This window comes from Sarcophilus harrisii, chromosome 4, assembly GCF_902635505.1.
Source record: "Sarcophilus harrisii chromosome 4, mSarHar1.11, whole genome shotgun sequence".
Lineage (NCBI taxonomy): Eukaryota > Metazoa > Chordata > Mammalia > Dasyuromorphia > Dasyuridae > Sarcophilus > Sarcophilus harrisii.
Window position 1 is genome coordinate 441,647,212 of NC_045429.1, and position 253,824 is coordinate 441,901,035.

The 253,824-nt window shown below is 43.3% G+C and overlaps 3 protein-coding genes across 7 annotated transcripts; 1 reads left to right on the plus strand and 2 right to left on the minus strand.

Moving 5' to 3' along the window:
- Window positions 1-22,926: 22,926 nt before the first annotated feature.
- TPST1 (tyrosylprotein sulfotransferase 1) lies at window positions 22,927-143,264 on the minus strand. Of its 4 annotated transcripts, XM_031967887.1 has the most exons (7): window positions 143,132-143,264; window positions 138,869-138,911; window positions 85,409-86,348; window positions 62,011-62,209; window positions 34,295-34,345; window positions 25,703-25,752; window positions 22,927-23,514 (listed from the first exon to the last, which is right to left on the minus strand). In XM_031967887.1, exons 3-6 carry the CDS (start codon window positions 86,245-86,247, stop codon window positions 25,735-25,737), a joined length of 1,107 nt encoding a protein of 368 aa, XP_031823747.1. In that variant the 5' UTR covers window positions 86,248-86,348; window positions 138,869-138,911; window positions 143,132-143,264; the 3' UTR covers window positions 22,927-23,514; window positions 25,703-25,734. The 4 variants fall into 4 exon arrangements, with proteins under 4 accessions (XP_031823747.1, XP_031823744.1, XP_031823745.1 ...); XM_031967884.1 differs by lacking the exon at window positions 25,703-25,752; XM_031967885.1 differs by lacking the exons at window positions 25,703-25,752; window positions 138,869-138,911.
- A 37,128-nt stretch (window positions 143,265-180,392) lies between these two features.
- Window positions 180,393-218,387, minus strand: CRCP (CGRP receptor component). Of its 2 annotated transcripts, none has more exons than XM_031967888.1 (6): window positions 218,244-218,387; window positions 206,792-206,828; window positions 205,822-205,920; window positions 201,934-202,028; window positions 187,817-187,874; window positions 180,393-182,076 (listed from the first exon to the last, which is right to left on the minus strand). In XM_031967888.1, the coding sequence occupies exons 1-6, from the start codon at window positions 218,249-218,251 to the stop codon at window positions 181,936-181,938; spliced, it is 438 nt and encodes a 145-aa protein (XP_031823748.1). In that variant the 5' UTR covers window positions 218,252-218,387; the 3' UTR covers window positions 180,393-181,935. The 2 variants fall into 2 exon arrangements, with proteins under 2 accessions (XP_031823748.1, XP_023359441.1); XM_023503673.2 differs by lacking the exon at window positions 218,244-218,387 and adding an exon at window positions 214,246-214,264.
- A 6,097-nt stretch (window positions 218,388-224,484) lies between these two features.
- On the plus strand, window positions 224,485-241,953 carry ASL (argininosuccinate lyase). Its single transcript, XM_031967890.1, has 17 exons — window positions 224,485-224,570; window positions 225,142-225,198; window positions 231,660-231,854; window positions 232,727-232,810; window positions 233,233-233,289; window positions 233,446-233,543; window positions 235,343-235,420; window positions 235,576-235,653; window positions 236,642-236,694; window positions 237,568-237,630; window positions 237,855-237,969; window positions 238,347-238,431; window positions 238,626-238,685; window positions 239,486-239,569; window positions 240,211-240,291; window positions 240,503-240,609; window positions 241,390-241,953. The coding sequence occupies exons 2-17, from the start codon at window positions 225,187-225,189 to the stop codon at window positions 241,532-241,534; spliced, it is 1,395 nt and encodes a 464-aa protein (XP_031823750.1). The 5' UTR covers window positions 224,485-224,570; window positions 225,142-225,186; the 3' UTR covers window positions 241,535-241,953.
- Window positions 241,954-253,824: the final 11,871 nt, after the last annotated feature.

Here is a 253,824-nt window from a genome sequence, read left to right on the forward strand (position 1 = left end):
GTCTTTTGATTCACAAATAAATTGGATTTAAAGGAGGCAGAATTGTACACACTCTCTCTTTTTCTCTGTCTGTCTGTCTGTCTCTTTCTCTCTTTCTGTCTCTGTCTCTCTGTGACTGTCTGTCTGTGTCTGTCTGTCTGCCTGTCAGTCTGTCTGTCTGTCTGTCTGTCTCTCTGTCTCTCTGTGACTGTCTGTCTGTCTGCCTGTCAGTCTGTCAGTCTGTCTGTCTGTCTCTCTGTCTCTTTCTCTGTCTCTGTCTCTGTCTCTCTCTTCCCCCCCCCCCCACCCCGGGATTTCATTAGTCACTGAAGCCCAACAGCAAGCTGAAAAAATCAGCATGACTGGCATTGGGGGATGCAGTGTTTGACCTTAGGATTCTTGCCCGCTTCAGCCGCCTTTGTGACTGTTGGGGAAACACTTCTCACCCATCCATTCTGCTAAGGGAAGTCTCCACACGCTTGGGATGGACGATTCACTGACCGGTTTGAGACCCCCGGTCACCCCCAGCCCGGGTTAGCCCATCTGCCGGAGTGTGGCCGCTGCTCGTGCTCCAACTCCCTGAAGCCACAGGCCAGAGTTGGGTGAATCAGGTGGACACCAATGGTGTAGGAGCAGCCCTGAAAGAGGCTCGGTGAACTTTCACACCGGAGATGCTGGACTTCCTCGAATCCCCTACATGCCTCTGTCTGACCTGGTACCTGTTGGTTGGCTGATGGCTGCCTTTATTTCTCAGGGTTGTCACTCCCCGAATTCAGCTGTCACTGCACTGCCCAGGCGGCCATCCAGTAGCGGAATTTGCCTTGGAGCTGCCTCCTTCTCCCTTCCCCCAGTTCTGATAGGAGGTACCACAGCTAAGGAAGTTTCCCAGAGGTCCCTTCCCCATCCTATCTGAAATGCTTTCCCTGATCAGGGATCCCCAGGAGACGCCCGGGGAAAGCAGTTATCCCTGACCCACTTGGCTGCTACTAGGCTTCCAGGCTGAGAAGGAGGAGGAGGGGGAGGAAAAGGAGGAGGAAAAGGAGGAGGAAAAGGAGGAGGGAGGAGGATGAGGAAGAGGAGGAAGATGGGGAGTAAGAAGAGGAGGGGAAGGAAGAGGAAGAGGAGAAGGAGAGAAGGAGGAGAAGGAAGAGTAAGAGGAGGAGGAGGAGGAGGAGGAGGAGGAAGAAAAGAAGGGTATGTGTCTCCCTGCAAAAGGTATAGTATAGTGTATGGAGAAGTTGATTTTCCAGAGGAGGAATTTTCCAACCTGGGCCTCTGAGCTCTGTGATTCAGGGCTGAAGAGTAAGGAGGGGAACTGCCCTTGGCCGAGCTGTAACTGGGAAAAGGCAACTGGAACGTTGCCCCAGAACACCCCATTTAGAGAATTACGGTCAGCTGCAACAGTCCAACACCCTCATTTGACAAATGAGAGAACCAAGGGCCAGGAGCCAAGTGACTTTCCTGAATCCAACATATAGTAAGGGGTGGATTGGGGGATCTGGACCGATTCTAAAGCCAGCACAACCCCCCTGCACCCTTTTGCCACTTTTCTTTCAACAACACGGAGACCGCGGAGCTTAGGATCTATCTAGTTATCACGTCCACTTTACCAGAACGGGCCGCTCCCAACTCCTAATAGAGTGGTGATAGATTGAAGCTCCAGGAGACAGAGATTTTCATAAATGGCCACTGAAAGGATCATTTCATTTGTATTACATCAGGGCAGGGCTGGGGTTTTTGGGGGAGGAGAGAGTTGAAGGGACAGCAAGGCTAGAAATAGTGCTGTCAGAAAGGAAAGGAGAGAAAAGAACATCAATGAATGCTTTTTATGTTAAGGAGAAAGCAGAAAGCTGAGGGGACCAGGACAGCGTGGAGCTGATGTATTGAACTTATATTAAATATTATTAAGTATATATTATATACTTAAAGAAAAAAAAAAAAACAAGCTGGGGCATCTAGATGGCCCAGTGGATACAGCACCAGCCCTGAAATCAGGAGGACCTGAGTTCAAATCTGGCCTCAGACGCTTCCTAGCTGTGTGAGCTTAGGCAAGTCCCTTAACCCCAATTGCATCAGCAAAACAAACCAAAAAACCCCTCTTAGAAACAGAGATTTGTGATTTCAAAAAACTCTTTTTTGCTCTTTGTATATGGAAATAATCATGTTTGTTGATACTTATCAAATTCAGATGAACTAAAACAAAATGTGAATTAAAATCTTGGGGGGAGGGCAGGGGAAGGATGTCGGATATTAGGCTGAACTCCCTGGCAGTGACTGTGGGCATGTCCCTTTCTCCAGGCTCAGTTTCCTTCTCTGTAAAACGAGACTTGAAGTCTCTCCCAGCTCTAAATGTCTGACGTTTTGTCCTTGAGCCATTTTGCCTCCCTAGGTCTCAGTTTCCTCATTTATAAAATGAAAGAGTTGGGCCTGGTGGCTCCTATCAAGTCTAGGTGAAGAATTGTGGGATCATCCTCCTCCTCGCTCAGGGAGAAGGGGCTTCATGTCGTTGCCCTGAGGAAAACCTGATACTTGCCCCCAGCCCCACAATTCCTAGTGCCAGCCCTGCCTCCTGGGCCAGTCTGAATTAACCGGTGGTAAGCTGGGGGGCTACCTGGGCCAGTGGATGAATGGGGGGGAGGAGAAGACTTGGCTCTGGCTGTAGGAAAGGTGGAGAATAAAATGAGGTGCAGGAAGAGGAGAAGCAAGGTCAGACCCAACAGTCTGGACTTTCCAGGCCAGAATCTGGCAGAACAGAGTCCCCCGCCCCCACCTCTCCACCTCCTGAGCCAGAGTCCTTGAGCAGGATCCCGGCCCTGCCACGGCCGGGTGCTGATTTGCCTTTTTAGGAGATGGCAACAAATTCGTACAAGGTCAAGGGAAGCAGCGAGAGCCGGGAAACAATGAAGCCACAGGAGAGTGAGGAGCGAGAGCCGCCCCTCCTGCAGGAAAGCCGGGGCCGCCTCGCTGTCCCTGCCCAGAATCCTGCCCGATATTTTTGGGGATGGGGATGGCAGCTCCTCCTGGTGCTGATGGAGACCCCAGATTGGGGTAGAGGCTCTCTGCCTGAGCCTGGGCCCTCGGAGGCTGTGCCAGCTGGGCATGGGTTCTGGCGGGTCCAGCGTTCTTTCCGCTATACCAGACTGCCTCCCTTAGGTCCTGAGCTTGAACCCTGGATCGGCTCCATGTTGTGTGGGAGTCATTCTTCTCAGAAGCTGAGCTTCCTCCCTTGAGAAGGTGTCGAGATTGGGGGATGGCTGAGGTTTCTTATGAGTCTGACATTTTGTGAGAGGAGGGAACATAATCATTACCTCCATCATCCCAATAGAAGCTCACAAGTGATGGAGGGACAGCAAGACGGTTATTTTTACAGATGAGGAAACTGAGGATTAGAGCAGTTAAATGACCTGCCCATGGCCACATAGAGTCAATGTGGGAGGAAGGGTGTGAGTTCAGAGTTTCCCAAGTTCAGTGTTTCTACTAGGTCAAAAATGAATTCACAAAGGAGGGTCTGGAGGATCAGGGCTGCAAAGGCCAAAAGGAGCGACAATATATTTGCACCACATGTCCCGGTACGTGACGCCCTGATATCTAGAGCCAAATTCTGGGCCCTGCTCACTTGAGCTCTCTCTAGCCACACTCCCCACATCATGTTCTTTTGAAGTTGATTTTTCAAACACAAGCATAAGCCGTGACTGTCCCTATTACATTTCTTTCTGTTCACTTTGGTCCGATGTTTGAGCCTGTTGAGTTCTTTTTGGGAGCCTGACTCTGACCTTCAGTGTATTTCCTTTCCCTCTCAGCTTAGAGTTATCTTTTTATATGATAATTATGCCATCTGTCTTCTTCCCAGCTTCTGATTCAAAATGCAACTCTACCTTGGGGTGAAGTAGGTGGTATTAATATTGATTACCCTGTTTTACAGATGGGGAAATGGAGGCTGAAAGCAATTAGTCTAAAGTCACACTGATGTGGTCCCGAATGGTGAGTGGGATGGAGAGAAACTAAAGAAGTGATTCCTGAAGCCACGGGTTCCCTCTGGGGGGATTATTATTTAGTCTGAAATCCAAGTCATATCAAACTCTGGAGACCTGCCCTCTGTAGGGGTCTCAAGTAGTCTGACTTTGCCATGTCCTGTCACAAATCCCTGTCCCTGAGGTTAGATTTTCCCTGCAAAATCTTATTGGCCACCCCGTGGCTGCTGCCTTTCTTTGGTTGGGCCCCCCACAGCCCTCCTGTCTCGTAGTGTCTTTCTCCTCACCCCCTCCCACACCACATGGCACAAACTGATGCAAAATGATGAAGATGAGCAGGGCCAACAGAGCATTGTGGGCAGTGACAGCAACATTGCAGCATGATTTGGTCATTCTCAGCAGCACAGTGATCCAAGACAGTATCAGAGAGCTAAGGATGAAGCATAATCTCAGCCTCCAGAGGAAAAATACTATTTAAATACAGACTGAAGCATGCGGTTTTCATTTTTTCTTCCTTCCTTCCTTCCCTCCTTCCCTCCCTTCTTCTTTCCTTCCCTTCCTTCCTTCCTTCCTTCTTTCCTCCCTCCCTTCTTCCTTCCCTTCCTCCCTCCCTCCTTCCTTCCTTCTTTCCTCCCTCCCTCCCTCCCTCCTTCCTTCCTTCCTTCCTTCCCTCCTTCCTTCCCTTCTTTTCCTCTCCTTCCTTCCTTCCTTCCTTCCTTCCTTCCTTCCTTCCTTCCTTCCTTCCTTCCTTCTTCCTCTCCTCCCTCCTTCCTTCCTTCCTCCTTCCTCCCTTCCCTTCCCTTCTTCTTTCCTATCCTTCCTTCCTTCCTTCCTTCCTTCCTTCCTTCCTTCCTTCCTTCCTTCTTCTTTCCTCCCTCCCTCCTTCCTTCCTTCTTCCTTCCTTCCTTCCTTCTTTCCTCCTCCTCCTTCTTCTTTCCTTCCTTCCTCCCTCCTTCTCTTCCTTCTTCTCTTCCTCTCCCTCTTCTTCCTTCCTTCCTTCTTCCTCCTTTCATTCCATTCCCTTCTTCTTTCTATCCTTTCACTCCATCATCTTCCATTCTTCCTTCATTCCTCCTCCCTCACTTCTTCATCTTCCTCTCATTCCACTCTTCCTTCCTTTTTCTCCAATTCTTCCCTCATCCTTCCTTCCTTGCTTCTCATTCCTTCCTTCTTCTTTCCTCCCTTCTTCCTTCCTCCTTCCTCCCTTCCTTCCCTTCCTTCTTCCTTCCTTCCTTCTCTTCCTCCCTCCTCTTCCTTCCTTCCTCTCCTTCCTTCCCTCCTTCCTTCCTTCTTCTTCTTCCTTCCCTTCCTTCCTTCCTTCCTTCCTTCCTTCCTTCCTTCTCCTTCCTTCCTTCCTTCTTGTTCTTTCCCTATCTCCTCTTTAGTGCCATTTTCACAGGACTGTAAAGCCCTTCTTTATTTCTCTGCACTCCAAGGTCCTAGGCATTTTGTTGGGATTGCCGTTGCAGCTCAGCTCTTCATCCTAACCTCTCTGACCCCTACCAGGCTGTTTCCTTCCATTGGCCTTCTTTCATCTTAGACTGAAGTTCCTCATGTGGGCCATCTGTACCCATGAAGATAATACGTAGAATCCTGTGCGACAAGTCTGTGAAACTCAAGTCCCTCTTCCATGGATTTGCAGGGACTGACACTGTAGCTCAGCCCATCTGCTTCTTGGGACCTTTCCAGTCTTGCTCTTTGCCTTCTCATGATGTCATCTGTTCATTGTGAAAGATGAGAAAGTTTCCTCATGAAGGAGCACTCCTGCTGGATATACTAGTAATTCTGCGACTTGGAGATCGAATTCCAGCGTCTTAAGCGTTTTCCATTAAGACAGCATCCTATCTTGCCGGCTGTAGGCTCCTCTGGATCTGGATCTGGGATTACAGGATCTAGAAGGGATCCCAGGTGCCATCTTGTCCAGTGCCCCTTGTCACTTTTAGAGTTCAGTGAACACTAATGATGATCAGTCCCCTTTGGATTGCAGGAGGGAGGAAATATCAGAGGATGGCCTTGGATTGTTTGGAGAGCTCTAAGTTCTCACTTCAGGCCTGTGGCAGGGGCATCAGCCCAAACCCCTAACCCAACCAAATTAGGCTAAGGTTTTTTCCCTTAAGAGACATTTAAACCATTCCCAAAACTAAACTGACTAAAGCGGGGCCTAGGCTTGAGCTGTGGACACCCCTTCTTGGCTGCCCAAGTACAAAACAGCCCTGAGGACCCGCTTCCCCTGTGATTCGATACTTAGCTGGTGAACCTCTACATGTCCTTCACATTTGGGGAGTTTTGCTTAGCCACGTCAACTTCTAATGTACTTTTTTAAAAATCCCAATTCTCATTTCTTAATTTAATTTTCCACAGTCTCTCCTTAAATTTTGCACTCCTCCAGCCCCTCTCCCACCCATTGGGAAAATGATACCCATTGATGTAAATCCTCATTAAATATCCTTCCCTTGACATGGTGAAGTGAATTTCCGATTTTTAACTGTAGAATCACCTCCAAGCATCTCGCTTCATTCTAATACTGGATTTCAATTACCAGAGAACATAACCTGAGTCAGGTCCGGCCCCCAAAGAACTGCCCTAGGAGGACCAAGGTAATGGTTGTACCTGATGGAAGGACCAGCATCAGTTCTCGCTCCCCTGGTGAAATTGGCTCATATGCTGGTTCAGTGAACACATAATGTTGTTCCAGCCCCTTTGGACCACTCGTGGGCTGGGCAGGACCTTTATTTCAAAGGATCCTGTCACAAATTGTGTTCAATCCTATGGAAAGAACAATAGCTCCTAGTCAGCTGAATGGAAGTCGTGGCAGCAGCGCAGTCAGGAACTCAAAGCCTTTCCGGTGTGGGGAAGGACCTTCCAGAGCTCATGCTCTGAAGGGTCAGCTCTTGAGAACCCAGAGTTACCCCTGCCCATCAAAAGGCATCGCAGAACTTCAACTGAAGAACATGAGATTCTGGATCTGGCCTAAACTCATGCTTGAAGTTCAGTCATGAAAACCAATGAAATGCACAGCCTCAGTGTTAACGTTTCTGAGTTTTGTTTTGTTTTGTTTTAATCAATAGGAATTAAACAATGGGACCTTATAAAATAGGCAGTGTGGCCTAGTGCATAAACCTGTGCAGCCTTGAGGTCTCAGTTTCCTCATCTGCAATATGAGGTGTTTGGACTAGATCAGGGGTTTGTAGCTTGTTTTTAAAAGATAAGTGGGTGGGTAGGGAGAGAGAGAGAGAGAGAGAGATAGGTGGGTAGATAGAGGGATAGATAGAAAGATAGACAGACAGGTGGATAGATAGATAGATGGATGGATAGATAGGTAGGTAGGTAGAGGGACAAAGACAGACAGACAAATAGACTGCCAGACAGATGGCTAGATAGATAGATATGATGGATGAGTGGATAAATACATATGATGGATGGATGGATGGATAGATAGATAGATAGGCAGATAGAGGGACAGACAGATAGACAGACAGACAGATAGACAGATACGGTGAATGGATGGATAGATAGGTAGAGGAATAAATAGAGATAGATGGAAAGACAGATGATAAATGGATAGATAGATGTAATGGATGGATAGATGGTTAGATACAGTAGATGACAGAGAGATAGAGAAATAGACAGACAGACAAATAGTAAGTGAGTAGGTAGGCAGGTAGGTTGGTAAGTAGATAGAACTATTTCCGTGTATCACAATCCTAAGTATTTTATTTAATGCCTTTAAAAATGTTCTTCTCCAAACAGGCCCAGAGATTCCCCCCGTGTGCAAAAAGGGGTCCAGGAAGGTGTCCACGATGTGTAAAAAAGTTCAAGAAGCCCTGAAGTAGAGGGATTCGAAGGCCCTTTCTAGTATGGAAGCTCCATGATCTCAATGCAATTCAAAAATGGTTCTTGCGTTTCTGTTGCTTGCCCGTAGAGGGAGCCCCAGGATCTCTTTTTAGGTCAAAACCCACAAAGCTTTTTCCACAGGAGCCCTGCAGGGAGACAGGGTCAGGCCCACTGGGAATATAGTTGGGAGGAGGGGGCAAAAAGGCCTGACTGGGGCAAACAGAATGGCGCCCATATTGGGGCTTCTTAGAAATACAGAGAGCTGCGGTTTTCAGATTCTATTTTGTCAGGAGATCCTAGTTTAGACCTTGAAAAGGCCACAGAGGCTACTTTCCATTTCACAGATAAGGAAAATGAGACCCTGAGAAAGGGAGTAAGTGACTCATAGTTAATGACAAGGCAGGACTCAAAGCCAAGACTCTTTCCTCCAAAGATTTGCTTTCCACTGCACTGTGCTTCCTCTCAGATGTCACCTGAACCACTTTAAGCTTATTAATATGAAAATTTTTGTTCATTCATTTCAGTCTTTTCTGACTCTTCATGACCCCATTTGGGGTTTTCTTGGCAAGGATACTGGAGAGGTTTGCCATTTCCTTTTCCAGCTCATTTTACACATGAGGAAACTGAGGCAAGCAGGATGAAGTGCCATGCCCAGGATCACACAGCTAGATCTGAGTCAAGAAAATGAGTCTCCCTGACTCGGGGCCCTGTATTCTATTCACTTCAGCACCTCGCTGCCCCAAATTGACAATACCTAACTCTCATTCATTCATTCAACAAACACTGATCCGGTATTTCATCATAGTACGTTACACATTGAGGAAAAGAAAAAAAAGAAACCTCAATACAAGAATACATTTCATTAAATGGGATTTGAAATGTCGTTTGTTGGAGTGTGACAATCTTTAGATCAGAACTTACTGAAATTTTGGGCCTTTATTATCATCAAACTTAGTTTTCCAATTACAAAACCAAAAGGATTGGAACCTGTTCCTTAAAATAGTCTGATTTCATTTATTTCTGATAAGTAATATGCTGAGTTTGTTCTTTGTTGCCCTCCCAACATGGCTGACCATTCACTGTACATTAATAGCAGAAGAAATCTGTGTCTTTTCAGCTGATGGTGCTTTTTACTTATAAAATTTTGTGGTTCCTGGAACTCCTATTACTTTTTAAAAAGATAATTTTTTAAATGTTTAAAGCATTTTTATTAATTGTATTTTTTTAGTTCCCTACAAAGTCATTTATTAAGGTATAGTAAAAAAAATTTGCTAGAAAACTTTCACCCTGTGAACCTGGGGCCCACTTTCCTGTAACTAGATAGTGGCCACGAGGACAGTGTGCTCAGTCTTAAAGGATGGTGGTAACCAGGCTTAAGTGTAGCAGAGCAGTGTCAAACGTGGGAACACCATCTGGCCTGAACCAAGTTAAAATGAAATTTGGAGGAGGGGGTACAGCTAGATGGCCCAGTGAACAGAGCACCCGTGGCTCCTGGAGTCAGAAGTCTGCCTTAGACACTTAACACTTTCTAATTGTGTGATCCTGGGCAAGTCATTTAATCCTGATTGCCTCAAACATATAAACCCCCAAAATGTAATTGGGAAATACTTTTTTTTAGTTCAATATTTTATTTTTTTTTATGATAGCTTTTTATTTACAAGACATCTGCATGAGTAATTTTTCATCATTGACCCTTGCAAAACCTTCTGTTCCAACTTTTCCCCTCCTTCTCCCCACCCCCTCCCCTAGATGGCTGGCAGTCCCATACATGGTAAATATGTTAAAGTATATGTTAAATACAATATATGTATACATGTCCATACAGTTATTTTGCTGTACAAGAAAAATCGGACTTAGACATAAGGTAAAAATAACCTGAGAAGGAAATCAAAAATGCAAGCACCAAAAGCAGAAGGAGTGGAAATGCTATGTTGTGGTCCATACTCATTGGGAAATACTTTTTTACAAAAAATAAAAATATTATAACATATAGATAACATAACATTTGAAATCTAAGTCAATATATGGTCTGCAGGGATCTTTCTATCCAGATCAGCAACCTTCATTTTCTTTGAGGTATTGGATATATCTCACAGCTCCTGGTACTGTAATACCTGGAAGACCTTTCTCTTTTTGCTGAGTCCTCACACAATTTCCCTGGGGTGCAACAGCCTCTCTGCTGGGAGGGTTGTTCATCCGTGTTCCCAAAGTCTGTTCCTTTTTTCATCACTCAATAGCCCTACTTTCCTCTTTTTTTAAATTTAAATTTATTTTGATAGAGCTTTTTATTTTCAAAATACATGCAAAAATAGTTCTCCTTATTCACCTTTGCGAAACCTTATGTTATAAATGTTTTCTTCCTCCCTTCTCCCCACTCCCTCCTATAGACGGCAAGCAATCCAATATACGTTAAACATGTGCGATTCTTCTAAACATATTTCCACAATCATCACTCTGCCCAAGAAAAATCAGATCAAAAAGGGGGAAAATTGAGAAAGAAAACAAAATATAATTTTTATTAATAATATTTTATTGTCCCAGATACATGCAAAGATAGTTTTCAACTTTTTTTTTTTTTTTTTTTTTTTTTTTGCAAAAACCCTGTGTTCCAAATTTTTCTCCTTCTCTCCCTCTTTCCCCCTCCCCAAGGGGAATGTGTGCAATTCTTCTAAAAAATTTATTTCCATATTCATCATGCTGCAAGAAAAATCATATCAAAAGGGGAAAAAAACACAAGAAAGAAAAAAACAAGCAAATAAATAATAATTAAAAGGTGAAAATATTATGCTTCAATCCACATTCAGTCTCCATGATTCTCTCTCTTTCCAACACAAGTCTACTGGATTTGTCTCGAATCACCCCATTGTTGAAAAGAGCTCAATGCTCAACAGCCCGACTCTCTTCTCATTGCTCAATAACCCAACTCTCTTCTCAGATGCCAAAGTTCTTGGAGAAAAGGAACTGTCTCTTGCCTTTCTTTGTACTTAACACAGTGGCTGGCACATAGTAGGAGCTTAATAAATGCTTATTACCTGGCTATCTTTTCAAATGACCTGTTTCTGCCCATGGTTTTAGTTCTATACATGCTTTTGTCCTCAAGTCTGCATGACTAAAGGAATACACTAGCTCTACTTCTATGGTCCATACACAAAGAAGTATCTTATGAAGTTGGACTTTCCTGAGTGTGATATTCTTTGCATGCACAGGCCTTCTCTTAAACAGTTTTCCTCTTTTGTAGGGCCCTGCTCATAACTTCACTGTTTATTTTCTTCTTTGCTAGACCCCTAGACAGGTCCTTATACATTTGATGGTCTTTGTCTACTTTTCTCAGGCTGATTCCGTCCCCTACTTCAAGCCACTCTCTGTCATAGTTTGCCCCTTTGTATCACAGTCAGGAGGCTTTTCCCTTTTGCACTGACTTGGCATTCCTTGTCATTAATATTCTGATCTCGCCACTCCAATTTTAAGAATTTGCTGATCTAAAAACTATTGCGAATATGAAAGCCTGGCCCCTTTGTGCTTTCCATCAGATACCGATTTGTTTTTAGCTCAGGTGCTTGTCAATATTGTCATAATTCATGTACATGATTGATTCAAACTTTACTGGATGCTCCCCAAGGGAAAGTGGGTTCTTTCCAGAGAAGAGTCTTAACTTGGGTTCAGGATTTTATGATAAAGTTGAAAATCTGGGACCCAGCACTTTCTCAGCCTCTTTCCCAGGCTAAGCAAGTATTTCAGCTTGCTCATTGGCAAGCCTTCTCTGCTCATTGAGGTTTCCAATCTTTGAATGGGTTTCTCTTCTTCAGAAGGAAGGCATTGTGATAAATCTCCAAATACTATGTCCCACTGATGAGGGGAGCCCCAAAACTCTCTCTCATGGACTTTGGGGGAAAGCTTGGGAAACTCCCTCAGAGAAGTTCTCCCCTAAGAGACCGGCCCCAGGGAATCAAGATAAAGTGCTTTCATTCTGTTATCTGGGTGGGATTAGTTGAGTCCAGGACCACTCTTACTTAGCCCAAGCTGGAGATGGAGATTTCTATCCAACTCTATTGAGTTGGAGATTAGTCCAGAGACACTCATTCAATTCCAAGATTCTCTATTCTGATTCCAGCTCAAACTGCTCCCAGCCCCCACCAAGAGCTGCCCATATAATGAGCTTCTTTCAACCCAACTCCTTGCAGAGGATCTAATCATGCCAAGGAACCTCTCTTTCCCCTTGGCATAGATGCAACCCTCTGCCTGCTGAAATGACATTCTCTTTCAGCATTACTCCCTCTTTATCTTTCTCACTTAGTTCCCTAACAAGATCTTATTCACCTCTCTGTTGGGATTTCTCTACTAGAAATCTTCCCTGCTAGAGGATTTCTCTGCTAGATCTTTAATAATAAACTTCTTTTGCCAGTTTAACTTTTCAGGTTTGTAAATTCATTTAGAAAGGAACTGCGTTGCCGGAAGGGGGTTTCCATAACTCCCTGCCCTGCGTCAAACCTCATCACTGCTGTCCCGCCATTAGGGACTTTTGATTGCTCAATTGTGCCTGGTAATTTCCAGATAAAAATTGGCTGGGTGGTACTTTCTGGCTTGAACTCTTGTGAGTACTACATATCTCTGGAAATCCTTTACTGCTCTTTTCAAAGATTTCAAGCATCCTTCACTTTTACCTTCTCAGGAGCTACCCTTAGGATTAACGAATTAAAGACTTCTGTGTTTCTCTAACCATTCCTTCAGATCCCTTTTCTAGAGTTTTGGCCTAATATAGCTCAAATTCTAGTTAATATTGTATTCCGCAAAGCCACAATGCAAATAGCAAGTACATAAGCAGGCAGTGTCATTCAACCATTTTATAAAACAAATATGCAAATGCAAACACACCAGCTGAATAGCCATCAATTAGCATATGAAAAAAACAAGCAATATCAAATTGGTGGATTTAAAGACAAGCAAATTGGCAACTCTATTATCAGCAACACATGGATTCCAGCTGGGTTGATTACCAGGAGAGTGATACTTCTATAGGGAAGAAGCACAAGGTATTAATTATGTATAACAGTCACCAGCACAATGCATTGGCAATCCTCTGAACTATAACTGTTCTGACTAATGAGTCAATCACGAAAGAGGAAAATCCCACTGGTTGGATTTAAATTTTTCAAATGTAAAAATCTAGACTTCTTCCTAATTTTCTTCCAATTTCAGTTCAAGTATCACCTTATATAAAGCTTTTCTTGACACAGCTGAAATGACTATATATTTACATCTTTTATTTATCCTGCCACACACTTGCTAACCGACTCCCAGACACTTGAAAATCAGATGCCCTAAAGGATTTAAATTTGTATTTTTAGAGATGTTTCCTGAATTTTTTTTTCTTTCTGATTCTAATTCTAAAGCATCTTCTTGTTCTTTTTTCACTAGGATTCTTTCTTTCCAGTTCAGTTCATTGGTTAGCTAGTGCTTATGATGCACTTCCCTGTGCATTTGGCACTGTCCCAGGTCCTGAACCTACAGACAAAAATTAAATAGTTCCTGCCTTCAGGAAGCTTACGTTCTATCGGGAGAAAACAAAGCCCTACACAATAAGTGTAGTGAGGGAGGCAGGATAGTCTGGAGGTGGGGTGAATAGGCTTATCAACTTAAAACAAGGCAATGATGAAATTATAACATGTTGGAAACGGTAACAGAGATTTAGAGGTAAGAATGTTTCTCTTTGGGATCTTGACCTATTTGCAAATTTTGTAAAAGATGTAGTGTTTCCTACAGGTTTAGCGGAGTAGTTCCCCTTCGAAGCTACATGGCTGATGGGAAATTCCCTCCTTCCTCACCAGACCCATTGTAGGAATTCGTTCATAGGCAGCAACAAACTTGCAATTTCTTCCATTCCCCCAGACTACTATTTAAAGGCCCCCAAGTTATGGTCAGTTCAATCAATCATGCTGTTCCCTTCTTAAACCAATTGGAGAGGTATTTACTGCTCGTAAAAAGGCCAGGACAGAGATGCATTTTTAAAAGTCAGTCTGACACCTTATTAATACCTTGTGATTACAATCTGGGTCTCCTGTGTCTGCATCAACTGAAGTGGAGAGAGCAACCCCCTCCCTTCTGCCTCCTTCTATAAAAACTTCTTGGGGCTCAAGGTCCCCTTAGAGATGAAAAGACAACATAGAAACACCAAGTACATAGGGAGGATTCTTTGAACTTCATGAAGCAGCTGGCTCCTAAGAAAGGGGCAGAGTGAGGGCAAGGAGGAAAATGGACCTATTTTGTTTCTTCTTGGCTGAAGTCTCTTAGGCAACATCTACAGACTTCCATTGTGTCCTTGAGGCAAAGATGTATTTTTCGATCAAAGGCAGAATTACAGAACCATAGAATGTCAGAGCTGGTCTGATCTCGTTTTACAAAGAGAGAAAAAAAAAACAAATGAAGAGAGAGACAGAGTGAACGTCCCCCTCAGGTCACACTCAATAAGATGAGGTTTGAAACAGGCTCCTCCTCAAGGACTCTACAATGAGAAACTGCTTTCTCTAAATATCTGTAAATGATGAGTCTCAGATTAAGCTATTTTTACCGATCACCATGCTGAGATGCTAGGAATGTGGCACAGAACATAACCCCATAGATCTTGCTTTAGGGAGAGTATTGGACGTTGTATAATTGAATTTTTGCTAATTGGCACAATATGAACATTCAGGCAGAGCTGGTCACGTGGAGCAAATTCCCAGGAAAACTTTGTATTAGAGAATCTTTCATGTAGAGGATGTGATCACAAGAACCCGGTTAAATGATGAAGGTGAAGGAGTGAGCACTTGAGGACTTGGATTGTCTTCTTTGATTGGGTATGACAGCTGTCTTGCAATTAAGTGGAGGTGCAGTTAAATTTGGTTCTTGAGGGTAAGAACAATATGGGTGAGCTAAGAACAATAGGTGGAAATTTCAAGGAGGCAGATTTAGCTTTGCTGTTTGTCAGGAAAACTTTCCAACAACCGAAGCCATGAGAAATCAAAATGGGTTACCTTGAGAAACAGTAGATTCCCTCCCCCCCCCCCCCACCGGGCTGGAGGTCTCTGAGAGGCCAGAGGTTATTGCAGAGATTCCTTATTCGGGGGGAAAGAAGGGGATTGGATTTTTATAATAGCACTTAAATTCCTTTTCAGGAAAGGCTGGTCAACTCCATGAGAAGGGGATAGTTTCTCTAGAAACCCCAAGTATCAAATTCCTTTTGGGGAAGCTCTTAGGACAGTGCCATATGCTTAAGAGACTGTGTAACATCCTAAGGGATGTGAGATGTTGAAGTTGAAACACGGATGTTTTTAACAACCAAAACGTGTCTCAACCATAGGGTATTTTTTGAGTCTAGGGGACTGTACAAGGCCGGAATGGGATGGGAGAAATTATGACATAAGAGAGGGGAAGGTAATTTGTCTTCCATTCAATGAGTCCTTTGTCTTTGCCATTGTCTGGGTCGATAAAATGAAAGCTGTCCTATATGCAATTTATATCATTAGCTTGAGTGCTTGCACAGGGCATGCAAGTTCTATTACATCAGAGTGATGATAGCTCTTATTCACATGGAGCTCTACAAGCTTGAGTCAATCAGTAAGTAAGAATTTATTAAGTACTTACCCCGACTAATTTATTGGGTTTCTAAGTTAAGACCTTTCCACGTGTGCTATTGACTGTTGCTCCATTGTTTCCAATTCCCCAGACAGATTGTAATTTCCTGGAGAGTGTGTCTACCACTTGTTTATAACATGCAAAGCCTAAACACATAGGAGGCCTGACAAACTTTATTGATTGACGTGATTGATTGATGTGAGGGGGAAAGTGATATTAATCAACAAGGTTTTGGGTGATTAATCAACACATGCTTGCTAATGCACATATATCCAACATGGTAAATCCCATATGGGTCAGACATGTAAGACTATCTTTTGTAGCACATGAGTGGGAAGTAATGCTAAGAAATGACAAATAGGATGAATTCGAAGACATGAACTGATGAAAGAGTGAAGTCAGAATCAGGAAAACAGCTGACAGAGTAATTACGATAATGTAAGTGGAAACAACAACAAAACAGAAACTATATCATTGTAATGATCAAACTTGGCTTTGGAAAAGAGTTGAAAAAGTCCATCCCTCCGGGGCGTTGGGAAGATATCTTGGGTACACTGATAAAGTTGTGAACTGATCCACCTGTTCTGGAAAACAATTTGGAGACACTGACCTCCTGAAGACCCTGACCACGATGCACTATCCTAGAACTACACTGTAAATGGATCAAAGGCATGGAAAAGGTCCCATAGGCACAAAAATATTCATAAAAGCAACTTTTTGATGCCGCAAAGAACTGGGAGGAAGGAATGGAAATCATCTATTAGAGAACAGCTGAACAGAAACAGACCGATGATAGGGCCTGGACTCAGAAAACCTTATTTTAAATGCAGTCTCGGAGGGATGGCTAGATGGTGCAATGGACAGAGCACTGATCCCGAAGTCAGGAGGGCCTGAATTCAAATCCCACCTCAGACACTTAACACTTCCTAGCTGTGTGAGCCAGGGCAACTGCCTTGTCGAAAAGATAAATAAATAAATTCATCCACATACACTTGTTATATGTATGACTCTGGACATGTCATTTAATCTGTTTTTGCCTCAGTTTCCTCATCTGTAATATGGGGATAATAACAGCACCCACTTCCCAGGGTGGTAAATGATATAGCTAGAAAGTATCTAGTTCCTGATAGTAGGTAGAAATGTTAGCTATTATTATGACTAAAATGGGATATTTCTGCTCAGCAAGAAATGACAAAACGAACAGATTCAGAGAAGCCTGGGAAAATCTATATTGATGCAAAGTAAATTGAGTGGCACCAGGAGAACAATCTACACGATGATTACAATAAAAAATAAGGAATCATGAGTCTTTAATCTTTCTCCACTTCTTAGCAGAGGGCTCATGGATTTAACTTTGTCTCAGAGACTGCCCAAGGAAACCTATGGACCCCTTCTCAGAATCATGTGTTTAAATATAATATGGAGGATTACAAAGGAAACCAATTAGATTAAAATGTCATTTTCAAAATTAAACCCCCCCCCCAGATCTCAGGTTAAGAATCTCTGGACGAGAGGCCCAGAAAATTGATTTACTAAAAATCATTCATTAATTGCTCACTATGTGCAAAACTCTCGGTATTCAAAAATGTAACCAAAGTGCTTTTTTGTTTTCCTTAACTATGCTATTGATTTCAAGGGGTGGTTTCTATTTGGGGATAGAGAGTTGGTAAGACGTGATGGTCATACAAAAAATAAAGAAGAAAGGACAGAAAAGAATATCAACTAAAAATACCCAGAAGAGACCAGAGGGAAGGTCAGAAGGGGACACAGACAAGGAGGACAATTTTCGTTACTCTTGTGTTAAACAATACACACTTTGTAAAAAAAAAAAAAAATCCCCCAAACTCTATGAAACAGATGTTCACAGTTTCATATCCAGCTCTTTTTTTCCTACTTTTTGGTTTGGTTTTTAAATATCGTTTCATTTAAACCATTCTTTCCTGCTTAAAATAAATAGTCGTGAATTTCACTAGCTGTTGGGGTTGGTTCTGGGCCCATTCAAAACTTCCCACTCCTGGGGAAGAAAACATCCAGGAGACATGGGCTGGGCCACTCCTGGGGCTTCTCATGATTCTGAATAGTGAATCACATTTTCCTTTGAATTTTGGGGGAAGTTCTTTCTCTACCTACATTCATTTTGAAGTCGCTGAAGGTAGGATATACATTGGCGTGGTACCAAGTTGTTGGTAAAATTTAATGACCTCTTCCTTCTCTTTTTTCTCCTTGTAATTAATGAACACAGTCAAGCAAAACAAGACCATAGATTTATATTTATTTTGTAGATTGAAATAGCTGCTATATTCTCAAATATATTAGGTCGTGATAATAATTGACATTTCGCTAGCGCTTATTTTGTGCCAGGTACTGTACTAAGCAATTTACAATCATCTCATTTGAGAATATATTCAGTTCATATTAAAAGGGAAATTTAAATTAAATACACCTCCCTCTGTATCAGAAAGAACAAGGGAGTGAAATCACTATTGGTCAGAAAAATGCAAATTAAGACTCTGAGATACCACTACACACCTGTCAGATTGATTAAGAGGACAGGAAACGATAACGACCAATGTTGGAGGGAATGTGGGAAAACTGGGACACTGATACATTATTGGTGGAATTGTGAACAGATCCTGCCATTCTGGAGAGCGATTTGGAACTATGCTCAAAAAGTTATGAAACTGTGCACACCCTTTGATCCAGCAGTGTTTCTACTGGGCTCATACCCCAAAGAGATCCTAAAGGAGGGAAAGGGACCTGTATTTGCAAGAATGTTTGTGGCAGCCCTCTTTGTAGTGGCCAGAAACTGGAAACTGAGAGGATGCCCATCAGTTGGAGAATGGCTGAATAAATTGTGGTATATGAATACTATGGAATATTATTGTTCAGTAAGAAATGACCAGCAGGAGGATTTCAGAGAGGTTTGGAGAGACTTATATGAACTGATGCTACGGAAAGTGAACAGAACCAGGAGATCATTATACACGGCAACAAGAAGACTTGACAATGATCAATTCTGATGGACTCTCTTCAACAATGAGATGATTCAAACCAGTTTCACTTGTTCAGTGATGAAGAGAGCTATCTATACCCAAAGAGAGGCCTGTGGGAACTGAGTATGGACCACAACATAGCATTCTCACTCTCTTTGTTGTTATTTGCTTGCGTTTTGTTTGCTTTCTCAGTTTTTTCTTCCTTCTTGATCTGATTTTTCTTGTGCAGCAAGATAATTGTATAAATATGTATACATATATTGGATTTAACATATACTTTAACATATTGAACGTGTATGGGACTACCTGACATCTAGGGGAGAGAGTGGGGGGAAGGAGGGGAAAATTTGGAACAGAAGGCTTTGCAAGGGCCAATGTTGGAAAAATTATCCATGCATATGTTTTATAAATAAAAAGCTTTAATTAAAAAAAGAGAGAGAGTAAAGGAATGGGATATTGTATGTGCTATTAGAAACAGCCATGGGTTGGTTTGCCAGTGCTGCTTTTATTTTTTCTTCTCTTTTTTCTTCTTTGTTACAAGGGTTGGTTTGTTGAGCAGAGAATGGAAGAAGGGGTACACTTGGAAATTAATGTGATGTGAAAAAACAAATGGCATCAATAAAAAGTGAAGATAGCTTAAAAAAAGATTCTTTAATCTCTTTCCTAGTGTGTGTGGATATATTTATATTTTAATTGCCATTAAACTATATGAGCCTTATATATAACTATGCCCATTCTTTCTGCATCATTTCTTATGAGGAAATCACGCTGACTTTAATTCTCTAAACGTTTTCTGCAGGCATCCTATCCCACCCACTAGGAAAGGAGAGGATAGATTGTTCGGCTCTGCAAGTCATTGCCCGGGTATTGCTTCCTGACAATTGCCATTTCCTCTGCCATCATGTAATGACTTCAAGAGGGTCTACAGTCTGGAGGGCAGAGATCCCACCCTGCTTTTCACACAGGGCTCTCTCGATGGGAAGACATGGACGAGAAGGTTATTCCGACCTCACGGGGCAGGGTTTCTCTCTTCTAGAAGCCCCTGAGTCTGGTCCCTTCTGGCCCATGAGTTCGGTTGTTTATCAGGGAAGAGTGGAGGAAGGAGATTGGACAGGAAGCCGGGAGATCTTGCCCTGGCTGTCACTAACCAGCTGTGTGACTGAGTCAAGCGTTTCCACAGTCACATTCTACCTCTGAAAAAGGAGACGATTGGACTACATCGGGAGTTCTCAATGTAGCTTAAATGAACTTTAAAAAATTTAATTCACTTTTTAAAAATACAACAAATGTGATTTTCCGTATGATGTCTTCCTCTGGAAATCTATGTATTTGTTTTGTGCACTTTTTTGGTGAGGCATTTGGGATTAGGCGGCGTGCCAGATTTGAATTCAGGGCCTCCTGACTCCAGGGGCTGGAGCTCTGCCCACGGTGTCACCTTGCTGCCCCGTTTTATGCATTTTAAAATATTAGGAGATGGGATCTGGAGGTTTCACCAGGGTCTGCCCAAAGGGTCCGGGACCCAGAAGTGGCAAGAGGCCTGGATAAGACAGGCTCTGCCATCACACCACTCTGGGGCCGGTTTTCTCCACTCTCCGCTCTCCCGGAGGAGGGACTGCCTAGCTGTAATATTCTGATTTTCTTAGTGAGCCACTGGAACAAGGAATGTTGGAGCTAAAGAGACAACCTGAGCTCTTTGGGGAGCTGGTATAACGCAGTGGGGATGAGTAGCTGGGTAATAGAATGGTTAGAACACTGGATCAGGAGCCAAGGAAGACCTGAATTCAGAAGCTGCTCAGATCTTCACTAGCTGTGTGACCCTACGCAACTCACTTTACTTTCAGTATCTAATCTGTAAAATGGGGATAATAGAGGCACTTACCTACTTCCTGGGGTAGTTATAAAGATCAAATGAGAAAACATCTGTAAAGTGCTTTACAAACCTCAATCTGCTCTAGAAAAGCCAGTTATTATTATTACTCTTAGAATTGTGTGCAGAAAGTGGTCTATATATTTGTAAGCTCAATATAAATGTGTTACTCTTATTGGATGCTCTTGCTCACAATAATCCTAGGAGGTATTAAAACTCTGTGTAGGGTGATTATTCTTACCTTTAGAGCTGTGGAAACTGAGGCTCATGGAGGTTCGGACTTGTCCAAGGTGGTCACATGGCTAGTCAGTGGCTCTCTATTCCTCTAACCAGTCCAGCTCCCTGAACCATTTTGTGGCTGTTCTACCACGACAGGCCACCTTTTAATCAGCAAGCATTTATGGGGGAAATTGTGGTCAGGAAGATTTGGCTCAACAGATGAGAAAACTTCTGAAAATGACAGTGGGCCTTGGGAACTGAGACTGAACCGAGATCCTTTGTCTGGGGAGTTTTAGAAAACAGCCTGGTCAGGGGCAGGTTGGCCTGGAAGGCTTGAGGAATCCCCTCCAGGTTCTCTGTATAGCAGAGAGCCCATGGGGGGGGCATGGAAGCACAAAGCCTGAGTTTGCCACTTTCTCGAGGTAAGCCCTCCATTCATTCACACCATCACGCATCAGTTAAATAAGGATCATATCTGTACTACTCACTCCACAGAGGCTGGCGTGAAAGGCAGTCCAAGTTCTGAACACTCAGGAGAGTACAGGCTCTGGCAGGTTCTCCAAGAGAGGAAGACCTTCAGGAAAGTGCTGAAATGGGCCCTCTGTGACTGGTCTAGCCAGTAGGAAGTTGGCCACCAATCCTGAATTGTTTTGGTCACACGAAGTTATTGGCCAACCAAGGTGTGAGTAGCTGAGATCTGCTTCCATGGAGGAAATAGTGACACTGATGAAATCCTAGATGCTTACAAGTTCTAAATACTGCCTAAAAGTCACTGGGAGGATCACAGGACCATTGATTGGGAGCCAGAAAGGATCCTAGGGACCATCTGGTCCAAACCAATCGTTTTACAAAAGGGAAACTGAGGCCCAGGGTGGCAGATGTGACATGGGGTCACAGATTTAGAGTGGGAAGGGGCCTGTGGGCCATTTAATCCAACCTCCTAATTTTATATAGCTGAGTAAATTCAGTGAGAACATTCATATGAAAATACTCTTCATCAGTAAAACTTTGTAAATGGAAGCTTCTCATCATTAGGTGGTTCAAGGCTATATGAGCTCTAGGACTTCAGAAAAGTAGGAAGTAAGAAATAGATCAATGAAACAAATGTTTAATAAAAGAAGTAGAACTGGAGCAGGGAGTGCAAGGATGGACTAAATTTGGATGCATGGATGGATGAATGGATGGATGGATGGAAGGATGGATGGAAGGATGGATGGATGGATGGAAGGATGGAGGACAGGTCATTTCAAGTGAGGGAGAAGATGAGCATGCACAATGAAGCAGGAATGTGCAAGATGATGGGTAAGGAAGTATGATTTGGGGAGTGGTGAAATAAGGTTGGGGTTTCCAACCATTCTGGAGAGCAATTTGAAACTATGCCCAAAGTGTATCCCAAGGAAATCATAAAGGAGGGCAAAGGACCCCCATGTGTAAAAGTGTTTGTAGCGGCTCTTTTTGTGGTAGCAAAGAATTGGAAAATGAGTAAGTGTCCATCAATTGGGGAATGGCTGAACAAGTTGTGGTATATGAAGATAATGGAATATTATTATCCTATAAAAATGATGAACAAGTTGATTTTAGAAAGGCCTGGAAAGATTTACATGAACTGATACTGAGTGAAACAAGTAGAACCAGGAATACACTGTATTCAGCAAGAGTGTGCGATGATCAACTATGAAAGGCTTGCTTCTTCTCAGTGGCTCAATGATCCAAAGCGATCCCAATAGACTTTGGACAGAAAATGTCAATTGCATCCAGAGTAAAAACTAGGGAGACCAAATGTAAATCAACACATGCTATGTTCACCTTTTTTTCTTTTTCTTCTCTTTTTTTCTCTCATGGTTTTTCTCTTTTGTTCTAATTTTTCTCTCCCAACATCATTCATAAAGAAACGTATTTTGATAAATGAATGTACGTATATGACCAGAAAAAAATAAAACAATTAAAAAAAGAAATGTGGGATCCTATTGGTAAGGGCTATGAATGCCAGAGATCAGACGTGAATTACGATCCCTTTAAGCAGATACCAGCATGATGGAGATTATGCTTCTAGAAATAGTAGCTGGATGGAGTGAAGGGAACAGTCTTGAGTCCGAGTGATCAAAAGAAAAAAATAACGCTGGTCACAATTAGTCTTTCAATTTATTTGTCAGACCATGTTCTGGCTGAGGAAGACTGTTCCTTGACAGCAGCTGGTAAAGAGAAACTTCTTTGGCTCAGAATCGTCTGCAGAAATTGGAGAACGGGAAAACAGTACATGTTGAACCAAGATATTTGTTTAACAGATTAATACTTGTTAAGGTCAGGACAACATGCTTCCTGTGGAAACATCCCAAAGAAACAGACCTGGGGGACGGAGAGCGAGCTCGTGGCCCTGCTCGGCTCGGCTCAAAGCATCTTGGGCATTAGTAAATGCACAGTCCTGGGAGGAAAGGAGAGGTGGACACCACTAGAAAGTCTCACATTTAAAGCTTTTATTTTGAAAAATAAAATACAAAAGTCATTAGATTGTAAATGTACATGATTCCCCACCCTCTCAGAAATAACACATAATTCTTTAAATAATTAAGCTATTTAACACCATCCACATTAATAAGATTTCAACAGGAACAACTGTTCTACGAAACATTTGGGACGAGCACAGACTACCCATTCCAAAAGCTCCCCCCACCCAGATCCTTCCTCCATTTTACAAATCAAAGTCTTGGAATCAGATTAAGGAAAGTCGTGGATCCGAGCAGCTGCAGCAGAGATCTGGCCTGGGGAGGGGCGCATCTTTCCCCTTCCTGACCTTTCACCCCTACTAGGTCCATGCAATACCTTACTCTGTTACCACTGAGGTACGTGAGCGTCCCGGCAGGGAAATAATTCACTTGTGACAGCTGACGTGTGCTGGATGGAACCACACAGAGGAAGGGGACGGACGAGAAAGAGAGGCTGAAGACGCAGGTGCCAACGTCCCAGCCCCTGGACGGATGGACGGACGGACGGACGGCCATTCCTAGAGATCGCCCATCCCTTGAAAAGGCAGAATTCCTTCCTAGGGGGAGGAGACAGAACACGATTACAGGTCTGTCCTCGACTCCCAATGAACTACCCAGCCTCCACCCTCACACCGAGACAGGGAAGTGGAGGGAGGTGACCAGCTGACAGCTACTCAGCACCTGTGATCCGCAAAGCACGGTGTGTATAAACATACGTATGTAGGTGTGCAAACGCACCCCTGCACGTTCATCAAGAACTCAGTCTAACGCCCGGCACACAGTAGGTGCTCAAGAAATCTTTACTGGATTGGACTCAGACCCAGACATGAAACATCCCAGCCCGGAGCAGCCCCGAGCCACAGCCACGGCGGGTTATTACAGAAGCTGAGAGCCAGCAGGGACTCCAGGGCCAGGCTGCCCACTGTCCACACTGTTTCCATGGGTTACTGTTGCCACACGTTCTGGATGAGCTCCCAGGGGACCCCAGCTGGGGTCACCTAACAGGTCCGGATGGTGCCCGGAAATACTAGCACCCCAAGGGGAAGCCCTGCGGCCCCTCTGCTCTGTCCTCCCGCAGGATTGGTTAGTTAAGGCCCAAACTTTGGGAAGGAGCAATAACCCAAGGTTATAACCATGAAAGGCCAGAGTTGGGGGGGGGGGGGTTGGCAGTACCTCCTAGGGCTATTTCCCAGTGCAGGCCCCTAAGATTATCTCAGTGCCAAATCTCTCCCACTGCTAAAAATGGGCAGGTCCAACAGCCTTCAGGAGGTCTAGGAATGGAGAGCTCCTCATCTTGCCCACCCGCCTGCACCCCCTCCAGCTGCTTCATCCAAGGGACCATTTTCTCTGCCATGGATTTGTTTCCATGAGAATGAGCCCCACAGAGGGCTGGGCCTGGCTTCAGAAGTCCTGCTTCCAGTCCCATCTCGGCTACATCCTGGCTGGGCTGAGCCCCCTCTCAGGGGCCCGGGCAGAGCAGGGGCTGAGGGCTCCTCATGGGAAGGTCCCAGTGGTAGCCGCATCCCAGGTCCCCTCCCCTACAGTCCATCCAAAAGCCTGGGGGATGTCCAAGGAGCCAAGAAGGAAGCCTTTGGAGGAGCCCACGCTGGACCCTCTGACTCCTGCTCTGTCCACTTGCCCCTCAGAGGGCCTGGCTGGGCACCCACCCCAGGGCATTCAGGAGGCGGAGGCCAGACAGCCACAGCTTGGGGATCGTCTTGTCTGGGCCCCTCCTCCTACATAAGGGGAAGCTCGGAGGAAGTCACTCCTTCTAGGTCACCCAGGATTTGGATGCATGTCCTCTGAGTCCTTCCTCAGCGTGGGCCCCAGAGCTGCTGGGCAGTGAGTGGCTGTCCTGGCGAGGGCTACTTTTCACCTTTGGCTTCTGAGTGTTGGCCCCCCCCCCACTATAAAAAGCCATCTGAAACCCCGCTCCCCTCCAGGGCTAGGTCTGGTGCGGCTCCCGGCATCATGGCAGGACTCAGCCGGTGCCTTAGAACACCTGCACTAGCCAGGGCTCTGCATGAACAGAGCCGCCCTGCCCGGAATAACTGGGGCACTGGCTCCTCCCAGCACAGGCCGTCAGCCGGGTGTGATTCACAAGCCAGGGGAGAAAGGATGATTTTTCAAAGTTAATCCAAAAAGCTTCAGCTTCGGGACAGAGGCCTCGGGAGCCCCTCGGAGCTTCCCTCCTGCCCTGAAAGGGCTGCTCCGAGATGCTCTCTGCACTTCTCTCAGGCCAGCCTTTTCCAAACATCGCCTCACTGACCTCACCAGCAGGACAGTAACGGAGGAAAGGATGCCGCCCAGAGCCAAAGGCCTTGGTTTTGATCCCCAGCCCTGGGGACTGATACCTGTGCAATCTTAGAGGCCTCAGTTTCCTGACTGGGTGACTGTATCCGATGATCACCCGATCACCTGAGGAAGCAGGTCTTAAAGGGGGTATCACGATATTCCTTATACAGAGGGGGAAACTGAGGTTCTCCAGACTTGCCCAGGGTCACACAGCTACCGAGTGCCAGAGGTGGGATCTGAACCCAGGACTTGCCCTGCTGTCCCTCGGGCTGGATGTTGTCTAGGGCCCTTCCAGATCTAAGTGGCTAATCTGGGCCTGGGGGAGCCACCCGCACAAAGCGGAAGTGGGGGAGACGGACGCCCCGAGTCTGCTCCCTCCTGACAATCATCATGTTACAGAGAAGCCGAATTGGAGGAACACAGAGCACGCCCAGTGCTTCTGACCATCACCTTGGGTGTGACGGAGACGTTTCCACTCTTCTCTACTCGCCCGGTTCATTCTGTTAAGGGAAGCAAAGAATAATTTAAACACCTTTCAGTCCATTGGAGTAAGACCCAAATAAGCAGCAGCCATGGAAGCCGGGCAGCCAGGGTCGTCTGATCTGCAGGAAATGCGGCCCTCGGGCCCTTAGATTTAGAGCTGGAAGGGCCCAGAGTCCATCTATTTCAGCCCACTGATCGGAACAGGGGAGGGAAGTACGGCCTGCAGGACTCCACCAAGCCCCCAGGTAAGAAGGGCCAAGCCAGAGCTCAGACCCAGGGAAGGCTCCAAGGAGCACACAAGGCCTGTCGGGCTGGGCCTGGATCGGCAGGCACCCTGACCCATGGAGCACTTCCAAGCCCTGTCACGTGAGGACACAAAATCTGGAGCAACCCTTGTCCTCAGAGCTGCTGTCCTACTGGGAGACAGAAAGGAGTCGACAGATAAGGTGGAGGGGAGGAGGAAGAAGAGAGCCAGAACAAGGGGAAGGGAGAAGGCTTCCCTGGGGAGGTGGAACAGTGGGTGACCCTGGAAGGAAGCCAGGGCTTGTGAGAGGCCCAGGAGAGAGGAACCATCCGGAAGCAGAGCTTACCACCGAAAACCTCGGCGGTCAGCCAGACCTTACCCCAAATCTCAACCAGTATGTGAGAAGCTAAAGATCCTAAGCAAGAAAACTCAAATTCAGCCAATATTCAATAATGAAAGTCAACATCCGGCCAATATCAATGTTCAGCTAACTTAGCCCTCAGGGGGCAGAGTTTAGGGGAGGGCAGAGACACCACTGAGACGGGACAGTGCCAGCCCCCCTAGAGCCTGCTGACTAATGGGGACATGACACACGCAAAGCCCCGAGTGCGGGGGGATTATCACGGCTGAGATCACAAAGATATGAGGACGTAGCGTCAGGAGTTCAAGAGGCAGAGAGAGGGCGTGAGCAGGGAGGTGGGCAAGCTCGGGCCTGGACGGTGACAGCCGTTGTTCAATGGGACTGGTCTGCAACACGCAGGGGAGGAGCATGAGGCTGGTCTGCAGACAGGAGGCCAGGTCGTGGGGAGCAGCTAAAGGAGGCTCTGAGCCAGGAGGGGAGAGGAGCCATTCATGAGTCCTGGGAGGAGATGCGGTACGACCAGGAACCCCCATAAAATGGCGAGAGGGGAGAACCCAGGAAGAAAGGCCCATGAGAAATTGCACAGATGGGTGATGAGGAGAATAAGAGCAATCAAAATGGAGAGAAACTGTGTGGATATGATCAACAGTCCTGGCTTTGATTGTTAGGAAATCCAAGAGAGAGGGAAAAGCCAAGTTCCAAACATGGGAGAGCGGGGGAATGGTGGAGCCATTGTCAGATAAAATGAAGGCAGAAGAAGAACAGGTTCAGGCTCATATAATAACCATTTTGGACATGGTGAGTTTGTGGTGTTGGCAAGGCCCCAGGTATACTGTACATGTATATATATATAATATATATATATATATATATATATGTATACATACACACACATATACAGTTTATATATGTTCACAGTGTATATGTATATATATACACACAAATTATATAAATAGTAGACACATGTGCACAGTATATATGTATATATATATACACACACATATATACAATATATATCTACAGCATACATGTATATATAGAGAGAGATAGTTGAAAATGTCAATGTGATGCTTACGAAAATAGTTTTGAGAGTTACACAAAGGCAGTAGCTGAAGATGTAGGAATGGCTGAGATTGTCAAAGAAATCTAGAAAGAGAAGGGGGCCATGACCTTGGGGGATGTCCTCAGTAAAGGGCCAGGAAGAACAGATGATAAAGGTGGGCAAGCTAAGGTTAGAGAGGTGGGAGGAAAACCCAGAACCAAGGAGGAGAGAGCAGCCCTCGGGAGGAGGCGATGGAGATTCTGCAAAGGCACCTGGACGTGACAATCAGAATAGTCCCGGTGCCCTCCGGGAGGGCACTTTTAGCGGAGTGGTGGAAGTGGAATCAGGACTGCCAAAAAAGCGTGGATGGTGAGCCAGTGAGAGCATTGGGGGCAGACAAATTATTCTAGAAATACGGCCCCTTAGGGGATGAGAAAGGCAGCAGTAGAACTAACTCGCATCCCAGACCCCCACTACAAGGTCAGCGGCTGTGTCTTACCTGTCCAGTCAGCGTCCTTCCGGCTTTTCTAGACTAGAAAGTCCACAGGAAGGCAGACCCTGCTCCTAAGGAGCAAGCAGGCGGCTCCTTCATTTCCGGGCCTCTGCTTTCTTAATAAATGCTGCTAAAAATGTGTTGGAGTATCAGGACCTCTCTTTTCAACCGCAAAGAGCATTTTCCAACTATCTCTTGGGATATGGGCCAAGCACTAGGATCTCTGGGTTACTGGGTCGAGGGCATTTAATCATTTTCTTAGCACAGATCCAAACTGCTTTACATGAAGATCGGGCCAATTCTATAATCCTGCCCCTTGTCCCCCCCCCCCCACCCCAAACCCTGCCTATTATTATCTTTCGTCTCCTTTGCCAATCTGTGTCTGAGAGATGGCACCTCTCCCATTATTAGTGACCTGAAGCCATGTTTATTTAATGATGATTCATATTAATGAGTGGTTTTACTCTTTCCTGGGCCTGCTGACATTTTGTTGCTGGCTTTTGTCTTAATGTTTTATAGATTTTTTAAAAAGCCAATTACTTCATTTTCCCATTGTACTTGCCTTGTAACAAGGAAGTACAAGTGAGTGACCTATTAAATTGGAAGGGGCGCAGAAAACCTTCTGCCAATGCAGGCCTCCTTCACCCTTTTACCCCTTTTGCCCTGAAAAGTCACATAGAGACCACCCAACATCTCCAGAGCTGGGTCCTTGCTAACAGTGAAATGGGTTTTAATGGGAACACAGGGCAAGAGGCAGGATGGCAGCAGGCCCGTGGGGAGAGGCTGCATCATGACTCCCTCCCCCTGTGAATTTCAATGTTACATCAAATATTCAGATATTTCAGGGCCCAGTCCCAGGAACAGGGAGGATCAGGGGACAGGGCCTTCTGGGACACAGGCTCTAGCTGGTTCTGAAGTCAACTCTGGTGTGAAAGAGGTGACAGCAACAAACTCTTTTGTAGAATAGCATAAAAGCAACATGGTCTAACAGCAATGGATGTGGAATCAAGGGCCGGTCTCAAACCCTGAATCTGTTGCTGGGAGCTCCCTAGGTGACCCTGGGTCGGCCTCCCTGGGCTGAGTGACCTGGTTAAGTCACTTTTCCTCACTGGGCCACAGTCTCCTTATCTGTAAGATGCAAAGATCAGACTAAATGACCTTTAAGATCCTTTCCAACTCTATAAACCTATGAATTAGGTAAATGACAGTCATCCAAATAGCAGGGAGCATTTTCCTGGGAGAATGGAAGTTTTTCAACACAAGGTCAGAAACCATCCAGCCTTCCCTATTGCAAAAGAGAAGTTCTGCTCTGAGGGAGCCCAACCTTCCACTGGGGTCAGCACAAGTACCTGCATTTACACATCCTGCTATCTAGGTCAACAAGGACTTTTAAGTGCCTTTGGTGGGCAAGACCCCGTGGTCAGTGCTGGAAATAGAAAGATGCCCTCAAGAAGCTTACATTCTAAGGGAGGTGGGGCATCTGCCACAGTCATGCCAAGTCTAAGGTGGGGGGGAAGGAGGGGAGAGTCAGACAAAGTCCTTCAGGAAAAGCTCAGGAGGAAGATTAATTTTTTTGTTGGGAGGATAAGGGCTCATTCCACAGAACGAGCAGCACCTGAGCTGAGCTTTGAAGAAAAATTATAATTTTGACAGATGATTTGGAAGACACACTAAGAAATCCAATCCTAGTCCAGATGGAAGCTAGGAAACAGTTCATGACTTGACTGGCCTGGAAAAAAGGTGAAATAAGACTGGAATCCATTTGTGGAGGGTCGTCCTTCTATTCTAAAGGCACTGGAGAACACTGAAGATTCCTGAGCAATGGAACGACAAGATCGAGCCCAAGCGTCAGGAAGGTTACTTTGGCTGCCGCTGTGAAGGATGGAGAGAGAAGCATGTAAATAGCTGTCTCTCCCAACACCCGATGATTTCTGAGGTGTTTGGGATCTTGGGTATCAGAAGGCAATGGAAAATGAAAGTGCTATATGAACTTTCAACAGGCAGGTACTTCTTTAGAAATATGAGAGTAGCTGTTGTGAGGGGAAATTAAAATCACCTTGTGTTGGGAGAATTTAGAATTCATATACTTTCTCCTTTGAAGTCCACCATTTTGGTCAGAAGCACCCTTCCTTCTCCACAGTCATGGAAAAGAGGAAGAATGAACCTGAGAACTAGGATCAAACACTGGGCATGTTATTCAGCCAAACACTGCTCCTTTTCAAATAAAAGTTCCATGAGAGTTCCATACATACAGCCCAAAACAAGTCATGGCACCCAATAACTCCAATATTGGGACTAGACCTTAAGAGTTTCATCAAAGGTTTTTTTTTTTTTTTTTTTTTCCCCTCAATTGGGGTGGGAAACCTATGTTTTCTTTCACAATATGACTTGGAAATATTTTTGCATAACTTCACATGTGGTTTCTTAATTGGGGGCTGGAGGTGGGAATAAGAGAGAATCCAAAACTCAAAAGTTTTTAAAAAACGTAAAAAATTGTTTTTAATATAACTGGGAAAAGTATTAAATAAATAAATAACAAAAAAGTTTTTAAAAATTACATAAGATTACAAAGGAAAAAAAAAGTTTCATCAACGAAAAAAATAAATGATTCCTAAATGCAAACTGATAGCACGCCCAGCTGTGTGTACAAGGGAGTAGGGTAAGTTTTCTCTCCACCTTCTGTCTCAGGTGTGAATCTCCCCATTTTAGGCTCTCACTGCCCTACACAAGGTCTTTGTTCATAGCTCCGGGTTTATGGCACACTGATGACAAAACTGATACCCTTGAGCTGAGCCTTTAGTTTGGCTGCTTAGAGGAGGGGCATCTTCTTCAAGAAGAGGCCCAAGAGTAAAGTCAGACCAGACCATGGGGAAGAAAAGAGCCTCTGTGGAAGAGGGTAAGTTCCAGAGAGATGAGAGTTATGAGCCAAAGCTACAAAATGACCAGCCCCAATGCCTCTGTATTCATGTAGCCTCAAGGAAACAAGCTCACCATCCCTAGTAACTAGAGTCAGATGTGAAAGGGGAGAGAAAAGAGACTCTAGACAAAAGAGGAAAAGGGAATTTATGGTCTCTGTGAGAAAATGTGGGAGAAGAGAAAGAGATGTCCAATCTCACTTGTATTTGGAGAGAGACCACTATACTGCTGAAGAAGCTGTCCTATGGCCAATGCTTTATTTATTAGCCCAAATGCTCTCAGGAAAACTTAGGGTCCTTGGAAAGAAAGGAAATAAATTCCACTATTCCCAAGAGAATAGTAAGTGGGAATCGTTGTCGTAGAGATTAATGTGAGAAGCCCCCCAAAAAAGAAGCTGGTCTACAATACTGTGCCCAAGTAGCAGATGGATAACAGAAAGAGAGGCAAAGAATCCAAATATTCAGCAGTGGAACAAGTGCTGGTATAATGATGTAATGGGAGACTATGAGGCTATTAAATGTAGTAACATATGAGAACCATAAAGAAATTATGAAGTTATTATGCAAAGCAACAAAAACAGAACCAGAATAGTACATACCCAGGCTACCAAGATATGAAAGGGAGTACATCACTGCTACACACAAATACAGAGCTAAGTGAACAGAAAATAGCAGAAACAAAAGGAATAATGAGAGAGCTGTTATAGACATGTTAGACAGATTTCTTTTAAGTATAAAATAGTATTAAATAGATGCATATTTGACTAAATTGTTTACAGTTATTACATAATAAAAGAAATTAAAACAAGTCACGGCCAAATTGAGCCTTTGTCTCCCAAACAACAGATTCTGGGTCAGAACTTCAATAGAGGGCAATCCCCGGCCCTCTGACATTCATTAGTCAATCATGTAGTTGGTGAAGATTTATGTCAAATTTCTTTTTGAAAATTCTACCAGCGATCTGGCGCAGTGGATAGAGCACCGGCCCTGGAGTCAGAAGGACCCGAGTTCAAATGCTGCCTCAGACACTTAACACTTCCTAGCCGTGTGAGCCTGGGCAAGTCACTTAACACCAATTGTCTCGGAAAAAAACAAAACCAAACAATAGAAATTCTACCAGGAGCTGAAGGCTGAAGTGAAGTGTGAGACCTAGCACCGCAACATGGACTTTGTCACATGGCAACATCACTTTACAGGCTGCCTCGCTCAAAGTCCCCAAACCTTTCATTGGGGAAGTCCAGGAGTCATCCAGGTCTTGCCTGTCACTCATCTCCGAGATAATGTGGACAAAGACTCCACTTCTCCCTTCTTTAATCAGACTCTAAGAGGCATTATTATTAGGAGGAGGAAGAAGAGAAAATGGAGGAGGAGGAAAAGGAGGAAGAGAAGAAAGAGGAGGAAAAGGAGGAGGAATAATAATAGTGCCTTGCAATCTCATGGCTGATAAAATTCTAAACTGACCTGAAAGTGTTTTTTAGGTGTGTCCCCGACCAGCTCCAGGCTACTTTTTAAATCTGTCTTTAGAATGCTTGGAATTTCTCTGATAGTGAACAGACTTCCACATACCTTTCTTAGCTACTGCAAAGAGTGTAAATATTGCTAAGGTGAGGCAGTTCTCAATTTATTTCATACTGAAGTGTAAATGGCTGATATCAGAGCCTTTCCTGAGAAAAGGTTTCTATGGGGGAGGTAAGAAGAAAATAGAAAGGTTCTTGGCGATTGAAGGAATTAGAGTCAGGGAAGGTATGGGAAAGGGATAGGAAGGAATTGTAGGATTTTGGAAAATACGAGTAATGCACAAAATAAAGGAAGTCGCAGAAATAGTAGCTTACATTGATAGAATGCTTTGAGGTTTATAAAGTGCCTTATATCCAACATCTTGTTTTGTCCTTACAACCACCCTTGGAGGTGGACGCTAGATTATCTCCATTTTACACATGAGGAAACTGAGGCAAACAGAACTTCAGCCCAGAGTGAGCTAGTAAGTGTTTGAGGCTGACTCTGAATTCGGGTCTTCTGGACTCTAGGCCTGCTACTCTATCTATCCCGGCCTCTATCCAAGTCTAGGGTTGTACCCTGTTGTTATTATTAGTGGTACCTGAAGGAAGTAGGACAGAAGCACAGCTTTTTTCTGCTCCGTGACTAAATCTCAGAAGTTTTTCCTCTTCTAAGAGTTTAACATTTCAAATGATCCCGCAATACACTATCCCCATTCAGACATAAAGATTTAAGTTAAATATACTTCAGATTGCTTTGAAATTTTCTATGGAGGAGGATGAAAGGGGTAGGGAAAGACAGTGTGGCCTTGGAGGCCACTGGAGCCCCCAGCCTGGGCCTTCTGGGCACCTCTTTGCCATTCTTCCTGGCTTAGAGAGGGCAAACCCCCTCCTGGGTAACTGTCCCTGGTGAGGCAGCGTCTCTGGTACAAAGGGTGGAGTCTGCCAGCAAAGAGAGCTGGGTGCAAACTTCTGCTCTGTCGCTTCTCTCCTCTGACTTCAGTTTCCTCAGTGTTAAAATGGTGGGGGTGGGTGGCTTTTCCACTGGCCTGAGTTTCTGTCCAGCTCTAGATCCATGACCTGTGATTCCTCACTCTAGGCAGGCTGTTTTCCCGTGGGGTCCCTGAGGCTTTGCCCCCAGTTCTACTGATTCCAGCAGTCTCATGGCTCTCATGGCCCCCGAGGCCCATGCACAGCAGCTCAGCCCAGTGCAGTGCCTCTACCTTCCATATGGAGCAGCAGTCCCCCCCTTGTGGTCCCCATGCATGCGGCTGGCCCACCCCAGAGAGGGGAGCTTGGAAGCACAACCCAGGTTCTGGATGCGGGGCCAGCATGTGAGTTAGAACCATGGGAAGTCTGCAGTGACCCATGCCAGGAGACAAGCCCCAGACCCTCTGCATCTTCTCTACCAGTTTGGGGAGTGGAGATGGACAATCGTGGCAGTGGCTGGGGAAGCATCCCAGGAGCAGCCGTTCACCCCACTAGGGAGCTGAGATTTAGAAAGTAGTTGTCCCATAGCCACCCCAGCAGGTAGGCAGGAGAAGTACTGTTCCCATTTTACAGACTGGAAAACTGAGTCTTGGAGAAGTGAAGAGCCTTGTCCAGCCTTACTAAGGTAAGAAGTGTCAGAAAGGAAATTTGAACCCAGGACTCCAAATCCTCAGCTCTTCCCCCTTTCCCCCTCCACCAGGGGTGTGGCATAAATGAGATCATGGCTCCCCTTAGGCAGGGAGAGGGGAGGCCAAGAGGTCTTACATAATAACAAGCTCGCCAGCTTCCATCTCTCTCCCCACCACAGGGAGGATGGACATGGGCTTGCCCACGGCAGTGTCATATTTCCATAAATTAAGTCAAAATAAGATCAATCTTCCGTTGAATTGAGCTCTCAGAAATAATCCCAATGACGCTGTTGGCTAGGTCATTCCACCATTATCATCTAGCATCACCTCCGGCAGGCAAACCCAGAGTCCATCTGTCCCACACCAAAGAGGGACAATAGATACTGTACCTGTGGTTTGTCTTTGAGGAAATCGGGGAGCTGAAATTCTCCTTTGTAGACCTGAAAAAACAAAGCGGGCAACACTTTAAACCACGTCATCTCTGCAGGCTGTTCGTGGGACTTTGGCCATAGAAGGACCGTGGGCTGGTACTGGATGGGAGCAGACCCTCTTACTTCCCAAGGCCTGCCAAGTTCATGCTTGGTGCTTAGGGGCCCGTAGGGAATTGGTCAGTCCTAGAGCAGCAGACAGAAAAGGCTGCGCTCGCTTCCCATTGGCTCTGACTCCCTCCCACGCCATTTTTGGCTCCATTTCTGGCTGGGACAGTTCCCAGTATGTCCGAAAACCCCACACTCCCAAACCCAAGTTCCGATCGAGACAGCCAAGGAAGAGAGTCAGCCTTGAATAATCTTTGCCAAGAGTAAATCTTCTACAGCTCAAGGACACATTTCTAGCAGCTTTTTTGATGCTCAATTTAAATTTAACTTTACCTTTCTGACAAGGAGGTTTTTTCTTTCAATGTTTATGTACCCAACGCTTCTATGTCTACTAAAATGATGGGGGACACATGTCAGTACTTTAATGATCTATGACTTTATTGTTGTGGACATTCTGTACCCCAACACAGTTCATGACTCTTGGACATCTCAGTACAATGGTTTCCAAATTTTATGTAATAATGCCCCACCTTTCTATAAAAAAGTTATGCTTTGCTTCTTTTCATAAAACAACTGATACAAATAGTTTATATCTTGCATTTTCTTCAAGTAAAATTAGAAAGTTCTTACAATTTTTTAACAAAGTCTAACCATTTGATAAAAAAGACAAACAGATATTTATGGGGGAAAATCTTTTACAATAAAACAACCATTTAATATTAATTACTGTACATTTCTAATAACTATCTATAGTCATTCTCAGGCAGGCTGTTATCTCCTGGGGTCCCTGAGGCAAAGTCCCCCCACCCCGTTCTACTGATTCCAGCAGTCTCATGGCCCCCGAGGTCCATATACAGCAGCTCAGCTCAATGTGGTATCCTTACAATTTTTTGAACAAAGTCTAATCATATGATAAAAAAGACAAACAGATATTTATGGGTAAAAATCTTTTACAATAAAACTACCATTTAATTTTAAAACCAATTATTTTTGGTTATTATTTTCGAAAAACAATTTTGGGGAAACAATGTAATCATACTGTATTTATCAAAATAAATGATGTAAAAAAGTGTAATCAATTGTAAAAGATGGCACTTAACTTCCACATAAAAAACTGAGCCTGAATATACCAACTTCATGTTTAAATGCAGCTGACACAGCTGACAAATCATGTGTCTTGAGTCTTCTCAGCACTGGTCAAATGTAACCTTTCACCCGTAGTATATTAAATAATCACTGACCTCTTACACTGTTCAGGATCAAACATTTAGAATCAAAAAGGATCTTAGAGGTCATCTAGTTCAAGATCCTTTTTTTTGACAGATGAGATAAAATTATATTATAAAGCAACAGTTCCCAAAACCATTTGGTATTGGCTAAGAAATAGACTACTTGATCAATGGAACAGGTTAGGTTCAAAGGACAAAACAGCCAATAACTTTAATAATCTAGTGTTTGACAGTTGAGAAAGAGTTTCTTGCCCAAAGTCACACAGAAAATTAATGAGATAGAAAGGATTTAAACTCAGGATCTCTGATTCAATGCTTTTTCTTTTGTATCACATTACTCAGTTGGACTCCATTTGCTTTGTTAGTCTCATTTTTATTGACTCCATTTTTTTTCCATTGATAAAAGTGGATTTATTGATGGGGAAAGTTAGCTGCATTTGAAAAGATCTAATAATTTGGGCCGTGGTATCATAGACTTATTAGAGGGCCTTGTGTTCCCCACAGAGGGGGTCTACTTCACCAGGTGGAAAATTAGGGGCCAACCTTTAGGACTTACTGGGGCTGATCAAATTTACCAAATGCTGGAGCCTTAGCAAGATAGGCTCCCGACACCTGCCTAAAGCTGAGATCCTTCCTGCCATGGCTTGTGCTTCAAGACGCAGGGACACCTCTGTATCACGTGTGGTGGCCAAGGGAGACAGTGGATGATGAAGGAAAACAATAAATATGTAACTTACATGATGGTTATTTCCTCAAATTAAAAAGTTTTCCCTCATCTGGCAATTAAACCCCTCTTCTTCAACATTTACTGGAATATATAATAAATAATTCACAAGACAATGTTCCAAATCTCTGAGGGATTAATTACAGTTTAAATCAAATACAGCTTTCCAGCCCAATAAAACTCGGAGGCCCTGCTATTTTCATTGGAGCTTAGAAAGCTAGACATGGGCCAGACTAATGGAGGGAAAAGCGCACAGAGAAGTGGAAGAAGCTAGCTCAAAGCTGCTGCAGTTTCATACTCTGAGGCACCTCAAGTCCTTTCTCTTGCATGAAGCTGGTTCTGACTGCCCCTGCTCAAGGAGACCCCATTCATTTTCCTGAACTTTCTCATCTTCACTCATGACTGTCATTCAGTCACTGACTGCCTGGGGACACTAGTGAGCAAATAGTGTCTGCTGAGTGCAGTGAATGGATGGAGAAGAGGGGATCCATGAAATGGATGAGCCGGGATCCCTGCTACTAAGGAGCTTTTATATCACTATAACTTGTACAATGTTAGTTAATTTTTCACTTGTGCATGTCTGTGAGCTTTCTCTGTCTCTCTCTGCCTCTCTCTCCCTATCTCTCTCTCTGTCTCTGTCTCTGTCTCTGCCTCTTTCCCCAAATGGACTACTATATGAGGTTTCAGGCCTTTGCTGGGGGCAGAAGCATGCTGGCAGAAATGACTGACTCTGCTCCCCTCCCAGGAGTTGTTTTCTGGGATGATGAAGGCAAAGTTAAAAATACATCTTTATTTCAATATAATTAGCCTCTTTTGTAATCTTATGCATTTAATTTTATATATTTAAAAGCAGGGGAAGGATCTTTGGGCTTCATCAGACTATCAAAAGTATCTCTGACACTAAGACAATGAAGAACTTCTCTCTTGGTGCCTTCTGGAGACATGCTGGAGCCTCAAGGCAACGTCCAGAGACTGAGTTTGCTCACAGTGCCAGGTGGGAAGAGAGGATGTGGTCTTCACCCAAAATCAGGAAACAGAACAGAATTAAGTCCCGGTGCCTCGCCCAGATGTCAGGATGAGCACGGCTTCCTGAGCACAGCAAGCTCGCAGGTCCTGAGGCCGCTCCATTTGGGCCTACCTGTGCTCTGACAGGCCAACCTGGGATGTTAACCGAGCGAGCAGTGTTGAAGCCCTAGCTGCCCAGCCAGTTCTGGTCTAGGAGGAGGAGGATGGTGGCAATCACAAGGCATGCAGCAGCAGCGGCCTCCACTCAAAAGGAGGGAGTTTGGTCCGAGCAGCAGGTCAGGGAACTCCCGGACCATGATGCAGAGTTGTGAGAGGTGGAGATTGCCCAACGTGGCGAGGGATCAAGCCAGACTGCTCCTTTTACTGGTATTATGAGCACTGCGACTGGTAGGCTCTAGAGGGAGCAGAGCTATGCAAGAGCAGAACCCTCTACCAGCCCCGAGTTCTTCTTCCTTGGGGAAAGGGCCTCAACCCCTGGAAGACACTGGTAACCCTGGAATCATGGGAGAGGTCTCTGAGAAAAGTGAGGCTCATAAGCTGATCAGGCTTTTCTTCACTTTTCTTCAGGACTCCAACATGAACTCTTTTTGGATTCTTTTATGTAGATAACTTCAATAGCGTGGTACTAGTAGATAAATGGAGGCACTTAAATGAGAGCTAGAAATGAGCAAAAATTCCCAGGTGAAACCCAAACTGGGCCACAAGTTAGAGCGTATGATGCCATGATTGATGTCTCCCTAGCTGAAATTCAGCCCACCTGTCCTCCATTGCCCTACACTTCGAGGAGACCTTGTTCTTTGGGGACAGGGATTGCTTGTTACAGCACCTCCCAAGGTCAAGGCAATAAGCTCTGGGTAAATGCTTGCTGACTTGCTGGCCTTCCAAGAATGGCCCAGCTTTCCAGCAAATTTTGTTGGAAAGGAACCCTGGCAGTCACATGACCTGATTCATTTTATGGATTTGGGAATAGAAGCAGAGGAAGTGAAATGAATTGTCCCAAATCCCACTGGTAGGAAATAGCAGACCCTAAAGTCAAACAAGGTCCTGGCCTTCAAAGCCCTCACTCTTGTCTCTACACCAAACTGCCTCCATATGCAATAAGAAAACAATAGCAGCCTTGTCCAAAACCCCAGGAATGAATTCCTGTTCTCCAGAATAAAAATCAAAATACTTCTTCCACATAATGGATTGTAGCTCTCGGGCTGGAAAGGACCTCGGAGGCTATTGAGGTCAACCCAAACATTTGACAAATGAATCCACTAAGGCAGAGGGAGCTTGCAAGGATCTGACTCTGAGGCAGTCCAATGTACAAGTGCTGCCTTCTTTCTGTCTTTTGAAACCTTTCCATCAGCTGTCCATTCTAATTAGAAAATCTTTCTCTGCTTATCTCTTGATTTTATTTTTTAGTTCAAGGAACAAAAGTACTATTCTTAAATGTCATTAAAAGCTGTTTAAATTACATTTCATTATTTCTGTTGTTATTGAATTTAAAAAGAAAAAGACCTTCACAAATGAAAGACCTAAGAGAATGAAAACGGGCAAATTTGTGATAAAACATCCTGGGGCTAAAGTCTACTTCTAATCCCTATGTAATCAGGAGCCTTTGAAAGGAAACAGTCTTGATTTAAGAAAACAGTTAATATGTATAATTCTATTCAAAAGAATAGTATGGGTAGAGAGGAAGGAAAATGCCTAAGTAATTATATCTGGAGACATGGCACTCTGGTTAAACCCTAAGATTTCAACATCTGTCTTACTTAAATGCTGGTCTGAGAAGGGAGAGAGGAAGGCCATATAGTATACAAAGAAGTATACATCTTGGGAGCCAAAAAAGCTTCTCCCATAACTCTAAGGCTAGGTTCATTTTAAATGACTTATTATATACCACCAAATTTTAGTGGTCACTTTACGCTACGATTTGGGGGCCATTCTGTCGAGCCTCCTAAAGGAGAGAAGGCTTGAATGGGGCCAGGACTGTTGGATCTCTGAAGCATTTACAGGGCAATGGAGAAGGGAGATTACATTTCTTCTGCTTGGCCCCGGGGTCTGCAGAGCTGGGTGATGAATGAGAAGCTGAGAAATCTTGCCGAGAAGCCAGTTTCTCTGGAAGAGAAGACTTCCTAGAGATTGTAGCTGTTGAATGGGCTGCCCCGGGAGGCCCTGGACTTCCAACACGTGGAGATGAGAGGGGCACAGGGAGGATACCCTTGGGACATCAAACAGCCTGAACCCCTTTGGATCTCAGCAGGTTGCTTCATGTCAGGTCCAGCAGGGCACAGTTCAAAGAGACAAGACAAATGTTTGGTGTCCAGCGGGTAACCAAAAAGCCTGGAAGCCTTAACTGAAGACGGGCACACCAGTCTTGAAAGCCAGGGATGGCTCCTCCTGCTGAATGGGGGTGCATTCCAGTGACAAAGTTGGTGGTTACCACAAGAAATCAAACCCGGGCCTTCAACAAACAGGAAAGCCATGAATGGTATTTCCTCTGGTTAAGAGAACAGCTCAGCTGGACACAGTTGTTTGTGGAAGTGGGTTCTACATCATCTGCGGGTCAGCACCCTCGACTAGGTGTGCCGCAGCTAAAACCCCGCTACCTCCGGGGAGGGGGAAGATGTGGGGCTCAAATAACTAACACTCAACAGGCTTTCATGTGTGGGAGTAAAGACAGATTTGGAGTTAGAAGATGAAAGTTTGAATTCTGGCTTTACCATTTATAACCTTGTGTGAGCACAGACAGGCTATTTCCCTGCTTTGGACCTATTTATACCTCACCTCTCCAATGGGCGTTGGACTGATGGTCTCTAAAGCCCTTCTCAGTTCTAAATCCTAAAGAACTGAGCAAAGTCCGGGCTTTCCTGATCCTCCTTTTCCTCATTCCTGAAAGGGGAGAAGTCAAAACTGCTTTCTCTAGATGGTGGAAAGCAGGGAGGAAACAAAACAAAACAAAAAGCATATTCTGGGCAGGATAGAAAGTGCCTGGTACCAATCCTGGGGCTGACAAAGCCGGCAGCATCACACTGCACGTTCCCTCTGCTGCAAGGGTAAACTCGCCCAGTGAGCCGTGGTACCCGGGGTCCAAGATGCTGCTAAAATCTCCGTCTCCACTGCTCCTTGCCCCACAGCCAGGGGAGAGGCAGAGAAGAAAGGGACCGTCATCCTCATCTGAATGAGTCACATAACCAAGCATGGCTCCACAGAGAGTAAGTGCTGGGGGTGGGATTCCATTCCAGCCTTCCTAAGCCCACTCTATCCATCTACACACTGGCTCTAAGAAGGGAGAGCTGAGGGGATGATGCTGAGGGTTTAGGAAGCATGTTACAAGAACGCTGCAAGTTCTCCTTGTGGGCTGGCTCCTGAGACCCCTGGAGCAGACTACGTGACTGGGCCACAAAGGCATTGCTGATGAGAGACAGACACTGCATTCAGAAGGGTTAGTCCCGCTTTATATGAAACACAATAAAACCTATAAAGGCCGGCCTTCCATCAATCGGCTTTGCTGAAAGCAATGGTGGGAGGCAGGGAAGAGGAGAAACCTCAGGGCCTGAGCATCAGGAGGGGCACTTTCTTCAGGCTGCCCCCCTCCTCTAACAGGCTTTCTGGGCTTTTGTCTAATGAAGTCAAAGAGAGATTACAGGGCTGCTTTGGATTCTCCCAAGGAGCAGGAGTCCACAGTGAATAGTGCCATGAAAGAAAAGGCCACAGGAAAAAGGCCCCCTCTGGAAGCTTTTGTTATGTGGCACAGACCACACGTTTCCATCTGAGAAGCTACAGCTGGCAACAGATGATATTTGGAAAGAAAAGGATGATAGACAAATCAGGTTATTCTACGCCCTTAAGCTTGGCAGCAGAAATCAGTCTGGAGTTCCTGGACTCCAGGGTCATTAATGCCAGCCAATGCCTGAAAGCCTGGGACTGCCCAGGCAACTAGATCAAGAGCCATTCTAATTTTGTGTAAGGAGCCTCAGTAGTTGAGGAAAGGTTTCTAAAAGCAAGCCTGCCAGTAATGTGGTCAAGATCACAAAGCTAATAAAGGATGGAGCCAGGTTTGAAATCCAAGTCCTCTTGGTCAAGGACCAAATACAAAACAAAACCCCAAAACAGAACAAACAAAACCCCAAATGCCAAATAACTCAATTCACAACATGCACATATGTACGTTTATCATCTTCTCCATCGACTCAATCTGTAGTTGTTTGTATAATTCTAACAAACTAGTTTCTGGAAGACAAGAGGAAAGAAATGCTGCTAGGGCTGACATGATGACAGCAGAGAGAGGTGTCGGTCGACTGCAAAGAAAGAAGCAGACAATCTATAAAGCTGACTCCAAAAGCACATCAAGATGGAGCCACTGAGTGCCGAGACAAAGGCCTTCGTTACATGCTCCAATTAAAGCCCTGAGAGCATTAATACGCTTCATGGTAGTATACTGAGAGGCTAATGATGACCCTAAATCATTTTAACAAGTTTATATTCTAGGTTGATAGGATCATAGAGCTGGAGATAGAAGAGAGCTCAGTCCCATCATTTTATTGTAACTTTCCCTCAGACCCCACTCTAACTTATACTACTAGCACTAATAATGCTCAAAAGGAAGAACTCTCAGAGTTCTAAGAGGTAATCCTAAGGTATTCATATAATCAAATAACTCATCCATTTCCTGTAGTTTATGAGCCCCCACAAGTGTGCACCTTCTTAACAAAGAGCCGGTACATAGTACCAACAATAGTTACAAATGCATTTCCTTCCTCCTAAACCTGTGGCGGACTCTCCCACAAAAGCACAGAAAGGACAATTCACAACTCCTAGATGATGATGCCCTTTCTTTTCTCAGAGGGGAATATGGCGTCTGTGGTGGTGAATTCACAAATGCTCTACTGCTCAGCTGTGTTGGTGCCCTATGCTTCTGGGCTGGACCAGGGAGTTTACTCTGCCGGTGGCTTCTTCCCCAGGGGAGGTGTTTCTGCTGAACAGGCCAATCTAGTGAACTGGGGAGGGTTTACTTGAAAAGCGAAGCCTTCACCGTTTCCCCTACAATGGGAAACAACCCTTGGTCCACGATTGGCTAAAACTCTGAGGTTCACCACATCCAGGTAGGATGTCAGAGAGGTCCAGCTTTTTCCAGTTCTGTTATTCTTCCCAGCTTAGAGGAAGCATCCTTTGGAGACAGACTTCACCTTTATTTACACTTCCCAGGCTTCCCTCGAGTTTTGCGCAGGTGAGTGGCTGAGGTCATAGGTCTGGAGCAAGTTCATGGTCCCTGACACGTTCTTCATATTCAATTGATCCTTTCTTAGGTGTGTCATATTTCCCTTTTAAGCTTTTTTCCATTTCAATGTTTCTGCTCCTTCTGATGGGCAGTAGTCTAAACAATAACAGGAGCAGCTGTTCAGAAAGGCTTGAGTTCAAATCCAGCCTCAGACACTTAATAGCTGTTTGATCCTGGACAAGTCACTTATTCCCTGTTTGCCTCTGTTTCCTCAGCTGTTAAATGGGGACAGCACCACTTAGCTCCCAAGGTTATTGTGAGAACCAAATGAGATAATAACTATAAACCACTTAGCCCAGTGCCAGGCACCATAATCACTATATAAATGTCAGCTGTCATTGTTATTAAATAGGACACACCTTTACATCACTAATATGGCCCAAATAGGGTTGTGATGGGACCTAGATGATGCCAGAGGTGGTATTCAATCCCAGGTCTTCCCACTTTTTTCATTCCACCACAGTATGCATGCCCTGGTTAAATCGGCAAGGAATTGTACAATGGGCTTTATAAAGGTTTAGACCTTTATAAATGGGTTTAGACAGGACAATTAATTTTTTTTTAAGTCTCAAAGTATAAAGCTATTTGGAAAACGAATCCATTGATTCATTCCCGGAGATTAGAAATAGCTGAGCTTTTACTATAGTTATAGGTTACAGAATCAACTGACAGAAACATTACTGATTCAACCACAGGATCCCAAGATTTCAGAACCATGGAGCTCATCTGGTCTAATCTCTTTATTTTAGAGATGAGGAAAGTACATTTGGTCTACAAGAGAAAATCATTGTCATGATTCTGATGTTTAAGGAGCAATGTCACCAACCTCTGAGGACTGGCTGAGTTTCCTTGAATACACAACATGAACCACAAAATCTCTGAGCTCTAAAAACGAAACAGGGATTAAAGGCAGTCATACAGCTCACATTTCAAAAAAAAATAAAACACCCCAGACAACTCTCCAATTCCCACATGATAAGTGTGCCAACCTTTCCCAAAGCTAAATGCGGGAGACTGGCCACATAAAAAGCAATCATGTCATCTGTGAATAGATTGAAACTAGAGCCTTAATGACAAATCATCCTTCCAAATAATATAAAATATAAAAGGTTCTGAGATGGCTCAACACCCCCAACATCCCCAAAATTATATTTAACATATAAAGTTACAGGGGGTAAAAATGCTGGGATTTGAACCTAATGGTCTTGAGTCTGACATTGGAACCTCATGGCATCTGCAACTGGAATGGAAGCAAGGCAGGGCCTCAGATGTCTCCACTGTGTACTGTATGTGCTCAATAACAGCAGGTTCACATTTACATTATATTCTATGGTTACACAATGTTTTTTTTATTATTATTTTACTTGACTCTCACAATATCCCTGTGATAGGACTATTTCAAATATGACTGAGGAAAAGTGGGACTGACAGGATCCAGTGACTTGCCCAAGACTCACCTGGCCAGTAGCTGGAAAACCTGGGATTTGAACACAAGTCTTGGGAGCTAAAGGATTACACATGTCAAGTTAGAAGGGACCGTAGAAGTCTTCTGATCAAACTCTTTTACACTGAGGAAACGAGGTAACCACCTGGTGGCTGAGCTGGAATTTGAACCCAGGACTTTCAGTATTCTTTCCACCCCCTGCTGCCTTTTATAGGACCTGGATGGCTCTGCTGAGAAAGTGAGGCTGGTGACTTTGTCCAGCCCTCCCTCACTGAAATCCAACTCCCTCGCATGTCATGGTATCATCTCCCCGGGACCAGCATAAAAACTAGCCTTTCACTAAGTATTTTAAGCAAAATAAAGAGAAAACCTCCTAATTTTAAAGCCCGGCCGTGCTAGCATCCTTCCTAGGATTTCTTGTCAAAGTTTGGATGAGTTGGTCGTTTCACATGCTGAGAAAACACGTCCAATCAGGCTTCAGGATGCAGGAAGCAATCCAGATTTTGAAACTTTCAGTCCGTTATGGGTCCCGAGAGGCCTGCAGTGACTCACCATCTCCAAGATACAAACATGACCATATCCACTGATAATATGTTCTCTTACATAACCTCTCTGGCCCTGCCATTGTTTTGCTTGCTTTGCCAGCTTCACTCAAGAGTTTGGGACTGACTATGCTGCTTGAGGAGAGACACAGAATGGTACAATTCCACATTTACTTGGTGTTATAAAGTCTCCTGATCAAGCTAATGAGTTTACAGGAGGCCTAGCTCCCTAAGGGAAGGTGTGGACATAATCAGGGACACTTCTCTAAGAGTATTTAAAAGTGCTCTTGGGCCTGTGGAGCTAGTACACTCATTCACACCTCATTGAGGAAACGCAATTGAGGATTAGCAGTCGAGGATGGATTTTTGCTCCAGCTGTTAGGGATGGGGGCCACCCCTTTGTGCTGGAGCTAAACTTAGGGGCTCAGTCTCTGAGCCTGTTCTTTCAGGAGGGATCCAGGATCTGCAGAACAGAACTCAGGATGCCTGCACTGGAATGAGGAGGGGGAGTGAGAAGGGGGAAAGGAGAGGGAGGGCCTGTGGAACTGCTCAGCCTCTTCTGGGGGCTAACACTGCTCGGGGCCCAGGGTCCCTGCAGCACATGCTCTCACAGCCCCAGAGCCCCAGGAAAGGGAAACGTGGCAGCCTGAATCACAGCCTTCTGGAGGAATTCCTAGAATTTCTGGACTGAGGATCTAGCATTTAGCCCCTCTCCCAACTGGAGAAGGAAGGGACCACATTAACATGTGGAAGAAATGAATGCTGGATTTTGCCCACTGCTACTCCTGGGCAGCTTTAATGGGCAAGGGGATGTCAGGTGACCCATTCAGGGAACCCTTGGATAGTATCCTAAGGTTGGAGGCCCGAAGGGGCTCTAGGGTGAAGAAGTGGCTCTTCAGAATGCCAGGCTTGTTTTTCTTCCAAAAAGAGTTCAAGCCTTTAGGACAGTGCTCTAAGTCTAGAGACCTATGGGCTGCTATGAATCCTGTGTGATGTCTGGTCTTTTCTGTAGAGTGAAATACAGGCTGGGGAGTCCCTGATATGCACTGTTGAGGGAAGTACCAGTAAGAGAACTACAGTTTTACTTTTACTGCCATTAGTGCTGAGCCCAGAGCTTGGGTGCTGGCTCATGAATTAATAATAATATTAGTAATAATAATTACAATTAGAAAAGTATTATTCTAATTATTCTAACAGTATTACTATTAGAATAGTAATAATATCCTATATTTCTATTATTGCATTAAATGGTTAAAGGATATGAATGGGCAATTTCCAAAGGAATCAGTCAGAACTATCAACAATCATATGAAAATGCTAAAATCAGTATTTTAGTACTGATCAGTAATAATTAGAGAAATGTAAATCAAAACAGTCTTGAAGTTTTGTCTCACACCCATCAGAGTGTGACAGAGCCAACAGCCCCTCCTATCACAAACAAGGGAGGGGTTGTAGGAAAACAAGGCACCATGCTGTATGTTCTAATCTGTTCTAATTATTCTAATATTATTTCTATTAGAATAGTAATAACATCCTACATTTCTACGGCACGGTAAGATTTACTGCTTCCCATCAACAACCTTGTGAAGTAGATAGAACAAAGATTATTCCCATTTTAGGAAACTAAGTAAATTGCCTTGGGAGACACGGTAAGTGTCAGAGCTGGGATTCAAACTCTTCATCTTCTCAAATTCCAAATGCAGACTCTCTTCCAACTACAGCCCTGCCTCTATTATTAATATTCCCCAAAGGAAGGGTAGTGATAACATCTAATACCAGAACAAACAGCTCAGCAACAGAATGTCCTATTTCAGCAGTGCTCTCTAAGAAAAAAAATTAGAAATCTTTCATGTCCTGGCCCTTGGTTGAGGTTTAGACTATGGTATGTTGGAATGTAATTCCCAATCCAAATTTAGGAATTTAGTCTTTAACTCCTGAATGGAACCCCCCACCCCCAACTTGTGGATCACAGAATAGTTATTGGAAAGCAAACATGAAAAACAGAGGTCAGGGAGATTTTTCTTTAAAAAACACCTTGTGAGGGGTATGACAAAGAAATCTCTTCCTGTGACCACAGAGCATCTAAAAAGAGTGCTAAGTCATCCATTCCTATAAGCATACAAAGAAAAATCATTTTGTTTTATTTATCTTACATGGATTTATAATATGCCCCTCCCCCTGCTAAATGAACCTCTAACTTCCTCTACCTAAAACTTCCATCATGGGCATGAATATATAGTCCAGTAAAACAAAGTCCCACATTGGCCATACCTGGAAATGCACGGCTCTCTCGGCATTTTAAATTCATCATTTTGACCTGTCACTCACCGCTAATCACTATACTAACAGAATCTAATGTCTTGCAAACTTGTCTTTACAATGTTGTTGTCATTGTATAAACTGTTCCCCTACTTCTTCCACTTTACTCTGCATCAGTTCATAAAGGTCTTCTCGGATTCCTATGAAGCTGCCCATTTCATTATTTCTTCTAGAACAATAATATTTCCTTATATTCATATGCTATAATAGACTTGGCTATTCTCTCATCAGAACTCCTAATTAGCCATTAGAAGTTCAGCTTCTTTACAGTTTTTGGCTACTATCAAAACAGATGCTATATTGTTGTTTATATACGGATTCCTTCTTTCTCTCTTTTTAAAAATTTCTTGGGGTGTGAATACAAGCTTAGTAATGGTATAGATAGATAAAAGAATATAATACCCAGCTGAGTAACTTTTGGGGTAGAGTTTCAAATTGTTTTCCAAAAGGGTGGCACCAATTCATGGCTCCATCAAGAGTACATACACTAAGGTGCCTTGTTTTCCTACAACCTCTCCCATGTTTGTGGTTGTGGTTGAGGGGATGGATGTTGGCTCTGCGGTCTGATGGTGGGAGGCAAAACTTCAAGGCTGCTTTGATTTGCATTTCTCTAATTATTACTGATTTAGCGCATTTTCATATGACTATTAATAGCTTTGACTTCTTTCTTTGGAAACTACCTATTCATAGCTTTTGACCATTTAACCCAATTTTTAATACACAGTAGAACTGTGAATTGGTTCAACCCTAATAGAAAGCATATTGCTAAGAAAGTAACTAAAATGTCTACACCTTTTCACCCTGGGATCCCTTTGAGAGACATATACCTCATGGTAGTTAAAGATGGAAAGGTCTTATATATACCAAAATTTTTATAGCAGCACTTCTTTATGGTCTTAAAGAACTGGAAACTAAATTCATGCAAATCAATTGCAGAATGGCCAAATTGTGGTTTGTGACTAATGTTCCTGTTCTTTAAACTATGAAAATGAAGAATATAGAGAAGTATGAAGAGACTTATATGAATTGATACAATTTCGTGAAGTGAGCAGAACTAGGAAAAGAGCATACCCGTCACTAACAACATAAACTGAAAGAAGAACAAAATTAAGACTGAATGCTGGGAAATTATAATTACTAAGCATGTCGTCAAAGAAGACATGGTAAGGTACCCTCTTGGCTCAGGTTCTGACTCTTTGGGCTTTGCCATCAAATCTAAGCCAGAGTTTCACAATGGAACTTCTGGGCCCTTCAGGCCCTATGCATGCTAATCCCCTTATCTCGCTGGTGAATTGGGAAGGGGGAAGCCTGCATTTTGGGGAGGGTTCAGGCTGACCAACCTGCATTGGCCTCTGGCTCTAGTTCTGATTCTGTTCTCCAGACCTTAACACCACGTCCCCTGGGAACCACCTGGCCTCTCTTTTATTTATATATTGTAACATGTAAGGTCCTTAAGGGCAGGGACCATCACGTTTGCTTTTGTTATATGATATTAATGTAGCTGCATGTTTCTCTGTCTATAATCCTATACTCTGACAACTGAAATCCAAGATTTCTTTATTATTCCTATAAGGAAACCATTATATTACCCTAAAAATGGATAGTCTTTCTTGTTCAGTTGTGTTTTTAAATTGCAGAAATAAAAAAGAACGTGACCTATTTAAGAAAGAACAAATATTTCACCAATTATCTAGAGCAGCTTATAAGAACTGATCGAAAGCCTGCTTTATAATGGGAACATGGCATAAATCAGGATGAGGGGGTGTTAGTTAGGAGTGATAATAGCTCTGAGTATTGTGGAGAAAGGAGACCATGATACAATGTTATAGTATCACAGATGAAAAAGATTTGGGAAGTCTCCTAGTGCAAATAAAGGAATGAGTTTTCCACAAGAAAAAGTGGGTTCAACAAAAGCAGCTGGAATATGTGAATGTGTGATTATCATGAACACCAGTGGGAGTATGTGAATGAATCTGGAACTGGCAGATAAGCAACATACCAAAGCATATTGACTGAATTAACTAAATACTGCCATTTTTCTGATGAAGGCTTTCCCAGAGCCCCCAGCTACTCCTGCCTTTCTCTCTAGGGTTACTTTCTATCTACTCTGTGACTTGTATTTATGTACATGTTGTCTACTAGAATGTAAACCCCCTGACAACAGGCCCTATTTTCACCCCGTTTTTGTGTGTTTATATATCATCAACAATCAGCAGAGTGTCTAGCACAAAGCAAGCACTTAATAAATGCTTGTTGATTGACTGATTTATAGATAAGTCATTCTAAAGACACACGCCTCCATTTTCTTTCTGTTCTTCCTTAAAGAGAAAATAAGATTGAGAGCTGGAATTAAGCAAAATGATCTCTGCAGAGAGCCACTTCATGCCATCACTCTGGTAAGTGGTCCAAGTGTCCACAAAACCTTTTATTGTTAAATGTCCTTCCTTTTATAAGCCCATAAATCAAATAGGGAGAATGATTCTGGAAATAAATTTAGATATCTACTGGCCCAGAGGATAGGCTGGGTTGCCAAACCCTGGAATAAAACAAGTATTAAGTGACCTAGAGAAGTAAATAAGTCTTAAGATAGTAACACTTTTTTTGGTTTGTGATTTCATAAGTATGAAGAGCTCCCACAGAGGAAATTTCCTGTACCACTGCAGACTGGCAACTATTCTGCGTTTTGTGGCCTCGGAGAATTGGGGTAGCGATGGCTAAGTAACTGGTTCAGGCTTACTCAGCTAGCTGGCTTACAATTGGCTCTTCTTGACTTCAAGCCTAGTCCTCTATCTCTTAGGACATGTTGCCTCTAATTATATAAGAGAAAACTAGACATTTCTTTAAAATAGAAAAAGAATTAAATAGTGACCAATAGAGTTATAACAAGAAAGTTACCAATCTATGTCTAAGTAGATGCATGTCTTTACATTTTGTTCTAATCTCTATATCCCTTCTTTCTCTTTATCTCTTAGAGGTAAATGTTATCCATGTTTTCTCTCAAGCATGAGTCACTGAAAACTATACTCAGGATAAAGGGTCAGCATCTATGCAAAGTCACAGCTTACAAGCTTTCACCAGCATTTTCCTTTTACCAGACAGAATCTGAAGGCAAATCAATTCAAAGCTAGACATTCGATTAAAATAGAATAGCAGGGTAAATAGCAAAGAAAATGCTTCTCACACATACAGAGCAATGGGAAAGCCTAAGCCTGTTGCCTTTCACCTCTTTAATCCGCTAAACTGATTGCCCCAACATCAAATATAAAATGCTCTACTTGGTTTTCAATGCCCTCCACAAAATGGCCCTTTCCTATCCTTCCAGGCTTCTTGGATCTCACGCCCTGTTCCTCCCCCAAGGACTCTGATCCAGCAACATTGGTCTTATTGCTGTTCTCGCATCAGAGTCTCCACTTCCTGACTCCAGACATTGACTGGCTGTCTCCCATGCCTGTGATCTCCTCCTCATCTCAGCCTCCTGGCTTCTCTGGCCTCCTTCCTTTCTCAGCTAAGACTCTGCCTTCTGCATGAAGTATTCCCCAGTCCTCTCCATGTGGGACCTTCCCTCTGTTGATTACCTCTAAGTAATCCTCTATCTAATTTGTATGTAGTTGTTTACTGTTTTCTTCCCCATTGGAGTGGGAGCTCTTTGAGAACCTTTGGATCATTGTTACATTCCCACTGTTTGGCACAGTGCCTGACATACAGTAGGTACTTTCTGACTGACAGACTCCAACAGATTCCTTGGAGGGAAAGAGACCATATGTAGTCTGGCCAACTCACAGTCCCAGATCCCCTTTGGGGTTGACCATTTCTTTACTGCTTCCCTGAGAGGCTCTGGATGTTGAAGGAAGGCTGGTCTGGTGCTATCTGACCCAAGGGGAAGGCTGGGCTGTTTTCCCTGCCCTATGGTTACCTGCCAGATCTTTGCTGAGCTGACCAAAACTCCTATGGAGTTCCTTCCTTTTGGGGAGAGTGGTCCAAGCTCTTTCACCAGACAGTCCATGGCCTGAGGCTATTTTTAGCCCTTTTGTAAATCAGATTCATGTCATACTCAGCCAGCTAGTCAGTCCTAGCAGCTAGCACCAGCCATGCACATCACTACAGAGTTACATTTTAGTAAGACTGAAAGAAAGAGTGTAGTCAGTGACCACTGTCTGGTATGTCTGCATTGCACCTAAACGTAGATAAAGTGTGCCATTGTGTTACTTAAGAACTATTTTTACAGAAGAAAGAACTGGTTTGGTTATTTGCTAATTTGTAAACTCTAAGTTGTCTGTACCTAAGGAAAGGTTAACTTATACAATCAAATTCAAGGTATTTTGGTTCTCACAAAAGCAACTAATTGAATTGAAAGTATAATGTCTGGGAAAAAATAATCAGCCAGCAGCACAACAATAACAATGGGATATAACAGTGACAAGAGAATAACCACAGGAGATTATCAGAGCTGGAAAGCTCTTAAGAGATCATTCTAATGTAACTCATCTCAAGGATGAGAAAAACAAGGCTGAGAGAACAGAAGTGACTGATGCTACAGAAACAGGCAGTGGCAGAGTCTGCACTAGAACTCAAATTTCCTGACTCAATATCTGGCATTTTTTTTCTATCATACTCATCACCTATGTTCCAGTTATAAGGTACTTAAAGTTGGAAAACACTTTACACATATCATCTCATCTCTGACGCACAACAATCCTGTGGCAAAGGTAGGAAAAATATCCCCATGTTAGTGGAGAAGGCAATGGAAGCTCGGTAAAGTTAAGAAATTCGCCCACAGTCACATGGCCATCAACAGCAGAGCCAAGACTTCCATCTTCTGATCATTCCTTGATAAGTAAGGCAGGACAGCACAGTGGGAAGCCACTCTCTCTGGGCCCCAGTTTCCTCCTCTATAAAATGAAGAGTTTGGATTTCTAATGGAGCAGTAATGAACTGAACTAGCTATACCCAGAAAAAGAACTCTGGGAGATGACTAAAAACCCTTACATTGAATTCCCAATCCCTATATTTATGCACACCTGCATCTTTGATTTCCTTCACAAGCTAATTGTACAATAATTCAGAGTCTGATTCTTTTTGTACAGCAAAATAATGTTTTGGTCATGTATACTTATTGTATATCTAAGTTATATTTTAATATATTTAACATCTACTGGTCATCCTGCCATTTAGGGGAGGGGGTGGGGGGGTAAGAGGTGAAAAATTGGAACAAGAGGTTTGGCAATTGTTAATGCTGTAAAGTTACCCATGTATATATCCTGTAAATAAAAGGCTATTAAATAAAAAAAATAAAAAAAAAATGAAGAATTTGGACTAGATAAGGGTTCTTAACCTTAACATAGGGGCACATGAACATGTTTTTAAGAAATATATATTTTGAGAACTTTATTCTGGCATAATTAATTTCCTTTGTAATCCTATGTATTTTATTTTATGCATTTAACACATTATTTGGAGAAGAATCTACAGGTTTTTCCAGTCTGCCACAAAAAAGGTGAAGATCACTTGGGATTCAGTTATCTCTGGGATTCTCTCCAACTCTAAAGCTGTGATGGCCAATGTCACAAGTACCTGATCTCCTTTCTGACTACCTATTAGGAAACTGGTTCTCTTGTGCATACAGAATGTTCAGTTCCAGAATGTTCTCCAAAGGGCTGGCTTTTATCAAAGGATAAGCAAAGTAGGCCCCAGATGGAAGAAAAAGACAAACTTACTCACTGGAGACATAAATTATCTATTGTATACACCCCATGATTGCTCAGTAATTATTGACTTTTCTCCTAGGAAAACTGCACTTATCTTTGCCTGGAAACATCTCTAGAGATGTAGTGACTAACTTAGAAACTGGCATCTGCTGCTGCTGTAGCCTAGATTTCCTCCATAATCTATAGGATGAAAAAGTCATCAGTGCTTGGAATTACTGCCTAGACCCTTGCTTACAATGGCGGCAGATTATCACATTTCTTTCCTTATCATTCCCTCTTCTTCCTGTCAACTAGAGAACTGTTTTGCAGACACAAAAGTTACTTTTGGGAGGATAAGGGACAGCACAGAGCTACAGCTACTATGTCTGTCCTTTTTTTTTATTCACTCAGAAGTGTTTTAAAATTAAATGGATAGTTAAAATAAACAAACATATGGAATCTCTTGGGGAGGCAAAATCTGGAAAGAGAGCCAGAGGTCAAAAAATGTCCCAAACTGTCTACAACAAGCATGGGTGATCACATGACAGTGCAAATGGGAAATTCTAATTAGATGTAATTGGCAGATTATAAGACGACTTAGCCACCAGTTCAAGTTAATGAGGTAATTATGGTGGGAATGACATTGTACGTAATGTGTATATTATTTTACATTGTAAAAGGGGGTAGTTTCATTGACGTTGTCAGCACTTGTGGAATAGTAGTTACTAATGTAAGAGAAACATGAATTATAAGAATTTTTCTTCTTTCATTCATCCAGCTTTTCCACAAAAATATGCATAGCTTAGCTCAAAAGGGACCAACATGAAACCAGCAGGCTACATGTGGCCCAAGATATGGTCCCAAAGGAGATGAAAATGTAGTTCCTGTCAGATTTTAATGTGTTAATGGATTAATAAAAAACACAAATATAGAAATGTGATTTTTTTTTTTTTTTACAATGTGGCCCCAGGGATCTTTACATGCAGTTTTGTTTTGAGTTGAATTTGACATGTGAGTCCAGGCTGTAGGGGAAGAAAGAGACTAGAAGAGAGATCATTAAATCCAATCTCTCCATTTTGCAGATTAGGAAACCGAGGCCCAAAGAAGTTCACTGACTTGGCAGAGCCAGCTGAACGAATGCACCATCCTAAGGACAGTTGTAAAGTGGGGAGGCTGGACATGATGCTCTCAAAGGTCCACCCTGTTAGCTCTACAGAGAATCCAGAAGTGCTGCCTGAGTCAGTCAGAGTGGAGCAACACTGACCTGAGAGCTGCGTTGGGGGAATGGTCCCAACTGCTGGGGGCTCTGTCACAATGGTGAGCAGATCATTTGTCTTCCCACAATTGAAACCTACAGAAATGAAGCTGTCACAACACAATATTTTCTTCAGGCTGTGACCTTTCAGTTGGACCCTTTTTAACCTCTTCTAAAACCTTTATGAATTCACAAGCTCAGTGATTGTTCATTTTTGCAAAACTCAAACAAGCACCAATTCCAGGTGCTGGATAACCAAGTTTAAGGCAATGGTTTTCCATTCTGTCATACAGTTTCCTGAAAAATGCTCTGAAATTCTGACTTCCAAAACTGTGGATTCTAAGGTAGTCTGTGTTTGCTTTGTGTGTTTTTCTTCTGGAGATGAAGATGAGAAGATAATTAAAATTACACAAATAACAAACCTTCCTGTGGTAACTCAGTGTCTTGAAAGCAAAGCATTTTCGGGATTGTAGTGGAAGCGCCCTTGCAAAAGCAGCTGGTATCATGGCTAATTGAGGCTGGCTTAATTCAAAGGCATATATTGTGGTTTGTTATTTTTTTTTATTTAATAGCCTTTTATTTACAGGTTATATGTATGGGTAACTTTACAGCATTAACAATTGCCAAACCTCTTGTTCCAATTTTTCATCTCTTACCCCTCACCCCCTCTCCCAGATGGCAGAATGACCAGTAGATGTTAAATATATTAAAATATAAATTAGATACACAATAAGTATACATGACCAAACCGTTATTTTGCTGTACAAAAAGAATCAGACTCTGAAATATTGTTCAATTAGCTTGTGAAGGAAATCAAAAATGCAGGTGGGCATAAATATAGGGATTGGGAATTCAATGTAATGGTTTTTAGTCATCACCCAGAGTTCTTTTTCTGAGCATAGCTGGTTCAGTTCATTACTGCTCCATTGGAAATGATTTGGTTGATCTCATTGCTGAGGATGGCCAGGTCCATCAGAACTGGTCATCATATAGTATTGTTGTTGATCTCCTGGTCCTGCTCGTTTCACTCAGCATCAGTTTGTGTAAGTCTCTCCAGGCCTTTCTGAAATCATCCTGTTGGTCATTTCTTACAGAACAATAATATTCCATAATATTCATATATGTGGTTTGTTATTAGAGAAAGAGAACTGAACTAAGAAACAGCTCCTCTGAGTTTAAGTCTTTTTTCTGTCACAAACTGAATGAGTAACCTTGAAGAACAATCATTTTCAGTTCTGTACCTCTTTTTCCCATCTGAAAAATGGCAGTGCTGGGATTAGGTGATCTCTATGGACTAGCATTCTAAATCATTCCAATATTCTTAAAAAAAAAAGTTTTGATAGAAGATCAAAGCCATTTTCTGTAATGAGAGATCAGATCTAAGATGCAAATTCCACTGAAAGAAAGCACACCATGATACTGTCTCATTAAGTTATAAATGACTCATATGAAATACTTTGCTGAGAGCAGATGGAGCCAGGAGAGCCAGGGCACCGTCTATATCCTGGAGGATGATGTGGGTAAATATGGAGGTAACAAGAGAGAGGACTTGAGATGTACCAGCGATAAGCCACCTTCTTCCTGTGCCCAGGATTGGGACCAATTTATGTGTAGGGAAGTAGACTCAAGAAGTCAAAATGCTACATTCAAAGTGATTCAAGTTGAAGAGTGCTGAGGGGCTGACTGTCTTCATTCTAGGTCCAGAAATCGCTTATAGTATACCGCAAAAGAATTAAATGAATAAGAAAGCAAGCACATTTACCTATTGATTTTTAAAGAAGAAAAACAGTTCTCAGCTGAGGTTGCTCTTATTTAAAGGGCAGATAAGAGGATCTCATCTGCTGAATCCAAAACAGAAGACGTCCATGTCCTTGATGAGGGAGAATGACCCTTGCCTGGGATCTGCCACAAAGAAGCCAAACTAGAATGTAGTTGCCAACACAGGACTTCTGGCTTTTGGAAAACTATTTTTAAAGCTCTACTAGAAAAAAAGCAATCTCTATCAAAACTTAGTTCTGAAAAGCAAAGTAAGCAAATGTGCTTCCCCTTGAAAGTAACACTGTTTGATCCATGGAGAACAGGGAAGATGCTCCCAACTGCCTGACGAGGGTGATGAAAGGGAATGTAGCCAGTCAGGGCCCAGACACAGAAGGAAGCAAGTTGGCCTGAACAGCACACACATGACCTGTGTCCCGTGCCAGCCTCAGCATCACACCCTAAGCCTAGTGAAGGGGACACTTGAGAGGCCTAACGTGCAAAAACCTTTCAGTCTTTGGTGCTCCCAATCACTCAAGGGAGCATGGGGCTTGTACCCCACCCCTGACTTCTGGAGGAGGGTCAGCTGGGTCCAGCTGGGGCCACTGGGCCCTTTAGACCTGAAGTCACACATCTTCCTGTTTGTCAAAGGTAAATATTGACAATTAGGGTGTTTAAAAATCACTTGACTGAAGTCACTACACTGAGATAATCCACTAGGTCCAAGTATTCCCACCATCCCCCACAACTGTACTAATGATCCCAAAGACTGAAAGAGTAAAATCTTTTCATAACGTGCTATATATAAAAAATACTTAGATCCCATGAGGAAGATAAGGAAGATTTTTCTCTGATCACCTGGTGGTAAATTTAGGCCTGGAAGCATTAACACAGGACATGCTCATCATTTTCTCCCTTGTTTCTGACAATAAACTTTAGACCCTCAAAGGAGGGAGTTGTTGGCCAAGTTCACCATGCAAGATCCACCAGTAAAAAAGTTGGGGGGGGCACTTCCAATTTCAGTATTTTTCCACATCCCTTCTGTTCCAAAATCTCCAGTCAGAATCTCCACAGAGAATGTTCTTCCTTCAATAAAAGGAAGCCAAAAGAAGCAAAATGAGAAAATAAGACCTTGTTCTTTAATTCATTCCATTCTGAGCAGGTACCAAAGAAAATCCTAGGGATACTTTTATAGATGGGGCACCATGCAGTCGGGCTTGCTCCAGCACATACACACACTGCTGATGCAAGGTAAACAGTAGAGACCCACGCTACCAAGGAAACTTCCTTTCTTGCCTTAAAGATGAAGGGGAACTGGGGCATTTGGATAAATTCATCCTCTCCATCTGCTAACATCTCATAATCATTAAATAATTGTTCAGAAAACCTTATACACAGCTCTACCTGCTGTTCCAGCCCATATTTCTGCAAAAATAAAATAAAATAAAATAAAAAAGCCCAGTCATATGAATTCCTACTGATTTTGTAAACCAAGAGCCGGCCCTGCTCATACTGCCCCTTAAAGTGGCGCTGGCCCGCTGTGAAGACATGGCCCATGCACACTCATAGACTTCACCACAGTGGTGGGTTTTATTCTATAATCATTTAGCAATTTTCAGTTTTCATCCACCAGAGCCCAAATGACCTACACTAATAGAGAAGCCAAGAACTGACTAATGGTGTTTGCTGAGGTTAAATGAAAGCAAAGACTGTCTAGGATTAAATCACAGCTTCCGGGCAAGGATCTAAACTAAATAAACCCATGAATGTTTTCTCCATTTTGCACCTAGCAGGACTACACTGATGCTTCCATGGTATCCTGAATCTTAGAATAAATAAACTTGTCCCAGGACTTACCAGTCACTTTATTTACACAATAAAGGTGTTTTTTGCAAAAATTGGCTTTTAAATATATTAAATATAAATAAATGTATAAATATATAAAATATATTAAATATATTTGTAAAGGAACCTGAGATCAGTTGGTTCCTTTAAAGCAGCCTCTTTGAGTAAAATGAAGAACCACATTGGGCTGAATCCACTTGGGGTGTGTCATGATGCTCACTTATCAGGGCCTCTGGGATCCTGTTGGAATGAATAGAAAGAGTGACTCACAAATTCGACTAAAGAGATTCTCTTTCTTTGAACTGCCAAACCGGAACTCAGCCATATCCACCACTTGCTTGCCCTCAAAAAGTATCCCATATAGAATTAGCATCCTGTAGGATAACGAGGATGGAGCTGAACACCTGCTGCAACTGGCCTTTCTGCTGCTAGGATTGCCTGAATCAGAAGGGTGAGAGATCCCCTGGGCCTACACAAGGGACAATAGCAGTTACGTTTCCTGAATCTAATGGGGTAGAAGAAGGAAATGATGGAAATCTATTAAAAAGCAGCATCCATTTGTCTACCAAAGCCTGAAACATGAGGACAGAGGGCCCAGTTGATAAGCCCTCTAGGGCGCACTGAGCTTCAGGGGTCCTCGAGTCACAGAAGCTGCTGCAGTTTCCTGGGGGCTCTGGGTCTCCATTTCCTTCTCTGTAAAATGAAGAGACTGGATGGAAGGATTTCTAAGGCCCCTCACAAGCTCTACAATCCTATGAACTAAGCATTAATGGTAGGAAATAAACTACATTTAAGCATCTGGCCAAATTTAAGAAAGAGGAAGCCTCAATAGCAGCTCCAGATAGAAGCTGAGATGTACCAAGTGCCCCCAAAATCCTTGATGCAGTTTTAAGCTACTAAAGCTAGTAAAGCTTGAAACTGTTCTAAGACTTGAGATACCCTGTGAGTGGTCTGGAAGAGCCAGCCAACTGCCATCGTGGACAGAGGGCTGGCTGGTCTGAATTCAAGTTCCATCTTTTTCACATCCTTAATTGTAAAACTTGTCTTTAAGACTTACAGCCCCACACTGGTATGGGGGGCTTACACTATGGCAGTTCCCCAGACCCATCCATTCCTGGACGCAGGCCGAAATCAAAGAAAGATGAATGCTCAAAAAGTTAATGTTAATCCGACAGCAAACACTTCCTCCAGAGCCTCTGTTGGCAAGAGGGTCTTGGCTTGAACATAGATCATGGGTCTGCCCTGATAATACTATTTCTGTTCTTGAAACCTCCTTGACTTACAAAAGAAGAATCAATACAATAATTCAATCACATGCTTTCCTTGTATGATTTGTTAAGTTCTCGTGTGTGTTTCATGGTCCTCAACCAAGTTGAATTCCCTGGAGTAACAGGGAAGCTGTTCCTTCCACCTCTCTGAAACATCACCAGTGCCAGAATGGCGCTGTCCCCTCAGCACGCATCTGCCAAGTGAGTGGAAGCCAACCGTTGTGAGTCACCAAAGATTCGACGGGCTGATGTCAAAGAGAGGAGGTAAGATTTACCAAGAAATGGGCAGCTTCTCCACTCTAGCATTTCCCACCAATTCCATCTCTGTAAAAAACAAACACAACCTATTGTTTGGGACTCTTCTGATGGGTCCGTGATTTCAGCCAGAACATCCTGGACAGAGTTAAACCCTGAGACTCCCACAGCTAGTGGGGCCCATGCTCCTGAAACAACCACTGTTTGTTCCTTGTAAACTGCTCTTTGCCCTTGCTTGGTGCACCTGGGAAAGAGTTCACAATTCAGGGAATGGTTCGTATCCTCTTCTCCTCTAACTGGGTGAATCTGAAAGCTCTTGAAAACCAACAAACCTTGAGAAAATGAGGGGTTAACCCAAGACTCACCACATTTTCAGTACATCCAACAAAGAGATGAGTCATGTTTAATGGAAGTAACTACTGCTGTCACGATCTGGTAGAAGGGTATAATGATTAAGCAATAAGCAGAATGTGGGGATATTTTCCAATTGCTGGATGTGAGGGCTGTTTATTTCTAATGTGCCACAACTGTAAGATTCTAAAATCCTCGGGAGAAAACATGGATTTCATTTCCAACATGCCATGGGAAGACAGGGCAGCCACGAAGTACATGGTGGTGTATTCCAATTAGTGAGCTCTGGTCCAAGGCAGCCGAGGTTTTCAAAAACAATGCGCTGACTCAGACGGCTGCACTTCCAGGCTCACCATGCAAAGAGCTGGTCTTAAAGGCTGCTGCCCCCGAGTCTTGGGGCACGGCACATCCCCCCCCCCCACACACACACACAAAGGACCAGAACAGCTCCTTCGGCCCCGTCCGAGGGCTGCATCCTCGGCTACCTCGCCTTTGCATGTGGCCGCGTGAATCCTTACAGCAACTGCTGGGGGTGTCTCTCAGGTTCCTTAATAAGGGGAGCTCGGACTCAGGAGAGCCAAGGAAGACCCACCCAGGGACAAGAAAGAGCTCGCCAGCACATAAGCCTCCGAGACTGGAAGGATGGTTCACACGCTGCTTCTTGTTTCTTTCCCTGGAATATTTTATGACATATCTGTCATGTCCGGCCATGTTTGCACTACTCTGCTGCATTCTGAAGTCCTTTCCAAAGCCACAAGGCACGACTGGAACAAATGCCACCATCACATGGAGTCAGACCACAGGCTTGTTCCCAAGGAAGCCAAGAACACTGGGGCTTGCTCTACTTTGTTCAGGGGAATGTAGGAGAAATAAAATGTTGACTGCGTGGGGAACCTCAAAATACCATTTGCATATGAATCTAGGTTTACAAAATGCTAACTTGGTTATTGTGCAAAGGAGAGAATACAAATTACCAATTTTCCTGACATTCACAAGGCTTAGGGACTAGACGGTGGCAATAAATTAGCATACTGGGTCTTTCACCGCCATCCATTCACCCTCTCCCACTGGCAGACGAGGACTGGCTCAGGTACATGGAAGAGGCTGAATGGGAGGTCTTCCTCTGTTACAAAAGAGATGATATGAAAGAGAAAAAAGGACTGGGAATGTCTCCGTCAGCCCTACAGATAGCGTGAGAAAACAAAATCAGCACAAGTCTGGAAAAGGCAACTCTGTCAAGCCCTAGTATTAACCTCAGAATATAAATGTATTTTCTGGTTAAGGAGGGGGAACAAAGAGAAATGAGAATGGGGAGAAAGGTAACTCACTAATATGCAGAAGGGAGAAAACATAATGTCAACACCAAGAGTCTTTTTCAGGAGAAAACGTGGATTTCATTTCCAATATGCCATGAGAAGATAGAGCATGTCTTAATCAAGCAGAATATCCTAATCAAGCAGAACTTCAGTACTCCTAGACTGATATGTTTAGTTTAGTTTTTTTTTTTTTTTCATTTGAAATTCTATCACCAAAAAAAATGGATCTGAGCTAAAATCAACCTCTGGGGTGAACAGCTAAATCACACTCACCGCTCATTCCCGGGAACCACTGTCTCTTTCCTAAATGAGAACATGGCAGCTAATCACTGGTAGCTGACATTTGTAATGGGAGCTAATGGTAGCCAATATAATGCCTACTATGTGCCAGGCACTGTGCTAAGCACTTTATAAATATCATCTCTTTTGATTCTCACAACCACCCTGGGGAGGTAGGTGCTATTGTTACCTATATATGAGGATATATATATATATATATATATATATAGTTATTATATTTATATATATATATAGTTATTACATAGGAGGAAACTGAGGCAAACAGGTTCAGTGCCTTCCCCAGGTCACATACAACGAGCTAGAGTCTGAGCCTGTATTTGAATTCAAGTCTGCTCAACTCCAGGCCCAGCACTCTAACTACTGTACCACCTGGCTACCGAGAAAAAAAAGATGAGCGTACTTTTTTGGAAAGACTTAGAGAAAGGGGACTGGGATTTCAGTTTATTAGCCTCCCTTTCTCTCCAGGTGTTGATATGAGTATTGCTTTTTTTAATATTCCCTCAACCACCAATTCTTTGCCTACTAGGAAATCTTGTTTCAGCTAAGGAGATGAACAATAAGCTAAGTAGCTTGTTGAAATTAAGGCAGCATGCTGTCACTCACATACTGGGTGTTTATACAAAGCGAGGATCATCAGACATGACACTAACCGCATTGCCTTCAGCGAGAGCCCCCCTGCTGAAAGCTGGGCAAAGGTCACGCCAGGTTCTTTCTTTAGTAAACTTCTGAGGGCACACGGCCCCTTCAGATTTCTGACAAGAGGCAGCCATGGAGTGATGGAAGGCAGACATTTGGGAAAGTTCTTAAGGGTTCAGCAAGCCAGCAGGATTATCCTCCAAGTGAAATGGGAGCTCTCCTGTAATACATCATTCTACAAATGTAATTTTCTAGTCAAGATGAGCTTAAGTTTTATAGAACAAAACAGAAGAAGAAATTCCAAGGCTCACATCAAGACAGAACATCTCAGAAAACTCTTCAGGTCTCACTTACCCTTCTTGTGTTTTCAAGAATTTTGGGGTCAGGTTTTCCATAACTAGGTGGATTGGCGTGTGGGTCATAGCCGAGCTTGGCAAGCATGGGAGCAATCACCGCCATGTCCTGTAAGACATCAGGGGGTATCTTTCCAACCCATTTTGATAATGCTGCCACATTGACTGGTTTGATGACTTGGTCTGTCGATCTCTCTACCCTGAAAACAACAGAACACGGATGAATGTTTGAAACATTAAAAACCCAAGGTAAAATAGCTAGTTACCAAGTTATGGAGAAAGAAGGTCCCGAACCAGTCGCCTGTGGGTTGTTTTTGAAAACGTCTTAAGACCTACTGATAGGCAACACTGTGTTCAGACTGGAAGGGCTCTGAAAACATGATGGTCCCCAAGCCCTTCTCAAAAGCTTCTCTTGGTCAAAGCTGTTTTCATACTAAGCTGTTATTTACCTGCTAAAATCCCTTCTCTTTTCCAACCACATATCTGTGTGAGGCCAGATTTTCTTCAAATACTTCAATCAAAACAGCATATCTCAACAGACTGAATGCAGAACAGATGTGAGAATCTAACTGCCTTCTGTGAAGCCATAAGCTAAAGAGATTTGCAATGACACTAAATTTTTTTGTTTTGGAAAATAGATTTTATTACTTTGTGTTACTATAGAATGGGTTTAGTATTATTCTTTTTAAAATGAATAAATAATGATGAAAAATGAATGAAAATGAAAAATTCATGAAAAATAAAATGAATTAAAATGCATCCATTTTAATTTCTAATATGGTCATTGTTGACAGACACAACCCACATAAACAAAAGCTCTTTGGGGTTCTGAGACCAACAAATTGGAACTTCTGGGTTGAACACATACTGACTGGTGATTCTAGACAAGTCACTTAACCTCTCAATGTTCCGGGAACCTCCATTAAGACTCCCAGTTGTAGAGAAAGGGTCCATCTGTATTGATAGAAACCTTTTTCCCAGAAGCTCCATACACTGATGAAATCATATGGCCTGTCAAAAAAATGAAATGAGTGACTGAAGCTGTTGGCAATCTCATACTTCTAGAAACAGGGAAAACATAACAAATGAAAACATCTGCACAAAATGTGTTGACATTTACATTTTATCCAGCGAATCAAAGCTGGATAGATAAATAAGGTTGCTAATGATAACTCCAGGTTATTCTGCTGCAAATGTCAAACAGCAGATTCCCTTCCTTCGGCTAGATTTCTGAAGATATATTTCTTCGAGTAATCATTATCTAAGGTAAAAAAAGTCAGAATCAATTAGAAGTTCAATGAGGGCTTAGCAGAATTAACAGAAGCTAATTCAAGGCTTCCGGCCTGCCACTGGCTAATACAATGACTCCCCTTCCCATCGACAGAGGAGTTGGAACTGTATCAAGTCTCTTAGTAATCTAGTAGAAAACTGCTGAGTTGGGGGATCACCTGTGTGAAGGAAGAGCTGAAGAGGCAGAGAAGAGTTCTGAGAGAGAGAGCCTCCAGCACAGGGAACATACAGAGGCTGCTAACAAGAGGTTCATCCCATCTTCCTACAAAGAAACTCATGCCAAAGTCATGTTCTGTTAAGAGGCAATGACATTTTGATTTGGCTTATGTCCTTCTAATCATTAACCTCCAAGGCCTTTTTAAAGATAGAATTTCATAAAAATTGAGTGATAAAAAAAGAAGATGCTTAAGAACTGGTAGAGGGAAAAAACTCAACTCTATAAAATTAGCAGGTGCACCCCTACCCATAAAGGACACATACACACACAATGATTTAATGGAAAAAATGGGGCAGGAAGTATCCCACAAAGGGCAATGAACACTCTGTAAAACCACCAAGTCTTCAGGGGATCATTTCAGTGCCCGTGGAAATAAGCTTCCATGTCAGGCCATGAATATTTCCTGGTCCCCACAGTATCACTGGACTGTCGACCCACTGTGGGATTTCTTCTCCTAGACTTGTGATTTCATTGGTATGGGCAACTCCCAGCAGGGAAACTCCCTTTACCAATTGTTCAGCAACTTCCAGGCTTTAAGACTTAGAGTTGTCTGGGGGATTGAGAGGCTAAATGATGAGTCTGGCTCATACAGCCCAAGTGGGTCAGAAGCAGGATTTGAATCCAGAATTTCCTAATTCCAAGGCTGACTCTAGTATAATGCAAGGGTTCTTAACCTCTTCTGCATCCTGGGCCTCCTACCTACATCCTCTTGCTTTGGCAGATTGTTTGATCTATGAGCCCACTAGTCCTTTTTCAGAATAATGTTTTAAAAAACAATATATGATGCATAGGATTATAAAAGGAATGCAATCATTTTGAAATAGAGTAATGAAATATATTTAATAATAATGAAACAAATACTTAATTGGTTTTAACTAATAACAATTTAGCAATAATAAAATGATTATATATATATATATATATATATATTTACATATATATTTTTTAAGTTCATGGACCCCAGGCTAAGAATCCTTGATATAAAAGATATGGCCTATGCCTTCAAAGGAGCTCACAGTCTAAATGGGGAGATTAACACACATGATTATACCGTAGAACAAACTGTACTGAACCAGTTGCTTCTGCTGACTGACTCTCTGACTGTACATATCTTTATGTGTTTACAAAATTACATAATCCCATGTCTATGGATTATCTATAGTCCATATAGATATGGACTGCCATTACAAGGAGCCTTCTAGAGTCCAGTGTAGTTGGATTTTTGTGTGTCTGGAAGAGTAAATGACTAGACCAGGGAAGACTAAAAAGATTGGAAGAGGGATTCATAATTTATTCTTAAAGGAATAGGGAGGTACTAGAGTGTACTGACATGGTCAGTACCACAGAATGACATGGTCACATCAAATCAATTTGGCAGCTCCTTTGAGTGAGGAATAGACTGAAGGGGAGAGATCTTGAGAGGCAGGGAGACCAATTTTAGAAGGCGGAGGGCCTAAATATGGATAGTAACTATATGAATGAAGCGAAGGGGACATATACACAAGAGATGTTGTGAATCAAGAATAAATAAGATTTGCCAACAGATTGGATATGTGGGCTAAGAATGAGGAGTTGAATCAACTAAAAAATTTCTTGAAATAATTAACAACTTCAGCAAAGTTGCAGTATGTAAAATAAACCCACATAAATCATTAGCATATCTATGTTATCAACAAAGTCCATCAGCCTGAATGTCATCCTTGACTCTTCACTTTTAAATGGGAAAATCCCATTTAAGAGGAAAGAGTCAAGGATGACATTGGGGCTGCAAATCTCTATCACTAAGAGAATGGTCATGTCCTCTATAGGAGTAGGAAAGTTCAGAGGAAAAAACCATTTGGGGACAAAGATGATGAGTGTGACTTTGGACAATCACGATGACTATGATGAATACAGAAGGGCATAGGAAAGGAAGACAAATGAATCGATACAGAGCTGAGTAATCAAAAACAGGAAAACAATCTACACAATGACAACAATTCTAACGGAAAGACAATTACAATAAAATAACAAAACTAAATGCTGCAAAATTAGAATGACCTCGACTGGTCCCAAGGAAGAAATATATGTTCTTCCCTCCCTTCTTGGCAAAGGAAGGGAATTCTGGGCATGGAACCCATACATAACATCAGACTTTTATGATATGTTGATTATTCTTTCTGAACTTTTAAAAAATGAATATTCTTATAAGAGATGATTCTCTGGGAAAGGGTAAGAAAGAGGTCTAGTAGGAAATGTAGGTGATATAAAAACAAAATATATCAATAAAATTTATTTTAAAATAGCATGTAATGAATGGATGGTGAGGGCAATAAGAGCAACAGCAGGTCTGAGACAAGAGAATCCGATATATGGGATGTCATGTCATGTGCTATAATCCCATCAAAGGGACTGACACCATAAGAAAAAGATCCTGCAGCAAAAAATGAGGAATTATCCCCATCACACTTCCTTGGAAGCCCGAGTCTTTGGATTGACAGAGGTATCCTAGGCAGCTCTTTCTCAGAATCAGAGCAGGGAAGGACCTCAGAGACCAGACAGTCTAACCTTTCATGACTGAACCATTTTATAACATCCCCAGATGTCATGCATCCAATCCTCTAGTATCTCTAGTGAGGGGCCACCTAACATCTCCCGAGGCAATTCAATCTAATTTGGGACAGTTCTGATTGTTAAGTGTTTCCTTGAAAGAAAAAAAAATGCACCTAGTTCTACTACACACCAACTCAATTAAATAAGCATTTATTAGATTCCTGCTATGTACAGCAGCTGGGGACTGAGATCAAATGAGAAGAGTCCTTCCCTTGAAAGGCATATTTATTCTTGATACCATTTTAAGGATGGCAGCATGCTTTACATGGTTACTAAGTGTCTGCAGTAAACATTCAGGCAACAAGGGATGAAGACTTTATTGGTGGGAGCAAAAGAGTAGAAAGAAGTGTGGTGGTAGAAATGTCAAATTTGGCAACTATATGGCTCAGTGAATTGCACTGAGGCTATAAACTAGGCAAACTAGGGAAATGTTGCTACCTTCGAAGAAGGCAGCAGCTCAGGGTGAGTGGAAGGTTTGGGAGATGTTACAGGATAAAAATGAGCTATTTTGGACATAGTTAATTGGAAATGTCTCCAGAACGTCCTGAATGAACATCTAATAGGTAGTTGGTTGGTGATGAAGCTACATATATAGCTGGATGAATCATCTGCATAGAAATGATAATTAAATCCATGTCAACTGATTAAATTACAGAGAGGAAGAGAGAGAGGAAAGGGGAAGAAAAAGAAAAAGAGAGAGACAGAGACAGAGAGACAAGAGAGAAACAAAGAGACATAGAAAAGCAGAGAAGAAGAGAGGGAGAAAGAGAGACAGAGAGAGAGACAGAGACAGGAAAAGACAGAGAGACGAGAGAAACAAAAAGACAGAGAAACAGGGAGACACAGAGACACAGAGAGAGACAAGAAAGAAACAGAGAGACAGGGACAGACAGAAACAGAGAGACAAAAACAGAGAGAGAGAAGGCGACAGAAGGAAATAGACAGAGGAAGAGAGAGAGAGAAAGAGAGAGAGAGAGAGACAGAGAGACAGAGACAGACAGAGACAGAGGGAGAAGGAGGAAGAGAAAATGGCCCAGAAAGAATTTTGGAAGTGCATACCCACAGTTAGAGGGTGATAGAGATGGTGATCCAGGATAGAGACTGAAGAGTGATCCCACAGAAAGATGAAGAACCAGGCAAAGTGCCATGAAAACTCAGGGAGGAGAGAGCCTCTAGAAAAAGCAGGTGATGAGCAGCGCCAAATGCTGTGGAGAAGGATGAGGACTGAGGAAAATCAGCAGGATGTGGCAGTTCGGAGACCACTGTTTGGTAACCTGTTGAATGAGTGATATCTCACTGAGCACTCACTCTGGAACGGTGATCGGGACTACTCTGTCATTAACCAAGTAAACACTTGTGGCCTGAGAAGCAGATCTATAATTACGATGAAGACTGAATTCTCCAAGTCTCCAAGTGTACATCTTTCTGCCCGTGATAACTCCTTCTTTTACCCACCCTCAATGTTTTGATCTTGGCTTTTCCTTTCTAGCCTTTTTCCCTTAGGGATCTCAATTACTCTCTTGGGTAAAATTATCATCTTTATGCAGAAGACTGTCAAATTTTATTTCCAAACCTTCTATCCTCTATCTCTGCAGAGAGTTGCCCTTTTCTTCAAGGCTTTGTGCCATCATCTCTTCCTCCACAATATTTTCCCTGAACCTTTGAAAATGAGGACTGTTCTCAGATTTTCTCCCAGCACTGGGAGCATCCTCTGCTCACTCTTGATTGATAGACATGCCTTTTCCTCTTTAGAATGGGGCCACTTTGACAATAGGGTCTGTGTCATATCTCTCTTTGTAACTTCAGTGATAATAAGGGATGTGCTTAATAGCAGTTTAATTTGTTTGAAAAGAAAGATTAAAGGGGAGCTGATCATCTCTAAAGGCATCTATTGTTGAGGTTAATTGAGATGAAACTTCACACTTATTCGTCAAGAAGTAAATAGTGAAATTCTTCTGCTCCTATTTTCTCACAGTCTTACTGTGAGACATCTCACAGTCTTACTGCTACCGCCTTGTACAGGCCCACTTTATTTTCTCCTGGACTACTGCAATAGCTTCTTAACTGCTCTTCCCCCCTCAGTCCATTCCATACTAATATTGCTTATGCAGAGCCGTAATCATGTTACTCCTTCAGTGGCTTCTCACTGACTAATAAACAAAATTTAATTTGCTTACCCTGGCTACGGCTTGGCAGACTTCTTGGCAACTCTAATTCTAGTCATCCTTAACATTAATCTCATGGACATCTTCCACAATCCAACCACACCAGACCTGTGGTTGTTCCCTTTATGTATCATTATTCTTCCATCTCTGTGTCTTTGTGTACATCATTCAATGTGCCTCCCTTATCTCTGCCTGAGATATGCAGCTCAAATGAAGCTTTCCCTAGCCCCCCAATTCCACAGCTTCTTACACCCTTATGATGATTTGTATTTTAGTCATTTGTGTGTGTGTGTGTGTGTGTGTGTGTGTGTTTGTGTGTGTGTGTGACTCTCCCCTTCCAAATTATGAATTGCCAGGATCATGTCCACAGCACTGGATCCTGTGGTCCAGTGGTTATGGTAGTTGTGAAAGAAATCTGACTACAGTTCCTCACCTCAAGGAGCTCACAATCTAGTTGGCGAGCGGATCTCTAATTGAGAAAGATATAGAAGCAGCATCCACATGACATCATGCCTTACTACGAAGTGAGCCAATCCCTCTGCAGAACTTTCAGTCAACAAAATTTCTCTCTCCTTTCTTCTCAACCTTCAAAGTGGCAGGTCAATCTCTTAAGGACTCACCAGGGAAACAAACTGTTTTAGTGAATGGCCCAGAGGGGTAGTTTGGACCAATCTATTCCTTTAAATAATTCATTACTCTTTCAGACCTTCCATACATCTTCACTAAATGCTAAAGTCAGTCATATTGCCAGACCACAGGACTGAGTTATGATAGGGAGAAACTGCCAGAAGAAACCAAATCCCAAAGAGCTAAAACCAAAGAGCGAGAGCCTGTATTCAAAAAGGAGCGACTTAAAATTCACCCAATAGATCAGACTGGCTACTGGAAGAATTATCTGCATATGGAGTAGACATTAAACTGTGCAAACATACCAAAGGTTTTGTTGGAACCATTTTAAAAAGTGTTTGAGAACATTTTCTTTAATATCATGCAAAACACTCAGGAAGATGACAGAAGATTATGAGGTATAATTATTTTTCAAAACCATGAAACACAGTTGGAGGGGGAAAAAACCCTGTGAAGGGCTTAATGTGACAGCCAGCTAATGATGAAGCTGAAAGGACAACAGATGAAAATGAAAAGGATCTATTTACATTTCCATACTCATTCTATTCTGATTATTGATGAGAATGGAGCTGCCATATTTGGATGCTGTCACACCATGGGAGGTAGGGGCAATTAGAACTCACAACATGAAGCCGGGAAAAGCAGGTGTTTGGACCTTGAGATAGATAGATCCAGAAGGAATGTGTGCTGCAAGTGATGCATTTTTAAAGCATTGGGTATTAATTGTCAAGATTCACTCTGAAAGAGTAGACATTTTCAGAAGAACAAAAAAGAAAATGAATAACACTTTTACCAAAAACAGTTGAAAGTTCCATTAAAGTTGAAACTAATATTGGCCCATTTGCCTAGTTTCTCATCTCCATCAAATCTTTATAAGTATGGCTGATGGACGCATGGAAGTATCCTATGTCCGAGGCCAGGTTTGCTCAGTCTTCCTGACTCCAGATCTACTCTGGACCACCTTGCTGCCCAACTAGCCCAGGCATTATGCTAAGTGCAGAGATATACCGATGCCTGCCCCTGCTCTCAAAGAGCCGCAGACTGGATCACGCCGGCTCTGCTGAAGGAGCTCAGACTCAGAATGAGTTGGGCCACAATAAGGCAAGAGGAGGAGGAGACGGGGCTGGATCTCGTCTGGAAATCCCCCAGTGCTGTTGGTGACTTCAGACTGCTCCCTGCCCATCTAAAATTCCGCTGGGGAGAGTGTCTGGCTTTGGATCAAGGCTCATCAGTCTCAGAGTGCCAGCTACCCACAAGACAAAGGAAAAATAGAATCTCTGCCTCAACGGAGATGGCATCGACACGTGGAGATGGGCGTTTGAGAATCTATATGTATATCATCAAGACCCCTGAGTGGCGAGCAAAGGCCCCATCTGGAGCAGGTGCAGAGCAAAGGCCCCATCTGGAGCAGGCGCAGAGCAAAGGGAAGGGTGACAGGAAGATGGCCTTCTAAGGCAAAAAGAATTGGAGGAAGGTGCCAGGGAGGTCGGGCGGAGACTCCCGGAGGGCTGATGGCCGGGCAGGGAGGGGGCGCTGCAGAAGACCTTGGTGCTCACCGAGGGGAAATGTCAACACGCCATGACCACCATCAAGGAGACGACTACTTCCCAGATGAAACGTGAACCAAAGTCTGTGCCTGATGCAGCTCCTTCTTCTTCAATGGAGCCACTTTATTCCGCTGCCCTTTTAAGCTGCAACAAGACGGCCGCATGATATAGTTAACACATCTGCCCGTCTCAGGGGCCTTGTACATAGCAGAGAACTTGAAAACAAATGCAGCAGATCCTGGAGCACTAAAGACACAGCAAGGAATCCATATACCAAAGCTCATCCCCCCATTAGGTTACAGGCTCCCTGAGAGCAGGATCTGGCTTCTGGCTGTTTGAACGGCTGGAGCTTACCACCTGGCACGTAGTAGGTACTTGACAAAAGCTTGCTGACTCGACTCCACTCCACTTCAGCGGGAGCCCCTCAAATCCTTCGAGATGTCTTCTCGTGCAAGTCTAACAAACTTGGGATCTGGTGTCGAAACCCCACAAGATGCTTAAAGCAATAAATCAGAGGGTGGGGACAGGCTCCTGGGGGAGAGCGGTGGCAGCCTACTGTGGGAATCACAGATGCCATTTCTGGAAAACTTCCCGGGTCCAAGACCTCATTGGTTGTTCCATCTTCCTTGGCAGGGATCGCAGCCCACGAAGGGACACCTTCACAGGCTCTTGTTTGGAATGATCCAAAATAGCTCATCTTGTAGTGACAAAGCTTCTCTCCAAAGTTAGCAAAGGTCCCAGCGTATCCTAGAGCCTGGGCTCTGCTGACATGGTTCTGAGGAGTCCAGGCTCACCTTCACATCACAAGAAGGCATCAGAGCACTCAGCAGGGGATTTCTTTCTCCCTCCCTCCCTCTCTCTCACACACACATACACACACACACACACACAGAGAGAGAGAGAGAGAGAGAGAGAGAGAGAGAGAGAGAGAGAGAGAGAACTTCAATATAAACTCCAAACCACGATTTGTGAAGTTGTCCCCTCAGGTGGGCTATGATCTGCACTGGGGGAGAGGGTATCATCAAATGAGATCTTGGATCCTGGGAAGCTTGATCAAAGTCACCCAATCCCTTCATTTCCCTGGGATTCAGTTTTCTTACCTATAAGATGAAGCCTTTGGTACTCCATTCAGCTCCAGAGCTATGATTCTATGAATAATAATGATCCTATAAAATACTCTGCAGAGATCAAAAGCAGAGGGAAAGGGCTCATTTGTACACAAAGATTTGGAGCAACAGTTTTTATTGCAACAAAGAACAGGCAAAAAATAGGTGCTCATTTCTTAAGTGGTAGCTGAACAAATTTTGCAATAGGAATGTAATAAATTTTACTGAAATGATGAATGGGATGGGCTTTAGAAAACCTTGGAAGACTTGTTTAAACTGTTTCAGAGTAAAATTATCAGAACAGAGGAAGAATTTATACAGTGACAATGATGAAAATATAAAGGAAAACAACAAAAAGACGTAATAACTCTGACCAATCAGATGACAAATCACAGTAATATAAAAACTGATGTTACAGAGAGGTGACTAACTAAAGGTTCGGGTCAGGCAATCAGTCTCAGACATAGTTAATGTGTGAATTTGCTCTGTTTATCTATATTTGTTACAATGGAAGACTTTTATTTATGGGGGGAGTTGGAGGAGTAGCTGAGTGATACAAAACTAAGAAAGATAAAAGTATCATTGAAACATTAAAAAAATTATATTAGAGAGCAGAAAAAGTTCAGAAGATGACACAGATAAATAGGACAGGCCGGATATAGCATGCCAAATGTAATATGCACTTTTTTAAAATTGCATATAATAGAAGTTCACAGTTTCATATAATATTTTCATTTTCCTGTCTTTGTAGATTGAAATGTTCATGTGTGTAGATACTTGAGTTCATAATAAAAAAAGTTAATAACAATAATGGTATTGAGTAAATGTTTTAAATTAGAAACAGAATGTGCTTCTTAGGGAGGGAAGTATGCAATCAATCTATGTTTTAAAGTTTTCTACCAAAAAAGAAATAAATAAAAGTTTTGGTATTTAAAGGGAAATACTTCAGCTATCCAGAAAATTCCCTGAAAAATTTGGTATTTAAAGGGGAATGCTTCAGTAATTCAGTGTTACCAAAAAAATATTTCCCTAGTGTGAGAAAAAGGAGGTGTTATGGCATATCAAATTTAATCCAGCTTTCCTCTAAAACAGAAGTAACCATGTGTGAAATTATTCACATGAATACTTAATGGTCCTGATTTTCTTTCTGATTTGACAGCAGAACCAGAACCATTAGGTTTTTGTTCCTTCATAAATGTGAAGTTAAGAAAATAGATTCTTATTTATTTTTAATTTTCCTTTTCTTCCAGGAGTAATATGAACTCTAAAACTTTTTATTAAAAAAAAGTCAAAGAGAAGGCTTAAAGAGATTTTTTAAAAATAACTAGGTAAAAAGAAAAAATCTAGCAAACTACTGGTCAAACTGGATAGCTGATGGCAAAAAGCAGGGTGATAGTTAATAGCGCACATTCTTTATCTTAAAAAAAACTCTTACTGTATTTTAGATAATTGATCTAAATACTTAAAATGACAATAAAAAACTAGAAGAAAATGAAGAGGCATTTCTCTCAAGTGGAGAAGAAAAAAATTTTTAACAAATAGAAAATAAAAGAAAGTATTGGAAACTAAAAGCTATAGATTTTATTTAACAAAGATAGATCTGGCATGATAAAAATACTATCTCTAAAAGAAAAGATATGTCATAAATATATCAGATAAAATTCTGACATTGAGAATTTATAAGAAATTATTATTGCTAAAAGGATCTACTCCATGAGAAAAGGTCAGACATAGAGCACAATATATACACATACATATGTGTGTGTGTGTGTGTGTGTGTGTGTATGAAAAATATAGAAAATGTAGGGGAAATAGGAAATGACTTATTTATAAAGTGATACAAAAAAGTAAACAAAAACTAATAACATATACTTTGGCTACAACATACTAAACAAAAAACCCAGAAGGCTAGGGAGCTCAATAAACACACAAAGAGCTTCAGATGGAGACAAATAATATGTTGTTATGAATTTTTAAATTCAGAATTAAAATGTTAAGTGTTAAAATATATGTGACATTTGATCTATTCTATATGATTAGGAGATAGATTGTTGGTATTGGTTATGAATGTAATTTGTAGTAAAAAGCAATCAGTTTTTAACACATGTCAATTCTGTCTCCAAAAGACCAGCCACCTCTGTCTCCGGTTTCCTTTGCAGCCCCCTCCCATCTATCACCCGAACCATCCACCTCTGGGTTCTTTTCTCCTGCATCCACCCTGCATACTAACTGCCAAAATATCGTTGCTACGACGCAAATCAGCACATGTCACTCCCCTTCTGTTCCCTCTCACTGGCTGGTCCCCCCAGATCTTCCACATCTTTACTCCTTTCAGCGCTTTCTCTGCTTTCCTGTGCCATCTGCCCCATTAGAATGGAAGCTCCTGGCTCCTCTGCTGCCTTGTATTTGCATTCCCGTTGCTCTGTACAGTCCCTGGCAATTGTAAGGACTTAATAAATGCTCATTGACTAGACTTTGTGAAAATCTTCAGGAGCTTGGGGGGCAGTGGGGGATGGAAACATGGGAACATAGAACTAGTGGGGGAGGGTTTTAGAAGTCATATAGTCCATCCTCCTTGTTTTATTGAAAAGGATACTGAGATACAGCGAAGTCAAATGATAGGCCCGAGGTAACATAAATATAAATAAAGAAGGCAGGCTTGAACCCAGGTTTTCTTTCTCCAGAATCTGTAGTTTTTTTCCCAGTGTCCCACACTGCCATTCTCTCCCACTTCAAATAGAAACTTCTCAATGTTTAGGCTTAATGATCTGGCTCCACTTTCTTTCTGGCCTTCTCTGACATATTTCTCTTCTCTACCCAGTGGATATGGCTACACATGCATCTCAGATAACTACAATCCATTGAGTAAGATGGGGAGCCACTGGAGCTGCCCCTGTGCCCCAAGGTCCCTTAGGCCTTGCCATCTGCCTTGCTGCTTTGCCCCTTAGGCTCCCAGGCACTGTCATCTAACCTGAGGCTGTCCCCTAAGGGCCCACAGATTATGCAATTCATGCCATGATATACTCTTGGGACACCTGGACAGCCCCAGGACCTCGGGTTTGGAGTGTGAGCTCCTTGAAGTTAAAGGATGTCTTTCTTTATCTTTGTAACTAGCTAGCTAAGTGCTTGATTAATGCTTTTTTTTTAATCATTCACTCCTACTTTGTAAATTCCAGAGAAGTTAGACTTCTTATTGCCCCTCAGAGGCTGCCCACAGCCTCCAGGCTCAGTGCATTTGCACCAGACACTCTCATCACTGCCTTTCATAATCTTCTTTCTTCAAGACTTGGCTCAGATGGGTGTCATTTCCTCTGTGAAGTCTTCCTTAATCTCTCCTCAGAAATGTCCATCTTTGCCTTCTCTGCTTTCTGAATTACATTTATGTATACCCCTGCCCACTCCCCATTAGAATAATGGTATTATCAGCCCTAGCACATTACCCTTCACACATTATACAATTAATAAATTTTTGACTGACATCACAGAGAAAGACAGACAGAAATAAAGAGAAGAAAAGAGGAGGGAGAAGAGAGAGAGAAAGAAGGCGAGAGAGAGAGAGAGAACACTTTGTTCCTGAGTCAGTTATAGGCCAGTTGCTGGTCAGAACCAAGAGTACCTCACTGGAAGGACAGCGTGCCGTTATGACAAGGAGAAGGGTGATGGTAAGGATCAGACGTGGACCCATTAGTATAGAGTCTATCTTTGCCTTATCTCAGCGAAACATTGTTGTTCAGTCATTTTTCAGTCATGTCTAACTTTTCATGGTTCCATTTGGGGTTTTCTTGGTAAAGATACTGGAATGGTTTGACATTTCCTTTTTCAGCTAGTGTCTGAAGCTTCAGGTCTTCCTGACCTCAGGCCTAGAGCTCTCCACAGTTCCACTTAATTGCCCTCAAATAAAACATTAAAACCTCCAAATTACATTTATATTTATATATATAAAAATATATTACAGCTTATAAAGCATATTTTTCACAACAACCCAGAGGTAGATAGGAATATTATTATCCCCAAAGAAAAAGGCTCAGCAAGTCAAATGGCATGTATATGTCATATAAACTTCTCTAACTGTAATGATCATTACAGCTATTAAGTGGTAGAATACTAGCAGTTCTCTTTTTCCTCATTATATTGATACTTACAGACTTTTATTGCTCAATTAATCTGAAAAGTGAAGCATTATTTGATCTCTTTACCCCCAAGCCCTGTCCATACTCCTCTAGTTCCAATTCTGAGGCAGACTCTAGCATGCACAGAACATTGGATCATAGAAGAAACTCAATGATTACCCAGGTCATTTCCCTTATTTTAGAGAGAAGGAAACATATTTCATAAATATTGTGTACTTAATAAATATATATATATATATATACATATAATAAATATTTACAAGATATTGTAACATATTTCCAAGAAAAACTGAAGAAAAAGACAGAGAGACAGAGACTGTGAGAAAAAAGAGAGAGAAAAAAGAGTCAGAAAGACACAGAAAGAAAAAAAAAAGAGAGAGAGAGACATACAGAGACAAAGACACACACACACACACACACACACACACACACAGTGAAGGGACTGGCTAAGGTCAGAGAAGGAGCCAGGAGCAGCATTTGAGCTTCCTTGCTCCCAATCCAGTCCTCCTTCTGGCACAGCTCCTATGAAGTGAACTTTTCCTATTGGCTCAACTATATTTTTTCTTTTTCTCAGCCAATAAGCTCTTGTTAAGCCTTTCCCACAGACACTGTGCTAAGTACAGGGGAGACAAGAAAAGGCAAACCAAACCCCAAACCAAACCAGTGCCTGGCCTCAAGGAGGCTGCACTCTGATTAAGGATGCTCAAACTGTGTACCTCAGAGAAGGCGAGGAGACGGAGGGGAATCTGTAAGTGGAAGGTCCAAGGTCAGGGTTCTCTCTCTCTCTCAGCTCCTGTGACCAGTTAAGAAACAAGACTCTTTTCTGACCAGTCTCCAGTTTATAATTTGGCCTGTATCCAAATTCAAAAATGCTTTCCCTAAAGGCCCCCAGACTCCTGCTCTGAACTCTGCTCATAGAAATTCCTTAAATTTGCTTCTGGGCTGGGTACCCGCATTCTGCTCAGCCATCATCTCTTACCAACTTCCTCTTTTCCTTTTCTTGACTTGCCACCCAGAAAGCTGATAGTAAGCAGTCTCTGTTCTCCCACTTTCTAAACCCAAGAGTGCCACTTCCTTCATACCTCGCCTGGTCTCCCTCAACCCAACCCTATCCTAGGCATCTACTTCTCCCTCTACCACTCAGGAACCTCAGATGTCATACATATCCCTCGCCGAATCTATCTTGCTCTTGGACATCTCAATACCGTTTCCTTCTTTATAATACTAACATTTTAAATCCCCACATATACTATAACTATATATCGCTTTTGTGGCAGCCAGACAGGATTCCACAATCTACATGTTGGGGGGAGACAATGTTTTTGCCATAAATAGTTATGACTTTTTTCTCCACAGTAGATGAAGAAAGCATCAAAATCTGCAGTATTTAGAATAGGAGGATGGAAATGCCAGATATAAAATCTGACTATAAACTAGGAGATAGTAATGAATGAAATACTAGCAGAGGAAAGGACTAATGAGTCATTAAGTTGGGCTATGAAAAGCTTCCCACAAAAGGTAGACATTGGATAGTCTATTTCTAGGTATACAGACTGAAGTACCCAAATAGTGGGTACAAAATAGTCAAGTACAGAATTAAAATGGAGATTAATTACCTAAAATAGTCAATCCTGAACACCAGCAGAGAAAAATCTAAGTGCAGTCCCTGAAGGAATGCAATAGGGAAGTTTATAGATTTAGTTTATAATAGATCCAGGCACAGACTCACTCAAGCAGATCTCATTACAATGGGGAATGCCCACTCAATCTGCCCCACTAAGGCCCTCGGGATCAGGTAATTACAATCTTTTGCTCAGTGCCCACCTACAAATCCAGACTAAGAAGTGGGGACATTTTGGGTGAGTCATATAAGCTCTCTGGGTCTCAGCTTCTTCATCTGTAAAAATGAGAGGACTGAATTAGAGGAATCCTAAGCCCTTGTATCGGACCTCTAAATCTATGAACTGCTCTCTATTTTAGTTTGTTGGATTGGGGAGAGGGGTTCCATCCTGCTTATTTGCTATGTGGTGCTCTGAATCTACTTCTATTATTTGAGGGGCTGAAGGAACTGGGAACTTTAATTTTTTTTTAATTTAAAATCCAGACCTGTAATCATTTCACCAGTATGGAAACTCCCAGAAGGGAAACTGCACCAATGCAGCCAGTCAACTCTTCTCTAACTTAGAGGTTGAAGGGCTGCCTGGAAGCCCTAAAAATGAAGTGACTTGTCCATGTTGGTATAACAAGGATGTGTCAGGGGCAGGATTTGAATTTGGGCTCTCCAGACTCCCAAGCCCACTCTCTATCAAATGAAGCAATGTATGTAAAGGGCTTTCAAAGCCAGAAAGTGCTATGTAAATGCCAGCTATCATTGTTGTTGCTGTTGTATCCTCCAAACTAGGCTTTGTTGTTCAATCGTTCCATCATGTCCGACCCTGTGGACCACAATATCCATGGGGTTTTCTTGGCAAAGATACTGGAATGGTTTGCTATTTTCTTCTCCAGTGGATTAAGACAAACTGAGAAAAGTGACTTGTCCAAGACCACACAGCTAGTGTCTGAGGCTATATTTGAACTCAGGTCTTCCAGACTGCAAGCCTGGTGCTCTGTGAACTGCGGGTCACTTAGATGCCCAAACCAAACCATACAGCCTTCACTTTAATTCCATGCACAAGGACATACATGTGTCTGATATTCTATATGAACAAGAGCATCGCTGCCAAACTTGTAAAACTGACTTCTTTAGTACCATTACATGACCCCAGGTTGGAGCACTGTTTGGCTCCGGTGTATGGTGCCTTTTAGGGAAATTTTCATGACAATTCCTGTCATAAGAAGAAATTCTAGCTGGGATTCAGAAGTGAGGGAAAAGGAGAACTAAAACCAAGTGCTTTGCTAGGTTGGTACCTTCCCCTGGCTTTTTATTCTTCATCAAAAGATCATTAGGATTAATAGTCCAATAGAGATACCATCTTTTATAAAAGGCTAGCCACGTTTGACAAATGCCAGGTCAAATTTATTTTCTAGGGCCTGACCATGAACCTCACTGGAATAGTAATGAATTATACCTCTTAGAAACTCTTCTTTCTAAAACAGTATCATTTTACAACCTTCCTAGTTGATATTATATTTTCAGGTCAATCTGACATGTCAGACATGAAATAGGATTTATAACCAAAGGAAAATTGATATAAAAATCATAAGTACTAGACAGAAATTTGACTATGTTTTTAAAAGGAATATTCAGCCATGGCAAATGACAGACTCCACAAGGGCAATGTTACGCTCATAACAGATGTACAATAAACACTTTGAATCAATGAATAAGCAGATGTTAGCAAATTTGCATACTAAGTTTGATCAGTCAATTCCCCACCCTGTATTCTCTCAGCAGAATCTCAGTAAGGGTGAGATTTTGCAGTCGCCCAGGCTGCCCTCTTCCCCAGTGCAAGAATATCCTATTCTAGACACTGATTCTAATTCTGTCCTCCAAGACAAGAAAGGGAAGTCTAACATCCTGTCCTGTAAAAGTCCTTCAAACATCAGGCCCATTTTAGTTCAAAGACCAGTTTTGTATGGTATCTAATCTGCATCCAAACCAACCTCGGAGATTCTCTAGTTTGTATAAGTCACTTACTTAACTTTCGTTTTGTCTCCATCACCTCTACTGTAAAGTGGAGATGATAAGAATAGCACTGACCTCTCTGGATTGTTGTGAGGACCAAATGAGATATTTGTGAAGTGCTTAGCATACAGCTCCTGGCACCTAGCAGGTACCACATAAATGGGATTATTATTCTTGTGCTTATTATCAGACATCCAAGGCTTTCCTCAAACATGTGGATAAAGGAAAAAACAATAGGCTACATCTACTCCCAGACATTTACTGGGTGAAATTCAAGGGATTATCCTCATATTTAGAGAACAAAACCAAATGAGGGAACACTTTGGAGCAAACCTCTGAAAACTCCATTTCATCCACCAGGTTTTGGAGTAGCAGAGGCCTTTAGCAATGATCTAGTCGCAGATTTTAGAGCCAAAGAAGCTTCAGATATCATACAGACTAGGGGTTCTCACCCATTCTGTGTCCTGGATTTCTTGGGCAGAGTGGGGAAACCTCTGTATCCCTACTTAGAGGCACATTTTTAAATAACTAAAGGAAATGTGGAACTTTTGAACTGGTACAATTCTTTCACTTTACAGGAGAAAGAAGTAAGGTCAACTGTGTGTCGCAAAGTCAAACAAACAAATTAAAAATAAAAGCCCCAAGAACAAGGCCTAAGGGCCAAGGGCTCAAGACCTCCTCCCCGGAGTCTCATGTTGTTGGCCTTGGCCATGCTTCCCTTCCAAATGGACTGAAATATAAGATGTTGGAATCATCTTAAAATGCTATTCCAAACATCCAGAAATGCTTCATTGGAAAAGTAACTGATATGAAGCATTAGGAACAAAAATCAATAGAAATTTCATGCAGATTTCAAAACCTGCCCCGATTTGCTGAAATGAAAGGGTTTTAGCATTGTGATACAGACTGAAATAACAAGTAGGAAGCATGAGAATGAGCATCTCCGGTAACCAGTAACTCAAAGAAACCACATCATCCTGATTTGCTTATTTTTATGCCCCTTGATAACTATTGTGATTGGATTGGGAGAATATCATCTACTGCCGATGGCCATTGTATTGTTCAGTCATTTCAGACCCTTCATGATCCCATTTGTAGTTATCTTGGCAAAAATACTGGAGTGGTCGATCATTTCTCTCTTTAGCTCATGGATGAGGAAACTGAGGCAAAGAGGGCTAAGTGACATGTCCAGAGTCACACAGCTAGTTAAGTGTCAGAAGGTAGGTCCTCCTTCCCCCAGGCCAGGGATCTACCCACTACACCACCAGGTTGCCCTGTTAGGCACTGCAGCAAAGTTCAAATTAAAAGGCTCCAGTCATTCCACAAAATGGTGGTAAAGGGACAGAGCAAGGGATGCGTTCTCTGACCCACAGGATTTAGTTCCATCTTCATTCTTGGGAATATGGGTTTGGATCTGATTTATTCCAGCTGCAGGTTCACTGCTGATTTGAGAGGTCCCTGGGAAATCTGAGTGGTTTCAAGGTCATCCTATAAGTTCAGATCCCTTTCGGCCCACCTGGGAGTTTGTGACTCAGCTGGATCCCAGCCTCTCCCTACTGCTAGTGAGTTGCCTCAGAATATGCCCTCTGACTTAGAGATGACCTCAACCAAGGAGGTATCGGGTCTTTGGGGGCAAATTAAATAGAGTCTGATTGTCAGTGATTTAAACCTATATCTCCAGGGCTAGGCTGACAGGATTAAGGGCTGAGATGCTATTCACTGCAGCACTAGCCTCCCTACATTCATTACAAAGTCAGCTCAGGAGGAAAAATCAATTCTTGGAGCACAAATTCAGCCTTGGTGCAAAGGGACACTCTGAAAACCAATTACCCAGATAAGAAAGGAAGTGCCTACATGTGCTTGACTCATTTCTTATCAAGTCATGGAGATACTGGTTATGATTCATGATGGCTTCAGTTGCTAAAATGGAAACAGTTTAGGAAAGGCTCAAAAATGTTAACAGGATAAAAAAAAAAGTCCCAATATAACAATCAAAATAGAATCTGCATAGCTCTTCAGAGACCTGGGCTCCTAAAAACCATCAAATCACCTAGGTCTGCTGAATCATCTGAGTCCTGAGAGGCATGGGAATACTTCCAAAGCCAAGACTGATGGTTTTTTCATCAGGTACGACTGTTTACTTTAGCAAGCAGAAAGGCAGGCTGGGGTGGTCAGCCCTGGAAACGTTGGCTCTGGGGTAGGGAGACACTGATCACAGGATGAGACAAGGAGGGAGCTCAATAAATCTGCTCGACAGAAGATATACACTAACAGTAAGCATCAGCTGAACACGCATATGATGATACCGTTGGTACATAGCGATAAAAGGGAAAAGAGGTACAGACCGAGGAAGGCAGAGGGACAAAGAGATAAAGAGACGGATTCAGCAAAGGAGAGATCTCCCTGCTGCCCTACAAAAAGGACCACTCTGAGAACATACATTAAGCTCTCAAAGGAGAGAGATCAAAAGTATTTGTCATCAGCACTCCCTGTGTGTGGTCTTGTGAAAGCTTTGACCTGATCTAGAAAAAGAGGGGGTTAGCCCAGATGATCTCAATTCACCTTCCCACCATAAATCTTAGGATGCTGTCACACCAGTGAAAGCCCTAAGTCTCCAAAATCACTTCTCTCTCCTTTCAATGTAATAGAACAGTTATGATATTTCCCCCCTTCAATCCATACTTTTTGTTGATTTCTCCAGCTGTGAATCCATACAGGCTTTTGGACGGTGTGGATTTGGCACCAGATGACCTGGATTCCAAACCTGCCTCTATTACTTCCTCCCTGTGAGATGCTAGGCAAGTCCCGGTACTTCTGGGATAAGTAACTCAGTGAGTTAAGGAGACTGCATGAGTTTATTTCCTTAACTTCTAAATTATCTTATCCTGTGATCTATTAAATGAGCAAGCTGAATTAAATGAAAGCTCCAGTTCCTTCCTGTTCTATGACTGCTCTACTCTCTCTATTCAGATCACAGCTGGGGGACCATTTATGGATAAAAAAGTCCATAGATACATATTCCACACTGTACATAACTCAGCTTTGACAATTCCTGAACATGGACTTTGCAGGATTCAGGGGCTTCTAATTATTCCATGTATGTTGAATTTTTTTTAATTCTCAAAGTAAACCATTTTTAATGTATTGAAAATAGCGCACAGTATCTTGGTGAGAGTGGGGTGGTAAAGGAAAACAGAATCAAACAATGAATCCAGTAAACAGTCAGAATTACTGCTCTAGGCAAGCAAGCCTTAAATCAATTTTATTACCTTCCTCTGGAGGCCTTCCAGATAATAATAGATATGTACTCACTAAGCAATGCTCTTGGGTTGGGTTAGTGCTCTGTAAACTCCATATTCTTGGTGACTCAATAGCCTTTTCAATAACTTTTACATCCCTTCAATATTTTAATCAATTGAGTGTTGGCTGATCAAGCTCATGTCTAGGCCAAGAACAAATGGCTAGAAAATATGCTCTCCCTAATGGAATCGGAAGCAGAACCCTTTGGGGAAGAAAGGGAAAAGATGAGATCAGGAGAAAAGAAGAATCGGAAAGCTAATAGCTTTTATTTGCACCAACCTTCGGATTTTAATATCATACCATTCAAAAAGTCAAATGATGGAATACTGTGATCTTCAAGGAATCAAAACTGAGAGTCAGCCAAAGGACAAGGGAGACGTGTGGTGGACATATCGATGATGGCGAGTTATATTCAGAAAAAAGGTAACAGCATCGAGCTATGGATTGGTCATGGAACAAGAACAAGAAATAAGGCTGAGTAGCCCACTTGTGACACTGGTAACCAAGGGAGGCCCCCAGAAGGTGAGGGTCCCCATATAGAGAACTATGGGGGGACAGGGAAACAAGTCACACATAAAGAATGAAAAGGTATGGATAGGCTGCAACCTGTGCTCCTGGAGAGAAAGCTCCCATCAAGGAGAACCTAGATCCACTGACATCTTGGATTCACATATTATATTAGCCCTATCCCACTATCCTTAGATAAATAGTTGCTATTTTCTTTTCTATCTGGTGGCTGGTGGGAACCCAAAGTCACAGAAATCTAATCATTATTGGCTGGAAGTAGAATGTGGTATGGTCTTTAAGAGGGAGCTAAGTGGGCACTTATTCACTGATGTAAAGAGGACTCTCTGTTCAGGTTCGAAAGAAATAGAAAACTTCCATCTTTCCTGAGATTCTGTGATGCTGTTTTTCCCTTAGTAGAGTTCCTGTTCTCCCCATCTCACAAAGGAGCATTGTAGATGCTCACTAAATACAATGACTCAAACTGAAGGCCAAGGCATTTTCTTTCTGCTTTCTGAATTTCAACTGGAGCATGTTTCTTACTTCTGCAACAGAAGCACAGTTTCTACATCTAGATTTTACATAAAGATGATTTTATATCTCCTCCATGGAGAAAACTTATCCGCTGAACTGGGCACCCTGGGCTGAAAACCAGACATAGCAAATCAGACTTCTACTACTTTGTTAGAAAAATACCAAATGCTTAGATTTGCCCTAAAGGCAAGGACTCTGGAGAGGGAAATCTCCTTGGCCTGACAATTAAGATCTAGATTTACTCAACTGATGATTTCTAGCCATTTCTAATAATCAATAACTCAAAGCTAGCAGTAAACAGTCTTCGAGATGTTCCTCTGAGATGAGCAACCTTAGCAATGTTTTCCAGACATTTAAAAACTGAAATTTAGCAACTGCCAATCATTTCCCTGAAAGATATTGAAAATGGCTAGAGACACAATTTCCATTTTTAAAATTGCTTCTATTCTTGTGGACTTGACCTAGGGAAGCTTAAGTCACTATAAGTGATTATGTGAGCCAGCCAAGAACCCTTTGATGGTGACCACTTAATTGAGAAAAGAAGCAAAATGTCAAGGATTCTAAGAGGATTTAAAATCTAAGCAGCTTTTTCCAATGGAGAAAAGACTTCTGAAATCTGGGGCTGTCTTCTTTAAAAAGGAATCTCAAGCTTTTCAAAGAATCAGCACCAGAGGATACTAGATCTTTGCAGTGATCCTTCCAAAGAGACCTCATGGTATGGAGGAAAGAACAGGACTGAAAGGCAAGAGACCAAGGTTCTAGTGACAACTTGGCCAAAGTGTGTGACTGGACTTCTGCTTTCTCCCCAAGGAGAGAAATGACTGCTAATAACCAATGATTTAGGGAGATTCAGAATTGCCCCCATTCTCTAAAGTCACAATTTTAAAAAATTCATTCTCCTGATGATAATGAGATTGAACTAACTTTCTTGTCCAGACTTTACTGAGGTGGAGCAGCCATTGAGTTTTACCCAGCCTTGAGTAGGGCATAAATTCTTTAAAAAGACTGCCCAAGACTGGGGAAACTTAGAAATGGATGACACAATCAAAATTCAGGCCCGGCTCCCTCCTCATCGTAATATTCATTCTCTTATTAACTGGCTGATTTCCACTCCAGGGGACACCTACTCTTTGAAGGTATATAAACTATGAGGTCATAGGTCATGACTGTCTTTGGTCTAAGAGAGATGGCTAAATGACCATTCTTTATTAATAAGTGCTGGTCTCATTAGTAAAATAATTAAATTACCCTATTTCACTCTGCTATCATGAGGACCAAATAAAATAATGTACGTAAGGCACTTTGTGAACCTTAAGGTGCTGAATAGATGTCAGTTTTAATTATTATTGTTGATGTTGTTGGTACTATTATTAGGAAAATAACAGCTGGACCGTTTAATAACAGTCCCTGCCACAAACATAAGGGAATAATTAACAGTGTCCACCATGAGCAGTGAGAATAACAATAAGCAGCCCCAGAACTGTGCTATCATTTCACACAAAGCCCTTTACCTACATAATCTCGCTGGATCCTCACCCCAACCCGGTGAGGGAGACGTGGGCTATAGGTATTATTTGCCTAATTACTACAGATGAGGTAACTGAGCCCCAAAGAGACCAGCTGGAGATAGCAGACTGTAAAGTATGTTTGGGCTGGGGGAGGGGAGTTCATAACTAGGCTCCAGGGGATGCTGCCCTTTGTTTTCCGGTGGGGGCTCTCAGGTGCCCTCCCGCCCTGGGGCCCAGCACCCCATCCCACTCACTTAGACAGGGACACGCCCCCCGCCTTCCCGATCATCTCCTCATGGTGCAGGACTGAGTAGTTCCACGGGATGTGGAGGAACTTTAAGAGCGTTCTCATCCAGCGCTCCGGATGCAGGACCAGCTGTTCATAGTGGACTAACATGCATCGTTTGTAGCCGACTTCCATACACTGGTTATACATGGTCTCTATGGCCCGGTTCCACTTGGTTAAACAGTCCCGGTAGCTATTAAGGTCAAAGCCGGCGATGGTGACTTTTCGGGAAATCATGGAATGTACTGAGGCACGCCCATCTCGAACCATGAGAAGAAATTTGGCGTTGGGGAATAGCCTGGCCAGGTAAGTTAATGACTTGAGGGCAAAGGGGTCTTTGTTGCACAGATAAGGGGCCGGCTCCCCGTGCTTCACAATGATCTCTAGTAAGAAGGCCTGCATGGCCGAGTCCAACACCTCATCCGTGACGCCGGCCTCATCCAGCCGGATCTTCTCTTTGCTGGACCGGGACCACATCTGCTTGAGGGCCAGGATTCGGGGGATGACCCTGGTCTCCTCTCCACAGCGGATATCAGGGTGGGCATCCAGCATGGCCCGCATGAGGGTGGTTCCGCTCCGAGGCACACCCCCGATAAAGATTAAGGGCATGTCCTTGTGGTAGGTGACGGTCTTGTTGGCCTGAAGGCCACTTCTGGAGGTAGCCCTGACGCTCTCCACTCTGACGGGCTGGCTGCGCTCCTCTATTCGGTGATGGCACTCCATGGCGTGCTGCCCCAGGTAAAACACAGTCACCGAGCTGATCACCAGACACGCCAATAACAAATTCTGCTTTAGTTTTCCCACCATCTTGAAGCTAAGATTGTGTTACACAATGGATCTTTCACTCAAAATGATTTTTAGATAACGTCCGGGCCATGGAGACTCTAATTTGTGAAGATGATCAACATCTGTTAGGAAAGAAACAGAGAAAAAAATCAGTTTTTCCCACCCAGTTAAGAATGAACATGCATCAGTGAATCACCACTGAGCACTTATTAAGCACCAACTGTGTGCCAAATATTATGCCAAGTACTGGGACATTTGTCCCAAGTGTGACTTCAGGTAGAGAAGGACTGAGACAGTGGTGAATGTTGTGATATTCTTGGCTCTGCATACAAATGCACCAAGACAAACTTTTGTAAAAATGGAGTGACTTGCCATAATCAGAAGCTGTTTCAGTATGATAGATTAGATACATGCAAACATATATGTGTATGTATGTTGTGTATCTATGTGTATACGGAGCCATTACATGTATGTAAATATACACATAGAGACCCACAGACACATCAATAGCCTTGTAAAAGTTCAGCTAATCACCTAAAGTGCCCAACAAGATGAATTAAATACAAATGAGAGAACACAGATTCTTCATCAAATGCTGTGAACGCTATGACATAAGTAGCTGTCTAATGTCCTGAAGAAACAGAACTGAGTATTCAAGTTGGAAAGGTCTTGAAGGGCTACCAAGTCTGGTACCATTATTTCAGAGATGAGAAAACTGAGTTTAAGAGGTAGATTTAATTTGCCCAGGGTCATACAGCACTAAATAACACATCTGGAATTCTAACAAAGGTCTGCTGACTCCAAATATGTCTTTTTTTTCCAATGACACCAAGGAAAAATCACTTTTATTACTTCTGAAAAATACAAAGAAAACTATCTAAGCTTCTATATCCCTAAACTAGGGGTGGGAGAAAGTATTTTCTATCTAGTTACTGGCCCTTGTGGTTTACAACACAAAGAGGAACAACAATAATGTTTAAAAAGCTCCCACTATGGGAAAACAGGGACACTAATACATTGTTGGTGGAATTGTGAATACATCCAGCCATTCTGGAGGGTGATTTGGAACTATGCTCAAAAAGTTATCAAACTGTGCATATCCTTTGATCTAGCAGTGTTTCTACTGGACTTATGTCCCAAAGAAATCTTAAAGAAGGGAAAGGGACCCACATGTGCAAGAATGTTTGTGGCAGCCCTGTTTGTAGTGGCTAGAAACTGGAAACTGAGTGGACACCCATCAGCTGGAGAATGGCTGAATAAATTGTGATATATGAATATTATGGAATATTATTATTCTGTAAGAAACGACCAGCAGAATTGTACAATATTTCAGAGTCTGATTCTTTTTGTACAGCAAAATAACGTTTTGGTCATGTATACTTATTGTGTATCTAATTTATATTTTAATATATTTAACATCTACTGGTCATCCTGCCATCTAGGGAGGGGTGGGGGTGAGAAGGAAAATTGGAACAAGAGGTTTGGCAATGTTAATGCTGTAAAGTTACCCATGCATATATCCTGTAAATAAAAGGCTATTAAATAAACAAAACAAAAAACAAAAAAAAAAAAAAAAAAAAAAAAAAAAAACGACCAGCAGGATGATTTCAGAAAGCCTGGAGAGACTTACACGAACTGATGCTGAGTGAAATGAGCAGGACCAGGAGATCATTATATGATGATCAATTTTGATGGACGTGGCCCTCTTCAACAATGAGATGAACCAAATCAGTTCCAATAAAGCAGTAATGAACTGAACCAGCTACACCCAGTGAAAGAACTCTGGGAGATGACTAAGAACCATTACATTGAATTCCCAATCCCTATATTTTTGTCCGCCTGCATTTTTGATTTCCTTCACAGGCTAATAGTACACTATTTCAAAATCTGATTCTTTTTGTACAGCAAAATAACTGTTAGGACATGTATACTTATATTGTATTTAATTTATACTTTAACATATTTAACATAATATTAACATATTGACATGTATTGGTCAACCTGCCATCTGGGGGAAGGGATGGGGGGAAGGAGGGGAAAAATTGGAACAAAAGTTTTGGCAATTGTCAGTGCTGTAAAATTACCCATGCATATAACTTGTAAATAAAAAGCTGTTAAAAAAAAAAAAAAGATCCCACTATGTGTCTGGTCTATGTTGAGCACTTTATAAATATTATTTCATCAGATCCTCACAACAACTCTGGGAAGTAGGGGCTATCGTTAGCCCCATTTTACAGATATGCCAACTGAGGCAAACTTGTCCAGGTGATACAGCTAGTAAGTGTCCAAAGCTGGATTTGCACTTAGTTTTTCCTGATTTCAGATTCTTGCAGAAGTGAGATGTTAGCTGGGAGTTAAGGGAAGCAAAGAGGAAGAGATGGCTGGCGCGCTTTCTACCAGATGTCCAGTAAAAATGCCCAGAATCAGGACATGAAGATTCTTTTTTTTCTTTTGAAAAGAACAGCAAGGCCAGGCAGGGTCACAGGGCCATATGACAAGGGGAAGGAAATGATACTAAGAAGGTAGAAAGGGCCCTCTGTGGGAAAGGCTTTCTAAGACTAACAAAGAATTTTCTATTGATCTTGCAGGTAATGGAAGAACAAAGAAGTTAAGATTTCCTGCACAGAATATAGTCTAAAAATATCACTTTAAAACAGTATCCATCCGACAATTCTCTATAACTTGAAAAAAAAAATCATCTTGAAAATGTACAACAGAGAATGATACCTCTTAGGCCTCCAGGGGATCTTAGAAATCTTCTCATTCCACCTCTTCCTTTTATAGTCAAGGAAACTGATAGCTGGCAATGTTGGGAGATTTGCCCCAAAGCAACATAGAACCTTTACTCAATTGTCAACCAGAACTTGGGAGAACTTACAGTGTGCCAGGTAGTAGTCTAAGCACACTCTACCTGGCAAAGGTTGGGGAGAAGGGTGGAGGTACAAGAAGTTTAAAAGTAAATATAGTTATGTATAAAGAAGAGGCATTAACAACTTGGGGCATCAGGACTGGCCTCTTGGAGGAAGTGGCACTTGAACTGAGCCTTAAAAGGATCTACGAGTTCCAAGAGGTAAAGGGAATTAAAGAGATCCAGCAGGACCATCTCTACAATGGCATGGCTGGAAAGATGTGGAAAAGAGCAATCTGGCTGTAATGTCAAGGGTATATGAGGGGGAATAACATGGAAGCAGCCTAGAAACATGGCCTGGAACTTGGGTGGGAAAGGCTTTAAATGTCAAACAAAGAAATTTGTAATTTACCCTACAGGCAACCCCACAAGGATGTAAGAACCTTCTTGAGCAGAGGAGTGATACAGTTAGACCCAAATTCTGAGAATATCAATTTGTTGACTCTGTGGAAGACGGGAAAGAGGGAAAGGCTGCCTTCTGGGAGACCAATGACGAGGCATAATGAAGGAGATGCATAATGAAGGAGACACATAATGAAGGCCTGGTCTTCTTTGGAGACTTGGATCATGAGTAAAAAATCAGGGAAAGGATTTCAGACATAGGTGAAAATAGGATCTATAAGACTTGACAAGTGAATAAAGATGGGGAGTGAAACTTAGTAGACTAAAAGAAGGGCAATATTCCTAAAGAAATAGGTAAATTAAGAAGGGCCAAAAATTAACGAGTTCTGTTGCAGATAGATTGCATTTGATATTCTTGTAGGAGATCCAGGTAGAAATGTCCAACAAATAGCTAGTACATATTGGGAGTTTAGGAGAGAGCTCATGTGAGGTCTGGATGTGGACATCTGGAAGTCATCCACATAGATATTACAGTTAAATTCATAAGAGCTGATGAGATCACTGAGAGAGTACAGAGAAAGAGAGAGAGCAAGAATGACGAACCAGCAAAGAAGGATCAGTCTGATAAGTAGGAAATCAAATAGGACAGAACAGAAATGAGAAAGTACCCAGGAGAAGGCGCTCTGAATTGTGGCAAATGCTACATTTGGTCAAAAAGGATGAGGACTAAGGGGAGACTACTGGATGTAGCCACAAAAAGATCACTGATGCTCTTGGAGAGAGAGCACTTTCAGATGAGCAGAAAAGATGGAAGCCAGAGTGAATAGGTTGAAAAATCAGTAGAAGGTGAAAAAGTGAAGGTGGCAAGTAGAAGAGCTGTGTTGTCAGGATAACTTCAGGAGATCAACACCTAACCACCAGCTCTCTCTCACTCTTTCTCTCTCTGAGATCCATAAGGTATATTTTCAAATATGCATTTTTTAATAGAGGAGGAAACTGAGGCTGAGAAATGTCCAGTAGTCTGGGGCCAGATTCAAATTCAGGTCTTCCTGAATTTGAAATTCCTGAAAAGTGAAGAACTTTTAAGGATAGAAAAGATCAGGACATGTTTGAAAGCAGTAGGGAAAAGAAACAGTTAAAAAACAGAGGAAGAGAGGGTATAGTAGAAGAAGCAAGCTCCTAGAGGAGCGTAGCGAGGAGGGGCTGGGGCTGGGACCAGGGGCACAAGGAGAAGGGCTAACTTGTCCAAGATAGGAGACAAAAGATACGGAAACTGGAATGATTCCAAATGTGGAAACAGAAGAGAGGGAGCTGCCCTGGGTGGCCTATTTGTTTTCAGGGGATTACGAGTCTAGGCTCTTTGCTGAAAGGAAGGGGAAGAGGGTGGGTATGTATGGCATGAAGGGGGAAGAAGGTTTGGAACAGAATCTATGGGAACATGATTGAGAGGCAACCAGTGCAGAGTAACAACTGGCTAGCAGTAGGGAGGGTCAGCTGAGATTAAAGAACAAAGTCTCTGTAGACTCAGTCGGAACAACTGCGGTACTTAATCTATTAGTATTCCGCAGTTCTACAGCAAAAGCAGTGAGAACAGATGGGGGAATAACCAAGGAATGGGGTTGTCTGACTACTGACAATGACCCAGGCAGATATATTGTGCACCGTCTTGATTAGGGGGAGGACAGTGTCCAACTGAACTGATAAACTAAAGGGTCAAAATTCTGAAAGTAAGGGAGGCCACAGCAGGGGTGATGGCCTGGGAAGGTGTGAGAATAGGTTCAGGAGGGATAAACCCTGGGGAGGGGAAGACCAGGAGATGAAAGTTAGATGAAGAAATGTCAGAATTACATTCTGGTGGCAGAGAGGAAATGAGATAAAGGAGATGAGCATCCCTGTGTTTGACTGAGAAACTTGCTAAACTGAGAAGCAAGAGAGGGCAAGGCCACAGCTCTTAACACACAGTAAGTGCTTAATAAATGCTTGCTGACCAACCGACATCCACAGATTTAAATCTACTCTTGTGGACAATGAGGTGGCGCTACTGTGTTAAAACAGCTCTCTTCATATCAACAAGCCTAGTCTGCCTTGACTTGAAGTAATCAATGGTAACAATAAACATGGCTTTGACGTCGGATCACTTTATCATTCTCAGACTATATCTTAACCTGAAAGGGTCACCTTTACATTCCATTCAGAATACTTGAGGGACAGTGGCTGAGCACCATTCACACTCCCTTCCACAATAAATTTAGACAAGGAAGCTTTTGAGTAACAAGACATCAGTTTTAGCTCTATCGCCAATCTCCACTGGACAATACATGACAGGAAGACATGTCTGTGGCAGTGCACTCCATTATGGCTCAGTCTATTTGTGCACTGAGGTAAAGGACATTTGGAGACAGGGCTTTCCATTCACAGATTGCAGGCCATTTCCTTCTCTTTTTAAAATGCTTTATTGATTTTTTTTTTATATTGCTGTCACTTACCAATTAACTTCCCCTTTTACTGCCTTCCCCATAGATCCTCCCTTGTGGCCAAGTAAACAGAAGCTCATTGCTCATCTAACCACCCTTTCTTTCTCTTAAGAAGGAGCATAGAAAGAATAGTATAAAGTAAGAGTGAGTCCCGTGTGCATACTGCGTTAAGTGGAAGAAGCTTAAGAGCAGGTCTGGATTTATTTTTCTGTCCCTGGGTGTTAGGGTGAAGAAAGAGAATTGCTGTTGTCCATTGTTCTGAACAAGCAGGCGATCTCACATCTTTTGCATGTGACAAAGATCATCACCAGGCTGGCAATGGAAAACCTGGCTTTATTTACTCTGTGTACAAGAGAATGGATCACTTTCCCTTTGATTCCTACAGCCTACAGACCTTGTAACTGAGCACTTTGTGACGCATTATGCTTGCACTGTGCAATCCTGGGTTAGATACAGCTCTTGTGTTTCTCTACCTGGATGCTAAGTGCTTTGGGCAAATGATCCTGTCTCATTCTCCTCTTCTGAAGAGGAAAGAGCCCTGAAATTGGGAAGAGGAGGCCAGATTTTGAGTCTGAAGCTTTTGTAAGTCAATGTCACTCTGGAAAGGAAGTTTGACAGAACTTAAATATTTATAGACTGACTTCACAAAACTCTGTTCTAAGATAACAATTGCCCTTCAACTTTCAAGAGCCTGTGAATTTATTTGTGTGGGTACACCCCCTGCCAAGGTACACTGTGTGTAAGTGCAATGGCCTCAGGAATGGAGTCCTTGACTCCCTGGAGAGCCAGGGCACAATCCCAATGGGTGCATGACCAATCAGAGGGCAGGGAGATAAGTCACTATAGTCAACCATGGGGCTTGTCTCAAATACAATCACACTTTGTCCATTCAAATCAATATTCCCTGACTCCATCAGCTCCAGTAGCTGTGAAAGTTTCTTCTTCTGACTAAGGCACTGATTTGTCAGGGCAGTTGCAAACTAACTTTTGTTGCATCAATTACACACATGCCATTGGGGGAAAAAAATCACTTTTCCTAACATAAATGCACACACACACACACACACACACGCACACGCACGCACGCACGCACATACATCAGCTTACCCACCAAGAAAAAACTGTATTTAGGAATGCCTGATTAAGTAGACTTAGTAGATTTTCCTCAAGAGTTGCTATAACTAAAAATTTACCAGTCAGTGGACAGCCTGATGATATGTCTCTACAAACTTACCTGTATTGGCAGATTGATGGCAGGCATACAGGCAATTTCTGTGTCCAAATCTAAGCTTTTCTTATACAGCAATACATATTCTACTATCACACCCTGGGGAAGCCAGGCTCACTTCCATGAGGCATCATAAACAGGACTGAATGGAGGATGAGGGTCTTTATGCTTTTAAAAGGAGTTAAACAGATGTGCTCCTCCTAAAGATAATCTTAAATATCTTAAAGCTTCAATTATGGCTGATAATTAGTGAGTAATTATTACAGAAGGATCCTGGATTTAAAACAGGATTCACCTTTGGGATCTTTAAATGGGATCTCTGTTAGAAGTTTTATAGATCATGAATTTCTTGGCTGAACATCTTGCAGTGAAAGAACCAAAAATAAATTGCTATAAAATATGATGTGGAATCAATGCATTCTGAAGACTGACCAGATCTCAAACAGTCTTCATCTGGCACCCAGAGAGGTGCCATGTCTGTATCTCAAAAGTGGCCATGTCCCTCAAGTATGGGTGATCTCAGAAGGTAACTGACTTCCCCTCCACCCTCACTCTCACCTCTCGGGGATCAAGAGGAGTCTGGACAAACATAGAGATGCTGCAAAGGGCACTCTCAGACCACCACAGGTTGGACTCCATGACCACCTGAAATCTCCCTTGATCTTGGGATTCTGAGACTTTATAGAAAATATCCAGAACTATTTCTGAAAAATAAATCCTGAAAATTAGCTCTATTTTTCTTCTTTGGTAAAAGTATAAACTTTTCACATGAATCTTATTCTTCTCCCAGTTGAACGGACTTAGAGACTTTGACCAATAAAGCTACATTTACATTACATTACATTTACATTTACATTAAAGGGTACATTTACATCACTGAGTAGGCAAACACCAGATACAGAAGTGGAATCAAATTGTTAGTGAAGCCAGAGTAAGTCAATATCCACAAAGGTGTTTGATAAGAAGACACAATCTCCCCACACAAGTCCTGGTTACCTTGGAGGCACCTTCTGACCCTGCTCAGGAAAAACTGAGTGACAATGGCTGGCAAGCAACTAACTCATTTGGCCTTCAGACTTTTTTGATTTTGCCTCTATTGTCAAAAATAAAATTGAGCAAGCATTCCAATATGTGCATATTTATGTATTTATAAGTTACACACACTACTATATGAACAATTATAACCACTATAAAACATAAAAGTAGATATTTTAAAAGGATGAGATAAAGATGAAATAATGTTAACGTCAATAGGAAGTCACTTAGAAGGGGAGAGAAGTGGTTAAACCTATGTTTTAGTAAGGGAAAAATCATTTTGGCAGCTATATAGAGGCTGTAGTGAAGAAAGCAAAGGGCCAGGTTAGAGAGACCAACTGGATGATTATTACAATGGTCCAGGGAAAAGGAATGATGAAGAACTGAAGTAGGGTAGAGACTGGATGAGTGGAGAGAAAAGGCTAGATGTGGAAGAGATAGAATAGACCAAGTTTGGTAAGTGATTGGATTGGGGAGCAAGGGACATAAGAGGAAATGGACCAAGAGGTTAGGAAAATCTGGTCAGCTGGTGGTGACCCTAGACAATGGAGTGGTGGAGTAGTGGAACCCTAGACAATAATAGGAAGGGAGTGTTGGAAAATGGGAGTGGAGAAAGAGTTGAAAAAAAATGATCTAAGATATAAAGAGTGATATTATAAGCAAATTAGAAGAACATAGGATTGTTTATCTCTCAGATCTGTAGGCAAGGAAGATATTCTGGCCGAAGAAGAGCTAGAATTCATCACTGAACACAAAATGGATAATTTTGATTATATTAAATCAAAGTGTTCTGTACAAACAAAACTAATGCAGACAAGATTAGAAGGGAAGCAATAAACTGGGAAAACATTTTTATATTCAAAGGTCCTGATAAAGACCTCATTTCTAAAATATATAGAGAATTGACTCAAATTTATAAGAATTCAAGCCATAATTGATAAATGATCAAAGAATATGAAAAAGACAATTTTCAGAGGAAGAAAATAAAATCATTTCTTGTCATATGAAAAGGTGCTCTAAATCACTATTGATCAGAGAAATTCAAATTAAGACAACTCTGAAGTACTACTACACACCTCTCAGATTGGCTAAGATGACAGGAAAAGATAATGATGAATATTGGAGGGGATGTAGGAAAAGTGGGACACTAATACATTATTGGTGGAATTGTGAGCTGATCCAACCATTCTGGAGAACAATTTGGAATTATGCCTGAAGGGCTATCAAAGCATGTGCACCTTTTGATCCACTTAAGTGGCTTAGAGATGAACCCCAATCAAAGTGTACATAAAACGAATACCACGTGATACACACAGTACACTTACATAGCATTACAAGTTGGGGGTGACCAGTAAGCCACTGCATGGAGCTAGATGACTGAGAGGTGATCAGGAATGACCACCCAATTAATAAATTGGATCTTATGGGGCACTCAGTGTGGAAATGAGAGAACATAGTGGGATGAGTCAGTGGTTCAGCTCAATGGATAACAATAAATATAGCAATATGATGATTTTACTGTTCAGTGGTATTCTTTACTCATATGATGACAAGCAATGACAGATTTGAAAGTCATGAGAAATATGATTTTATTTATGAAATTGCTTGAAATAATATATTTACCAAGATGAGTTGCCATGTCTAAGAAACTGTTAAATAGGTGGATACAATTACAAACATTTTAAATAGAGAACATAACATTTATACCTTTGTGCTAATTTACTATTATGATGCAGCTATGCATAAAATCACATTCTGAAAACTTGGAATAATAATGTCAACTAGATTTTCTTAACCTCTGGGTCACCTCGTTCTATAAACTGATTTTGAAATAACCAGAATATATCCACTTAAACTGTATCCATATGTGGATATGTCTCTTGTTTTTAAAACATATGTGGCTGCTGCCATCATCATCATCATGGTGTTTGTTCTGAGAAAAAACATTTTGTAAGGCATAAAGCACTATACATATACATGAGACCAATTTAATGAAGATAGGAAACAGTGATATTAATGAATTAAGGCAACATCTAATCAAATTCACAAATACTGAAGGTCTACGTGGCTCAGTAGATAAGAGCTCCAGATCTAGAATAAGGAAGACCCAAATCTGGCCTCAGACATTTATTAGTTGTGTGACCCTAGGCAAGTCACTTTACTCTGTTTGCCTTGGGTTCCTCACCTGTAAATGAGCTAAAGAAGGAAATGGCCAACCATTCTAGTATCTTTGCCAAGAAAACACCCAATGGGGACACCAAGAGTAGGATGTGACTGAAACCCCTGAAAAACAGCAAACATGATGTACAAAGCACTGGGCTACAATCACTGTACCCCCCAAGCTCCTAATAAATACTTTAAGAACTCTGTGCATTTGGCTCTTTGTAACCAGGTTCCCTTTTGGTATTTTTCACTTGTGAATCTCAAAGAAGTGACTCACATCCTATCCTATGAAAAGAATTTCTGGAGGTTGTGTGTGTGTATATATACATACATATATATATATGTATATATATATACAATATATGTGAAAATATATAATTATATATATATATATATCCTATTAATTCTGGATGCTGAAGACTGTGGGTACCAGCTCTGTACACACAGGCTCTTCGTTATGAGCACAGAATAAAGAAGAGCCTTCTAAATCTGTTTCTTGGTATTTTTCATGGCATATGCTAACAATGTAACATTCTTTTCTTTTTAAAAAATTTATGAGAAAATGAAAACCATTGATATGGGAAGCTGCTATTTCTATCAAAATTATAACAGCCCATTTCTGACATTTGGAGAAGATAATCTTGTTTCTCTTTGTACTCCTGCTGTGAAAGAGATGTCTTATTAAATATACAAATGACTGACTCAAACCAAAAACTCAATGTTGAATACATGCAGGGTGTAATTCAAAAATGTAAAAGAGTTTGAAGTAAACTCACAGAATCACAGAATCTCAGAGCTAGGAAGGAGTTAGTCAAACCTAAATACAAACAGGAATCCCCTTGACTGCCCAGCACATAGTCACTGAACCTTTGTTTAAAGGATTCCAGAGTGAAAGCCTTGACTTGCCAAGTTACCTTGTTCCATCTTGGAACTCTTATAGATAGCAATTTTTCCTTCATGTCAAATTTGCTTTTTCACAACTTCCATCCATTGATTCTATTTTTGTTATGTACGGCCAAACCAAACAAGTTTAATTCCTTTTCCATGAGACAACATGATACTCTAAATGTGGTCTAACAAGGGAACTATCACAAAAGCATAATGTTAACCCTCTCAATCACCATCCAGGAGCTTAACAACACAGTTTAATGTCAGCTGGGGAGTAGGAGGGGAAAAAATGCTTGATAATTGGAAAAATGAAATTTAATTAAGAAAGAAAGACAAAGTTGGTGGGAAGAGGCCCCTGGGCAGAGCCCATCTTTGCTTTCATGTAGGACAGTTTTGTGTTTTTCAGTGGAAATGACAACTGAGATATCGCTTATGTGAAGAAATCCTCTTTCTTACAAAGGCAAAGGGAGAGCTGTTGATCACAGATAACTGTTGAGCCATCTAAGAGTCTTTGTGAAATGGAAGGAAGGTGAGGATGGACTTCTTTCTTAGGAAATCTTAAATGTCACTTGATGAGGAACTTAGTAGTATGGAATATTTGGGGAAAGATTGTTTTTTGTGTTTATTGAAGAAAAGACTAAAAGAAAGGACTAATATTATAGACAAACAGAGACTTTAAGAGAATTTAATCATTATCTATAGCAAGTCAATCATCTACTGACATTCTGAGGTAGACTGGCAGTGATATTGGATTAGCCAAAACACTATAAATATCTTTATGTTGATTATCGATTATGTTTTATTAATTATATATCCAAGAATTTTAATATTTAATTAGAGAGAAGATTAATCACCAATGGGAAAAGAGATTTCTCTAGTTCATTAATTAATATTTAATGAATTGGAGTGTGGTACAGCCTTAAGTTAATTAACTTTGCATCTGCTGCCCTGCCTGGTTCTAATTCCATGGAATAAGATGATGTCCCTTCCCAGACAAGACAATCATCATTTAGAAAGCTACCAACATGCTGCTAACTCAAGCCTTGACTGATTCCTGTGTCTTATCGACCTCCTCTGTCTTCTCATTGGAGATCTGGAGGGTGGAATACCAAACTCCTTTCAAAGTCTTCCTAGATTCAGCTTATTCTACTTTGTATTTGCAGCCCAGTCTGGTTTTAACTCCACAGCACAAGGTGCCCATGCTCTGGGAAGCCCCTTGTGTCATCTCCCCCCTGCCTTCCTGCCTCCTTTTGTGCATTATCTCCTCTTTAGATTATAAATTCCTTGAGGAAAAAAATTACACGTGTGTGTGTGTATGTATGTGTATATATATATATATATATATATACATACATACGTGTGTGTGTATGTATGTATATATAATATACATACATACATACACACACACACACATATATATATATATATATATATATATATATATATATAGAAAGAAAGAGACATCCTTCAGGGCAAAAACTGTCTTTTTATCACTTGTAACTCTAGTATTTAGTACAGTGCCTGGCATATAGCAGGTGCTTAATATTAGAGTGGACAATGAAAAGATATAAATTTATTAATGAAAAAGTCCTTGCTTTCTTTTTGTACATTGTGTGTGTGTGTGTGTGTGTGTGTGTGTGTGGTGTGTGCGCGTGCGAGTGTGGCGTGTTTTTGTTTGTTTGTTTTACGATCTGTATTGGTTGAAAAGTACCCTGTGCATCCACAGAAGTCTCCTTCAAATTTCCCTCTTAAGAATACTCTATGGCTCCTCAGCTGATTTCTCTTTTTTTTTTTTTTTTTTTTTGGTTTTAAATAAATCCTTATAATTTTATTTTTTTTTACTTTTTTTTTTATTTAATAGCCTTTTATTTACAGGATATATACATGGGTAACTTTACAGCATTAACAATTGCCAAACCTCTTGTTCCAATTTTTCACCTCTTACCCCCCCACCCTCTCCCCTAGATGGCAGGATGACCAGTAGATGTTAAATATATTAAAATATAACTTAGATACACAATAAGTATACATGACCAAAACATTATTTTGCTGTACAAAAAGAATCAGACTCTGAATTATTGTACAATTAGCTTGTGAAGGAAATCAAAAATGCATGTGTGCATAAATATAGGGATTGGGAATTTAATGTAATGGTTTTTAGTCATCTCCCAGAGTTCTTTTTCTGGGCATAGCTAGTTCAGTTCATTACTGCTCCATTAGAAATGATTTGGTTGATCTCGTTGCTGAGGATTGCCTGATCCATCAGAACTGGTCATCATCTAGTATTGTTGAAGTATATAATGATCTCCTGGTCCTGCTCATTTCACTCAGCATCAGTTCGTGTAAGTCTCTCCAGGCCTTTCTGAAATCATCCTGTTGGTCATTTCTTACAGAACAGTAATATTACATAATTTTCATATACCACAATTTATTCAGCCTTTCTCCAACTGATGGACATCCATTCAGTTTCCAGTTTCTAGCCACTACAAAAAGGGCTGCCACAAACATTCGTGCACATACAGGTCCCTTTCCCTTCTTTATAATCTCTTTGGGATATAATCCCAGTAGTAACACTACCCTCAGCTGATTTCTCTAGCAGAATTTTTGTCCAAGGAATCCGATTTATCCTAAGAACCATATAAAATCTGCTATCCTGAAATCTGAGCTATATTTCAGGTTATACCTGGCTTTCCTTTTCTCAATAACAAATCTTAAGAGGGAATTTCTACTTTATCCTCTTATTTCCCACCATTACCTCTCTCTTTCCAGTTCTCTCTTGCTGGTGAAAATTGGCTACAGAAGGAAGTTTCCTTTGCTGTCTATTCCAGTTTTTAAAAGTATGATTATTAAGCTAATAAAGAAATGTTTTATTGCTCCGCTTGGGATAGGAAAACAACTCTGGTAGATGTCAAGGCATTTGAAATTCCCCATCACTACTGTAGCACACCTCCATGCTCAGGCATGTGATCTGTTTTCAGATCCCATAGTTCTTTCCATCCAAGAAGTCTGCAGTAAACTCCAAAGAAAATATTGCTTCTGTTTCTGCCTACATTCCTCTTCATCCAAATACTTTAAACTATGTTTCTCTTCTCCAATTCTTGGATTTCCTCACATGAACCCATCTTCTTAACAATGTTACCCTGTTCCCTTCAAACCCTCCTGCCCTTAATACACACAATTCTCATCTATCTTACAGGACTTTTAAACAACATATATTCTTTTCAAAGTTATATTTCCATATGAATCTCATAACATCATGTCCCTTGAATATCTACATTTTGCTCTGTACATTAGGTTATCTAGTGTACCTTGCTTAAAACCCATACTTTGTACCACGTGCAGATGTGTGAAGCCATGGGTTGTGCTGCTAGATCTTTCCATGGAATTACTTCTCCCATGAATCTGTGGGTGTTTCTACTAGTATTCTTCAAATGCTGTAGCTTTTCTATGTCATATCTAGTTTGGGAGATATGTGTCGGCAGTTTTCTCTCCCATCTTTTTTAGTTTAGAGCCCCTTTGATCAGATTTCAGATGCTCCAGGCAAATTACATTCTTACCAGACTTTATTAAGTATACTCTGTCCCTAGACAAAAGTTGGGTTCTGCCATCTTGATCGGATTGAATCCTACTTAGCCTACTAGATTTAGCTTAATCCCAGGCCATTCTTCACATTCCCATTCTAAACACTAGATTTTCTACATCTTGCTCTGGACACAATAATCAAATCAACAGGACAGAATGAAAGAAACAAACATTTATTAAGCACCTTCTACATGCCCAGCACTGTGCTAAACATTTCACAAATATTATCTCACTTGACCTTCACAACAATCCTGGAAAGTAAGTGGTATTATAGCCATTTTACAGATGAGAAAAGCGAAGCAGACGGACTTGCCCAAGATCACACAACTAGTCAGTTCTTGAGGCTGGATCTGAAGTCAACTCTTCCCGAGTCCATGTCCAGTTCTCCAGCCACTGAACCATCTATTGCTTCTAGAGAAGGTATGTGAATTGACTACCTTATGGATCCACTCAGAATCTCTGAAACTCCTCTGGACAAATTCCCTTCCTGGCCACCTCCCCTCATATGTGCTGTCTTTCCCTCTTAAGATATAAGTTCCTTGAGAGGAGGAAGTGTCTCACTTTTTGTTCTCATTCCCACACCTGGCACAATTCCTAGCACACATGAGCTTTTACCCATTTGTTCCATTTAAGCTACAATCCAGAAACCTAAGCCTTTTTCTCAGATATCACCTTCTAAACCAGCTGTTCAGTCTCTCTTCCGAAGCCCTTGCCTTGATCCCCAACAGTGATTGTGGTCTGAAGTTTCCTACCCAAGACTTTGTGATCTTTAACAAGGCTTTGTAGCAGTATCATTTGTGCCCACACGAATAACCAGAAGTAGAGAGTGGCAAGTTAACTAGTTTTTAATTTGGGAGGGCACAAAAACATCCGGGGAAGCTGACAGATCTCTCTATTATTGTTATCAACAAAGAACTGTTCTAGAACCTCTCAGGAGGAACTCACCAATCACTGCCCTGAGTCTCTTCCAATCTCCAACCATTACTGGAGGACTTTTCACTTTAGAGGATCTTTGGAACGATCCTTCTCAGCATTCCTTGGAAAATCAACAACAATTTTTTTCCTCCAAGGGCACAGCTTTTCCCCACTGCCCTCCCTCCAACCCCAGTGAGAAGAGTCTCCTATCTGTCTCTTGGGTCCAAATGTTCAGTGGCTCTTGGTTGTATTATGCTATCACCTCATCTCCTAGTCAAGGTCAGGAATCCACTTTGTCTCTTCTGATCCTTCTTTACTGAAACCCTCCTGGTTTGTTTAAGTGTGTACTTCAAGAACCCTTTATGTTCCCTGGAAACTTGCAAAGTAGAGAAGGATTCCCTAAGTCCCTCTACCTATTCTTCTCTAAGAGGGAGATTATCCCCCATTTTAGAGGTCATTTGGTCATGGGAGAAATATAAACATTACCTACTCCAAGCGGATTGCTGCAAAATTCACTGCTCTCCCTGAAAGTGGGAGCCTCAGTTCTTTAAGGTCCTTATTAGCAGATTCCCAGGAGGAATTTTATGACAAATTTCCTATGAAAATTTCCCTTTTTTTTTCTTTTAAAATTTTTAATCTAAATTTCTTTTTAGTTCCAAATTCTCTCCCTCCCTTCCCCATTAAGAAAATAAGAAAAATAAAATCCAATACAAAAATGTTTCTTCTGGAGATTTTCAACTATGGTCCCTGTCCTCACTTCATTAACAGACTGACAACCATACTCAAGCTTTTCCCTTGTTCAACTACCCACTTGCCTTGTATGTTATCAGTATGTTCCTCCCTTCAGCTAGAACCTTTTTCCTTTATCTCAAACCATCCCCTTTCTCCAATTCATATCTTCCTCTTTTTCTTCTTCTCCCCTAGATCTAACCTTCTCTTTCTCCTCTTCCTTCAACTTCTCAAATCCTTCAGCATTTCCTTTACCCAGAATCAGTTTTTCCCTTCCTTCACAAATCCCAAACCTTCCCAGTCTCCTTCACAATTCCATTTCCTTCTTCAGCTTTAGTTCTTCTGCTCATTCTTCTTTCCCAGAATCCATGATATCTAAGGTCCTTCACATTTCTTCTAACTTTCCTTTATTGTTAAATGCTGTTTGTCAAATTCAGAATAGTAAAAAATAAAATTAATTTTTAAATTCTTTTTATGATTCAACAATTTATTGCACCATAGTTTTGTTTCCTCTTTTTAAAAAATGACAAAAAATGAAGTACTTTAATGCAAGAAAGCCTTAGAAAGAACATCAACGAGGATATGTTTCATCAGGTGACTGCTGTCCATCTGGAAGAAGAGTAATTAGCTTTGTTCTCATGCTTTTCTCCTTATCCCTCCATTTTTCCTTTAGCAATACACTACATCTATAATTCATTTCCCTTCCAATCCTGTGTAGAGAAGGGAGAGTGCAGAAGACAGAAGGGAAGGGTGTTTTGGAAGGGAGGTACAGAAATGTTATATCTTCATTTCAGAATCCAGCCTTTGGAATTCTTTTTCTGAAGTTTTTCTCTTAGCCCTAAGGCAATTGTACTTTTCTTTTTCTTAAGTTGCTCCAAGGATTTTACTGTTAAATACTGTAACTAATTCAAGTTCCAAAGTGTCATTTCCTGAGGCTCTCCTCCCCCAACAGAACAATGTTCTATGTGCAGATAAAAAAAATTATCTTTAATATACAACCCTATATAAGCTCTGAACTAACTAGTGTTCACTTACTCATTCTAACACTGAATACCTACCTGTTGTGTGCCAGATACTATCTCTAACTTAAAGCACAATTCTTCCCTGGAATGGAACTAAGGAGGCCAGGAAAGGTTTTAATTATAAACTAGCAGGCTTCCTTCCACACTAAAACATCCTCAATATAGCCACAGTCAAAGACACAAACAATACCAGGATGAACAAGAATCATATCACTAAGCATCTTTCTTCTAAAGACACTGAAATAAATTCTAGAAGAAGCATGCAAAGTTTTATATGAACTGGTGCAAAGTTAAGTTAGAAGAACCAGAAAAACAACATCCAAAAGGACAACAACAACATAAATAAATGGAAAGAATCGCTATATGGAGTCAACTGTTCTTTCAATTATTGATACAAAAATTATTGAGGTTAGCCCCAAAAAAGAGATATGAGACCATATTTCCTTCTTTATGCAGAGGTGGGGGACAATGGGTAAGGAATGCTGAATATAATGGATTGGTTTGTTTTGCTAAATTGTCTTTTTTCCCCCCTCTTTCTTTTTTATTATTTGAATAGTTCATAGGTTTGGGGGAACAGATATTTTGGAAAATGAAAGTGCATATAAAAAGCAAAGGACTCATTAATATTTTTAAAATTAAATCTAGTCAAAATTCCTTAAAAATGAATTCTATAGGACGTGGTAATTATTTTGCCAGAATTTTATTTAAATTTACTGACAGAAATAACATTCTTAGCCTATAGCATGCAGCCAGAAACAATGTTAGCCAGCCTTCTGCTTCTCTTGCTTGACCACCATACTTTGAGCTCAGACTCATAGTGAGAAAGATCTTAGAAATCATCAGTCCCCTCATTTCATGCTTAAGAAAAACAAGTTCCAGAGAGATGAAGTGCTTTGCGCAGTCACACAACTGGCAGAACCATGACATGAACTCGTGCTTTCTTACAAGTCAGGTACTGCCTTTTTGGGGGACGTGAGATTTCAGTGGCCAGAGTGTTAAAGAAATAAGGGAAAGGGGGAATTCAATGGTAATTGCTTCTTGGAAATATGACAAAAGGAGAATAAATAATTCAGCTATAGCACAGAGCAACTGCCTCTCTCCCTTTTACCAAGCAAAGGCATGCTGTCTCTCCCATTACAGTGTGGGCTCCTTGAGAGAACAAACTTGAGTTTCATTTCTTTTCTTTTCTTTTTTGGCCTTTCTTTGTAACTCCAGAGCTTAGCACTGCACCAGGCACACAGTAAATGCTTAATAAATGCTAAATGGCAGACTAAGAAATAAGGTAAGGTTGGTTTTTTTAAACTATTAAGCACTCAAAGGCCAGAGAAAGCACAGTCATACAAGATAATTTAATGTATAAAATTTTATAACTAAAGCAATGACAAAGAATTTTTTCCTACAGAGCATCTGGAGACATGAGAATAGTTTTTAGCTCTGTTATACAGCGAGGTTTAAGTAACAGTATCCATTGTAATGATGGTTGTTTTGAAGTTTACAGAGTGTTTTCTTGCCTCATAATGATCCTTGTGGTGAGTAGTACAAGCTTCATTATTCTAATTTTACAGATGAGGAAACAAGCATAGAGAGGTGAAAGCAGATGCTTGTAGCACACAGTTAGTAAAGAGCAGAACTGAAATCTAAGTCTTGCTCCTCTGCCTCTAGATCCAGAGTATCTAGTCCAATTCCCTCATCAGGAACCTGTAGCCCAGAGAGGTGAAGGGATTTGATCATATTTATATAGGCATTAAGTAGCAAAGGTAAAGGCGATTTGTGGTTAAGAGAACACTTAAACAACTAAAAAGTGCCATGGGAGTATAAATGTTTTTTTCATTCATTAATGTTTGCTCATTTAAAAGAAAACCTTCCCTAACAACACTCACAAATCTGAGTGAATTTGCCACCTCCTACAAGAACTCCTTTCCAGTTGCTAGTTTGGTATCTTCAAAAATTGCTTTATATCTACTTGGTATGCACTTTGTGTTTAATTTTCCTTCCTAATTTTGGAAAGGACAGAAAAAAATTTGGATTTTGTGGGGTTTTGGTTTTGGGTTTTTTTTTTATTTGAAGCAGTTATCATACAGATTTAATAAATGCTTTGTTGTTTCTCTTGTGGATGCATGTGGATACAGGCCTCTTCACCCAGAAAGAAGAAGGGAATGGTCACTAGAGTGACTGATGAATATCCATGAGGACAGGCCCAAAAGAATTCTACTAACCCCCGGCTTTAGATTTATTTGAACTACCCATAATCAGAGTGTTCCCAAAAGGATGAGGATTTGCTCATCTGACATTGGGAGCATTCAATTTTCTCATTATAAGATCTTACAGCCCCCTGATATTTCTGGACCCACAGAGAACGTAAGTCAACCTGGCTGCCTGAGATTTAACCACATACATATTTAGCTTCACTTCCCTGAATGAGTCCATGTAGGCCCAAGGAGGCTGGAGAATGAGGTATACATGTCTTCTTTGATGTATACAACTACATGGTTTGTATACTATTCAATAAACCCTCTTGTAAGCTCAAGGCAGGTCTGGCTTTGTCTATGGGGCCTTGAAATCCCACACCTAATATACCTGCATGACATTGAGCAATTCTACTTGTCCTCACTAACCCTTAACAATGCCAGGTGTGAAAACTCTTTTCCACTGACAAATTACCAAGTATTAAATCTCCTTTTGATTCAACTATTCTGTTTTTAACTTCTAACAAAACCAACTTTTTCCTTTCTCAAAGTCACAGAGCAACTTGTAGTAAATTAAGACCCCTCTCTGGCAGCTCTCAAATCTAAATCTCATCTCCACAAGCCAAGATATTAAATTGCAAAATGGTAGATAGAGTCAGGACTGGAGAGGCTAAAAGTGACAGTGCTGAATAATTATTCTGCAAAGGATGATTTTTGAGATTACCCAGGAGCTGAAAGCCTTATTCTATCTCTCTGTGCCTAAAGAACTTTTCAAATTTGGGTCCCCAGACCATGCACACCAAATTTTGAATTTAAAACTTAAAGAAAACAGTACTGGTGAATTCTTTTACTTTTTTGTAACAAAGCCAGGAAGAAAAGGAAGGAGGGAAGTAAGGAGGGAGGAAGAGGGGGGAAAGGAGAAAGAGAGAGAGAGAGAGAGAGAGAGAGAGAGAGAGAGAGAGAGAGAGAGAGAGAGAGAGATTGAGAGAGAAGGAGATTTAAGCTGATACCCAGAGTCTCTACCCTCTACCTTACATGTCTGCTGTTCTGTAGGTAGTAGCATGTGGGAAAACTAATAAATCATGCTGGGGAGTCAGAGACTTCAGGAATTCAAAATAAGATAGGAATTTTTTTTTCCTCCTTTCAGAGCACTTGTTAAGACAACAGCCTAATCTGGAATGCTAACTTTGGCTGCCCTTGCAAAGGGGAAAGAATGTTTAAAGGCCATTCTTTGATTCTAAAGTATAATACTTTTTGACCTTTACCAGTGAACACACACACACACACACACACACACACACACAACACACACATACACCAATCAATATGAGTTTTTTTTTAAGCGTGGGGAGGGAAATCTGAACCTGTGATTTCATTGCTATGAGAATCACCCAGTGTGGAAATTCCTTCCACTGATGTAGATGAGAGCAATTTTTCAGCAATGTATTATCTTAGAGCATTGCCCTATGGCAGTGGTTCTCAAACTTTTGTTCTCAGTATCTTCATGTTGTTAAAAAAAAACTATCGAGGATCTGTTCAAAGAGTTTTTGTTCACATGGATTATATTTATAGCTATTTACTATATTAGAAATAATAAATAATTTTGAATTTGTAGACCCTCTGAAAGGGTTTCAGAGACCCCAACAATTCTTTGGACTATACTTTGAGGACCACTGCCCTATGGTCTTAGAGAGGTTAAATGGCCAATCAGTACATGTCAGAGATAGACCTGGACGCCAGCTCTTCCCAGGCCCAACGCTGGGTCCCTTTATCTACTAGCCAATCTGCTACTCAAAAACAAATAATCTCCAATTAGGAGAATTAAAATGCTGTGCTTTGAGAGCTCCTTAAGCGTGGGAAGCAGTTTACAAACCTTTTAAAGTCCAAGTGTAGCTTTCCTACAATGTCTTACATTCTACTTGTGGTCAAATGCTCTCAAGGGCAGCATTTCAAAGATGAGAACAATCGGAAATGTTAGTGATGAGACTGGGTTAGAAGGTTAGTGGGAAGTTGTTTTAACAAAGTCTTGTGGGAAAAGGTAGGGAATAGTCACATGATAGAACAAGGAAACAGGAACTCAGTTTCTAATTTTAATACAAGGGGGCAGAAAAAGTAGTTCAAAGCTAAGAGAAAAAGAAACACAGGCTTTCTAAGGCTTTCCTCAGAGTTGATATTCTGAAAACAGTAAGGGGGGAAGGTTGCTGACAGTATAAAAGGATCCGGGTGGCTTTGGGTCATGTTTCAACCAGGGAAAGGCTTCAAGATCTACAGCTGGAAATCTCTTTCTCAGAAAGAGAAGCAACTCAGTGTAATAATATTCTGAAAGGAGCACCCTGGAAAGAACTGGAAGAGTTGAGAAAGGCAGAACAAGTGAAATTCAGAAAACTGGATTTCCTAGAAGAGGGAGCATACTCAAAAGAGCTCAGCAGTGAGGGGTTCTGGGGCAGTGAAAGTATCCAATGAGGTTGGCTGAGGATCCATTTAGTGGTAGATGGCAAGGAGCTAGGAAACATAATGTATTTCTTAAAAGCAAACTAGTCTTCTCTCCTCCCCTCTCTTTTATAAAGAAATAAGACAATTAAAAGCCTTTAATATAGAAGCTAGCCAAACGAAAATCACATAAGCTTAGAAAAGAAAAATGCATTTGGAATTCACTTGCTCCAAGTAAGATCTGATTTCATTTTAGATAATTACATGGTGATGATTCCATCAGCATGTACCATTTGTGTTTGAGGTTGCATAATACACGTTCTAGGAGGAATGGCAATAATCACTAACATCCACACATAGAGAAATCACCCCAAAACACAAAAGCTTTTTGCAGGAATTTGGTTCTCTCCATATTCAGAATAAAATTTTAACATCCTACATAAATGACACCATTTCTGGTAAAATGTTCATTTTAAATGCTCATATCTCAGATGACAAATTAACCCACTCTTAGCAAAAAAAAAAGTAGTAATAACCACCTTAGGAACAAAGAGTCATTTGAAGACCCATGTCACAAAAACAAAGCAATTACTTGTTTGAAATCTTCCTTATGCACAGAGCGCGAGCGACAAAATGTTCACTGAGCTAGAGCTAATGACAAAGGGGTAATGAGCGTTCTAGATGCTTCAGATTAAAGGTTCATCTGAAGTGAATAATGAATGTGAGTGCCATGACTCTCTTGTCATATTTTTTGGCGGCAGCTATGAAAGGCTATTTACACCCATCCTGTCCTGCCTTTTGGTCAGCATTTGGTGAAAATAGGCATTAAGAAAAGTCTTATTCATTGGCCCAGCTGTAGGGACTCAGTTGACTCTCATGGTAACTTGTCATTTTCACTTTCTGTCATGATCCAAACCCTGCCCACCCCAACTATCAAGTGTAGCCAACTGCTAAGATTAAGCCAACAATGATGAGATCAAGAATTACAGACTGTTAGTGCTGGACAGGACTTCTGGCACCATTTGGTACAATCATCTCATTTTGGAGAGAAGGAAACTTAATGGCCAGAGAGAAGAGAGACATGTCCAATGTTGCACAGCTAGGGAGAGGCAAGAACTGGACCGGAACCCTGATGTCCTGACTCCCAGGGCAACGGCTGTGAAAAGAAATGTGTACCATTGGTTTCTTCTGGTAATTTTCCTACAAAAGTCCTTGGTGTAAATAGACATTAAAAGTAGACATGACTCACTAGTCCAGTTGTAATGGTTCAGAGATTCCTGATTTCTCTACTGTAACACAGGAAGTGTCAGGTCAAGAAATCAGCATCTTTAAATTTATGATTTCTGTACAGTTACTAAAAGGTCTAAGGGCTTATGGCACCTATTTTGGTGGTGCACAGTTACTCAGGTAGAACTGCTGCACTTTCACAATATGTGTTCTTGAAAAGTAAACCATCGGTGAATTTTGACATCATCAAACATTTATTAAGCACTTGCTACCAATAAGGAATTAGGAAGCACTTACATGTGCTAAGGTCTATGCTAATCAACGGAGATACAAAAGTGAAAACAAAGTCCCTGTCCTCAGGGAGCTAACACTAATAGTAGAGACAAGCACATGTAGATATATACAAGATATATGCATGGCAACCTTAGATGGCAAGGTGGGAAACATTGAAGATCTAGTCCAGGCCCCTTATTTCACCAATAACGAAAATGAGCCCAAATATATTAAAAGACTTGCTCGAGTTAATACAAAACTGTTTTCCAAAACCAATGTTCTTATGATACCACATTGACTCTAATTTGCCCAACAGGACAGACCTAGGTAATGGGGAATGGAGAATTTAAATTCCAGACCCCCACACCAACCTTGAATTGTTCTTCATACTTTTGCTTGTTGGATATATCCCTTTTTTATTGCAAACAATGTCCAAGACTTACATTCACTGATGCTAAGTGAAATGAGCAGAACCAGGAGATCATTGCACACGCCAACAACAAGATTATATGATGATCTATTCTGATGGACATAGCTCTTTTCAACAATGAAATGATTCAGGCCAGTTCCAATGATCTTGTGATGAAAAGGAGCCATCTGCACCCAGAGAGAGGACTGTGGGAACTGAATGTGGATCACAGCATAGTATTTTCTTTTTGTTGTTTGCTTACATTTTGTTTTCTTTCTCATTTTTTCCCTTTTTGATCTGATTTTTCTTGTGCAGCAAGATATTTGTGGAAATATATATATAGAAGAATTGCACATGTTTAACATACATTAGATTACTTGCCAACTAGGAGAGGGGGTGAGGGAAAAGCGGGGGGGAAATTTTTGGAACACGAGGTTTTGTAAGGGTGAATGTTGACAATTATCCATGTTTTTTTAAAAAAAAATGTCCCTCTAGTTCAATTGCTTAGTGAGCTGGGTTTCCATACATCTACATAGAATGGAAGAGGGAAAGGGAAGTAAATTCCTGGTCTAGCCCTCAGGAGTCAAGTCAGGTAGGATGCAAGGGGGTTGGAAGATGCTCAGGATCACACAAGGATGAGGGGGGAATCTTGACAGACTCTTTATATATTCTGGATGCTTTGAGAACAAGAGAAGTAGGAGAGAAATCAAGCACCTCACAAAGAAGAGCACAAGAATCAGCAAGGTACTTGCGCTCTTCCAGAGGTCTTAGTCACCTTTGCTTCAGTTTGGGGAGCCTACTTTTAGCTATCTCTCTAAGGATGTTTCTTAAATTTACTTCTAATTTCTTCCCCAGTGGCCTGCTTCTTCATTCTATCTACCCCAACTCCTTCAATGAGCCCCACTTACAGCAATGTCTCCTCCCTCAGAACTCCTATGACTCTTCTTTGTCTATACCTCTCATTTATTATTTAATCATATGTTGCCCTATAGCATCTCTTCTACTGTTGTCTTGTGTGATTTTTTTTTTTGTTGTGATGGTTGTTCAGTCATTTCAATCTGTCTGACACTCTGTGACCCCATTTGGGGTTTTCTTGCCGTTACCTTCTCCAGCTCATTTTACAGATGAGAAAACTGAGGCCCACAGGGCTAAGTGATTTGCCCAGATTCACACAGCTAGTAAATGTCTGAGACCATATTTGAATGCAGGAAGATGAGTCTTGTGATTCTAGGCCTCTTCCTCCCTGTGATGACTGGAAGCTCCCCAAGAGTAGAGACATATCTAATGTCTTTATGTTCCCCATATCGACAAACAGAGAAAGGCTCATTATGACTATGTCCTCAACCTTATGATTCCATATGTAACAAAACCTGGATTACTTTCTATCATTTTCAGTACAGTGGGGCTTTTCTTTTTGTCTTTTCATAGCAGCTGCTAACAAGGAGTACCAAGACCTGTTTGAATTTGGGCCTTTGCTGATCTGAGCCAAAGTACAGAGAGTTCTAAGGAGTTCAAGTCAGTTACCTTTTATTTTTACTCTTAAAACAAAAAAAGGGGGGGGGAAAGAGTGGAGGAAGGGAGGCCTGGTACACTATGATAAACATATCTATAAGGCATGCCAGAAATTTCACTATTAATAGGACTTTCCAGCCAGCCAGATCAAACCAATTGCCAAGAAAAAAAGCACTGAAGAGTTTGCTTATATTACTCTATTAAATGTTACAACTATATTTTTAAGAGGAAAAAGATTATTGGATTAAAACATCATTGGTCCAAAGGTAGTGAAAAGTAAGCCACTTATATTTAGGTATAATATATTAAAAATTACATTTTATGTAATGTATCAAATTACAAATTACCTAACCATTTCACACCAATAGACCCAAAGGGGCTTTATTTTTCAGCTCTGCTTTTTAGGCTTTTTTACTTCTGGTTTTGCATCACTCAAAATCTATTTCTTCAACAACTCAAAAGACCCCAAATAGAGACAGGAAGGCCTGTTAGGAAATTATTATAACAGTCTGGGCAGGTAGAAATGAATGTCTATAATAGTATGATTGCAGTGGGAATAAAGAAGAAGACAAATGTGAAAGATATAGATCTTAAAAGATGGAATCACAAGAGACTTGGTGATTGATTGGATAAGAAGTAAGGGAGAAGGAATACTCAAAGATAACTTCAGGGGAAAAAAAGGAAAGGAAAGGAGAAAAGGGAAAAAAAAAGAAGAAAGATTCACACATTCAAAACATTGGTTTTTTTCTTTGACATTATGTTAATAGTAGTGCCATAACAGAAGTGAAGTCAAAATGAGCAGGTCTCCAGAGAAGTAATATGATAATAAAACAATGTCTACCATTTATACATCATCACAAAATCTGTAAAGTGCTTTCTATGCATTATCTGATCTGATCTTCATGATAATCATACAAGTGATATGCTATTATTATCCCCATTTTACAGATGAGGAAACTGAGGCTAAAAGAGGTTAAATAACTAGCCTACAGCCAGAAAAACAGTAAATGAATGAGGCAGCATTTGAACTCAGATCTTTTTTGACTCCAAGTCCCTATGTCTACTAGACATATGGTAATATGTCTAGAAAGGTAATAAACAAAGACTGGACAGATGCTACTGGACCACCTAGGTAGAAATTGTTCTGAAGACAATTGCAAATGGAGATGTGGAGCTAAAAAGAGAGGTCAGGACTAGAAATAGAGACTCGGGAGTCATTATATAGAAGTGGTACTTCAAATTGTTGGTGTGAGTGACATTGTCGGAGTAAGAGCAAGAAGAAAAAAGGGTTAACAACAGAACCTTGGGGAACAACCACAGGCCAAGGAAGGAAGGAAGGAAGGAAGGAAGGAAAGGAGCTTGACACCGACACTCTGAATGCCAGGTGATTCACCAGTTCACCTAGAGGAAGTCATTTCATGCCTGCCCCTCAGTTCCTCTTATCTGCTAAAATGAGTTTGGGGAGTGAGGTGGGAACAAAATGGGGGTCAGAGAAGAGGAGAGAAGAAAAGATTGGGAAAAGCTGTTGCAGGAAACGAGATAAGGACTTGGGAAGCATAGAGCAGATAAATTGTTGAGCAAAAACAAAGGACTGGTAAGTTTGCCTGAGCTGTGAACCATGAGCCATATCCAAGAATCCTGGAACCAGAGTGGAGAAATCAGATAATGGGGATAAGAGCTCACAGGTAAGAATTTGCGGGTCAGCAAAGATCAGAAAGGAACAAAAGGTCCCAGGGGAGAAGCTAATGAAACACTAAAGGAGCAATTCATGGGCGAAAAGCAAATGGACAGGAAGATAGAGATGGGTCAAAAAGTTAGAGTTCACATTAGAGATTAAGAGTGGATTTACTGGGAGTGAGCCAAAAGGAGAGAAGTCAGAGAAAGGCTATGGTCAGAGAGCAGCACTTCAAAGTTTCAAGAGATAGCCATGATGTCTCTTAAGTCTTATCTATGAGATAAGATACTGGGATTTAAAATGTAACCTAGGCCGCGTGAATAAAGCAGGATAGAACAAGGAGAAACTCCTTTGTTTGAGAAACTCAAACTTTTGTTTGGTTGGCAGAGGCGTTCATAAATATGAACATCACAGCCCCTAAGTATTGGTGACAGGGGAAAGAGAGAAATTGAGAGAACGACCATGAGCCAGTCATTGGGAAAATTGGGTACCTGCAGGCTGGAAGCTAAGTAACCCTAGGATGAAGAAGGCTGCAAAAATGGACTGCATGAATCTCAAAGAGGAAGAGAGTAGGGAGACAGACACACAAATTGTTTGAAAGTAGAAGTGGGGAACAAGAAGTATGGACACCTCTTCTCTTGGCCAAGAGTGTCACTGGTGTCAATGAAAATGACAAAGATTATTCATCCAAAAGGTCAAGGATAGAGGCAAGTTTGTGGATAGAACAGACTTGCTAGCTAGGTCATGGTGAGAATCCAGACTTTTATTCTCAAAAAGTAGTTTGATTACCTGGTTAAAGACTATGAAGCAATCTACTGGTTCCTTTTTTCAAATAAATATTTATTAATATCAAAGAAAAATATGAGAAGTATATAGAAGAATGAGCTTCCAGCAATCTTCCTAGAAATGAGCTGAAATGAATTACTCTTATTTATATAGCCAATCAGTCAAAGCTGGCCTGCCTCAGGAACTCTAGATTGTTTTACTTAGTAAATCTAGAAATCTAGACCAAATCTAGAAAGTATAACCTAATACAAAGAGTGATGTGAGGAACAGGGCTTAAAATATCCTCTTTCAGTCTTTCTGATCTTAAGAAATTATCGTTTTTACTTTTCATTGAAATAACGAAAGTATTTTCTATTCTTATATTCTTTTTTTCAAAGAGAAAATCTGAATCCTTCCCCTCTCATAACTCTTTAGCAGGGTTCTCTCTTTAAAATTGCATAGGTTAACTCCTGGGTCAGTTAAATAGCACAGTTGTCCTCCTCCTCACCCCTACATTTGTTTAAAGGATAAAAACCCTGGCTTCTTAAGGGTACATGCTCAGCATCTGTCCTTGGCTCTACATTTTATTTCTGGATATAGTACACGTGTTTAAACTGACAAAACACTGGGTTTTTCTTCCATTGGCCTTTAAAGAACTGTGGGATTTTTGTTTCTTTCCACTCTGAAATCCACTGAAATGCCATGTTATAAGGGATGTACTTAAAAGCCGAAGGACCTGACGCCCTAAGAATTAAACTGATAATGCTCAGATGTCCAAGACCTTCTAGTCATTGCCCCACCTCACCCTTGGAATTCCCAGAAGTAATGAAACCATTGCTTTCAAAGCTATTTTCAATCCAGGGGTTTTGGGAGGGAGGAGCCTGAGTGGGGGCACTGGGCTCAAAGGATAACTGGACAAGGAAGAAATGCCCCTGAAAACTCCCCCAGACTGGAATGAGGCCTTAATGAGAGTCTCGTAGCCACCAATCTGAGACCCACATTGATTATCAAAAAAAGTCCTTTTTTTCTCTTCACTAACCTATATCCCATTTCTCTCATCTCAGATTCTACCTCCCTCCAACTCTCAGTTTCAACCCGTCACAGGAAGCTGTCACTCTGAAAATTAAGACAGCAGAGCAGATTTTAGCAGAGAATTGAAATCTTTGATCTGACTACAGGAGAGCTGGGATTGGGAAATAACCAAGGTTAATAACTCCCAGGATGTGGCAATCACTACTCCCACATCACTGGCTTCTTCCTCCACCTCCACTACCACCCAAAAGTTAATAGTAACAATATAGTGAATAACAAAATCAACAGAGTAAAAACTTTTACAGGTAGAATACTGTTTGAAAATCAACAATATCTATGAAAGAGCTTGCTATATTGAATGAATAAATATGACAAAGATCTTCTTTTAAAAGTTTATCTAATTAAAAGAAATAAGAGAAAAATACAGGACAAAGTCAAATTCTTAAACATAAAGCAAAAGGTATTATATGTAGGGGAATGGGGGAGAAGAAAAGGGAATAAGTATTTATATAGGCCCTATTGTGTGCCAGATACTGTACTTTTCAAATATCATCTCATCTAAGATTCACAGAAACTCTGTGAGGTAAATGTTATCTCATTTTGCAGTTGAGGAAACTGAGGCAAGCAGAGATGAAGTGATTTTCCCAGGGTCACCCAATTAGTAAATATCTAAGTCTAATTTTGAGTTTGGAGCTTCCTGAGACCAGGCCAGAACTTAATGAACTATGGTCCCCACCTGGATGCTTCCATTACAACCAATTGATATTGGTTGTATCCTCCTGCTCCCAGAATTTTAAGAGCCTCACCTCTCCTTGTCAAACTACTTCCCTTCCCTCGAGGTCCATATGAACCACTCCCACCCTCCACCTTCTTCATTCCTACTCATCTGCTGCTGAACAGAACGGAGTAAATCACAAACTCATACTCATTAGGGCCACTAGGAATTTCTGTTGGCTAACAACAACTGATCGTCACTTCTTGAAAAGAGCAGCTGAGATGAACTTTGAAGGGAGTGGGGGATCTGAAGAGACAAGGGGACAGGAGAGAGCATTTCAGGCGTGCACAGGCTTTGCACAGACAAAGAGACAGGAGGAAGACTATCAACCTGGAAAGCCAGACAGGAGCCAGACTGAAAGAGATGTTCAATGCCAGAGGAGTTTGTACTTTGTGCTAAAGGAAATGGGGAGCCACTAAGGTTTCTTGAGCAGAGAAGTGACAGATCAGAGTTGAACTTTGGAAATATCAATTTGGTAGCTAACTGAGGATAGGCTGGAGGGGAGAAACCAGATACAAGGGTACTGTGGCAACATGAGTAAAAGATATTAAGAGCTAGAATTAGAGTACAAAGTGAAGAAGAGACAGATTTGAGGGATTCTGGGGAAGCAAAACATTAAGATGTGGCAACTGATTTGGCTACAGTAGTGAGTAAAGAGGTGAAGTAAAAGGGGATACATGAAAAGCACTACTCTTAAACATATGAAAATCACCCAAATGAACGAAGACCAAATAGAAATCTGGAGTAATCCAATCTAACAACCACATACACACACACAGAAAAATTTTGTATCCCCAGGAGAATTTTATTACCCTGTTAAAGAACAATTATTATCAATACCATAGAAATTATTATAAAAATTTTAAAAGAAAGTACTCTAACAAAGTTCCTGATTTCTAAACCAAAGAAGGATTAAACATGGAACATCTTAGGTAAAATTCTGTCAGACTACAATTATTCACTTAAGAAATCTTTATTATGGCCAAGTTGGAACCATACCAAGAATGTAGAAATGGTAAACATTAGAAAAATCATCAAGATAATTAGTCATGTTAACCACAAAGGCATCCAAAATTCCACAACTATCTCAACAAATGCAGGGAAATTTGAAAAAATATATAACACATGTTTATGTTTAAAAAAAAAAAAAGGACAGCCCTACAAAGTAGAGGCATAGAGATGTTTTTTAGTATCATAAAGAGTATCTCTGCTATTGATCAGTCTTTGTAGCCATGTCCAACTCTTCATGATTCCATTTGGAGTTTTTTGTTTTGTTTTGTTTTTGACAAAGATCACAGAATAGCCTGTAATCCCCTTCATTGAACAGATGAGGAAACTGAGGCAAATAAGGTTAAGTGACTTGCCCTAGGTCACATAGCTGTGTCTAAGACCACATTTTGATTTAGGAAAAGAAGTCTTTCTGATTTCAAGCTGAATGCTCTATCTACAGCACTACCTAGTGCTGTATCTAGCCAAAAACCAAAAACTGGTATCATATGCAATAAAAAAATATAAGAAGATTTTTCAATAAATTTGGAAGTAAAACATGGATGACCAGTCTCCCCACTCTTTTTTTTACATAATTCTAGAAATACTAGCAAGGGCAGTAAGACAAAAGAAAGAAATTGAAAGTGTAAAGATATATAAAGAAGCTGATGATATGATGGTTTACTTAGAAAATCCAAAATCCAAAACAATCAGCAAAGATACTAATTGAGACAATTAAGACCTTCAGTAAATTGCAGGGTAGGAAATAAACCCACAAAAATCAACAGCATTTCCATATAATACCAAAAGGCAATAAATGAAAGGGAAATATCCTTCAAAATACAAAATCCATAAGATACTTGGGTATCAATCTACCAAAGCATGCAAAACACCAATATGGATTCAATCACAAAGCGCTTCTTTAAAAAGGGGAGGGGGGGGGGGACAGCTAGGTGGTGAAGTAGATAGAGCACCAGACCTGAAGTCAGGAAGACCTGAGTTCAAATCTAGCTTCAGACATTTAACACTGCCTAGCTGTGTGACCCTAGGCAAGTCACTTAACCCCAATTGCCTAAGCAAAAGAAAAAACAAAAAAACAGGACTTCCCATGCCAAGATGGTGGAGTGAAGAAGGAACCCTCTAAAGTCCTCCCAAATTATCCTCCAAACAACTTGAAAATAACCAGTGTTAGGAATAGTCTTTCTCACCCAGATAGGAGGGGAATAAGATCCTAGAGAAGCAAGAGTAGCAGGGAGCCTTATGGTGGGGAGCCTGCAGCAGGACTCTAAGCCTAGGACAACCCACTATCGAGGTCCCACTCTCTTACAAACCAGCACCCCAACCCAGACAAGTGAGCAGTCAGGGCGGAGCAGCAAGGCTCCTCCCCAGCAACCCCATCCCCAGTACAAACCATCAGAGAGATCTTGACTCCATTGCTGACCAGTACTGAAACCTCACTCCAGAGCTGGCCAACAGCTGACCCAACCCCGGGGCCTACCAGCAAAGAGGCCCTGTTTCCATAGCAACCCAGTAGCAGGTCACCCAGCTTCCTTTCCCTCTTCCCCTGCAGATCACCAACAAGATCACTCTTCAGAGTTAGCCATCAGAAACATTCTGTTACCATAGAAACTTAGCAGCAAGACTCCATCCCTGGGACAGATGAGCAGCTAAACCCCACACCCAAGTGAGACCAACAGTAGTTTCTAGCTACCCCCCAGAACAAGTAGGATGGGAAACCTATTCTCTAATGAAAGTAAACAAGGAAACCTGAAGCTCAGCAAAAATTAGCAGTAACAATCTGGGCCCCAGCACGAAAACCTTGGGACAATGCAGGACCAAGTCACAAAAAAAGGCAGAAAATTGAGCAAAAAAAAAAGGAACTTGTTTATAGAAAATTACTATGGTGACAGGGAGGATCAAGGCATAAATTCAGAAGAGGACAGTGTCAAAATGGCATGAGAAGTCTCAAAAAAATGTAATTTGGTCTCAGGCCCCCAAAGAATTCCTGGAAAAGCTTTAAAGGGATTTTAAAAAACAAATCAGAGAAGTAGAAGAAAAATTGGGAAAATAAATGAGAGTAATGCAAGAGAATCATGAAAAAAGAGTCAATAACGGGAAAAGATACACAAAAATTTACCAAAGAAAATAATTCCCAGAAAAATAGAATTGGCCAAATGGAAAAGGAAGCATGAAAGCTCACTGAAGAAAATAATTCCTTAAAAATTAGAATTGAGCAAGTGGAAGCTAACGATTCTATGAGACATCAAGATATGATAAAACAAAATTTTAAAAGTACAAAATAGAAGAAAATGTGAAATTTCTCATTGGAAAAAAACAATTGCCCTAGAAAATAGATTCAGAAGAGATAATAGAAGAATTCTCAGACTACATGAAAGCCATAATAAAAAAAGAAAATGAATGTCTGGGCAACATCTTTCAAGAAATTACCAAAGAAAACTACCCTGATATACTATTAGAACCAAAGGACAAAACAGAAATTGGAAAAAGCTAATCACTGACTGAAAGAGATCCCAAAATGAAAACTCCAAAGAACATCATACTTAAATTCCAGAGCTCACATATCAAGAAGAAAGTACTTCAAGAAGACAAAAATAAATAATTCAAAGATTGTGGAGCTAAAGTCAGGATTGTGCGGGATTACACAGCTTCCACATTAAAGAACCAGAGGACCTAGAATATGATATACTGAAAGGCAAAGGAGTTTGGATTATAACTGAGATCCACTTACTTAGCAAAACTGAAGATATTCTTTTGGGGGGGCAGGGAATGGACATTTAAAGAAATAAAAGACTTTCAAACATTCCTGATTAAAAGGCCAAAGCTGAGTAAAAACAATTTGATTTCCAAATACAAGACTTATGAGAAACATAAAAGGATTTTTAAAAAAAGGGAAAGAGAAAACATAAGAAGTTCAATATCACATTTCTAGATGCAAGGTAATATTTGTAACTCAAGAATTTTGTTAATATAAGAGCAATCAAAAAGAATACACACACACACACACACACACATATATATATATATATATACCAGGAATGCTCAAAATTAGAAAAACTATCAGCATAACTGATATCAACAACAAAATTAACAGAAATCATATGATTATCTCAATAGATGCAGAAAAAGCTTTTGAATATATATAGATATATATATAGACAGAGAAGGTAGATATAGGGTGATTGATGGGATGATACCAAAAAAATTTAATTTAATTTTAAAAAGGGTGAGAAAGAAAATTATACTGGAAGAAGAAAGAAGGTAATGAATGAATGGAGTAAATTATCTCATATAAAAGAGGGATGAAAGAACTATTATAATAAAAGGGAAGGTGGGGGAAGATGGCTGGCAAAGGGAATAACATGGACATTCAATTGGATGGAGAAATCTATCTTTTATGTCCTAAAAGGACATAAAAAGGGGCAGGGATAATAGAAGGGGGTAGAATAGAATGGGAGGTAGACTGGAGAAGGTAGTGATTAGAAATAAAACACTTCTGAGGAGGGAAAGGGTTGAGGAGGTAAGTTTTAGCATGGAGGGAAATATAGTTAGTTATCATAACTATAAATATATATGAATGGGATATTCATATACAAATGAATATAAATGGGATAAAATTTATATAAATTTATATAAATTTGAATGGGATAAACTCACCCCATAAAACAGAATTGGATAACAACATATTAAAAACCAGAATCCTACAATATGTTGTTTACTTTACATGAAACACACTTGAAACAGAGAGATACACACAGGGTAAAGGTAAGAGGCTAAAGCAGACATTATGTTTCAGCTGAAGCAAAGAAAGCAGAGGTAGCAAGCATGTTCTCAGATAAAGCAAAAGCAAAAATAGATCTAATTAAAAAACGATAAGGAATGAAAACTGTATCTTCCTGAAAGATACCACAGACAATGAAGTCATATTAATGCTAAAAATATATGTATCCAATGGTATAGTATCTATATTCTCAAAGGAATAGTTGAATAAGTTACAGGAGGAAAGAGATAATAAAACTATACTAGTAAGGGATCTCAACTTTTCCCCTCTCAGAGACAGATTATCTAACTAAAAAATAAATAAGAAAGAAAATGAGGTGAATAAAATTCTGGAAAAGTTAGATATGATAGATTTCTAGAGAAAACTGGAGATGGGAATAGAAAAGAATATACCTTTTTCTGAGCAGTATATGGCTCATATACCACAAAAAAAAACTGACATGTATTAGGACATAAAAACCTCCCAACCAGATGCAGAAAAGCAGAAATGGTAAATGTATTCTTTTAAGATCATAATGCAAGAAAAATTACATTCACTGATGAACAATAGAAAAAGAGGATTAAAAAAATAGAAATTAAATAATCTAATCATATGAAATAAGTGGGTCAAAGAATAAATCATAGAAATTGTAATTTCATTAAAGAATATAACAATAATGAGATGACATACCAAAATTTATCAGATGCAGCCAAAGCAATTCTTAGGGGAAATTTTCTGTCTCTAATTGCTTACATCAATAAAATAGAGAAATGGCAGATCAACAATTGGGCATACAATACAAAAACATAGAAAAAGAGCAAGTTAAAAATTCCCAATTAAACACCAAATTGAAAATCCTGAAAATCAAAGGCGAAATTGATATAATTGAAAGAAAACTACTAAACTAAAAATAAAACTAAAAACTAAATTTTATGGGAGATAACAATAAAAAAGATAAACTATTGGTTAATTTGACTTAAAAATAGAAAAGAAGAAAATAAAATTATTAGTATCAAAAATGAAAGAGTTGAATTCACCACCAATGAAGAGGAAATTGGATACTTGTTAGAAGCGCTTTTGCACAATCATATGTCTATAAATTTGGCAATCTAAATAAAAACATAAGTTGCCTAGATTAAAAGAAGAAATAAAATACTTAATATCCCAATCTTAGAAAAATAAATTAAGCAAACCATCAATGAACTTCCTGAGAAAAAATCCCCAGAGCCAAACGGATCCACAACCAAATTCCATCAAACATTTAAAGAACAATTAATTCCAATATTATATAATCTATGTGAAAAAAGAGACAAAAAGTCTTACCAAATTCTTGTTATGACACAAATATGATGATATCCAAACCAGAAAGAGTCAAGAGGGAGGAAGAAAATTATAGACCAATTTCTTTATTGAATATTGATGCAAAAAAATTAAATACTAGCAAAGAGATTATAGTAATATATCACAAGGTTTATATGCCATGACCAGGTGAAATTTATACCAGGAACGTAAGACTGGTTCAATATTAGAAAAACTATCAACAAAATTTATATCAACAACAAAATTAACAGAAATCATATTATCTCAATAGATGCAAAAAAGCTTTTGACAACATATAGTAACCAATCCTATTAAAACCATTAGAGAGCATAGAAATAAATGGAGCTTACCTTAAAATAATAAGTAATATTTAGCTAAAGCTATTAGCAAGCATTATTGGTCATACGGATAAATTAAAAGTATTCCCAGTACAATCAAAGGTGAAGCAAAGATGCCTGTTATTACTTCTATTATTTAATATGGTACTAGAAATGTTAGTTTATAGCAATAAGAGAAGAAAACAAAATTAAAGGAACTAAAATAGGCAATAAGGAAACAAAACTATCACTCTCTGCAGATGATAATGTTATAATTAGAAAATCCTAGAGAATCAACTAAAAAACTAATTGAAAATGTTAACAACCTTAGCAAAGCCGCAGTATACAAAATAAATCCACATAAATCACCAGCATTTCTGTATGTTACCAATTTCCAGCAGGAAGAAATAGAAAGAGAAATTCCATTAAAAATAATTGTAGACAATACATAATACTTGAGTCTTATCTCTCTACAAAACTAGGAACACAAGTATAAAATACTTTTCAGACAAAGTCAGATAAACAACTGGAAAATATTCATTTCTCATGGGTAAGCAAACCAATACAATAAAAATGACAATCCTACCCAAATTAATCTATTCAGTACCATATGAACCAAAAAATATTTTATAGAGCTAGAAAAAACAGTAACTATTCTTCTGGAAGATCAAAAGATCAAGGATATCAAGAGAAGCAATGAAAAAAAAAATGCAAAAGAGGCAATCTAGCCATATCAGATCTCAAACTGTATTATAAAGCAGTAATCAACCAAACAATTTGATACTGGCTAAAAAACATAATGGATCAGTGGAATCGATTAAGCACAAATTGCACTACAGCAAATGACTATGGTGATCTAGTATGTGATAAAGCCAAAGATCCAAACTTTTGAAACAAAAAGTTTCCCAGGAGTGACAAAAACTCCTAAACACAGTATGGCAGAAACTAAGTAGCGAAGACCAAGATCTCACAGAATTTACCAAGGTAAGGTCAAAATGAGTATATGATTTACACATAAAGGTAAATAAAGGTAAATTAAAAGAGCATTGAATAATTTATCTTTCAAATTTATAGACAAGAGAAGAATTTAGGACTAAAGAAAATATAGAGAGCATTACAAAATGTAAAATAGATCATTTTAATTGGATAACACTTAAAGGTTTTGTACAAACAAAACTAATGCAACCAAACGGGGGCTAGAGGTGGATTCTGCAACAAGTATCTCTGATAGAGCCTCATTTCTTTTGTTTATTTGTTTTAACACACAATGCTTTATGAATTATGTTGGGAGAGAAAAATCAGAGCAAAATGGAAAAAAGAAGTGAACATAGCATATGCTGATTTACATTTTGTCTCCTTAGTTTTCTTCTGGATACAGATGGTATTTTCTGTCCAAATATATTGGGATTCCTTTGACTCAATGAACCCCTGAGAAGAACCAATTATTTATAGTCGATCATTGCATATTCTTACTGTTATTGAGTACAATGTATTCTTGGTTCTGCTTGTTTTTTCTCAGCATCAGTCCATGTAAATCATACAGCTTCATTTCTCAAATGTATATAAAGCTGAATCAATTTATAAAAATACAAATCATTCCCTAATAGACAAAGAATATAAATAGGCAATTTTCAACAAAATTAGAGCTATTTAAAATCATATCAAAATATGTTCTAAACCACTTTAATTAGCTAGTGCGAATTAAAACAGCTCTGAGATACTACCTCATACCTATCAAACTAGCTAATGTAACTAAAAAAAGGGATAAGTTGGATATCAGAAAGAACGTGAGAAAACTGGGACACTAAGGCACTGTTGATAGAATTGTGAACTGATCTAAACTGATCCATCCATTCTGGAGAACAATTTGAAATTATGCCCAACAGGTTATAAAACTGTGTGTACTCTTTGATACAGCAATACAATTCTGGATCTATATCCCAAAGACATCCAAAAAATATGAAAGGGACCAATTTGTACAAAAATATTTAGAGCAGATATTTTTCTAGTGGCTAAGAACTGGAAATCAAAGGGATGCCCATCAATTGGGAAATGGCTAAACAAGTGTGGTATATGATTGTAATGGAATATTATTGTTTTATAAGAAATGAAAACCAGGATACTTTCATAAAATTTTGGAAAGACTTACATGAACTGATGCATAGTGAAGTGAACAGAACCAGGAGAACATTGTGCTCGGTAAAAGAAATGTTGTTCAATGAAGAACTTGAAAGAACATATATTATTTGAATATAGACTGAAGCATACTATTTTCACTTTCATTCTTTTTTCTTTTATTTGAGTCTTTTAGAAAATTACTGATACGGTAATGATTTCCAGAACTACACATGTATAACCTATATCTGATTGCTTACCATCTCGGGGACAGGGGAGGGGAGGAACGGAGGGATAGAATTTGAAAATGAAAACTTTTTTTTAAGTTTTTAAATTATTTTAATGTATAATTGAGGAAAAATATATATGTATGTATGTATGTGTGTGTGTGTATATATATATATATATATATATATATATATATATATATTTTTTTTTTTTAAGCCCAAACTAAACTAAGCTAGTAGAATATTCAGTGCTCAAGGCTGGGTCATAACAATATAATAAAAATTCTAATACTATCAAAATTAATTTACAAATTTAATTCTATAACAATCAAACTATCAAAAATACTTAAAGAACTCAGAATAATGCAAAATTCATTTGGAAAAACAAATGTAATCTATATTCTAATGTAACAGTCATCAAAATAAAAAAATAAGTATCTCAGTAGAGCAGACTAAGCAAGGGAAAGTCAGAAACAATGGAACTAAATGATCCACTGTTGTTCTTTTTTTTTTTAATGGCAAACACAACTTCTTTTGGATATAATTCCCTATTTTTAAAAAACTGCTAGGAAAACTGGAAAATAGTCTGGCAGAAATCAAGATTAGAACCATATCTGATACTCAAATATAACAAGTTTGAAATGGATATGATTAAAGATCTTAACATTTAAAAAAAATAAAAGCAGATTATATATAAATATGTACTTTTCACAGCTGTAAGTACTTATATGTATCCTTAACCAAACAAGAGACAGAAGCAATTATGAAATATAACAGGAAAGCTGATTATATGTAACTAAAGGGCTTCTTGAAAAACAAAATGGATGCACCTAGGATGAGAAGAAAAATAGTCAGGTGATAAAAGAAAAAAAAGTCTTGTTATCTAATTTCTCTGATAAGGGCTAGACATAGAAGACATATAAAAAACGGCCATCAGTGTGTGTGGATACAAATAGATATAGGTTAGATATGTGGCCTTTGATGTATCTGTAGCTTTCTACATACATATATTTGTACATGTATATATTTGCATACATATAGATATATATGTAGATATTTCTACATCCATCCATCCCTCTCTAGCTAGCTAGCTCTGTGGTAGGTTAAGTGGTACAGTTTATAGAGTCCTGGGTCTGGAGTTAGGAGGACATCTTCCTGAGTTCAAATATAGTTTTAGACATTCACTATTTGTGAGATCCTGGGCAAGTCACTTAACCTCTTTATCTCAGTTTCCTCATCTGTCAAATGACCAGAAGAAAGAAATGGCAAACTACTTCAGGATCCTTGTGTGTGGTCATCAAGAGTCAAACACAACTGGAAATGACTGAATAACAACAAAACACCTCCCTACCTATTCATTTCCAAAAGCCATTCCCCAATAGCTAAGTGATATGAATAAAGTTCTCAAAAGCAGAATTTCAAACAATTCATGATTAGATGAAAGAGTGCTCCAAATCACTAATAGTAAAAGACAAGCGAATCAACCCTGAGGTTTCACCTTGTACCCTGTCAATTTTCAAAGAAGAAAAAGGAGAGAAAGAGTCAGTGTTTGGGGGGAAGGAGTAATGAGAAGATCAGTACCCTAGTGCATTGTTGGTAGAGTTCTGATTTAATATAACCATTCTGGAAGGCAACTTAAAAGCAAGCAATTAAAGTGTCTAAAATGCCTCTCTTGGGGCAGCTAGATAGAGCACCAGCCCTGGAGTCAGGAGGACCTGAGTTCAAATTCATCCTCAGGTACTTAACAATTCCTAGCTGTGTGAACCCACGCAAGTCACTTAAACCCAATTGCCTGACCAAAAAAATAAAGAAAACGTCCCTACTCTTTGACACAGAGATTTCATTCCTGGGCTTATATCTCAAGGAAATCATTGATAAGAAGAAAGTTCCTATATATACACCAAAATTTTTCTAGCATCACATTTTGCAGTAGCAAAGAATTGGGAAAAAAAAAAGCGGATGCCAACAATTCGGGTATAAACACAATGTGGTACATGAATGTAATGGAATAACATTGTGCTTTTAAAAAATGACAAATGTAAATACAGAAAAACATGAAAAGATTAGTCACAATAAACAGAGAATAAAGAGCCAAAAAAAATATACACAGTGACTCCAATAGTGTGAATCAAGACAACAAACAAAATAATTAATAATGAATGTTGTGAATTTAACAAAAAAGAAGCAAGGCTCCAAAGAAAAGACAGAGGATATCCCCAGACCACTTCTTTACAGAGGCTAGAAGTCCACGGATAAGATACATTGCATGTATTTTTGGATATTTTTAATGTGTTAATCTAGCTTTTTTTTCTCTTAAAATCAAAAAGTATTTATTAAATGGAATGGCCCTCTGGGAGGGGAAGCTGGTTTAAATAATTTGTCCAAGATAATGCAGTGACAGAATCCTTTTGTGAAAATTTCCCTAATTCTTTTTTTTAAATTTATCTATTTATTTAATTTTTCTTCCCAGTTACATTCAAAATAACTTCCCTAATTCTTCCAGAAGAGTCTACTTCCCCAAATTTTCCTAGAGAGCTGCAGAGATCTCTTCTTGTGCTCTTAACACCCAACTCTGTATTATAGTTACCTGTCTAGAACATAAGCTCCTTGAGGACAGGGGTTGTTTCATTTGGCCTTTGTAACCTCAGAATCTTACAGTACCTTAAACTATAAATATGTTGTTGACTTAAAAGTAGTTTTTGATTGACTGCTAGACTAGTGACAATAAGTGCTACAAGTTCACTATATCTATAAATTTCTAGATTGTAACTTTTTTTGAGAATCATAACCTCTGTTTCTCTATTCCCCCTGCATACATCATTGAAATGTCTAACACTGTTAAACTTCCACACTCAGTCTCTCTGCCTCTTTTTCTCTGTGTCTCTGTCTATCTGTCTCTCTCTCTCTCTTTGTGCCCCACCCCCATAGTTTCCTATTGCATGAATGAAGATAAGAATATCTTCAAATGTCAAATGAGCTGGATCATCAGGAATCCCCATACACAAACCATGTCCTCTTAGATCCTTGTCCTTCCCCCCCATTTCTCCCAAGCAGAGCCAGCCACTGCCCAGCTCAGAGTAGCTTTGGACAAGTCGCCAGATTCCCACAGGTCCATGAGCCCGATGCTAACAGAGCTTCTCGTTTCCCTAAGACATTGAAATGCCCAAGTGACCAACATTTTCTTAAACTTTCATGTTGGCCAATACTAAAATAGGAAGTGGATAGAGCTTCTCTCTAGTTCTCACAACTCGGGAATCAAAGGGAGTTTTTATCTCAACAGAGCAGCTCTGCATCTGAATAATGAATCTGGGAGCACGGGATACCCAATTCTATAGAAACATTGTCTTTCACTTGATATTGTTTTCATAAGACCAGTTAATGACTTGGTGGATGGTAATGATAAAAAAGCAGAATGGTTCTTAAGGCAGTCTTTCACCATATTGGTCCAAATAACATTTCACTCCCAAATTTGGCTTTCATCAAATAAGAGTCCAATATCATGTTGTTAGCAAAACAAATGAAAATGAAAGCAAAAAAGAAACAAAACGATAAAATTAATAAAACATTTTTGTTTTAATTGAAAGAAATGTTTTCAAAACTTTTTCAGTGGAAAAAAAGACATGGGTTATTGTGTATAATGATTTGCCTTGAGGCAGTGAAGTGGCTCAATGGATAGCATTCTGAACTCAGAAAGACATCTTCCCGAGTTCAAATCTGGCTTCAGATACTTACTAGCTGTGTGATTGTGGGAAAGTCACTTAACTTTGTCTGCCTCAGTTTCCTCATCTACAAAATGAACTGGAGAAGGGAATGGCAAATCATTATCTTTGCCAAGAAAACATCAAATGGGATCACAATTTTAGGGCGAATTTTCCAGGGATTTACAAAAAGCACATAAACATGCACATCATTTATTTGTGTGTAAGAAGTTCAGGGAATCAAGTAAGAAAGGTGTTGTTTTCCCTACTTTTCCAATTAAGTTGGAAATTATAGCCATTCAGCCCTTTTTGTAGTGGCTAGAAACTGGAAATTGAATGGATGTCCATCAGTTGGAGAATGGCTGAATAAATTGTGGTATATGTATATTATGGAATATTACTGTTCTGTAAGAAATGACCAACAGGATGATTTCGGAAAGGCCTGGAGAGACTTACACGAACTGATGCTGAGTGAAATGAGTAGGACCAGGAGATCATTATATACTTCAACAACAATACTATATGATGACCAGTTCTGATGGACCAGGCCATCCTCAGCAACGAGATCAACCAAATCATTTCCAATGGAGCAGTAATGAACTGAACCAGCTACACCCAGAGAAAGAACTCTGGGAGATGACTAAAAACCATTACATTAAATTCCCAATCCCTATATTTATGCCCACCTGCATTTTTGATTTCCTTCACAAGCTAATTGTACAATATTTCAGAGTCTGATTCTTTTTATACAGCAAAATAATGTTTTGGTCATGTATACTTATTGTGTATCTAATTTATATTTTAATGTATTTAACATCTACTGGTCATCCTGCCATCTAGGGGAGGGGGTGGGGGGTAAGAGGTGAAAAATTGGAACAAGAGGTTTGGCAATTGTTAACGCTGTAAAGTTACTCATGCATATAACCTGTAAATAAAAGGCTATTAAATAAAATAAAAAAATAAAAAAAATTTTAAAAAAGGAAATTATAGCCATTTTCATAACTTAAACTCAAAATCCATATTCAGCTCAATTCAATAACCACATATTGATATGATACTTATGTGACAATTTGAAATTCATTTCCCATACTCCCAGTGGTATTCATAATCATTACATATTCATATATCCTAGCGGCTTTTGTTCAGGCAATCCTTTCACCTGGAACATACATTCCTTCCCCTTCCCCTTACAGACTAGGTAATGTTCGCCTGCTTCAGCTATCCCAATTCAAATCAGAATTTTGTCTGTATTCTTCAATATTTCTGGTCTTATACTGTATTATTTGACATATTTTACTCTGTAATTATTCTCTGGTGCCTTCCACTTTACAGAATATTTGAGATTTAGTAGAATGGTCTGAGTCACTTATTTTTAATGCCCTTTATTTACCTAGTATAGTTCTCTGCAAGTATATGCCACTCAATTGCAAAACTTTGCTAATTAGTTAGAAAGCCATCTCCCCTCTCAGGATTTACTTATACCTCACTCCTCATTCAAGGCTTAATTCAACTCCAGATCACTGCCTCCTCTGAACTCCCATAATTTTATAATCTATACTTTCTACTGGGGACCTCATCTCAATCTTGAACTCCAGATGTACATCCAACTGGATGGCCTCTACATAGCAAAATGAAACATTTTTTCCCAATCTCATCCCCTTTCCATATTTCTGTCTCACTGTACACCTAACCCCTGGGTTATTCAGATTCACAACTTTGGTCAACCATGATTCATCCCTTTCACTCAACTGTAATATACAATGTTTCCTAATTCTGTCAAGCCTTCTTCCACAACATTTCATATGCATCTATTTCTTTCTACTCCCACAACCTGGCTCTGGATCAGAACCTCATCAGCTGTTGCCTTGATTACTGCAATAATCTATTAACCCCTGGCTTTGCCTCTATTTTTTCTCTCCCCAACCAATTCTCCACACAGCTCCCAAACAAATATTCTTAAAACAGAGATCTGACCTTGTCACAGAAATCACCAATGGCTCTCACTTGTATCTAGAATAAAATATAAAATCCTTTGCTGACATTTAAAGCCCTCCAAAATGCGGCCTCCTCCTACTTCTCTAGACACACTTCCTATCTTCATTCACACACCAATCTAGCCAAACTGTTAGATATTCCGTGTACAAGGAATCCTACCTCCTCTCTGGGCCTTTGCAGAAATGGTCTCCATATTTGTACTCTCTTCTCATCTCGACCTTGTACCATCCCCAGCTTCCTGCAAAGCACAATTCAAACAAAAGATCTTTCTCTCCTTCCCTCCTCCCCCAGTTATTGGCATTTTTCTCACTCTTTCAAAGTATTATACATGCTTTGTATTTATCCACATTATGTGTCGTAGAAGAATCTAAGTTCATTGAGCACAGAAATTATTTCATTTCTGTCATTGTATCTCTGGAACCTAATGTAATGTCTTACATATTTTTTAAAAAAAATCTGTGATTTCAGTGATATAAGGAACTACTAGAGAGAAAATATCCTCTAACAAAACAGATCTGTAACTGTTCTGTTGAATAAATTGTCCAATCTCCAAGGTTGCCCTAGGGGGCTAAGAAGCTGGTTAGTATTAGGAAATATTTGAACTTTGATTCTAAAACCAGCTTTCCATGTACCACACATACAATTGCTGCCTTACACATAGTAGGTACTTAATATTTGCTTGTGAAATTGAATTTTATTAATCATAGAGATATTCCTCCATTTGCCTCATAATCAACTTATAGCCATTTTCACTTGGGATCACACCTATATGACAGAAAACAAAGAAGCAGAACTGATAAGAATGTCCGAGTCCAGCCAGTCTACTTCTCAAGACTCCCCATTTCTGATAAGAATTTACTCTTTGACAAAAATTACTGGCAGAAACTAGGCACTGAACAACACCTAACACTCTATATATACTAATATAAGGTCAAAATGAGTTCACGATTTAGACATAAAGGGTGATCCTATAAGTAAATTAGGAGAACAAAGGATAATCTATCTCTCAGATCTAGGGAGAAGGAAAGAACCTGTGGCCAAAGAAGACTAGAGAACATTATGAAATGCAAAATGGATAATTTTGGTTAGATTAAATTAAAAAGATTTTGTACAAATAAAACCAATGCAGTCAAGGTTGGAAGGGAAGCAGAAAACTGGGGAGAAATTTTGACATCCAAGGGCTCTAAAAAGGCCTCATTTCTAAAATATGTAGTGAATTGACTCAAATTTATAAGAATACAAGCCATTTTCCAATTGATAAATGATCAAAGGATATGAGCAGAAAGTTTTCAGACAAAGAAATTAAAGCCATTTCTAATCATATGAAAAAAAATGCTCTGAATCATCATTGATTAGACAAATGTAAATTAAGACAAATTTGACATACCACTACACACCTCTCAGATAGGCTAAGATAGCAGGAAAAGATAATGATAAATGTTGGAGGAGATGTGGGAAAACTGGTTCACTAATACCTTGTTGGTGGAGTTGTGAATGGGATCCAACTACTCTGGAGGAATTTAAAACAACCAAAAGGCTATTAAACGGTCCATCCTTTACCCTGAGGCTCTATTCATCCCAAAGAGACTTAAAAAAGGAAAATGGACCAATGTGCAAAACATTTATGGCAGCCCTTTAGTGGGGTTGAAAATGAGTGATCCCTTCAACTGAGAATGGCAAGTTCTGATATGTCAAGAAATTATTGTTTATAAGAAAAAGTGCAGGTGTTACTATTTTATATCCCAAAGAGATTATAAAGAAGGAAAGGACCTGTAGTGACGTTTGTGGCAGCCCTTTTTAGTGGTAGAAATAAACTGAATGAACCCACTTAAATGGCTGAATAAATTGTGGTTATAAACTATGGAATATTATGTTCTGTAAGAAATGACCCAGGATGATTTAGAAAGGCCTGGAGAGACTTACACGAACTGATGCTGAGGAAATGAGCAGGACCAGGGATCATTATATACTTAACAACAAATTATATATGAAGTTCTGATGGACCCCATCCTCAGCAACGAGATAACCAAATATTTCCAATGGACAGAATAATTAACTTACCCAGAGAAAGAATTTAGATGACTAAAACCATTACATTGAATTCAACCCATATCTATGCCCACCTGCATTTTTGATTTTTACAAGCTAATTGGCCAAATGTCAAAAGTCTGATCTTTTTGTACAGCAAAATAATGTTTTTATGTATACTTATTGTGTATCTAATTTATATTTTAATGTATTTCATCTACTGGTCATCCTGCCATCTAGGGGACGGGGGGGGGTGAGGAAAATTGGAACAAGAGGTTTGGCAATTGTTAATGCTGTAAAGTTACCATGCATATAACCTGTAAATAAAAGGCTATTAAATTAAAAAAAAAAAAAGAATAGTCCATAACTTGAAACCATGCAACGTTATATGAAGAATATTTATACTTTTAAAAAGTCTTAATTCCAGAGAGAAACATGGAAAATTTTAAGGGGAGGTAAATTTTATTTGAGGACCAGCCTCTATTAAAAATTTTATTAGTAGACGTCAACAATATTACTTTTAGTCATAAAATCCCACTGTCAAGTTTCAAGACTTAAGGGAAAGCAAAGAAAGAGTCCCTATAATAAACTTGATGACTTTGTAATTTTGAAATTTTTTACATTAAAATCATAATAATTTCAAAAAAAAAAAGAAACAAGCTGCAGGAAGATTTCAGAGAGGCCTGGAGAGACTTACAGTAACTAATTCTAAATGAAGTGAGTAGAACTAAGAGAACATTGTATACAGCAACAAGATTATGTGATGATCAACTATGATGGACTTGGTTCTTTTCAACCAAGGAGATTCAGGCAAGTCTCAATAGAGGATGTGGGGACTGAATATGAATCACAACATAGTATTTTCACTTTTTTGTTATTATTTGCTTGCTTTTTTCTTTCTCATTATTTTTCCTTTTTGATCTGAATTTTTTTGTGCAGCATGATAAATGTGGAAATGTGTTCAGAAGAATTGCATGTTTAACCTGCTGCCTAGGGAAGGAGAGTGGGAAAAAGGGAGAAAAAATTGGAACATAAGGTTTTGCAAGTGTGAATGTTGAAAACTATCTTTACATGTATTTTGAAAATAAAAAGCTTTTATTTTAAAAAAATATAATTTATAGGCATGGACCCACACTTAACACCGTATACCAAGATAAGATCAAAATGGGTCCATGATTTAGACATAAAGAACGAGATTATAAACAAATTGGAGGAACATGGGATAGTTTATCTCTCAGACTTGTGGAAGAGGAAGAAATTTGTGACTAAAGACGAACTAGAGACCATTATTGATCACAAAATAGAAAATTTTGATTACATCAAATTAAAAAGCTTCTGTACAAATAAAACTAATGTAAACAAGATTAGAAGGGAAGCAACAAACTGGGAAAACATCTTCACAGTTAAAGGTTCTGATAAAGGCCTCATTTCCAAAATATATAGAGAACTGACTCTAATTTATAAGAAACTAAGCCATTCTCCAATTGATAAATGGTCAAAGGATATGAACAAACAATTTTCAGATGATGAAATTGAAATCATTACCACTCATATGAAAGAGTGTTCCAAATCATTATTAATCAGAGAAATGCAAATTAAGACAACTCTGAGATACCACACACCTGTCAGATTGGGTAAGATGCCAGGAAAAAATAATGATGATTGTTGGAGGGGATACAGGAAAACTGGGACACTGATACATTGTTGGTGGAGCTGTGAACGAATCCAACCATTCTGGAGAGCAATCTGGAATTATGCCCAAAAAGTTATCAAACTGTGATACCCTTTGATCCAGCAGTGTTTCTACTGGGCTTATACCCCAAGGAGATACTAAAGAAGGAAAGGGACCATAGTGCCAAAATGTTTTGGCAGCCCTGTTTGTAGTGGCTAGAAGCTGGAAACTGAGTGGATGCCCATCAATTGGAGAATGGTTGGGTAAATTGTGGTATATGAATGTTATGGAATATTATTGTTCTGTAAGAAATGACTAGCAAGATGAATACAGAGAAGCTTGGAGAGAATTACATGAACTGATGCTAAGTGAAATGAGCAGAACCAAGAGATCATTATATACGTCAACAACGATACTGTGTGAAGATGTAATCTGATGGAAGTGGATTTCTTTGACAAAGAGACATAATTCAGTTTCAATTGATCAATGATGGACAGAAGCAGCTACACCCAAAGAAAGAACACTGGGAAATGAATGTCAACTGTTTGCATTTTTGTTTTTCTTCCCGGGTTATTTCTACCTTCTGAATCCAATTCTCCCTGTGCAACAAGAAAACTGTTTGATCTGCACATACATTGTATCTAGGTTATATTAGACATATTCAACATATATAGGACTGCTTGCCATCTAGGGGAGAGGGTGGAGGGTGGAGGGAAAAATCGGAACAGAAGTGAGTGCAAGGGATAATGTTGTAAAAAAATTACCCTGGCATGGATTCTGTCAATAAAAAGTTACTATAATAATAATAAAAAATAAAATAAAATAAATATATAAGTGGAAAGAACAGAAAAAATATATAATTTAATTTTTTAAAACTCCCCCCTTTCTACCCCTATCCTCAGTCTAGTCTCTTGATTCTCCAAAGTTTTTGTCCACAATAAAATAATGACAACTCTAGCAGAAAGAGTAAGGAGTTGACACATATATGCGATTGCCAGAGGAAGTTCCTAATAGTTGACAAGACAACTGGCAAAACTTGGAGCAAACTAGCAAGCCACACCTCACCCTGCTCTCACCTGAACAGTCTTATTCAGGATCCCTGGAGTTGTGTAGGAGAAGCCCTCTAGGTCAAAGGGGCAGAGTCCTGCTATGCAAGGGAATAGGGGCAGAGGGAAAAGGCAGGGAGATAGGCAAAGCCAATGGATCAAAGGAGAGTATCTAGTGACTACAAAGATGGAGACTGACTGCCCCATCTAGTTCCTAATCTAGGACTCTGAAGGACAAAGAAGCCTAAGTTCCAAAAGTAGATGGCCTCCTCTTATAAAAACTTCAAGAGGAATGACATATATTTAGATATATAAGTTCTAATCTAGTTTTTTTGTTATTGTTTATGTTTAAATCACTTATTAAATCAGCCTGAATTTCCACCCAACTATAAAATGGGAATAAAAATAGCACTTACCTCCTAAGGTTGTTGCAAGGACCAAATAAAATATTTATGAATTGCTTAAAACAGAACCTGGCACACAGTAGGTGCTTAATAGATTCCTGTTCCCTTCCTTTTCCTTTCCCTTCTTTATGCTACCTTGCCTTGGATTCAAAATAAGGTCTAATAGAATATATAACTGACAGAAGGAACAATCAGCACCCTAGTTGAGTGATGGCTTCAGTCCAGTGTTAGAAATCGCCACTCAGGATTTGTGGCAGAGAAGGAAAGACAATGATTCATCAGGTGGCTTCAGGATCTATATAGACCCTCAATAAATCATCACTGGGTGATGAACATAGTAATAAAATTCAACTCTGGGTATGCTTCCAAATCTGGCCCTATTCAGAGAAAGTTTTTAGGCTTCTTAATTTGGTGAAGCAATATGGGGGACCTTAGAGAAAAAGTGAAGTTAGCAGAGTTTCTGAAAGAGCAATTCAAGAAAGCAGAACAAATTCCTGCTTTCAAATTGCAGAAAAACCAACAACTTACATCATAAATGCCTGTGCTTACTTCAAGGAAAAGAAAAAGAAGACAACTGAACAGACATCCTTGGATCTGGTTCTTAAAAAACCAAAAAGTAAGAGATAACATTAGTATGGTACTTCTAAGGTTCACAAAGCATTTTACATGTCATCTCCTTTGATTCTCGCAATTCTTGTGAGTTATTTTACAGATAAGGAAGCTGAGGGTGAGAAGTTAAGTGACTTGCTCAGAGCCACCCAGCTAGTAAATTTCTGAGGCAGGAGTTGAATTAAGGCCTTCCTGACTCCAGATCCAACACTTCAACCATTGAACATGGGACCTAGTTTTTCCCCTAAAGTCTCTTTAATTATGCTTGTCAAAATCTCCTCAGAGAACCCTTTCTGAATAGATGGAAGTGCTGATTCACCTTCTGTTGCAATATTAACAATAAATACAACATTCCCAAGGCAGAAGTGAGAAAAGGCATATTGTATTAAGTACATTGGGACATTACTGCTTTGTCCTGTTTAGAAACACCATAGAAACTAGTGTCTCATACAGTATTTCAACATATTCTTATAGCTGCGGGAACAGTTGGCCAGTCATTCAATAAGCATTTATTAAACACTTATAATTGAGTCAAACAATATGCTAAGGGGTTGGGGAGACAAAGTGGAAGTCGCAACCCTCAAAGTGCTTATCTTCTAATGAGAGGAAACAACAAATACCGGGAAGAATATGCTACACACACACACACACACACACACACACACACACACAGTAATTAGAGGATGATATTAGTTAGTCAGGGGAGGTCAAGAAAGGCTTACCCTAAAAGATGGTGGTTGAGTTGAGTGTGAAAGGAAACAAGGGATGCTAAGTAAGGATGAAGGATATTCCAGAAATGGAGGCATCTTGTACAAAAGTTTGGGAAGAAGCTTAGACGTGACCACTGGAGAATGTGAGAAGAGGAATATATATAACCAAGCAGGAAAAGCCTGGGCCAGGCTAGAAAGGCCTTTTAAAGCCACACAGAAAAGGTATACTTGATTCTGCCAGGGGGCAGCTGATGCCACAGGGTGCCAGGGAGCTTCCTTTGCTTTTTAGATCCTGCCATCCACACCCATCAACAGGTGCCCAACAAAGCAGCAGGAATGGGACTTGAAGAATGCTTCCCTTTCTCCATCCCAAATAGCACTGGCTGGTTCCTTCAGGTACGCTCACTCTTGGCTGGATGCTGAACCACCCTTCTCTACCTTGGCCTGAAGTGAGCCAGATGCACTCCACTCTCTCCCTTGGGCTCACTATCTCCTTCCTACCATCACTGATTGGGAACCAGCTGCCTGTCTATTGATCCCCAAAGTGCATGAAGCTTTTCCAGCTTCTCTGTTGCTTTGACCTCTGGACCTTAAGTATAACCTGGCCTTTTCATTTGTTATGAAGTACTTCTTATATATTACCTCTCCAATTAAATTGTGAACACCTTAAGAAAAGAAACCATCTTGTTTTTCTATTTTTATCCACAATACTCAGCACACAGTAAAGGCTTATTAAATTAATAAGAAGTCATATAAATCGACTGAATAGGAAAATAAATAAATAGAACATGGTTAGGAAAATCACTGAGTGGAAGATGGATTGGAGTAGAGAGAAAGAAGGCTGAAAAACCAATTAGACAGTTATTACAGAACTCTAGGTCTGATCTAAGATGGTAGCCAAAGGATCGGAGGGAAGACAAGTACAATGAATGCTGTGGAGGGAGAAAGGAAAAGATTTGATCACTGACTGGATAAAGGAGTAAGAGAAACTGAAGAGTCAAAGATAATGCTGAAGTCGTGGACCTGGGATGCCAGAAGGATTGTGGGATCTTTGACTGAATAGGAAAGTGCAAAAGAAGAAAGGCTTAGAGGGAGGGGGTGATAATGAGTTCTCTTTTGGACATGTTGAGTTTACTGATGTTTGCTGACAATCATTCCTATAAAAAGTTGGGCATCAAATCCTTGGTGAGCAATATAACCTCCTGCTATAATATTGTTTTTATGGGAAAATCATATCTGATAAACATCACTTTGACTTGACTGAATCAAATTACCATATTTTCCATTTGTACAGTATTTCAATCTTTGGAAAGTCTTTTTTACATCCATATCCCACAGTGCCTAGTGAAGTGCCAAGCCCACAGCAGATGCTCATAAATATTTACTGATTAAAATCAAAGGCACCCAACGGTCACACCAAATATTTGGCCGTGTTTCTTACACCTTTACTCTTCCAGTACCCCAAAAGCCTGAGATGCTTATAGCTGCCTTTTCTCCACTGAAGGGAGAAATAGCTTATGAGATCATGCTGTGAAAGGCAGAGAAGAAGAAAGAGAACCCCCACAGAAAATATCTTTTCTATCAAAGCCTTGGGAGATTAAGAAGTTTTTACATCAATGACAACAAGAGCAAGAGAAATTATACATATTCTTTGAGATGATAATAATAGTATTTCAGAACTAGTGTCCCTGAATCACCACCAGCATGCTCTGGTGAGACTGATGAAATTCTATTGCTTTGTTCATATTTCATGCACACTTTTTCAACTTATCTCCTGGTTTGGAAGAAATAATTACATCATGCCTCTCTCTTCGTTCTCAATGTTTGCCAAGTCTTTTTTTTTTTTTTTACAATAAACTTTTCAACTGGTTACAGACACCCTATTTAAATTTCTAACCCTAACAATCTAACATAAGAGCTCATTCTTTTAACAGGCAAAAGGAAACAGTATCCAATCCCAAAATGCTGAAAATCAAAGAACAATTTATTTTTAACAAGTAAAGGCCTAAATAAAGCCAATCCTAGTACTGTAACAGCCTTAACCTTAAATCAATCAGCACTTGTACTGTGCCAAATAATCTTAATTTTTTTTAAGTCTTTGCTGTTTCATAAAATGTTTGAGCAGGTTTTAAAAACAAGACTGACAGTACAAGTATGAATACTGACCTGCAAAGCAGCCCAGAAAGGAGCAGCTGATCAGCCTTCAGAGCTGTGAATTCAAGAGATGTTTTACAATATTTACTAAATGATTATACACTCTCTATAAATCTTAAATTTCTAGAATGCTGGAAAACAAACTTACAGGCCATTTAGCTTGGATTTTTCCCAACTAACTTTAACTAATCCAATACCGTATCTGTTTTCCACCTTCTAGGAAAGAATGGGAGATGCCAGGAGTGGGGGCAGATGGGAGATGGCAAACACTATTCTTCTGTCACTATGACCACTGGCTTAGAGGAGGAAATGTTAGTACCCCCAAAGCAAGGCCAGTAAGCAGGCTTAATCCTTTTGGCAACAACTGTTATAGGATGCCTCCAAATGTAGCTATTCTTGATTTCTGGAGGCCCAGAGGTGTGAGTGGAGGCTTACATTCTCTTTTCTGTCTATGTAATAAACCTAAAAAGCACTTTGTACATCCAGTGGTATCTTAACTGGATAGCTCATCTGAGGGGTAAGAGGGGCTTCATGGGAATTTTTTGTCCCAAAATCCAATGAATACTCTGGGCAAATGAAATGCACATGGTGGTTACAACACCAACTTTCCTGAAAGCAGTAACAGTATCCCATGGTCCTTTACAAAGTGGCAAGCACTGGAAGCGCAACAAGCATGAGACAGTACATGCAGCAACGACCTCAGCACAAACTCCTCCACCACAGTTTGAAGTTAACCCTTTGATCATCACCAAGGGCTCCCAAGTCCTCTTGCCTATTTCAGGGTCATTCATTTATTAAAACATTTAATATTCAGTTTTATCCACCACCAATCTGGGCTACAAATAGGAAAACTCATATCTCAAATCAGACCGGGCCAAAAGAAGTTGATGGAATGGAAGGAGTCTGGAGGCAAAGTAGCCTAGACCTTATAAGGGGCAAATGTGATAGGATGAGAAGGTTAGAGGCGTATCCAAGGAAAAAGATTACCAGACAGAAAAAGAAACCTTGATGTCAAATAGAAAAGGTTGGAGAAAGGATGGAAAAATAACAGAGCAACAGTGAAGTCAGTGAGAGGCAGATGGGAATAAGAGACGAACTCCTCTGGAGAAAGAATACTAGAGATCAGCTCTGGAAAAAAGAAAACCTTGGTTAGGGGAAAGCTAAAGGGATGGAGAAGATGGGAAGATGGGATTGTTATCAGAAAATAATGCCTCTGTTCTAGGATGGGGATAGGGGTGGGGAAGAAAAGGGAAGATTCAGGGTTTATGGGGAAAGGGCAACATTCAGAGGCAAGGAAAGAGATCAGCCAAGATCCAAGAGTGGGAAAGAAATGAAATATCTGCCCAGGAGTGAGGAACAAAAGTGGGAGAGGGAGAGATACAGACCAGAGCTTAAAGTGGGAGGGAGAATGGAAGCAGAACTCAGCATCTGGGGGAAACTAGAGGATTAGAAGGACATTGCCACATGAAGGGGATGGAATGCCCAACACAATAAGGAAGAAAGGGGGGGGGAGGCAAGCAGGGTTAGGGGATGGGCAGGATTATAAAAAGTCATGATAAGGAGGGCAGATACAGAACTCAGGAAAGGGATTTGGGACAGAGTCTAGGATGGAAGAGGGATAATGTGTAAAGGAAAGTGGGATCTAGGTTATAGCCTCAGATGAAGAAGATGCTAGACAGAGCCTTGAAGCCAGGAAAATGGAGGGCAGACCCTGGGATAGAAGGAGAAGAGGGGCTGCTGGGGCCCAGTGAAAGGAAAGGGGCACAGATTAGAATCAAGGGTAGGATTACGGAGCCAATACCAGAAGGAAGGCAGGGGTCAGAGGGACAGTAGAAGGGAGCACAGCCTTGGGAAGGAAGGAAAGGGACGTTGGGCAGAGGAAGGGGAAATGTGAACTAAAACTTGGGAAAGGGAAGAGACAGAGACAAGGATATGTGAAAGAGGGATCATAATTTTATAATTATAACTCCAGGCCAGATGGGGGGGATGGAGGGCAAAGCTTGGGGGGTGGAATGGGATATGGCATAAAGCTAGGAATGGAGGGGATTTAGGGAGCCAGAAATATGGAACAATGACTAGGCTGATTAGAATGAAAAAGAAGCTAAAGAAACAAGCAGTGGGAAGGCAAAGGCCAGTCAGGGTATAAGGAAACCAAGTGGCAGGAGAGAAGGGAGGAGCTGATCATGATGGTTGGGATGACCAAGGTATCAAGGGGCAGGAATGTCTGAGAAAGAGAAGCCTGAATTGGAGAAGGGCTACCGCCCATGGAGGAGGAGAGTGAGGGAATGGACAGAGCCTGGGAAGGAGGGTACAGGGTGGAGGGGGGGAGGAATAGAAGGTATCACCCTGGATCAGGGGTAGAAGCCAGGCCCAGCTGTGAGGGCAGGAGAGGACAGGAATATGAGCAGAGGCGGGGGAGTAGAATTATGATAGGGAGATCGGGGTCAGGACCTAGTGCCTGAAAGGAAACCTGATAGGGAGGAAAGAGATCTGGGGATCAGAAGGGATGCCAGGCACAAACTAGGATGGAAGGGGTATGACCTGGGGAAGAGCCTATGGCACAGGACAGGACAAAGGAGAGATCCAAGGCACAGGACAAGAAAGCGGGGTACAGGAACCAGTAAGTGAGGGACCAGATAGAAATGAGGACCACAGCTGGGAGATAAAGAACATGGGGATCTTGGACAGAGCTAGAGAGAGGAGTGGGGTTTGGGTCTCAGAATAGGAAAGGGGTCTTGGAGCAAGGCCTGAGGCCCCAGAGGGGTGAAGGACAGAGCCTGGGATGAAGTAGGATGAGGATGGCACGATGGCATATCCAGGGGAAGAAGGGGAAGGGTGCAGGGCACAGGCCAGGAGAGAAGAAGGAACGTGATAAGGCACCAGAGATGGAGGCAGGGAGGAGGGACAAGGGATAGAAATGGATAACGGGCATATCCCTGGCATGTTCAAGGATGGGGCAAGGGGATAGAGGAGCCTACCAGACAGAGGCTGGCTTGGAGGATTCGTTGGAGAAGGACACCGGAGGGGAAACTGGAAAGAACCAGGGAGGGTAACAGGGCACAGATGTAATGCAAGATGAAAGGCAAAAGCCCTGGCCTGAAGGTGGAGGGGGAAAGAACCTGGGAGCAGCTCAGGAAGGAGGAGGTCCAGGACTGTACTGGGGGTGGGCTTCCCATCCCAAGGGCCCTAGTGGATAAGGGACATGTTCCTATAGCTAAGGAGGCAAGAGGAGAAAAGGGAATGTCTGGAAGGGGACGTTCAGATAGGAGGCAGGTTTGGGGCACACATGGGCAGAACTTAACCCTCCACAAATCTGACCTGAGCAGAGACCCCCCCAGGCGCTGATAGGGAAGGAAATAAGGAACAGGCCTAGGGACTGGGATGAAGGGCAGGGGAACCCCGCAGCACAGACTTGGGGGGAAGGAAGGCTGAGGATACAGGGCTATAAGGAGACCCCAAAATGAGGATGAGGAACTCCGTAGCACAGAGTAGGGGGCGGGGAAGAAGAGGAGGAGATAGGGAGGACAGGGCTGGTCGAGAGTGCAGGGGCACAAGCAGAAGCAGGGGTAAGAAAGGGGGATGAATTCCGGGGCACAGAGGGCAGGAAGGGTTAAGTCAGCGGGCAGGGCTGGGGGCGGGGTGTAGGGACGCAACAGGGGGATTTCAGAGCACAGACTATGGGGGAACAAGAAATAGGCAGGAAAAGGCTGAAGGCTGGGTGCAATGACTGAGATGCGGATGGGGAAGAGGGGCAAGGGGACCCGAAGCACAGAGGAGGAAGACTGGGTGCGGGGTACAGGGACGCAAACAGAGACAGGGCTGGGGACGAGAGGCAGGGGGACCCCGGAGCACAGATACGGAGGAAGACAAGGCTGGGGGTGAGGCGCAAAGCCAGGGATGGGGAGGGGGGAGGAAAGAGAGACCTCGGAGCACAGATGAATGGGGGGCTGAGAACAGGGCTGGTGGCGGGGTACAGAGACGCAAACAGAGACAGGGCTGGGGACGAGAGGCAGGGGGACCCCGGAGCACAGATACGGAGGAAGACAAGGCTGGGGGCGGGGGACAGGGACAGAGACCGGGCTGGGGCTAGGAGACGGGGATCCCCAAGCACAGATGAATGGGGGGTGGGGGGAGACAAGGTTGGGGGAGGGGTGCAAGGTCGCAAACGGAGGCCGGGCGGCGCAGGAGGGGCAGCGGACCCGGAGCACGGAGAGGCAGAGCGAGCTGGGGCCGGGGGGCCGGGACGCGGACAGAGCGGGGCCGCCGCCCCCTCACCTGGGCTGGACGCGGAGCGGCCGCCCCCTGGCGCCGGCATCTGCATCGTGCGCTTCGCGCTCCCTCCTCTCCGCCCGCCGAGCGGCCGCCGCACTCGGGGCCCCGGCTCGTCGCCGCCGCCGCCGCCGCCGCCGGCCCGGCCCGACACAGCTCAGCGCAGTCGCGCCCGGCCCGGCCCGGCCGCCCAGAGCACACGATCCCTTCCGCGTTCGCCGCCGCCTCAGCAGCGACTCCGGCCCGCAGCTCGCGCCGCCGCCGCTACCGCCCGCCCCGGCTGCCATGGAAATCACAGGCGCGCCCTGATTGGCCGCGCCCCGCCCCCGAGATGTCTCGGCCGCGCTGATTCGCGGGCACCGGTTGGCTGGCCCCGCCGGAGGGGGCGTGGCCTCAGGCAGCCCAGCCCGGAGTCTAACTGGACCAAGCGGGACAGAAGGAGGGAGGGGGATGAAGAGATGCTGAGGGATAAGAAGGGGGGGGAGGGGCTAACCAGCAGCTGGGAGTGGGAGGGGGGGAGAGGGCTGCAAGTCCTCGGCTGTGGATGCTCTCCCCGGGGAAGAGTCCCATCTTAAATCGGAGGGTCATAGTTTAGAGATCTTAAGAGCATAGCCTTAGAGTCCAAAGGGACCCTAGGAACCCTTTAGTGACCAACCTGGCCTTTTACAGAGAGGGAAACTGAGGCCCAAGAAGAAAAAATTGCTTAACACAGAACTGGGAGGGACCTAGAACAAAGATCTAGGAAGGACACAGAGAGCAAAGCTGGGAGGGACAGAGGAGACCAAGCTGAGAAGGACCTAGAACACAGAATCAGAACAAACCTAGGACACAGAAGTGGGAGGGACCTAGAACACAAAGACAAGAAAGTCTAAAACACAGAGCTGGGTGACCTAGGACAGAGGCGAGCGACCTAGAACACAAGACTGGGCCCAAGTTGGGAGGGACTTTTCCCTATCTTTGCATTCTAGATCAACTATTTCCCTGTCTTTGTGTTCTAGATCACCCTGTTCCCTGTCTTTGCATTCTAGATCAGCTGTTTTCCTTGTCTTTGCCCACTTTCCGTGTCTTTGAGTTCTAGATCACCTTGGGCCCTGCCTGGCCCTGTATTCCCTATCTTTGCATTCTAGCTCAGGTTTCCCTGTCTCTGTCTTTGCATTCTTGATCACCTACATTCCCTGTCTTGGTGTTCCAGATCACTTGCATTCCATGTCCCCTTCTTTGCATTCTAGTTCATCCCAAATCCTGCCTGGCTCTATGTTCACTGTCTTTGTGTTCTGGATCAGCTATTTTTCCTGTATTTATGTTTTCCTGTCTTTGCATCCTAGATTGACCCTGACTCTGTATTTCTGTATTTGTGTTGTAGATCATCCACATTTCCTGTCTTTGTGTTCTCTGTCTTTGAGTTCTGGGTCATCTTTGTGTTCTAGATTAACCCTGGCTTTGCATTCCTCTTTTGTTTTAGGTTTTTCCGTCTTTGCATTCCAGTTCTGTAGTTTTCCTATCTTTGTGTTCTAGATTACCTGGTGCTGTGCTCTAGGTCCATTGTTTCTCTGTCTTTGTATTCTAGATCACCCCCAATTCTGTGTTCTAGGTTTCCCTGTCTTTGTATTCTAAGTCACCCCCAGTTTTTTGTTCTAGGTTCATTTTGACTTTGTGTTCTGGGTTTCAAGAGAGGCAGTGTGTTATGCTGGGTGGACAGCTGGCCTGAGGGGCAAAAAGATCCAGATTTAAGTCTTTACTCTGACACAGACTGGCTCTGTGACCTTAGGTGTCCTTTTGGTGGCCAGAAACTTTGGTAAGACTCTACATTGAAAAGGAGGTCCCCACCAGCCTTGGTAAAGGAAGTTCAGTCAGGGGGAATGCCCTGATGGATGAAAACAGATCTGGGTCAAACAAAAGATAGTTCCACCTTGAATTATTATAACTCTTCAGTGTCTAAAAAAAGTACTTTCATATATGGGGGAGGGCAGGGAAGCTTTCTTTGGAATCCACACCTCTGGAAGGAAAGAAGGCAGGGCAGATATTGAAATTCTCATTCGACAGCAGAGTAAACTGAGTTCCAAAGCAATTGAGCTGCCCTGGGCCATCCAGCCAGAAAAAGATCCAGCTAGAACTCCATTCCAGGTCTTCAGAAACCAAGTTCAGTGGATTGGCTCAATCCCATTTCGCATCTGAAAGGGATGCTCTGAAGGTGCTCTTCCTTTGGCTTTGGGTCAGGAAAAAGGTACACACTGTCCAAAGAAATGTTTCTTACAAATCATTCCAGAGTAATTAATCAAGTATTTTTTCCCAAAAAGAAAGAAAAGAAAATGTCTGTGTGTGTGTATATGACAGACAGAAATAGAGACACAGAAAGAGAGATAGAATGACAAAGAGAGAAGAGAAAGAAAGAGAAAGGAAAAGGAAGAGAAAGACAGAGAAGGCAAGGGCAAAGGAAAGAAAGAAAGAATGAGAACAGAAAGGGAGAGAGAAGGAGGAGAAAAAAGAGAGGAAAAGGGAAGAGTGGAGAGAGAGAGAAATAAGGGAGACAAAGAAAAAGAAAATAGAGAGGAGGAAGAGGGGGGAGAGGAGGGGAAGGAGAGCAAAAAAAGAACATTTTTCTTAGTTCTCTGAAAGACTGGCATCCTTCCAGCATAGATTTAAACACTTTTTGTACTTGGAAGAAAAAAGAAAGATGGGATTGATTCCAAGAATCATCACAAATCCATCTAGTCCAACTCCTTATTGAATTGAATACAGCTGAGGAAACTGAGGCCCAAGGAAGTTAGGTAACTTAAAATCATAGACGCATAGATTTCATCAATCAACAAATATCATTAAACTTTATGCTAAGCCCTGAGAATACAAGGAAAGGGAAATGAACATCTCTATTCCCAAATTTAAATTTTATTTCAAAATATTTAAAGTAACCCACAATCTAATGAAAGAGACAACATGCAAATGACTCCAGATAAACTAGATAGACAGAGACTGGAGAAATTGGAGATAATCAACAGAGGGAAGGCTTTAGAATTAAGAAAGAGAAGGGATCTCAGGACCCATTAGTCCAAACCCATTACTTCACAAATAAGCAAAAGGAAACACAGCAAAATCAAGTGATTTGGGGAATCATAGATTATAAATTTCAAGAAGAAGGGACCCCAGAATCCATCTAATACAAGGGTTCTCACCCCTAACCCCCAAGGAAGTTAGAGCAAGAGGGTTGCTGATAAGTGTGTAATTGGCTCTCCCCCCAAAACAAATTGTATCCTCAATGCATTTTTGAGTTTAAAATGCATTCTACATTTCCCCCATCACTTTCTTAAGTCTAGACAGTCAACAAAGCAATAAATCAAGCTTTGACTAATGGCTTTTGCTGATTTCAAAGGTATCAATGCATTTTAAGCTGATTCCAACATATCCCTGGGTCTACGGATAGAGGGGAGGGGAAAGTATATCTTTCAGAGGAAAAAAAAAAAAAAATATATATATATATATATATGTATATATACATATATTTATTTTCACAAATCTCTAGCTGAATTTAATATTTCCTTCAATTATTTAAAAATATTAATCTGAGAATAATCTATAGACTGCCAGATCACCAAAGGGATCCATGATATAAAAATGTTAAGAGCCTCTGATAGAATTAATGAAAAAAATGCAAATTAAGGTGGCCTAGCTGTACCATACCTAAAGCTATATTTTAAAAAGCAGCAGTCATCAAAACTTTTGGTACTGGCTAAGAAATAAAAGTCGATCAGTTGAATAGATTAGGTTCACAAGACACAATAGTTAATGACTGAGGTAATCTAGTGTTTGATATAATCAAAGGCCCCAGTTTCTGGGATAAGAATTCACTATTTGACAAAAACTGCTGGAAAAAATTGGAAACTAGTATGGCAGAAACTAGGTATTGACCCACACCTAACACCCTATACCAAGATAAGGTCAAAATGGGCTCATGATTTAGACATAAAGAGTAATACTATAAGCAAATTAGAAGAACAAAGGATAGTCCATCTCTTAGATGTATGAAGAAGAAAAGAATTTGTGGCCAAAGAAGACCTAGAGTACATTATTGAATGCAAAATAGATAATTTTGATTATATGAAGTTTAAAAGTTTTTGTACAAAGAACCATCCATCGTACACTGAAACTTCTCATTTTACAAATAAGGAAACCAAAGCCTAGGAAGCATCTGATCATAGATTTAGATAGAGAAGGGACCTCAAAATCCATTTACTCCAATCTCATCCTTTAAAGATAAGGAAATTGAGATTCAGCAAGTGATTTGCTGAAAGTCACCCAAGCAATAAGTATCCGAGATAAGATTTGACTCCATGTGCTATAACATCAAAGCTTATGTTCTTTCAACTTAGATCAACTTCCTCCCATTTTACAAATAAAGAAATTTGGGAGTACAGAAATTAAATGACTTTCTAAAGATCACAAAGGCAGGAAATGTTAGATAGGGATCTGAACCCTCTGAGCTTCCAAGAAACAGTATAGCCCAGGGAAAAGAGACCCAGTTGTGAATATTAAACATATCATATATATTTAGAAAAATAAAAATCCAAAATAACTTGGATTTGAATCACATCCAATCTCTGTGACTCTGGGCAAACTATTTAGTTTCTAGTAGGCTCTGATTTCTTCATCTGTAAAAGAAGGAAACTGGATTAAATGGATTCTGGGTCCCTTCACTAACTGAATCTATGATTCTAAGTCACTTAACATTTCTGGTGCCTCAGTTTTCTCATCTGAAAATGTGGGGCTTGGATTAATATGTTCTGAGGTCTGCTAAGAGCTTCCCTTCACCTTCCATCTTCAAACATAGGCTGGATGACCATTTGGGGTATGTTCTAAGGATGTAAAGTTTTCAAGATATGGGTTGGACAAGAGGGTGGCTATGGATTCTGACAACACTGAGGTTCTCTGGTGTTCAAGAATCTTCCTAGGAATTGAAATCAAGTTTACAGAATCATCAAATTCAGAACTAGAAGGATGGTTAACAGCTTGGACTTTAAAAGCTTTTACCTGCCCTCCAAGGAGATCCCCAAGCATTATTCACTACAATCAGCCTCCAGCACCTTATGTCTTCTGAATCCAGAAATGCCAGAATTTGGAAGTGATTTCCAACCTCAAGAAAAAAAAAAATCTGCACTTACGTATTTGATGATTGAAGCCAGAATTTGCTGACTGTTTGGGGTGCTGGAAAATGGGGGAACTTAGTGCAGGGACTCCAGGAGATGTGAAACCAGCTAAAAATGACAGGCACCAAATTAAGACAATTCTGAAGTACCACTTCACACTTCTCAGATTGGCTAAGATGACAGGAAAAGATAAATGTTGGAGGGGATGTGGGAAAACTGGTTCACCAATACATTATTGGTGGAGTTGTGAACTAATCCAACCATTCTGGAGAACAATCTGGAACTATGCCCAAAGGATTATCAAACTGTGCACACCCTTTGACTCAGCAGTGTTACTACTGGGCTTATATCCCAAAGAGATCTTAAAGGAGGGAAAGGGGCCCACATGTGCCAAAATGTTTGTGGCTACCCTTCCGTAGTAAGAAACTGGAAACTGAGTGGATGCCCATCAACTGGGAAATGGCTGAATAAGTTATAGTACATGAATGTAATGGAATATTATTGTTCCATAAGAAACGATTTCAGAAAGGTCAAGAGAGACTTAAATGAACTGATGCTAAGTGAACATTGTCCACAGAAACAAAACTGTGTGATGATCAACTGTGATAGACTTGGCTTTTTTCAAAAATGAGGTGATTGAAGGTAGTTCCAATAGTCTTGTGATGGAAAGAGCCATCCATATCCAGAGAAAGAAGATGGAGACTGCATGTGGAACAAAGCAATTTTTGGTGGTGATGGTGTTTGTTTATTTGGATTTTTTTTCCTTTCTCATGTTTTTTACCCCTTTTATCTGACTTTTTGCACAACATAACAAATATGGAAATATGTATAAAGAATTGTGTGTGTTTAACCCACAGTGAATTACTTGCCTGTGTAGGAAAAGGAGGGCAGAGGGGGAGGAAAGGAGAAAAAATAGGAACACAAGGTTTTGCAAAGGTGAATGTTGAAAACTATTGTTGTATGCATTTAGAAAAATAAAAAGCTATTATTGAAAAAAAAAAAGACAGGTACCAAGAATCTGTCATTTCAGAAGGGACCAAACTCCAGATCAAAAAGATTTTATAAAAGATTACTAGATTTACACCATAACCAGATATATGACACACAGTCGGAGAAGCAGGAAAATAGCTCAAAAAGATCAGGGTCACAAATGGAGACTGTTTGCTTCTCCTGAATAGTCATTCTTTTCTCTTTGAGTTTTCATGACAATGCTACTAGTTTTTGGTTCTCCTACTGTCTGTCTGCTCCACCAGGGACTCAACTGGAACCGGCCTCCTTTTTCCTTTCTTTTCTTTTCTTCTTCCCCTTCCCTCTATCCATATAGAATATAATACTCTTACCTATGGATGCTCTACCCAAACGAATGTAAATTTTGATTGCTGAAATCTCACAAGGTATCTAGGGGTATATGGGTAGGACCAATCTTAAATCCAGATCATTCTGGTTCTCCAATGATTAAGTCCCAGGCAAGCCCCTCTGGTTGGGCCTTGATTGGCTCAGAGTGAATATAAATAGCAATTGTTTCTGTTTTGGTAGGAAACCTTAGGACCTCACCCTTCCAGATATATATAGATATAGATATATATAGATATAAATATGTGTGTATTACATATATATTTATACCTATGTAAATATATGCAGTTTTATATATATACATATATGTTATAAATATATATATATATATGTACACATATATTTTTAATTAGCTAAAAAGAAGCCATTCTCTGTCTTATTTCTTACCTAGCCTTAGTCACCAATTGGGAGTTGCTGCAGTCAAACTAAGACCTGTTGAAGACCTTAGCTTACTAAGACCAAGGTCTCCCAGTGCATCCAGGGCCATCTCCAGTCATCTTGATCTATATCTGACCACTGGACCCAGATGGCTCTGGAGGGGAAAGTGAGGCTGATGATTGTGTACAGGCCACCCTCATTTAAATCCAATTCACTCACATATCATGGCATCCTCCTTGATGTCATGGTCCCCTTCAAAAATAAAGGACAAACAATAAAAACTGCTCCTTCTCAGTCTCTGTGATTATGCTCCATGTCTCCCTCTCCCTTAGAAAAGGATTTCCTTCTCTCTCTCTCTTCATTTTTACTAACCTCATCAACTCTCATGGGATCAAGTATCATCTCTAGGTAGATAAATCCTGGAACTTAACATTCTGCCCTAGTCCTATAGCTGAGCTCAAGTATCACACTATCAATCGCCTATTTGGATGTCCTAAAAGCATCTCAAACTCAGCCCAAAAAAGAACTCATAGTGTTTCTCACCCTTCTCTTTAAGTTCCCTTTTGCTATAAAGGATACCACCATTTTTCTAATTACCCAGTTTCATCACCTTCGTCCCTCACTTTCATGGCCAATCAGTTGCCAAGTCGCATTGATTCTAATCCTCTAGGCCAGTGGTTCTCAAACCTTTGTTCTCAGTGTCTTCATATTGTTAAAAAATTATCGAGGATCTGTTCAAAGAGTTTTTGTTCACATGGGTTATATTTATAACTATTTACTATATTAGAAATAAAAAAATTATTTTGAATTTGTAGATCCTCTGAAAGGGTTTCAGAGACCCCAACAATTCTTTGGACTACACTTTGAGGACCACTGCTCTAGGCTGTTGTAGCTTATTCCTTAGACTTCTAACTTGTTGTCCCAGCTCACATCTCCCACTTTTGTTCATCTGTTCTCCATATCACTGCCTGTCCATCTCACTCCTCAGTCAAAAAGGTCCTAATACAAACTCCTCTGTTTGGGCTTTGAAGACCCTTCATGATCCAGCTCAAGTCTACCTTTTTTGGCCCATTATATATTACTCCCCTTTTTATGCTTTATATTCTAGCCAAACTAACCTACTTATTTTTCCCTAGCATGATGTCTTGCATGCAATAAGGCCTTAAAACATGCTTTTTCATTCATTCATTCATTCCTCACACAAAACTTCATCTGCTGAGTCCATGACCTTGCACTACTGCCTTGCCTCCAAATATCACTATATGAATGAAGCCTTAGCCAATGTATCTCTTGGCTAGTGCTTCTCCCATCCACTGCAAGAAATTATCTTGTACCTATTATGTATACATTTTGTATTTCCTTTTTGTGTATATTATACGTTATATATATATGATATAAGCTCCTTGAAGGCAGGGACTGATTAATTCTTTGTCTAGTATCCCCAGTATCTAGGACAGTGCTTGGTTCATAGCAAATGCTTAATAAATGATGATTTTTTGATGTAATACTATAAGCATCCCCCCCACCCCAAAGCAGGACATTTGGGAAATCTCAGGAAGAATAAAAAGTAGCAAAGATGTTACGGGGGATACCTTAAATCTGTCATCATCTCAGACAAATCCAAGGTACCCTGAATTTGTCAAATCTCTAAGTCACAACTGAAATGGGTTCTTCCATTACCTTCCTCCTCCCAATCCCAGGCTCCAAATCTTTTGCCAGAAACCTCAGGAAGATGCAAGTTCAGGTCTGTTACAGCATGCTAGGGGACCCATATATTGGACCCAGGAGGCTCCAGAGTTTCCCTGAACTGAACCTTCCCTCTTCCAAACATACTCAGCCCTCCCAGGGGAGAAGTTTTATAACTTGCAGCTGGATGCCTTGTGGGATCCCTGGAGGCTTCTCCAAGTGGGCTTAGGCTAAGGTCAGGGCCTAGACAAGGAAGGGAGCTCAGAAAGAATATTTTAATTACACTAGAGGTCACTTCTAAGGGCTCTGGTTCTCAAGAGTCCAGCTCCAGCTATAGGTTGTTCTTTGGCTGATGTGAGTTCCTTATGGTCCTTGAATAACTAATACCCAGATTCCTAACTTTAGACTCACTTTAGCTTTAACCTCCTTAGCAAAACAGCTCCCTTCTTGGGACAGCCAATAATGTACTCACTTTTGGTGGAGGAGGTAGGCTAAGGGGTAGGGGGCATGTATACCTGAAGAAAAGGAAGGAAACCAAGTTTGAATCCACCTGAAGCTGGTCCCTCCCCTTTCCTTAGTGATCAGCCTGAGTGACAATGGGGCTGTGTTTCCCAATTAAACATTATGGCATTCCCTGGACACAGAGGATCCTGGCTTCCACTCCCATGATCCAAAGATCAAACCTGCCCTGGAAGTCCAGGATTTAGAACGATCCCACGTGTATATGTGTGTCTCCATCTCTCTCACTGTCTCACACTTTTCCCCATTCATACTGAGTATAAAATTTGTAATTTGAAATCTGGAAAGGACTCATAAAGGTTATCTGGTCCAGTTCAATGCCTCCAGGCAAGAATCATCCATCAATCAATGATTATTTAATAGGAGTCATCCATCAATCAATGATTATTTAATAGGGATAATCCATCAATTAATGATTATTTAATAAATTTCTATTAAATTGAATGAGGTTATTAAAAAAAATCAACAAATGTAAAGAAAACCAAAGTCTTTTGGCTTCCTCCTGTCAAAAATGAGGGAGGGAATTTCCTGGGTGCTCCTTTAAGTTTGACATTCTAGGTTCGAAAGCTTTGCTCAGTTCTGACTTTCTATGTTCAAAAACTCCTCCTAAATCTGATATTCTGTGTTCCAAGGGCACCTTCCAACTTTGATTTCCCTTGGTTCAATTCCTTCATCTATAAAATAAGAGCATTAGACATGACCCTCCCAGCCTTACGAAGCTAAGGCATTTGTCCAAGGTCCCAGAAGGCCCTTGTAGTGGAAAAGAGAGAGACAGACATCTGGAGAAGTTGGTGTGTGAAAGGTTATCTCTTTACACTAACAGATTGTTGCCCATTTCTTCAAAGGATTTAATAAGAAGGAAGGAGTGATGGTGGGAAAACGATAGCTATTGAGAATTTGGTTAGATCTGTGGAAGAACTGGATGGTAGAATACAGACTAAATGAAGCTCTGAATTCTCCATAAACATCAAGTAGTCTTCCTTCTTAGTGGAATGGCTTACATATGTCCCTTAGAATGTAAGCTCCTTGAGGGCAAGTATTATTTTATTTTTGTCTTTGTATCCCCCAATGCTTAGCACAATGCCTGACACATAGTAGGTAAAGAATAAAAGCTTGTCAAGTGATTAATTGGTGACCCTATCAAAAACAGACCTGGCAGCAGTCATTCAACAAACATTTTTTAAATGCCTACTGTGTGCCAAGTTCGGCGAAGGCCAAAGAGGGAAGAAAGGGCGGTTGGTCCTAAACAGAGGAGCAAGTCCTGGGTTCTTTGCAGAGTCCTGTGTTCATGGCATATTCTATTTATTTGTGTGTCTGCTGCACACGTCAATAAGTTCAAAGAAAGGATTATTTTGGAGAGGGAGGGAGAGGAGAGTGCAGGAGGTTAGGCTGGTAGAGCACTCTGACTCCAGAGGGTAGGTCCCAGAAACACTAGGCCAGAATACTGGCCTTGCATAATGTTTCCCAGGGCACATTCTGGAGGTTTCCTCCGGAGCCAGAAGGACAAGTGAAAGACTGTCTGGTCACCATACACTTCTCAGCTTCCTCCCCAAGAAAGGAAAGGGGCAACAGGATCATCAGAAAAAGAACTGACTCAAAGCACTTTATCTTCATCCCCATTATCTCATTTCCTCACAACAACCCTCAGAAGTCAGTAATACCAGTATTGATATCCCCTTTATCTCCTGTGGGATCCAATGACTTCAAGCCTCAAATCAGGAAAATCTGAGTTCAAATCCAGCCTCAGACACTTACTGGCTGTGTGACCCTGAGCAAGTCAGTTAATCTCTAACTTGGTTTCTTCACTTGTAAAATAGGAATACTAATAATACCTTGGGTTGTGAGCTTCAAATGAGCTAATATTTGGGTTTTTTTAAAATGCCCAGCACAGTATCTGGCACATAGTAGGCACTTCCCAAATGCTTATTTCCTTATACTTCTGGAGGCACTAGACACATGATTTCATCAATGTGAGAAACTCCCAATGAGGAAATTTTTTCTGCTAATGCAAAACAATCATTTAAATCCCTACTATGTGCCAGACACAATGCTAAGAGCCAGGAGTCCAAACAGAAAGAATGGGCTCTCTCAAGGAGAAACTAACCAGGGAGACAAGTACATCTAGGAGTACACGCAGAATTAATATAAAGAGAATGAATACAAAAATAAATGCCCACTTTCCATCTTCTAGTCTGAAAAACTTGCCAGAGGCAGTGAGGGGTTAAGTGACTTACTCAGGGTCACACAGCCAGTATGGTTCAGAGGCAAAACTAGTCTTCCTGATGCCAAAAATTCTCTAAGCATTGCACTACACTGCCTTTCATTTTCATATTTCAGGAGAAGGAACAATCTCAGACAGGTGATGTGACTTACCAAGAATAGACAGACAGACTGACACACTCACATAAAAACCCCCCTAGTCAAGTAACAGAAAGAGGATTTGGACACAGGATCCTTTAACTCCTCACCTGGATCATGAGATATGCCAGGAGGAACTTTTATTTCATTCAGGTTATACTTCTCCCCCAGGGAACCAAAAAATAAGATCCCTCTCTCTAGAGTTGAGCTGCTGGTCGTGGCCGCCCTCCAAGGATCACTTCTTCCCACCTTCTTTTACAGAGGAAGAAAATGAGATTCACAGATCCGGCGACAGCAAGTACTTGTCGGAGGCAGAATCTGAATCGAGGACCTCTGCCTCTCCAGCCCCCATGCTGACTCCTTTCCCAGATGCCTCCAGTGTCTCTCCTTATGTTCCCTCCTGCCTCTCTGTCCCTCCCACCTTATGACTAAGGAGGGTGATGGAAGTGGGCAGAGTGGGAAACGGAAGGGAGCCCCCATCCCCCGCCCTGAAGTTTTGGTCCAAGAAGCACCATCTGCATTGAACTCCTTTCTCCAGTGCTTGGGAAACACCTGCAGGTCACTCTGAGGAGCCCAAGGGGCCCAGCTCCCAGCAGAGCACCACAAAGCTCACTTACCTGCAAACTCCAGAAGGGGCAGAGAAGGCAGGGAGAGACACCTTGCAGTTCTCTTGGAGCATGTTGGACTGAAGGCGCTTTTGAGGAAAGAAAAAGGAGGAAAAAGATGACTCAGTTTTAAGAAAGGAAAAAAAAAATTAGTTACATCTCCACCCTCTCCACCCCTGGATCTCAAGACCTGGCTAGGCTGAGGCCCCTCAGCCACGTCATCCCTTTAAATGAGAATCCAGCCCCGGCAAGGGAGCGGGCATTTTCCAGCAGAATTCCTGCACCTTCTAAAAATACCTATATAAGTGCCGCTCTCGCCAGGCAGGGCCATGAGCCCAGGCTGGACTGCCACTGAGCGGCTTCCCCGAGAACCGAGCACTGACTGCCACCTGCCTGCCCTGCAGGGAGCTCCAGACTAATCCCTACTGCAAGTTAGTCACTGCTGCCCTCCAGCATGAGCCCCCTCCTCTCCCTCATGGTGGGGGCTCTTAGGAACACAGGCTTTTCTCTGGCTCAAGAGGAAAGGAGCTTGATCAGCAACAAAAACTATAATAATAAAAGCTGAAGTGATTTTTCTAAAACACTTTGACCAAGTCACTCCCCTGCTCAGTAAGTTCCAGAGGCTCCCTATGGCTCTTGGAATAGGATATGTATACTTTACAATCCTAGAACACACTCCTTTCTCACTTCCACCTCTTAGAATTCCCAGTTTCCTTCAAGACTCGGCTCAGGTACAACTTTATACATGATCGTCCCGGGTGATAATACTCCCCCTGTCCCATTGGCTTCTATCTCTCATGTTAATGTATTTGGTTTCTTCCTCAAATAGAATGTAAGTAACATGACAGCAGGGTCCACTTGTTTCTCTTTTGTTTCTGGCTCCAGCACCCAGCACCATGCTTTTTGGTTAAGATGGTGATATGGAAGGTCACAGAGAAGCTTGGCTCTCCCACGTATACTCCAGCAATAAATGAAATCAAATAGTGATCAAGTAATTCAAAAGGAAACAATGGTAGGATTCTTCATCCAAGCCAAGTTTGCACGAAAAAGTCATCCAAAACTGGATGCAGCCGCCCCCCCCCCCCCCCGGAAAGCCAACAGGAGTTCAGCAACCTGGACATAGCAGTACCGGGACAAGGGAAGCCCCCATGGGATGTGTAGGGAAAATAGAAGCCCAAACATGCTTACTGGGGAATACTGAAGCTTGCAAGCTCTCTAAGTATAAATATAGTGGTAGCTAAGTGACAATGAATAGAGAGCCAGGCCTTTAGTTAGTAGGACCTGAATTTCACACTTATTAGCTGTGAGACCATAGGCAAGTTACTTAACTCTGTTTGTCTCAGTTTTCTCATCTGTAAAGTGAACTGGAGAAGGAAATCACAAACCACTTCAGGAGCTTTGCTAAAATAGTCCCAAATGCTTTGATCCAGCAGTGTTTCTACTAGGCTTATATCCCAAAGAGATCTTAAAGGGGAAAGGACCCACATGTGCAAGAATGTTTGTGGCAGCCCTTTTTGTAGTGGCAAGGAATTGGAAACTGAAAGGATGCCCATCAGTTGGGGAATGGATGAATAAATTATGGTATATGAATATCATGGAATATTATTGTTCTGTAAGAAATGACCAGCAGGAAGATTTCAGAAAGGCCTGGAGAGACTTACAGGAACTGATGCTGAGTGAAATGAGCAGAACTAGGAGATCATTGTACACAGCAACAACAATATTATACAATGATCAGTTCTGATGGACGTGGTTCTTTTCAACAATGCGAGGATTCAGGCCAGTTCCCATGTCTTGTGATGAGAGAGCCATCTACACCCAGAGAGAGGATTGTGGGAACTAAATGTGAATCCCAACAAAATTTTCAGTCATTTTGTTGTTGTTTATTTGCATTTTATTTTCTTTTTCATTTTTTTCTGGTTTGGTTTTATTTCTCTTGTGTGGCACAATAATTTTATAAATATGTATGCATACACTGGATTTAACATATATTTCTACCATGTTTAACATATATTGTATTACTTGACTTCTAGGGGAGGGTGTTGGGGGAAGAGGGAGAAAAATTGGAACACAAGGTTTTACAAGGGTAAATGTTGAAGAATTATCCATTCATATGTTTTGAAAATAAAAAGCTTTAATAAAAAAAATAATAATTTTTAAAGAAGATAATCCCAAATGGGAGTCACAAAAAGTCAGATGGGACAGGAATTTCACTGAACAACAAAAAAGCATAAATACATCAGAAGCCAGTAGCAGAAACCTAGGAAATCAAGGTCAAGACCAAATAGGGTCTGATCATTATCATCATATCAGAGTGTGAGAAAGAGAAGAACCTGGCTGTGTCAGAAGAATTCAAATCAGGAACTGAGGCTGGAGATATGAATAAACAGAAGAAGATAATGAACAGTATGAAGAAACAATATAAATCAAGAATAGCTTAAGTTCAAACCAGAACAAATGAAGGGGGGAAATATCTTACCTATGTAAAGACTACAAGAATAACTGGAAAACATAAATCAAAAGATTTTTAAAATGAAATTATAAATGAAATATAAGTGCTGGAGGAAGGGACTAAAAGGTAAATAAATAATTTAGAATAGAATCTAGAGAAACTTCCTCAAATAAAGACTCCTTGAAAATTAGACTATAACAAAGAGCCCTTAATAGCTTATTGAGATATAAAGAAATATTAGGTCAAAATTAAAAGACTGAAAAATAGAAGAAAATGTAAATTACCTACTATCAAAAATAACCAACCTGGAAAACAGATGGAGAGACAATTCAAGAATCATTACACCCCCTAAAATCATTTCCAAATAAAAAAAAAAAGTATTATTTTTGAAGAACTAGTAAATGAAAATTGTCCAGTTGTACTAGAAGTAGAAAGTCAAATGAATATAAAAAAGAATCCACTGATTACCTTCTGAATAAAATAAAAACTCCCAACTGAAAATCCTCTCTGATGTTCTGCTGGGCACATGACAATGTTCTTTTTTGTGTTACTTTATTTTGTTTTGTATTCTTTTTCTGTGTTATTTTTTTCTTATTCTGTTTTTTAAATAAAATAAATTATTTTTTAAAACATTTAAAAAGATTACTAGCAGCCAGAAAGAACGAATTTAACTGCCCAGGATACACAACCAATGTCACACAAGCCTTTGGCATGGTATAATAGAAGGTATACAGGATTTGGAATAGAGGACTTGGGTTCAAATTCTACCTTTACTATTTACGACCTGTGTGGCTTTAGGTAAATTTTTTAAATCTCTCTAATCCTCATCTGGCTAATTCCTCCACTTTCTCATTTATAAAATGAGGAGCTTGGACCAGATTCCTTTAGCAGCTTGGAGGGTCAACAGGAGGTCTGTTATACCAGCATGAGAATTGAGTGCAGTCCAGTGCAGGCAGTTCCAGCATAGTTTTGACCCCAGCAAACCAGGAACAGGCCTCCAGGTGACTGAATCTGTGGCAAACACAGGAATGAAGAGAAACCTAGAAAAGTAAATACATTAGAGCAATTAGAAGTGATGAAGAACTTACCTTCTAATAGAGGGGGAAGAGATAAATAACTTCAATTCCTTATGTTTCCAAAGACCTTAAAAGGAATGTTCTTAATGTTCTTAAGACAGGAAAAGGAGGGGAAAAAGCATACACTTGGGAAGAAGTGAGGAAGAAGGGGGTAGAATTAATGTTTCACAATTAGAGTATTTAATAAAAATATATAGATACGGAAGAACAGTTTGTGAGGGAGTGGGCATCATATGAGCTTCATTCTTATCTGAACTAGACAAAGAAGTGTTGAACACATTTCTTATTCTGTTTTTAAAATAAAATAAATTACTTTTTAAAATGTTTAAAAAGAAGATTACTAGCAGCCAGAAAGAACGAATTCAACTGCCAAGGATACACAACCAATGTCACACAAGCCTTTGGCATGATATAATAGAAAGTATATTGGATTTGGAATAGAGGACTTGGGTTCAAATTCTATCTTTGCTGTTTACGATCTGTGTGGCTTTAGGTAAATTTTTTAAATCTCTCTAATCCTCATCTAGCTAATTCCTCCATTTTCTCATCTATAAAATACATATAGACCCAAAGAGTTTGGTGTCCCAATAGAAAAACAAGGAGGAATGGAGGTGGGGAAGAGAGAAGGATTTTAAAGGAAATATAGAGTCTGGGATGAAATACTCATAAACAAAATAAACTTGAATTTAAGAGGAATAAAGGAAGTGATAAAAATAAAGAAAGTGTATTAGCTAGTTACTGGCATCTAAGTGAGAGGAAAAAAGGAAGAACAATGGAGTAGAAACAAATCACTTCACAGATCATGACCACTAAATGCATTCCTTCTCTTTCACTTTCCTCTCCTTTTTTGTAAAGTGGGACAGGGGCCAAAGAAAAGGGGGAAGAAAAAGTATAAGAGTCTGTGATGGAGGGAAACACACAACTCATGATCATAACTGTAAAGGTGAATGGGATGAATTCAATGATAAAATGGAGAAGGGTAGCAGATTGGATTAGAAAGCAAAATTCAAGAATATATCACTCACAAGAAAAACACTTAAATAATCCAAGACAATTCAAAAGGATTTATGATGAAGAATGCTATCTACCTCTAGATCTGACGGAATCTGAATGCAGATTGAAGCATAATTTTTTCATTTTCTTTGTTTTTCTTGGGTTTTTTTCAACATGGCTAATATAAAAATGTTTTTATGATTTCATATGTATAACTGATACCAAATTTCTTGCCTTCACAAGGGGTGGAAAAAGATAGAACTGGGAAAGAGAAATAGTAAATCAAAAAAAAATTAAATAAATGTCAAAAATAAATAAAATAACATCCCCAAATAAACAGATAGATATAAAGCAAAACACTTGAAACATAAAGATTCATACAGTGTTAATATGAGGAATTATATCAGTTTCTTATATGCTTCAGGTAAAGTCAAAATAGCAGGAGCCATAATCAAGACCTCAGACAAGATAACCATAAAATAGACATGATTAAAAGAGATAAAGAGGGAAACTATGTTATGCTTCAAAGCATCACAGATAATAAAATAATAGCAATATTGTATATTTGTGTGTGTGTGTGTGTACAAACACAAATGGTAGCATCTAAAGGAAAAGTTAATAGAATTACAGGGAGAAAGAGAGAGAAAAATGACAGTAGTTGGAGACATCAGTGTATCCCTTTCATACTGAGAGAAATGTAACAAAAAGATAAACAAGAAAAAAGTTAAGCACCTGAAAAAAAAACTGAAGCAAAGTTAGATGTAAGAGTTCTGGAAATGTCAGAATGGGCATAGAAAGGGGGATATCATTATAAACATTGTGATATCTTTTAATGTCATTAGAAATAAAAATCTAAAATGAAAAGCAGACAACATATAGAAGAATGATAATCTAGAAGCTTCTTTCTCAATAAGGACAGAAACAAAGCAGGGATGCTCACTCTTTTTGCTATTATTGACATAGTTCTAGAAGTTATAGCAATAAGATAATAGAAATTAAATATGTAAAGATTGGCAAAGAGCTAAAACTATTACTAAGTATTGATGATATGATAGATTATTTAGAAAATCCTAGGGAATCAACAAAGATGCTAATTGAGACAATTACAGTTTTGACAAATTAGATTACAAAATAAGTCCGTAACAATCAAAAAAAATCAAAAGAAAATTCCAATTTGATATCATTACAAAATGTATTAGGCGTTGGTCTTAGTTTCAGTCTTCTCTCCCCAGCCAATCTCTTCCTGCCTCAGTCTTAAAATCTCACCATGCACCTTGTTTCAAGAGATTTGGATTTGATGGGAGGGGGAGGGAAGAGGATTAAGGGGAAAACATAAGTGAGAGGATTCTTATGGAGAGAGAGACAAGGAAAAAAGATAAGAATAAAGCATCATTGAAGCATTTAAAGAAAAATTCAACAAAGTAATTGGAAGGAGATTTAGAAGGCAATACAGATAGCTTTGGAACTAAGACATTGAATTAAATACATGCTTAAACAAACTGTAGGTGCATGGGCGAGATTTTCATTTCATATGCAATCTTTTTTTCTTTGTAGGTGGAAATCTTCCTGTTGTTATTTGTCAGATTCAGAATAACACAAAAGAGTTTTTAAAAAGATATGCTGACAGTATTGATCAATTGATTGTTCAATGTCCCTTCTGAAATACATCACCCAGAACTGAACTAAGTGCTCTGGGTATGAGCTGACCAAAGTACAACCCAGTAGGACTACCATTTTCTTCCTCACACATTCTAAGACTCCAAGAGACTTTCTTAGTTTATGGGATTCAGTGGGAAGGGAGCAGAGATTCTAAGAGTATAGAGAGGATAGGAAACAAGAAAATCAAGGGATGAGAGCTTAAGGAATAAACATTAATAAGAGGATGAAGAAATTGATCAGATGCCAAAGTATTTAAAAGAATAACAATTACTTATTAATATTGCATTTATAGAATGATTTAAGCTTTGTAAAGCACTTTATACATATCATCTCATTTAATCCTCACAACCATCTTGGGAGGTGAGTATCATCATTATCCCCATTTTATAGATGAGAAAGATTGCTCCCTAGTCCAGACACTAATCACTTCTTATCAAACTCTTGCAAAAACCTCCCCCCTTCTCCAATCCTTCCTCCACATCTCAGATATTCCTAAAGTACACATCAGACCAGGTCACTCCTTACTTAAGAAGTTTCAATGGCACTTAATTGCCTCTAGAATAAAGTACAAATTTCTATAATCCAGGACTCTGCTACAAAAACTATAGTAAATCCATCATGTGTCCTACTGATGGTGGGTCAATAAAAATGACTCATGACTACAATGCTTTCATTTAACATTCATCCACTAAGCAAATAATTTATGAAGTAACTATCAGTCTAGACATTGTGAAAGGCTGGGGATAAAAAGAAGAAACCTAAATATAATGGAAAATTATTGTTCTATAAGAAATGATGAGCAGGCTGATTTCAGAAAACCCTGGAGAGACTTACATGAACTGATGCTGAGTGAAATGAGCAGAACCAAGAGAGCATTATACACTGCAACAAGATTTTGTGGTGATGATGGACTTGGGCTCTTCTCAACAATGTGGTGATTTAAGGCAATTCCAATAGACTTGGGATGGAAAATGCTAATCGCAGTCATATGTGGATCAAATGTAGATTGCATCATAGCATTTTCACCTTTTTTATTTATTTGGTTTTTTCCTTTCTTATGGTCTTTTCCTTTTTGGTCTGATTTTTCTTGTACAACATAAAAGTTGAAATATGTTTAAAAGGATTGCACATGTTTGTGTAAAAACGTTTGTAGCAGCTCTTTTTGTGGTAACAAAGAATTGGAAAATGAGTAGATGTCCATCAATTGGAGAATGGCTGAATAAGCTGTGGTATATAAAAATAATGGAATATTACTGTTATATTAAAAAATGATGAACAAGGAGCAGCTGGGTGGCACAATGAATGGAGCACCAGCCCTGAAGACTGGAGGACCTGAGTTCAAATCTGATCTTAAGACACTTAACACATCCTAGCTATGTGACCCTGGACAAGTCACTTAACCCCAATTGCTTCAGGAGGAAAAAAAAAGATGAACAATCTGATTTCAGAAAGGTCTGGAAAGATTTCCATGAACTGATGCTGAGCGAAACAAGCAGAATCAGGAAAACATTGTACACAATAACAAGAGTGTGCGATGATCAACTGTGAAAGGCTTGGTTCTTCTCAGGGTTGAATGATCCAAAGCAATCCCAATAGACTTTGGACAGAAATGCCATCTGCATCCAGAGAAAGAACTATGGAAACTTAACAAAAATCAACACATGCTCTTTCACTTCTTTCTTTCTGTTTTTTAATAATAAATAAATGAATGAATAAATAAATAAATGAATGAATGAATGAATGAATGAATAAATGAATAAATAAATAAATAAAAGAAGTGTGCATGTTTAACCTCTTTCAGCTTACCTGCTCTCTTGGGGAGGAGGGAGATAAAGGAGGGAGGGAGAAAAATTTGAAAAATAGTCTTACAAATATGAATGTTGAAAACTAGCTTTACATGTATCTGGGAAAAAAGTAACTAAAATAAAAAAAAGAAAGAAAGAAGCGCTACATGGCCTTTCAATTTCCCTAGTTCGCTCAAAGGCTCTGCCATCCTACCAGTGCCCCAGGTTTGCAGCTAGAAGCGGTCCTCAACACTGACTCTCACTCACCCCCGCACCCCGCCCCAAGCAGTGTTCAAGTCTTGTCCGATCCCTCTCAGCATCTCTCACATCTGTTTCTGGAAGCAACCACGGGTTGGTTTTTTTTTTTATTATTTTTATTTTTGCTGAGGCACTTGGGGTTCAGTGACTTGCCCAGAGTCATACAGACAGGGCGTGTTAATATTTGAACTCGGGTCCTCTTCAGAGCTGGTGTTCTATCCCCTGCGCCACCTAGGGGCCCCAAGCAACTGCATAAGGGCCTAGACTCGGGAAATCCTGAGTTCCAATTCAAACTCCCGTCGGAAATATCCGCCCCTCCCCCCGCCCCCCCCCCCCCACTGAAGGGAATGTCCAGGGGAGGAGCTTCCGGGTGGGAGCGGGGGGAGGGGCAGCGGGCGCCCCCGCTAGCTAACTTCCCCCCGTCAGACGCGGGCTGAAGCCGGCCCACGTCTGAGGGCTCTGGCCGAGTTCCCGGCCCGGTGTGTGTGTGTGGGGGGGGGGGTAACGGGAGCCGCTCGGAACCACGCCAGCACCGGGCCCGGGCTCAGCGAGGGGGAGGCGCAGCGCGCGCCGTCAGCAGCTGCTTTCCCTCCGGGCTGTCCCCGCCCCCTCCCCCTCCCAGGCTGCTCCTCCTGGGCAGCGCCCGGCTCTCGGATCCTGCAACTGCTGCCGAGTCAGGGGAAAAAGGGGGTCATGTGGATCCCTGCGGCGGCTGCCAAGAGACAGACGTGGCAGCCGCACGCGCCGGCCCGGGCGCACAGACGCAGTCTCCCCTCCCCCGCCCGGCGCGTACCGGACTCGCTCCCTCCCCTCAGCCCCCCCAAGCTCACAGTAGGTCCCGTCACAGAAACCCTCGAACCCGCGGAATCCCTCCGCGCGGCCCACGTGCCGCGGACGGAGACAGGGCACGCAGCCGGGCGCCGTCAGCGGCGCGCGCACAGAGATGCGGCCGGGGACAAACGTATGAAGCGCGCACTTAGGTTACTCCTGCCGGGGGCGGCCCCGTGGCGCCGCGGAGAGAGGCCCCGCCCTGGAGTCAGGAGGACGCGAGTTCTAATCTGGCCTCAGACACTTAGCACTTCCTGGCTGTGGGACCAACGCCTCAGCCCAAGAGAATACTCCCTCCAGATACACGTGGAAAGAGACGCACCCTGGGTTCAAGTCCTATGCCATGTGACTCGTGCCTATGGCCTCTGAGGAGATCGCTTCCTTCCTAGGGCCTGCTTCCCCGCAGGCACCGCATTTCCCCATCCCGGGGACCCTCCCTCTCCCCCATCCAACTCGTCTTCCCCGGGAAGCCAGAGAGAGGTCTGAGGATCTCAGAAGCCATCCCACTCATTTTGCAGGTGGGGAAACTGAGGTCCAGGGACGTTAAAGGGTCCCCAAAGGGACAAGAGTTCTTAGGGCTGGGATTAAACCGAGTCCTCGGGTCCCCACTTCCCTAATGCACTTTTCTAGTGCTACTTTGTACCAACAGCTTTTCTCTTACTGGACAGTAAACTTAACAAGAGCAAGAACTCTTTATCTTCTCTAAACTGGAACGCAGAGCTCTACACATGTTGTTACTGACTCCCTGTGACCCCATGTGGGGTTTTCTTGGCAAAGATACAAGAGTAGTTTGCATTTCCTTCTTTGGCTCATTTTACAGCTGAGGAAACTGAGGCAAGCAGGAGGATGAAATGCCTTGCTCCAGGTCTACACAGAGTAGGTGTCTAATTAGTGTTTGTTGAACAGACTTAGAGCTGAACCTGTGCCCTAAATGCTCAGTCTTTACAAAACAAACCATTTATGTCCCCGTCGCTTCAGTCCAAAATCTCACAGGTCACAGCCACCCTCCTAAACAATAGTCTCTTGGGCTGATCTCCTGGCCTTCCCTTCCCCTTTCACCTTCACAGCTCTCATCCGGCCCACCCAGCTCTTAGATTCTTTGGCTCCTCATGCTAAATAAAGCCCACCTTCCTCCACCTGGCATCCAAGGCTCTTTGTGACTTAAAACTTGTTGTGCCCTTTGAACTTTCTCACTTCTCCCCTTTCTGCAGCATCCTTTGAGATCCCAAATTCCCTAAATATGGTGCTCACCCCTGCATCTTTGACCATCCTCTACCTCCCACCGGGAGTGTTCTTTCTGCCAGTCCTGCCCATTCAACCTTAAGCCAGTGCAATTTAACCACCGGCTCCTCCATCAACCTTCTCAGACCCCCAGAGCTCACCGGAACAGAGACATCTCTGAACGGAGCCCATTGAGGATTTCCCAGATGTGCTTTCATATGGCATCCTTCCCCATAATCCCATACCCGTCTCCTGAAATCATCTTGCAAGTATCTTGTATTTCAGGGTTGTCCCTCCTGGTTAAATGGAAACTTCTTAGGGTCCCTGGCTCTCCCCTTTAACCCCTGCATCCCCGGCACCTCCCAGGGAGCCTGCCATATATGGAGAGGAATAGGGATGTACCCAAGTGAGATGATTCCCTCCACCAAACCCGGCAGCACCTCGATCTAGCAAATGACTTGGTTTCCTTTAAGATCCTTTCAGTTTTTAAATCTATGATCCTATGAAGTGTTTGTGAACCTTAGATCAGGATCTGAACTGACAACCCAATGCCCTATCCATTAGACAGTACTGCCTTTCCAGGGGCTGCCTGTGCAAAGAGAAACAGATGTGGAAGGAGGAAACTTTTCCTATTCAAACATATGGGGGAAAGAGCCCTCCAGGAGAAACGGGAAGCTCAGCTGTGTGCATCCTGCAGGAGAACATCCCAGCTGGGTGGTCACTCATGCATCCCCGGCACTCAGGCCCTGGAGCTCCCTACAGCTGCAGTTAGTTAGTACTACGCCGAGGGGGTTCTGGTGGATGCTTCACGCCTATTCCATTCAGCGGATTCGGTTTCCATCCGACTGGGAAATTTCCGAAGCAGGGACAACCTTCCCACCTCCTCTTTGTCTTGTCCCATCGTCCCATCCAGTAAAATCTTAACTTTCCTGGAGAAAACAAGTTGATCCGAGGGGCTTAGATTTCCCAATAGCTGAGGATTTGCCATCAAAACTTTTTTTTTTTAATTTGTTAACCCTTTTGAATGAGAAAAAAAAAAAAAAAAAAACCACTTCCCTGCCTTCTTAAGCACAGTAAATTGAACATAATTTAATCTTTTCTTGATGACTTAGGACTATCCATATGAGCTTTAGTTTCTATGCTGGGCTATAAGAGAGGGATGACCTTAAGGTTGTTTACCCCGATTTTAAACAATTCTGAGCACCCTTTTAAACTTTTTAGTCCTTTAAAATGTTTCCCTGCTTCTCTCTTTCTCCTCCCTCTCTTTCAAACTGAACATAATTTAATCTTTTCTTGATGACTTAGGACTATCCATATAAGCTTTAGTTTCTATACTAGGCTATAAGAGGGGGATGACCTTGAGATTGTTTACCCAGATATTAAACAATTCTGAGCATCCTTTGACATTTTTGTTCCTTTAAAATGTTTCCCTACTTGTTTCTCCTCCCTTTCTGTCAAATTGAACATCATTTAATCTTTTCTTGATGATTTAGGATTGTCCATATGAGCTTTAAATTCTATACTAGGCTGATTGTTTACCCTGATATTAAACAATTCTGAGGACCCTTTTAAATTTTTTAGTCCCATTTTAAAGGGACTTTCCTTTTCCTACTTTTACCAAGAAAAATCCAAATGGGTTTTTTCAGACAAAAGTCTGAAATAATTGAACATCTCAACAATAACTAGGGGAATCATGAAATGCTTCTCACAGATGGTGATGTGCTGAGTCTTGAAGGAAGTCAGGGAGAGGAGTACGCGAAAGAGCATTCTGGGCATGAGACCACCTGGCAAAAAGGGAGGGGAAGGAACGCATTAAGCCTGTCTGGTTCACTGTCAATAAAATAAGAGGTAATGGTGTTAACTTTGTGCTCCCTCCCCAGGTCCCTCATATGGTTCCCCCATCCCATCCCCTTCAGCTCCATTCTGGATATGGGAGATCCCTGGGTTATTGATCTCAGAATGAGCAAGTCTGAGATCTATCTCTAATTAATTGATCTAGGCAGCAATCTGTGTAGCAAATGGTCAGTTGGATCTGCTCACAGAGGACCTGCCAAAGATCTGGTGTGTATGACCCTAGGAGAGTCATCGCTGCTCTGTAAAAGGCAGAAGACCATGAGGGAGAACGTTGGAAAGACCCCCTCAGGTCCCGCCTCTGATACTACATGACCCTGGATAACTCACTGAGCTCAGTCTTCCCATCTGTAAAACAAGGGCCTTGGATGTGATGAGATGACCTAAAAAGGCCCTTGTAGTTTTCAAAGTATTATCCTATGACTTCTAAGAGCTGGAAATCTGCAAGCCTAGGATTCTAATAGGACTTGACAAGGGTCTTCTGAGTGCTTGGCTGTTCTCCTAGAAAGGGCCCTGGGAGGGAAAAGGGGGTTCAAAAATGAAAGCTGAGGACAGTGACTTGAAGAGGGCTTAATGGATGAGTTAAAAGATCCTCAGAGTTTGCTGCCCTTTAGGGGATTAGCCACATGTGGATATACTTTAATCATTAACTCTCCGGCTCACCAAAAATGCAGGCCGAGATGCTTTCCAAGAAGTATCTCTGCCTTCACTCTTTCCACCCCTTCTTGCCCATCAGAGGTCCGGAGCAAATCTGGGCACCCCAAGGGAGCAGAGCCTGCCCTGGTCAGGGTAGTCATCCTGGGGGTGCCATGGTACCCCCAAGGGAAAAGCTCTTGGAGTTCTTCCGGAGGGGGAGATAATGGGGGCGGAAAAGCAGCCAAGTGTTTCTTGGCCACCCCTTTCCCTGTCTGGAGGCCAGTGAGCCCAGCTGCAGTTTCAGAGGCAGGATGGGATCCGGCTTTGGGCCCGCCCCAGAAGTCCAAAAACGTAGCAGGAATCACCTTTGCGAACTTCTAGAGAGTCAGAGATCTGAGAAACCCATTTATTTAGCCCAAGTCCCCAGCTACGTCAGAGGCCAATTACAAATGATTAACTTTACCAGGTCATTTTCAACCAGGGCCAGTTGGCTCTGTCTTTCTGTCCTGGTCACTGGCCGCAGCCCTAACTGGGTCTGTCTGAGTCATCATAAACAACAAAGACTTCCTAGCACTTACCATGTGGCACAGCACTGTGCTAGCACTGAGGGGGAAAGGACGGGCGCCCGCTATCAAATCTTTTTATTAATTTATGAATTAACGAAGGATTTATTAAGACTTTATTAAGCAATGCCCAGTGTTGTGTTAGGTGCTAAGGAAAACAAACAAAGACAAAATAATTCCTCCCTTCAATGAGCTTACATTTTATAACCTATACATAGACAAGAACATATAATTTCCTTTTTAATTAAAAAAAACCTTATATTTGTTCATGTCTTTTGTTTTTACATCACTGTCATTTCTGAATATATACTTCCCTCCCCCATCTGTCACTATCCCAGGTGACAAATATTTTTAAATGAAAGAAAAAAAGCAATTCTGCAAAAATCAATCAATGTGTCAATTATTTCTGAAGGTATATACAACATTTGCCATCCATAGCTCCTCACTTTTGCAGAAGTCCCACTCAGTTATGGCTCGATGATCTTGTAAAGGACCCCGGTGAGTTCTATTAACACTTGCCCCAAGTCTTCCCATCTCTGCTCCAGATAAGGCCTGCTTTCTTCTCAATAATAATAACAGATGATTGCACAGTGCTCTGGGGTTTGCAAAACATTTTACAAATGATTTCTCATTGACTTTCACAACAATCCTGGGAGATAGATGTTATTATCTCCATTTTACAGATGAGGAAATTGAGGCAGGTATAAAGTGACATGCCCAGGGTGATACACTCAGGTTTCATGACTCAAGGAGCATCCTCAGTGCTACTCAGTGTTCTCCAAGCACACTGGGACTGCCTCTCCTCCACTCCCTCTCTATCCATCCTTCTCCAGCATTACCCTATCAGCCACCCAGCTCCCCAGGAAAGTCTCCTCATCTCTGGCTTGGCTTCCAATGGATATCCAGTTTCTTTCTCTACTGACCTTGGGAGACCCGACTCACGACCTTGCAGAGAACCTCAGCTCTCTCCCAAAATCTGGAAAGAGCTGAGCTGGGGCTGTTATAATCAAAAGTCTCCTCCCTTTCTGATAGCAATTCCATTTTTCACTCTCTATCATAATGTCCATGGGCCCCCTGTCTCTCCTATCCCCCCTCCCAGTTCTTGCTCCATCTCCCCAGTCTCATCTTAAACAACTCTGAGACTTATGGGAACTCTGTCTTGGGGCTCAGAAAGCTCCAATGGAGAGAGCACTAGCTCTCTAGTCAAAGGACCTGGGTTTGAATCCAGCTTACCTGGAAGGACCCTTCTCTTCCCTAGGTCAGTTTCTTCATCTGTAAAAGGAGAAGGCTGAAAACAATTTATCAATAACATTGTTGCAAAGACAAACAACTCTGAAAGACTTAAGTTTCCCGAGGACCCATGATACTTTTTAAACAGGGCCAATATATGAATTAGTTTTGCTTGACTATACAAATCTGTACAAGGAGTTTTCCCTCCTTTTCTTTTTTTTAAATGGCTTGGCAGGTTTTTGTTCATTAATAAAACTTTGGGGCAGTTCGGTGACACAGTAGATAGAGCACTGGCCCTGGAGTAAGGAGGACTTGAGTTCAAATTTCAGACACTATCTGTGTGACTCTAGACAAGTCACTTAACCTTGCCAAAAAAATCCCACAACTTTAATTATATAAGATAAATGGGGGATTTGACTGTGGTTTTAACAGCTTAGAGAGCCCTAATGTTTCTTACCAGTAAAAGTTCTACAGCCAACTAGCTGGGTCTCACCACTCTGATCCTCCCAAGCTCCCCTTCCACCACTGACAAAAAAGGACCTATATAAGGATCCTATATACTTAGAGTTGAAAGAAGCTTTAGAGGTCATGGAGTCCTGCCTCCCTATTTCACAGATGAGAAAACTGAGGCCTGGAGAGATTATGAAACATGTCCAAAGTCAGCTCACAAGCATCAAAGTGTCCCCTGCTTCAAACCCAAGGCCTCCCTGTCTCCATGGTTAGAAAGCCCAGGGCTTTGTGATTCCAAGTGAAGGGTTCGAGGCCCTGTATCCTGGGTCTCTGGGCCCTGTGGGCTCTGAAGTTTCTCTGCTGATTTTCTCACTTCCCAGACTTCTGGAACCTGACTCCTTTTCCTCCTGGCTCTCCGGCGACCCGCCCAGCCTCTTTTCCTGCTGACTCAGTTGCTCTCCTGCGGTGGTGGGCCTGGTCCCAAGGGCTGGGCCTTGCAAGGAAGCCAGTCTGTTTAGCTTGGCTGACTCCAGACTCTCACCCCCTATCTGGGCCTGGCTGCATCTCCCTTCTGGATGAACTTCTGCAGTGGCTCCAGATGGAAGAGAAGGGGCTCAGCCAGGGGCCTGACAGCCATGGAAAAGCCCAGTCCCGGGGGAAGGGGAGGGGAAGGGAAGGGACTCTGAATGTAGAACTTCCCTCTCTTACCCCTGACCACTTATTACCACTGGCTCATTTATCAATGATCCCGGCTGAGTCTGTGAACTGAACCAACGTGTCCAGAAGCTCACACTATAGACATACAAATATATATATATATATATATATATATATATTAAACATATTCACAAATAGGTGGAAAGAGAGAGAGGATGGAGGAAAAGATAGATATGGAAAGATGGCTGGATGAATAAAAAATAGATGGAACAATAGAGATGAAAAGATAGATGAAAGGATAGATAGATGGATAGATGGATGAAAAGTAGATAGATGAAAATAAAGATGAAAGGATGGATGGATAGGTGATGGATGAATGAAAAGATAGATGGAAGTATAGAATAGATAGATGAAAAGATAGCTGAAAGGATAGATAGGGTGGATGGATGAAAAGACACATAGAGATAAAAAGATAGATGATAGATACGAAAAGATGAAGAGAAGAATAGACAGATGGAAGGATAGACAGCTATATGGATGGAAGGATGGACAGGTGGGTGGGTGGATGAAAAAATACATAGAGATGAAAAGACAGATGGATAGATATGAAAAGATAGAAGGATAGACAGCTAGATGGATGAAAACACAGATGGAAGGATAGAGGTGAAAAGATAGATGGAAGTTCAGAGAGAAGCCCTCTCTTGGAGGAGCAACCAGATTCATCTCACACCACTGTGGTGGCTGGGCTCCTGCACTTCCTCCACTGAGACCAAGGCTGGTCTGAAAGGCTCTCCAGAAAGCTGCCCAGCCCCAGGCAAGGACACAAGACTCGGAAGGAGCACTCTGGGAGATTGAGAGGTAGAAGCCCTCTCTCGGAGGCAAGAGAGATCCATTCCATCTTCCACCTTTGTGCTGGCTGGAGGCTGAAGAAAACAAAGGCAAAGGACAGCTGCAAGAGCTCTTGGAACCAAGCAATTAACCTATCTAACTCCCTTCTCTTTACACTTTCTGGATCTCTCCACATCACCTGGAGATTATCTAAAGATAGCGGAGCTGCTTGCACTGGACATTGCCCTTCTGGTGGGTTATAAAACCTGTCTGCTGGAGCCAGTGCATCTTTATCGAAAATTAAAATTTTAATGGTATAGAGAACTAAATTTAGAAGTTCTCTGGGGTGACCTGTGGCTCACAGAATTTCTCATTCCCAAGAAGCCTTTTCAAGCTTAGCCCTTTCTTAGAAATTTTCCATGCCTAGAAAGCGGCCGGCTGCCCCAGTTGCCAATGGACTTCACTGGTTTTCCGAGAGGTCTCCTAGCACGGTCTCCATCCTTGCTTCTCCTCCCAGAGCCCCTTCTCCCTTCCCTGGGGTCCCTCAACCCTCTGCCCCAGGGCCGCTGGTTCTTGGGAAGGGACTGGAGCTTCACCTCAAAGATCCTCAGTCTCTGGCTTGAGAAAGCAGAAGAGTGTTAACATTCCTTCCAACTCTTTGAAGACGTGTGTGGGGACATGGGGATGGGAGTGACGGAGGGAAGGCAGCTCTAACATTCGATGGGGGCGTCTCTGGGCAGAGCTGTGAGGAAGCCCAGTGGGGAGCCCCTCGCTGCTCTGTCCCTGATGGAGGCCTCTCCCAGACCCCTCAGGAGCCCAGCATCTGCCCATTGTCCGAGTTTTTCTTCTTTGGAAGTAGAAAGACTCCCTGGAGGTGGATTCAGAAGAGTTCCAACTTTGCCTCTCCCTCTTGCTGTATGTGTGACCTCAGCCTTGTTATTTACCCTTCCTCAGTTTTCCATCTCTGAAATGAAGATGTTACATTTAAACTATGGCACGTTGCTTGCCTTCTCAAAGCGGGGGAAAGGGAGAAGAAGGAGAGGAGAATTTCTAACTCAAAATTTGAAAAAAAAATTTAAATTTTTTTACATGAGGAAAAATAAAATGTTTAAATATTAAATTTGAAAAACTAAAAAAACTTGGAAAAGATGAACAAAATGAATAAAAATATAACACAACATAGAAAAATAAATAAAATGAAAGTATTGAACTAGATCAGGGACTGTTAACCTGGGATCTCAACAAGGGTCTATCATCAGATAGACTTCAAGGCTCTTTGAAGTTGGATGTAAAAATGGCATCTTTATTTCAAAAAATAATTTCCTCTGCAATCTTGTTTATTTTCTTTTACGCATTTAAAAGCATTACTCTGAGAAGGAGCCACAGATCTCACCAGAGGGGCCCTGGACACAAAAAACCTAAGAACTCTGGACTTTTTGATCAGCTGGGTCACATCACCTGCTCCCTCCATCCATCAGACTGGCCCCATCTGAGAAGGAACCAAGGGCTTTTATGAATATGAGAAATAATTACTTATATTCATTTGGAAAATGTTTATTTCCAGGTAGCATGGGGTAGTGAATGGGGCATCTGAGGAAGGACTGGGTTTCCATCCCAACTAGGAAACTTTTTAGCTGTGTGACTGTGGGCAAGTCATTTCATCCCCTGAACCTCAGTCTCATCTGTCAAATGAGGACAGTGCTATCACCCACCTCACAGGGCTGTTGTGAGCATCGGTGAGATAATGTCTATAAAGAGCATCACTTTAAAGGGCTCTATTAATGTTGACTATCATCAGCATTTGTGTAAGGAACTTCCAGTGTGAAAACTCCCTGTACTGATTGCAAATGAGAAATTTCTCTTCATTTTATGATCTGGATAAGTGACTTGTTCAGGGTCACACAGGCAATATGGGTCAGAGGCAGGGCTAGAAACTCATCCCCTATGCCCAGGTCAGACCACACTGTAAGGTTAACCTTGGAACCTTGGAGGTGGGTCTTATCAGATCTCACCTTAGACACTCCCTGTTTTATCCTGGACAAGTTCCTTGACCCCTTGGTTCCTCAGTTTCCCCATCTGCAAAATGGGGGTAAGAAAACTCACATCTAATAATATTATAATAAAAATAACATAACAACAATAATAACATTTTCTAGATGGGGAATCAAGGACCTGAGAAATCATGTGGCTTGTCCAAGGGAAGGCAGCTAGTGTCGGAGCCCACATCTGAATCCAGGTCTCCCTGACGGCGAATCCCAGGCTTTTCCCATTCCCGCACATCACCAACAATGCTCCAGCCGCCCCTGCCTCCCCAGGGACTAATCAGAAAGGCCTGGAGGGACGAGCACAAACGTTTGGCAGTGGAAGTCAGTTCCCAAAGCCCTCCCCCGACCCAAGGATCACTAACGATGCAAAAGAGACGTGTTCCCTCAGTAGCTTAAAGAGCAAGATCCGGAGGGAGACAGGGAAAGAAGCTCCATTTCAGCCTGCTGGGAGCTTCTCATCTAGCCTTCCCTTGGGATTGCCTAAGGGCCAAATGTTCCCTCCCACCCTCCTTAAACTTTTCTCAAGTAAAAGGATCTCTAGGTTCTAGGGAACTCTCTCCCTCCCTCCCTCTCTTCCTCCTCCTCCTCTTCTCTCCCTTCCCCTCTCTCTCTCTCTCTGTCTCTCCATCTCTCTCTCTCTCTCTCACTCACTCACTGTGTCCCTTGTCTCTGTCTCTATTTCTATGTGTCTCTCTCTGACTCTCTCCCCCTCTCTTTTTCTCTCCCCCCTCTCCCTCTCTCACTGTGTCTCTTGTCTCTGTCTCTATATCTGTGTCTCTCTCTGCTTCTCTGTCTCTGTCTCTCTCTCACACACAGTCCCTCAGTTTTCAGTTCACCAGCTTTTTCCATCTCTGGGGGAAGAATCCCAAGTTTCTCTCGGAGCTCCCACAAGCCGGAGTTTCTCCTTCCCTCCTCCCTGCCAGCCTCGTGAAGCCCCAGTGACGTGGCTCGCTTTACTCACAAGCGGATGGTGCGGCAGGCAGGGCCAGCGGCGGCCACGCAGAAAACCCGGCCGGCCGGGAGACGACTTCCATTCTAGCACCTGCCTTCAATCTCCCCTGGAAGGGCTCTCCCGTTTCCCAGGTCCCCATGGTGACCTTACCCTGGCTGTCATTATTTCTCCTCCTCCTCCTCCTCCCAATAATATCTATATTATCAGTAATACAGATAGATGACTACCAGTAAGGACTGCTGTTGGAAATAATATAATTTATAGCTACTATTAACACAATAATCATTTATAATAATGTTATTATCTATATATCATACCAGAAAGAACGTATTATACTAATCATTATGTTATATACTATATACCAAAGCTTCTTAAACTGTGAATTGCAACCCTGTAGAGGGTCTTGTTACTGAAGGTGGGGTTTGCAAACTTATGACTGTCAGTTAATGTTTGATTTAATTACCTGTTTATATATTCATATATCAGGGGAAATATAAAAATTCCATATGGCAAAAAGGGCTCACAAGTGGGGAAGGTTTAAGAAGCTGGGCTTTACTATATATACTAGACTAAATATTATACTAATATTATTATGCTATATATTATATGCTATCCTATATATATAATATATCAAAGTTTCTTAAACTCTAGGTTATATATACTAGACTAAATATTATATTACTACTAATATTATTAAGCTATATTTTTATTAATTATTAATAATTATTAAATTAAATTAATTTTATATTAATTAAGCTATATTATTATTAAATAAGTGTTATTTAATGGTAATTAATTACCATCAATATTATTGAGGAGAAGGAGGAGGAAGAGGAGGGGGAGGATATAAATAGCAATTTTAGGTTTGCAAAGTGGCTAACCCGGGTGGAATGACAAACTCGCCTTCCACCCATCTTGAAGCATCAATGGATGAGCAAGCAGCGATTTTCGGGATTATTGGCTGTTAATCAAGAGAAACTCATCCTCGTGGCCTATGGAAATCAGGAAGTTGTGGCTCTTCTGTGGTCCACTGCAGTAGTGAAGAAATGGACTTTCAAAGAAGTCAGATGGCTTCCCTAAGGAAATAGTTCCAGAAAAGGGGATGACTAGTCCCAGTGTCGTGGGCTGTAGGGAGGGCATATCGAATTTAATTATCCCTTTAGTTGCCATTGAAGCCCATGAGGGTAGACAGCTAATAAATGCCAGCCAGAGCCAGGGCTGGCGCCCCAGCTTCCTGCCACCAAACCCAGCTTCCTTCCACTCTCTCCAAATCTCCAGATACTATTCTATTCCTCTCCCCCTATCAGGTCATAAAATACCTGTCCAGCCTGTGGACTTGAATTACTTTATCTGTGGCTTTCTTTAAGGTTATACCGGTGATTTTTGTTTTCAAGCCATCAATTGTTTCTGGATCTTCATTTTTTTCCTGGGTAACTTTCCTCTGTAACCAACTTAAGTAAAATCAGGAAGTGTGTGACCATGTATACAGCATCCCAAACCCATAGCCCTCCACCTTTTCAGGGAAAGATGGAGTATTTTCCCATCTCTGCCCCCAATTGGCTTGGTTTCTATCAGATACATTGCACTTTTCTTTAAGCCATGGTAAATCTTCAGAGGGAATGAGGACCCTTAAAGGTGCTGGGGTCCTGAAGGAGATGAGAAAGTCCAGCCCGTTCGGGATGTCCCAGAGGCTGCTGTACCACCTCGGAGTTCCTATTCCCCAGGTCCAGAGCGCCAGCATTCTACAGCCAAGGGACACTCAGGGAGCGCCCCAGAAATGCCCAGAGACTGGGCTTAGAAGCTCACAGATGACAACCCACATCAAAAAGAGAAGCTGGAACTTGTCCAGATTGGCTCAACCCCAAATTGCCCGAACACGGTCTCAGCCTCGAGGAGACAATGAGAGTATTGATGGGGGAATGAGACATCAGCTGCCCAGGGGATTCTGGGGTACAGAGTCCTCCCTCAGGACCTCCACTTCGAGCCCGGGTTGCAGGGGCCCTCCGAGGCCATGGGAGCTTGCCAAGGCCTCTTTATCCAACACAGATCTTACTTAAGTGGCCCACGCCACTTCCCCCATTTCCTTCCCATCACTCTTTGTCAGCAAACATTTTTTCCAAACGCACTCACTCGGATCCCACACACTGGCATATGCTCCTGGCCCGCAGCCTCAACGTGGAAGCGAAGCCCGGTGGGGCCGACTTAGGCAACAGTGTCACGATCTCACCCAGACCTGGGGGACGGGAGGCAGGGCGAAGAATCTCCCCTCGCTCCCCTCTCAGCTGCAAAAGCGAGCAGCCAGGACATTTAACTAGCCGGCTTCTTAGGCCTTCAGTTTTCCATCTGCAAAATAGCCAACAGATCCCCAACCCTTACTCCCTTATAGAACATAGGGTTAGTGCAATGGGGATACCAAGAAAAAGCAAAAACAGGCCTGCCCTCAGGGGTTACAATCTAATCAGGAAGGCCCCATCCAAGGTTGGTTGAATTCTCTAATAAATATTGAGACCTATTGAGACTGGTTGCCTGTTAGGTCATGAAAGAGCTTCCAACAGCCACTAGGTCACATAATTATGAGTATTCAGTAGGTGCTTAGTTTTTACAGCCTAAAGGGATGCACTGTGTTCGCCGATTCCTCACTATGAACTCCTATCGGATAATTCTTCTGTACTTTGTGGTGTCATAGATTTGGTCCTGAATGGAAACCCTCTCGGCTCCCACAAACCATCTCCTGAGTCATCCATGGGCTTGGAAGCGTCTTTGTTCCCACGGGATCCGCTGGGTGCTCACGAGCATCTCCGTCGAAGGCTCTTGGCCAACCCTAGTACATCCCAGGGGCTTCAGGGCTGCAAATAGAAGTGAACCAACCCCTTCTGTTCCATCCCACAAAGCCCACGAATGGAGACCTGTTGCTGAGCTTTACTACTGTGGGCAAAATAACGCTTGCTCATTCCCAAAGAATTTCGGTGAGCGTTCGACTTCTGTCGCGTGTTCTTAGAATGTCTACTAATCCTCTTTCTCCTTTTTGGTGTGGAAACAGGGAAGCAAAATGTACACACGATGGTTAAACCAAGGAAACTGGAAAGAACAACAAAACGATAAAAATCTAATGCTGTGAAATTATAAAGACAAAAAAAAAAAAAAAAGAGAGAGATATGAGAAGTCTACCTCCCTCTACTTTATGGGGATGATGCAGATACAGTATACTGTAGATATGTTTTTTGATGTTAATTTTGCTGAAGTTTTTTTTTTTTTCTCTTTATTCTTTTGTAAGGAATAGTTCCCTGGAGATGATGAAGATGGAGATATCATGGGGAAAGAAAGGTGACGCTATCCACCTCCAGAGAAAGAACTGATATTCAAAAGTATGCATAATATAGTTTTACTTATATTTGTAAATCTGTATTAAATGGTGGCCTTCTCTAGTGTAGGGCAGGGAGGGAAGGAGAAAGTTCAAAACTGAAAATCTAACAAAAAATAATTTTTTTAAATTATAGCTTATTTTATATATATATATATATATATATATATATAATTTTCAACATTCACCCCTACAAAATCCTGTGTTCTAATTTTTTTCCTCCCTTCCAAGTGATCCAATATATGTTAAACATGTGCAATTCCTCTATACATATTTTCACAAACGTCATGCTGCGCAAGAAAAATCAGATCCTGGGGGCAGCTGGTGGTGCAGTGGATAAAGCAACAGCCCTGAAGTCAGGAGGACCAAAGTTCAAATCTGACCTCAGACACTTAACACTTTCTGGTTGTGTGACCCTGGCAAGTTGCTTAATCCCAATTGCCTCAGCAGAGAAGAAAAAAAGAAAAATCAGATCCAAAAAGGAAAAAAATGAGAAAGAAAAGAAAATGCAAGCAAATAACAACAAAAAGAATGAAAATGCTATGTTGTGGTCCATGTTTAGTTCCTCTCTCTGGGTGCAGATGGCTTTCATCACAAGACCATTGGAATTGGTCTGAATAACCTCATTGTTGATGATAGCCATGTCCATCAGAAAAATAATTAAATTTTTAAAAAGGGATGGTGATAGAAGGAATTCTTATTCAAAAAGTTGCCTTAAACCAGGGCTTTCTTAAACTTTTTCCACTCACAACCGTTTTTGCCTGCAATATTTTTACATGATCCCAGCAATATAGGTGTATAAAATAGGTATACAAATCAAACATTTACTGATAATAAATCATAATTTCACAATCCCCATATTCAGTTACAAGGCCCCATATAGGATCGCAACAACAGTTTAAGTAGCTGGACCTTAGATGGTCACCCTTCCAGCCATCCCACTCTGAAGCTGTTTCTGTTAAGCCAAAAGGGGATGGCTGGAAGGAGAATGACATGCTGCCATTTTCCTCATGGATCTCTTCCTTTCCCTGATGGACTCAACTCCATCTCGGGATAAATGAAGAGATCACCACCACCACCCCCCGACAGCAGAGGCGACTTGCCATAGTACCAATGAGCTGGGGGAATTCTGACCCCTAATCAGCCTTCTTTCCATATGGGAGAGGGAGAGGGGGAAGAAGTACCTGGATTTACAAAAGCTAACGGCCTCAAAGATGGCGTCACAAGTTCCCAAATACGTTCTCTTTTTTTTACATCCATTGTTCTAAAAAGATGGCATTGGACTAGTTGATTCCGAAGGACCCCTCTACCCTCAAAAGTACTCTCCTACAACTGGATCTTTGTAAGTGAATTCAATACACAGCAGTTAGGACCTCACTGCTGACAATATTTCTGATAATGGCTCCCAGAAATATCTACTGCTGCCCTTCTGTGGGATTTCTTTTTTCTCTCCATCCATGAGCCAACTACTCAAGAGTTAGAGGGCTTCCCTGGAACCTTGCGGACAGCTGGAAATGATTTATCAATCAATGGATTGGGTGCTAAAGGAGGCCGCCTTCAGTAAATCACCTCACGCACTTGAATTCTCTGACAAGGACATCGGATGGCCCGGGCTCAGTGTGCCAGACAAACTGACACAGACAAATTGAATCCCTTACTCACTTCCAAGGTGACCATAGCTGGCTCAGCTTAATCCTGGAAAGGACCATACGGCTGAGCCCAGCCAACAGGAACCAAAACGGGGAACTGCTGCCCATCCATCTTCTGGATAACGACATTAAAGAGAATCTCACAGAAAAAGGGAGGCACAAGTCCGGAGTCCCCACTCAGTCTGAATACTGTGGCTAAGGCTCACGTGATAATGACCCTAATTTGGTGGTTCCCATTCAAAAACTCCAGAAAAGAGTCTTGGACTAAGCCAAAGGGCCCAGGTTCAAATCTCCTCGTCTATAAAATGAAGGGCAGCCAGACTCAGGAGGCTCAGGAGACAGAGAGCTGGGGCTGGAATCAGGAGGACCTGAGTTCAAATGCACCCTGGGATACTAACCGGTTGACCCTGAACCAATCACTTTACCCTGTTTGCTTCAGTTGCTCCATCTACAAAATTGAGCTAAAGAAGAAGACAGAAAGCTATTCCAGTATCTTTGCTAAAAAATCCCAAATGGCATTGCAGTCAGACACAACTAATCAATGAAAATAATATACACAAAGGGGTATAAGCTGTCCCACATAATGTGGCTAATGTGTGGAGAGCCTATATGTCTTTGTGACAAGGAAGGGCCTGGAGCCAGACCGGGGATGACAAGGTCCTATGCCTGTGGCAGAAAAACAAAATGTGTGAATTAAGCTAAATTAAGAAATAAAATTAAGATGAGGTTGGACCAGATGGTTTTTAAAACTTTTTATTTACATTATCTTCCATTCTAAACCTCTCTCACCTTCCTCCCCACTTTACCCCACCCATTCAGCAAAGCCATTACTTATAAAAAGGAGGGGAAAACGTAAAACTAACCAATACAATCAAGTTAGACAGCATGTGCAGTGATCCACCCCCACAGCCAGGATGGAGATGTATTTTCTCTTTCCCAGCTCTAATTTCTACGACCCCTGTGTCTGGCCCTTAAGCTGAAAACCATCTTTTCAGCTCTAATTTACCTGCTGGAGGAGCAAAAGAAAGACATGGATCTGAGTTCAAATCTCTGCTCTACCGCCAAATGAAGGGGCCAGAATGTCCAGCCCCTGCCGATCTTCTGACTCCAAATCGGTGATCCTGAGGAGACCCCCGGGGTGGGGGTGGGGGCTCTCAACTCCTAAGCCTTGAGTGGGGCAGGAAAGGTACAGATCTCCAATCAGGCCCAGAAACAGGACAGAGGGGCCCTTTAAATGCCGCTGGCGGGTCCTTCCCCCTCCTCTGTTCCTCTCCAGATAGAGGCTTCCTGCACTGAGGTCACGTTCAGGATGGGATGATTCACTGACAGATGTGGTCACGGCATCCAGCTGTTTCCACTTAATTGGGTTTTTTATTGTTGTTAGAAGGTTCAGACGGATGAGGAGAATGCTGCCCACCTTCCACGGAGAGCTGCGGCCTCGGGGTGCAGGAGGGGGCTGTTTGGGATGTGGGTCAGTGGGGGAATTTGGTTTGCATCCATGTTACCCAAATGTCACCTTTTTTTGGGGGTGATATAAACTTGTTAACTGAATAAAATGTAACAGCCCCCCCCCAAATAATAGAAAAGATAGGGCTCCACCCTGGGCAGCAGAGCTCCACAAACAAAGGCTAAGCTGGGAGTGATGATTCCCTTGACACAGGAAAGGCCTCCAGACCAGCGCAGTGGAACAGCCTGAGGCAGACAGAGGATCGCTACTCGGCCTCCGGCGGGGGTCAGAGATGGGACTGGAACCCAGGCCTTGGAGCCAGCTCCCTCCCCACTAAGCCAGAGCTGCCTCCCCTGAAGGAGCCCTGACCTTGAGACAATAAAATGAACTTAAGAAAAAGGCTGGCTGCAGAGATGGGGAGAATGTTTTTTAATTATTCATTATTTCTTTTCTTTCTTTATGGTTCTCTAACAGAATAATAACATAGCCCGGAGAGAAACGTAGCTGCCCCCTCCACAGCACTTGGAAGCGGATCTGGAGACAAGGCCCTTTGGGGGAGAGAGGCAAACGAAAGCATTTAGGACCCCACCGCAGGGCTGCAAGGAGACAGACAGAACCATGGCCCATGGGGCTTTATGGGTTGTGGCCCTTCCCCCTCCTTCCCTTCTCAGCTGCTGCCCAGGAACGGCCTTCTCCCTGGCTCTCACGTGGGAGCATCTCCTGCCAAGCGGGGAGGGGGCTTCTACAACGGCCACAGCAAGCCCCGGGGACTCTGGGGCGAGACCAACAGTTCTGAATATCTTTGATATTCTCAGCGCAGTCGGGGCTGGCAGTTACTCGGGGTCCCCTTCATCCACCGCCATGTCCTCGGGCTTGGGCCCGGCCTCGGGGTCCCCAGGCAGGATGCTGGTGACGGTCTGCAGGAGGTCCTCGATCTGCTCTTCCGTCAGCCTTTCTTCACTTTCTTCCACCATCTGCAGAAGAAAATCCACCAGCCTGTTAATAAGGGGTAGGGGCTCAGGGGGCAGGGGCGCGGAGGGGCAGGGGATGGGGAAGTTCCCAGAGACCTGGGGCTATGATGGAGGTCACTCTGGCTTTATGGCTGAGGAGGCTCAAAGGCAGAGGAGGGTCCAGGTGGCTCGGGCCTGGTGGCCCAGCTCCTCCTCAATCCAAGCACAGGGATCCATTTAGGAAGCCCCCCTGCCTCTCAAAGGGCACCAGATTTGGGAGAGGAGCCCCAGATTCAACTCAGCCACTCAGTGAGCTCTGTGACCCTGGGCCGGCTACTCCTCTGGGGGTCCCAGCGATCCACAAGCTGAAGAAGGCCCCAGAGGCCCTTCAGCTCTAAAGCCGAGGCGCCAGAATCGGTGCTACTGCAGAGACACACAAAGGGGATGAAATAGTGGCTTCGATAAGAGTCTTTTCCCCTTTTTGAAAAGTTTTTGTTATAAGGGAAGGCACAGAGGAGTAGGAGAGAATATATTGTACTGGAGGATCAACATGGGGGCTGGCGTGACTGGAACGGAGGCAAGGGGCCAGGAGCCAGGCTGGAAAGGGCTTCAAATGCCAGTCCGAGGAACTGGACAATGATCCCCAAAGCCTGTTAGCTTATGCATCCCAGCAACAAAAAGATTCGGAATCCTCTCCCAATATTTGTAAGCTTGCTTATTTATAAAATATATTAATATGTTTATATTGTATTATATTATTCATTAGTATTAAATAATAAAATATATTAATTTATTTATAGATTATACAGGAGATCCCAAAGTCTCAGGGCAGTTTAAAGCTACTAAAAGTACAATATGACTTATATGTAGCTTATAAAATTAGTAAGCACAAAAATGAACAATTACAAAGGATGCTAGAAATATGAAATAAAAATCTGATCCCAGAGACCGTCGGGAGCCCTGAAGTTTGAGTGGAGGAGGGACTAGAGTGGGGAGAGCCGTGAGGAAGCCACGGTGAGAGTCAGGGAGAGAGGGCACCTGGAGCACATGGTGTGGAGATGGGAACCACAGAGGCAGTGCCTGGGGGAGGCCACGCCTGGGGGAGGCCGCGTGGGGAGGCCGCGGTCAGCTCTGGCCAGGCGCAGGAAGGCTGGGGGGGGGGGGGTTATAGGGGAGAAGAGAGGGCACTAATATCTACCACTGGGCCTGGAGCCTTGGCAGACAGGAGGTAGACAGTGGCATATACGGAGCCGAGGGGCCGCTGCAGGCCCAGTCTGAGCCACAGAAAGGGGAGCCACCGCTCCCAGATCTCTCTGCAAGTCCACGACAGAGTGGGGATTCTAGGAGCAGCCCCCACGTCCTCCCGGGCTTTCCCGGCTGGGGGAGAACAGTGCCCTCCCAGACGACCTCCCATCATGCTCTGGGGGGACCCCACATGGATCCCTTTCAAGAGCTGAAATGGCTCAAAGAAAGCTCCGCAAGGAGCAGACATTCCCCCAGGAAGCCTTAATGTCAGTGAAACAGAATAATATAATAATCAGCCAGCACCAGGGCCATCCTGTTCCCAAGCCGAAACAGCGGAATGGGCGGTCAGGCTTCTCTCCTCTGGCTCTCGCGGGCCCCAGCCAGGGACACAAAGGGGCTTGGACTCCACAGAGGCCCCCCAAGGCTTCTCTTATTGCCCCCCCCTGCTCACTGGACACATGGTCTTTATTCTTTCCACGCTTGTCCCCCTCATAAATAACAATACATCCTGCTCTCTGGCCGCAGAGCAGGGGCCGAGCTGTTCCAGACTAATGGAAACCAGGTCTGGACTTCACACAGAACACAAAGGCACCACACACACTCACACACACTCACTCACACACACTCACACGTGTCCACAATCTCTCCTGTTCGGAGAGGCTTCATAGTGTCAATTCACTCAGCCTAGAAATTGTAATTGGAATAGAAAAGGGCATAGGATTTAATGTGGGGAAAAGACAGTTTAAAAAAAAAAAATCATTCTTCTGAAGAAGATCTGAGGTTCTAGCAGAAATGAGGCGTCGGCCAGGGTGTCCTCCCCCAGAAGCCCTTTAAGAACAATGGGGATGGGGCAGCAGGTGGTGTGGACGATGGGGCCCCAGCCCTGAAGGCAGGAGGACCCAAGTTCAAATCTGGCCTCAGACACTTAACATTTAAAAAAAAAAAAAAAAGAATAATGGAGATTGGCCCCACACAGCAGAGGCTCCATAAAGAGGAGAAATGACCTCAAAAAAAAAAAAAAAACTCAGGAGTGGGAGCCCCCCAAAAGAAGGGGTTCCTCATTAGAGACATAAGGAGGGCCAGTGTCTCCCCCTCCAGGCCCATCCAGCTCTGCAGGAGGAGGCAGGACTCACAGCCGCCCCATCCAGGAGGCCAGGGTCTCAGCCTCAGCATCAGACACAGGTGGAAGAAGAGTAGAACGCACAACGATTAAGCACCTACTGTGAGCCAGCACTGTGCTTTACAAATACTGTCTCACTGGATCTTCCCAACAACCCCAAGGAGGATAGAGTCATTATTATCCCCATTTTACAACTGAGGAAACTGAGGCAAATTCAGCGAGAAGGCTCTGGTCCTGGCTCAGCTTGGGGAGAGAAGGCCTCCAGATCAGGCCAGATTCCAGATTCATTGTCCGTCCCCCGGGCTAAATCCTCCCCCCCCCCCCCCCAAGCTCTCTGAGGCCAACGTGAGAGGCAGAAGGAAAACCAGAAAAGATACCAAAGAGAACCTCAAAAGGGGCCCTTGGGAGGGGGGAGGGGCATGCTGCTGAATGAACAATGCCTCTTACAAAGCACCAATAACCCCATTTTTGAAGGAAAAGAGCAGCAGCTTTCGCCTATTGTCTCAAAATCCAACAAAGGGAAATCCCTCAAAAGGTCCTCTTAGGTCACCAGATGGCACAGCGCAGAGGGCGCCAGGGCTGGAGTCCAAAAGACCTGAATTCAAATCCATCTTGGGACACAGCCGTGTGACTCTGACCCAGCTCCTCAACTCGAAAATGGGGACAATGGCAGACGCTCCCTTTATAGGGAGATGTGAGAATCCCAGAGGGAGCGACATTTCTAATGGACCCAGCATATGCTGGTACACAGTAAGTGCTTAATAAATGCCTGTTTCCTTCCTTCCTTCCAAAGTGATGACTTTGGCAAATTATTTCAATTCAATAAGAAAAATATGAAGAAAACAGCTATTACTATTATTATTATAACCTTGAGTGCTGACATCGGTTCTGCTTATGTAACTGGAGCGGGATTGGAACGCCCACAATTCCGAGGTCCAAAAGACACCGACTCTCCCTGAAATCCAAGGATTCACAAGCTCCTTGCTTCAGGGCCGGAAGGAGCCTCAGACACCCTTTGAAGCGGTTCCTTTTCTTTGGAGATGACCAGGGCACTGAGGGCCGCAGAGGCGAAGCCCAAGGTCACAGAAAATTACTGCAGAGGCAGGAAGGACGGGAAGCCCGAGCTCCTCCCGCTGGGCTAGGCGGCCGTCAACATCCCCAGGTGCCGGGCACTGGGGGGCCGTGGGATACATGAATGCTCACAGCCCGTCTCCAGAGAGCCTTTGCTCTCCCCGGGGGCAAGAGGATCAAGGGATACTGGGCATGTTAGGGGAGGGGGAAGCGTCAGCAAGAGAGCGGGCAGTGAGGAGCCAGCGCTAGGGAAAGGGGCACCTGAAAGGCCTCCAGGGAGCAACCCCCGGCCCCTTTCCATTTTCCACTTTCACAGGAGAGATTTGTTGTTTTTCAGTTGTGTTCAACCCCTTGTGACCCCAGTTGGGGTTTTCTTGGCAAAGCTATGGGGTGGTTGGCCACTTCCTTCTCCAGCTCATTTTACAGATGGGGAAACTGAGGCACACGGGGGTCACACAGCTAGTGTCTGAGGCCAAGTTTGCACTCAGGTCTTCCAGGCTCCAGGCCCAGCCCTCTATCCACTGCACCCTCCAGCTGCCTGGGATGGGATAAATTAACTCTGTGCTAGTGGGCAAGTGAGGATCTGTAAGCAATTGTACTGCTGCCCCCAAAAGAGAAAATCACTAGCCCAGTGCAAAAGAGAGACTCTTAGAGGGAAGGGGAAGAGAAAGGAGAGAGCATCTCTCCTAGGGGAAGGAGGGAGGAAGGAAGGAGGGAGGAAAGATGGGAGGAAGGAAGAAGAGAGAGGAGGGAGGGAGAAAGGGAGGGAAGAAGAGAGGGAGGGAAGAAGGAAAAGGAGGAAGAGAGGAAAAGGAGGGAGGAAGGAGGGAAGAAAGGAAGGGAAGGAGAGTAGGAGGGAGGGAGGGAGTGGAGGGGGAACTCTAGGGGAATGAGCTATTTGGGCTAGAGGCAGAGAGGCTGCCGGCTGCTTCAGCAGAGGGGCTTTCCTCAATGGGGTCTCCCTACCACCGGGGAAGTCATGGATCCAGCCCCTGCCCCCTCCCCCAAACCCACTCCCATGGCATTTCACGTGCTTTGTGCCCTCCTCTTGCACTCCTTTCCCAATTTCAGTGAGGACAGAAGTGATTTTGGGGCAATTTGGAGAAGACCCAGAGAGAAAAGCTGATGACGGTCCCCGTGTCTCCAAACTCACACACTCACTCTCTCTCTCTCTCTCTCTCCCTCCCTCTTTTTCTGCTTTATTTTCTTCCCAAAGCTTCTGGTGAGCAGCGCATGGGACGGTGACCCAACAGCCTCATCTGGACTCCCTCAGGCCCTCCCTCCACACGCCCCAGGGGATACTGGGACACCGACGGCACTGGACCTCCCATCTCTGGAGCTTACCAGCAGACACTCGGGGACCGCGCCACCTTTGGCAATGTGTTATCGGTGACCCCTGCGGGAGCCCGTCATCACTGCGTGGTAGGAGCCCGCCACACTTGAGGGTCCCCGAGGCCTACTGCAAGCCAAGTCAACTTCTGAGACGTCAGTCACCTGCCCCGGCTACTTCTAACACCCTTAAAAAGGTTCCCATGAGGACAAATCGAGGCCGCCTGGTACAGGAGCAGCCACGCCGGATTTACCCTCAGAGGACACGGATTCGGATCCCAGCCCCTGTCAAGTAGGGGGTGCAGGACACGGACACTGGGAGTCAGGAGCCCTTGAGTCCAATCCTGCCTGGGATTCCTACCGGCCCTGTGGCCTTGAGCAAGTTCCTGCTCCCAGCCTGGTTCTATAAATTGAGGAGGACGGATCCTCTCACAGGACTTCAGGAGGCTCAGATGATAAAATCCTGTAGTGTTTGGCCAGCATTAAAGCTGACCAGTAGCGAGTACCTTGGCTGCCTTCAGGGGCCTCAGTCTCCCCCTCTGTAAGCACAGATGGCTTCTGACGCCCCTTCCCCATCTACCCTGTGCCCTAGGATCCTGGCTCCTGCCTCCTTGGGCTCAATCTCAGCTTCCGGCTGATCTGGCGATCTTAAGCTCGGACAGGGCCAGAGCCACTTGTAGCTGAGGGTCTCCAAAATAAGAGATGAGAAGGAACCACCCAGCTTTTGATGGGAAACTCCCAGGGAGAAGGGGCCCAGAGAGCTCCCACGGTTGGCCTCAATCTGCCTCTAAGCCACAGCCCACTCCCCAGTCCTGGGGCCATAGAGGACCCTCCACAAAGACCTTCAAGTAAAAATGCCTCAAGAGACAACAGGAGACCTCCGGCCTTCTCTGGGAAGCGCCTCCAGTCTCTTGTGCCCTTGTCCGGCTCCAAGAGCGGCCAGCCACCCCTCTGCCCCTTCCCACCCTCCCCAAAGCCCCCCGACGTGTGCTCACTCACCAGCTGGATCTCCACAGCAGTCATGGGCCTGTGGTTCAGCAGCTGCAGCTTCTCCGCCCTGTCAGAAGCAACATAGAAAAGCTCACTCTGCTGGAGGTGCAGCCATCCAAGTCCCTCCGGTCAGATCTGAACTCAGATAATGCTATCGGTCAGATCTGAACTCAAATAGTGCAACTATCTGGTGTCTGAGGCAGGATTTGAACTCAGGGCCTCCAGACTCAGGGCTCTATCTGCAGGACCATCCAGCTGCCCAACCACTAGCTACTATTTTCTGAGTCCTTTCCAAACAATCTGGAGATGTTCCCTCCAGTCTTGGAGTTCCTAAGTAGGCATTTGACGCCGCCCTCTCAAAAGAGGCTGTTAAATTGTGGCAGGTAAAAGTATCTTTTTAATGCTGTAAGAAATGATGAACAGAGAACACCAGGAAGGACGGAAGACTTGTATGAACTGATGCAAAGCGAGTGAAAGGAACCATGGAAACAAAATGCATATGCAATGACTACAACAATACAAACAGAAAAAATTACAATAATTATTATAACAGATAAATAATTAGATGAATAAACAGATAAAGAATTATAATAATAGCAACAGCAAACCTAGAAAGCTGTGTAATTAGAGACACCAAAGCAAGGTGAATGGGGCGCACGTGCCCTCCTCTGCAGGAGAAAGGGGCTTGGACAAGCTTTGGAGTCAGGGGACCTGGAGCCCAGTCTCCCCTTTGTGCTTAACATCTGAATGACCTTGGGGAAAGTCCCCTCATAATCTGGGCTTCCTACACAAAATCAAGGGGGTTAGGTAGGCCCTCTGGCCTCTGAGATCTCCTCCAGGTCTAGATGGGGCTGGGGGTAGGGGAAATGGCCCATAAGGAAGGATATGGAAACCCGCATGAGCTGCAGGACTGGAGGGATGCAGTCAGGTTTCCTTGACGACAGGACCAGCTTTCCATCCACTGGGCCGCCTTTTAAATACAAACACCCCTTCATACACACTCTCTGTGTCTATCCCTCTCCCTCTCCTCTCTCTTTCTCTTCCTCTTCTTTTCTTTTTTTCCTCTTTTCTCCTTCCTTCTCTCTCTGTCTCTTCCTTCTCTATCTTCCTATCTGTCTCTTTTCTAAAGCAGTGAGCTTAATTCTAAGAGAAGTCAGAGCGCTGAAAAAACCCTCCATTTAAGAAATTCAAGCCATCTATAGTTATATGAAAAAGTGCTCTACATCACTATTGATCAGAGAAATGCAAATTAAAACAACTCTGAGCTACCACCTCACACCTGTCAGATCTTGAACAAGTTGTGGTACATGAAGGTAATGGAATATTATCATTCTATAAAAAATGATGAACAAGCTGATTGTAGAAAGGATTGGAAAGATTTACATGAACTGATGCTGAGTGAAACAAGCAGAGCCAGGAATACACTGTACACAGTAACAGCAAGAATGTGCGATGATCAACTAGGAAAGGCTTGGCTCTTCTCAGTGGTTCAGGGATCCAAGGCAATCCTAATAGACTTTGGACAGAAAATGCCATCTGCATTCAGAAAAAGAACTAAGGAGACAATGTAAATCAGCACATGCTATGTTCACTTTTTTCTTTTTTTTAAAGTCTCTCCCATGGTTTTTCCCTTTTGCTCTGATTTTTCTCTCCTAACATGGTTCATAAAGCAATGAGTGTTAAAAATAATAAAGTGGAAGAAAAAAAAAACTCTCCATTTGAGTCTTACTCGGTGCCTGCTTGAAAAAAGAATACCTTGTCGCTTAGATGACAAAAAAGAAAATGGCAAACGTTGGAGAGGATATGAGAAAACTGGGATACGAATGCACTGCTGGTGGAATTGTGAACTGATCCAACCATTCTGGAGAGCAGTTTAGAACTATACCCAAAGGGCTAATCAAACTGCGCACACCCTCTGATCCAGCAACATCACTGCTAGGTTTATATCCCAAAGAGAGCCAAAAAAGAGAAAGGACTTATTTGTACAAAATTATGTATAGCAGGAGCAGCGAGGTGGTGCAGTGGATAGAGCACCAGCCCTGAAGTCAGGAGGACCTGAGTTCAAATCTGGCCTCAGACACTTAACACTTCCTGGCTGTGTGACCCTGGGCAAGTTACTTAATCCCAACTGCTTCAGTCAAAAAAAAAAAAAAAAAAAAAATGTATAGCAGCTCTTCTTGTGATGGCTAAGAATTGGGGATTAAGGGGATGTCCATCAATTAACGAATGGCTGAACAAGCTGACATGTATGGTCATAATGGAATATTATTGTGCTTTAAGAAATGTCAGGCAGGAGGATATCTGAAAAACCTGGAAAGACAGATTTTCATGAACTGGGGGAAAATAGCGTGAACAGAATCAGGAGGACGACCTACCCAGTAACAGCAACACCGTTCAATAAAGAACCGGGAACGACTTCACTATTCTCAGCAATACAACGACCCAAGACTATGCCCACAGACTAATGAGGGAGCACACTATCCTTCTTCAGAGAAAGAACTGATATTGACCGAAGACAGATTGAAGCAAGTTATTTTTCACTTTCTTTCATTTTTTCCCTTTTATTCTAGTTGTCTTGTACAAAATGGCTAATATGGAAATGTTTTACATAAATTGCGCATGTATAATCTAAAAAAACCAAAAAAAGAACACCTTATTTTCTCCCAAGAAAGCAAGGGACTTACATTTCTGGACATGGCCAGTGTGGAAGTGTTCTGACAGACTGTGCATATTGATTATGAAAGGTTTTTTTCTTCTCCATGAAGGAGGGTGGGAGGAGAGAGAAAATAAATGCTTGTTAATTAAAAAAAAAAAATTAAACGTTTCAGGGAGAAAAAGAGAACGCTGGGTTGCAAGGCAACCGTTGCCTTCCCTGACAAAAATGGAAAGCACCAGAGGGATCATGGGCCTTGGGTTTTTTCCATTAGCAAATGCTTTTCTTGCCTTGGTTTCTGTAAATTAAATCGCCAGGCATTGTTGTCTTGGTATTGTTGGTGACGCTGCATTTCTGATCTAGGAAAAATGATCTCATCTGATGAGAAGAAAAGCTGCTTCCTCCATGTCACTTAAGAACTTAATTCTAAAAGATGGGCCTGTTTGCACAAAAGGCCACAAGAACCAAGCATGAAGGACATATGGCAAAGGTCACTGGAGAACGGGGCATAAAAACTGCTTCTGAACAGGGAAAAATCTCCAGCCTTGGTCTACTGGCTTTGTGATTTATCTGATCAGAGAAGCAGGTACTGGCCTGTCCACTCCCCTTCTCCCTGCTCCAGAAACTCCCCTGGCTCCCTGTTGCCTCCTGGATAAAATGCAAATTTTCCTCTTAGCATTTAAAGCCTTTCACAAAGGCCAGTCTCATTTCTCATTCCTCCCCTTCCTGTGCCCAAAGTTTCAGCCAAATTGCTCTCCTGGTGCAATAATCCAGACTGAACCCTTCATCTCCCATCTCTGGGCCTTTGCACAAGTTGTGCCCCCTGCCCTGCACTCCACGCTCCCACCTCTCTGTTATCTCTTAGTCAGGCTCCTCTCCCAGGCCACTTCTGACACAAAATCTTTCATGATCCTTCTAGGACTGGTGAGCACTCCTTCCTCAAAGAATTGTTACTATATGGATCTGCTTTCAGGTCCTGGCCTCCAGCAGAATGTAATCTCCTTGAAGGGAGATTTTTTCTTTTGCTTCTAGATCCCCGATAACTGCAACCGTCTCTGGAATTAGCATTAAAGGACCTGAATTCAATCCTATCTCTGTCATCCATCCATCCATCTACTTATATTTATATATCCATCCACTCATCTGTTTGTTCGTTGACTCCAGGACCAGCTTTCCATCCATACAAACACTCCCCCATACACTCTCCCAGTATCTGTCTGTCTCCCTTTCCTTCTCTCCTTGCCTCCCCCCTTCTTCCTTCTCTCTGTCTGTCCCACCTTCTTTATCTTCCTATCTCTGTCTCTCTTCTGAGAGCAGTGAGCTTAATTCTGAGAAGTCACAGTGCTAAAAAAAACCTTCCATTTAAGAAATTAAATACATGCATACATCTATATCTACTTGTATCTATGCACCTAAATCTATATATCCATCTATACCTACATACATCTATTATCTATACATACATACATACATCTACATCTACATATCTGTCTGTCCATCCGTCCATATCTTTCTATCTAACCATCCATCCATATTTACCCACCCATCCATCATATCTATCCATCCGTCCTTCCATCTGTCCATCAATCTCCAACTCTTGTAGATATAGACACAGATAGATAGATAAAACAGGCAGACAGACAGATATCCATGGGGCTCCACTCCCCCTCCTCAGCTCTTTGGCCTTGGCAGCCAGAGCAGCTTCAGGGACTGGAGGGGACCCTTGGGGAGAGGCTGCCCCAGCCTCCTGCCACCTGACTAACGGCGGAGCTGGGGCTGGCCACCCACTGGAGAACTGAATGTATGTAAAGCGAGAACTTCCTGTATTTTGACTTCTATCTAATATATATCCAGTCTTTTTGCAGATATAGGTATCTGTAGACAGACAAATACATTAGCTAGATAAATAAGATGGAAATCTAGGAAAACTGAGATGAAAATAAGGGAAGTGGGTAAGAAGTAGGCCTAGGACACAGTGGGACAGCTCTATCGAGTCAGACAGATCAGGTGACGGGCGGATGGCCACATCCGGACTGGCCGCGGGTAGACGCAGGTCTTCCCTCCCAGGCAGTGGTGAGCTCCCGGGACCACCTTGGGAGCGAGGGGTTGCGGCTGCACAGTATTTGCCTTGGGACAGAGTTCCAGGGGCCTTGGGAGCCGGCTTCTTTCGGCTCCTCCCCCGCCCCAAGCTGGCCTGGGTGAGGCTCCCAGGGCCTTTTTCTCTCTGGCCAGGTCTCGTAGCTGCCTCTTCCTCCCCCTGTCACCCGCGGCCATTGGCCCCCCCCCCGTGTCAGCCCCAGTGTGGGGAGCAAGTCCGGCCAAAGGAGCATTTCAGGCAGGGAGCTTAAAATCCAGCCGCCCCCGTCGGAGGTCTCCCTGTCACAAGAGGAGGGGACTTACAATCACGTGGGGCTTTCCAGGGGCTGGCAGACGGTGCCCAGGGGGTCTCCCCCCTCTAAGGGCCACTTTGGGCAGGTTGGCTCTGTGGACAGCACTGGAGAACCCGAGTTCCAATCTCACCACTGCCACTGACCGACTGTGTCCACAGATAAATCAGTGAATTGGAACCTCCACCACTCCCTCAACAAGAGTGTTTGGTTATGTGCAGGGCACGGGGCCCTGAGATCACAAATGCGGGCGTTTCTGATCCACCATTTAGACACAACATCAAAAGGCCTGGAGCAGGATCCTGCCTCCGATGCTCCTCAGTGTGCCGTTTAACCAGGCTGGCCTCAGTTTCCCCAACTGTCAAATGGGGGCATTGGCCTGGATGGCCCCTAGATCCCTTCCGGCTTTCGGCCAGTGAGCCCCTCACACAAGCTCCCTCGCGCTCGCTCACGCTCGCTCTCTCTCTCAGACATTTAAAGCGGCCCAGGAGCCTTCCTGAGAAGTAGGACCTGGAGTTCGGGAGGACGGCTGGGGGTGCGGCTCCCCCTGGTGGCAGAATGGAGGCTTGCAGCAGCTCACCTTCAAAACCAGAGGTCTCACTACAGGCCCCTCCTCTGCCCCCTGGGAACCCCAAGCACAGCCTGGACCCGGGAGAAGGTGCCTCCCCCAACCCCCCTCTCTTCCCCCCCCCACCCGTGAGCTGAGCTCTAAACTCAGTGCAAAGCAGCAAGTCCACTGCACACAAAGCTTTTATAGAGCACCTACTGTGTGCCAGGCATTAACTCTTGTTTGGCTCAATCCTCGCAGCGACCCGGGGAGGCAGATGCCATCACTACACGATAAACTGGTTAAGACATGAACGTGCATTATTTTGCAGCTGCCAAAAATACTTTTCCCGCTGCACAAGAGCTATCTATCTGCTTATCTTTCTCCCTATCAATCTTTCCATCTCTCTCCTCCCCCTCCCTCTTTCTCCTCTCTCCCTCTCTCTTTCTCTGGCCATCCTCCCCCCACTCTCTTTCTGTCTTTCTGCCTCTCTGCCTCTATCCCTCCACATACTCTATGACCCACTCTCTCTCTCCCTGTCTTTCTGCCCTTCCTCCCTCTTATCTTTCTCTCTTCCTCCCTCCCTCTCTCCTTCCCCCTCCCCTCTTTCTCTCTGTCCTCTCCCCCTCTTTCTGTCTCTACCCTCTCCACATACACTGTGACCCAGTCACACACACTCTTTCTCTTCCTCCCTTTCTTCCTCTATATCTCCCTCTCTCTCTCTGTCTCTCCCTGTCTCTGTCCTCCCCACCTCTTCTTCCCTCTCTCCCCGTCCATCCCTCCCTTTCTCTCCATCTCTCCCTCTTTCTCTCTCCTCTCTCTGTCTGTCTCCTTCCCTCTCCCCTCTCCCTCCTTTTTCTCCTTCCCTTCCTCCCTTCCTCTCTCTCCCTCCCTCCTTCTTCCTTCTCCCTCCCTCCCTCTCTCTCCATATCTCTCTCCCTTCCTCCCTCTCTCCCCATCCATCCCTCCCTTTCTCTCCATCTCTCCCTCTTTCTCTCTCTCTCTCCTTCTCTCCCTCTCTGTCTCTCTCTCTTCCTCTCCCCTCTCCCTCTTTCTTTTTCTCCCTCCCTCCCTCACTTCCTCTCTGTCTCTCCCATTAGACTTCAAGCTCCTATAGGCACCTCCATAATCATCTACCTTCCCAATCTAATTGCTCTCCAGCCCACCTCCTTCCCAATAGCGCTGAGCCCATTGCTTTACAAGTAGCAAATGTTTAGGAAATGTGGGCAAATGGGGGACCGGGGAATGGGGTGTGGAAGAGTACTTTCGTCCAACGGGGAGGAATCAAAAATGGCTCCCTGCCCACCCAGGCTCACTGGAACCTCTGGTTTCCCTTCATCTTCTTCAGCAAGCCCTTCCTGGTCTCCTCCCCCAGCTCCCAAATTGTGGGAACCTTCCCCCAGGTCCTCTGACCTCAGTTTGTGGGAGCTGGCCCCCCATTCCAGAACACGACTCTAGCAGCCAGGGGCTCTTTGCTTCTTGGTCAGTCCCAGCAGGGCCTCAGACACAGCAGGGGACTGAGAAATGTCCGCTGACTGACTGATGCTCCTGGGGCGTGAGCAGTTTCCTTCCAAAATACCTTAAATAGGAAGTGGACTGAGCCAAGATTGGGTCTTTTAAAACAAAGTCTGTTGTTTGTTTTTTAAGGAGAGGAGGAGGAGGGGAAGAGAGCCCACCGTCAGTTTGGCCTGGCTGAGAGCGACAGAGCCAGGGCCCGGTCCAGGCCGAGCGCAGCTGCCGGGCCTGGAGGAACCGTCCGGGCTTCCCTGGGCTCATCCTTTCAGACCCGGCGGGGTGTCTGCTCATCCCTGCTCGCCCCTTCTCTCCCAAGGAAGGAGAAGAGATTAGCCGCAGAGCACTCCCTCTGGCCACAGAAGCATAGATTTTATGGGGGAAAAAACAGGAGAGAATGAGGCTCACTGCTTATCTGTAGAAGGTGGGAGGCTGGAGGACATCAAGAGCCGACCCTTACAGCAGAACCTTGCCGAGTACATCACTGGGTCGTATTATTATCGATATTTTGGGGTTTTCTACCTTTATTCTCCCCAAATCCATCCTTTCCTCCTCCAGATGCCAGAGGCCATCCCTTGGAACAAAAGATGAAAAGAAAAAGAAGAGGAAGAAACCTATCCCCCAAACCAAGATCTTGGGAGGCAACGTCATGTACTGGAGCCAGAGGTTCTGGGTTCAGATCTCAGCTCCACATTTGCTCTGTATGCAAGTCATTTAAACTCCCTAGACTTTGGTTCCTTCATCTATAAAACAAGAGGGTGGGTCTAGAACCCCAAGGCCACTTCTTGCTAGATCTAGAATCTACTCACACATGCAAGAGCATATGCAATATTCCTCCCTACAATCCACCACCTCTGCCAAGAGACATGGGCTTTTCTTACCTCATCTCCAAAGCCCAGTGTAGTGATTAGTAACTACACAGTATTAAGTTTCATTTGTTTCCTTTCTATTTAACCTCGCAGTCATGGTGTAAACAACGCTCCCCTTACAAAATCCCCTTAATCTCTCAGAAGTTGGAATCTCCAAATTTTTGCTAATTTCTATCATATTAACTATGAAAGACTCGGTTCTTCTCAAAGGTTCAGTGATCCAAAGCAATCCCAATAAACTCTGGACAGAAAATGCCATCTGCATCCAGAAAAAGAACTAAGGAGACTGAATGTAAATCAACACATGCTTTGTTCACTTGTTTTTTTTCTCTCCCCCATGGTTTTTCCTTTTTGCTCTGCTTTTTCTGTCCCAACATGATTCATAAAGCAACATGCATTAAAAATAAATAAACTAAAAAATAAATTTACTACAATAAAAAAATTCCTATCACAACAAAATTGCAAGTATCCATGGCCAATATGCATATAGTCATAATATAGTCACACGTATATTTATAAAGTATATACAGGTACACCACATTCATAATTATTTTCAGAGAAAAATTAGAAATTTGAAAAGGAGGAACTACAGATGAAATGCCTTCTGGTCCTGGAGTCCACAGGAAGCCATATATATATATATAGTAACAGAGTAAAGAAAGGACCTCTGCTTTAGAAGGACCATGTGAAGTAGCTTGGAGAAGGGAGGCAGAGAACCAGGGACAGTCCAGTCAAGAGAAGATGAATCCCTGGCACACAGCAGGAGCCTAATAAGTGTTTATTAGCTAATCGATTGATTAAAGAAGGGCAAGGCTGGAGCAGTGACAAGAAGGGGTCAAATGAGAGATGATAGGAATTTGTAAGAAGGACAGAGGTTGTAAACCTGAGTAACAGGAAGGATGCCCCGGACAGCAACAAGAAAAGTTAGACCGGGGGGGGGGGGGGGGGGGGGAGAACGGGGGGCAGATGGGGCATAAGTGGGGGTGGGGATGTCATAAGATCTGCAGCTTTCACAACCAGTTCAACCCTACCCACAATGAAAGGGAGGAGTGATCTTTCTCATCTTGCCAGTAGCTGCCCTGGGGCACACAACAGCCCTCCAGGGAACACGCCCATTAGGCAATCTGGCGGGCAAGGGACGGGTAGGTGGGAAGATGAGGATTTTCCCAGGAGTACTTGTTCAGCTGTCACTGGGTGCTCTGCTAGTGCCCAAGTTATAACTGCCTGAAGGCAGGTTCTCAGAAGACTGAAACTCAGATCACTAATAAAAAGAAATTAATTCACCCAACACTGAGGTTCTCTCTCACACCCAAGGATTACCAAAGATGGCAAGGAACGATTGTTGGAGGGGGTGGAGATCCAGGCCTAGTCAGGGAGACTTTGGATGGGCTGGAGCAATTTGAAACTGGGCCCCAAAAGGGGAAAAGGTCCCATATGTACCAAATATTTACAGCAGGTCTTTCCGTGGGGGAAAAGAATTAAAAACTTGGATGGGCCGGAGCAATTTGAAACTGGGCCCCAAAAGGGGAAAAGGACCCATATGTACCAAATATTTACAGCAGGTCTTTCCGTGGGGGAAATCAAGGGGGGGAGGATCAAGTGGAGACGGCTGGACGAGTGATGGTCCAGGAACGGGATGGAATACGACTGCACCATTTTTGTTGACAACCACGACCTCGGGAAGACAACGCCATGACGTGTGTCCGACTGAATCGGACAGAAGTGCGGGAGGGCTGGGCAAGGTCACCAGCCTCACTGTCCCCTCCGGGGGGGTTAAGAAATGATGAAAGAAAAGAAAAAAAGAAATGATGAAGGGCAGTTTCCGAGAACCCAGACTGAGTGAAAGGGACAACTATATAATATTAACAGTGCTGTGAAGGCCGCCCTGGGGAAGCTCACAGATCTCTGATCCACACAGGGGCCGGTGAGGACTCTGAAAGACTTGATGGGTCCTCTCGGGGCGGGCACATGTGGAGGCTCACAAAGAAGTGGTCACTTTCAGATGGGCCCCATAAGGCACAATACTGTTTTTACTTGTCTTTGGCCACTGGTGACAAGAGTGGACTTGTTCTGGGCTTGGGGGGGGGGGGGGGAATGGAGAGTGATAGTGAGGCAAGAAAGGAGAAACAAAGAAAGGAACAACCAATGAAATGTATTTCTTAAAAAAGACACAGAAATTTCAGGAGGGGACAGAGACAAGTGGGGCATGATTGATACTGTTGTGTTAAAACAGATAATAACAGCAAGAATGTGAGATGGATCAACTATGAAAGGCTTGGTTCTTCTCAGTGGCTCAGGGATCCAAAGCAATCCCAACAGACTTTAGACAGAAAATGCCATTCACAGCCAGAAAAAGAACTGAGGAGACTGAATATAAATCAACACATGCTATGTTCACTTCTTTTTTCTGTTTTTTTTCTCTCTCATGGTTTTTCTCTTTTGCTCTGATTTTTCTCTCCCAGCATGATTCATAAAGCAATGCATACTAAAAATATGTGAATTTACTAGAAAAAAAAGACAGATGTATATATTTTTTTGTTGTTGGAGTAATTGGGGTTAGGGTTAGTGACTTGCCCAGGGAAGTGTTAAGTGTCTGAAACCAGATTTGAACTCATGTCCTTCTGACCTCAGGGCTAGGGCTCTATCCACTATGCCATCTAACTGCCCCTCAGCTGTATAATTTTTAAAAACCAAGCTGTAAACATGGTAGATTCACAGTTTCATAGGCAATCCTTTTTCCAACCTTTTTTGTACAGAAATATATCTATGTTGATGACTGCCAAGCCCATAATTTTTTTTTAAAGGAAGCAACTGAGGTTAAGTGACTTGCCCAGGATCACACAGCTAAAAAGTATTAAGTGTCTGAGGCGATTTGAATTCAGGTCTTCCTGACTTCAGGGCTAGTGCTCTGTCCACTGTACCACCTAGCTGCCCCTAAGCCCATAATTTTTAAATAAATAAAATAATTAATTAGGTAGGAGATAAAATGTCAGTACAAGGAAGGAATGTTAAATTAAAAAAAAATTTAAGGAGGCTAAACATACCACAAAGAAATCAAGAGACAGAAAAGAGGCTGAGTGGGCTGCACTCATATAATAAAATTGACAATTCTACCTAAATTGGTCGGCTTGTTCAGTGCCACACCAATCGAACTGCCAAAACGTTATTTTATAGCGCTAGAAAAAAGAACAATAAAATTCATCTAGAAGAACAAAAGGTCAAGAATATCAAGGGAATTAATGAGAAAAAAAGATAAAAGAACAGGATTCATATGTACAAAAATAATTATAACAGTACTTTTTGTTGTAACAAAGAATTGGAAACAAACCACTTGTTCTCTGGGGGATGAAATTCCACCACAACATGGTCCCATGAAAGGGCTGCATCTGAATCCAGGCCCTGCCTTTACTCCTTTGTGTGTTCTTAGGTGAATCATCTGCCCTCCTTACTTTAATAAGGGAGTTAGTATAAATAATCTCTAGGGCCCTCTCCAGTCCTAAGCCTATAATGTTATGATCCTAATTATGCTTTGTATTTTTTCAAGATGAATCACAAAAGAAAGTCACGGGGAAGGAGCAATATTGGCAAACCCAAGAGGACATGTTGGCAAGCCACTTTGGACTAAAATGAACACCAGTGGGGAGGGACTGTTTATATAAGTACTTAGTAGCTGAACCTTCCTTCCCAACCATTTTACTGTGAATTCTGGTCTTATAAGAAATGAAGATGATGAAGACGAAGATGAAGAGAAGAGAAGAGAAGAGAAGAGAAGAGAAGAGAAGAGAAGAGAAGAGAAGAGAAGAGAAGAGAAGAGAAGAGAAGAGAAGAGAAGATTCCCAGATTAAGAAAATCCAGGAACTCAAGTATTGAACTTGTCCCTGTAAGATTCAGTGTTACAGAGTTACAGTCAATGGTGAGTCCTGAAAATAGTATTACAATATGCTATTTCTTGGCAAAAAAGGTAATGGATTTAGGATACAGACTAAGATAGATGTTTTGGATATGGCCACTTTGGGAATTGGAAATTTTTTTTTCTTTTTAAGAGCTTTTTATTTTCAAAATATATGCATAAATAATTTTCAACATTCACCCTTGCAAAACCATGTGTTCCTAATTTTTTCCCCTCCCTTCCCCATCATGGCAAGTAATCCAATATATGTTAAACATGTGCAATTCTTCTATCTATATTTCCACAATTATCGTGCTGCACAAGAAAAATCAGATCAAAAAGGGAAAAAACTAGAAAAAAAAACAAAATGCAAGCAAGCAAAAGAAAAAAAGTGAAAATGCTATGCTGTGATCCACATTCAGTCCCCCCACAGCCCTCTTCTGTATACAGATGGCTCTCTTCATCACAAGACTATTGGAACCGGCCTGAATCACCTCACTGTTGAAAAGAGCCAAGTCCATCACAGTTGATCATCACATTATCTTGTTGTTGCCATGTACAATGATCTCTCGGTTCTACTCACTGCATTCAACATCAGTTAACGTAAGTCTCTCCAGGCTTTTCTGAAAACATCCTGCTGATCATTTCTTACAAAACAATAATAGGGAATTAGAAATTTTTTTAAAAAGTAGATTCAGACTATTAGGACTTTCTTTTTCATTTTCCAGGTCTGTGTAAAAAAAATAGCTTTTTGGTCATGGAAAAAAAAATTTAATTTTAAAAAATCTTTTAAAAGATGAAGAGAGCCATCTACATCCAGAAAGAGGAACACAGGGGCTGAAGGTGGATCACAATATGGTATTTTCACCTCATTGTTGTTTGCTTGCTTTTTTTTTCTTATTTTTTTTACCTTTTTGAACTAATTTTTCTTGTGCATCATGACAATCATGGAAATATGTTTAGAAGAATTGCACATGTTTAACCTATATTGGATTACTTGTGATCTAGGGGAAGGGGATAGGGGAAGGAAGGGAGAAAAATATGGAACACAAGGTTTTACAAAGGTGAATGTTGAAAACTGTTTTTGCATGTATTTTGAAAATAAAAAGTTATTAAAAAAAAAAACAAAGACAATGATTTCACAGTATTTTTATGGTAGTAAAGAATTGGTTCCCGTTGGCTAAGAAATGACATCATTTCTTAGCCAACGGGAACCAATTCTGTTTGTGTGAAGTGGGAAATTACTGCATGGTATAAATCAAGTAAAAAGATTCCAAAGAGGCTGGGTGGGCTGTGCTCATATAAAAATGACAATTCTACCTAAATTGGTCAGCTTGTTCAGTGCTACACCAATCAAACTGCCAAAATGTTATTTTATCACGCTAGAAAAGAGAACAACAAAATTCATCTGGAAGAACAAAAGGTCAAGAATATCAAGGGAATTAATGGAAAAAAAAAAGTACAAAGGACTTCGCAGAACCAGACCTAAAGCTGTTTTGTAAAGCAGCGGTCATCAAAATCATTTGGTACTGGCTAATAAATAAGATTATTAGATAGTGAGATAAGTTAGGTATATATGACATAATAATCAATGACTATAGTAATCTAGTATTTGAAAAATCCAAAGCATGGAAGGTCTTAGGAAGAAAGAGCTAGGGAAAGATACAATGACAACCCTGTAAATAGAAAGAATAAATCACAACTGAACCCTGAAGAATTTTAGTGACCAAGAAACTTGACCCAAGAAAAGAGCTGAGAAAATGGACTGCCCTGCTTTCACTGCACAGGGAGGGGACTTGTAAGGTGGGAAATGTCAAATCTGATCATTGTGTTATATAATTTAATGAAATGCCTTTTTTTGTTCTTTAAAATTGTTTTTCTTATAAGAAATGACACATTGAATTGAATGGGAAATGGATATAGTAAACAATTAATATTAAAAACATAAATCATCATAAGAGAAGGAGGGGACTGATAAGAGTATGGATTAAGGGAGGTGATGATCAGAAGCAAGACACTTTTGAGGATGGACAGAGTGAAAGGAGAGAGAATAGGATAAAAAGGGAAAACGGGATGGAAGGAAATATATAGTAATCGTAACTTAAAAATTTTATGGCAACTTTCTCTGATAAAGGCCTCATTTCTCAAATTTCATTATTTATTTGTTTTCATTTATGCAAATATAAACATTGGCCTTCCTCAAGTATAATTTCCCTCATGCGCCTCTCCACACCCACCTTCCTGGTCGCAGGCCGGGTTTAAGACTTACTTGGTTAATTTGTGGCTTTTCATGGCTACGAGGAATTCCCTGAGGATCTCCGGGCTCTGGTGCCTGCAGGGTGTTTTAGACAGGTACTTCATGGTCTGGAAGGAAGGAAGGGAAAGGCATGAAACAAGGTGGGGAGTCTCCAAACCTGTCCGGCTGCTTTATCAAGAGCATCTGAATCAGCGGGTCCCATCCATCCCCTTGTCTAGCACAGTTGTGCCCTGGCACCAGCCAGGATAACAACATGAGATGCAATGACCTGAGAGGACTCACAGATGGAAAGAGAGCTGGCCAGAAGGCCTGAGGCCTAGAGGGTCACCTGGACCAACCCCCTAATTTATAGAGAAAAAAAAAAAAAAGCAAGTAAACAACAACGAAGGTGAAAATACTATGTTGTGATCCACATTCAGTCCCCATGTTCCTCTTTTTGGATGTAGAGGCTCTCTTCATTTCTTAAAACATTTTTTAAAATTAAATTTTTTTTCCATGACCAAAAAGCTATTTTCTCTCCATTGCACTGATTTTACTGAGAATCCATCGGGCAAAATTTGAACTCAGGTCTTCAGACTTCAGAATCATGGTACCACAATGTGTGCGTAGGTTATGGAATCCTTAGTTTAAGGGTAGAAAGAACTTAAAAGATCACACATTAAACAGGAGCAGACTGAAGCCCAGAGCAGGAAGGGTTTGGCCCAAAATCACAAGGTGGAAAGGAGCAGAGTCAGGATTAGAATCCAGTCCTTTCCAAGGATGGTGATGAGATCTCTCCTCCATTATAATTACATTTCTCTCCAGGGTAACGGCGGGTTCAAGGGCCTCCAATTTTATCTATTTTTCCTGTGCCCGTGATTCTATCCAAGGGGAAACAAACACCCAAATCACGGCACAGCTGGAGGCGCCTTCTTCCCTCCCCCTCTTCCTCCCCACCCCTTCCTCCGCCCCAGGACCCAGCTGGTCTGGGCCCAAGGCACTTTGAACCTGGTTCTTCCTGAGGCCGGCGTAGACTCAAATACTGGATTCTCCCCAAACTGGAACCTGAGGAGGGGGAAGAGAGATGTCCCTCTCTGCGACAGGGGCCCTGCTCACACGCTTCGGGGCCTCGGCAGGCCGCCGGCTCCTTAACACCTGTGTGACCTGGGGTTCATCCTGGAATCTCTCTGGACCCCATCAAAGGCTCCTCCTCTGAAGGAACCAGAGGAAAACTTGGGGGGAAGCCGGTCCCCTCACACTCTCTCCTGGGGCCTCTGAGAAGTTCCCAAATCTCACTTATGGCTCCAGCACCTGGAAGAGGGCCCTGCACACAGTAGGTGCTTAATAACATGCTTCCCGATTGATTGGCGTACATTAAAAATAGGGATATTTCTACAACTGAACCCCCTAAAAATGCTCATGATTCTTCTTAGGGGCATCCCCTAAAACTTGTGGTTATATGAGCTTACTCTGCGTATACTTGTATGTATCCCCAACAGAGAGTCAGCCCTTTGAGGTCAGGGACCATCACTTTTGTGTCTGGATTCTCACTTCCCAGCAGGGTGTTTGACACACAGTAGGTGCTTGATAATTATAGTCCGCTAAGTGGCATATAGTAAACACCCAACTACCCTATAAACTCTATAAACTTTATAAATTAGGCCAATACCTGTATCTTTCAAACTAAACCTTAAATTTCAATCTCTTTGTGAGTAAAAAAAAAAAAAAAATTAATACTGACATAGTATACAAACTTAAATTTTATTAAAATTTTATCTATTGTTTGTGTAGCTTAACACAAAGTAAAGCACTGAAAATGCTTAGATGGACTTTAATCAGTTCCACAAGCACAAAGGTTTGGTCCTGGCCTTACTGTTAATTTTTATTAGACTTACAGTGGGTCCAGCACTGGAATTGAAGCAAGAAAGTCCGAGTTCACCTCTAACCTCTGACATTTGCTTAGCTACGGACCCTGAGCCACTTTCCTCAACTATAAAACAGTAATAAGCCATAACAAGAGGGGATAATAATAGCACCTAACAATAACATTTCCTTTACATTATATTGCTAGTATAAGCAAAATTATATGTTAAATAACATATAATAATAATAATAGCACTCCCAGGATTATGGTGAGAATTCAATGAGGGATTATTTGTAAAGCATTTTTGAAATCTAAAAATACTATTACATAAATTCAAGATGTTATTATCTTTGTTGTTGCAATGATTATTATATTATATATATGCAGTTATTTTGTTATATACATGTTATAATTTGTTACATATGTTACTTATTATTGTTATTATCTTTGGATTACATATAATTATATCAGCTGTTATATCGTGTATTCTTATATTATCATTACTATTATATTATTGTTGTTATGGAGATTACACATGATTTATTGTTATAGAATTCTTGTTGCTCTTGTCACTGTTATATATTGTATATTAATTATATTATCCTCAATGTTACATATTCATATTACCTGTATAACTTGCTATTCCATATGATTATATTATCATCGTTGTTACATTTATATTTTGTAGGATGTGTTTATATAATCGCGTCACATAGTATTTTTATTACATGCCATACAATTATATCGTCAGTGATATTATTATGTAATTGTTGCCGTTGTTATTGTTGTGCAGTTGGATTATAAATATTAGTGAGGATCTTATGATCATGGCTGCTGTTATTGTTGCTATCTGAAATTACACTATTGTTGCTGTTACAGCATTGCAGTGTGCCCACAATTCGGGTCCCAGAAAGCTTCCCTGCCGGTCAGTCCCCTGTGGGGACAATGCCATGCCCCAGAGGAGACTCCATGGGCAGCCCGGCTCCCTTCCCGCTGCTTGCCAGCCCTTCGATTCCGGCTCTCAGCAAAGCCTGCCCCCTTTCGTGACCCCAAAGCATCGGTCAGTCCAGACTTGCCTGGCCCCACCGAAGCTTGGCCAGGGGGAGGGGGAGACAGGCAGGGGATGAAGGAGAAAGGCCGCTTTATCTTCACACCCCGCCCGGCCAGCCCCTCTGCATCTTCCATCATCTCCCGGCTGGCCCCCCCTAGAACACAGGCAGGTTCTCTCTCCAACTTTAACCTCCCCTGCTGTCCAGGTGAGGGAGGAATCCAGGGAGAGAAAGCCATTCCTCGGACTGGGCCTGTGCAGCAGCTGCGGATGTATGGCTTCCCACGCAAGCCCTCCGCTGTTCGGGGGCCAGGCGGGGTCAGGAGGAAACCCGAGACCTTCTCAAGGGACCTCAAAACGGGGCGCAGTGATGGAGAAGTCAGGGACAAAATGGCGCCCCAAGCCCCGTCCCTCACCCCCCATCTCCCTTATTCTAGTCTCCGAGATCACCTGAACTGAACTGGAAGGCATGGAGACAATGGGGCCCCTGAAAAGGCAGCTGAATAAGCTGACACATCTTAATGTAATTAACTAACAAAACACAAGTACACTCCAGGTCGGCGAGTCTACTTCCACCATCTGGAAGACTAGAATTGGGAGAACCCACGTGAACAAAGTGTAACACGTGCCCGTGCACGTATAAACTGCCTCCCTGTTCACCCACCACTTTGTGTCTCAGTTTTTCTGCTGTTAAAATACTTGGCACCTTAAGCATTTCCAGTCCTCAAGCATCCCAACAACTAAGCCTAAAAATTGCTTCTGAGCCAGTGTTGCTGGAACCAACTGTACCCAATAAGCTGATTGTTAAAGTTTTAACAGGAGCATTCGCATCTCAGAAATTGGAAAATGCTAGAAATTAGGGTTTCATTTAGGGTTTTGATGGTCTAGACTTTAAAAAGGAAAAGAGGGAAAAGGGAGGGGAGAGGAAGAAGAGGAACAGGGGAAGGAAGAAGAGGAACAGGAGAAGGGGAAGAGGGGCAGACAGACAGCCGGACAGTGGCGGCCTCACCTCGTACATGATCGTGTTCAGGTTCTGCTGCCCCAAGCTGTGTTTGCTCTTCCCGCTTTCCTTGCGCTGCTCTTTGAGGTCTGTGAGTAGCTGGAATACCTGCATTTGGGGGACAGGAAGGTTTTGAGGGGAAATCTGGGGCCGTGACCCAGCCATGATCTCCCCTGCCCCACAAGAGGTCTTGTCCCACTGCATGTGAACCTCTGGGGTCTCTGAAGAGGAGAGTGCCCTGCAGCTGGGGTCAGGGAGCCCAACCTCCAGCCTGGCCTGGGGCACTGACCGGCAGGCAGAGCCTGGACAAGTGCCTCTGTGTCCTCATCTGTCAAAGGAGAGGGAGGGAATGCCACCACCAAGAATACCCCAAATGGAGCCCTGACACCATGCCCAAACCCCGCAGTCACTGTCAGGATTGCTGTGAATCTGGGATTATCAGCTCTCCATGGGAGGTTCCTCTCCCTCCCTAGGTCTGACTGTACATGGAGAGCTCCACGACAAGGGAGCCCCTCTTGGGTCACTCCCCCTTCAGGCACCCTGGGGAACGTCACCCATAACTCCCCATCTCCCACCCCCAAGATCCCACCCAAGCTCAGCTCATGCCCGATCTTCTTCAGGAAGCCTTTCCTGACTGGATTCAGAACCAAAAGAACCTGTCCACGGCTTAGGAAACACTGGAGAGGGAGAGTCTATCAGTCTCCTCGAGCCTCAGTTTCCCCATCTGTAAAATGACAGCCGGGTCCCTCCAGCTCTAGAGCACACATACTAACGACCTCAGGGGGCTCATCTCTCTCATCCCAAGGTGGCCTGGATGACCCCTGACCTCTAAACCCTCTCCTTCCCAACTACTGTGGCCCAAAGGCAGGGATTGGGCTGAGTGACCTTCAGTCCACCTGAGGTTTCGGACGCCTTTTGGGGATCAGGCGGCCCCAGGGGCCGGGAAGCCTGTCAGATAATCTAACCCAGGGCCAATTACCTCGTAATTGCTGAGCAGGGCAGCATTGGCATCCTTCCTGCAAAGGAAACAGAGAAGTAAATACAATTAGCATCCCAGCAAGAAAAATAAATGGGCCGAGCGCCCCAGGGGGACAGGCATGGAGCAGGGGCAGCAGGGAGGGAGGCAAGCAGAGGCAGGGTCCGAACAGGGCCCCCAGAGGAGGGCGGGCAAGGCCCAACATGGTCAAAGGAGAGAAAGACCAAGGACAAGGACAAGGCCAGGAGCCCAGCCTCCAGGCCAGGAAGAGCCAGCTGGGAATCCAGCCTCCGGACAAGGACAAGGACAAGGACAAGGCCAGGAACGCAGCCTTCAGGCCAGGAAGAGAAGCCTGGAGCCCAGTCTCTGGACAAGGACAAGTTCAAGGCCGGGAGCCCAGCCTCCAGGCCAGGAAGAACTGGGGCCCAATACTCCATCTCTCCAAGCTCTACACAAATCTGACACCCCAAGCCTCAGAGAAGGCGCCAACACCAACTGGTGGAGGGAGTTCTTCCCCTGGAAGGTCTCAAAACCAGTGAAAGCACAGGCGGAGTCTCTGGTCTCTGTCTCCTGTGTCTCCTCAGCCTCATGCCAACTGAAGGACCGGGACTGATGGGTGGAAGGACCAAAAAGAGTCAAACTCTCCCTCCTAAACTGAGGCTCACAAGTAAAGGCCTCATGGGGAGTTTCTTTCCACACACAGAGTGAAGGGGCCCAAGAACCTGGCTAATTCAGGCCTTTGTTTTACAGAGAAGGAAACTGAGTCTACCTAGACTTTTCCAAGGCCACGCAGGTAGTCCGCTTCAGAACAGTGAGAGAGAAGGGCTGCAAAGAGACAAATTCAGGAAAAATGTCCTGATGAGGAGAGCTCGTTTAACTACGCTCGTCCCCTTTTTGATGTCAGGGCTCACTCTCCCTTTGGCAGGCGAGGAGAGCCTGTGGACCCTTCTCAGAATTATTTGTAAAGCCTTCAGAATGGAAGGAAATGCTAAGTATCCAGAAGAGGTCGGTAAAAATAAAGATTTCTTTTTATCCATTCATGGTCATGGACCCCATCCACATGTTCCTCAACAATAGCTATTAAAAAGTGAAATGATGAGGGAGAGAATTTGAAACCCAAAAAATGTTTTAAAAAAAGAATATATGTAATTGGGGGAAAATAAAATAGCAAATTAAATAAATAAAAAGTGGAATCCTTGGCCTTTCCCCTCACTGGAGGCTGGACCTGTTCCAGCTGTTACGGAAGAAATTTGTTTCCAGGCGTCTGTTGGATGAGACAGCTGCTGAACTCCTTTCCATCTCTGAAATGCTGTGATTCTTTTCAAGTGTTGGGATTTCCTGAAGTCCCAAGTTGGGATTTCCTGTAGTCCAAAGTTGGGAAATGTCTGATTCTGTCATACATCTGGGGGAGCATGCGGAAAACGAGTCTGTCACTATCCCTGTCATGTCAAGAGAAAGTATGGAAGGTCCCTGGCACGCTGAGACCCGAGACTAGAACAGGAGCTCCTTGGGGCAGGGAATGTTCCATTTGGGGTTTTGTGTTCCCAGAGCCTAATAATAATGCATGGAAGCTGATAAACACTCGGATAAATGTGAACTGAATGACTCTAAGATAATATTTGTTCTGACTAATGAGCAATGAACTGGACCACACATAGGTCCAGTCCATGGTCTTGGGATTCATCACGGCTGTAGTTCGATCCACCATCCGTACCAGCCCCCACGGTTGCCCCATGGCCTGTGGACCCTAACAACAGGTGGCTGTGGTAATACATCCCTGCTTCAGGAAATCAAAAGCAAGACATACAAAGAACTACCTTCCCCCCAAATGACCTCACTTCTGATTCATCCTTGGAATAGAAAGATGACTTTCCAAAAAAGTCCTCTCTGAACAAAAAGATCTAATTAGTGTCCAGAATGTACATCCATCTCAACCCGAAAACAGCTAACCAGATCCCACCGCTTCTTCTCTTATTAAATAATGTGATTCAATTTCATGGAAAGGCAGGCAGTAATGGACTGAGGACAATCTGTGAGCCCTAAAATACTTCTGAATGATGGCTCTGTTTGAAAATGTCTTCTTCCAGAAGAAAGAAGGTTCCTCCTGCCAGGGGAACCCCAAAATATGTGTATATGTGAACCAAAAAAATACATGTGCGTGTGCGTGTGTGTGTGTGTGTCTGTATTTGTGTGTAACCAAAAAATATATATGTGGAGGGGGGGGGTCTGTATTTGTGTGTAACCAAAATGTGTGTGTGTGTGTGTGTGTGTGTGTGTGTGTGTGTGTATGGGTGTGTGAGTATTTTTGTGTAACCAAAAAAAACTATATGTGTGTGTGTGTGTGTGTGTGTGTGTGTGTATGAGAACCAAAAAAAAATGTGTCTGTGTATGTGTGGACACAAAAAATACGTGTGTGTGTATATATGTGTGTGTGTATACACACACACACACACACACAGAGTTAATCAGTTGCTATCCTTTGTTCTCAAGGAGGACCAAGATGGCATGGCTTTGTTAGTTGAGTTACAATGTATCCGACTGGGGCTGATCAGACCAACCCAAGCTTGGAGCGTTCTGCCACAGGTCGGGCACAAGTAGTCCCTGTGAACATCTGGGGACTTCTCTGTGCACATCCCGCGTTTCCTCTGAGCTCATCCCATCCTGCTTTGCTCTCAGAGCCCAGCACCTTCTCTGAGGAGGGCACGCCACGCTGGGCGGTTCTGGGCTGGCGTCTCTGTATCACACAACCAATCCATATGTGGATATGTACGGATATGTATGTATATATGTATATGCACACACACATTTATACACACACACACACACACGGAAGAAGCTATGCTCCAATGTGGTGCAGTAAATGAGCACAATATTTGGTCCTGGAGGAGCTAGGTTAGAATCCAACCTCAGACACTAACACTTAATTGTCATTCCCCTCAGTTTCTTCCCGTGTGAAGTGAGAGCACTAGAACAGAAGGGCTTCCCAGCTCTAAATCTATAACTATTATAACAATCAGTGTTCATCTGGTACTTTGATGTTTAAAAGCACTTTCCAAGTTATCTCATTTGACCCTTACTACAACCCTAGGTGGTAGATATTATTAATATCCAGCCCCTTTTACAGATGAGACAGACAGAAGTTCAATGACTTTCCTACTCCAACATTATCCACTACACTGCCCAAATCTATGATCTCAAAGACGATTTTTTCCCATTTCCCCTCTGATGATGTGTGGCTCACAGAACTCTCTGGGAAAACATGAACTTTATGTACATTATATCATATGTTTCTTGATGTTACAGTTAACCTATTTTTCAGGTGAATAAACTGAGTCTTAAAAAGGATAAATGGTTTGCCTACAGCCATGGAGAGTCTGAGGATGGATTTGAACCCCAGATTACAAGTCCAGCACTTCCACCACAAGCCATTTTCTTCTGGGCCACATCAAGATCAATCCTGCTGGGCTCAAAAGGATTGATATCTTTACTGGATCTAATTAACAGGAAGCTGAAATTATGTTTTCAGCCTCATTTCCCCAGGGTGGGAGCAAAGAAAGAGAAGAGCTAGGGGCAGTCAGGTGGTGCAGTGCATAGAGCACCAGCCCTGAAGTCAAGAGGACCCGAGTTCAAATCTGCTCTCAGACACTTAACACTTCCTGGCTGTGTGATCCTGGACAAGTCACTTAATCTCAATTGCCTCATGGAAAAAAGAGAGAGAGAGAGAGAGAGAAGCACTTGATGGTGGGGTGGGCTCTGGGTGTTTCTAGATGATAAAGGACAGATGCTTTGGTCCATATATGTCAGTGGCAGTCCATAAATAAATGAGGTATTTATTACGCTCACATACAAGTTCTGTATATGAGATACAGAGTGGATAACCTTGGAGAGGAAGCGATTTATAACTGGACATAAAAGGAGAATAGAGAGCAAGAGACCAGTGTTGGAAGAAATCTAAGCTGCGGGAGGATGCAGGGAGAGGATGATGGTCAACAGAGACAAAGGAGGAAAAGGGACCACGAAAGGCTCCTTCGTCACTGAACGAGGATTTATCAGAACGCACCTTGCCCCGTAGGACAGCCAGGTGGCGCCATAGCGCACAGAGCATCTGTTTTGGATCCAGACTGCTCCTCCTGAGAGAAAAGCCTCAGTTACCGCTCGCCTCAGTTTCCCCAATTGTCAAACGAGCGGGAGAAGGACATGGCGAGCTATTCCAGTATCTCCACCAGGAAACGGGGTCACCAGGAATCGGACACAACTGAAAGGACTGAACCAACAGCCTGTGAACCACTGGCCCGATCCCAGATTTCTGTCTGTCGAGCTCTGGGACTGACACACTTATCAGTGCTCACTGACCAAGACCCTAGATCTTGCAGATAACCTCACATCCAGTCCAACTTCACCCCCCAATCCACAAAAACACTTTAGAGAAAGGAAACTGAGGCCGCCCGATTTAAGCGATTGGTTCCATCCATTAACAAGCATATTTGTTGTGTCCTTGGAAAGAGAAACAGTGTCTGCTCTCAAGGAATCTACAAAGTGTCAAAGCATACAAAGTATACAGATTTATATCTTCCGTACACACACAGGATACATATAAAATAAAAACATAGTTAGGGAGGGTGGGCACCAGCATGAGGGGATCAGGAAAAAAAAAAAAAAACTTTCTTTTAGAAAGAAGTGTTTGAGAAGTTACCTTGAAAGAGCAGAAATCTCGGGGGGAGGGGGTGACGTGGGGCAGGGGAGAACAAAGGGTATTCTAATTCCAGAGATGACCAGTGCAGAGACTCAAGGAGTGGAGAGAAGCCGGTCTGGCTGGACCAACATGCGCAAAGCGAGATAACTTATAATGAGGATGGGGAAAACAGGAAGGTCAAAGGTTCCAAAAGTCTTTAAAAGTCAAAGACAGGAGTTTCTCTTTGATCCTGGAGGCAAGAGGAAACTTGGGGGGTTACTGAGTATGAGAGAAAGGAAAACCACAGGCTACAGTGGAGAGATCCAGGTGAGAGATGAGGAAGGGCTGAACAAAGGTGATGGCAAGGAGGATGAAAGAGATGCTGTGGAAGTGGGAAGCCCAGGTGTGAGGACTGATTGGAGAGAGGGCCACCCAGGAGAACTCTGAGGTGATGATCCGAGTATGCCAGAAGGACAGCGGTACCTTCCACAGAAATGGGGAAATGGAGGAGAGAATGAGGTTTCTGGGGAATGATAAAGACAAAGACTTGGGTTTTAGACAGCTGGATATGTGATGGTGCAGGGGCATCCGGTTTGAAATGTCTAAGAGTGGAGCTCAGAGAGAGATTTCTTAGGAGGTATGGAGAGAAAGAAAGACAGACAGATGAATAAGACTGTCAGACGGATGACTGGATGGACAGATGGATAGATGAAATGTACATGGATAAAAAATGGATGAATGAATAGAAATAGATGGATGAAAAGATAGATAGATAGATAAATAGATACAGATAGATGAATAAAAATATAGAGAGATGGATGGATGGATAGATATAGATAGATAGATAGAAAAAAATGATAAACAGAAAGGCAGAAAGATAGATTGATTGATCTGAGAATCATTGCCATGATTATTAAACCCATGGAATTAAACCCAGGTCACCAAGCAAGAAGAAAAGGAGAGCCAGGAAAGGGCCTTGGTTGACACTAATCATTATGGGCCATGACATACAGGATGAACCTGCAAAGGAGATTGAATAGGATTGAACAGAAGGGTAAAAAAAAGAACCAAGGGACCTGAGCCAAAAAAAAAAAAAATCTAGACTAGAGGAGAATCTAGGGAGAGGGGGTCCTTAGATGCTGGGAAGATTGAAAGTTACACGGTCTCAATGTCAGAAGCAAGATGTGTAACCAGGTCCTCAGATTCCAGCCAGGCAGTACAGTGGATAGAACACCCTGCTTGGAGTCAGGAAAGCCTGAGTTCAAATCCAGCCTCAGATTGTGTGACTCTGGACAAGTCACTTCACTGTTTGCTTCAGTTTCTTCATTTGTAAAATAAGTAGTAGGAGGAAATGGCCAACCACTCCAGTAAATTTGCCAAGAAAACCCCAAATGGGGTCTGAAAACTACTAAACAATAACAAAAAAAATGGTAATTCAGGGAGCATGGAGTATTTCCTCCTGAATTACTGTTTCCCCATAGTATCAAGAAACAATAACAAAATACTGAGTAGCTAAGTGGGCATCAAATCAACAAGGAAAAGACTGAACAAACTCTGAGCTACAGATATAATGGAATATTATTGCACCTGAAGAAACAATGGGAAATTCAGAGAAGTGTGCGAAGATGTGCATGAAGGGAAACAGAAACCAGGAAAAGAACATCCACTGTATCTGAAGGCTGAGTAACCAATAGGTTGAAACTTGGAGAGGGGAAGAGCCGAAGCATCTGCTTTCTTAAGGTAGAGAGGTAGTCGAGAGATGGGGGGAACAGGTACAGAATATGGCATACGCTGTCAGACAGTCACTGTGCTAGTCGGTCTTTACTTGTTTGTTTGTTTTTCCCCTTGTTTCAAGGGAGAGCTAAATGGTGGGAACTGGGAAGACATTTGAAAAAGAAGACACACAAACAGATGCCCTAGGCTTAAGTGACTGTGTTCCTAATGGTGACTCACCATGGCTTGAATAATAAAGAGTCCATCTGAGAAGACTTCCTGGAAGAGGAGACTCTTTAACTCAAGCACATCACAAATTTGCATTCTCTTCCTCCTCCCTAGGTGTTGCCTCAACAGACCTTCTGGAGGTAGTTCAGGAGAAAGGCACAACCGACAGTGTCAGTGAATCACTCTGAGCCTCAGTTTCTTCCCCTGTAAAGCAGGGAGAAGCTTGACCCACAGCTACCTCAAAAGAGTGCTGCCTACTATGAGATTATAGAGTTAATTCCATTTTAAAGGCACTTTACGCCTATCTACGCCAGATCTATTCAGATCTATACCCATACAAACTGTTAGGATAGATAAATTATTCCCATTTTACAGATAAGTAAACTAAGACAGAAACCAAATTGCTTGCCCAGGGCCACAAAAGTGATGGGGGAACATGGGGGAAATCTAGCCACATCACTCATCTAACAAAATATATCGTCAAACTAGACTCAAGGCCTGAGTTCAAACTCCAACTTAATGTATACTAACTATGTGACCCTCAGCAATCATTAAACAAACTCTTTGGGGCTCACCTGCTGACATAGAATGAGAGGAGTGGGCTGTGTCCCAACTAGCCTAATCCATGGTCATGTGACATCCCTGACTGGAGGAGGCCAGCCACCCCTGTTCTAAAGCCCCAAGTTGAGAACCCCTAAGAGGGAAGAACTCCTCCTTCTCCTACCCCTTGTGGGCTCAACCCCTAGGAAGCAACAGTCCCTGCTCACTTCACTAATTTCACAATCAGTCCACAATCATCTCACAAAGTTGTGAAATAAGTCAGAACAGGAATATTTTTACTCACATGGAAAAATAAACCCCTGACCGTGGCCTTGAAATCTGACCGCCACCTGGTACCAACACCAAGGACTAATGATGGGGACCAGGGAGGGTCCAACCTCATGGGTGGGTCCAAGACAGGAAAAGATCCCGGAAATGGGAGAAGGGAAAGCCAAACCCCAGCTCGCCTAACCCAGCCCGGGCTTGCTTCCCAGAACTGCATTCTCTGGGCACCTCCTTAAGAAACCCAGCCACCAACACTCAAGGCTTCAGTCTCCCTGGTACCGGACAAGGGTGTTGAGAAAATGCCAAAACTGAGTGAAAATGGAAACAAAAATCCCCTAGTTTCCCCAGATGTGTCACTTTGTTCATTCTCTAACTGGGCAGGGCTTTGGGCTTTTCTGGAGCTGCCTGTAGAGCCAGATTTCCAAAAAGCCACTGGCCAGGGAGAAGACACCAGCATCAAAGATTCAAAGTTGGAAGAGGCTTTAGAGGACATCGAATCTGTCTCATTTCAGAGGGGGAAACTGAGGCCCAGGGAAGTTAGGTGACTTGTGCCATCCAGCTGGTAAGCATATGAGTGAGGCAAACAAACCAAAACTCAACTCACTCCACCCAAGAAGTCCTTCCTCCTAGAGACTTTGTCTCTAGGTCTAGAGACCTAGAAAGACTTGGACATCCCTTTCTCTTTCTTACTAAATGAGATAAGAATCCATCTACTTAAGGAGCTTATTTACTAATATGCCCCACATCTCTGGGGGGAAAAAAGGGTTCAGATTCATTGAGATCAAAGTATGTTTTCATGTGTGGGGATCTCTGGTTTCACTGAAGTGGGCCCTTGATCCCAAAGGTGCCCAAGCCTTGTCACCCCATGCATCTCCTGTAAATGAAGCCCCACACAGCCTGGGGCCTTCTTGCCTCTCATGGACATCCGTTTTGCACCATGGGCTAGGGGCTGCCTAGGAGATGGCCAGTCACCTCAAACTCAACAGGCACAAAACCAAACTCACCCCCAAAAAATCTTCTCCTCTCCAACTTCTCTGTTCCTTCTCCTCCGTCCTTCTAGTTGCTTTGATATCCAAAAAGAATTCCCCTTCTCCCTCAACCCTCATATGAAATCAGTTGTCAAATAACACTGAAAGTAAGAATTTTGATCAAAGCAATGATCACCCATGATCACACCAGATACTAAAACACACAACCGACCTCTTGACGGAGGTGACGGACACAGACTGCAGACTGATACACATTTCTTGGACAGAATCCATATGGGCAATTTGTTTTGCATGACAATACCTATTTATTACACAGGTTTGTTTTTTTTTTTCCAATGGAGGAGAGAAATGGAAGGGAAAAATACATTTCTGCCATTTTTAAGATTAAATTTTAAAATATACATCCTATATCACACAGTAACAGCGATATTGTATTATGATCCAACTGTGAATGACATTAGTTCTTCTCAGCAACACAATGATCCAAGACAACTGCAAAGGACTCATGGTGAAAAATACTGTCTACCTGGAGAAAGAACTGATGGAGTTTGAATGCAGATTGGAGCATACTTTTCCACAACATGGTGAATATGGAAATGCTTTGCATGACTCCCCATGTCTATATCAAACTCCTTGCCTATTCTGTAAGGATGAATGTTGAAATGATCCATGTATATATTTGGAAAATAATTTAATTACTCCTTTTTTGCTGAGGCAATTGGGGTTAAATGACTTGCCCAGGGTTACCCGGCTAGGAAATGTTGAAGTGTCTGAGATCACATTTGAACACAGGTCCTCCTGAATTCAGGACTGGTGCTCTATTTACTGCACCACCTAGCTGCCCCTAAAAAGCTTTAAGAAAAAAGAGATTAAAAAAAAAAAGAACCTATTCCCACAGGACTGGAGAACATCCATATTGTCCTGCATTCACGGGCCTGTCAGGGGAAACCTCTAAGGTCCTGAAAATGATTATACTGAAATCCATCTTTCCAATTTGCAAACAGCATTCCTCACTCTGAAAGTAATTAATGGAACCTCTACTGGATCTCTAAAACTTGCCCCTAGGCCTACTTTGTTCAACTCCAACAATTCACAATTTAGAGACCAAGACAGAAAAATTCTGTTAAAACAATTTTAAAGTCTTTGTACAAACAAAACCAATGCTGGTAAAATTAGAAGAGAAGCAAATAAATGGGAGGTAGGGAGGAACCTCTGTAGTATGTTTCTCTGAAAAAAGTCTCATTTCTAAGATATAAAGAGTACTGAATCTCAAAGTTCCAAGAACACAAGCCATGCCTAAATTGATAAAGAGAAATAAAAGGAAATGAACTGGATGTTTTCAGTTCAAGAAATCCAAGAGGAGGAAAAAAAGCTCTAAATCACTAATCATTACAGAAATCAAATTAAAACAATTTCTGTTGACCTTAATCCACTGGAGATGGAAATGGCAAACCATTCCAGTATTAATAGGACAATATGATTCACACAACAACACATGAACAATACTCATCCAATGGGGGGAGGGAGGGAGGAAGAGGAGGAGGAGAAGAATAAGAAAATAAGAAACAGAAGGGGCTGAGAAAGAACAGATACATTAATACATTATCTATATCACAGTGAATCATCCAGCCTTTCTGGAAAGCAGTTTGGAGTTATGCCCAAAAAGTTGTTAAATTGTACGTACCTTTTAACCCAAAGAAACTACTACTAGCTCTATTCAAAGAAACCAGAGAGATCTGATTTTTCTTGCGCAGCATGATAAATATGGAAATACGTATAGAATTGTACGTGTTTAACATATATCGGATTATATGTTGTCTAGGGGAAAGGATGGAGGGGAGGGAGAAAAATATGGAACACAAAGTTTTGCAAGGATGAATGTTGAAAACTATTTTGCATACATTTTAAAAACAAAAAGCTTTTATGAAAGAAAGAAAGAAAGAAAGAAAGAAAGAAAGAAAGAAAGAAAGAAAGAAAGAAATCAAAGAGAGAGAGAGAAGGCCCATATGTACAAAACTATTTATAGCAGCTAATTTTGTGGTGGCGAAGAACTGGAACCTGAAGGGGTGGGGGGTTGAACAAGTGTATATGAATGTGATGAAATAAGAAATGAAGCAGGGTGTGGTTCCAAAAATCAGCAGTAATTAAGACAGTGAAATGAACTGAATCATTTCACAACAAAAATATGGCCAAAATGGCCCAGTTCTCAAGGTTCAGCAGCTCTCAGAATCGGGACCCCAGACGGATCTCAGTTTCAGGGGGCTCTGCGGGGAACCTGCTCCCCACTTCCTGAACTCCAGAGCGCAGACTGAGCCATCCACGGTTAGTGTGTATTCCCAGGATGAGAATGTTTGGAACAAAGGCTCTGTTCTGTTCTTTCTCCTCCAGAGCAGAGGAAAGATTTGGGGTAATTGAAAAATAACGAGGAAGTTTGGTCTCTATCAGCCCTTTGATGCTGGGTCCATTAACTAGTGCTTGCTGATGGACGGATTTTAGGATGAGTTAAGTGAAGCTCCACAGGGGAGTGTCAGGTCAAGGCCGGAGGCCACAGGGAGCCCGAGTGCTCAGTGCTCCGGACCCGAAGGCATGACCCGGGCAGGTCGGCAGCCACTGCGGAAGCCCACCCCCGCCCCACCCCCACCCCAGCTCTGAGGATTATATGAAAAGGCCGAGAAAAGGCGCCTGGAGGCCAATGTCCGAGTTGGGGGGGGGCCGCTGGGAGAGCGCGCCGGGCCTTTCCCGGCTGTTCACGCGCCCTGCTCCCGCCCTCACCGCCGCGGCCACGCGGGAACGAAAACACGGACGCCCCTCCCCCTTTCCCCCCCCCCCGGGTCCGTCTCTGGCACTTAGCTCGGCGCGGGGCACATAGTAGGAGCTTAAACGCCTACAAATGCGCGCGCCCGAAGTCCAGACATGCGCGCGCGCGCACGCACAAACGCACGTGTGCACCCACACGCACGCCCAGACACCCGGACACCTCCCGGCCAGGGCCTTCCTCTCATCCCCCGCGCGCGGGGCTGCCACTCACACTTCCATCGCGGATCCTCCTCCTCCTCCTCCTCCTCCTCCTCGCTCTCCCGCGGCTCCGGAATCCGGGTTCTACGCCGAACTGTAGGCCGCGGAGCCCGGCGGGGGGCAGGGCCTCGGCCTTACGTCCGACGCGCGCGCGCGCACCGCCTGGGCCGGACGCACGCCGTGCGCTCGCTGCTGGGGCGGGGGCGGGGACGGGGGGGCGGGGGCGGGGACGGGGGGGCGGGGTCCGGGAGGGAGCGCGCCCTGGGCCCTCGCCGTGGCCGCGGGTCCGCAGACCTGGCTCCCCGCGGGCCGGCACGGCCTCGCTCTGACGTACCCTCCCCCCCCCCCCAAGCTGGATCGTTCTTGTCCCATCGTTACCGCCAGCCCTAGATGCCCATTGGGCTTGGCACAGGCTGTCAATCAATCAATCAATCAATCAATCAAGTTTCCGCCCAGCCAGGCGCCGATTGTTGTTTGCGCTCCTTCTTCAAAGGGCCCTCTGACGTCCGGGAATGACGTCATCCCACGCAAGTGGCAGTCCCCGGCCTCGCTCCCTGCTTCGGGGCCAGATCCCCGGCACTCGAGGCCGGATCCCCCGCACTCGAGGCCGGATCCCCCGCACTCGAGGCCGGATCCCCCGCACTCGAGGCCGGATCCCCCGCACTCGAGGCCGGGCCCCCCGCACTCGAGGCCGGATCCCCCGCACTCGAGGCCGGGCCCCCCGCACTCGAGGCCGGATCCCCCGCACTCGAGGCCGGACCCCCCGCACTCGAGGCCGGATCCCCCGCATTCGAGGCCAGATCCCCCGCACTCGAGGCCAGATCCCCCGCATTCGAGGCCAGACCCCCCGCACTCGAGGCCGGACCCCCCGCACTCGAGGCCAGATCCCCCGCATTCGAGGCCGGACCCCCCGCACTCGAGGCCGGATCCCCCGCATTCGCGGTGTGATTACCCAGTGCTGAGCGCTTTGTAAATATCTGATCTTCCCGACTACCCCCGCGAGAGCTGCTGTCACCCCGTGGGATGGGAAAAGCCGCAGATAAAGGCGCTGCGACGCGGGTCTTGCGCGGCCTTAATCCTTGAAAGGCTGTTGCCTCAGTTCAGGCTAGATAAGAAACGGAGGCAGAGGATGTCCAAAGGCAAAACGCAGTTTGAGAGGGGTAAACTCGGGGCTTCTGGCCAAAACGGAAGCAATCAGCGAGTGTACTCACATCGGGACCTCGACAATGACAAGAAAAGGCAAAACTTACTCAGTGCTTACTGGTGGACTGAGCTTCCCATTCTGGTACTTTGCACCAGTGCGGGCGGGGGTGGGGACAGGAGGTACTTAATTACAATTTTTCAGTCAATCCAGTTATTAAGCGCCTAGTTTCTTCCGGGGGGTCGGTACCAAGGCAAAGAAGGAAAGCATCCCTGCTCTTAATGATTTAATTGATTAAACAATTCATGCTACAAGGTAGCAGTTAATTTGATCCAGAAGATATTGACTTGCATGAGCTGAGATAGGGGGGTAGACTTGGATTTTAAACTCAATCTTCCCCTGTTTGGGGTCAGAAAGTCATCCTATTGAAGGACCAATCAAATAAATATGCCCCGTGTCTGCCTTGGTTGTCTCACTCTTTGTGGTTTTCTCAATAGAAAACTCTCGGAATTTTATATCAACTTATAGAAGTCGATACATGTCTCTTCCTCATTGTCTATGACTATATGTGACCAACCATGGGGTGGCTTTTAAAGTACTAAGTGTTTGATGAATAAATGGAAGATCTTTTTTATGTTTATCTCTGCCTTTTGAGGATAAGTCTGGATTTACTTGGATAAGCACAAAAGTTGTTCCAGAATGGTTTTCTGCACATTTGCTTTCTTAGATGAAGAATCTGTGATTTAATCAGTGGGAGGAATCAACACAGAAGTGATTGAAAAATCATTCTGGAGAGTATTTGAAACTATACCCAAAGTGTCACTCCTGGGCCTGTATCCCCAAAAGATCATCAAAGAGAGAAAAAAGGGCTCGTGTGTGCAAAAATAGCAGCTCTTTTCGTAGTGGCCTGGAACTGGAAACTGAGTGGATGCCCATTGGTTGGAGAATGGCTGAACAAGTTATGGTATATGAATGTAATGGAATAGTATTGTTCTATAAGAAAAGCTTGGAAAGACTTAAGAGGAGGGGTGTGAAATTGTGTTGCCTTTCATCTGTAAAGAAAGGAGATTCCAGTCTCAGGCCCTCCTGGGAAGCATATCTCCTCAGACTCCAGAGAGTCTGTGAGAACATATCCTCCTGGCTGGGTCATTTCTAAGGCAAATCACCTCCACTGATAGCCGGCTCTCCATTCAAATTCAGGCTGAAAAAGCCTTCAAAGTGATTTCATTTGGGAGATCCTAGTCTAATCAACTCAAACTGCCCCAATCCCATGCCCCCCTCCCCTACTCACTGAGATCTGCTCATATACTAAGTTTCTGTTTACTCATTTCTTTTCAGAATGTCCAAAGCAGGACTGTGCCTTGACCCTTGGTGTAACTGCCTGTCAGATCCCCGCCCGATGAGAAGACATTCTCTTCTCAGTGCCAGCCTCCATTTCCCTAATAGGACTTTGCCACTATGAAGTCAGTCTCTTAGCGAAGCTGTCTTCTCATCCAACAATAAACTTCCATTTTTGCCCCCTAAAATTCTTCAGATTTGGGAATTCTTTCACAAAGAACCTGCGCGTCCAACCAAAAGGGGATTTCCACAGCTCTCCGACTGCCACTAGAACCCCATCACTCACATGATTTGATGCTGAGTGAAATGAGCAGAATGAGGAGAATGTTGCATTTAGTAAGAGCAAGATTATGTGATGATCAACTGTGACGAACTTGACTCTTCTCAACAATGCAGAGATTCAAGGCAGTTTCAATAAATTTGGGATGGAAAAAGCCATCCACATCCAGAAAGAGAACTGTGGAGATGAAATGCAGATCGAAGCATAGAATTTCCACCTTTTTTTGTTTGCTTGGTTTTTTTCTTTCTTGTGGTTGTTTTCCCCTTTTGGTCTGATTTTTCTTGCACAACATGATAAATATGGAAATATATTTTAACAGATTGTACATATTTAACCTATATCCTATTGCTTGTTGACTTGGAGAGGAGAAGGTAAGGGAAGGAGGGAAGAAAATTTGGAATACAAAATCTTATATAAATAAATGTTGATAACTATCTTTAACATGTACCTGGAAAAATAAAATATTATTGAAAAAAAGAAAAATGATTGAATCCTAGGGAGCAGATTGAGGCATAGGGAAATGAGATAGCTTACCCTGAGTTCCATAGATTTATAATGGAAGGGAAGTAATATCTACTCATATCCAACTCCTCACTTCAAAAGTTTCAGGCTTTTCCACCATATTGATCCAGCTGATAAGGCACCATTTGAAACTAGGTCTTTCATTTTCTAACTCCAACACTGGATCTGCAATGCAACTTCTTTCTGCCTACTTAAGTAGAATTTAGGAAAAATTAATAATTGCTAATACTTAGGTTATATATTAAATATATAGATTATCTTATTATATATACTTTATGTATATTATTTCACTTGATGGGGAGGAGGAGGTACTATTGCTACCTCCATTTTACAGTGAGTAAAACTGATCCTGAATATAATGAGTCTTTTTATTAATGGTTCAGTATCATTATCAGACTACGCCTAGTGGAAAGATAACTAGAACCACATCTTTTCTACTATCAAGATCAGAATCTGGACAAGCCATTTAACCATGGGTCAGACTCAGATTCAGTGCAAATCTAGTCTCAGACTCTTACTGGCTATCTGACCCTCTGGTTGCCTCAGTTTCCTCATCTGTAAAATGAACTAGAGAAGGAAATGGCAGACCGCTCTAGTATCTTTGCCCAAAAAAATCCCAAATTGGGGTTAGGATGAGTTGAATATGATTGAAATAACTGAACAACAAAAGTAAATTCTTCAAACTAGCTGGTATTTATTTATATATGGCTTTACACACATAATCTCACTGATCCTCCCAATAATCCATCAAGTAGGGTATTATTATCTCTCTTTTCCAAATTGGGAAACTGAGGTTTAGGAAGGCTGGTTAATCTTGCTCAGTGTCACAAATATAAGTGTCAGAGGCAAGATTTAAACCCAGGTTTCCTAGCTTCAAATGCAGTATATATATAATAATAATAATAATAATAAATAGGAATGGCTGGGCCTAGTATCAAGACCTGAGTTCAAAAGCAGCCTCAGACTTACTAGCTGTGTGACTGAACAGGTCATTTAACTTCTGTTTGCCTCTTCAAATGTAAATAATAAATAAAATTGCTTGTCGTCTCCAAAAGAGGATGGGGATGGAGGGAGAGAATTTGGAACTCAAAATTTTAAAAACAAATGTCGAAAATTGTTTTTACATGTATTGGAGGGAAAATGAAACATAAAAAAAAAATCATTAAGACAAAAAAAATAGGGATAATAATGGCACTGACCTTGAATGGTTTTAGCACCAGTGCCTGGCACATAACCGGCACTGTGTAAATACTTCTTCCCTTTCGCCTTCCTTTAATAATAATAACTAGCATGTAAATAATGTTTTGAAGTTTGCAGGTCTTATTACAGATATTGTCTCATTTAATCCTCAAGATAGTAGGAGGACTGACAAGATATTAAAAAAAAAAACAAAAAACTTTACCTGCCCTCAGGAAATTTACCTTCTATTGGAGTTAAAGTTGCACAAATGAGTTTAAAACAAAATGGTGGGAATGGGAATGAAGAAAAGCTTTTTTTTATTTATTTATTTTTGGCTTAGGTAATTGGGGTCAAGTGACTTGCCCAGGGTCACAGAGCTAAGAAATGTTAAGTGTCTGAGGTCAGATTTGAGGGCTAGTGGGCTATCCCAACTGCCTCAAGAAGAGCTTTTTTGTAGGTGGGCTCGGGCTTGAAAGTAGCTTGAGATTCCCAGAGGTGAGAAGGAAGAAGGGAGAATTTTTCCAGATTAAGGATAACCTATATCTAAAGATATGATAGAAAGTCAAGTAGGGGAGGAAGCCGTAGAGCCTGGCTCCAAGTTAGACTGCATGGTGGACAGTCAAGTGAAATCAGTCGAGAACATCCATTGGGAGCAAATTTGGGTCTTTGGCCTCGGGATTAGAAAGGGCCTCGAACGCTAAATTGTGACGTTTGGCTTTTTTCCTAGAAACAAGAGGGAGCGTCTGGGACTTCTTGAACCTCATGGTGGTATCAAGGACGTCAATTTGGCATCCATGCAGAGAACAAACCGGGCAGAGGAGGCAGACCAATCAGGAGGCTTGTTGTAGCATTAAATCCAGCTGAGTCAGGTCCACGACGATCAGAAAAAACAAATCCCCAGGAAGGGACAAGCTGGAACTGACCAACTGCCCTCCGGTGACATTTTGAGATGGCGCAATAATCGAAGGGCATTTTCACTGCCCCCAGAACCGTAGTGTATGCACAAGGGGTTCAAAGACACGACCCCTGCCCCCGCTGCTTACGGGCTCAGTGTTCCATGCTAGCTCTGAGGTCAATGCTCTGTCGAGGAGAGGGGCCGACCCCAAGCCCAGGCCAGCCGAGGGGGTCCGGTCTCCCCAGCGGGCTCTCCCTGTCGGGGGGTTGGCGTGAGATCTTGGCCGGGGCGGCTTTCACAAGTCTTACCAGAAACAACGTGGAGGGGGCGCAGAGCCTTGGCCCGTGCCCTACGTAAAGCAGAGCAAGCTGCCGCTGGGCATCGAGAATAGGGCACGGAACTGGGCACGGGAGGGCAACACGGTGTGGGGGAAGGAACTCTGGACTTTGAGTCAGACGAGCTGGTTCCAATCCCTGCTCTTCTTGTCTATAGCTGCACAATTCAGAGCTGCCTGCCTCAGTTTCCCCCTCTGTGAAATGGGGAGGGCGGCCCTCGGAGGTCCCTGGCAGCCGGGATCTGGGGTCTGAGGAGGAGGCGGGGTCCGGCTCCTCCAGATGGGGAGGGGGGAGAGGGGCGTGGCAGCCGGGGAGGAGCCGGTGGGGGGCGGGGGTGTCATGAACCCGGGGGACATTTTCCATCCGGCCTGGATTCGCACTCCCGAGCGGGCGGTCAGGTTTCATCACAGTCCGGGCTCCACAGCTGGCCCCACAACTCTGGGAGGCGCCGGGTGACGCTCGGGGACAGGAGGCGACCCACTGGAAGAGCAGGTAAAGCCGCTCGCCCCGCCTCCGCGAAGTGAAGACCCTGATTGGTGTAGCGCCCAGAGGAGGCGGGGCCGGGGGCGGGGCCCTGGTGACGCCATCCTCCCGGGGAAGGAAAAGCCTCGGCGGAGGGACCCGGGTCCGAGCAGAAGCTGTTGCGTCAGGTGAGTCCGGCTCTGGCTGCGCCCTCCGGGAGGGGGTGTGGCGCGGGGGGGCACGGGGCTGGCGGGGGCGCGGGGCGGGGGGCACGGGGCGGCGGGAGGCACGATGCGGCGGGGGGCACGGGGCTGGCGGGGGCGCGGGGCGGGGGGCACGGGGCTGGCGGGGGCGCGGGGCGGGGGGCACGGGGCGGCGGGAGGCACGATGCGGCGGGGGGCACGGGGCTGGCGGGGGCGCGGGGCGGGGGGCACGGGGCTGGCGGGGGCGCGGGGCGGGGGGCACGGGGCGGCGGGAGGCACGGCGGCGGGGGGCACGGGGCTGGCGGGGGCGCGGGGCGGGGGGCACGGGGCTGGCGGGGGCGCGGGGCGGGGGGCACGGGGCGGCGGGAGGCACGATGCGGCGGGGGGCACGGGGCTGGCGGGGGCACGGGGCGGGGGGACCGGCCCGCGGGCACGTCCCCGTACGGGGCGGGGCGCGGAGGAGCTGTGGCATAGGGGGAGGCGGGGACCCCGCCCGGGGCACGGGGCGCTGTCTGCCAGGGGGCAGCTCACCCACCACCCTTGTCTTCCTTTCCAGATCATCCAGGGCCGAGATCAGCGCTGGGGAAACCCCTTGTCCGAAATGGCATCGGAGGTGAGCCTCTCCCTGCTGCAGCTAAGACAAGTCTGCCCAACTCTGCCCACTGAGACCCTTCTTCCCGAGAAATGTTTAGGGGACCCCGGGTGTAGAGACGTACACGATAGGTACACAAAGCAACACCTGCTGCTAGCGAATGTAACCTCCCCACGGCCGCATTCATTTATACGGCCAGAAGCTCCGATCTAAGATCCCTCCCGCCCCACCTGCTCTCCCACCCTCCCTTCCCTCCTTCCACTCCCGAAGAGGTTGGAACAAAGGCTCCCCTTGTCCCCCGACTTCTCTCCTGGGGAAAGGCCGTTGAGAGGAAGGGGCAGTGGGAGGGCCACTGACCCCTGGAGAGCTGAGGAGAGAGAGAGATTGTCCCCCCCTTTTTTTGGCTGAGGCAGTTGGGGTTAAGTGACTTGCCCAGGGTCACACAGCTAGGAAGTGTTAAGTGTCTGAGACGAGGTCCCCCTGACTTCAGGGCTGGTGCCTTCACCACCCAGACGCCGGAGAGGCCCTTTTCATTTGCCTCCTGGCCCCAGCTCCATCCTGACTCATTTTCCCTCCCTTCCCCAATCACAATGAGAGGCCTTTATTCCTGAGATCTGCCCAAACAGCAACCACTACTCTTACCCAAACCCTTCCTTCTCTCCTATTGATTCCTTATCCTATCATCTCACTTGCTAAAAACAGCCCCCACTCAGGTGAAAACTCCCAGTATCCACCTGTGGAACGACCCCATCTCGGGCATTGCCAGCACTGTCCCTCCTACTTCATGCTTTGCTCTTTTACTCTAATCCCCAAATCTTATGGCCCTGATACCCTGGGGATCCTACAGTTCCAAAATTGTCCGGGGAATGGCTTTCTAGGGGAAGGGAAGGGGAAAAGAATGGGAGGAAATAGCACAATGAATTAAAAACTAACCATCGCTGCTCTCCACCTTCTCCCACAGTAGCAGAAAAAAGGCCTAGTTCCAGCTCTCATTGCTTACTATGTGGGACCTGAGACACTTTTTCCCTAAGCCCTCTGTAAAATGAGGGGGTGACCTTTGCGGTCACTTGTAGCTTTAAATCTATCATCTGATCTCCTAGGTTCAAACCTTGACTCAGCCAGTCCCATTGAACAATACCTGTCCTGCCCCCGCTCCAGTCAAATGAGGGGGTTCTATTTGCACAATTTCTCAATCCCATGATGCTTTTCATCCCCCATCTTTCACCCCCCATCCCTTTTCAGCTTTCCTTATTCAAGTTCTTAGATTTCCTTTGGCCAGTTCTGTTTTTCGTTTAACTTTCTAAGTTGCTAATTTTTAGGGAAATCCAATGAGGAGGGAGGGTGGGGAGAGGCTTGTTCCAAAGAATCCAAGAGGGGCAAAGTGCAGAGGAGGGGAGAAAAGAGGGGGAGGGGAAGTCAGTAAATGAGGCAGAAACAACATGGAGCAGAGGCTCAACTAGTATCTCATGGAAACTTGTGTCAGGCCACTCGGGGGCAATGAGTCCAAGACAAATGACCTTGATTTATCTGTCAAAGGGGGATAATAATGGCTGGCAGCTTCTAGGGGTCGGTGGGAGGACCACCGAGGTCATGATCCCCCTGGACTTTGAACCCTTGAGAATAGAAGGCGCCATTTGCTATTTATGTGCTTGTGCGTCCAAGTGTGTTTAGTGGATGGAGCACTGATCTGGGAGTCAAAAGACCCAGCTCTCCTCTTTTTGACCAATCACCTAACTTCTCCAAACCTCAGTTTCCTCCTCTCTAAAATGAGATGATGATGATGATGATGATGATGATGATGATGATGATGATGATGATGATCCCTTCCCTACTGATCTCCCTGGGTTGTTGTGAAAACCAAAAGAGCTAATCAAAACACTCTGGGAAGTTACAAATAGGATGTAAATTATTATTCTTCTCCCACTGACATTGGGCTAGCTGGGAATCTGCCTCTGGCTGTTATTTCAGCACTGGGAGGGGAAGGAAAGCAAAGCATCTTCCTGGTTCTTCTTTGGCCCTTGCGTGACCCAGTGTGGAAAGAGCCCCAGGAGAACCTGAGTTCATATCCCAGCTTGCCTCTTGTCTCTGGGACCTTCAGCTGGTCAGGGCCTCCATTTTATATGAAAAAGGGAAAAGGACTGGATCGAGGCTTTTAAGCTTAGAATAGATTGGGGGGGAAGAGGGATGCTAACAAATTTGGATGGTTTCACTGGCTTGTTTCCTTTCATCAAACTTACATATTTTTTGTGTATTTAAAACTATGATTCTGAGAACGGGTCCTATGATGAGGTCTAGATTTGGGGGACCTAAATGAAATTAGGGTTTAATCGAGGTCTAGTGGCAGGTTCGGAGTACAGGTCGTCAAATAGCGCTCCCCTACAACCCCTTGGGTTCGCACAAGGATACTGAGTTAAGTGAGGTCTAGAAGCAGCAAATTTATCGGCCCGAAAAGCTAGATTGATGAAAAGAGGTTTATTATGGGGTTTGGAAGTAAAGTTAAAGTATAATTAAGGAAATAGGTGAAGGTAGAGATAAAGAGGGCACCGGAAACAGGGTTCCAGTGGACAGAGGGTCCTGGCATGCCAGGTGTAAGGCTGCCATGTTTGGGACCTCTGCAAGGAGAGAGTCCCAGCTTGGCCCTTTTATAATGGGAGGATTAGCTAGAGGGGCCTGTGGATGAGTCCAGAGTTGGCTCAGATCCAGGTGGGGCTGGCACAGGCCAGATCTTCTATTGGAATTCAAAGGGACCAGGATTTGGGAATCAGAAAGGAATAAGTCAGTTCTTAAAGGGACCACACCCACATCACCGAGGAGTCACCACACTGTCCTCCCAAGGCACCCAGGGCATCAAAAGGTGAAGAATCCCAGGAATAAGTGATTTCTAAAGTCCCACCCACTTCTGATACCCATTATGTGTCCTTTCCTGCTCCGAATGAAAGTCATAGGATCACAGAGATAAAGCTGGGATGGACCTTAAGAAACTGAACTTACTCATTTGGTAGATGGAGAGACAAACTATGGCCAAGTGAGGGAAAATACCCAGGCCAAGGTTGCCGAGTCAGGACCAGAGTCCTCTGGGAGGTTGTCCAAGTGCAAGGCTCTTTCTTATTTTCTTTTTTTTTTTTTTAATTTATTTTAATAGAGAAAGCTTTTTTATTCTTTTAGGCAGAGTTAAGTGACTTGCCTAGGGTCACACAACTTCCGTAAGTGTTGGAACTCCAGGGTCAATGCTCCGTCCACTGTACCACCTCAAGGGGTTACTTCCTCTGAACCACAGTATGATGGTACCTTGAGGACTCTCCTCCAAGATTGCCACTTGCCACCCTGGCTTCTGGAATGCCCCGTTCCTTCCAACCCCCTCTGACATGTCACCAGCCTAGGGGCAGAGAGTTGCCAAAGGCTTCTGGGAAGTTTGCAGTCTTGCCCGCCTTGCCCGCCCCCCCCACCCCCCCCACCCCCCATTGGACACTATAGGTTGGCTGGGAGTTCAGAGATAATTGTGTTGCTTTGAAACCTGGAGGCCCTTAAGTTGTTGTTACTACTGGGCCACAGCCCTAGGCCAGGGTTGGCGTGAGTCATTTGGGAGGAAATGGTCCCCATGGCTCTGGCCAGATTTCAGTCCCTAATAACAATCTGAATACTCCTAATTATTATTATTATTGTAAGACGTTTTGTGATGCTTTAAGGTTTTAGATTCAAAACAGCAAGCTTGAAAGAGACCCTGTCCTCAAATAGCTTATGCTCTACTGGGGTGGGGGTGGGGGAATATACAGAGAAAAATTGAGGCTGAAGGGAGGGACTTGGTGGGTGGAGACAGCTCAGTTATGGGAGAAATGGAGCTGAGGGGATAAACAGCAGCTAACTTTGACCTTCTTAAAGAGGTCAGATCTGGCTGGGTTCAAATCCGCACCTGTGCCAAACTCCAATAAAAATGGAGAACTTAACCCTTCAGGGACAAATCAGCTTAGAAAACCACAAATTAGCATTATCTGTGTTTCATTGTATTTGTATTTTGTCAGATCGTATCTTCTGTTATATTTAATGAAAATAATTTAATATCCATTCAATTAGTTAATTTTAATATAAATAATTTAAATATATTATATTTGATTATATTTCAATCTGCTTCAAGTAATTCTCTAAGTTACTGAAAAGCTGCTGACCTGTATTGGTAGAGGGAATTACCTCACCTGAGACTTCCCCATATGGATAAAATCACTAGTCCAGCCCCTATCCTTAAGATAAGGAAGCTCTTTCCTTAAAATAGGGAGACAGTTATGGTAAAAAAGAAAGAATACTACTTGTGGAGTCAGAGGACCCAGGTTCAAATTCTGCCTTTGGTGCTGACTACAGGCTCCCACAAATCCCTTAACTGTTCTCAGCCTCAGTCTTCTCATCTGTGAAATGGGACGGTTTGATCAGATAGCTTTGTGAATTCCCTTCTAGCTCCAGGGTTATGAGCTTAGGACAAGAAGTCTTTTGAATCTAGATCTGTAGTCCTATGAACCTGTAAATTAGGTAACAGAAAGGATTGTTATCCCATTTTACAGACTGGTAAAATGAAGCACAGAGAGGTAGCGTTATCTGTCCCAAGTCACACAGCTAGGGCATCTGAGAAAGAACCAGACTTGAACTCGGCTCTCTCGCATAACTTCCTCCCACTCTTCCCCCTCAGACAGAAGGTCTGGTCCCCGCTCCTGCTCCTCCAGCCGGGTCTGTGCTCACTAGCACGTGCTGGGTCTGTCCAAGGGCGCTGGGTTGGAGGCTGAGCAAGGTCTCGGGCAAACACCGAAGCCAGAGGCCTGGCTGCTTTCCTGAGGCGATCCGCTCTCCGAACTACGTGGTCCGTTGGAACATTGACCCCAGGGAGGTCAGGCCCAGGGTTCCTGGCAATGTTTCCCTTTGCAGGTCCGGAAATGGAGAAATAAGGAGGGGCCCAGTGGGGAGAGAGAAAGGGCCGGGACACGTCAGCCCCCCCCCACCCCAGGGCCTCTGGGAAGAGGGGCTCACATGGGGTGGTCCCAGCAGCCCATGGTCACCCATCAGGAGCCCAAGGTCCTAGGGTCCTGGACTTAGGCCTGGGAGGGACGGGAAAGCAACCAGACCTACTGCCTTGTTTTATAGATAAGGAAACAGGAGGCAAGAGATGATGTTAAAGGACTCAGGGCGGGGGGAGGGGGGGGCAGGGGGAAGGGGTTGCAGCTAGTACTGGAGGCCAGGGAGGAGGCAGAGAGGCCCGAGGGCAGGGGCGGGAGTCCAGGCGCAGAGTCCTGGGCTTGTGGCAGAACCCCTGGCTTACCCAGGAGGCTAAGGTCGTCCTGGAGCAGAAATGGTGCCTAAATGGGCCCTTTCTGCCAAAACAGGTCCTGGGCTCATTCGAATTCGGGTCTTCCTGAGCCAGCCCATCTTGGCTTTGACAGACTGGGTGACCTCAAGCAGCTGATCTAACTTCTCTAGGCCTCTGTCTGTGCCTCTGTAAAATGGGAACAATCATACCCCCTCTGCCTGTCTTTCTGGGTGTTTTGCACACCAGAGAGAGAAAGGATGAGAAACTCTGGAAGAGATTGCCCAAGTGCTCTATAGGCAGCAAATGGAAAAGTCAAGTCAACACACATCTTTCTGTCTCTCTGTCTCTGTTTTTGTCTCTCTCTTTCTCCCTCTCTCCTTCTCTCTCTTTCTGTCTTTCCCTCTCTGTGTGTCTATTTCTTTCTGCCTCTGTCTCCTTCCCTCTCTCTTTCTCCCCCTCCCTCCCTCCCCCTCTCTGTCTCTGTCTCTCTCTATCTCTTTTCTCCCCCACCCCAGCCCCATGTGTCAGTGAAGGCAAGAAGAATTAATAGAGAGTAACTCGTTAGGACTGGCAAAAGCTCCCAGAAGGTGCACGAGCCGAGTGTCCAAGGCCAGGAGGAGATGACGGAGAATTCCAGAGCCTGGAGGAGAGGCTTTAACAGCCGGAGAATGACATAGTTGGTCCTGGAGGCACTAGGGAGTCTCTGGAGTTTACGGAGCCCGGGGGGAGTGAGCGAATTTGAGGGAACCATCCGCGCTCGGATCCCTGTGCTAGCTTTTGGAGGTCCCATGTACGCCAGTATGTAGCGCGGTGCCTGGTGATGCACAGCAAGCACTAACTAGGGGACTGTTGGGAATTAATTGGGGTCCCTGATGGGGCGGCTGAGAGAAGACACGGCTATAAAGCAAGAGACGTAGCTAGACTCCCTGCGTCGGACCCGGCTCCTGGGGATTCCCACTGAAATCTTTAATGGCCCACCTGGTGGACAGCAGCCCGCGGGCCTGCGCTAAGCCTTGCCCTCGGACCCAGAGTTCTGGGCTCTGCCTCTGCCCGGGGGCAGCTGGCGCCCTGATTGATGGGAAATGGGGGGCCGGGAGGCATTGCTGGGGCCCCACCTGCAAGGATGCCCTCCCGGCCCTGGCTGGGGGCTCCCCGCTGGCAGGCGCCAACCTCGTCCCCTTGTCTTCCCGGGCAGAGCGGGAAGCTGTGGGGCGGCCGGTTCGTGGGCTCCATCGACCCCATCATGGAGAAATTCAACTCGTCCATCTCGTACGACCGGCGCATGTGGGAGGCCGACATCCAGGGCAGCAAGGCGTACAGCAAGGGGCTGCAGCAGGCGGGGCTCCTCACCAAAGCGGAGCTGGACAAGATCCTCCAGGGCCTGGACAAGGTAGCCGCCTCCCCGCTCACAACCCCCTGTCCTTCCTCTCCCTGGGGAGGGAATCCCCCACGGCTCCTCTTAGCTAAAGTCAGCGACATGTAACCCCAGGGGCAGTGGATACAATGCTCAGGGAGGGAGCCGCCCGACAGACAGGACGTCCAAGGTTTGAGTCTCCCCACCGGCCCACTGGGCAACAGCCCCTCAAGCCCCCCCCCAGGTCTCAGACTAAAGGGTCTAGAGCAGGTACGGATCTTCTTTGGGGACAGAGTTTCCTCCCCAGGGACTCCTATGCTGGTGAGGTCATGGACCCACCTGGACCAAAAACAATCATAAATAGACACATGTGAGATGCTTATGAGACAGTGTGGGGAAACTGCTGGATTTGGGTTCGGGAGAGCCGAGTTCAAGTCCCACCGTGTATGCAGCTGGAGGCAAAGCCCTCCTTTGGCTGATTTCAGTTCCCTGGTCCCTAACCTAGGCAGAATTCTGTTCCCACTTTCTACCTCCTGGGGGGTGATGGGGGAAGCAGAAATGTCAGCTGCCCTTGCTGCCCTTACCCAGGGAGTCCCAGGCCACGGCCGGTGGGTGTGTGGGGCTCTGGGGGAAGATCCAATCCCAGGAACATTTATTAAACACCTACTGGGTGCTGTTTGCTGGCAGTACTAAGATGGCTTACATTCTGCTGGGAGGGCAGGTCCATAAGCAATAAGAAGAGGAGGCCAGAGGGGGAGCACTGATGGGGAAAGGAGAGGTGGGATGTGGAGAGGGCCCCCTGAGTGATCAGCCGGGGAAGGGGCGGGGGGGAGGGTAAGTGAGGATCCCCTCCCCCGCTTCCACCCGCCCCCTTCCCTTGACTCTGGGACCGGATGCTGTCCATGCAGGTGGCTGAGGAATGGGCCATCGGCACCTTTGCCCAAAACCCCAACGACGAGGACATCCATACAGCAAACGAACGGAGGCTAAAGGTACGAGCCCGACCGACCTCCCTCTTCCCTTGACCTTGCTCCCTCCTTCCCTTCATTAAGCAAGCATTTATTAAGCACCAGCTAGTTGTGGAGGCTGCCAAGACAGAAATGAAACATTTCCTGCCCTCAGAGAACTCCCATTACAGGAGATATATAAGGCACATAGGGGAGACCATTGGCCCAGTCCCCTTCAATTCCCCATGTCCAAGGCCTTTCTATCCCATCCTGTGGGGGCTGAGACTACCTGGGGTGGGCTTCCTTCTAGAAAAGTAGGACCATGAGGGGTCTGTTCATCCACGGGGAAGGGAGGAACAGGGCCTGGTCCCGATCCTGGGGAAAAGTCCCCTTCTGAGCCCTGGCAGGCTGACAAGGAGTCAACGATCGTCCACATGCTCTCTGAGCTTGCCCCCCACCCTTTGCAGGAGCTCATCGGGGAGACCGCGGGGAAACTGCACACGGGACGCAGCCGGAATGACCAGGTAGCCCCCTCCCCCACCCCGGGCTCGACCTCCCGTCTCTCGGCCCTGCCATTGCCCACCCCCCAATCCACATCTGGTCACGGAGGGGTTTCCCTGCACCAGGCCCCGGCTCTCGGGCTGCACAGGTTCTGAGAGCCAGCCCTCCCCCTCTGGCAGGTAGTCACAGATCTGAGGCTCTGGATGCGAAAGTCCTGCTCATCCCTCTCCTCCCACCTCCGGACACTCCTCATGACCATGATGGAGCGGGCTGAAGCGTGAGTCCCCCTCCCCGTGAGACCCCAGAACCCCAGAACCTCTGAACTCCAAGGGACTTAGACACCCAAGGCTGAGAGTGACTGAGAACGAGTGGGTGGGAGGGAATCCTGGGCTACCCTGGAGGTCAATTAGTCAATCAACAAACATCTGGCAAGTTCCTACTGTGAAAGAGAGGCAGGTGCTAAGGGGAAAGACTATTTCCTTTGGAGACAGATGATCTGGGTGCGAATACTGCCCGTGTCAAACCTATATGACCTTAACCTCTGGCTTCACCTTCTTCATCTCTAAAGTGAGAAGGTTGGACTTGAAAGGTCCTTCTGAAGTTGATTCTTTAAACTAGGATCTGTGTATTTCCTGGAAGGACTCCCCTAACTCCTTCCCTTTGGAAAGAACTTGATAGGTGACCTTTGCTGGGGTACAGGAGCCCTCTTGGGAAAGAATAAAGAGGGGGTTGGGGGAATGACCCCCCCCAATGTGCTCGGACTGAGGTCTGGCTGCAGATCAGGGAGCCCCGTGGATGCTGGCCCCCTCGACGTCGCTCCCCCTTCCTACAAGGAGCCCGAGGGGCAGGACACCTGCAAGGTGTCAATGGAAGGGAAAAGTAGAGCTTCATCTCCCAGCACTGAGTTAGGGAGGCAGGGAGAGAGGAAGGGGTGACACAGAGAAGAAATCTTAGACAGGCTGGGACCCCAGAGTCCACTGCACTAAGGACAGAAAGATCAAAGGTCCCTTGCAGGGAGGGCTGCCTGTTAATGTTTAAGTATCTCCCTCTTCTCCTGCTGTCCTGGGAACACAGGCCAAGGGGAGGGCAAGGCCAGGAAGAACAGTCCTAATTTGGACTCAGCCCCAATTTTTGGATAGAGGGAGTCAGCTTTCCCGGTCAATCAACAGTCAACAAACAAAGCATTTATCAAGCACCTACTATGTCCCAGGTATTGAGGATTTTTTTAAACAGGCAAAAATATGGCCCCTGACCTGAAAATGTTGACATGCAAATGGCGAAAGCAATGTGTAAAATATTATACATATAAAGTAAAAATGGTATAATCGTCATGTCATCTCAGAGGAAAGGGACTAGACAGGGGAGGAAAGGCCTCCTGCAGAAGGGGCGCCTGGAGCTCAGTCTTGAAGCCAGGGGGTACAGGTAGCCCTGGGGGACAGCCACAGCAAACGTGTGGAGGTGGGAGACGGAGAGTTGGATATGAAGGCTAGCTAGTAGACTAGTGTGCGTTCAAGAAGAATGGAAAAGTCAGATGGATTTACAAGGGATTTCCACCAACAATCCCAATACTTTGTAAATTATTTGGAAAAATAGGTAAAAGAGTCCCTCCAAATCCCTTCTACAACGCAATATAGCACCAATCCCTAAACCAGGAAGTGCTAAATCAGAGAAAGAAAATTACAGACCAATCTCCCTAATGAATATTGTTGCAAAAATGTTAAATAAAATATTAGCAAAGAGATTATAGCAACTTATCAGTAGATAACACACTATGACCAAGTGGTATTTATACCAGGGATTCAGGGCTGGTTCAGTATCAGGAAACTATTGCCATAATCGACCCTACCAATACAAAACCAACAACTCATATGGTGTCTCTGTAGATGAAAAAGACTGGAAAAGATGGGAGGGGGCCAGCTTGTAAGGGCTAGAAAGACCTCCAAGATATAAGCGGGTACCTGTTGTTGCCAGGCAGCCCCACCAAAGGCCCTTGTTCCTGTATTGATACAAGCCAGATGGGTAGAGAGTGGGAGTAGAACAGTACCCCAGAAAATGCTGTACTTGTGTCTCTTCTAGGGAAAAAGATGTGCTCTTTCCAGGCTATACCCACCTACAGAGGGCTCAACCCATCCGCTGGAGCCACTGGATCTTAAGGTAAGGGTCGGCAGCCCCGGTGGGGGCCTCTGGCTCGGGAAGATGCGCTCAGGGAGGAGGGTGCGCCAAACCCTATTCCCAGCCTCTAGCCAGACCTTTGGGAGTTTGAGGACCCCCAATCTCCTCCCATGCTGACCTTTGTTCTGTCCCTACAGTCACGCTGTTGCCTTGTCCCGAGACCTGCAGCGTCTGCTGGAGGTGAAGAAAAGAATTGATGTGCTGCCCCTGGGGAGGTGAGTGAGGGACGGGAAGGGAACGTAAGGGCCATCTAGCAAGTGGGGTGATTAGACCGGAGGGGAAACTGAGGTTGGGAGAGGGGAAACTGGGGAATCATAGACTCTGAAACAGAAAGAGAACGATGACCATTTTGTCCAGCCCATGGCGTCCAGTGCGATGAGCACTTACTCTGAAGGGTGATTACCACCGGTGTGGTGACTCCACCCCTTGGGCCTTAGTTTTCCCCTCTGTTAAAGGAGGGAAGTGACTAGAGGGTCCCCGAGGTCAGCCTCCTTCCAGCTCTAAGGTCCAACCAAAGGAACCCTCCCTAAGAGACAGCCAGTAAGTGACTTATCCAAAGTTATCCAAACCAGAGGCAAAGCCGGGACCAGAACCTGCTGTCCAGACTGCAGGAGAGCTAGATTACTGACCTTTTCTGGGTTATGGACTGGGCTGGGCATTTCCTGGGAAAGACACTCTGGGACCAAGAGTAAAACGACCGGGAGTGGGGGGCTGTGGGACCGGGAGCGGGGGGCTGTGGGACAGGGAGCAGGGGCCTGTGGGACTGGGAGCGGGGGGTTGTGGGACTGGGAGCGGGGGCTGTGGGACTAGCAGCAGCCGGTGGCCAGGGCTTCCGCCTCTTCTTTGTGTGAGGGAGGAATCTCTCAGATTTCTCTTTGTTTGGGGGGCAGGGAACGGCCTCCCTCAGACGAGTTCTGGGGCCCATGAAGGGAGGAGTTAGGGGCGCCTACAGGGAGAGGGGAGTACTGGGGGAGGGAGGCCCAGACTTAGTTAGGAGATGCTCAGGTTAAAATCCTGCCTCAGACCCTTGGGGCAGATCACTCTCTTCATCTGTGAAATGGGCACAAGTAACTGATCTCTTAGGATTGAGAAAAAAGCACTCTTAAATGTTCTAGGGATGTTAAGATGCTCTAGCACCATGAGCATTAACCCGAGTATTCCCCTGTTTTCCTTCCTTCTTCCCTCTCCCCCCTCGGCCTCCAGCGGGGCCATTGCCGGCAACCCCCTGGGAGTGGATAGGGAGCTGCTCCAAAGAGGTAAGCCCCACCCCGGGGAGGAGGCCCTTTGGCCCCATCCCCTCCCCCAGAACCACAGTGCTGGATCTAGAGGAACACCCCAGGGCCTCTGAGACAGAGGGTCCTAGACTTTGGGCCCTTCAGAAGCCCAAGGGGAGGCTACCCCAGGGTCTTGGGGCAGATGCCAGCCTCAGTCCTGGCTCTCCAGCTGCTGGGCCCTCTCATGGAGCTCTGGGGCTCTCACCACTGGGTCATCACTCCCTTTGGCCCCAGATGCATAAATAAAACACATAGTGTCACAAAGAAAACCAAAAGTTAATGAAAAAGTAAAAATGCACTTTTAAAATATGAACCTTGGGGGCAGCTCGGTGGCACAGTGGGTAGAGCACCAGTCTTGGAGTCAGGAAGACCCAAGTTCAAATCCAGCCTCAGACACTTAACACTTCCAGGCTGTGTGACCCTGGACAAGTCACTTAACCTCAACTGCCTTAGCCAAAAAAAAATCTATATATAAACCCTTATTTTTAAATGCATAAAACACCCCGGGTTACAAAGGACACTAGGGATTAATGGAAATAAAGATGTCATCTTGTCTCTCGTTCAAGACCCCTGACATCTGCCCAGAGGATCCACGACCCCTAAGGTTAAGCACCCAGATCGTCCCCTGGGTAGCTGCAGCCCAGAGGGGAGAAGTCATCTGCCTGAGGTCACACAGCGTGGGCAGGGTCTGGGTCTCTTAGCCCCCAGACCAAGCTTTGAGCTGAACCTCCCATTCCCCTTCCCTACTCCCCACCTCCTGAAGCGGGGACTTTGTTAACTGCCCCCTGGGGATACCGAGGCCCCCGGCCCAGAACACAGGGAATGAGTCGCTCCGTGCATTTGTTGTCCCCTCAGAGTTGAATTTCAGCGCCATCACCCTCAACAGCATGGACGCCACCAGCGAGAGGGACTTTGTGGGTGAGTGTTGCCCTTTCCGCGGCTCCGGGACTTTTCCCCCAGCTTCTCTTCCTCTTGTGTCCTCCCCCCACTTCCTGTTTCATCAGTGACCCCCCGCCCTGACCCTGCCCTAAATCCCAAAACGTTCAGGGGCCGGGGCATGTCCTGCCATGGGCAGGAGGTGGCTGGTGGGACGGGGGCGCGCTCAGCTCCAGAATGTTCTTTCTCTTCCTGTCCCCCCAAAGCCGAGTTCCTCTTCTGGGGCTCTCTATGTATGACACACCTCAGCAAGATGGCAGAGGACCTGATCATTTACGGCACCAAGGAGTTTAGCTTCGTCCAGCTATCCGACGCCTACAGGTGAGAGGGGGGCCCTCCTGCCCCGCTCCCCAACCTCCCACCGCGGCCGGCTGGGCCGGACCAGCCCGGACGCCTCCTCCCCTCATAGGCCCCAGCAATCGAGACAGGCCCCCTCCCCTTACACCCGACGGGGCCTGGAGAGGGAGGGGAAAGGGTCTCGGGGACCCCTGCCCCTCCTAGAGAGAAGGAAACTGAGTCCCAAGGGAGCCCCAAAGTAGTAAGCACAGAGACAGGACCTGAATCCAGGTCCCATGGACCCAAAGCAAGCCTTCTGCCCGCCCACATCTCCCTTCATTTGGGAGTCCTCTGGGATGCAGGTCGAGGGGGCTGGTGGGGTGGGAGCTCCCCCATTTTAAACATGTGGTCTCTGTCTGTAGCACGGGGAGCAGCCTGATGCCCCAGAAGAAAAACCCAGACAGCCTCGAGTTAATCCGGAGCAAAGCGGGAAGAGTCTTTGGCCGGGTGAGGGGGGTCGTGGTGGGCACGGGCCAAGGGGAGATGGGAGGAGGGAGAGGGGCAGGGAGGGCTAGAAGAGGGGATCACAGAAGATGCCGGGACCCGGACTGGGATCCCCTCCCATGGGGTCTCCCCATCTCCTCCCCCACCCAGACCCTGGCCCCCCTTGGAGTCTCACTGCCACCCTTCCCATCATGCAGTGTGCCGGGCTTCTGATGACCCTCAAGGGACTTCCAAGCACATACAACAAGGACCTACAGGTAGGACCCCTGACTGATGGATACTCTACCTCCCTGAGGGCAGGGCCCCTTGTAGTGGTGTCTGTCAGCCAGTGAACATTTATTAAGCACCTGCTGCATGCCAGGCACTGTGCTAAGAGCCGAACTAGAAGGGTGATTTTTGCCCCCGAGGAGCAGGGAGAGAGGCCGTCCAAATGCTGCGGCCAAATGGGCGAAGTGCAGGAGCAGTTGGAAATTGGCAGAGAAGGGGGCTGCTAGAGCTAAGGGGGACACAGCAGGTGCTTAATAAATGCTTGGAGACTTATTGACTAATCGATGGCAGAGCCGGATGGCTGCCTTTCCCTTTGCTGTGCCCAGCATTGGGGGCTCCGTGGCTCGGACGCCCAGGGACCCAGGGTAGCACCCCCAAGGGCTTGCTCATCCATGCATGGAAATGTGTAGTTACCTCAGTGTGTGAGTTCCCTCTAGGAGTGGGGTGGCCCCATGGATAGAGTACCAGTCCTGGAGGGAGGAAAACCTCCGACCTTAACCTGTTTGCCTCAGTTTCCTCAATTGTAAAATGAGGATAATTTGGGGGCCTACTTCGCAGAGTTGTTCTGAGGGTCACATTCATAAAGTGCCTGGTATATAATAGGTGCTGCATAAATGCTTACTACCTTTTCCCTTTCCCTGGATCCACAGACCTAGGAAAGCCACTGGGCTCTGGTGAAAGGGAGAGGGGAGGCCCTCTTGGACCCTGGGGGCAGGGGGAGGGAGAAGGTGCAGGGAGAGCTGGGCCCTCGGCCCTCCCTGCTAACCTGTCCTCCCCCTTGATCCCCCAGGAGGACAAAGAGGCCGTCTTTGAAGTCTTTGACACCATGAATTCTGTGCTACAAGTGGCCACCGGCATCATCTCTACCATGAAGGCAAGAAGCCACCTCCCTCCTTACTGTCCTGGCGCACTCCCCCCAAGTCTGCCCTGGGGGGCTGAGAACAAAGGGGTCACCGGGAAAGGTGGGCTTAGGCCAGAGGTCCAGGGGGAGACCAAAGGTCCAGGAGGAGGCCCAGTGGCCCAGGGAGAGCCTCGGTGGCCTAGGAGGAGGCCCAGTGGCCCAGGGAGAGGTTTGGTGGCCCAGAAGGAGGCCCAGAGGCCCAAGGGGAGGCCCAAAGGCCCAAGGGGAAGCCCAGGGAGAGGCCCAATGGATTTGGAGACCAAGGACTCCCCAGGCTCATTGCTCTGAACTTGTCCAGCTTTGAGCCAGTCACACCCTGTGGGAGCCTCTGTTTCTTCATCTGTAGAATGAGGGGGGGTCAAGATGGCCTGCAAGTTTAGAAAAAGGTCTATTTTAAATGTAATCAAATTGACTTTTAAACAAACATTTAAAATTTATCTCATTGAGTATTTCCCAGTCGCCTGTAAGAAAAGCTCTCAAGAATTGTGAGGCCCGAGGCCGCCGGCCTTGGCGGGTGACACACTGACCTTGGTTCTCCCAGCTCTAGCACTGGGGCCTCCCACAGACTTCTCCCTTCCGGCCTTTTTAATGCCTTTCCATATCTTTTACTGCAGATCAACAAGGTGTGCATGGAGGAGGCTCTCAGCCCGGACATGCTCGCCACGGACCTCGCCTACTACCTCGTCAGGAAAGGGGTAAGGGCCATGGCAAGACCCGGCCGTCACGGGGTGCGGAGGGCCAAGGAGCCGGGGAGCCAGGGAGTCAGAGGGCCTGGGAGCTGGGGAGCTGGGGTGCCTGGGAGCCAGGGAGCCCAGGAGTTGGGGAGCCCGGGAGACTGGCCCATGGAGGGGGGCAGGGACACATGGAGGGAGGAAGCCGATGTCCCCTTCCCTCCTTCTCTCCCAGATGCCATTCAGGCAGGCCCATGAGGCCTCAGGAAAAGCGGTCTTCATGGCGGAGACCAAGAAGCTGGCCCTCAACCAACTCTCTCTGTCAGAGCTGCAGACCATCAGGTGCGAAGCCCTTCTCAGGTCCCCCTAGCTCCGGCCAGCTGCACTAAGTGCCTACTGTGTGCTGAAGCCTTCCCCCGGTGGCGCGGAGGACAGGGCGGGTGCTAGGATATCTGTGGCCGCCATTCCTTCCAGGGAACCGACCACACCCAATGCAGGGGCCAAAGTTAACAGGTCGGGGCCTTGCCGGAGGCTCCATTTCTGTGGTTCTGGCCCCGGCCCTGTAGAAATACGGTGTCGTTTGAGCCTCTCACCTACCTGGGGAGGTATTATTATTATCCCATTTCACAGTTGGGGAAACTGAGGCAGAGGTTAGTGACCTGCCCAAGGTCACACGGCTGGTGAGTGTCAGGGGCTGGGGACCACCGGCCGCCTCTGGGTGACGCAGACCCTTGTACTCCAAATCTAGGACTCTTTCCATTGCTTCCACTGCCTCTCAGAGGTCAGATATGGTCAGGAAGGAAGTGAGGCTTTCCAGCTGGGGGGGGGCCAGGGTAAAATCAGGGAAAGCTTCCTGGAGGAGGCAGCCTGAGCCTGGCCGGAGGCAGAGCACGGCTGGAGATGGAATGAGATGACTTAGAAGGGGAATCTAGTCTGGGATCTCGTGGGGTAAGAGAAGGGGGGAGGAGCATCTCCCCACCCCCGGCCTCACACCTTCAATGTGAAGTATAATTAATAAATACACAATGCATAAACACGCTAGACATGGCATGTAATGTGTACACTGTATATGCTGTGCACACACTACGTGTTATTAGACCGCCCGCTCCCGCTTTCCCGCAGCCCCCTGTTCTCCGGTGATGTGAGCCACGTGTGGAACTACTCCAACAGCGTGGAACAGTACAAGGCCCTGGGTGGGACGGCCAAGAGCAGCGTGGAATGGCAGATTCAGCAGCTGAGGGACTTGCTGCGGACCCTGCCCCAATAGGGGCCCCAGCCAGCCTCTGCCCCACCTCACAGAGCCCGGGGACTCGGCTGTCATCCTGGTGAAGGCAGGAGAGGGGCCGTGGCGGAGACGGTGTGGGGCCGGGGGCAGCAGGGACTCCCTGAGAGCTGGGACATCCGGGGCAAGTGACTTGACTTTCCAGGGCCTCGGCTTCCTGGTCTGTAAAATTCTAGTTCTGAATCTACAGGCTTATATTTCCCCTTTATCATAAAGCATTTCATGGGCTGGGGTGCAGGGGGACAAAGGAAAAGAGAGATGGGCAGGGGAAGGAGCGGAGGCCCCTGACCTACCTCCCTTTCCATGTTCTCCCTCCTGGATCCTCAGTGACTCCCCCACCTCATTTACTGCCCCGGCCTCTCCCTCGCCCCCAAATCGGAGAGCCCGATGCCGGCCGTCGTCCCACGATTCTGGGCCCGCTCACATGGAATCGTGTGCACGCTCGTCACGTGTCTCCTACGGGCTCCGGGAGATACAGAATGCAACAAGTCCTGCCTCCGGAGGCCTCTGTTCTGTGCGCGGAGGCCGGGGAACAACATGTGTCCATCTGAGTATCTACAACTATACATCTGGTCAATAAAGGAGCATTTCAGGGCCTTCTGGGCCAGGCAGAAAATAACACGGGCATCAATATCTAACACACGTACATATGGAGATGGACAGCAATATCTCTGTGATATGTGACATATTATACACTGCGATCTGCTACGATTAATAAATATACTATAGTATATATAGTAAATAAAAATAATAAATATATGTTATAAATGAAATATGGTGTGTGTATTATATATGACATATATGTATATGACACACAAACTATGTTATCTATTATATAATTAATAAACATTATATGTGTACTATGTATCATAGAACACTTACTATATATCATTGATACATATATATTATATACCCATTATACATTACTATATATAATTAGTAAAAATACTATATGTAATACATGCTATAAATGACATAGTATATATAGTATTTATTATATACACACACACACTACATATTATGCATCCACTATACATTACTCTCTGCTACACATAATTAATATACTGTATCTAACACTACCTGCAATTTATATAATTAATAAATATACTTTAATATATGCTAGACATGACCCATAGTATACTATACATGTACATACACATTATACATCCACTATACAGTACTATTTGCTACATATAATTAATATACTCTGATACATGCTAGATGTGACCTATAATACACTTTACATGTATTATTCATGCACACACTACATATTATGTATATTATGTATGGCACTATTTGCTGTACACGATTATGAACACTATACATACCATGTGCCAGCCGGTCCAGGTGTGTGGCACCTGTGCGTCCCTCTCCCTTAGCCCCACTCCTTGGGGGCCCCGCTCCCTTTGGTCAGAAGTTCACAAAGGCTCTAACTTCTCCTTGGAGATGGACAACTTGCCCCCTGAGCTACGAGATCCAGGAAGGGCGGCAAGGGGGGGAACAGCCTTCTCCAGGTCCGGCCATGGCTGGTAGCTCAGAGGGGTCCCACCCCACCCTGCACGTGTTCAGACCCAGGTGATCACCTCTACTCAGATACCTCCCAAAGCTACACCTCCAGCCCTCACCTCTCTTCTGAGCTCCAGAGCCTTATTTCCAAGCCTACTGAGGGTAGTGTAAAAAAGCATTTAATTTGCACTTAAGCCTGAGACGCTGGGCAAGTCACTTAATCTTTCTAGGATTCAGTCTACAATTCTGTAAAATACAGGAGTGGGAATATTTGGTCTCTGAAGTCCCATCCACCACCAGACCTTTTACCCTACCTGGATTCAGCTTCCACATCCCTCCATGTCCCTATCTGCAAATGAGAGGAAAGGCCTGCGGGTCCCTCCTGGCTGTAAATGTAGAATCCTGCCTCCCTTCGGCTCTAGTGTGTGACCTTAGGCAGCGAAACTAATCTGTTTGTATCTCAGTTTGCTGAGTACTCCCTTTCCTAGAAGGGGATCACCAGGGGCTGGAGCTCACCCAGCTCTGTTTTCTTTCCACCTCCCACCCTCCCACTGACTTTTCAGGGTCTAATCCACACTGAGACAGAATCTCACCCTTTTCCTAGAATCCCTGTTTAGAACTGGAAGAGATCTCAGAGATTGGTTATCTGCCAAACCCCTAGTCTGGCAGATGAGGAAACAGACCCAGAGGATTAGGGATTATTTGCTCAGTGTCATCCAGGTCAAAAATACAAGAGCTGAGATTCCAAGCCCGGTTCCGGGGTGCAGATCCAGCACAGGGCCCCAGAATCCCCAGGATACATGTTTCCTGCAGAGCTGGTGACCACTCCCTTCACTCAGCTCCCAAGGCGGAAGGTTGGGCGAGGGGGGCTAGGTGTACAGTGGATGCAATCTGGGTCTCTCCCCAGCACGGCCGTCTGAGTTCCCAGGGTACCTCAAAGAGTCTCCTCGCTCCTGCTCTAATTGGCTCAGGTTCCCATTGGCCATGTCCCTGTCACTATTGAGTACCACTGATTAGCAGTCCATGTCCATTTTACAGAGTGTTATTATTAGCTTTTGATATTTGCAAAAGTACAAACATTTCCCCCAACACCTCTTTCCATGGGGAGAGTAGACTTAAATTTAGCATGGCTTCTATCGAACATCAGTCCCACAAAACTCACATCCAGATGAGCCTGGGTGATGGTGAGTTACCACTTGGACGGGAACTCCGGAAGGTCACTCCTTGCTCCTCTCAGCATCAGTGGTAGTCTGGGCCACGAAATCTCACAGAATTCTGGAGTCTCACTCTCCTGACCTTCCAAAATTCAGTCAAAATCTCCAGATTCATCGCTAACTAAAACAGAAAAAGAATGGATGAAAGACCCAGGCCTGTAGTCCTGGGAGAGAGAAGACCCAAGTCCTCTTCTCATATAGCATTCTTTCAGACCCCTACAGACAAAGGAGAGAGGAGCCCCAGGAAATACGATCAAGGCTCTAGTCCATGGGGCCTTTCTGAAGGCAGCCCATACAGCTGGCTGGGCCAATAACCAAAGAGGCCACCATTCAGTCCAGGTTTGGCAGAAGAACCAGGTAAGGGCTGGCTCTGTGTGCTCCAGGGTCTCTCCAAAGCATTTCCTTTCTAGATCATCAGACCTCTCCAAGCTCCTTGGAGCTTATCTGGAATTGGCTGTTTGGGAAATAGCCGAGCACACTGAGGCACTTCACCCATGCCCCAGTCCCTGACTAACAGATGAATAATCCGTCTTAATATCTGACTTAGATGAAACTCTTCCATCTGGAAAACCTCTTCTACCTAAAACGTACCCAAGAATCAGGTGGGCAGCCCTCAAACAGCCCAATAGGCAAGGTTCATGTACTCTATTCATGGCTTTCAAGCAAAATCTATTTACTTTTGCTCAAAACAAAGTTCTTTAAAGATTTTTTTAAAAATCTGGTTGAACAGCCCTCTGAAAATTGGAAGTGGGAAGAGGTTGTTGTTAGCAAAGATATACTTATCAGTAAGAAGTAAGGACTGGTAACAAAGAGACAGAAAACTTTGCAAAGCAGAAATGAGAACCAGAAACCACATCAATCTGGGGCCATTTAGTGCAGGGGCAAACTACCTTATATAATACAGTAGGCCCTGAAGACATCATTGTATTACAGCTCAGTTCAGAAATTGAATATTCATAATGACAAAACCTCAAGAAAAGTTTATATTCTCTTCATCCCACTCTGTTTAAAATCTCGGAGAAATAATCAATTTGGAATTATGCAAGAAAATTACCCCAGTTGCTCATTCTTCAGTTGCCCATTCTCATTACTGGGATGCTATCCCAAGGAAGGAAGGGAAGGAGGGAGCAAAGAAGAAAAAGAAAGAAAGAAAAAAGGAGGGGGGAGAGAGGAAGAGAGGGAAGGAATGAAGGAAGAAAGAAAGGAAAGAAGGAAGGAAAAAAATAAGAAATGAAGGAAAGGAGGGAGTAAAGGAGGAAGGTAGAAAGGAAAGAAAAAGGAATGGAGGAAGGATAAAAGAAAAAAGAAAGGAAAGAAGAAAAAGATGGAAGAAGGAACAAGAGAAGAATGCAGAAAATAATAGTTAGACTTGTGTTAAGTGGTACAGAGCAAAGAACTCAGAGTGGCAAGAAAAGTGTATCTCCAAGACCATCAGTATGTCAATAAAGACTATGTAGACAAGAGTCCTGGCTCTTTGATGGTTCCATGATCTCCTCAATCGAGTGATCCTTCCAGTGACACAGATCACAACCCACCCATGCCGTCTCCTCCTATCTGACTGTTGTCTGTGTTCTCCCATCATTCCTCCTCAACCCATTGTAAAGCTTCCTCTAATTCTCTGGATTTTTGGGGAGACCAACGGGGTGCATAAGTTGAGTCATCCCCTTGCTCTTGCTACATGGGATCCCAGATCTGAAGCTGGAAGGGGATCTCAGAAGCCATCTGGTCTGATCTCCTCATTTTACAACTGAGGAAACTGAGACCCAGGAAGAGTGAATGATTTGCCCAAATCATAACTCATTACTGCATAATCAATCCATCAACAAACCCACTTTGTTAAGCACCCACTATGTGTCAGGTGCTATGCAAGGGAAAAAGCGGAAGTGAAGCAGTCTCTGCTTGAATTCTCTTGGGGAAAATAACATGTGCATACATAGGAATACACAACAGATTGCAAAGAATTAGGGGTGGGAGCAGAGGGAAGTAGCAACTGCAACTCAAGGGAGAATTTGGAGAAATGGAGAATCTGGTACCTCTCTGTCTTCCAGCTGATGAGGTCCTGCGTGACTAGGTCCAGTTGGCAGAGAAAGGTTGAAGTATTGATGGAATCAGTCCCTGAGGCAAACAGGGAAGGACATTGATGGCAATCAATTTAGCCTCATAGTCCCATCCTCTGTAAAGGTCATCCAGTCAGAAATCTGATTTATGTCAAACCCCTGAGGTTAAATTTCTCCACAAATCTGTCCTTGGCTCAAATTATCTTTGCTGAATCTCTTTGGAGTTATGGTCTGCCATGACACTCCGCCTTGAGTTCCTCCGTTCCTCTCAAGTCCCCACCACGCTCCATGGTGTCTCTCTTATTGCTAATAACTATAGGTGTGCTAAGCTTTTTTAGGGGGCTAAACTCCTCTATGGCTTTGCCCTGTCAGATAAGGGCACGCTCAGAGGTGTTCCCTTTCTCCTGGCTAACTGTGAATTTCCCTAGGGAACTTGTCTTTTCCACTGTGGTCATGTGCTCTCCCCATTCTATTTCATATTTACCAGCCTGCAGATTTACTTGATCTCTTCATTTTGTCCGTAACCCTTTCCTTTTGCCAAAGAGCATGGCCATTGTGAATTCTTCACATGACCGAACCCCAACATTTGGTGACATAAGTCACATCGACGTCGGTCCCCATCTCGGGCGACCTGGGCAGAATGCCATCCAACGCTGAGTGAACAAAGGAAAAGGTCAAGGAAAACAGACTAGAATGTCACGGCTGAACAAGGACACCCACCGATGGTCAGCCTTGCTCCCAAGGGTGCACACAGGATCAGGCACTTATAGTCATTCAGTCACTCAGAGCCTCTGGGAGGAAACCAGGAACCCTAAGCAACCAAAGGAACTAGTATAATTTGCAAATGCAACTGGGGGGTCTTAAATATGGTCATTTGTAAAAGCTCTTTTCTAGTCAAGATTTGGGAGAGCAGTCATTTCACCCATTACAGTCTAAAAGGGATTTAGAATCATCCTAATACTCTTATAAGAGAAGGAATCAGGAGAACTCCTTGATAGTCCCTTAATGAAATTAATCAGATGATTGTAAAGTGGGTTGGAGATCAGATGGATCCTGATCACTCCATTATGGACCAGACATTTGGAGCTGAAAGGGTTCTCATAGGCTGGCCAACCCCTTCATTCTGTGGCTGAAAAAACAGAAGTCAGCAGGTGAAGTGGCCAACCCCTCCAGCATCTATTGCCAAGAAAACCCTCTAGACAAAAAGATCACAAAGAGTCAGACATGACTAAATCACTGGGCAACAACTTCTTGATTCCTTGACCACCATCTACCTATGTACCTAGCTGCCCATAGTCTCACAGACCATTGGGCTAGGAGTCAAATCTCCATCCTCTGGCTCCGAATATGGCACTTTTCCTTTGCATCTTGCTGCAGAAGGGAGGATCCGGGTGGCACATGTTAGATGAATTGTCTTCAAATATTTGATCAACTGTTCTGTGGAAAAATACCAGCTGCATTTGGCTTAACTAGTTATACCAATGACCAAGGGACGCTGCCTGGCAGGGACAAAAAATGATGGACTGGAGGAAAGACAAACAAATCAGAGCCCTCTCTACTCAGTGTAAATCCCTTCCTTTAATCCTGATAAATTGGAGAGATTAATCATGAATTGGATATTTATCCTCCTGTCTTCTTCCTCTTTCTTTTCCCACACTCACCATCTCAGCACCAAATTCTCAGATAGCATTTACCTGAAGAAACTGAGATGCCCACCTATCCCCACTGAAGAGACTGAGATGCCCACCTATCCCCACCTCTTCCATTGCCTTTGACTTTTGTTTTGTTTTTTTCTGAGGCAATTGGGGTTAAGTGACTTGCCCAGGTCACACAGCCAGGAAGTATTAAGTGTCTGAGGTCGGATTTGAACTCAGGTCCTCCTGACTTGAGGGCTGGTGCTCTATCCACTGCTCCACCTAGCTGCCCCTGCTTTTGACTTTATGAACACAACCACTAACAATTGCTTAAAGGAATTATCCCACGAATAATAGGGTGCAGACAAATGCAATATAAGCTATAAATAGCACACAAACTTTGTGAGGGGACTACCTCAACTACAAAGTTTGTGCTATTCCAATTACTAGCTATTAAAGTGAGAATTTATGGAAAGGTATGCAGGGAAGAGATTGCGCACAGGAGGGGAAGCTCCGGAGACACTAAGCTCCATCCCTGCGTGGAGAATTCCTGTAGCAGTGGGATCCCAGAGTCACACAAATATAAATATATATTATATCATGAGTATTAATGCTCCATTCAAGCTCTTTCCCATCACTTCATTATGGTATGGAGAGCAACTATTCGATACACTGGATGTCAGTGTCCATACTCCAAGGGATCTCGATGGGCTCGAACACTGGGCTGGGATGGAATAAAATGAGACTTAACAGGGATAGCTGTGAGGTAGACAAACTTAAAAAAGGACAAAGGAAGACAGGGTTTTCCCACTAGATTGTGACTCCTTGAAGGCAGGGACTGCATTTTGCTTTTTTGTACTCCCAGAACTTAACGTGGTGCCCGACACACAGTAAGCACTTACCTTTTTATCATTGCTACAGGCCAGATGTGTGCTAAGTGCCAGAGACAAATTACATTGGAAGGAAGGGCGTCCTAATGGAGACAAAGCAGCGATTGAGAAATCCTGGGGAACTGAATCAGGCTGATGGAGGAAGATCCCCAGTGTGGGTGAGGCTTCCAGTGAAACGATAGTCTGGGTTAGAGAGTCTCCTTCACAGAAACAGGGCCTCCAGGTGTCCTGGGTGGCTGGGTGTGCTTAGCAGAAAATGGCTAAAGTATTTCCTGGAGGCGGGCAGGAAAGGGCACAGATGGGAATCAGTTTAACCTTAGAGCCCTTTCTCACAGTGTCCAGCCAAGAAATCCAAGTTAGGTTAAATCCCCAAAAGCCTCTGTGGAGGTCGTGGACAGCCCTGCTGTATCCTGTTAGAAATCCCAGTCATGTCGCTGAGATTCAATTTCCCCTGTACAATCTGCCCATGATTCATGCCATCTTTGCTGAACCCCTTGGTCCACCATAGTATCTTTCCCTCATGGTATCTTCCCTTCACCTCTCCTCCATGCCATGGAGTGTTTCTCCTTTCAAACCCCATTATGCCTCATGGCATCTGTCTCCTTACATTCAACTAACTTCTTTAGGGTGCAAAATCCCTTAGCACCCTAGGATTTAACCTGCCAGCTAAGGTTGGCCCCAACCTCTTGGGGTATTTTTCCTGGATGATGGTGAGTTCCATTGGGAACTTTCCATCGTTAATCATTAAAATCCCTTTCTTGCTAAGTATATATTCTCCCAATCTATTTCATATCAACCACTCCTAGTGTTTGGGAAGTTCTCCTAAATAAACCTTGCCAAAGGGAATGGCCATTGTGAATTCTTCACACAACCGAACCCCAACATTTGGTGCTTCTCCTGAAACACATCAACTGGGGCCACGTCATTTACTACATCAACCACATCAGAACAGTGCCTTGTGAAAAAGTGGAGAAGTCCAGAGGGCCTTCAAAATGAGTTTCACCAATGTAAGCCAGGAAAGCCATGGCGAGATAAGTTGATACCTGGCCAAGACTGAGGAGAAATCTTACTTCTTTTAGTATTCAGATAGCTGAAATGTCCAAGAAAAGGGAAGGAGGTTTCTCTTTACTATGCCCAAAGAAAGGTTTTGATAATCTGGAGATCAACTATCACAGGGAAAGATCTTGTGATCACCTCAAATAAGGATCAGATTAAAGATTTGGAGAGTTTTAAAAATGAATATTAAAAACTTTTTATATTAACTGGAGAAAAATAAAATACTATATAATAAGAGTTGGGGATATTTAGCTTGGAGAAGAAAAGATATTTGTCTCTTTTCTTCTTCTTCTTCCTCCTTCTTCCTCCTCCTCCTCCTCTTCCTTCTTCCTTCTCCTTCCTCCTCCTCCTCTTCTTCCTTCTTCTCCTTCTCCTTCATCTTCTTCTTCTCCTTCTCCTCCTCCTGATTCTTCTTCTTTCTTCTTCTCCTGCTTCTTCTTCATTCTCCTTCTTTTTGTTAAATAATAGCTTTTTATTGCTATTGCAATAAATGCATGCAAAGAAAGTTTTCAACATTGAATGTGTCTTCTAAGAAAAAGGGATTCAGTGTGCTTTCTTTGGTCCCAGAGGACACCTTGGAGCTATGTTACATAGAGGAAGGTTTGCCTTTTTTTTTTTTTTTTTTTTTTGAGGCAAATGGAGTTAAGTGCCATATCCAGGGTCACACAGCCTAGTAAGTGTCTAAAGCTGGATTTGAATTCAGGTCCTGACTCAGAGCCAGTGCTCTATCCACTGTGCCACCTAGCTGCTCCATAATTGACTCGGATGTCAGGAAAAGCTTCCAGTGCTATCCCCAAAATAAATAAATGGATTGATTCTGGAAGTGATCAGGTGGTGGGCTTTCTCATGAAGATTGGATGACCCTTCTTCAAGGATAGGTTAGGTTGGAGGTCCCCTTCTTCCTCTGAGACCTGGGGGTCTCATTACGAGACTGTAATGATTGCATGGAACACAAGATCTGGCTGGTCCCATCAAGCCTTCAAACAGACACCCAGGGAAAAAGTATGACTGCTGTCCAAGAACCAGCCTCGCTGAGTTGAAAGAGGTTCTATACAATATTCTGTATATAGAGAAACAATCTATTGTGTTTGTATATACAGTATGTGTATAATATGTGTATGCATATAGGTATACATACACAGTATGTATATGTGTATAGTATGTGTATATGTGTGTATAGTATATTGTGTTTGTATGTATAGCATGTCCGTATATGTGTCTCTGTGTATATGTATGGATAGTGTTATAATGTGTATATGATGTATTGTGTTTCTGTAGATAGTATGTACATATGCGTGTATATTGTGTGAGAATAGTGTTATGTGTGGATGTCTATGTGACTATAATGTGTATAATGTGTTTATATGTAGTGTTGGGATGTGCTGGTGTGTATAGTATGTGCACATGTGTAATGTTCTTCTCTAAAATAGAATGTTTTCTGGAAGCAGGTTTCTTGGGGGCTTCTGGGAGCAGCCTTCGTTTCAGTTCCAAGTAATCACCTCGAATGCAGCCAGGAGTTAAAGTCCAAATCCTTTATTGTCTCCTTCAAAATAGCCTGGTTAGCTTTCTTCAAGGCCTGTCTCTCTCCTTGGTTCCTGCCGCTAGTCCTTTGCCTCTCCAGCTTCAGCCTCCAGTTCCCTCCGAGTCTCTAGCCAGCACAGGGGTGGAAAATGGAATGAATCTGTCTCCGCCTCTGAGAGTGGGCTTGCTCTTCCCGGCTTCTGAATGTCCTGGACTGAATTCTGGTTGAGGCTCCTTCTTATATATGCTCTCTTAAAGGTGTCAATCTTGTGGAGCTCTAATAAGTACTAAGTACATTAGTGAACTAGAGAACTGTTAAGTACCAGGCTAAATTAGATAAGTGACTTAGCACCTTGTAAAAATCCTAACACATGTGTATGTGTAGTGTGTGTGTGTGTAGTATGTGTGCATGTGTAGACAGTATGTATAGTGTGTGTATACAGTGTGTATATATGTACACATGTGTATATATAGTGTGTAGTGTAGTATATGTGTGTATATACACTGTATGTATATGTGTATATATAGTATATGTGTATGTGAGCACAGCATTTTACATATATATAGTGTATTATGATATAGATGTGTGTATCCAGAATATGTGTTTGTGTGTGAGCACAGTATTATATATATATGCATATATATAGTGTATTTTGATATGTAGAGATGTGTATGTATAGTATATGTGTGTTTGTATGTGTGCACAGTATGTATACATGTGTATCTATAGTATATGTGTGTGTCTGTGTGTTGGGATGAATACAAAATAGAATAGATTGAAGCAATCTAGAAACACTGCATAAAGAAAGTAGTTTCTGAGCTGATTTTAAAAAAAAATTTAGCCATTTTAAAAATAACAAATCTTATTTTCTCGTCTTCTCCCTGTAATAAACATGCATCATCAGGCAAAATGATTTCCTATTTTAGCCATGTCCCAGCATTTCTCCATTGGAGGTGAGCAACATGCCGCATCCCTGGCCCTCCCGCATCTCTGGTCCTCCCGCATCCCTGATCCTCCCGCATCCCTGATCCTCCCGCATCCTGGCTGCTCATCTCATTGATCAGATGTTTTAATCATTCTGAAAGAACTTTTAAGGAGCCCAAGAGCCAGAGGTGAGTAAATACATTCTAGGGCTCTGCAAAAGCAAAGACAGTCGAAAGCAAACCTGCTGCAGCACCATTTTGCCTGGAAAGTAACATATATGAGAGAGCTATATGTAAATGAACTTGGAAAGAATAAAACCTTTCTTTCTTTTTTTTTTTTTTTTAAATAAAGCTTAGAAGGCTGGAGCTAAAAAGGGAAAGTTGCTAAATGCTAAACCTGAAGAATTGTATTTTGCCCTGGAGGTAATAGGGAGTCATTGAAGCTTCCGGAATGGAAAGGAGAAAGGGAATAAGCATTTCTATAGCCCCTACGAGGAAAGTCCTGGCCTAAGTGCTCTACAAATAATATTATCTCGCAACAATTCCCCCAAGGAAGCTGAGAAATTATTCTCATTTTACAAATGAAGAAACCAAGGCAGACAGAGGCAATTGATTTGCCCAGGATCGCACAGTTAATAATTGTCTGAGTCTGGATTTGAATTCGGGTCCTCTGGATGCCAAGCATAGTACTATACAACTGCCCTACATTAATCAGATTTGTGCTTTAGGAATATTACTTGAAAGAATAGCCAGTTAGTGCCGTGGATCCGGCACCAGCCCTGAAGTCAGGAGGATCTGAGTTCAAATTTGGCCTCAGACACTTAACACTTCCTGGGTGTGTGACCCTGGGCAAGTCACTTAACCCCAATTATCTCAGACAAAAAAAAGAAAAGAAAAGAAAAGAAAAGAAAAGAAAAGAAGAAAGAAAAGAAAAAGAAATAAAAGGAATGTTACTTGAGAGCAGCTAGATACTTAACACTTCCTAGCTGGGAAAATCATTTAACTCCAATTACCTTGTCCAAAATATATATATATCACTTTGGAAGCTGTGTGGAGAATGGATTTGAATCCAGTTCCACCTCTCTCTCCACCGTATGATTCTGCTTCCCTGGAGACACTGATGAATAGCAACATCCTCAGCCATTGTCTTATATCTTTTCCCCTCACCTCAGTTCAGTTGAGGGGGTACTTCAAAACCAGTCCCTTAACAACGTCCGAGTTTGGAGGCCGTGTGGTCCAGTGGCAAGGGTTGTGTTTCCATTTCCAGCATGGATGCTACCTAAGTCATTCAGCCTTTATCAATAATATGTGTTGAAATGATGGTCAGAACAAGGCCTTCTGGGAGGGAGATACTGGTAATCACAGGCGACAGGAGGCTAGGGGTCCGTGGAAAAGGTGCAGAGATGCAAGAAGACCAGCAAGCGAGTTATAAGATGTGATGGACTTTGTTCTTTCACTTGTGGTTGAGCAAAT

What these genes read in the sequence shown, in the direction of transcription:
- TPST1 (XM_031967885.1), bottom strand. Translation starts at nt 86,247, where the DNA reads ATGGTGGGAAAACTAAAGCAGAATTTGTTATTGGCGTGTCTGGTGATC. An exon ending in GGGGGCGTGTCCCTGTCTAA is followed by an intron (nt 62,210 to 85,408) that starts GTGAGTGGGATG and finishes TGTTGTTTTCAG; the next exon opens with GGTAGAGAGATCGACAGACC. An exon ending in TTCTTGAAAACACAAGAAGG is followed by an intron (nt 34,346 to 62,010) that starts GTAAGTGAGACC and finishes TTGTTTTTTCAG; the next exon opens with GTCTACAAAGGAGAATTTCA.
- CRCP (XM_031967888.1), bottom strand. An exon ending in CCCTGCTCAGCAATTACGAG is followed by an intron (nt 205,921 to 206,791) that starts GTAATTGGCCCT and finishes CCCCAAATGCAG; the next exon opens with GTATTCCAGCTACTCACAGA. An exon ending in TGAACACGATCATGTACGAG is followed by an intron (nt 202,029 to 205,821) that starts GTGAGGCCGCCA and finishes CCTTCCTTCCAG; the next exon opens with ACCATGAAGTACCTGTCTAA.
- ASL (XM_031967890.1), top strand. An exon ending in TAGGGAGCTGCTCCAAAGAG is followed by an intron (nt 236,695 to 237,567) that starts GTAAGCCCCACC and finishes TTGTCCCCTCAG; the next exon opens with AGTTGAATTTCAGCGCCATC. An exon ending in CGGGAAGAGTCTTTGGCCGG is followed by an intron (nt 238,432 to 238,625) that starts GTGAGGGGGGTC and finishes CCCATCATGCAG; the next exon opens with TGTGCCGGGCTTCTGATGAC.